Raw genomic sequence first — 204,839 nt, 5'->3', positions numbered from 1 at the left:
TCCCAATTAGTCACACAATTGGTTTTAGCCAAGCAGCGTGATCAGAGTGTGACGGTGCCAGCTTGTGCGTGCGTGTGTGTGCGCATAGTACGTATGTACAGTACATAGCCCAAAGGAAAGTACTGCAGCACTCCACTCACAGGCAGCACCAAGGATGTGCTGGCTGGCTTCATAGGGACACTGACTCACACAGATAAACAGGAGATATACAGTGGAGGTACTGTACATATTTATATTCTTATATACGCCTACACATACAGTATATACAACAACATTATACATACGTCATACACACCATATTGTACAAAATAGTGTTTTATTGTTACATACACCAGATAGGTGCAGTGAAATGTGTTGTTTTTACAGGGTCAGCAATTGTAGTACACCACCCCTGGAGCAAATTAGGTTTAAGTGCCTTGCTCAAGGGCACATAGACAGATTTTTGACCGTCTCTGGTATTTCGAACCAGCGACCTTTCATTTACTGGCCCAACGCTCCTACCGCTAGGCTACCTGCTACCTTTATACCTGTATGTGTGATATATTACACAGTCCTACACATAGAGGGAAGATGGAGCACTGAACAAAGATAGCATCATGTAACCAATATGTCAATAGTAACATGCATGCAAACCCACAACCTCACAAACTGTATGCAGGCTCACACAAAACGCCACCAGGCATGTATGCTTATAGAACCCAGAGAGAGACAGACACACACACACACATACAAATATGAGTAGCTGCCAACACAAATCCATGTGTGTGAGCAGGAGGCGGTAGTGAGATGGAAATGAGCCTGATCCAAGTTTGGATCCTTGTCTTGTTTCCTGGAGATTCTCCACATTCATATCAAAACACAATGACCACCTCAACACACACGCACACACACACACGCACGCACAAGCTGGCACAGTCACCCTGTTTCTAGCTCTTAGCCAACTTTGCAGTATTTCATTTTTTGTGTTATTTCTTAAATTATTTGCTCAGAACATGTATTGTATTATTACCTACAGCTGGCAAAAACTTCTGGATGTTAGATCAGCGGTCACTCACCAGAAATTCAACCAGAAATTTGACTTCCCTGACCTGGATCCTTTGTTTGAACTTCCAGAGGAAGCTCTATTCATCCCGGGTGCTGCACCACAAAGCCAATGCCAGAGAAGAAGTAGAAGGAGCGGGGCCCTAGTCAGACTCAGGCGGCGTGCATACATTTCTTCCAATCTCAAATACCTCACTATCAAATGCCGATTGCATTACCACACGAGAGAATTTACTTTGGTCATCGTCACTGCCGTTTATATTCCCCCCCCAAGCCGACATGCGGTGGCTCTCGAGGAACTACACTGGACTAAGTGCAAACTGGAAACGGCATATCCTGAGGCCGTATTTATTGTAAACTTTAATAAAAAACATCTGAGGAAAATACTACCAAAAGTCTATCAACACAGCTCCTGTACTACACACGGACCCTCGATCAATGCTACTCTCCTTTCCAGGACGGCTACAAGGCCCTACCCCACCCTCCCTTCAGAAAATCAGATCATGCCTCCATTCTGCTTTTCCCCATCGATAGGCAAAAACTTAAACAGGGAGCTCTCGTGGTAAGGACTGTTTAACATTGGTCTGACCAATCAGAATCTATCCTTCAAGATTGTTATGATCATGCAGACTGGGAAATGTTCCAGGTCGCCTCTGAGAATAGTATACCTGACTCGTAAACCCTGACTCGGTAACAGGGTTCATCAGAAAGTGCATAGAGGATGTTGTTTCCACTGTGATGATTAGAGGCAAAACGACAGTACAGGAACAAAGTAGAGTAGCAATTCAACAGCTCAGACATGAGACATACACGGCATTCAGAAAGTATTCAGACCCCTTCACTATTCAGACCCCTTTCCACATTTTGTTATGTTACAGCCTCCTTCTAAAATTGTTGCCAGTCTGCATGAAGCAGCCAGTCTACATGGAGCAGCCAGAGCTGTCAGTCTGCATGGAGCAGCCAGAGCTGTCAGTCTGCATGAAGCAGCCAGAGATGTCAGTCTGCATAGAGCAGCCAGAGCTGCCAGTCTGCATGGAGCTGCCAGTCTGCAAGGAGCTGTCAGTCTGCAAGGAGCCCGCCAGTCTGCCCAGCGCCGCCAGTGCCGCCAGTCTGCCCAGCGCCGCCGGTGCCGCCAGTCTGCCCAGCATAGCCAGTCTGCCCAGCACCGCCAGTCTGCCCAGCGTCGCCAGTCTGCCCAGCGTCGCCAGTCTGCCCAGCGCCGCCAGTCGGCCCAGCGTCGCCAGTCTGTCAGGATCAGTTAGATCCACCAGTCAGCCAGGATCCACCAGTCTGCCAGGATCCGCCAGAAGTGCCAGTCGGCCAGGATCCGCCAGAAGAGCCAGTCAGCCAGGATCCACCAGTCTTCCAGGATCCGCCAGAAGTGCCAGTCAGCCAGGATCCGCCAGAAGTGCCAGTCGGCCAGGATCTGCCAGTAGTGCCAGTCGGCCAGGATCTGCCAGTCGGCCAGGATCTGCCAGTCGGCCAGGATCTGCCAGTCAGCCAGGATTCGCCAGTCAGCCAGGATCCACCAGTCAGCCAGACTCTTCCAGATCCGCCAGTCAGCCAGACTCTTCCAGATCTGCCAGTCAACCAGACTCTTCCAGATCTGCCAGTCAACCAGATTCTTCCAGATCTGCCAGTCAACCAGACTCTTCCAGATCTGCCAGTCAACCAGATTCTTCCAGATCTGCCAGTCAACCAGATTCTTCCAGATCTGCCAGTCAACCAGACTCTTCCAGATCTGCCAGTCAACCAGACTCTTCCAGATCTGACAGTCAACCAGACTCTTCCAGATCTGCCAGTCAGCCAGGATCTTCCAGATCTTCCAGATCTGCCAGTCAGCCTGGATCTGCCAGTCAGCCAGGATCTCCCAGTCAGCCAGGATCTGCTGAAACCACCAGCCAGCCAGGATCTGGTAGATCTATCTACCTGCCTGAGCTTCTTCTCACTCCTGAGCTTTCTCTCACTCCTGAGCTTCTTCTCACTCCTGAGCTTTCTCTCACTCCCGAGCTTTCTCTCACTCCCGAGCTTTCTCTCAATCCCGAGCTTCCCCTCAGTCCCGAGCTGCCTCAGTCCCGAGCTGTCCTTCAGTCCCGATCTGCTCCTCAGTCCAGTGGGGTTCTGGGTGAGGACTACTAGGCCATGGTCGGCGGCGAGGGTGGTCTATCCAGGGACGCGAGGAGAGGGGACTAAGACATTAACTGAGTGGGTTCCACGTCCCGCGCCGGAGCCGCCACCATGGACAGACGCCCACCCGGACCCTCCCTATTGTTTTGAGGTGCGTTCGGGAGTCCGCACCTTAGGGGGGGGGGTTCTGTCACGCCCTGGTCTAAGTATTTTGTGTTTTTCTTCATGTATTGGGTCAGGCCAGGGTGTGGCATGGAGTTTTTGTATTGTGGTGTGTTTTGTATTGGGGTTTTGGTGTGTATGTTTTTGGGATTGTCGCTAGTGGGGTTATCTAGCAAGGTCTATGGCTGTCTGGAGTGGTTCTCAATTAGAGGCAGGTGCTTATCGTTGTCTCTGATTGGGAACCATATTTAGGCAGCCATATTCTTTGAGTTTGTTGTGGGTGATTGTCCTATTTGTCCTGAGTGTCTTGATGTCCTTGTTTGATGTTAGTTGACACAAGTATAGGCTGTTTTCGGTTTTCGTTTAGTTTATTGTTTTTGTAGTGTTCGTGTTTAGTCGTGTTTACGTTTGTTTAAATAAACATGGATCGCAATCGACACGCTGCAGTTTGGTCCGACTCTCCTTCACCACTAGAAAGCCGTAACAGTATGCTTGGAGTCATTGTCCATTTGGAAGACCTATTTGCGACCAAGCTTTAACTTCCTGACTGATGTTGCCTCAATATATCCACATAATTTTACTATCTCATGATGCCATCTATTTTGTGAAGTGCACCAGTCCCTCCTGCAGCAAAGCACCCCACAACATGATGCTGTCACCCCCATGCTTCACGGTTGGGATGGTGTTCTTTGGCTTGCAAGCCTCCCCTTTTTCCTCCAAACATAACGATGGTCATTATGGTCATTATGATATTTTCCCCATGTGCAGTTGCAAACCGTAGTCTGGATTTTTTATGGCGGTTTTGGAGGAGTGGCTTCTTCCTTGCTGAGCAGCCTTTCAGGTTATGTCGATATAGGACTCGCTTTACTGTGGATATAGATACTTTTGTACCTGTTTCCTCCAGCATCTTCACAAGGGCCTTTGCTGTTGTTCTGGGGTTGATTTGCACTCTTCGCACCAAAGTACGTTCATCTCCAGGAGACAACGCGTCTCCTTCCTGAGCGGAATGACGGCTGCGTGGTCCCATGGTGTTTATACTTGCGTACTATTGTTTGTACAGATGAACTCGGTACCTTCAGGCGTTTGGAACTTGTGGAGGTCTACAATTCTTTTTCTGAAGTTGTCACGAACCTTGCCGAAGACGGTGCCTCTTCCTGTTCGGGCGGTGCTCGGCGGTCGTCGTCGCCGGCCTATTAGCTGCCATCGATTTCCTTTCCGTTTGTTTTTGGTTATTGGGTAATTGGGTACACCTGTTTTGTATTAGGTTTGTTTGTATGGTATTTAAGGGCACTAGGCCTGCTGGGTATTTGTGCGGGCTTGTTTGTGTTACTCAGTGTTTGATGGTGTGAGTTAATTGTACATTTATTCTCCGGACTATTTTGTCCTGTTGTTTGGACCGGCAACCTATTATACGCCCTGTGTGTTGGCGTGACTGTTTTGTTGCACTGGGGAATAAATTTGAAGGAAAGACTGAACCCTGCTCTCTGCGCCTGATTCCACCCACCACCACTCCTAATTGATCGTAACAGAAGTCTTGGCTGATTTCTTTTGATTTTCCCGTGATGTTAAGCAAACAGGCACTGAGTTTGAAGGTAGGTCTTGAAATGCATCCACAGGTACACCTCCAATTGACTGAAGCCATCATTTTCTGGAATTTTCCAAGCTGTTTAAAGGCACAGTCAACTTAGTGTATGTAATCTTCTGACCCACTGGAATTGTGATACAGTGAATTATAAGTTAAATAATCTGTCTGTAAACAATTGTTGGAAAAATGACTTGTGTCCTGCACAAAGTATATGTCCTAACCGACTTGCCAAAACTATAGTTTGTTAACAAGACATTTGTGGAGTGGTTGAAAAACGAGTTTTATTGACTCCAACCTAAGTGTATGTAAACTTCCGACTTCAACTGTAGGGGGAGATCGCGAACGTCAAGTCTCCCCAGTATAAAAATGTGATGCATGAGGGCAGGTCACGTGTTGAATACTGCATTATATTTTCATATTTTACAATGAGTACAAGTTTGCTGTACATTCCTGATTTATACATGTGTGGGCATATGGTACCTGTTAGGGATTGAAGGGCTTTCTGGGATGTGCTTTGGTATATGATTGCTGTATATAAGAGTGTTAGCTAGCATGCACCGATGTAATGGTCACATAAGCTCACTGCTAACACAGTTGTTTTCATGCTACAGATTTTACCATCGACAGCCATCAACATTATTTAGCCCTACACAACTAACGTGCTGTTTCCTATTTAATCACAGATAATAAATAACGCTCAACTGAGACCACTGGCTGGGGCGATTTCTTTGAACTAAACACAACGCATTATTGCACCACTGCGACTTGTATGCTCTAGTCGGCTGGCCCTCGCTACATATTCGTCGCCAGACCCACTGGCTCCAGGTCATCTACAAGTCCATGCTAGGTAAAGCTTCGCCTTATCTCAGTTCACTGGTCACGATGGCAACACCCATCCGTAGCACGCGCTCCAGCAGGTGTATCTCACTGATCATCCCTAAAGCCAACACCTCATTTGGCCGCCTTTCGTTCCAGTACTCTGCTGCCTGTGACTGGAACGAATTGCAAAAATTGCTGAAGTTGGAGACTTTTATCTCCCTCACCAACTTCAAACATCAGCTATCTGAGCAGCTAACCGATCGCTGCAGCTGTACATAGTCTATTGGTAAATAGCCCACCCATTTTCACCTACCTCATCCCTATACTGTTTTTATTTATTTACTTTTCTGCTCTTTTGCACACCAATATCTCTACCTGTACATGACCATCTGATCATTTATCACTCCAGTGTTAATCTGCAAAATTGTATTCATTCGCCTACCTCCTCATGCCTTTTGCACACATTGTATATAGACTCCCCCTTTTTTTCTACTGTGTTATTGACTTGTTAATTGTTTACTCCATGTGTAACTCTGTGTTGTCTGTTCACACTGCTATGCTTTATCTTGGCCAGGTCGCAGTTGCAAATGAGAACTTGTTCTCAACTAGCCTACCTGGTTAAATAAAGGTGAAATAAATAAAAATAAATAAAAACGCAAGGAGAGTACGATTAACATCTGTTACACTAGCAGGGCAGAAATTTGACGAACTGACTTGTTGGAAAGGTGGCATCCTATGATGGTGCCACGTTGAAAGTCACTGAGCAGCTCTTCAGTAAGGCCATTCTAAAGCCAGTGGTTGTCTAGGGAGATTGCATGGCTGTGTGCTCGATTTTATACATCTGTCAGCAACGGGTGTGGCTGAAATAACCCGAATCCACACATTTTAAGGGGTTTTGTAATTAATTTGCATTTTATTGCATGACATAAGTATTTGATACATCAGAAAAGCAGAACTTAATATTTGGTACAGAAACCTTTGTTTGCAATTACAGAGATCATACGTTTCCTGTAGTTCTTGACCAGGTTTGCACACACTGCAGCAGGGATTTTGGCCCACTCCTCCATACAGACCTTCTCCAGATTCTTCAGGTTTCGGGGCTGTCGCTGGGTAATATGGACTTTCAGCTCCCTCCAAAGATTTTCTATTGGGTTCAGGTCTGGAGACTGGTTAGGCCACTCCAGGACCTTGAGATGCTTCTTATGGAGCCACTCCTTAGTTGCCCTGGCTGTGTGTTTCGGGTCGTTGTCATACTGGAAGACCCAGCCACGACCCATCTTCAATGCTCTTACTGAGGGAAGGAGGTTGTTGGCCAAGATCTCGCAATACATGGGCCCCATCCATTCTCCCCTCAATACGGTGCAGTCGTCCTGTCGCCTTTGCAGAAAAGCATCCCCAAAGAATGATGTTTCCACCTCCATGCTTCACGGTTGGGATGGTGTTCTTGGGGTTGTACTCATCCTTCTTCTTTCTCCAAACACGGCGAGTGGAGTTTAGACCAAAAAGCTATATTTTTGTCTCATCGGACCACATGACCTTCTCCCATTCCTCCTCTGGATCATCCAGATGGTCATTGGCAAACTTCAGACGGGCCTGGACATGCGCTGGCTTGAGCAGGGGGACCTTGCGTGCGCTGCAGGATTTTAGTCCATGACGGCATAGTGTGTTACTAATGGTTTTCTTTGAGACTGTGGTCCCAGCTCTCTTCAGGTCATTGACCAGGTCCTGCCGTGTAGTTCTGGGCTGATCCCTCACCTTCCTCATGATCATTGATGCCCCACGAGGTGAGATCTTGCATGGAGCCCCAGACCGAGGTTGATTGACCGTCATCTTGAACTTCTTCCATTTTCTAATAATTGAGCCAACAGTTGTTACCTTCTCACCAAGCTGCTTGCCTATTGTCCTGTAGCCCATCCCAGCCTTGTGCAGGTCTAAAATTGAACCCTGATGTCCTTACACAGCTCTCTGGTCTTGGCCATTGTGGAGAGGTTGGAGTCTGTTTGATTGAGTGGGGACAGGTGTCTTTTATACAGGTAACGAGTTCAAACAGGTGCAGTTAATACAGGTAATGAGTGGAGAACAGGAGGGATTCTTGAAGAAAAACTAACAGGTCTGTGAGAGCCAGAAATCTTACTGGTTGGTAGGTGATCAAATACTTATGTCATGTAATAAAATGCAAATTAATTAGTTAAATATCACACAATGTGATTTCCTGGATTTTTGTAGATTCTGTCTAGATTCTGTCTCTCACAGTTGAAGTGTACCTATGATAAAAATTACAGACCTCTACATGCTTTGTAAGTAGGAAACACTGCCAATTTGCAGGTTATCAAATACTTGTTCTCCCCACTGTATATTCTGACCCTAACCATTTATATGTATACGCTGTATTCTAGTCATTGAAAACTGGTCACTTTAATAATGTGTACATATAAAATACACCATTATATGTATATATTTATATACATTCTATGTACATATATTTATATTCTGGTCTCTGACATTGCTCGTGCTGATATTTCATCATTTTTCTGGATTATGTGTGTATTGTGTTTTTGATTTAAATTGTATTACAGCACTGTTGGAGCTAGAAACGCAAGCATTTCGCTGCACCTGTGATTTGACAAACACACACACACACATTTGTACATACAGGCTCAACTGTGCACCCCCATCTCCAAATCAAACAGGATATAAGTGGGATAAACCAAAATGGCAGTGTGACTGAGTAAGTCTCACACATGGCCCTGAGCGCACAGACAGGAAAGGGAATATCCACATGAACACACCCAAATAGCCAAATGTTTTCACTACTAGGTCAGGAGAGGGCTAGGCCACAGTACTGGTAAAACACACGGACGCTATTCACATCATTTTCATTGGAACCGTTCTGTTTACCCAATGTCAACATCAAATCAAATGTTATTTGTCACATGCGCCGAATACAACAGGAAGACCTTACAGTGAAATACTTACTGACAAGCCCTTAACCAACATCCAGCTTGTCCAGAGTTTCACATTTGAAGGGAATGTTTTTTTTCAACTGCCATTGTATTTTACTGAATGTAATTTGTCCTATGAGGTTGAAACCTGCAAAAGTTGAATGTGTGCTACTGTGAACTAGGGAGTAACTGCTGTGTTCATAGCAGAGAGAACCTGTCTGGAGCATGGGAGGTGGAGTTGTAAACAGAACTATCATTATAGTGAAACGCCCTGACAGACTGACTTTCACACATATGGGAATGAAGGAGGCAACAAGTGAAGAGCAGACGGAGGGGGGTTGAGAGAGCTAAAGAGGAAGTGGGGGAGGTATAGAGGTATTCTTTTTGAACTTCTGTGAGTGTAATGTTTACTGTTAATTTCTATTGTTTATTATCTACTTCACTTGCTTTGGCAATGTTAACATATGTTTCCCATGCCAATAAAGCCCTTGAATTTAATGTGTGTGTGTGTGTGTGTGTGTGTGTGTGTGTGTGTGTGTGTGTGTGTGAGAGAGAGATGGGGAGACAGGCACACAGAAAGTGAGCGATAAAAGAGACATGGGGTGATTGAGATGAAGAGAGCGAGGTAGAATGAGAAAAGTAAAGGGGATACCTAGTCAGTTGTACAACTGAATGCATTCAACCAAAATGTGGCTTCCGCATTTACCCCAACCCCTCTGAATCAGGGAGAGAGAGAGAGAGGTGAGTCACTGCTCTGAGGGTGATATAGGCAATGAGGTACAGGGCCAAAGGTGGTAAGCACTTACTCATGGAATAGGCTTCATCTATCAGAGCGATCAATGCTTACTTAGTGTGTTTATGTTGGTGTGTGTGTGTGTGTGTGTGTGTGTGTGTGTGTGTGTGTGTGTGTGTGTGTGTGTGTGTGTGTGTGTGTGTGTGTGTGTGTGTGCATGTGTGTGCAGCAGATAACACAGTCATAGACAGAGACAGAGTGACAACACTGTTTCAAACGGGGAGGCTTTCAAAGCAGACAGCTGGAGTGAGTTCAAAGCTCTGGGTTCTGAGACCTCTGCATTGCTTTACAGTAACATGTTATAGAAATACAGACTCCAGTGCTGCATCAACAAACGTTAGTCTCTGCAACTAATCTGTAGGTTGCCGATGCAAAAAACTATAGTAGAGAGACTCCTCTGTCTTAAATCTTGACAGAATAAGAAATACACACACACATCATATTCTGTCCATGGCATGGAATGGTCTCATCTGAAGATACTGTAAACAGAATAATTCCAGCTTTGAAATGAACATAAGGGTAATTTTTTCAGTCTCCTTCAAAACATTTCTCATCTTTTATTCGGACTGCGGACACGACCCGCTCGGCTTGGATACAGCAGTAGGAATAGAATAATTGAAATTAACGGCAGAATTTACTGAGCATGTATGTAGCGTGACTGACAGCGGGAGTCGGCGAAGGCATGTATGTGTGTTTGTGCGGAATAATTGGAACTTTAATGCCCACAATCCTCACAGGCTCCCGAGTGTCGCAGCGGTCTGTGGCACTGCATCTCAGTGCTAGAGGCGTCACTACAGAACCTGGTTTGATCCCAGGCTGTATCATAACCAGGCCGTGATCGGGAGTCCCATAAGGCGGCTCACAATTGTTACAGCGTCGTCCGGGTTAGGGGAGGGTTTGGCCGGGGTAGGCCGTGATTGTAAAATGCGATTATTTTCTTAACTGACTTGCCTACTTAAATAAAGGTTAAATAAAAAATAAATGTAAACTCCCTCTCCACTGCCCACAGCCAGTCATTTGGCATCCAAGCCATGATTGGTCAGACTTTTCGAACGATGTCAAGACCCAACGTGGGACAAAGTGGTGCCTATTGGCTAAAGCAGGCAGCACGCTTGACCAATCAGAGAGCGATTACACAGTTCGACAGTGGCAAGCTTTTAAGGTGGTCCTGAAGTATTACGGTATGTACTCGTTTCCTCAAATTGAATCATCCCAAAGAGTGTCATGCCTCGACAATAATGTTGGTCTGTCTCGTCACAGTTATCTTTACACCTAGGGCTGCTCTTTTAATCTTATATCTGTTTAGGCTGGTTATTTTTTCGTCTTTGATTGAGTGAACTTATTTCATGCATACTGTAGATAACAAACTACATGTGTGAATTTTGAAAGAAAAGCAGGGATAACTCACTTGTCTAGGCTTATACTTTCAACTGTCATCAACGAATGCAAATATGATTGCAATCTGATACAGTATCGCCCACGGCGTGCACGTCTATAGAAATATAATAATGTTGCTGCGCTGTTGACTAAAGGTAGGTTATGATGTCATTATGCACACTGTGGTCACAGGTATGTTCGAGCCCTCCTGAGCCCTCCTGAGAGGTGAGATTGATGCAGAATTTTGTCATTAGGAAGATGCCATGAAATTACTATAACAATTGCTTTTATAGGCCAATCCTGCATGCAGGTAGTCTGATTAATTAGGCTGTAATACACAATAATTGGTATATACAACCTGAAACCAATGCCCGCAAAATTGTGTAAATGTTCCTTACAAGCCAGAATGTTTAATACAATTACAGTTCAAGTTACTCACCGATTCTGTGTGGTTTGTCTTTCAGCTGCTTGAAATGTTTTACTAAATATCCACAGATGGGTGGTCAAATTGTTTACCCAACCTTTTAGAGAGCTGGTAGAAATATTGCTTGGCACTGAGGTACTGGATAGATTGAAATCTGAAAAAAGTGTTGATTGTTCTCCACCCCCCCATTCAGAATACACCATTTTCATTGGCATTGCATGCTGGGTTCAATAGCTATTTACGACAGATTATCCAGTATAAAAAAATCTTACCTCGGTGCCTAACTGAACCATATACCTCTACTATCTCTCTAAAAGTTGGTTAAACAATACTTACTGTGGATATTCAGTCTCATTTCGAGCAGCTGAAGGACAAACCGCACAGACAACCGGTAGAGTGAGTTTAAATGTAATTTTATTCAACATTATGGCCTGTCAGGAACATTTAGACGATTTTGCAGGTATTTGTTTCAGGCTGTATATGCCAATGAATTGTGTATTACAGCCTGACTACTCAGACTAGTATTCAGGTAGACTACTTATACAGTAAGGATTTTAATGTATTTGTTTTGTGTCTATAGATCACCATCTGACACCAATCAAGTTCATACAGTATGGTAAGATAAGTAGCTTAAGTAGATTATACAGTGCAAGAGCGAGTAGGGAGGTCAATGGAGGAGGGGTTATTGATTGTTATTCTCAAACTGGACAGTTTTATCTCAATCTCTTCATTCAAAGACTCAATCATGGACACTTACTGACAGTTGTGGCTGCTTTGTGATGTATTGTTGTCTCTACCTTCTTGCCCTCTGTGCTGTTGTCTGTGCCCAACAATGTTTGTACCCTGTTTTGTGCTGCTACCGTGTTGTTGTCATGTTGTGTTGCTACCATGCTGTGTTGTCATCTTGGGTCTCTCATTATGTAGTGTTGTGTTGTCTCTCTTGACATGGTGTGTGTTTTGTCCTATATTTTTATCAAATCTGTTTTTAATCCCAGCCCCCATCCCCGCAGTAGGCCTTTTCCCTTTCGGTAGGCTGTCATTGTAAAGAAGAATTTGTTATTAACTGACTTGCCTAGTTAAATAAAGGTTAAACAAAAAATTAATTAAATTGAAGTCGGATAAGGGCCATATCGACTTGACTATGGAGAATCACAAACACTGGTCAAAAACACTGGTACCACCTACAATAGCTGACCACCATACTGAGTGACCACTATACTTAGGTGTTCTCAGGTACATCTCAAGGTGCCTGAGTAGACATGAACACAGTCATCCATATTTAGCCAGCACCCAGCCCTGTTTATCCAGCACCACCCAGCCAGCCATGTGTAGACTAGACAGCCCATCAGCCTATCAGCCCTGAACCCTGTGTTCCCGATCAGCTCTCCCAGGGAAACAGACTCAGAGTCATGTGAATAATTACTTGCCTAATCCCTGCAATTAGATAACTATGATTAGTGCAATCCCCTACCTGCCTTACCTCAGGGAGAGGAGGGAGGGAGGGAGAGAAATATCTAGAGGAAGGGGGGGCAAATTAGTTGTGGATGATGAAATGTGTGAGATGAAGAGATGGATGGATAAAGAATGAGAGAGGGGAGTGAGGGTTAGTTAGGGATATGAATAACTCCAGTTACTGACTGTAAGAGAGAAGGACTGATGTGCAGCACAGTTAGGTCCAGGTGTGTGTAATAACCTGTTATTGTGAGCTTTAGTGGACCAAATGCCTTAGTTACTGTAAACTTTTGTTCTGTAAAAATGGAAAGAGCTTTACTTGTTACTAGGTTACCTCTTTTTCAAGATGCTGTAAGAGTGCGTGTCTGTCTGTGTGTTCTTTCCTGGTACTCTTTTTCAAGATGCTGTAAGAGTGCGTGTCTGTCTGTGTGTTCTTTCCTGGTAAGAAGTCTTGGAAGCGATGAGAGGGGGATGTTCAATCATAAGGGATTAATTCCTGGTTGATCAAGTTCAACAGTGAAGCCGCCCTCTGTAAACTCATCAAGCCTATAGGCAAACACTGGGAGTACAGACTTATGGCTTTAAATAACAATCTGGGCAGAAATTACTGCTACATTATTAGTATGTCTTGAGACCTTTTTCAACATTGCATGTTTAACATAGCTTATGTTTTGTAGACCCAGTTCTTTTCTGAGGATACATTTATGTACTGAAAGGACTATTTTCTTCTTGACGTTCAAATAAATACAGGGGTATCTGTGAAATCTCTCTCTCTCTCTCTCTGTGTCGTCAGTGTGTGTGTCGTCAGTGTGTGTGCGTGTATGAACTAGAATACTGACATACCTTTCATCTCTTCAGAATGACTAATTATGCGTTTGTGTGTGTTTTTGTGTTTGTGTGAGTGGTTCATTTACGAGTGTGTGTGCACTCGTATCTATAACGATAGTGTGTAAGGATGTGTCTTTCTGTTTGCGCCTGTCTCTTTGTGCATGGCTGATTGCTTTGTCCATCTGACTACAATTGAAAGGGGATCTCTATCTATCTCCGTGTCGGTGTGTCTCTATCTCAGCCGCTCCACCTTAAGGGGAGCTTTAGCAGGCTGTCTTGTTTATGTTGAAGCCAACAGGCACAATATATTACAGTCCAGGGCTCCCTGCTGAAAATCCTACTGGATCTCCTAGTGACCTGCTGTTCTTTCCTGCTTTCCTGCTTTAAAAAAAAGTATTATTTAGATTAAAAGCAAAGCTTGCTCTCTGTCATAGTTTTTCTCCCTCTTTTTTACATTTTGTATTCCAACAGACAACTCAACCCTTCAGTTTAAGGTTCTGTTCTCTCCTATGAGAAGAAGAGGGACTGGAGGTACTGTAGATTGTAGGTGAATTTGAATGGAGGAGTGTAGTGTTTGTATCTTGTTGGAGGGGTTGGTGAAGGGACAGGAAAGGGGGTGTACTTGGGTGTAACGCTCAAGCTTCACTGCCATGTCAGTGCCTGTGGACTCCAACTGATTACAGAGCGAGAGAGGCGGAGAGAGGAAAAGAGAGACGAGAGTGAGACTTTGGTTACACCGAGGAAACGGGAAGAAGGAAAAGGAGCCAAAGTGTTAGTGTGGGGATTTGTTTTACCGTGAGAGCTGTTTAACGGATGCACTGACAGAGCTCTCCCAGCTGTGTCGACAGGCTCCGTGTCGGACAAGGACAGACAGAGCAGAGCTGAACGGAAAGAAGAGAAGAGAGCAGGACTGGGCAGGAGGGAGGACTGCTCTCTCCAACCTTGCCTGAGACCAGACCAAAGCAGGCAGAAAGATCTGGACTGGGCTGTGTTCCTGGTGGGGGGCAGAGGAGTGGAGGGTCAGGGGACAGGCTCTGACCTGATAATCAAACAGACTGAACATCTCTCCTGGGACCATGTACCCTCAGGGCAGGCATCCGGTAAGTCACTCCTCTTTTTCTCTTTATCTGACTACTGCTCAGGGACAGAGATAGAGACAGGGACTACACTGAGAGGACAGAGACAGACAGGAACTACACTGAGAGGACAGCGATAGACAGGAACTACACTGAGAGGACAGAGATAGAGACAGGGACTACACTGAGAGGACAGAGATAGACAGGAACTACACTGAGAGGACAGCGATAGACAGGAACTACACTGAGAGGACAGAGATAGAGACAGGGACTACACTGAGAGGACAGAGATAGACAGGAACTACACTGAGAGGACAGAGACAGACAGGAACTACACTGAGAGGACAGAGATTGAGACAGGGACTACACTGAGAGGACAGAGATAGACAGGAACTACACTGAGAGGACAGAGATTGAGACAGGGACTACACTGAGAGGACAGAGACAGACAGGAACTACACTGAGAGGACAGCGATAGACAGGAACTACACTGAGAGGACAGAGATAGAGACAGGGACTACACTGAGAGGACAGAGATAGACAGGAACTACACTGAGAGGACAGAGACAGACAGGAACTACACTGAGAGGACAGAGATTGAGACAGGGACTACACTGAGAGGACAGAGATAGACAGGAACTACACTGAGAGGACAGAGATTGAGACAGGGACTACACTGAGAGGACAGAGACAGACAGGAACTACACTGAGAGGAAAGAGATAGAGACAGGGACTACGCTGAGAGGACAGAGACAGACAGGAACTACACTGAGAGGACAGAGATTGAGACAGGGACTACACTGAGAGGACAGAGACAGACAGGAACTACACTGAGAGGACAGAGACAGACAGGAACTACACTGAGAGGACAGAGATTGAGACAGGGACTACACTGAGAGGACAGAGATAGACAGGAACTACACTGAGAGGACAGAGATTGAGACAGGGACTACACTGAAAGGACAGAGATAGACAGGAACTACACTGAGAGGACAGAGATAGACAGGAACTACACTGAGAGGACAGAGATAGAGACAGGGACTACACTGAGAGGACAGAGATAGACAAGGACTACACTGAGAGGACAGAGATTGAGACAGGGACTACACTGAAAGGACAGAGATAGACAGGAACTACACTGAGAGGACAGAGATAGAGACAGGGACTACACTGAGAGGACAGAGATAGACAGGAACTACACTGAGAGGACAGAGATTGAGACAGGGACTACACTGAGAGGACAGAGACAGACAGGAACTACACTGAGAGGAAAGAGATAGAGACAGGGACTACGCTGAGAGGACAGAGACAGACAGGAACTACACTGAGAGGACAGAGATTGAGACAGGGACTACACTGAGAGGACAGAGACAAACAGGAACTACACTGAGAGGACAGAGATTGAGACAGGGACTACACTGAGAGGACAGAGATAGACAGGAACTACACTGAGAGGACAGAGATTGAGACAGGGACTACACTGAAAGGACAGAGATAGACAGGAACTACACTGAGAGGACAGAGATAGACAGGAACTACACTGAGAGGACAGAGATAGAGACAGGGACTACACTGAGAGGACAGAGATAGACAAGGACTACAATGAGAGGACAGAGATAGACAAGGACTACACTGAGAGGACAGAGATAGACAGGAACTACACTGAGAGGAAAGAGATAGAGACAGGGACTACACTGAGAGGACAGAGATAGAGACAGGGACTACACTGAGAGGACAGAGATTGACAGGGACTACACTGAGAGGACAGAGATAGACAGGGACTACACTGAGAGGACTGAGACATGGAACAGTTAGGGTGTAGGAAGAGAGTCCCTCTAACACACACACACACACACACACACACACACACACACACACACACACACACACACACAAGTGAAGTGAGAGTCAGCTATGCCACCCACACAACTACCTTTCAACTACCTCTCAACAGCCCCTGGTTGCAGCTGACAGGGGAAAGACAGGGGGGTGTGTGTGGTTTTACTGTCCTTGTGGGAACACTTCGCCAGTCATCACACGGAAAAGGGTCTATTTTAGGCTTAGGGGTTAGAATTAGGGTGAGGTTTGGGGTTAAGGTTAGGGTTGAGGTTAAAGTTAAGAAAAATCGGATTTTGAATGGGAATCAATTGTTTGGATAGTAAAACAAACACTTGTGTGTGTGCGCGCTCTGTGCTGTATCTGTGATTATGTGTCCAGGGATAGTGTGTTAGAAGGCAGTGGAAGGTATTCCCTTCAGTCCCCTCTCCCCCTACCACCCTCCTCTCATTATTTACTAAACTACAGTGTTAGGAACTGAAGAATGAAGCTGGAAGAAAGGATGGGTTTGACCATACATGCGAGAGAGTTGGATGGAGAGAAACAAGGTGTAGTTATATACAGTGCCTTGCGAAAGTATTCGGCCCCCTTGAACTTTGCGACCTTTTGCCACATTTCAGGCTTCAAACATAAAGATATAAAACTGTATTTTTTGTGAAGAATCAAAAACAAGTGTGACACAATCATGAAGTGGAACGACATTTATTGGATATTTCAAACTTTTTTAACAAATCAAAAACTGAAAAATTGGGCGTGCAAAATTATTCAGCCCCCTTAAGTTAATACTTTGTAGTATTACTTTCCACATGTTTGGTGTGTCTCCCAGGTGGCTTGTGGCAAACTTTAAACGACACTTTTTATGGATATCTTTAAGAAATGGCTTTCTTCTTGCCACTCTTCCATAAAGGCCAGATTTGTGCAATATACGACTGATTGTTGTCCTATGGACAGAGTCTCCCACCTCAGCTGTAGATCTCTGCAGTTCATCCAGAGCGATCATGGGCCTCTTGGCTGCATCTCTGATCAGTCTTCTCCTTGTATGAGCTGAAAGTGGGACGGCCAGGTCTTGGTAGATTTGCAGTGGTCTGATACTCCTTCCATTTCAATATTATCGCTTGCACAGTGCTCCTTGGGATGTTTAAAGCTTGGAAAATCTTTTTGTATCCAAATCCGGCTTTAAACTTCTTCACAACAGTATCTCGGACCTGCCTGGTGTGTTCCTTGTTCTTCATGATGCTCTCTGCGCTTTTAACGGACCTCTGAGACTATCACAGTGCAGGTGCATTTATACGGAGACTTGATTACACACAGGTGGATTGTATTTATCATCATTAGTCATTTAGGTCAACATTGGATCATTCAGAGATCCTCACTGAACTTCTGGAGAGAGTTTGCTGCACTGAAAGTAAAGGGGCTGAATAATTTTGCACGCCCAATTTTTCAGTTTTTGATTTGTTAAAAAAGTTTGAAATATCCAATAAATGTCGTTCCACTTCATGATTGTGTCCCACTCCAGGTGTTAGAATGGCCAAGTCAAAGTCCAGACCTGAATCCAATCGAGAATCTGTGGAAAGAACTGAAAACTGCTGTTCACAAATGCTCTCCATCCAACCTCACTGAGCTCGAGCTGTTTTGCAAGGAGGAATGGGAAAAAATGTCAGTCTTTCGATGTGCAAAACTGATAGAGACATACCCCAAGCGACTTACAGCTGTAATCGCAGTAAAAGGTGGCGCTACAAAGTATTAACTTAAGGGGGCTGAATAATTTTGCACGCCCAATTTTTCAGTTTTTGATTTGTTAAAAAAGTTTGAAATATCCAATAAATGTCGTTCCACTTCATGATTGTGTCACACTTGTTTTTGATTCTTCACAAAAAAATACAGTTTTATATCTTTATGTTTGAAGCCTGAAATGTGGCAAAAGGTCGCAAAGTTCAAGGGGGCCGAATACTTTCGCAAGGCACTGTATATATTTATTTATTATTATTATTAGTTTTTTTACTACCCCCTTTCCTCCCCAATTTTCGATCTTGTCTCATCGCTGCAACTCCCCAACGGGCTCGGGAGAGGCGACGGTGGAGTCATGTGTCCACCAAAACATGACCTGCCTAACTGCGCTCCTTATTAACACTTGCCAGTTTAAGGCGGAAGCCAGCCACACCAATGTGTTGGAGTAAAACACTGGTCAACTGGAAACCGGAGTCAGCCTGCAGGAACCCGGCGCGCCACAAGGAGTCGCTAGATCGCAATGAGTCAAGTAAAGCCTCACCGGCCAAATCCTCCTCTAACCTGGACGACGCTGGGCCAATTGTGCACCGTCCTATGGGACTCCCGGCTTCGGCCGGTTGTGGCACAGCCCAGAATGAACCGGGTCTGTAGTAATGCATTTAGCACTGCGATGCAGTGCCTTAAACCGCTGGGCCACTCGGGAGGTCAAGGTCTAGTTTCTATAGTCAGATTTGTTGTCCATGTCTTTGTATCTGGTGCAAATGGGTCAGTGATCACTGCAATCACAGAGAATTATAGGTGACATTTTCAGAAGAGGGGGCATGTGAAATCAATTATATGTACAGAAAGAATGCAAATCAGTGGAATAGAAGGAAGCAAGATTGAGAGAGAACCAAGGCATTGTGAATTAGAAATGGAAATGAGTAGGAGATCACACTGGAAATAGGACTATAGTCCAGTCACAGTTCATAGCTTTTGTTCAGAGTTGTACAGTGTTTGTGATAAAGTTCGGTCCCAGATTGAGCCAACCTTAACAGATCGATCAATACATACTGCTGCTGCCAGTGTAATGGGATCTACAGCACAGAGTGAGGATGCAAGGAACGTGTGCATGCGTGTGAGCTTGAGAGAGAACGAGGAAAAGAGGGTGACTGTGTAGACTTTGAAATAGCCCCCTGTACCTATTACTGTCAAGAGACTAGTTTCTTTGCGTCTCATTTTCCAAAGGTAGTCATGTTTTGTGTGTATCCCAAGCCTCATCTTGTTATAATATTAATATCCTATGAATTAATGTCTTCTTTTGTATCAAATGAACATATCAATGTCCAGATCATTTAAACGTCAGACTCACTGGACTTGACTAGTGGTATCTGTATAAATCCTGTTTGCACCATCCGAGACAATATAAAGAGGAGGAAGGGCCTCTATCTCCCCTGTCACTCACAATGTCACTGGCCTTTTGAAATGACAAGTAACTGAAAACATAAACCACATTGACATGGCAACAGCACTGTGTTGTGTTGACTCCTGGAGCAGAACAGAGACATTGTTATCTGTTCAGTGGTCCTCCTAAAGGGTTAAACCCAGGGCTGATTTACAAGGCAAACAGAAACATAATTGGTTCCACTGGATTCTTGTGGCTAGTGTTATCTGAAGTGAGGGACTGCTCTGTGAACTAGGGTTGGGTGATGTCAATCTTTGTCACGTGATTATGTACTCATGAAACATTGTGATATACCATGGTATAGCCCCCTATTGTCCCCCCCCCCCCCCCCCCCGAAACAAGTTTTTAAAAGATCCCACCGTGAGCTTGCATGCTATGAGAGGGATGAGATAAATCCCCACATTGACAAAATATATTTAGTGGATCTGCGGCACGAAAGAAGTGTGTGTGTGTGTGTGTGTGGGCATGTCTGTGTGTGCCGAAGCGTGCAGGTAGAGCGAGTGACACAGTCAAAGAGCCTCGCTGGCTGTGCATCGTGCAATGGGTTGTAAATCATCATGGGCTGCAGACAGAGCAAGCTACTCTGCTGTCCTCAGAACTGGATAATTATAAACTGATTTGCATTTTTGCCTAATCCTCTCTTATTAGGCTACTAGTCCTTGAAGGTAGGTTGACATTGCTAGAGTAATATTAAAATAGGACCAGGCCAACTAGGTTACAAGTCATTTTATTTCATGTTTTGATTTTTCCATGTTGGTATTGTTTGCTCAATGTCACTTATTTGTCATTTTAGAATAAAGTTTTGATTGAAAATAGCATAGACGCTGACTTACATAATTGTTCCCATTTTAAATGCAACAAATGTAGGACATTAAACACAGAATATTTGTGAAATACTTTTATAATTGAATTTGTCTTAATGCTTTTATGTTATTTAAATGATTAGGATTAGGCTTTTGGCATTTAAGAAAGAAACATTTGCGGTCTTGCATCAATGCATTTTTATGTCATAATGCTTTCCTCAACAGTCAGATTTGTTCAAATTTCTTATTAGATGTTTCTATCTTGCTATTGTTTGTTCTATCTCTCTCATTATTACATTAAGCCTACCATATTTGCAGGTTGTTCAAAAACAACGTAAAAGGTACTACAAACAGGATTTGTATTTTTGCATTGTAATTTTAGAAAATGTCCATAATATATCTGCAGTAATAGTGGAATGATAGTGTTTCACAGTATAACTTACCTGCCAGTGTTGTGATATTCTCCTATTGCCGGCTTCTGCTGTCAAAATAGGAAAGCTGTGCAGTGTTGCCAACTTAGCGACCTAGTCGCTATATTTAGCGAGTATTCAGACCCCTCTAGCGACACATTTTCAAAAAAGCGACTAGCGACAAATCTAGTGACCGTGGGCCCCACCCTGTGCCAAAGCACTCACAGGCGGCCCAGTCCTCACGCAGCAGTCCCTCCCAGCTGCAGTCAGAGCAGGAGATGTTCACCCCTCCACGTCCAGACTGCAAATGAATCGCGCATGCGGGGAGCCGCCGCTGGCTGATCCCGCCCTGGCTTACATTCAGGGTGGGATGTAAATGTAAAAATCTAAACAAAAAAATAAAAATAATAATAATAATAAATCAAATAAAAAACTAAGTAACTCCGCCAGTGTCTCTTTTGGGTCGGTCCCAAGTGTCTCTTTTGGGTCGGTCCCAAGTGTCTCTTTTGCCGGTCCCAAGCCCGGATAAAGGAGGAGGGTTGGAATTGTGACATAAAAAAAACAAGAATCGACAGAAGAAAGTTCATTTGTAGTTCTAAACATATTTAGGGTTTTTTACTCACTTTTTGTCTCTCCAGCGACTTTATTCCTCTCTCCTACAGAGTCCATCACAGTTACGTGTACATGGCCAAGTAAGCAAATTAGGCGATGACGTCATTTAGCGACTTGTAGACACTTTTAGGACAGCCAATAGCTACTTTCCCGACTGAGGAGTTGGCAACACTGAAGCTGTGTTATCTAGTGGAAACCGGTGAAGGGGCCAATGTAGAAATCATTGTCATTTCCTGGTTGCTAAAAATCTACAGAGTTTGTTAAATTTCAGTTTCTGTGAGGGAAAAAAAGCACTAAATAGTGTGGGGAATCATTGTACCATCTAAATCACTGTGAAATATCTTTTCAATAACTAAAAATATTGTTTTTACATCTGTTTTAATAAAACTGGTGGGTGAAACCGAAAGTATTAACTGAAGCGTGAGTCTCCACCATGTTATGGTGAAATGGGATGCGGGGGAGATTTGTTTTGAATGCAGCCTTGTGTTCTTGCAATTCACATATCTTACACATGGGGGAGAATTCTATATGTAGCAACTTTTAAAACTTTCTGAGAGATTCATTGTTTGACCATGGAATCATGATCATCCACTACTGGAGAGAGAGAGGAAAAACTAGAACATATGTCTACATTTTTCTCTTGCACTCTGTAAATATAATATATGAATTGAATTGGGCTATAGGAATATAGACAATTTAATCAGACTGTCACCCATGCACTGCGTGAGGCTAGTCAAATTGAAATGTATCGTCTGTCACATCACAATGTCGTCACCATTGGCGATGGCTGTCAATCATCCTCAATAGACGATACTATCGTAATATCGCCGACCCTACTGTGAATCTCCACCCGCCCAGGCCAAGAACAATAAAACCAGGCTGTGAATGTCACGCCCAGAGTTTCCGCAGTTACCAAACACACATTTCCAACCGCCGCAGCAAGAGCCATGGGAGGCAGACCTGAGAGTGGACAGATGGTGGGATGGACACCGTCCTTATCTACATAGACAGAGTAGGTAGCACACGACCACTGCTACCCCCCTAATGAGTTTAAAGTTAGTGGTATGGTAGGTCATCTGGTAATCTTTGTGTTAAAGCTGAAGTCTGCACTAGCTGATTCTCAGTGCATCCACTGACTAAACCACTCTGTCTTTACCTGTAGGGACGCACAGCATGGACTGAAATGAACATGGCATTACACGATGTTGAACACAGAGGGAATCCTTGTTGTTTACATATTGTTGTTGGTGCAGTTGAGTTTTTTTTGTTGTTGGATGGAGCAGGCTTCGGTGGTGGACATTAGCTCCTGCACACTTAGCCTGAGTGTGTGTGTGTTGACTAAACGTCTGAGACTGTTGTGATAGTTGTCTGGAGAGAGTTGATCTGGCCCTGGACTGATCCTGATCTCATGGAAGTAGACTCACACAGGAGGGGACTTACTGCAGGCAGACACGGGTCCGGTGTGTGTATACGGCAGAGAGCCTGCTACCAACTGCTCGCCAGGGTGCCAATGTTACAGCTGTGTGTGTGTGTGTGTGTGTGTGTGTGTGTGTGTGTGTGTGTGTGTGTGTGTGTGTGTGTGTGTGTGTGTGTGTGTGTGTGTGTGTGTGTGTGTGTGTGTGCAACTCTACATTCTGTTCTCTGGCAGAGCTGGAGTGGCAGCAGAACAGTTCATACTCCCCGTGACTATTCAGAATCTGCAGAGAGTAGATTTTCACAAACTGTGCTTTTTAAGTATTAGTAATCTCTCATCTGCCTAGTAAATCTAGCCTTAAGTCTGGCCTCTGTGTTCCACCTCCTGACCATTAGGCCCATATTAATACTCTAGCTTGGGGCTGTGTGTACTGGGTCTGGTCTCACTTCTCTGCATCTCTCAGGGTAACACTTTGTTTTTACAGCCAAGTAAACAAACCAACGCCAAATATCTGGCTACAAAAATCACATATGTTCCCTTAATTAGGTTAGGGTGAGTGGTGGTGTGCGTGCGTTAGCTCTCTCTTGCTTTTAGGTTGTTTTCCTCTGGATACATATGTATTGTGGAGGTTGTTGTTCTGTTCGCACCTCAGGATTTTAATGAAATACAGGTATGTCATGGATATTTTCTGGCAGATGTAACCATCATCTTTATCCATACTGTTACCTGTTTACATTTCTGATAACAAGCTGGTTCTTATGAAGTCAAGGATGAACACATCAATCCAAATGAACTGTGCTCTCCAATCCTAACGCTCATTCTCCCCTCAGTCAAAGCCTTTGTTGTTTTTTATGAAAAGAGCTGATCTGACCAAATTTTGGATCCACTCCAAGCCCTCTTTTCACTGCCAATCCCTCCATTTCTAATCCAGTATTGTATAGCAGTGGCTTTTGCTTCACACCACAATGTCCAAGAGGAGAGAGGGGGACAGAAGAGATGGAGACATCAGACCGAGAGGAGGACAGAAGAGATGGAGACATCAGACCGAGAGGAGAGAGGGGGACAGAAGAGATGGAGACATCAGACTGAGAGGAGAGAGGGGGACAGAAGAGATGGAGACACCGGACTCAGAGGAGAGAAGAGGACAGAAGAGATGGAGACACCAGACCGAGAGGAGAGAGGAGGACAGAAGAGATGGAGACATCAGACTCAGAGGAGAGAGGAGGACAGAAGAGATGGAGACACCAGACTGAGAGGAGAGAGGAGGACAGAAGAGATGGAGACATCAGACCGAGAGGAGAGAGGGGGACAGAAGAGATGGAGACATCAGACCGAGAGGAGAGAGGGGGACAGAAGAGATGGAGACATCAGACCGAGAGGAGAGAGGAGGACAGAAGAGATGGAGACACCAGACCGAGAGGAGAGAGGGGGACAGAAGAGATGGAGACACCGGACTCAGAGGAGAGAAGAGGACAGAAGAGATGGAGACATCAGACCGAGAGGAGAGAGGGGGACAGAAGAGATGGAGACACCGGACTCAGAGGAGAGAAGAGGACAGAAGAGATGGAGACACCAGACCGAGAGGAGAGAGGAGAACAGAAGAGATGGAGACATCAGACTCAGAGGAGAGAGGAGGACAGAAGAGATGGAGACATCAGACCGAGAGGAGAGAGGAGAACAGAAGAGATGGAGACACCAGACCGAGAGGAGAGAGGAGGACAGAAGAGATGGAGACATCAGACCGAGAGGAGAGAGGAGGACAGAAGAGATGGAGACATCAGACTGAGAGGAGAGAGGAGGACAGAAGAGATGGAGACACCAGACCGAGAGGAGAGAGGAGGACAGAAGAGATGGAGACATCAGACCGAGAGGAGAGAGGAGGACAGAAGAGATGGAGACATCAGACCGAGAGGAGAGAGGGGGACAGAAGAGATGGAGACATCAGACCGAGAGGAGAGAGGGGGACAGAAGAGATGGAGACATCAGACCGAGAGGAGAGAGGAGGACAGAAGAGATGGAGACATCAGACCGAGAGGAGAGAGGAGGACAGAAGAGATGGAGACACCAGACCGAGAGGAGAGAGGGGGACAGAAGAGATGGAGACATCAGACCGAGAGGAGAGAGGAGGACAGAAGAGATGGAGATATCAGACCGAGAGGAGAGAGGAGGACAGAAGAGATGGAGACATCAGACCGAGAGGAGAGAGGGGGACAGAAGAGATGAGACATCAGACCGAGAGGAGAGAGGAGGACAGAAGAGATGGAGACATCAGACCGAGAGGAGAGAAGGGTACAGAAGAGATGGAGACATCAGACCGAGAGGAGAGAAGAGGACAGAAGAGATGGAGACATCAGACCGAGAGGAGAGAGCAGGACAGAAGAGATGAAGACATCAGACTCAGAGGAGAGAGGAGGACAGAAGAGATGGAGACACCAGACTGAGAGGAGAGAAGGGAACAGAAGAGATGGAGACACCAGATCGAGAGGAGAGAAGGGGACAGAAGAGATGGAGACATCAGACCGAGAGGAGAGAGGAGGACAGAAGAGATGGAGACACCAGACTGAGAGGAGAGAGGGGGACAGAAGAGATGGAGACACCAGACCGAGAGGAGAGAGGAGGACAGAAGAGATGGATACATCAGACCGAGAGGAGAGAGGGGGACAGAAGAGATGGAGACATCAGACTGAGAGGAGAGAGGAGGACAGAAGAGATGGAGACATCAGACCGAGAGGAGAGAAGGGTACAGAAGAGATGGAGACATCAGACCGAGAGGAGAGAAGAGGACAGAAGAGATGGAGACATCAGACCGAGAGGAGAGAGGAGGACAGAAGAGATGGAGACATCAGACCGAGAGGAGAGAAGAGGACAGAAGAGATGGAGACATCAGACCGAGAGGAGAGAGCAGGACAGAAGAGATGGAGACATCAGACTCAGAGGAGAGAGGAGGACAGAAGAGATGGAGACACCAGATCGAGAGGAGAGAAGGGGACAGAAGAGATGGAGACATCAGACCGAGAGGAGAGAGGAGGACAGAAGAGATGGAGACACCAGACTGAGAGGAGAGAGGGGGACAGAAGAGATGGAGACACCAGACCGAGAGGAGAGAGGAGGACAGAAGAGATGGAGACATCAGACCGAGAGGAGAGAGGGGGACAGAAGAGATGGAGACATCAGACTGAGAGGAGAGAGAGGGACAGAAGAGATGGAGACACCAGACTCAGAGGAGAGAGGGGGACAGAAGAGATGGAGACACCACACCGAGAGGAGAGAGGGGGACAGAAGAGATGGAGACTCCAGACTCAGAGGAGAGAGGGGGACAGAAGAGATGGAGACATCAGACCGAGAGGAGAGAAGGGGACAGAAGAGATGGAGACATCAGACCGAGAGGAGAGAAGGGGACAGAAGAGATGGAGACACCACACCGAGAGGAGAGAGGGGGACAGAAGAGATGGAGACACCAGACTGAGAGGAGAGAGAGGGACAGAAGAGATGGAGACATCAGACCGAGAGGAGAGAGGAGAACAGAAGAGATGGAGACACCAGACTGAGAGGAGAGAGGAGGACAGAAGAGATGGAGACACCAGACTGAGAGGAGAGAGGAGGACAGAAGAGATGGAGACACCAGACTGAGAGGAGAGAGGAGGACAGAAGAGATGGAGACACCACACTGAGAGGAGATAGGAGGACCCCCAGAGGAGAGGAGAAAGAGTGGAGGGAAAAATAAAAAGAGAGAACAGGAGTGATGTGGAGGACACACCCACCCACCCACACAAACAAACATACACACGTCCCCTACACCCAAGATCACATTAACACTTCCCTTCTACACTTGGTACTCTTCATCTATTCATGTGCCTTTACCCTAAATATTTCACCAGCAAATTATTATTTCATGCCCCTCTGAACATCTCTCTCTCCCCAGCCTGTCTGAAACAGAGAGACAGAGAGTGAGTGAGAAAGACAGAGAGAGAGCAAGAGAGGGAGATGGAAAGAGAAAGATTGAGGGAGAGAGGGAGCGGGCGGGGTGGCAGAACAGAAAGTGTGCCACAGAGCAGACAGACGCTCTGCAGTCCCGATCAGTCCCAGACCCACATCTGTTTCAGCCCAGAAACAGCGGCCTAAATCAAATGTTTCCCCCAGTGATTGATGGACAGATTAGGGGGGGTGATGAGAGGATGGATGGAGGGAGGGCTGTGGCCCTGCTGCTGGCTCTGTACTGTTATGTGATCTCCTAGCCCAGTCTCTCCCCTCACCCCCCACCCATGGATAATCCTTCTAAATTCTCGGCTCAACTTGCTCCAGTTCCAGCTCCTCTAAATTGTGATTGAATGCTGGCCTGTCTGTCTACCCCCTCCCTCCTCTCCTAGATTAACCAGATCTGTTTGGTGTTTCAGGATCCCCCATGCTGTCTGACACCACCAGGGCCCAACTGAGCCACACTGAGAGAGAGGAGAGGAGACTCCCCCCTCACTCCCCCCACTCCCCCAGGATGCTCTGAGACCAGAACACGCTGGGTCTGTAGTTATATCACTCACAACCTGACCCATACAGAAAACCGGTCTGCATTGAGGAATGTGTTATTGTGAGTGCTGATGTAAAATGGCAGTAGTCGGTCTGGAATGTAGTCTGTGGAGGTCCACTGTCTAGTGGTCAGAGGATTTGTTAGGCCATCTCTTCTCTACTGCAGTCTATCCCCCTCCCTCCCCCCGCCCCTGTGTGTGTGTCAGACCAGTGTGGTATGAATGAAGGTCAGTGGGGCCCTGTCGGCAGCCGCCCCTCCCCCCCGGGGTTGTGTACTGAGTTGAGGCCGTTGGTCCAGGAAACCGCCACAGCACTAGGCACAAACTGAGCTGCACAACCCGCAGCTTAATTACTGGAAAGCCCAAAGAGTGTCTGACCTCCACCATTAGCCTAATTGAAATTTAATTGAATTTCCTTGTCTAGACTAATTAAGCTCCTACTGAAACCTGCAATCTTTTAGCCGCCTAGTTAGCCTCTGGACAGACAGGATTCGCACCCTATTCTGTGGAAAGAAAGCGTGAGGAAAAAGGGGGAGAGAAGTTAGAGGGTAAAGAGGTGGAGCGGAAAAGGGCAAAGGGGAGAGGTCTGGTATTGGCTCTCAGGGGTGGGGGTGGTGAGATGGAGGGAGAGAGAGATGGACAGATAGAGTTGTGGGCGTGTGAGGTGAAGTATTACAAGCATTTCGCTACACCTGCAATAACATCTGCTAAATGTGACAAATACAATTTGTTTGGATTTGAAGCAGCCTATGCCACTGATCTGGAGCATGTGTTTGAATAACACTGACATGCATTATCTTTTTAGCCTCAGTTGTGTGCATGCATTTGTGTGTGCGTGTGTCCCAGGCTTTTTGTGCGTAGCCCCCATTTAGCACAAGGGCTTGTTGCGTGTCAGCTCAGCGCGCGTGTGTGTACGCACCTGTTTGTATGTTTCAGTAGTATGTTCCTCCTTCACGACACTTCCATCCCCTCAGCTATAAAGTGCCAAAGAAAGGGAATGGAACTGAACTAAATGATTACTGACCCATAGCACACACCCCCGTCACCATGTGATGCTTTGAGAGGCTCGGCAATGACCACATCACCTCCTCCCTCCCTGACACACTCGACCCTCTCCAATTCACCTACCGCCCAGACAGATCCACGGACGACGCAATCGCCATTTCACTGCACACTACCCTCACCCACCTGGAGAAAAGGAATGCATATGTGAGGACACTGTTCATCGACTACAGCGTAGTGCCCTCTAAGCTCACGGCCCTGGGACTGAACTCCCTATGCAGCTGGGTCCTGACGCGCCACCCCCAGATGGTGAATGTAGGCAACATTAACTCCTCCACACTGATCCTCAACGCGGGGGCCCCACAATGTTGCGTCCTATGTCCCCTCCTGTACTCCCTGTATACCCACAACTGTGTGGCCTCACACAGGTCGAACTCCATCATCAAGTTCGCTGATGACTCGACAGTAGTAGGCCTGATTATCAGCAATGACGAGACGGCCTACAGGGGGAGGTAGGCACTCTGACGGCTTGGTGCCAGGTATACAACCCTCGCTCAACGTCAGTTAAACAAAGGGGCTGATTGTGGACGTCAGGAAGAACCAGGCTAGGCACATCCCGATCCTCATCAATGGCAGCCCTGCCATGGAGACGGTCAAAAGTTTCAAGTTCAGGAGGCTGATGAAATTTGACCTGTCTCCGAGGGCCCTCAGTGTTCTACAGGCGCATCATCAAGAGCATAATGTTAAGCTGCAACACAACTCCACCGCCGCTAACCATAAGGTGCTACAGAAGGTGAAACGCTCAGCCGAACGCACCATTGGGTGCACACTGCCTGCCTTCCAGGACACCTTCAACACCAGGTGTCGCAGGAAGGCCAAGAAGATAATCAGGGACCCGATTCACCCGAGCCACGGACTGTTCATCCCACTTCCATAACTCAGACGCAGGCAGTGCAGGAGCATCATGGCAAAAACGGAAAGACTGGCCAATAACTTCTACCCCCAGACCATCAGGCTGCTGAATAGCCACCACTAGTCAGCTACCTAGTCCTCCCCCCACCCTCTATCCGGTTATATTGCCCTGCCTCTAAAACAACATCCCTGCTGTGTTTGTGTTCCCCCAACTACACAGCGCGGGGAACAACACCTAAAGTGCTTCAGACAGGCTTCAGGGGGGGGCAGGGTCCTCCTGGGGGGCGTTTGTTGAGATTCTTTGCTTTTAGCAGGTGAAAGACAGTGCCGTTTTAATGTTTGTGATTCACCATGAGTTATTCAGTTGACGTTTTCCCTTCTCAGTGCTTTGTAGGCAAGAATACATTAGCAAAAAGCATCCTAGCAGAGGAGAGGGAGGAGAGAGGGAGGAGAGGAGAGGCGAGAGAGAGATGCTAATGTGAGAGGGGGAGGGAGACAGTCATTAGGAGAGAAAGAGGAGGAGGAAAGGGGAGAGAAGAAGAGGGTGGTTGGAGAGAAAAGAGTGAGAGAGTGTTTGTGAAAGAGGGGTGCGGAGAGATAAAGAGAGTAAGGACAATGTTTTATGATATGTGTTGAAGTGACCTTACTCTCCCTTCTTCTTTCCTCTCCTTTCTTTTCTCTCCCCCAGGTCCCTATTCAGCCTGGCCAGTCTTTCAAGTTCACAGTCCTGGAGACCCTGGACCGCATCAAGGAGGAGTTCCAGTTCCTCCAGGCTCAGTACCACAGGTGCTGTATACTCACTCACCACCCTCCACCTCCCCCTTATAGACTATACAGATAGTATATACTCACTCACCACCCTCCACCTCCCCCTTATAGACTATACAGATAGTATATACTCACTCACCACCCTCCACCTCCCCCTTATAGACTATACAGATAGTATATACTCACTCACCACCCTCCACCTCCCCCTTATAGACTATACAGATAGTATATACTCACTCACCACCCTCCACCTCCCCCTTATAGACTATACAGATAGTATATACTCACTCACCACCCTCCACCTCCCCCTTATAGACTATACAGATAGTATATACTCACTCACCACCCTCCACCTCCCCCTTATAGACTATACAGATAGTATATACACACTCACCACCCTCCACCTTATATACTATACAGATAGTATATACACACTCACTACCCTCCACCTCCCCCTTATAGACTATACAGATAGTATATACACACTCACCACCCTCCACCTTATATACTATACAGATAGTATATACACACTCACTACCCTCCACCTCCCCCTTATAGACTATACAGATAGTATATACACACTCACCACCCTCCACCTCCCCCTTATATACTATACAGATAGTATATACACACTCACTACCCTCCACCTCCCCCTTATAGACTATACAGATAGTATATACACACTCACTACCCTCCACCTCCCCCTTATAGACTATACAGATAGTATATACTCACTCACCACCCTCCACCTCCCCCTTATATACTATACAGATAGTATATACACACTCACCACCCTCCACCTCCCCCTTATATACTATACAGATAGTATATACACACTCACCACCCTCCACCTTATATACTATACAGATAGTATATACACACTCACTACCCTCCACCTCCCCCTTATAGACTATACAGATAGTATATACACACTCACCACCCTCCACCTCCCCCTTATATACTATAAAAATAGTATATACACACTCACTACCCTCCACCTCCCCCTTATAGACTATACAGATAGTATATACTCGCTCACTACCCTCCACCTCCCCCTTATAGACTATACAGATAGTATATACACACTCACCACCCTCCACCTCCCCCTTATATACTATACAGATAGTATATACACACTCACTACCCTCCACCTCCCCCTTATAGACTATACAGATAGTATATACACACTCACTACCCTCCACCTCCCCTTTATAGACTATACAGATAGTATATACTCACTCACCACCCTCCACCTCCCCCTTATATACTATACAGATAGTATATAACACTCACCACACTCCACCTCCCCCTTATATACTATACAGATAGTATATACACACTCACCACCCTCCACCTTATATACTATACAGATAGTATATACACACTCACTACCCTCCACCTCCCCCTTATAGACTATACAGATAGTATATACACACTCACCACCCTCCACCTCCCCCTTATATACTATACAGATAGTATATACACACTCACTACCCTCCACCTCCCCCTTATAGACTATACAGATAGTATATACAGACTACCCTCCACCTCCCCCTTATATACTATACAGATAGTGTATACACACCACCCTCCACCTCCCCCTTATAGACTATACAGATAGTGTATACACACCACCCTCCACCTCCCCCTTATAGACTATACAGATAGTGTATACTCACACACCACCTTCCACCTCCCCCTTATAGACTATACAGATAGTATATACAGACTACCCTCCACCTCCCCCTTATAGACTATACAGATAGTATATACACACCACCCTCCACCTCCCCCTTAAAACTCCCATCTTCAGACACACAGATATATGGATAGCACAGACTTTTACTTCTATTCTGTGTTGATGTTTATGACATAAATTAGACACCATACAGTGGGGGAAAAAAGACTACATGGATCTCCTTCTCTGCCACTGTGCTACCTACCATATATGTTGGGCTCCCGAGTGGCGCAGCGGTCTGAGGCACTGCATCTCAGCGGTGAGGTGTCACTACAGGCACCCTGGTTCGAATCCAGGCTGTATCACGTAATTTGGAGTCCCAAAGGGCGGTGCACAATTGGCCCAGCGTCGTCTGGGTTTGGCCAGTGTAGGCCGTCTTTGTAAATAAGAATTTGTTCTTAACTGACTTGCCTAGTTAAATAAAAAATAAATATATGTATCTATATTTAAAAAGGAACTATAGTTGTGTGATATTGTATGTCATAAACATTAATACACAATAGAAAGGTCTGTGCTATCTGTGTGTCTGAAGATGGGAATCTTCATATGTGTCCTATATGAATGTGTGTACCTCAGGGGGGAACTGCCCCTCCTCTCTCTAAAGGACTGGGGGATCCCCCTGGGAACCATTGTCACACTTCTACTGCTCCACTTATTATTCTGTGGAATATTACACGTCAGCCTTAATAATACTGCACTTGATGTATGTGAAAGCCAAGGATGGGTGCAGTGAAGGTTGATAGGTTGATATAACACAGTCATACACAGGTCAAATGCAGGTGGGGATTCTAATCTTATCCATCATAGTCCACCTGGCACAGTGGCAGGGTGCAAGCCTGGTCCCAGATCTGTTTGTGCTGTTTTACCGACTCCTACGCTCGATGTCACAGTGGCAGGGTGCAAGCCTGGTCCCAGATCTGTTTGTGCTGTTTTACCGACTCCTACGCTCGATGTCACAGTGGCAGGGTGCAAGCCTGGTCCCAGATCTGTTTGTGCTGTTTTACCGACTCCTACACTCGATGTCACAGTGGCAGGGTGCAAGCCTGGTCCCAGATCTGTTTGTGCTGTTTTACCGACTCCTACGCTCGATGTCACAGTGGCAGGGTGCAAGCCTGGTCCCAGATCTGTTTGTGCTGTTTTACCGACTCCTATGCTCGATGTCACAGGCTAGCAGGGTGCAAGCCTGGTCCCAGATCTGTTTGTGCTGTTTTACCGACTCCTACGCTCGATGTCACAGTGGCAGGGTGCAAGCCTGGTCCCAGATCTGTTTGTGCTGTTTTACCGACTCCTATGCTCGATGTCACAGGCTAGCAGGGTGTGGTGATATTGGTCTGTTCTTCCATATCATAGCAGAGTGTCTGTTTTATCAGAGTGTTAACAGAGTACAGTTGACCTCCAGACTGTAACCTTGGTGCTGAGAGCCCAGCTTCACACCATGAGCTGAATACTCATGGCCATAACTCTCTCGGTCACAGCAGTGAACAGTGTGTTGAAACTAGTATTGTTCTCCCACTGCAGCCTGGATCCCATCGGTCTCTCTGTCTAATTGATCGAGACCCATAACCTTTTTCAGCTTTGACACAAAGGAGAGATTCAGGTTGAGCTGCAGCAGGGTAGGTCCTGCCTTAGATCAGTTTGTTGACACGTGTGTGTGTGTGTGTGTGTGTGTGTTTTTTCCCTCTTTCTCTGCAGCCTGAAACTGGAGTGTGAGAAGCTGGCCAGTGAGAAGACAGAGATGCAGAGACACTACATCATGGTAAGATCTATTCTATTTCCACCAGCGTTGGTTCACAGACATCAATGAGACAACATGGAGAGGGTAGGCCATGTCTCTGTCTTGCTTTACAAATATACCCCTCTCCATTACACCCACATAGGAAACTATCTAGCCCAGGGACGGGCAACTCCAGTCCTCGGGGGACACATTCTTTCCCCATCCCAAGCAAACACAGCTGATTTAAAGTCATTGTGTTCTGAACTAAAGATCCGGGTTAGTTGATTATTGGAGTCAGGTGTGTTAGCTGGGTCTGGGGAAAAAGTGTGACACCAATCAGGCCCCCTGAGGACGGGAGTTGCCCGTCCCTGATTCTAGCTTGTTGAGGAGCCTCATCTTGAGTTAGGAGGATGAGACTCTGACTGTCCAAAAGCAGAACATGTCCCTCTCTCTGTCTCTCGCTCTACTCCCTCTGCAACAGCTTGAGATCCTCCACATCAGTCTGTCTGCCTAAAGACTTGTATGTTATTAACTATGTCTATGTCTGTGGAACAAACACGGTGAGTACAACCTGAATATGATATGAACCATCTGCTGAGCAGCTCCCATTCCATCAATGAGAGAGAGATGGAAGAAAGTGAGTGAGAGAGACTGAGAGAAAGGGAAAGGGCAGTGCACAATGGTAGACAGACAGACACTACCTCAGACTAAGATTATTCACACTGTTCTCTGTGACTGTGAGAGGCTGTCCTTTATGGAACATTTCACATTTGCAGGGTTTGATGGATGGTTGAGTTGGCGGTAGTTGGATAGATATGTAGGAGCCTTTACTCCAATGTGAGGAGAGACTACAGTCTACTCTGTGTTATAGACTGGGGGACAGTCAGCGACATTTGATCAACCCTCATGAATTCATATTAAATGTCATGACCTTTGTGACCACAGGACTGTTGGTCAACAACAGGAAGAAATAGGCTTTAAACGTCTGTGAATGAAGCCTTTTCCATAGTGTTGGTCTCCATAGAGATGGGGGATAGCTGGGGCAGGTGCGATATACATTTACAATCTTAGAAAAAAGGGTTACAAATGCGTTCTTCGGCTGTCCCCGTTGGAGAACCCTTTTTGGTTCAAGATACAGTAGTACTCTTTTGGGTTCTGTGCAGAACCCTCTGCGTAAAGGGCTCTACATGGAACTCAAAAGGGTTATATCTGGAACCAAAAAGGGTTCTCCTATGGGGACAGCCGAAGAACCATTTTCGGTTCTAGATAGCACCTTTTTTTCTAAAATGTGGATATATTGCAAATAATGTACAATGCCGTGAAAAAGTATTTGCCCCCTTTCTGATTTTCAACATCTCAATTGGCATTAGGTCTGAATTTGTTGCTTTTTAAACATTTTGATTGTGTGTTTTGCATCATTGTCTTGCTGCATGACCCAGCTGCGCTTCAGCTCACAGACAAATGGCCTGACATTCTCCTGTAGAATCCTCTGATACAGAGCAGAATTCATGGTTCCTTCTATTAAGGCAAGTTGTCCAGGTACTGAGGCAGCAAAGAATCCCCAAACCATCACACTACCACCACCATGCTTGACCGTTGGTACGAGGTTCTTACTGTGGAATGCAGTGTTTGATTTTCGCAAGGCATAATGGGACCCATCTCGTCCAAAACGCTGACTCAAGTTTGCCAGGAAGCACCTGGATGATCATCAAGACTCTTGGAAGAATGTACTATGGACAGATGAGTCAAAAGTATAACTTTTTGGATGACATGGGTCCCGTTATGCCTGGCGAAAACCAAACACTGCATTTCAAAGTTAGAACCTCATACCAACGGTCAAGCATGGTTTACAAATCAAATCAAATTTTATTGGTCACATACACATGGTTAGCAGATGTGAGTGTAGCGAAATGCTTGTGCTTCTGGTTCCTACAGTGCAGTATTATCTAACAAATAATCTAACGATTCCCCAACAACTACCTAATACACACAAATCTAAAAAGAGGTGAATGAGAATATGTACATACAGTGGGGCCAAAAAGTATTTAGTCAGCCACCAATTGTGCAAGTTCTCTCACTTGAAAAGATGAGAGAGGCCTGTAATTTTCATCATAGGTACACTTCAACTATGACAGACAAAATGAGAGAGAAAAAATCCAGAAAATCTGTATTTGGTCACTTACAAACAAGCAAGATTTCTGGCTCTCACAGACCTGTAAATTCTTATTTAAGAGGCTCCTCTGTCCTCCACTCGTTACCTGTATTAATGGCACCTGTTTGAACTTCTTATCAGTATAAAAGATACCTGTCCACAACCTCAAACAGTCACACTCCAAACTCCACTATGGCCAAGACCAAAGAGCTGTCAAAGGACACCAGAAACAAAATTGTAGACCTGCACCAGGCTGGGAAGACTGAATCTGCAATAGGTAAGCAGCTTGGTTTGAAGAAATCAACTGTGGGAGCAATTATTAGGAAATGGAAGACATACAAGACCACTGATAATCTCCCTCGATCTGGGGCTCCACGCAAGATCTCACCCCGTGGGGTCAAAATGATCACAAGAACAGTGAGCAAAAATCCCAGAACCACACGGGGGGACCTAGTGAATGACCTGCAGAGAGCTGGGACCAAAGTAACAAAGCCTACCATCAGTAACACACTACGCCGCCAGGGACTCAAATCCTGCAGTGCCAGACGTGTCCCCCTGCTTAAGCCAGTACATGTCCAGGCCCGTCTGAAGTTTGCTAGAGAGCATTTGAATGATCCAGAATAAGATTGGGAGAATGTTATATGGTCAGATGAAACCAAAATAGAACTTTTTGATAAAAACTCAACTCTTCGTGTTTGGAGGACAAAGAATGCTGAGTTGCATCAAAAGAACACCATACCCACTGTGAAGCATGGGGGTGGAAACATCATGCTTTTTGGGGCTGTTTTTCTGCAAAGGGACCAGGACGACTGATCCGTGTAAAGGAAAGAATGAATGGGGCCATGTATCGTGAGATTTTGAGTGAAAACCTCCTTCCATCAGCAAGGGCATTGAAGATGAAACGTGGCTGGGTCTTTCAGCATGACAATGATCTCAAACACACCGCTCGGGCAACGAATGAGTGGCTTCGTAAAAAGCATTTCAAGGTCCTGGAGTGGCCTAGCCAGTCTCCAGATCTCAACCCCATAGAAAATCTTTGGAGGGAGTTGAAAGTCTGTGTTGCTCAGCAACAGCCCCAAAACATCACTGCTCTAGAGGAGATCTGCATGGAGGAATGGACCAAAATACCAGTAACAGTGTGTGAAATCCTTGTGAAGACAGAAGACGTTTGACCTCTGTCATTGCCAACAAAGGGTATATAACAAAGTATTGAGATAAACTTTTGTTATTGACCAAATACTTATTTTCCACCATAATTTGCAAATAAATTCATAAAAAATCCTACAATGTGATTTTCTGGATTTTATTCTCTCATTTTGTCTGTCATAGTTGAAGTGTACCTATGATGAAAATTACAGGCCTCTCTCATCTTTTTAAGTGGGATAACTTGCACAATTGGTGGCTGACTAAATACTTTTTTGCCCCACTGTATATGGATGAGCGATGCCCGAGCGGCATGGGCAAGGTGCAATAGATGGTATAAAATACAGTATATACATGTGATATGAGTAATGTAAGATATGTAAACATTATGTGGAATTATTTAAAGTGACTAGTGATCCATTTATTAAAGTGTCCAGTGATTGGGTCTCAATGTAGGCAGCAGCCTCTCTGAGTTAGTGGTGGCTGTTTAACAGTCTGATGGCCTTGAGATAGAAGCTGTTTTTCAATCTCTCGGTCCCAGCTTTGATGCACCTGTACTGACCTCGGCTTCTGGATAATAGCGGGGTGAACAGGCAGTGGCTCGGTGGTTGTTGGCTTTGATCTTTTTGGCCTTCCTGTGAAATCGGGTGCTGTAGGTTTCCTGGAGGGCAGGTAGTTTGACCCCGGTGATGCGTTGTGCAGACCGCACCACCCTCTGAAGAGCCTTGCGGTTGTGGGCGGAGCAGTTGCTGTACCAGGCTGTGATACAGTCCGACAGGATGCTCTCGATTGTGGATCTGTGGAAGTTTGTAAGGGTTTTGGGTGACAAGCCAAATTTCTGTTGCGCCTTCTTCACCACACTGTCTGTGTGGGTGGACCATTTCAGTTTGTCGTTGATGTGTACGCTGAGGAACTTAAAACTTTCCACTTTCTCCACTGCTGTCCCTTCTATGTGAATAGTGGGGTCCTCCCTATGCTGTTTCCTGAAGTCCACGATCATCTCCTTTGTTTAGTTGACATTGAGTGAGAGGTTGTTTTCATGACACCACACTCTGAGTGCCCTCACCTCCTCCCTGTAGGCTGTCTCATCGTTGTTGGTAATCAAGCCCACTACTGTTGTGTCGTCTGCAAACTTGATGATTTGAGTTGGAGGCGGAATGGCCACACAGTCGTGGGTGAGGGAATACAGGAGGGGGCTGAGCATGCACCCATGTGGGGCCCCAGTGTTGAGGGTCAGCGAGGTGGAGATGTTGTTTCCTACTTACACCACCTGGGGGCGGCCCGTCAGAAAGTCCAGGACCCAATTGCACAGGGCATTGTTCAGGCCCAGGGCCTCCAGCTTGATGATGAGCTTGGAGGGGTACTATAGTGTTGAATGCTGAGCTGTACAGTTATCTTTGCCATCTTGGGTACAGGAACAATGGTGGCCATTTTGAAGCATGTGGGGAAAACAGACTGGGATAGGGAGCGATTGAATATGTTCGTAAACACACCAGCCAGCTGGTCTGCGCATGCTCTGAGGACGCGGCTAGGGATGCTGTCTGGGCCAGCAGCCTTGCGAGGGTTTAATGCGTTTAAATGTTTTACTCACATCGGCCACGGATAAGGAGAGGGGGGGGGCGTAGTTCTTGTTAGCGGACCACGACGGTTGCACTGTATTATCCTCAAAGCAGGTAAAGAAGGTGTTTAGTTTGTCTGGAAGCGTGATGTCGGTGTCCGTGGTTTTATTTTTGTAGATTTCCTGTAGACACTGCCACATACATCTCGTGTCTGAGCCGTTGAATTGGGACTCCACTTTGTATCTGTATCGGCATTTCGCTTGTTTGATTGCCTTGCGGAGGGAATAACTACACTGTTTATATTCAGCCATATTCCCAGACCTCTTTCCATGGTTAAATGTGGTGGTCGGGATGGTGGTAGTGTGATGGTTTGGGGATGCTTTGCTGCCTCAGGACCTGGATTATCCAAAACACACAATCAAGTCTACATAAAAATGGTTTTAAAAGCAACTAATTATACGTTTTGGAATGGCTTAGTCAAAGTCCAGACCTAATCCCTATTGAAATGTTGTGGCAGGACTTGAAATGAGCAGGTCATGCTTGAAAACCCACAAATGTCGCTGAGTTAAAGCAGTTCTGCTTGGAATAGTGGGCCAAAATTCCTCCACAGCGATGTGAGAGACTGATGAACAACTACAGGAAGCATTTGGTTGCAGTCATTGCAGCCAAAAATGGCACAACCAGTTATTGAGTGTAAGGGGGCAATTACTTTTTCACACAAGGTAATTGGGTGGTTGCATAACTTTTGAATAAATAAAATAAGTATCCATTTTTGTTAGTTATTTGTAAAGTCAGGTTCCCTTTATCTAATATTAGGTTTTGGTGGAAGATCAGATAACATTCGGTATCAAAAATATGCAAAAATAGAGAAAATCACAGAGGGGGCAAATACTTTTTCACTGCACTGTATATTGGTGTACATACAAGTTATGTAGAGTAGCCTATGAATGGCTGGGGTTGAGGTTAGCTCTGAGGAATGGCCTCTAACATCTGTGTCTGTAATGTCTGTAATGCCTACTGTATTGGCAGTGATCTGGAGGGAGGGAGTGTAAGGAACAGAGTGAGAAGGAGGGAGATTGAGAGGGAGGGAGAAAGGCAGGGACAGGGGCTCAGGAGTGAGAAAGAGAGAGAAAAAAAATTGAAAAGGGAAGTTGAGAGAGAGGCAGCCAGACAGAGAGAGATACAACACCAACAGAGAGAGACAGAGAATGACAAAGATAGAGTGGCTGAGATGGAAAGGCAGGAAAAGAGAGGGATAGAGAAAGAGAGCGTGAGCACAGACACGTAAATAATGGGAAGTAACAAAGTCTCAGTGGCTCCACAGTGGAGCTAACCCAGAAGGATATATTTACGTAGTTAGACTGTAGCCTTAAGACTTGTTTGCACAGGCAGTCCAGTCTTTCTTTAGACTGCTCCTATCATTCATTATTCTGTAACTTTAAAAACCAGGTATGGGATGTTCCCACCCGCTAATGTACTACTTCCAGGGAATGACTTACGACTCGGCTGATGATGATAATGATGATGATGTTGAGCATGGAATAGACATGAGGATTCATTTTGGAATGTTTGGAATGTTGCCTCCGTAAAACGAGGTAAAAGCATAAGCAGGCAGGAAGGCAGGGGGTGATGTTCTATACGTTTGATTAACGCACTCTGCAGCTTTATGCATAAGCTAAACTCAGCAAAAAAAGAAATGTCCCTTTTTCAGGACCCTCTCTTTCAAAGATAATTTGTAGAAATCCAAATAACTTCACAGATCTTTATTGTAAAGGGTTTAAACACTGTTTCCCCATGCTTGTTCAATGAACCATAAACAATTAATGAACATGCACCTGTGGAACGGTCGTTAAGACACTAACAGCTTAGACTGTAGGCAATTAAGGTCCCAGTTATGAAAACTTAGGACACGAAAGAGGCCTTTCTAAAAACACCAAAAGAAAGATGCCCAGGGTCCCTGCTCATCTGCGTAAACGAGCCTTAGGCATGCTGCAAGGAGTTATGAGGACTGCAGATGTGGCCAGGGCAATAAATTGCAATGTCCGTACCGTGAGAAGCCTAAGACAGCGCTACAGGGAGACAGGACGGACATCAAACCTGTGGAACAGGTACAGGATGGCAACAACAACTGCCCGAGATACACCAGGAACGCACAATCCCTCCATCAGTGCTCAGACTGTCCGCAATAGGCTGAGAGAGGCTGGACTGGGGGCTTGTAGGCCTGTTGTAAGGCATCACCGGTGTTGAAATCACCGACAACAATGTCATCTATGGGCACAAACCCACCGTCGCTGGACCAGACAGGACTGTCAAAAAATGCTCTTCACTGACGAGTCGCGGTTTTGTCTCACCAGGGGTGATGGTCGGATTTGCGTTTATCGTTGACATGACCCTCCAGCATGACAATGCCACCAGCCATACTGCTCGTTCAGTGCGTGATTTCCTGCAAGACAGGAACGTCAGTGTTCTGCCATGGCCAGCGAAGAGCCCGGATCTCAATCCCATTGAGTACGTCTGGGACCTGTTGGATCGGAGGGTGAGGGCTGGGGCCATTCCCCCCCAGAAATATCCGGGAACTCGCAGGTGCGTTGGTGGAGGAGTGGGGTAACATCTCACAGCAAGAATTGGCAAATATGGTCCATGAGGAGGAGATGCACTGCCGTTCTTAATGCAGCTGGTGGCCACACCAGATACTGACTGTTACTTTTGATTTTGACACCCCCTTTGTTCAGGGACACATTATTCCATTTCTGTTAGTCACATGTCTGTGGCACTTGTTCAGTTTATATCTCAGTTGTTGAATCTTGTTATGTTCATAAAAATATTTTAATGTTAAGTTTGCTGAAAATAAACACAGTTGACAGTGAGGACGTTTCCTTTTTATGGAACCCGTCTCTGTTAGATATGGAACCCGTCTCTGTTAGATATGGAACCCGTCTCTGTTAGATATGGAACCCGTCTCTGTTAGATATGGAACCCGTCTCTGTTAGATATGGAACCCGTCTCTGTTAGATATGGAACCCGTCTCTGTTAGATATGGAACCCGTCTCTGTTAGATATGGAACCCGTCTCTGTTAGATATGGAACCCGTCTCTGTTAGATATGGAACCCGTCTCTGTTAGATATGGAACCCGTCTCTGTTAGATATGGAAGCCGTGATATGGATCCCAATATCAAATAATTTCTGGGTAATAATTAAGCACCTTACTGTGATTGTTTTCAATTAAAATGGTTAAAAAAAAGGGTCCTCCAGAGTGGCGAGGCAGTCTAAGGCACTGCAGTGCTTGATGTGTCACTACAGATCTGGATTCGATCCTGGGCTGTGTTGCAGCCGGCCGTGACCGAGAGACACATTTGGTCCAGCATCGTCCGGGTTAGGGGAGGGTTTGGCTGGCCGCTATGTCCCAACACACTCTAGCGACAACTGTGGCGGGCCAGGCCCATGCACGCTGACACGGTCGCCAGGTGTACTGTGTTTCCTCCGACACATTGGTGCGGCTGGTTTCCGGGTTAAGCGAGCAGTGTGTCAAGAACCAGTGCGACTTGACAGGGCAATGTTTTGGATGACGCATGGCTCTCGTCCTTCGTCAATTTCTCAAGCAACAATTTTGTTAGGACATCTCACCCAAACAGGCTGCAATTCAGGCAGGCTTTTCAAAAGGCATTATCATAATTTTCAAAATTTCACAGTATTATTCCAACCTCAAAACACAGGAAAATCACATTTTTGGCTGCTCTGGGCCTAAATAAGACCACATTGTTTCACTGTCTGATCAGAGAATGAGAGGTATCTGTCAGTGTCAGGCCTGAGACAGGGAGACAGAAGAGGTTGGCATGTGTCTGTGTCATTTCTGTGGGTTTTATGAGTGTGTTTGTGTGTGTGTTTAGTATTTGTGTGTAGTGTTTCTGTTTGGAATAGAGGGGGTCTGCAGGGTTCCAGTTTGAATGACCATCCATGTGGTCACATGCACTATAACCCTGTGTGTTCATGTGTGTTTGCGTGCTATACATCCCCGCAGGGGGAGGGGTGTTTGTGAGGGGGGAGGATTAATGCACTACTCTCAGCCGCTTACTCCACCCCCAGCTTATCTGTCTGATTGAGCCTGACAAACTGTGCTCTCTTCAGGAACATTACAGTCACAGATTGCGAAAGAGAGATGGAAAGAGGGAGATGGAGAGAGAGATTGAGTATCAGAAGAGGAGAGGGGAGGAAGGAGAGAACCAGGGCAGAGGGGAAGGGATGAGGATAGAATTGTAAAAGAAATGCACCCTGGTAAGCTAACCGTTTCTATGACATATGACAGTGCAAGCTGAGGATTTAGGGAGAAAAAAATGGTCCAGGAGGATTGTGATTTAAGAGTCTTCAACCTGCCTCGACTGTCTGGTAACATGTAGGAACACAGCAGAACACACATCTTTACAAAGATTGGCTGCTGGTGGCTCTATCAACATTTGTCAGCAGAATACCACCCTGCATCCCACTGTTGGCTTGCTTCTGAAGTTAAGCAGCGTTGGTCCTGGATGGGAGACCAGATGCTGCTGGAAGTGGTGTCGGAGGGCCAGTAGGAGGCACCCTTTCCTCTGGTCTAAGAAAATATCTCTTGTGTAGGGTGCTGTCTTTCGGATGGGATATTAAATGGGTGTCCTGACTCTCTCTGGTCACTAAAGATCTCATGGCACTTATTGTAAGACCCTGGGGTCCTGGCTAAATTCCCAATCTGGCCCTTACAGTTGGCTCATTCATCTCTCCCCTGTAACTATTCCCCAGGTCGTTGCTGTAAATGAGAATGTGTTCTCAGTCAACTTACCTGGTCAAATAAAAATATGCCCCTCATACTCTAGGCCCAATGAGAAAGGCTACTCCAAGGTCAATCCATTTTGGTTGGGATTTGGTCATATTTCTCCAACTCTGATTATGAACTAAGAAGTGAAGACTTTCTATCGACATTTAGTTATTTCTCTATGTGGAGTTTACAGAGCAAAAAGTCAGATCTCACCAGTCTTAAGAACGTGTGAGTTAAGCTTGCTAATGAATGTATTAATATACTGATGGTATCTGTTGGTGTGGGAGGAGAGAGAGAAGTGGAGAGACAGGCACCACATGAGGGATGCTGATAAACAATGCAGTCTACGTGCACGCACGCACGCACACCCACACACATACCATTTAGCCAAATCACCTTGGATTAGATGCACTCCACAGATCATCTTCTTAAGTCTGGAGATTTAACAGAATAGTAGAGAGAGAGAGAGAGAGAGAGAGAGAGAGAGAGAGAGAGAGAGAGAGAGAGAGAGAGAGAGAGAGAGAGAGAGAGAGAGAGAGAGAGAGAGAGAGAGAGAGAGAGAGAGAGAGAGAGAGAGGAGAGAGAGAGAGAGAGAGAGAGAGAGAGAGAGAGAGAGAGAGAGAGAGAGAGAGAGAGAGAGAGAGAGAGAGAGAGAGAGAGAGAGAGAGAGAGAGAGGAGAGAGAGAGAGAGAGAGAGAGAGAGAGAGAGAGAGAGAGAGAGAGAGAGAGAGAGAGAGAGAGAGAGAGAGAGAGAGAGAGAGAGAGAGAGAGAGAGAGAGAGAGAGAGAGAGAGAGAGAGAGAGAGAGAGAGAGAGAGAGAGAGAGAGAGAGAGAGAGAGAGAGAGAGAGAGATGAAGTACTGACTGCTCAATACGTTGGTTGCTCAGATGACTGTGAGTGTTATAGAAAGGAATAGAAAGACGGAGTGGGGGTGATGTTGTTGATGGTTTAGGACTATCACATGACTAGAGATTAGTTAGCCAATGACTTGCTTATGGTAGTCCATCGTATCTGATGATTGTGGAGTCCAATCTGAGATCCACAAACTGTATTGCAGATGGGGCATATGCAGTCTGTGTCGGCGGGGGCAGGCATGGTTGTTTGTCTCCTGAGCTGTTTATGCTGTCTCTTTGTGCTCCTCTCCTCCTCCCACCTCTGTTCATCGGTCTGGCAGAGCTGCCGCCAGGTGGAACGGTCGACAGCAGCATCCTCCAGGTCTGTGGATTTGATGTTGCATTGCTTCAGCAACGTTTTTAGCTGGTCCTTGTAGTGCTTCATCTGCCCCCCTGCAGATCGCCGGTCAAGATGTATCTGGCCGTACAGGATTTTCGCTGGCATGCGCTCCTGAGACATTCTAATGAAATGCCTAAGCCTGCGCAGTTGGTGCTGGGTGACCATGGCCTCCATGCTCTTGCAGTTGGTCTTAGCAAGTATTTCTGTATGGGGCACACGGTTGCACCAGGCGATTCCCAGAATGTCTTATGTGGAATCGCTCAATCTGTTTGTTGTGGCGACTGTAAATGACCCAGTTTTCACAGCTGTAATGAAGTGTGGTGATGCAGAGGGCTTGATAGATGGCGATTGTGGTGTGGGGGTGGAGATCCCTGTTTTGGAAGACCCTGCGTCTGAGTTTCCCGAAGGCAGCAAATGCTTGTTGATCCTATTTTGAATTTTGAGGTCGATGCTGCAGCCCCCTGAGAGGATGCTGCCCAGGTATTTGAAGGACGGGACTATTGTCAGTGATTTATGTTCAATGGTGAAGACAGGCATGGTGGGTGGAGGGCCGGATCTCCATTGGCAGACCACCTCTGCCTTGGTGGTGTTGATAGACAGTCCCATCCTGCTATAGACCCTCATAGATGCTACAAGGATGGACTGAAGGTCTTCTGGAGTGTGGGCCACAAGAGTACAGTCATCAGCATACTGCAGCTCAAGAACCCGCTCCGTCAAAACCTTGGTGGTTACTTGGAGCCTCCTTATGTTGAATAGATTTCCATCCAGTCTGAAGTACACCGCAACTTTGTGGAAAAGCTGGGTGACACATAGGTGGAAGATGTTAAAGAGTACTAGTGCCATCGCACATCCCTGTCTCACACTGATGCTTACTCCAAAGGGCAATGACTCCTGCCCTCCTATGGCCATTGGAGCCATCAGCCCATCATGGAACTGGCAATGGATGTTGACACATTTGTCTGGACAGCCACATTTGAGTAGAATGCCCCATAGTAGTTCCCTGCTCACGGTGTTGAAGGCCTTGGAGAGGTCGACAAAGGTCATGAAAAGGTCCTGATGTTGTTCACGGTACTTCTCCTAGAGTTGCTGTGCTGTGAATATCATGTCGACCGTCTCCTGTTCTTTTTGAAGCTGCATTGTGACTCTGGCAGCAGTTCCTCTGTGATGTTGTTCACCAGCCTGTGTAGCATCACCTTGGCCAGGACCTTGCCGGCCACTGCCAGAAGGGATTTCCCCCGGCTGTTGCCGCAGATGAACTTGTCACCCTTGTTCTTATAGATGGTGACAATGTTTCCATCCCACCACTGTTGGAGGGACAATCTCCAGGTCCCAAACCTGGTGCAGAAGTAACCTCCCTTCTTAAGTAGTTGTCCGCACCAGGGGTCTTGTTGTTCTTGAGGTAACGGAGAGCTGATAACACCTCCTGGAAGGTTGGCAAATGGTTGAAGTCTTGAATGGGTGGACGGACAGGCAGTTCTTCCAGGATGGAGTGGTCTGTAGGAGAGTGCTGATTGAGTAGTGCTTCAAAGTGGTCAGCCCACCTCATCAGGATCTGGTTTTGGTCCTTCAAGTGAGTCAGACCATCGGCTGTTTTCATGGGGGTGATGGAGTGACTTCTAGGGCCATAGATAGCTTTAATTGAGTTGTAGAAATTATGCATGCCGTTTTTGTCGACATAAATGTGGATTTCTTGTTTCTTATTCATCCACCGGTGTTGGGGGGACGTATTCTCACCTGGAGTTTAGCCAGTATCATACGGTGATCTGTCCAGCATTCTGCACCACTCGTGGCAGGTGTCAGCAGGAAGCCATTAGTGTCAGAACATCTCACTATGACGTAGTCAGGTGCCAGTGTTTGGAGCGTGGGTGCAGCTATGATGTTTTATATTTGTGCTTCTGCTGGAACAAGGTGTTAGTGACAATGAGATTGTGCTTGGCAGATAGAGTTAGTAGTCTCATGCCATTCTCATTGATCTGGCCAACACCATGACTCCGCTCCATATCCTGTTGTTCTGTCCCACCCTAGCGTTGAAGTCACCCAGCAGAAATATCTTGACATTCCTGGGGATGCGGTGTGACTGGTAGAAGCAGTCCTTTGCCTCATTCTCAGATGGTAACTTGGGTGCGTATGCACTGAGAAGAGTAGCATAATGCATCTTGGTTAGGGGGATACCGAGAGACATGAGTCTTTCACTTATGCCAACTGGTGTTTCGGCGAGGCTGAGTGATAGGCTGTTCTTAAAAGTCCCACACCGTGCTGATGTTGTCCAACCAGAGGGTAACCTTTCCAGAAGAAAGTGTAACCTTCTCCCTCCTCTTTCAGGGACCCTTCATCCAGGAACCTGGTCTCACTCAGAGCAGCAATGTCAATGTTTTAGCGCCTTAGTTTGGTAGCAATCAAAGCTGTTCTCCGATGGAGTCTATCGCTATTATCGTCAGTGTCCAAGAGTGTGAGGGCCAACACACTCGCATGGTCGATCCTTGCCATCAAGTTAATGCGCACGTGCACTCATGCGCGCGCGCGCACACACACACACGCACACACATGCGAACCTATATACTGCGACATACACCCTCATCTCTGTCTCACCCTCTCTTTCTGTCTGTCACTCTCACACACACTGATACACACACACACAGTGTCACACACCACACACACCCTCCTCGTTGTGGTGGTTGGGGAGGTGACGTCGGCATCAGCAGGCTGGCTTACTGTTTCTCTGCCGGGCTTAGCCTTCGCCACATCCACCACATGCCGTGCACAATCTGCTCCAGACTGACACACACACATGCATACACCAGGTATTATACACATAGCTCTCAATGAGAATGCACTGACACGAGAGGGATATTATATAATGGTGGGCGGTGGGGGAGTAGGACAGGGGGCTGACAGTCAGGCAGTCAGCTAGAGGAAGATGAAGCCATTAAGAAACAGAACAGACAAACCTGCACAACGCTACAACAACGCTGCTCCGCTCTGCTGTATGTGTGTAGTAGATCAGCCTTGATAACAGCTCTGTTGCTGGCTGCTGTTGTTGTGTTGTTGTGTAGTGTGGGGCTCTTAGCTAGCTCAGCTTCATCACCTGGGATCATAAGCCTGCATGGGGATTTTAGCGTTGTTCTTTTATATGGCTGAGAATGATGATTCGTGGAATAGTATGTGTGGAGAGTTATAGGAATGTGAAATATTAAAATGAATGAGAGTAGATTAGATGAATGAGAATATGCAAGACATGACAGATGTATTTTGGTGTGATTAAGCTGAGCAGATTCCTTGTAGTACACTGTGCAGTGTGTTGTATGCTAAGGATCATATGTGGCTGTACAGTATCTTGATCTTTCATGCCATTTAATTCATTTAGCCTGCCTCTCTATCAGTGTTGACTTTGCCTGAGGAGTATCCTCACACAGCCAGACACACACACAACTCAGTATTAGGAAGGTGTTCTTAATGTTTGGTATACTCAGTGTATACGTTCATTACAGTAACCCATTCCCACATTGTTCACCTCGCTGCATGGGTCCAGCCATGTTGGTTCTCTATGGAGCCTTATGCACTATCTTTCAGCCTATAATATGGTATGTAGAGCATTCTAAAGCCTTTACATAGTCCTTATTCCTCCATACAGACTGCTCTGTGAAGAGGCTTGTGTTGTCCAGTACATGGCCACATTAGCATATTGGTCCTCAGAACCTACTTATCTAATATGAGAGAGAGAGAATGAATAAGAATGGAGAGAGAAAGAGAGACTAATAATGGTTAGAGTGTGAGGGAGAGAGCGAGAGAGAGACTAATAATGGTTAGAGTGCAAGAGAAAAAGAGCGAGAGATGGGGGATGGATGGAGCGGTAGAGGGAGGGAGGACATGATGAGGAGAGATGGCACAAAAGAACATGGCTTTTATGATGTTGGAGAGAGGAGAGGATTCAGAGATGGACAAAGGAAGGAAGGCTCAAGAGGACCGCGTGTGAGCGTGTGTGTGTACTGTGTGAGCGCGTGTGTGTGTGCATGCATCATGTGTGTGTGATCGAGAGAGAAATGCCAGAGAGAGAGATCAAGAGATGGAGAGCGAAAGAAAGAGATATAGACAGACAGTCCCTGTGAGATGCAGAGATTCTGAGAGGGCGAGAAGAGACAGAAAGACAGAGAGAGTGATACAGAGACAGCGAGAGTTTCAGGGGGGAAGAGGGAGAGAGAGGGAGGGAGAGGGGGGAGAGGAAGGGGAGAGATTGGGGGGAGGGGAGAGAGAGAGGGTGGGAGAGAGAGGGAGAGAAGTCAGGTTTGATGGTCATCATTCTCCATGCTGTTCATGTGCCTGCTGAGACTGGGACTGGCTATGTCACAATGACTGATCCCCGCTGTCTCTCCAGCCCGGATGGAAGTTATTACTGTGTACACACACCCACACTGGTGCTGAGACAGACAAACACCGCCTCATACACACAAACACTGACAACGACATACACAGACACACATTCACATTTCCACCATGCACACATGAACGGACCCACATGCACACACACAATTGATCATCTGATTATATTTAATCTATTACCTCTGTATACTTATTGAACGTTGTTATTTCTCTCTCCATACAGTACTATGAGATGTCCTATGGGCTGAACATAGAGATGCACAAGCAGGTAAGAGAGACGTTACTGTCTTTCAGTATTACTGTGTGTGTTGTCTGTGTCTGGTCTCTTCCAGTAATGGTCTTTACAGGGAGCAGTATAGGGCAGACATCACAGTCACCATCCCTCTCAGCCCTCTATGACACCAGCCACTGTCTCTGTCTCTCTCTCTCTCTCTCTCTCTCACTCACTCACTCACTCACTCACTTACACACACACACACTCTCTCACACACACACACACACACACACTCTCTCACACACACACACACACACACACACACACACACACACACACACACACACACACACACACACACACACACACACACACACACACACACACACACACACACACACACACACCCTCAAACCGAGTGTGTGTGCATGTGTGTTTCACACCCATGAACTGTAGTATTTCTCATCATCTCTGAAAGAGTGTGTTCATCGCAGTAGGGTTTGTGTGTGTGTGTGTGTGTGTGTCATGATCAGCAGAGTCATGGCAGGCACCCCATGTCCCTTTCTTGTTGCAGAGTGCGCGTTGTGGCACATTATCCACTTGACTGACGTCTCCATTCAAGGTGACTTACAGGCTCATTCTTCTCCATCGTTACGGACAGCAGTGAAAAGGTCCGGTGGTGTTTAGCAGTCCCCATGCTGGACCCAGATCCAGAGCTAGGCACAGAACCAAACAGACCCAGAACCATAGTGAATATGTGCCATTAGCCAGTAGCCAGGCCGACAGGGTAAAGCTCCACTGTCAGCTCTACTGTCACCACAGAGGAGACATGAATAGAGATCTGCCTGTGTTACTCCAGAAAGGGGGAGGAAGAATGGGGGGGAGAGAGGGAGGGGAGGAAGAGAGGGGAAGGAGGGAATGAGAGAGGGGGAGTAAGGCTGCTGGCAGGGGACACAGGAGAAGGAAGAAGGAGGGCTGAGACAGGTGATGTGAGAGAAAGAGATACATTTGAGAGAGAACAGAGAGAGGGCGAGGGGGGAATTAGTGTGATATGAGAAAGAAAAATGGATAGTAAAAAAAGAGCCAGAGAGCGATAGAAAGGATGAACCAGAGACAGATACTGTAGAAAGGATGAGCCAGAGAAAGATACTGTAGAAAGGATGAGCCAGAGAGAGATACTGTAGAAAGGATGAGCCAGAGAAAGATACTGTAGAAAGGATGAGCCAGAGACAGATACTGTAGAAAGGATGAGCCAGAGAGAGATGCTGTAGAAAGGATGAGCCAGAGACAGATACTGTAGAAAGGATGAGCCAGAGAGAGATGCTGTAGAAAGGATGAGCCAGAGAGAGATACTGTAGAAAGGATGAGCCAGAGAAAGATACTGTAGAAAGGATGAGCCAGAGAGAGATGCTGTGGAAAGGATGAGCCAGAGAGAGATGCTGTGGAAAGGATGAGCCAGAGAGATATGCTGTAGAAAGGATGAGCCTGAGAGAGATGCTGTAGAAAGGATGAGTCAGAGAGAGATACTGTACAAAGGATGAGCCAGAGAGAGATGCTGTAGAAAGGATGAGCCAGAGAGAGATGCTGTAGAAAGGATGAGCCAGAGAGATGCTGTAGAAAGGATGAGCCAGAGAGAAATACTGTATAAAGGATGAGCCAGAAAGAGATGATGTAGAAAGGATGAGTCAGAGAGAGATGCTGTGGAAAGGATGAGCCAGAGAGAGATGCTGTAGAAAGGATGAGCCAGAGAGAGATTCTGTAGAAAGGATGAGCCAGAGAGAGATGCTGTAGAAAGGATGAGCCAGAGAGAGATACTGTACAAAGGATGAGCCAGAGAGAGGGTGAAAGTAAAATAAAAAATGAGCGAGAGTGCACTGAGAAATGACAAGGGGAGCTTTGAGCCAAAGTAAGGAATAATGAATCATGAATAGATTTAACAGTATCTGCTCTTAGTTTCTCTCTTCCCAGCCCAGCCGTGTGCCATTACTCTCCTCCTTATCACGTGCGGGGCCATCTCGTGGTGTGCTGCTGCCATTAATTGAGCCATCAAGCAGTCACTCGCTTTCTACAGGAGTCACTATTCCCTTTAGCTTCTACTGATCAGGGAGGGTTGTGTATAGGGGAGGATTTGGAAGGAATGGGCCGTCTGCCAACAGGGCTACTGATACCAACTGATCTGATAGTATCTGTGTGTGTGTTCTGTCTGCTTCCCTCCCTTCCTGCCGTGGAGATGGTGATCACTGATCAGCCATGGCATCATGGTGGCTTTAAAACAGCAGGCACAGCACACACCTTCCTGCCTCACTGGAAGAGAGAGAGAAACACTGAGGGCTTAGTATAATGGAGTTACATATGTAGTGATATATATGTCGGCAGCAATACAGTCATATCATCAAGTGTGATGTTTTAGGTCTGCAGACAGCTAGTTATATATTCCATGCTATATGTTCTCAGAAGACTCAGGGATATGGTGGTATATGTGTACAGAAGGTATGGTGATACATTATATTCACTGATATCGGTCCTAAGAAGCCTGCAGAAGTAATTTTATATTCACAGATGTACACCGCCCCTGTAGTTCTAGTGATATCTGTCATAAGCAGCCTGCAGTAAGCTAGCTCACAGATATAGGTCCAGGAAAAAGGATTGAAATATTCAGTGATATACATTATATACTGTATTCAGGGATATTGCCCGACAATATCCTGTATATTTTCAGTCAGGTCTAGAAGGCTCAGTAGATATAGTTAGTGATAACGGCCTACAGAAGGCTAGTTATATATATTCAGTCAGGTCTAGAATGCCAGTAGATATAGTTAGTGATAACGTCCTACAGAAGGCTAGTTATATATATTCAGTCAGGTCTAGAAGGCTCAGTAGATATAGTTAGTGATAACGGCCTACAGGAGGCTAGTTATATATATTCAGTCAGGTCTAGAAGGCTCAGTAGATATAGTTAGTGATAACGGCCTACAGAAGGCTAGTTCTATATATTCAGTCAGGTCTAGAATGCCAGTAGATATAGTTAGTGATAACGGCCTACAGAAGGCTAGTTATATATATTCAGTCAGGTCTAGAATGCCAGTAGATATAGTTAGTGATAACGGCCTACAGAAGGCTAGTTATATATATTCAGTCAGGTCTAGAATGCCAGTAGATATAGTTAGTGATAACGGCCTACAGAAGGCTAGTTCTGTATATTCAGTCAGGTCTAGAATGCCAGTAGATATACAGTGCCTTTGGAAGGTATTCACACCCCTTGACTTTTTCCATGTTGTTGTGCTACAGCCTGAATTTAAAATGGATTGAATTGAGATTGTGTCATTGGCCTACACACAGAACCCCATAATGTCAAAGTGGAATTATGTTTTTTTTTATGTTTACAAATGAATAAAAAATGAAGAGTAAAAATGTGTCACTTAATAAGTTGGAGTCACTCTGTGTGCAATAATAGTGCTTAACATGATTTTTGAATCGGTATCTCTCTACCCCACACCAGTAGAGGCTTCGCAGAGGAGGAAGGAGAGGACCATCTCCAGTGAATTTCTATTTGTATTTTTTTTAATTTTTTTTTTTTGATAAAACGACTAAATTTATTTTATTTTATTTATTTATTTTACCTTTATTTAACCAGGTAGGCAAGTTGAGAACAAGTTCTCATTTACAATTGCGACCTGGCCAAGATTAAGCAAAGCAGTTCGACAGATAAAACGACACAGAGTTACACATGGAGTAAAAACAAACATACAGTCAATAATGCAGTATAAACAAGTCTATATACAATGTGAGCAAATGAGGTGAGAAGGGAGGTAAAGGCAAAAAAGGCCATGATGGCAAAGTAAATACAATATAGCAAGTAAAATACTGGAATGGTAGTTTTGCAATGGAAGAATGTGCAAAGTAGAAATAAAAATAATGGGGTGCAAAGGAGCAAAATAAATAAATAAATAAAAATTAAATACAGTTGGGAAAGAGGTAGTTGTTTGGGCTAAATTATAGGTGGGCTATGTACAGGTGCAGTAATCTGTGAGCTGCTCTGACAGTTGGTGCTTAAAGCTAGTGAGGGAGATAAGTGTTTCCAGTTTCAGAGATTTTTGTAGTTCGTTCCAGTCATTGGCAGCAGAGAACTGGAAGGAGAGGCGGCCAAAGAAAGAATTGGTTTTGGGGGTGACTAGAGAGATATACCTGCTGGAGCGTGTGCTACAGGTGGGAGATGCTATGGTGACCAGCGAGCTGAGATAAGGGGGGACTTTACCTAGCAGGGTCTTGTAGATGACATGGAGCCAGTGGGTTTGGCGACGAGTATGAAGCGAGGGCCAGCCAACGAGAGCGTACAGGTCGCAATGGTGGGTAGTATATGGGGCTTTGGTGATAAAACGGATTGCACTGTGATAGACTGCATCCAATTTGTTGAGTAGGGTATTGGAGGCTATTTTGTAAATGACATCGCCAAAGTCGAGGATTGGTAGGATGGTCAGTTTTACAAGGGTATGTTTGGCAGCATGAGTGAAGGATGCTTTGTTGCGAAATAGGAAGCCAATTCTAGATTTAACTTTGGATTGGAGATGTTTGATATGGGTCTGGAAGGAGAGTTTACAGTCTAACCAGACACCTAAGTATTTGTAGTTGTCCACGTATTCTAAGTCAGAGCCGTCCAGAGTAGTGATGTTGGACAGGCGGGTAGGTGCAGGTAGCGATCGGTTGAAGAGCATGCATTTAGTTTTACTTGTATTTAAGAGCAATTGGAGGCCACGGAAGGAGAGTTGTATGGCATTGAAGCTTGCCTGGAGGGTTGTTAACACAGTGTCCAAAGAAGGGCCGGAAGTATACAGAATGGTGTCGTCTGCGTAGAGGTGGATCAGGGACTCACCAGCAGCAAGAGCGACCTCATTGATGTATACAGAGAAGAGAGTCGGTCCAAGAATTGAACCCTGTGGCACCCCCATAGAGACTGCCAGAGGTCCGGACAGCAGACCCTCCGATTTGACACACTGAACTCTATCAGAGAAGTAGTTGGTGAACCAGGCGAGGCAATCATTTGAGAAACCAAGGCTGTCGAGTCTGCCGATGAGGATATGGTGATTGACAGAGTCGAAAGCCTTGGCCAGATCAATGAATACGGCTGCACAGTAATGTTTCTTATCGATGGCGGTTAAGATATCGTTTAGGACCTTGAGCGTGGCTGAGGTGCACCCATGACCAGCTCTGAAACCAGATTGCATAGCAGAGAAGGTATGGTGAGATTCGAAATGGTCGGTAATCTGTTTGTTGACTTGGCTTTCGAAGACCTTAGAAAGGCACGGTAGGATAGATATAGGTCTGTAGCAGTTTGGGTCAAGAGTGTCCCCCCCTTTGAAGAGGGGGATGACCGCAGCTGCTTTCCAATCTTTAAATATATTCACATGTCACCAAATCATAGATTAAAACAATGTTTTGCTATGAGGTTCTATAGTACCCTCAGCAGCACCCTGTAGGGTAGCACCATGGTGCAGCCAGAGGACAGCTAGCTTCTGTCCTCCTCATTGTACATTGAATTCAATACAAAACCTAGGAGGCTCATGGTTCTCACCCCCTTCAATAGACTTGCACTGTAATTATGGTGACTTCCAGAGGATGTCCTCCAACCTATCAAAGCTCTTGCAGCATGAACTGAACATGTCCACCCAATCAAAGGATCAGAAAATGAACCTAGTACTGAAAGCATAAGGTACAGCTAGCACTGCAGTGCATACAATGTGGTGAGTAGTTGACTCAAAGAGAGAGAAAATAGTTGAACAGTTTTAAACAAATTAATTTCTTCCAAAATTAAGGAGAAGCGCTAGAGAGAGAGCTAGCTATATTTGGTTCTTGTATTTTTGTATCTTTCACTTAGCTAGTGAATTCAGCTAGCTAGTTTAGCCTACTCAAACACCTGGCTCAAACAGAGAGGGATGATATGTTAGCTAGCTGGCTATAGCTATCCAACACTGGAACTCTTCAAGTCAAGGTAAGCTTTTGTTTTTATGAATTTATTGCCACTGGGGCCCTCCAGTGTAACTGCTGAACTGCTTATGCAGCCAACTAGTTTAGCCTACTCAAACACCCAGCTCAAACCGAGAGGGCTGCTGTGTTAGCTAGCTGGCTATGACTATCCAACATTGGAACGCTACCAAGTCAAGGTAAGCTTTTAGTTTTATTAATTTATTGCCACCGGGGCATGCTGGTGTAACTGCTAAACTGCTTTCTGACTGTACACTGTACTGCATGATTGTTAACTAACACGTTAGTTCTAGTTGACTATGACGTGATAATGGTGTAGGCTGTGTGTAGCGAATAGCGGTCATGATATGAAGGTTTGGCTTGGAAAGTTTTTTTTTGTTTTTTTTGCCTGGTCACAGACAGCTGATGTGTTGTGCACTGAAATGCAAAAGGAAAAGGTGAGAGGAGGAGAACCCATAGATAATTACGAGAAGGAATTTTATATATATATATATATATAAAGTACAACGAGCAAAGTGATCATACTGTTTCTATGTGACTGCTATGAAAGTGAACTGTGTTTGCGTGTGATCAGGGGTGTATTCATTCTTAAACGCAACGAAACGGGGATAAACATACCTGAATTTGTTCAATAGATGCTCTCATTTGCAACTGTTAGACTAATGATTACACCCTAGATCAGCTAGATCACAGGAGGCTTCTGAGGGGAGAACTGCTCATAGTAACGAAACGGCGCAAATGGAATGGCATCAAACAAATGGAAACCATGTGTTTGATGTATTTGACACCATTCCACTTGTTCTGTTCCCAGCCATTACCACAAACCCGTTCTCCCCAATTAAGGTGCCATCAACCTCCTGTGAGCTAGATGCCGGCAAGAGTGTGCAAAGCAATATTGATAGTTTTACTGTCTGTCACCTTGTTTACTAAAAATGATCTCGACCTGTGTTGTAAACTTTCATTCATAGGCTAGGTTGTAGCAACCTCATGATGGTTACAGGGAAAATGTATCATGTAAGTAGCCTAACCTATCATTGTTACATTGAACTGGGTGAATGGAATATGAATGACAGTCATCCAATATGCTGTAATAGAAGTAAGGCCATGCTCATAAAAAAAATATTAATCCTCCCTCATCTTAAACGGCACCGACTGCCACTGCCCAACAAATGCAATTATCTGGTTATCAGTGAATTTCGAACACAGATCCATCCCCATGACCAGGGAGGTTTTCCAATGCCTCACAAAGAACAGCACCTATTGGTAGATGGGTACAAAAAAAGCAGACATTGAATATCCCTTTGAGCATGGTGAAGTTATTAACAACACTTTGGATGCTGTATCAATACACCCAGTCACTACAAAGACACAGGCATACTTCCTAACTCATTTGCCATAGCAGAAGGAAACAGCTCAGGGATTTCACCATGAGGCCAATGGTGACTAAAACAATTACAGAGTTGAATGCCTGTGATAGGAGAAAACTGAGGAAGGATCAACAACATTGTAGTAACTCCACAATGGAAGCTTGTACAGAATTTAGAAAATGACTGACATTGGATACAAGTATAGACTCAGAGCTAGAAAATTGTATATCATACAATGCAGTTGAGGAACAATGGGAAAGTAATTCTGCTTTGAAAGTTGATCAACTTGTAACCCCACTTCTGAGAAAATGGCCCTTGAAATATTTGGTACACCTACTGGAGAGCTCTTCTTTGTTTACACCCATTCAGCATCGTTCACACCCTCTTAAGCCTTAGCCCCACCCATCTTTAAGGATTCATGTGGGGCCATGTGCTAAACAGAGTGGGGTAAGGTAGTGTAGTAAACAACCAAAGATTTCAAGACTAAAAGTGGTGAAAGTAGTAGCAAAAATACACTTTATCTAGTCCTTGGCCTATATCATAATCTGACTTTGGTGCAGGTCATGTTGTTCTTCACATGACCGTTTCTGGTAAACACACAATTTATCAAATAAAATCAAAGTTTATTTGTCACATGCGCAGGATACAAGGTTTAAACGGTACAGTGAAATGGTTACTTGCATATTGTATAAATTAAATTGTATAAATTATTAGATGATTCTTACCCAGACACACCTGATGGGTCATGTGAAAGAAATGCTATAACCACCCCACAGCCACATCTAGCTAAGTGGATGGGTCACTATTGTCCAGACATGAACACATGTTCATGAAATACAATGGATGACCATAATCACCCCAGACACACCTGGCTAACCTGATGGGTCAGTCATATAATCATCTGGCAAAGTGTAGTCTTTTGTTTAGATTTGTAGCTAGCGAGCTAAAAAATGAACCTAACAGTGCTTTTCAACTGGGAACTTTGAAAAATATGAGGTCAAATCATGACGTCGTCAGTGATCTTCATGCCTGAAAGTCAGGGCTCTAGAAAGTGGCCCGAGTTCAATGCAAATGGCTTTCTGAGATATGAATAATATTACTACACAGATCATACACGTAACGTTATCTAGCAAGCCAGCCAGCTAATGTTAGCTGACAAGCTAATAGTACGCTTTAACTTGCAATGAAAACGACTTTGACAAAATTATAAACGTATAATATCCGAAAATGTAGCTAGCTAGACATGGATGAATGCTTCTCCCTCTTTGTCACGGATGCCATGGTTACCCTTAGTTTGAAGCTGTAATCTGGAGACAGGTGTTTTATACAACAGCCTTCTCTATGTTCTCTTTTCAACTCCCTTCGCATATTTTCAATCAATCATAATCTGCTTCCACCAGGCATTCAACTGATTTCAAAGCTCGGTCAACTTCTTCCGTCACAACAACATTGTTGATCCACATTTCTTCCCAATCACTGTCATCAGAAGACTACAATATCTGCTTCAACCAGCAGCATACCACCCTGCATACCACTGCTGGCTTGCTTCTGAAGCTAAGCAGGGTTGGTCCTGGTCAGTCCCTGGATGGGAGACTAGGTGCCTGAAGTGGTGCCTGAACTACCTGAAGTGGTGTTGGAGGGCCAGTAGGAGGCACTCTATTCTCTGGTCTAAAAAATATTGCATTGCCCCAGGGCAGTGATTGGGGACACTGCCCTGTGTAGGGTGCTGTCTTTCGGATGGGATGTTAAATGGGTGTCCTGACTCTCTGAGGTCATGAAAGGGCACATGTCGTAAGAGTAGGGGTGTTAACCCTGGTGTCCTGGTTAAATTCCCTATCTGGCCCTCAAAACCATCACACTCACCTAATAATCCCCAGTTTACAATTGGCTCATGTCCAACCCAGCCATTATCGCAGCCAATCATGGCTAACGGGAAGGTTCCTGTCTTTTTCCGTGACTAAACCAACTAGGCTCATAATTTTAACGATTTTATTCGTACTTACAGATAACATACAAGTTAGTAATTAAGGCAAATTAAAGTTCACATGTTCCAGAAGGCATTTCTGCCCAAAAATGCATTTTGATACTAAAATAAATGTTTGTGTTCAAATGCCTCTCCTGTGAAGTAGTGATGTGCAACATATGCGTCGTTTCCTGAAACGAGTCACAAATATTTTAAAACATTAATCTTGTTTGCAATCAGGCACTAAAGTAAAACTGCAAAAAATGTGGCAAAGAAGTTAACTTTATGTCCTGAATACAAAGCATTATGTTTGGGGCAAATCCAACACGACACCTCACTGAGTACCACTTTTCATCTTTTCAAGCATGGAGGTGGCTGCGTCATGTTATGGGTATGGTAGCCATCGGCAAGGACTAGTTATATTAAATAAAAAATAAATGGAATAGAGCTAAGCACAGGTCAAATCCTAGAGGAAAACCTGACTCAATCTGCGTTCCAACAGACACTGGGAGACACCTTCTAGCAGGCCAAATACACACTGGAGTTGCTTACCAGGACAACATTGCACATTGTCTAGCAATAATCAACAACCAACTTAACAGAGCTTGAAGAATGAAAAAAATAATAATGTGCAAATATTGCCCAATCCAGGTGTGTAAATCTCTTAGAGACATCCCAGAAAGACTCACAGCTGTAATCACTGCCAACAGTGATTCTAACATGTATTGTTGACTCAGGGGTGTGAATACTTATGTAAATGAGATTTCAGTATTACATTTTCAATACATTTGCAGACATTTAAAAAAAAAACTTTGTTATTGTGTGTAGACTGGTGAGAGACAAAAAAATCTATTTTGAATTCAGGCTATAACACAACAACATGTGTAATAAGTCAGGAGGTATGAATACTTTCTGAAGGCACTGTAGGCAGTGATTACTGCCTATGGAAGGCTGGGGGTGTGGGTGATGTTTTTAGAGTTGCTCTGCTCTATCCCCAGTAGACTCCTAAGGACAGATGAAGCAGCTGGCGTGCCTTCCTGTTCCATCTGTGTGTGTGTGTGTGTGTGTGTGTGTGTGTGTGTGTGTGTGTGTGTGTGTGTGTGTGTGTGTGTGCGAGAGAGTTAGAGACCGAGAAAGTGAGAGGGTTTTATAAAAAGTGTGTGAGTGTGTGTGCTCTAGCATCTGCATAATATGAATGTGTGTTTGTTCGCTCATGCCTAATTACCGCTAGCTATGTGCGCAGACAGCCCAGTGCATGTTTATATGTAGTTCATATTAATTCACATCCTCCTCTGGTTGTGCTTGGCTGGCGTTATGACCTGAATCCAGAGGTGTGTGTGTAACAGACCTCATTTAGGGAGGGAGGGAGATTCCCAGGGAGCTAGTCTTTTAGCATAATGGGTTTGTCACTCGATCAAAAGGCATCTGAGTAGCTGCACACGCCCTGCTGGGTGTTTGTGTGTGAGCCCATCTGTGTGTATGTGTACGTGTGTGAATGCATCTGTGTATGTGTACGTGTGTGAATGCATCTGTGTGTGTGTGTGTGTGTCTACAGGTGTGTGCACATGCAAGCCTGTTTATATATGCGTGTGAGACTGAAAGCATAAACAAATGTCTGTGTTTGCCTGTGTGTGTGTGCCAGTATGTTACTGCGTTTGTACGGTATGGTACACTCCTTTGTTGTGTGTGTACTACCACAGTGTATATGTGTGTGTGCTTCCACATTGTGTGTGTGTGTATCTTTTCTATGTATGTGTGTGTGTGTGTGTGTGTGTGTGTGTGTGTGTGTGTGTGTGTGTGTGTGTGTGTGTGTGTGTGTGTGTGTGTGTGTGTGTGTGTGTGTGTGTGTGTGTGTGTGTGTGTGTGTGTGTGTGGCCAGTGTACGGGGCTAGCGGTGTACTGTATAATTGCTTTGTGGTGGACAGGAGTTTAAAGCTGAAGCAGTCTGTCAGGCCAAGCTGGTAAGTATGAATGTCAGAGTAATGGGTAAGCACATTACTGTATATTGCTGGGGAGCCTAGGAGAGATATTGTTAAAAACTCTGGGACCCAGGCAGAAATTTGTCTGCAGGACTGCATTTTTACAGATGCTCTATAAAGGCCTCTCTGTCTGCTTAAGAGCCTGTGTGTGTGTGTGTGTGTGTGTGTGTGTGTGTGTGTGTGTGTGTGTGTGTGTGTGTGTGTGTGTGTGTGTGTGTGTGTGTGTGTGTGTGTGTGTGTGTGTGTGTGTGTGTGTGTGTGTGTGTGTGTGTGTGTGTGTGTGTGTGTGTGTGTGTGTGTGTTGGTTTAACTATCCTTGTGGGGACCAGATGTACCCATAAGGATATTAAAACAAAGTGGAGACATTTAACTATTTTAGGTTTAGGGTTACAATTAGGGTTAGGTTTAGTTTTAGGGTTAAAGTTAGGTTTAGGAAAAATAGGATTTTGAATGGAAATAAATGTTTTGGTCCCCACAAGGATAACTGTTTGTTGGTTCTCACTCTGTGAGTCTGCTTACATATAGCACCAATCAACAGTTTGGACACACCTACTCATTCAAGGGTTTTCCTGCATTGTAGAATAATAGTGAAGACATCAAAACTATGAAATAACACAAATGGAATTATGTAGTAACCAAAAAAGTGTTGAACAAATAAAAATATATGAAATATTTCAGATTCTTCAAAGTAGCCACCCTTTGCCTTGATGACAGCTTTGCACACTCTTGGCATTCTCTCAACCAGCTTAATGAGGAATGCTTTTCCAATAGTCTTCAAGGAGTTCCTGCATATGCTGAGCACTTCTTGGCTGCTTTTTCTTCACTCTGCATTCCAACTCATCCCAAACCAGGTCAGGTGATTGTGGAGGCCAGGTCAAATGATGCAACACCATGACTCTCCTTCTTGGTCAAATAGCCCTTACACAGCCTGGAGGTGTGTTGAGTCATTGTCCTGTTGAAAAACAAATTATAGTCTCACTAAACGAAAACCAGATGGGATGGCGTATTGCTGCAGAAAGCTGTGGTAGCCATGCTGCTTAAGTATGCCTTGAATTCTAAATAAATCCCTGATGGTGTACCAAGCATAGCCTCCCCCACACCATCACACCTCCTCCTCCATTCTACACTGTGGGAACCACACATGCAGAGATAATCCGTTCACCTACTCTGCTTCTCACAAAGACACGGCAGTTGGAACAAAATATCTCAAATTTGGACTGATCAGACCAAAGGACAGATTTCTACCGGTCTATTGTCCTTTGCTTGTCTTTCTTGGCCCAAGCAAGTCTCTTCTAATTATTGGTGTCCTTTAGTAGTGGTTTCTTTGCAGCAATTTGACGATGAAGGCCTGATTCACAGTCTCCTCTTAACAGTTAATGTTGAGATGTGTCTGTTACATGAACTGTGTCAATTTATTTGGGCTGCAATCTGAGGTGCAGTTAACTCTAATGAACTTATCCTCTGCAGCAGAGGTAACTCTGGTTCTTCCTTTCCTGTGGCAGTCTTCATGAGAACCAGTTTCATCATAGCTGTCACACCCTGACCATAGTTTGCTTTGTATGTTTCTATGTTTTGGTTGGTCAGGGTTTGATCTGAGTTGGCATTCTATGTTGGATGTCTTGTTTGTCTATTTCTATGTCTGGCCTGATATGGTTCTCAATCAGAGGCAGGTGTTAGTCATTGTCTCTGATTGGGAACCATATTTAGGTAGCCTGGGTTTCACTGTGTGTTTGTTCCTGTCTCTGTGTTTTGCACCAGATAGGGCTGTTTTTGGTTTTCCACGTTTATTGTTTTGTAGTGTTCATGTTTATCTTTTTTTTATTAAACATGAATCAATATAACCACGCTGCGTTTTGGTCCTCTTCTACTTCACCTAAAGAAAACCGTTACAATAGCGCTTGATGGTTTTTGCGACTGCACTTGAAGAAACTTTGAAAGTTCTTGAAATATTCCTGATTGACTGACCTTCATGTATTAAAGTAATGATGGATTGTCATTTCTATTTTCTTACAGTATTTGAGCTATTATTGCCATAATACGGACTTGGTCTTTTACCAAATAGGACTATCTTCTGTATATCCCCCTACCTTGTCACAACACAACTGATTGGCTCAAACGCATTAAGAAGAAAATAAATCCCACAAATTAAATTTTAACAAGGCACACCTGTTAATTGAAATGCATTCCAGGTGACTACCTCATGAAGCTGGCTGACAGAATGCCAAGAGTTTGCAAAGCTGTCATCAAGGCAAAGGGCGGCTACTTTTAAAAATCTCATATAAAATATTTTCTGATTGTTCAACACTTTTTTGGTTACTACATGATTCCATATGTGTTATTTCATAGTTTTGATGTCTTCACTGTTATTCTACAATGTAGAAAATAGTAAAATAGTATGTTTGCTTTACTGCTCTCCTTTCCTCTTTCCCTCTGTGTGTTTCTCTTCCTCCTCTTCCCGAATAGAGGGTCCATCAATCAGAGAGGATGGAAGGGGGGCTGCTGGCTCAGCGCCAGGAAGAGGAGCTGCCCAGAGGGGAGGGAAAGTGGGAGGGAGAGAGAGAGAGGAAGGGGGGGGGGTTGTGAACAGGATGAGGAGAGAAAGAGACCAACTGCACAGAGGAAAGAGAAAGATAGACAGAGAGTCTAAGTGCACAGAGAGAAAGAGTGAGAGAAAGAATAGGTGCGGGAGAAAGAGATCAGTTATTTTATTGATCTGTGGCTGTGACCACAACCAGTGGCTCGTTAGTGCATCATTGGTCACTAATATTTGTCTTAAAGTGTTTGCAGAGAGAGGAGAGCAGTTCCATTACATGCTGACTACACCGCTCGCCGCGCGTGCATTGCAAAATAAATGTACACATACATGTTATTCAATCATTGCACCCACACTGCTCACGCGCCAACGAGTGTCTGCGTTGCCAAGCGCTAAAACAGAAGTCAGTTCTATTTGTGACGCTGAATGTGTGGTCAGCGTCACAAGTCCTGCCTCCCATGGTTTATAGAAGCAGATACCCACATGCCATCTCATTGGTTATATCCACGGGTGAGTGAAAGATGAACTGCGGTCGGTCGGTAGTGGTAATACCTTACCTTATTATGAAAGTTGATGCCAATCGCTATATAAAGTCCAAAGAAGAAAAAGAAAACGTTTTGGTTGACCGTTTAATGTGTGGATTAATTGTCGGAGTAGAGGACCTTGTGCATTTCAGGTAAAATAACAACTCAACATGTATATCCCAGGACAAATTAGCTAGCAACAGCAAGCTAGCTAAATAGGACAAATTAGCTAGCAACTGCAAGCTAGCTAGCTAAATTGCCATAAATGTTTAATTTATTTCCGACCTGTCCCCAAATTAATAGAATTGGTTCAGAGTTTGATTTGATATTTCAACTTGCGTGTTGGGATCGCATTTTGTGTCGGGACAAAATCTATTTGCTCACGATGGCGCAGACCCATGTCCTGTCTGGGCATGGTGTTTGGCAGCAGGGGGAGGGAGATAAGGCTAGACTTAGGCTGGCTGACCGGGATCTCAATTCAATTCAAGGGCTTTATTGTCATGGGAAACATATGTTAACATTGCCAAGCAAGTGAAGTAGATAATTTTTATTGTTTATTTCACTTTTAATTATTAACAGTAAACATTACACTCACAGAAGTTCCAAAATAATAAAGACATTTCAAATGTCATTATGTCTAAATACAGTGTTGTAACAATGTGCAAATAGTTCAAGTACAAAAGGGACGATTACTAAACATAAATATGGGTTGTATTTACAATGGTGTTTGTTCTTCACTGGTTGCCCTTTTCTTGTGGCAACAGGTCACAAATCTTTCTGCTGTGATGGCACACTTGTATTTCACCCAGTAGATATGATTTCTCTCTCTCTCTGGTGCTACAGGGCTGAGGGGGCTGGGAGGACTCCTGCTAAACACACATGTAGGCACGCAAGCATACACTGAGATGCACTGAGATGCATTGCAGTCAGGAAGGCATGCACAAACACATAAAATGAAATACTCACACACATGCACAAGAACACACCCACACACACTCTCACCCACCTCTTCTCTCTAAAGCTGACCAGCACAGCCACACTGGGGCTCAGGGAAAGACTCAGCTGGCATTGCCCAAATGAGCCCCCCTCCCCCCACACACACACACTCAAATCACATTACATTTCACAATGCTTTATTAGCAAAGCATTTGCATTGTGTTATAAAGTAAATACTCCAGAAAAGCTTACTGCAGCTTGTCTATGTCATACTGAGGATCCACTTGTGTTAGTTTCAGAGTCTCAGTAATGACTCTTGTGTTTCAGCTCACTGTGTTAATTGTGACTCTGAAACATATCTGATGATTGGCGAGCACGCTGAGTGTATATGTGTGCGCGCATGCGTACCTGCGTGCGTGTGTGTGTGTGTGTGCATGCGTTCGCGTTTGTGTCTCCCTCAGGCAGTGATTGACTGGTGTGCTCCACAGCCTCCAGAGGACTGGGTCCTTGTCCTCCCTCTCATCCATCCATCTTCTCTTCCTCCCTCATTTTGTAAGAATTTAGGGTGATTTGCTGCTCTGTTTAAAATGCAGCTTAACATAGACTGACATTATCTCTCCTCTCCTCCACATTTCTCTCCTCCTCATCTCACCCCCCCTCTGCCAGACAAAGAGACAGCAGTGTTCTGTTGGCAGATTATTTATCCTCAGGTGTTTATTGACCAGCTCTCTCTTCTTCCTTTGTATCCATCCACCCATTCATCCATCCCTCTATTCACAGCCCTGCCAAAACTCCCTTACATGCTGACTAGACTGGGCGTGTGCGTCCGCCGTCGCGCGCATGTTGATTTTGTCCATCCACACCAGACGCGATCAGGACACGCAGGTTGAAATATCAAAACGAACTCTGAACCAACTATATTAATTTAGGGACAGGTCGAAACACTTTAAACATTCATGGACATTCAGCTAGCTTGCCGTTGCTAGCTAATTTCTCCTGGGATATAAACATTGGGTTGTTATTTTATCTGAAACGCACAAGGTACTTTTTCCTGAGATGTTTGTAGAATTTTGACCCATTTTGAGTCACACAAAGTCGTGTGTTCTCTACTCCAACAACTAATCCACAGATGAAGGGGATATTTTGTCAGTTTCTAGAAATCTCTCTTCTGTGGACTTTATATGTTGTTGGCAACCAACTTTAAGGTGCATTACCACCACCAACTGGACTAAGAGTGTGGACCTCAGTTCATCTTTCAAATCAGGCCTGAGCCTCCCGCCTGTCCGGCGCTGCCGGTGTCTCCCATCCATTCGGGACCCGTTTCTAGGGTCTCCAGTCCGAGGTCGGCGGCGAGGGTCACCGTGTTTAAGAGGCCACGGAGGAGGACAATGAGGCGGAGAAAAACTGTGGTGAAGTGGGGTCCACGTCCCGAATCATACTTAGGTAGCCTGGGTTTCACTTTTGAGTTGTGGGTGTTTGTTTTCCGTGTGTGTGTTTGTTGCCTCACGGTACTATTTCGGTTTCATTCGTTTCACGTTTATTGTTTTGTAGTGTTCAGTTTATGTCTTTAAATAAACGTTATGGACACTTACCACGCTGCGCATTGGTCCTCCTTCTCGCTACTCCTCCTCGGAAGAGGAGGAAGAATGCTGTTACAACATGTGTGTTTGTCTTGGTCTTATCCAGTGTAAATAGCTGGTCTTTTTTGTATATATCTTTATCTCACTTTCTATCTACGAACTAAATATACTTTCCTGCAACCCGCCTCATCCAATGTGGTACGCATCTGCTATTTTTATTCCTTATAACTGGAACTTCCATCAGGAGCTCGCCAGCTAACTAGCTACTAGTCTTTGTTAGTCACAGCTAGCTGTCTTGCCTTTTTCTCGGTCACCAGCCAGCCTTAGCTCGGACAATACCTGCCAGTCAGCACAGCGCGATGTCAACCCAGAGCATATCGGACTGCTTCTCTCTACCACATCACTGGATTCCTGCCGCTCTGGATCGTTACACCGGATCATCGCAGCTAGCTAGCTGCAAAAGAGTGGCTACTGTTAGCTAACGCCTCTGTCCAGAAGCAAGCACCAGCTAGCCTTGAGCTATCCTTGAGCTAGACCCATATACCAGCTAATTCTAGGGCTACAATAACACCCTTGCCAATTGGCCTGGACCCTTTATTGTCGACACGGAGCGAAGAAACAAAATAAGATGCTTGTTGACACATAGTTTGGATGAAATGATTGAATAACAACATGTATGTGTAATGCGTAATGCGAGCGGTGTGGTCAGCATGTTATGCACTCTTTTGGCAGAGAAAGTCCATGTTATTGCTGACAACTGGCCTACGCTGGAGAAAGAGAGGGAGAGTGAAAGGGATGAAGGAGAGGAAGCCGTGCTGATCTCTGTTTGTAGTTGGCTGCCAAGACTTTTGTCTGACAGATCCAGGATCAGTTGCAGTCATGGTTGTGTTGTTGGCTCGTCAACAACTAAATTATTAGTTTCTCTGTCTAAATAAAATAAAATAACATTTTATTTGTCACATGTTTGGAAACAACAGGTGTGGATTAACAGTGAAATGCTTACATACAGGCCCTTTCCAACAATGCAGATAGAAAGAAAATAGAGAAATAATAGAAAAGTAAAACAAGTAATAATAAAAGTCTTAATAAATACACAATGAGTAATGATAACTTGGCTATGTACAAGGGGCACCAGTACTGAGTCGATGTGTAGGGGTACAAGGTAATTGAGGTAGATACAGTTTGTACACATAACTAAGAATTAAGTAACATATAATAAACAGTAGCAGCAGCGTATGTGATTAGTAAAAAAAAATACGTTTGTGCAAAAGGGTCAATGCAGATATTCCGGGTAGATATTGATGAACTATTTAACTAACTATTTAGCAGCCGTATGGCTTGGGGATAGAAGCCTTCCCAGAAGAGTGGGGTCTGTTATAGCAACAGAGGGGGAACTCTCATATTAATGCCCATGATCTTGGAATGAGATGTTCGACGAGCAGGTGTCCACATACCTTTTGTCATGTTGTGTATATTTAAAAACAAATACTTTTAGATTTCTACTCAAGTAGTATTTTACTGGGTGACATTTACTTGAGTAATTTTAAATCAAAGTACTTTTGCTCAAGTATGATAATTGAGTACTTTTTCCACTATGGAGTCCACGATCAGCTTCTTTGTCTTGCTGACGTTGAGGGAGTGGTTGTTTTCCTGGCACCACACTGCCAGGTTACCTTGGCGTTCTTGGTCACAGGGACTATGGTGGTCTGCTTGAAACATGTAGGTATTACAGACTGGGTCAGGGAGAGGTTGAAAATGTCAGTGAAGGCACTTGGCTGCTTGGTCAGCACATACTCTGAGTACGTGCCCTGGTAATCAGTCTCACCCTGCGTCCTTGTGAATGTTAACCTGTTTAAAGGTCTTACTCACATCGGCCACGGAGAGAGTGATCACACAGTCGTCCGGAACAGCTGGTGCTCTCACGCATGGTTCAGTGTTGCTTGCCTCGAAGCGGGCATTGAAGACATTTAGCTCTTCTGGTAGGCTTGCGTCACTGGGTAGCTCGCGGCTGGGTTTCCCTCTGTAGTCCGTGATAGTTTGCAAGCCCTGCCACATCCGACGAGTGTCAGAGCCGATGTAGTAGGATCCGATCTTAGTCCTGTATTGACAGTTTGCCTGTTCGATGGTTCGACAGAGAGCTTGGCAGGATTTCTTATTTTTGCGTGTAAGCAGGAATCAGGAGGATAGAGTTATGGTCAGATTTGACAAATGGAGAACGAGGGAGAGCATTGTATACATCTCTGTCTGTGTCTAGCTACATGTATTACTGTTGCACAGCATCAATACAGTTTATTGTAGACACAGTCCAGTGAAAATAAACCCCCTCTGTCTCAAGGCCAATAGGAGAGTCCCTGTTCCCTCTTCCCTTTCTCTCTTCTGACTATTTCACGTCCTCTCTCTCCCTTTCACCACGCACACACAAACCAGTCTACACACACACACACACACACACACTATATAATTAGCTAGGTCTTCTCTACCCTTTGAACAGAGCGACGTATCTATCAGAGAGCTGTGTTGTATAATTTGGCCTGTATTGAGATGGGACAGGCTGGCAGTGTGTGTGTATAAATAAGCTCCTGTCAGTCAGTGTAGAGGGGGTGTCAGGACATCCTGTGTCCTCTAATCTCGTTTGTCTCCCTTTGTGTGTCAGAAACATGTGTTAGATTGGAGGGATGGAGGACACACAAATAGACAACCATCACGGAGGGAGGCAGGCAGGGATGGAGGCAGGGGAGGGAGGATAGAGAGAGATGAAGGAAGGAAAAGGATGAATAGGGTAATAATGGCTCAGTGGGAAGGCTGTTAAAGAGGGTGAGAACGCCTGAGTGAAGAAGAGAACATAATGAGTCTCAGGGCAGAAATAGGTGAGGCATGTAGTGTGTGTGTGCATAGACGTGTGTGTGCATGCTCATTTGTACATTTTCCTTTGTACCATATGTCGTGTGTGTTGCCACATTAGTGCTTTTCTGTGTGTGTGCGTGCATGCGTGTGTATGTGTCTGTGTATGTAGAATAGTCAACAATTCAATGTCCTCGACTCCTCACGTCTAGAGAGAGAATTTTCAATGGGCCTCGGCGAGCTAGAGAAAATGGATGAAAGAATGGCATTGAATGCAGTGAGGAGAGGGAGAGACCTGCATGAGAAACTGGAGTCTAATAACATATCTGGCCTTTCAAAGCTTCTCTCTTCCACTTTCTCTCTTCCGGTCTCATACTCTTTCTCTATTATTTCTCTCTCTCATTCACTTGTGGTAGGCTGGGTTTGAAACCAGGTCACCTGCATGCCACATGACTGTTATTCCGCTGATCTAAAGCCAAGGTATGAGCTTGAGGAGCTCAGTTGTCACAGAACTACCTCCATCACGTTTACTAACCGGATTTGCCTCAATGAAATGATCTAACTTTGATAACTGTATGAGATGGTATGGACAAAGTGTCTGTACTTTCATTGATGTATGTGTTTGTTGCTCCTACTGCTTCCCCGAAGAAAATTACCCTGATGGCCCAAGGGGCATGAATAATGTTGTGCTATATTACCTTGTATGAAACATAAGTTGAGACTGAAGTGTGTGTGTGTGTGTTGCAGGCGGAGATTGTGAAGCGTCTCAGTGCCATCTGTGCTCAGATCATCCCCTTCCTATCTCAGGAGGTAAGTATCACTGACACACACACACACACACACACACACACCTGGCTGCACTGGCTTTATAATACATTGTTTGTTTTTGTGTGTGTGTCCGGTGACAAGTGTGTGTCCACTGAAGGGAAGGTCTCAGAGCTGGCAACTGTTTTACATTGATCAATACTGCCTCTGTGTGTGTATGCTCACTTGTGTGTGTGTTTACGCAGTGTGTGTGTGTGTGTGTACATTTGAATGAGTAAATAGGTGTAGGTTTGGGTCGTTTGAGTGTGTAGTCCTGCTGCGTACGTTTGTGTGGGTATGTGACTTTTTTTCCATGAGGGTGTCTGGTAGCTCAATCAGTGCCTACATTCTTCAGCGAGTGTGTGTTGTGATATTTGTGTTATGTGAACAGTATGTGACAAACGGTGTGTTTGTGAATGAGATACAAAACATATGTCAGGTACAATATAAGTATGTGGACACCTCCTCGTCGAACATCTCATTCCAAAATCATGGGTATTAATATTGAGTTGGTTCCCCCTTTGCTGCTATAACAGCCTCCACTCTTCTGGGAAGGCTTTCCACTAGATGTTGGAACATTGCTGCAGGGACTTGCTTCCATTCAGCCACAAGAGCATTAGTGAGGTCAGGCACTGATGTTGGGCGTTTAGGCCTGGCTCACTGTCTGTGTTCCAATTCAGCCCAAAGGTGGTCGATGGGGTTGAGGTCAAGGCTCTGTGCGGGCCAGTCAAGTCCTTCCACACCGATCTCGACAAACCATTTCTGTATGGATCTCGCTTTGTGCACAGGGGCATTGTCATGCTGAAACAGGAGAGGGCCTTCCCCAAACTGTTGCCACAAAGTTGGAAGCACAGAATCGTCTAGAATGTCATTGTATGCTGTACCATTAAGATTTCCCCTCACTGGAACTAAGGGGCCTAGCCAAAACATGAAAAACAGCCCCAGATCATTATTCCTCCTCCACCAAACTTTACAGTTGGTACTATGCATTTGGGCAGGTAGCGTTCTCCTGGCAATAGCCAAACCCAGATTTGTCTGTTGGACTGCCAGATGGTGAAGGGTGATTCATCACTCCAGAGAACGCGTTTCCACTGCTCCAGAGTCCAATGGCGGTGAGCTTTACACCACTCCAGCCGACGCTTGGCATTGTGCATGGTGATCTTAGGCTTGTGTGCGGCTGCTCGGCCATGGAAACCCATTTCATGAAGCTCCCGACTAACAGTTCTTGTGCTGACGTTGCTTCAGGACTGACGATTTTTATGCGCTAGACGGTTCAACACTCGGCGGTCCCGTTCTGTGAGCTTGTGAGGCCTACTACTTCGCGGCTGAGTCGTTGTTGCTCCTAGAAGTTTCCACTTCACAATAACCGCACTTACTTTTGACAGGGGCAGCTCTAGAAGGGCAGAAATTTTACAAACTGACTTGTTGGAAAGGTGGCATCCTATGATGGTGCCACGTTTTATGTCACTGAGCTCTTCAATAAGGCCATTCTACTACCACCAATGTTTGTCTCTGGAGATTGCATGGCTGTGTGTTCGATTTTATACACCTGTCAGCCACGGGTGTTGCTGAAATATCCAAATCCACTAATTTGAAGGGGTGTCCACATACTATTGTTTATACAGTGGCTTGCGAAAGTATTAACCCACCTTGGCATTTTTCCTATTTTGCTGCCTTTACAACCTGGATTTACACAACATGCCTACCACTTTGAAGATACAAATTATGTTTTATTGTGAAACAAACAAGAAGTAAGACAAAAAAAATTGACTTGAGCATGCATAAGTATTCACTCCCCCAAAGTCAATACTTTGTAGAGCAACCTCTTACAGCTAAGGGTAAGTCTCTATAAGCTTGGACACATCTAGCCACTGGGATTTTTGCCCATTCTTCAAGGTAAAACTGCTCAAGCTTCTTCAAGTTGGATGGGTTCTACTGGTATACAGCAATCTTTAAGTCATACCACAGATTCTCAATTGGGTTGAGGTCTCTGCTTTGACTAGGCCATTCCAAGACATTTAAATGTTTCCCCTTAAACCACTCGAGTGTTGCTTTAGCAGTATTCTTAGGGTCATTGTCCTGCTGGAAGGTGAACCTCCATCCCAGTCTCAAATCTCTGGAAGACTGAAACAACAGGTTTCCCTCAAGAATGTCTCTGTATTTAGCGCCATCCATCATTCCTTAATTTCTGACCAGTTTCCCAGTCCCTGCTGATGGAAAAACATCCCCACAGCATGATGCTGCCACCACCATGCTTCACTGTGGGGATGGTGCTCTCGGGGTTATGAGAGGTGTTGGATTTGTGCCAGACGTAGCGTTTTCCTTGATGGCCAAACAGCTCAATTTTAGTCTCATCTAACCAGAGTACCTTCTTCCATATGTTTGGGGAGTCTCCCACATGCCTTTTGGTGAACACCAAACATGTTTGCTTATTTCTTTCTGCAATGGCTTTTTTCTGGCCACTCTTAGGTAAAGCCCAGCTCTGTGGAGTGTATGGCTTAAAGTGGTCCTATAGACAGATACTCCAATCTCCGCTGTGGAGAGCTTCGCAGCTCCTTCTGGGTTATCTTTGGTCTCTTTGTTGCCTCTCTGATTAATGCCCTCCTTGCCTGGTCTGTGAGTTTTGGTGGGAGATCCTCTATTGGCAGGTTTGTTGTGGTGCCATATTCTTTAAATTTTTTAATAACGGATTTAATGGTGCTCCTTGGGATGTTCAAAGTTTCTGATATTTTTGTTATAACCCAACCCTGATCTGTACCTCTCCCCCACTTTTCCCTGACCTGTTTGGAGTGCTCCTTGGTATTCATGGTGCCACTTGCTTGATGGTGCACCTTGCTTAGTGGTGTTGTAGACTCTGGGGCATTTAAATTCCAAACAAGTGGACTTTATTTAGCTAATTATGTGACTTTGAAGGTTGCACCAGATCTTATTTAGGGGCTTCATAGCAAAGGGGGTGAATACATACAGTATGCACGCACCGCTTTTCTGTTTAAAAAATAAATAATAATTGAATATTTTGAAACAAGTTATTTTCTTCACTTCACCAATTTGGACTATTTTGTGTATGTCCATTACATGAAATCCAAATAAAAATATATTTTGATTACAGGTTGTAATGCAACAAAATAGGAAAAATGCCAAGGGGATGAATACTTTTTCAAGGCACTGTATATAGTGTATGTCTATGTGTTATGAGAAGCACACAGCGGGATAAATAACATGTGTGTGTGTGTGTGTGTGTGTGTGTGTGTGTGTGTGTGTGTGTGTGTGTGTGTGCGTGTGTGTGTGTGTGTGTGTGTGTGTGTGTGTGTGTGTGTGTGTGTGTAGCATCAACAGCAGGTGGTCCAGGCAGTGGAGAGGGCCAAACAGGTCACTATGGCCGAACTCAACGCCATCATTGGGGTGAGTCACCTCTGGTCACCATGACAACCCTCACACCCCCAACAGCGACACTATCAACATCAACACACACACACACAAAGACACAGTCTACAGGGGCATGCACACCTCTACCTCTGCAGTGTTTAAAGTGCCGGGGTGTAAGTAGAGTGTAATGTGATCAGAGCTCCGACAAGCTCTCACTGTAACACACACACACACACACACACAAATAAGCTGTAATAAGACCCAAGGAAAATAGCCTCTCTTTATCTGTCTGTACCCCCCCCCTCCTCTCCTCTCCCTCCACATCCCATATATTTCCCCCCCTCTGTTTTGTTCTCTCCTTCTGCCCCACTCTTTCTCTTTCTCTCTCTTCCTATCTTTTCTCTATTCCTCCTTCTCCCGATCTATCTCCCTCCTCCTGTCCTCCCTCTCTTTCTCCCTGTGTTATCTCTCTCCCTCCCTGTGTCCTCTCTCTCTCTCTCTCTCTCTCTCTCTCTCGCTCTCCCTGTCCCCTCTCGCTCTCCCTGTCCCCTCTCTCTCTCTCTCTCCCCCTGTCCTCCTTCTCCCCCTGCCCTGTCTCCCTGGTGTACAGCAGCAGCAGCTCCAGCATCTGTCTCACCACACCCCAGGTATTCCCCTGACTCCCCACCCATCAGGCCTCTCTCTGGGGGGAGGTTCAGGTCTGCTTGCCCTTACTGGAGCCATGGGGGTCTCAGCCCACCTGGCCTCTAAGGATGAACGCAACCACCTGGACCCTGAGCACCTAAGAGGTACTACTCACTGACTGACCTCCACGTGAAGGACACTGGTGAAGAACTGTTGAACTGAAATGTGTCAGCTTTTGATACAAAATAACCACTTGGTTGAACTTTTGTTGAACTCAAAGGGTGGCGGAATATTTTGAGGAACAGCGCTCATTAAACATTGAACAACTAACAAATGGCATTATGTTGCCTGCGAGGCTGTATTGATGGAGGGTGACTAGATGTTAAACTTGTAGGACCCTGGTGCAGAAAAAGAATGAGAGAGAAACTGAGCAGACAGATGAGTGCTGAATGAATGAACGGGAAGACAGAAAGCATTGTGTCTCTGAGGAGTGGAGACCGAGACGGAGAGGGCAGCACTGCAGATTGGAAACATGTACAATACAAAGCTTGTGTTTTTATTGCACTGGGACAGGCCTTTTTCAGGTTGACCTTGGCATGCTGTGTGGGGCTGTTGTTATTATTATCTATGCTGACGTCAATCCCCTCTACCCCTCACCCCCTCTACTGCTCCTTCCCTCTTTCTGTTCCCTTCACAGAGGCTGCACCAAGCAGGGTAAGTAACCCCAACGTGTGTGTCCGTTCGCGTGTGTGTGTGTGACTGTGAGACCCTCTTTAAAGAGGACCTCTAAAAGGGTCTGTTTTGTTGGAGAGTTTCCATTAATAGGACCAGCACCTAGGTTAGCATAGCTAGTACAACAGTAGAACAGTTCTGTTGTTCCTTAACTCAGGCCCAATGGTAGGGTTGCAAAGAGAGGGTTTGGTATTTTATGTATAGTATCACAAGACATATAGCGGCCATTTTGAGTACTTCAAATTATCACAGGTATCTGTAATTATCTCTGGCCCTCTCTCTGGCCTCTATGAAATAATTAAATAACTAATGACAAAGCTGTTAAACATGATCCTAAATGTAAACCATCAACTTAGTGAATACCATTAGTGTTTAATATGAGGGTTTCAGCTTGAATATTTTATACACACTTATTTATTTCACTATGTTAATATGTCTTTGTTGTCGATGTTTTGGCATCAAACTGGTGGCAGTTATGAAAAAAGACAGTAGTTGGACGAGTTGTAATGTTAATTGAAAATAATGCCTTTGTTGATTAGATGCTTTATTCATTAATTAGCCAATTTTTCTCTTGAACCATATGGTTTATATATTAGAAACTCATGGACAATATGGACATAGATATAAAAAATGAATTATTTAGAATATAAATTACCAAGGGGCCTCCAGAGTGACTTCACAAAATAGATGGCATCATGAGGGAGGAAAAGTATGTGGATATATTATAGCAACATCTCAAGGCATCAGTCAGGAAGTTAAAGTTTGGTCGCAGTGCTAGCTGTGCCACTAGAGATCCTGGTTTGAGTCCAGGCTCTGTCACAGCCGGCAGTGACTGGGAGACCCATGGGGCGGCGCACAATTGTCCCAGCATCGTCCGAGTTAGGGGAGGGTTTGGCCAGCAGGGATGTTCTTGTCCCATCGTGCTCTACCGACTCCTGTGGCAGGCCGGGCACAATGCACGCTGACACGGTCGCCAGGTGTACGGTGTTTCCTCCCGACACATTGGTGCAGCTGGTTTTTGTGTTAAGTGGGCATTGTGTCAAGAAACAGTGCTGCTTGGCTGGGTTGTGTTTTGGAGGACGCACAGCTCTCGACCTTCGCCTCTCCCGAGTTCATATGGGAGTTGCAGCGATGAGACAAGACTGTAACTAAAATCAAATAGCTAAATGATACATATGACCATCTTAAAACAATTCCATGTCAGCTTATAACCCCCCCCCCCAAATATGGATGGCGGAAGGGAGGAAGGAGAGATGCATATCAATTGCTATTTGTTAAGTTGTGCTTATGTGATTTATTTATTTTAATGGAGAGGAAGAAAGAAAAAGCAAGGGGAAGAAGAAGAAAGCAAGAGAAAGAGCGGGAGAGAAGAGAGGGAGGGACAGATGGAGGAGAAGACTGGGAGTTTGTTGAGAAAACTGTGTGTTCTGGTCTCGTCCGTCCAACCAGCTTCCTGTCTGTGTCCTCCACAGTTCAAAAGAACAGAACGTTCCATAGGAGTCAACCGATGAAAGAGAATAGAGTTAGCCTACATAGACCCCAGAAATAATACTCCACTTTGATGTTTTATTCCTCTGTTATGGTGATCACACCATGCTCTTTCTAGTATAAATAGCCAGAAAATTGGCTTCTTGTAAAATGATCAGAGTCATATTTGAGAGTCATATGAGCTTTCCGTGTCAGGGAGAAAGTTAATACACTTTTAATGTGTTGTTTGATTGCATTTTCTGTATGACTTACCTGTTGTGTGTCAGCTCTTTTTATTTGATATGTGTGTGTGTGTGTGTGCAGAGTAAGTCTGTGTCGTCGACAGACAGCCAGCAAGTGGAGGAGCGCCAGGGCCCGTCGGGGGGGTACTCCTCCTCCCAGGGAGGGGGCGACGCTAAAAGGAGGCGCTGTGATGACAAGGAGCCCCTCCCACCTCACTACGTACGTATGCCATTCAATTAAACCTGCACTGCAGTATTAACGCTGGATCAGCCCCAAGACTCTGACATCACAGGTCAACCAGAGGTCACAGTCATTCTGCTAGTCAAATATGTGTTTAGCTTGGAAGGGTAAGACATGCAATGGCCAAAATAGATTACCCTAGTGAACATGATCTCTCTCTCTGTGGAGTGAGTATTCTGATTGACATAGCTCCTCTATGAGAACTGCCTTAAATATCACATCAGTGTAGCCTCTCGTGAAGGGAGATGTTGTGTTTTTAAAACAGGCTGGACAGGGAGCTCTGTTGATCATCCGCCTCTCTGTACTACATGATGTAATGGTTGTTTTTCTCCTAGCTCCGGTCTGTCTACATCCAGGATGTTTTTCTCCTAGCTCCGGTCTGTCTATGTCCAGGATGTTTTTCTCCTAGCTCCGGTCTGTCTATGTCCAGGATGTTTTTCTCCTAGCTCCAGTCTGTCTACATCCAGGATGTTTTTCTCCTAGCTCCAGTCTGTCTACATCCAGGATGTTTTTCTCCTAGCTCCAGTCTGTCTACATCCAGGATATTTTTCTCCTAGCTCCAGTCTGTCTACATCCAGGATGTTTTTCTCCTAGCTCCGGTCTGTCTACATCCAGGATGTTTTTCTCCTAGCTCCAGTCTGTCTACATCCAGGATGTTTTTCTTCTAGCTCCAGTCTGTCTACATCCAGGATGTTTTTTTCCTAGCTCCGGTCTGTCTACATCCAGGATGTTTTTCTCCTAGCTCCGGTCTGTCTACATCCAGGATGTTTTTCTCCTAGCTCCGGTCTGTCTATGTCCAGGATGTTTTTCTCCTAGCTCCAGTCTGTTTACATCCAGGATGTTTTTCTCCCAGCTCTGGTCTGTCTTCGTACAATATGTTTTTTTGTCCTAGCTCTGGTCTGTCTATGTTTAGGAATAGTCTCCTCTCCAACATGGCCCTGATCTGGCTCAATATAATTAGGGGGTGATGCCACTCCACTGTGATGTCAATAGGAATATCAGGCCACGATCACATCAACGCACTGTTGCCATGGTGATTAAGTGCCATCGCTGTCACCACTATTCCCAGAGAGAGAGGGGGAGAAGAAGAGAGGAAGGAAGAGAGAGGAATAAAGTAGTAATATGGCCAAACAGACAGAGAAAGGGAGGGAGAGGTGGGCGTATCTGTGTATGTGTGTAGTGTGTGTGTTAGTCTGTGTGTACGGCTGACAGAGGGAAGGTGTGAAGGGTGGGCAATGTTGTTTACGTGAGAGAGAGTGTGCACCTGACATTCTCTCCTCTGTGTATCTTAGGACAGTGATGGGGACAAGAGTGAGGATAACCTGGTGGTTGATGTCTCTAATGAAGTAAGAATAACCAAGTCACACGTAGACACAGATCTTGGATGAGCTTACCCTCTCCCAATTCTAACCAAACCCGTTAGAGGGAAAAGGCTAAACTGGCCTTAGATCAGCACCTACTACATGCAACGTCATCTGACCCCATGTAACTGCTATAGGAAAACGATTCAAATGTTTAAGATACAAGTGCATCAGGCCTCCCGAGTGGCGTGGTGGTCTAAGGCACTGCATCGCAGTGCTAGCTGTGCCACTATCCTGGTTCGAGTCCGGGCTCTGTCACAGCCGGCCGCGACCGGGAGACCCATGGGGCGGCGCACAATTGGCCCAGCGTCGTCCGGGATAGGGGAGGGTTTGGCCAGCAGGGATGTCCTTGTCCCATCGTGCTCTAGCGACTCCTGTGGCGGGTCAGGGGCATGCACGCTGACATGGTCACCAGGTGTACAGTGTTTCCTCTGACACATTGGTGTGACTGGCTTCCGGGTTAAGCGGGCATTGTGTCAAGAAGCAGTGCTGCTTGGATGGATTGTGAGGACAAACGGCTTTCAACCTTCGCCTCTCCCGAGTCCGTATGGGAGTTGCAGCTCTTTCCAAAGTCAAGACAGAACTTAATTGATTGAGAAGACCGAGAGCAGAATTTGCTATCCATCGAGTTCGACTCAACCATTACTTCCATTGTAATCTTCACCGTCATTTACCAACAAGCTATGCAGGAATGATCAATTAGCTGAAATAGCAACTATTGAATTACTATCAGAACCCAAATTAATCAAAGATTATCCCGCTTCTATAAAGAATTGTACACCTCTGATTGTAAATCCACACAATGTCAGACTAAGGCCTTTCTAAAATAATTAAGAACTCCTCTTCTCTCAACAGAGGAAGCCGCCTCGCTGGGACCCAAATCTCTCTCAATGAACTCAAAAGGACATTGGGTAGAATGAATAAAGGAAAATCGCCGTTATGGGATTCCCCCTTAAGGTCTATTTAAAATGTGGGAATCAATTTGGTCCACTATTGCTTGAAATGATTAACACAGCCGTTCACAAAGGTTCATTTGGGAGATGTGAATACACCACTATTTTAGCTTTTTTATTTTTTAAGGTAAGGATGCTACCCCGTGTTCTCACTATCGCTCCCTATCTTGATAAACACAGATATCAAACCGTTTTCCAAAATGTTGTCCCGTCTTGAGACTTCCTTACCCAAAGTGGGTTTGTTAAAAAACGTTTATTCTCAGATAACCTCCGTCGACTATTACATATCTTAAATGCTTCATCAGAACCTTGGGCTGTTTTATCTCCTGTTGCAGAAAAAGCTTTTTGATAGACTAGAATGGTCATATCTCTGGTCTGTCTTCGAACAAATGGGAATTGGCCTCCAATTTCATTAATATGATTAAAACACTAAATATGCCAATCCCTCAGCCGTAGAAGAGAGAATAGAGTAGATGTCACGGGTCAATATTTTGATTGATGACCCTATGTGAACTCTATGTGAACCCTATGTAGTGATGACGTGTGCATGTCTTCTGGTCAGGCAAGCCTGGTTAGGTGGGGGCTATGGGGTGAGTAAGGGTCCCTTTGACAGGCCGTTAATGATTGATGACCCAAGCCTGATAGACAAGCCTGGTTAGGTGGGGGCTATGGGGTGAGTAAGGGTCCCTTTGACAGGCCGTTAATGATTGATGACCCAAGCCTGATTTATGACCCTATGTAATGATTTATGACCCTATGTCATGTAGAAGGGTGCATGCCCTGGGTTGAGTAAGTGACCATGTGTCAGGTCAACCTGTTACTGTTTCTCACGGTTTGGGTTGGTTAAGGCCCCTTATAAAGCCGCTGAACAATACCTGTTTAAGACTGTACATGATAACCCCCCTGAATATTAAACAAAAATGACACCTATGCCAATTTTAGGGATGTTATGCTCGGCTTGTCATGAACCCAGTGACCAAAGCCTTGAAGAAGTTCTGTGTGAAGCTCCAGAATGTTTTAAAGGATTTTTGGGTACGAGTGAGGGCCACATGTCTTACATATTCCACCCGGAGGATTCTACGGTAAAGATATTCACAGACCGTGGACCCAAACCCCTTTATCCTGCAAAACCTGGGAGTTTTCCCCCGGCTCTGGGGATGAGAGAATGGCTAAACATCAGGCTGGCTCTTTGTAAAATTGAACAGGTCCTAAGTGTTACAAATGTGCCAGGATATGCGTTGGAAGAACAGGTCTGCGGCCGCAGTGATCTCAAGGCTCTAAGAATTGCTTCAATGGACTATAGCCCTGACAACAAAGTGACAATTTTAGCCTGTGACCTTTATGATAAGGCTAATGCTACAAAGTCTGTCAATTCTCCGGTAGCTTCCAGAGCCCGCAAACATGTAAACTTTTTTATTCCTGTGTTTAGTTTTAAATGGGTGGATTATCCAATTTTCATAACACTTATGAATAAGCTGGACATTCTCTTCCAAAATGGGGAACAGTTAAAGCGCTGGGCGAGGCTTTCCTTGAGACAGAGTCAAGACCAAAAGGCCCGACGGCGGATCTACCCCTGGAGTGAAAACTTACCATGTGTTGATGGACATAGCAAGAGAGCCTTGCCTTTTGAGGGTGAACTCGACACGGACAATTGCGGTTGGTTGCATAAGCTCCCAGGATCTGTAAGAAAGGCATCGTAAAATACCTTAAGAATGTAACGATATAAAATGTATGTACTAAATATTTTGAATGAAATAAATGGTTTTAAAATCAGAATCTCACCACGTTATGAACTCTCGCGTTTGTTCACTCTTAGCGCAGTCTGTCCCTGAGAAAAATCTTGCGGAAAAAGCCATGTGCGCGCGCATGTGCGTGAGGGAGTTTTCTGTAGTGGCTGTGTGTGTGTGTGTGTGTGTGTGTGTGTGTGTGTGTGTGTGTTTCAAAAACAGAAAAAGGGGGGCGGGTTGTTTGTTAAAAAAATACCCCTGCATGCCTGGTGGGTCGTTTGAAACCAAGGTTTACACTAGCCTGCAAAACAGATGCCTACCCCCCAACAATAATATTGTGTCTTACGACTCCTAATCTTAAAGGCCTTTCATAAAACTATTTTTTTAGGGGGGCTAAAAAGTCATTCATCCCAGCGATGTCGAGAACAACACACCCCATGCATCTAGGTGCTAGCACCCCGGAGATTTTAGAAGCTCCAAAAGGATCCTAATGTTTAGACACACCCAATACCATGTGTTTGAAATGTGTCAAATATACCATGGGCGGGGGTATAGCCCGAAAAAAACGACAAACCCCAAATGCTATGTAAAAAAATCATTCAGGGGTTTTTCTCTAGGTCGTAGGGTACAAAAGCGCTAGAAACCATGGGCAATGTTAGCAGCGTTTTAGTTCCGATGCAAACAGCACCTCCAGAAACTCCAAGAATCGTTATAGGACTGAAGCGTTAAAAAAGATAATCGGGGAAAAAAGTCTAATGGATCTATCACAAGGTGAGTTCTTGAAATAAATCTTTATTAGATTTGGTTGTTGTTGGGGAATTGTTTGAAAAGCGTGGGATGTTATAGAAATATTAAACAATCATTAGGATCAGTATGCTTACCGTATAACAAGGCAATATTAGCTAAAGTGATTATAGCTTTAATATTGTCGAATGTTTTATAGATTCTGAAGCATTCACGCAGATACTCCGAGGTATAACTGAGCTCGAATCATCCCATGGGTCTCCGAAACAAACGCCTGCCCTGAATTGTCAACGTAAGTAAGCTCCAAGAATTCCATACATAAAAATATTTATACCTTAAAAACAAAAAGTGTGGGCATCTTATATTAAAAGTTATTTTATATGTTTACAGAGGACCTAAAGCCTAGAAGGTTAAACGATGCCCTATGGAGCCTGAACGGTTTCTGCGAAGCATATGACTACGAGACAATTCTGCCCTACTCCCAGGATGTATTTACCCAAAAGCAGCGAACAGAGACTTTAAACGGCAGGTCAACTCCCCTTGGCCAGGACAACGTTGTCCCCCATATTTCTAAACACCAAAGGATAATTAGTGCTCAGATCCACAGTTCCGCTTCACCCGAACAATTCTACTTGGCCGATATTCACGAGACGTCGTTCCAAGGACTAGGTATGAATCAATTATATATTATTATTTATATATATTATTATTTTAATATTTATATTTTTTTTTTTATGCCGGAATATGTTAAAACAAGGCCTAATGCTGTTTTTTTGTTTGTTTTTTCAGGCTCCCCATCTACCGGACCTGCAGATGTTGTAATACAGGTTGAACAAACACAACAGCCCTTGGTTTCAGAGCTTCTTCAGAACAGCCCTCGTCAAAAAAGCCGAGGTATTTAATTAATGTATTGTTAATATATAGGCTTATATCTGAAATGTATTTGGCATTTTTAACATATTTTAGGGTTAATAACCTATTTGTGTATGTATTATTTTTATTTCAGACTCCTCACCGGCTTATGAACACAACGCACAAACATCGGAGGATGCCCAGACAAGCATCCCCGAGGAGGCTCCAAAGACACCAGAGAAACCTGATGATGTCAAAGATTTAAATGACATTTCTGAGGTAGACGATTTGATGTTCTGTGAAGCTGCCAACCTTCTTGAATCGGCCAATTCTGTGGGGGAAACAGCAGATTCTGAAATAGACCAAGAACGTTTTTTCAAAGCGTTTACCCTGGGTTTAAAATCACGAAAGGCTCTACTCCAGAGGCGCATGTGTATTCTACTCGAGCATCAATACAATCAGGATGTGTCATTCTGGCGTAGCGAGCTACCCCGTATGTTAAAAAACATTAGGGCTAAAACAAGCAAATACCGCCGTTAAAAAACACACATGTAAACACACACACACACACACACACATCCTTAATTAGACAGATGGCGCCCCCTATAGACCAAAGTGAGACAATTGAAACACTCTTAGCCAGGATCCCTACAGAGCTCCAAGATATAGTTAACCATATGAATGATTCGGGGGTAATTGACATAATGACAATAGATGAAAATCTATTATCCCAGATTCCCTCCGAACTCATAGACATTATTACACGTATGAATGAGTCAGGGCCTTCCGAGGAAAACATGTTAACACAGATTCCCGAAACCATCATATCTCTAATTACCCAGCTTAACGCGAGCCCTAGGTTTAATTCGGCCCCACAGACACCTCTAAGACAGCCTTTAACAACATTGTCCGAAGAGTCTGAAAGTCAATATGCTGTTTTTGAACAGTTGGACAAATGTCTAGCAAATCTGGAGGGGGGCGGTCTTGAGATCAGTGTACAGAACGAGAGCGCTAGGTTTAATTCGGCACCCCAGACACCTATAAATCAGCCTTTAACACCAATGTCCGAAGAGTCTGAAACCCAATACGATGTTTTTGAACAGTTGGACAATTGCCTAGTAAATCTGGAGGGGGGAGGTCTTGATCGAAGTGTACATGTTTTGCGTCGAAATAAATTCAACAATATTGAGGTTCGCCAGTTTTTCAATTTCGCATGGGGGGGTCAGATTCGGGAATATGCTGTGTTTTACGTAATGCTTATGGACACTTTGAATGAACTGTTAGCGAGGATCAGAGATTATAGCGAACCTAGGGATCTCTTACAGTTGGAAATTTGTGGAGACAGTCTACAGAGCAAGGTATCGCTTATTTTACAGAATGGTGAAGCAGAGCTTGAACAATTTGTTAAACTGCTAGAACGCCTTGTACAGTCAAATTTAAACGTGCTAGCAGATAGGACCCTCGAACTTGTAGTACAATTAGTACGCCAACCACAAGGGGGCGGGGGTCAGAGACGAAAGCTCGAGAGTTTAATGCAGTCCGAAATCATAAGCAATAAAAGGGCCTATCTCATAAACGTTCACAATCCAGGTAATAAGCTATGTTTTGCCATAGGTTTGGCCCACTTACTCAGCCCCGGATGTACGGATCAAGCCGCGTTACATAAAGCTCTCGAGCTACAAACTGCGGTGGGTCTCGGTATACAGGATGCTGTGGCTTTCTCAGACATAGTCAAATTTGAAAACTTTCTGAACATCAAGATTGTGGTTTTGTACCACAGTAGGGCTAATGACGCTCTCCTCAAGTTCCAAAATATACCCGAACCACATCCTAAGACTATGTACTTTTATGTGCAAAATGAGCATTACTATGCCGTAACTAACATCACAGCCTTTTTAGGCGCGCCATATGTCTGTCCAGCCTGTCATACCGGCTACACACGCATGGGGGGGCACTCGTGCCGTTACAACTGTTCAGTATGTCTGGATAAACATTGCCCTATGCAGCCGCTAAACTTGACCCCCTGTGCGGATTGTCACCGCACATGTCGTTCGGCCTACTGTTACGAAAAACACAAAACTGAAACATGGCATCCCAAGGCATGTAAATCTGTAAGCAGTTGTGACATTAACAAGAAATGTCCAAAATGTCATTGCAATTACAACCTTAAAATAGATAGCCCTAAACCTCATGTTTGTGGAATTATACACTGCCCAATCTGTAAAGGTCCTTTGAAAAGCAGAGACGCGGAAGCAGTTCAAGAAGTAACACATGAGTGTTACATTCAGCCCTTGGCTGAAGATGAACATACAGAGAAATATGTGTTTTATGATTTTGAGACAACTCAGCAATCAGGGGTTCATTTGCCTATTTTTGTGTCAACCATGACTTTCAAGGGTGAAAAATGGTCGGCCGAGGGACCCGATTGTGCCCAACTCTTTCTAAAACATTTTAGAAAAGCCCAGTACAGAAACTTCACGTTTATAGCTCACAATGCTAGGGCCTATGACTCCTATCTGCTTCTGAACCCTTTGATACAGCAAGGCGTGGCACCCAGTGTCATAGCTCAAGGGAGTAAAATATTATGCTTTGTTGACCCCGCCTTCAAACAGAGATACATTGACAGCTTAAGCTTCTTACCCATGAGATTGGCTCAAATGCCAGAGGCCTTGGGTTTTGAAAACTCTGTCAAAGGCTATTTCCCTCATTTCTTCACATCTGAGGAGAATCTACATTATATAGGATCTTATCCAGCCCCCGAAATGTACGGGTGTGATCAAATGTCTCCCAAAGAGCGTGAGAGATTCATGACATGGTACGAGACCGTAAGACATGGCACTTTTGATTTCCATAAAGAGATGGAATCATACTGTGACAATGACGTTGTTATACTTCGTGAAGGATGCCTCAGATTCAGAGAAGAGGTAATCAAAGATGCGGGCATTGACCCCTGGAGCTGTACAACTATTGCATCAGCGTGCATGAAAACCTATCGTACACACTATCTAACTCCTGAATCTATAGCTATCCCATCGCCAGACAACTACCGACGCCAATTCAAGGCCTACTCTAGTGGTTCCATTCAATGGTTGGAGTACTTGGCCCAGGATAAAGATATTTTTATCCAACATGCTTTGAATCGGGGGGAGAAGGCTTTTGGGCCTTACCATGTAGATGGATACACACAGATTGACGGGGTTGAGACAGTGTATGAGTACAACGGTTGTTTCTTCCACGGTTGTAAATTATGCTTTGTCCCCCACACCTTGTGTGTCCTAACCCAAAAGACTTTTGGGGAAATGTACCAAGAGTTTCAAGACAAACTGAATTCTTTAAAGGCTACTTACGGGTTAAAAGTTGTGGTTTTGTGGGAGCACGAATGGACAGCCCTCAAAAAGGCAGATCCTAGTGTTAAGGCCTTCCTTACCCATTATGACCCTCCAGAGCCCCTGGAACCGCGACAGGCCTTGTTTGGAGGCCGGACCAATGCTTTGACATTGCGTTATGTAGCTCAACCCGACGAGACAATAGGCTATGTAGATTTTACATCCCTATATCCTCATGTAATGAGTTCCTCATTCTATCCTATAGGGCATCCTGAAATTATTCACAGCGACTTTGACGAACCCCAAAATTATTTTGGTTTAATCAAAGCGACTGTCTACCCTCCTAGGGGGCTGTTTATACCTGTGTTGCCTTACAAGGGTCCTAAAGGAAAACTTTTCTTTCCCCTTTGTCGCACATGCTGTGAAAACCACAACCAGGAAAACCCCTGTGATCACACAGATCAAGAAAGAGCCCTGACCGGTGTATGGGTCACTGTAGAATTCTCTAAGGCTTTAGAGAAGGGGTATCGTGTGGCCAAAATCTTTGAAGTGTGGAACTTTTCCAGGAAATCAGACACACTTTTTAAAGAGTACATCAAAACCTTCTTGAGATGCAAGCAGATGGCTTCAGGCTATCCTGCATCGGTCACAGATCAAGAAAGTAAAGACCAGTACATTCAAGACTACCATGACAGAGAAGGCATACTTCTTGACCCTGACAGAATAGAGGTCAACAAAACCAAAAGAAATGTGTCGAAATTGTACTTGAACTCCCTTTGGGGGAAATTAGCGCAGAGATGCAATATGCTAACAACTTCGATCATTAAAGACCCCGAAGAATTTTTGGAATTTGTTTTTTCGGACCAATACGAAATTTCACATTTTTCCTTCTTGAGTCAAGACATTGCCTTGGTGCAATGGAGGCGCCACCAAAAGTGGGTTCTACCCCCGGGTAATGTAAATGTGTTTCTTGCAGCATTTACCACAGCCTATGGCCGCCTTGAACTGTACACCCTCATGGAACAGCTTCAGAGGCGGGTTCTTTACCACGACACAGACTCTGTGGTCTATGTAAGCAAACCGGGGGATTGGACCCCCCCACTTAGCAACTATCTTGGGGGTTTAACGAGTGAACTCGAAGAGGGTGACCATATTACAGAATGGTCCTCATGTGGTCCAAAAAGCTATGCTTTTAGGACTAAAGCCAATCACGTGGTGTTGAAAGCCAAAGGCGTGACTCAAAACTATGAAAATGCACCGCGTGTAAACTTGGAATCAATCACGCGCTTGGTCGAGGGGTTCGTAAAGGACAAGAATAGTGACTTGGAGATTTTGAGCTCCTACAACAAAATAGTGAGGGATAAAAAGGGGTTCCATCTAAGAAACGCACCACTCACTAAAAGATTCAGGGTAGTCTATGACAAGAGACAGCTATTGCCTGACGGTACCACATTGCCCTTTGGCTACTGACTTATGCTACAAGCCCCAGTGTGTCTTAAAGCTTAAGATATTATGACTGCTGTCGAGGGTTTTGACCCCCGGCTACAATTGCCTTTTTCAGCATTAATTGCCGGCCCTTCAAACAGTGGCAAAACTTTTTTTGTAAAAAGTATTTTAGAGAATTCTGAACATGTGTTATCTCAAAAGCCTGACAATATTGTATGGTGTTATTCATGTTACCAACCTCTGTATGATGAATTATTGAAGACAATAAAAATCAAGTTTGTTGAAGGAATACCCGATTCTCTGTCTGATGATGAACTTCTCCCCCCACATGTAAATAATCTGCTGGTTTTGGACGATATGCTATTTGCTGGTAGCGAACACCCTGAAATTGCACGAGCTTTTACCCAATATACTCATCATAGAAACCTGTCCGTGCTTTACTTGGTCCAGAATGTGTTTCACCAAGGTAAAAATAGTCGGACCATTAGCTTGAATGCCAACTACATGGTATTGTTTAAAAATCCTAGAGACAAACTGCAAATTAGCACTCTAGCTCAGCAGATGTACCCTGGACGGAAATCATACTTTATGGAGAGCTATGAGGACGCTACCAAAGAGCCATTTTCTTATTTAATCGTGGATTTAAAAGCAAATACTCCAGAACACCTTAGGCTACGTACAGGGCTGTTTCCGGGGGAGAGGCCTGCTGCATACCTTCCTAAAAAGTAAACGCTATGTCTCTGCGTTTAAAAAGAAACCTCCCCCTCTTGAGAAGGCTAGTAGGTTCTACAGCTAAAGAACGGAAGGCCATCTTGGGTCGCTGTTCTTCAGATCTCATATTAGCCCTATGTGAGATTGCTTTGAATCTTCTCAAAGGACGCATTCCACTCACCCTGAACCAATTGAAAAAATTAAGGAGACAAAAGACAGCGATCAAACTCTTTGCCAATAAAAGGGCCAGTCTTCAAAAGAAAAGACATAGTATACAACAGTCTGGGGGTTTTCTTCTACCTTTACTCAGTATAGCCGTGCCCTTCATCACCAGCCTTATTGCGGCCAGACGTGGTGGTTGAACACGTGGGTGTGATGGCCACTAAAATGTACTTGGTGCCTCAACAAGAGTTGGATAGACTTAAAAAACAAATGCAGGGTCCTGAAGATATCAGACAAACAGCGGAAAATGATTTGGATACGGCCATGAAGGATGTTTTGAACCGAAAAGGATTGAACCCCTATGATAAGATTCAAAAATACACAAACCTAATGCAAAGGTATTTGACTCGGGTAAAGCAAGGGGAGAGAGAGACTAACCATTTAACCCTTTCCCTACCGGACCCTTTAACAGATGTCGAACCTAACGATAGCCATGCCCCTGTAAGGCCTGTACCGTCGATCTTACCTAGTGGCGATAATATGTCGGGTGAAGCTCAAATGCCATTTGAAGATAAAGTTATGCATGACCTACTGACACATGTGCCTTTACGTAACAGGAAGAATGTTAAATACATTATGAACAAGATAAAAGACTCAAAGGGGATAGCTGCTTGGAACGACTCTGGAGAGTTTATCCTTCAGGGCTCTGTGGTTAGGGGGTCCCATATGCAGGACTTGCTTAAAAGTACCACGGCTGCCCACAAGGTTGCTGATGACCGAAGGCCTCCCGGCTGGCGTCAGTTTCTTAAGGCCCTGGCAATCCTCAACATCCCCCTCTCCGGTGTACCCAACCATAAGCTTCGTCAACAGATTCAAGCTTTAAAACAAAAGCCTTCAACGAGATACAGCACCCCTAAAGATGCCCCAACGACACCGGCCCCATATGAAAGCGATGATGCTAACTCATTTACTCCCATGAACGTCTCAGGACCTTTTCCTAAACCCGATCTCTCGGCGTGGTTAGACTTTTGAAAATGACTTTTGAATGACTATGATTAAATTCAATAAATTTTTTATTTGAAAAATAAGCAAGTTAACATTTGTGGCATTCTTGAAACATATGACGTGAGCATACGCCTTGATTACGCGTTCTTAAAGGACACACATTTGAACACTTTTGATATTTTCTAACAAAACAAGATACAAGGTTATCATTACTTCTTAAATCATCCTTATAAAGAGACATAACATCTTCAAAAGAAACTCCCCGGGCTCTTTGGCACAGGTAAAATACACAGTGGTGACCGCATGTAGTGGAAAGGTTATCTTGCACTTGTTTGATGTTGTAGTAGATCTTTGTACCGTTTAGGGTCAAAAAATCTTTAATAGATTTAGGGAAATGTGAAAAACCGGGGGGAAAGCCATAGGAATCAAAAAAAGTTGAGATTTTTCGTCCACCTTCCTGTTCTAATGTCATAGCTAGCCAATGTTCACCAGGCATGTGTTTAGGATGGGTATTGACAATAAACATTGCAGGCCTCTCAGACCATATCTCCATAGGTAATTCATCACAAGCCAACACTCCACAAAATTGTTTTCCAATCAAGCGGCTCATGAGCCCGTCCAACTCTTGGGTATTCATGTCTTTGTTCAAAGGTCCTTAATAATAATCCACTAAGACCTGTCTTCGGGCATTCACTTCCAAGATTGAATCAGAGCATGCGTAAACAATCATGCTAACTGTACAGGCTAAAGGTGTACGGAAACGCATTTCCAGCCTGAGGTTACCTTGGGACACCACAGACAGATTTCCTGAGGTGTCATCATCAGGTGATAAATTGAAAGCATACAATGTGTAACCCTCTGCAAAATCATTTCTGTCAATAGGTAAAGAGAGATCTTTTAGATGTCGCCCTGTAGCCAGGAATAGATTGTAAAATTCTCGCACAGATATGTTGTTATTAAATTGTGGTTGGAAAGCCTTCGCCGGAACCTGACGTCCGTCCTGACAGAGCGCTACATACTCTGCATTGAAGTGCTGAAAATTAAAGGGTTTTTTATCTAAACTGCCCGTATTAGAGGCGTGATCAACCAGACCTATAACCACATATCTAGGTAAAGGGCCTAGAAATAGGTTTTCTTGACTGCAGATTCTACTGCCCACAGGTATGCTAAAGGTTTTCATGGTAATTCTTTGGAGAGGGTAAAGGGCATTTCCTTTCATCAAAGCATGTGAGTGACCCAGGCGCACGGCCGGAGATACAGATACTTTTTTAATAAAAAGGGTTGCCCCCAACACTTTCAAACTAAAATCCCCGTCTTGGGGAGACATCAGGCAAAAATCATCCTTGGCCCTGGTTAATTTTAATCTTAAATCAACCGAATTTAAGAGTAACCGTTCTTGAAAGAAAATGTCAGAGTGTATAGGGCCTAGCAAATGAAACTCTCGAGATTCGGCGCAGTAGCGAGCTCGTGCCGCTAGTCCTTTGTTTGCACCGGTGGAAGGGTCTGTCGATTCCATAGAGGCTCCTGCAGTATCCTTGCTAAACAGCCCGGCGCTAAATTGGGTTTTGAGAGTGTCTTCGGAGTAGTTTAGTAAACACTCCATGATGGCTCTATAAGGGTATGTAGCGCTGCTTTGACTGATTAGGCGTTCACCCAAAGTCACATCAACTTGGGAGAAAATGGTGGCCAAGGGGTAATTAATGAGACTCACTTTGGCATCGTCTGCAATATTAGACCCATCTCTTTTGGTCACTTTTAGACGTAAATGCACCAAGGTGTTGTTGAGGTCCAGATAGTTGTCACCATGGCCTGGTATGAAAAATTCGATAGGCCCGTTATCGGTAATAGCAGAGAGAGGGGCTATCTCCACATAACTGGATCTATCTATTGAATGCTGCGTTAACGGTGCCGTGAAAAGATCAAGTTCTGTCTTTATAGCTTCAGAGGACATTCGATGTAAAAGAGCCATGTCACTTATTCTTTTAGAAAATACTTCCTAGTATTCTTTTAGCCTGTTTTGGTACAGACCTCCTCACTTTACCCCGTCTTTGACTTACTGAGGTTCTTTTAACAGTTAACCGACGCTTTTTAGGTGCAGGTCTACGCCTTAAACCAGGAGGTCTCTTTTTTGGCCTTCGAGACAATATCATAAGCCCCGAGCCTTCTTGATGCTCCACCTCTGGTGACGCCCTTCGGGTCATAGCATTGGCTACAACCTCACTTACTATATTTTTAGCCGCTGATTTTAAATGTGGTTTGGCTATGCTGAAGCCTCTCTTCATAAACGGTAAAACCATCCTGAAGAGGTTACGGAATATACCTCCTATCCCCGAACCATACATTGTCGGCGCTCCATGATATCCTGGTAGTCCATTACCCACTTGATCCACATAGTATGAAACATAACGGTTAGGGTCGAGCTGATGGAGCTCCATAACCCTTTTATTTGTATTATGTTTATAAATATAATACAGCTATTATATATGTAGAGAGGTTTTGGTGGGTCTAAAGTGGAGTTTTACAATCGTTTTACCATAAGTAAATTCAATGTTTTCGTTCTGATCCGTTTTAAGCTCAACCAGAATGTTTTCAATATAGTTCTTGCTGACATGTACGTAGTGCGGCTTGTCATAATTGACAGTGACGATGTCCCCATCCTTGCCGTCTATATGAACTGTTCGCAGGAGGGGGACACAGCTGTCTCCGACCCTTTGATAGGTTATGATGTCGGTATAGACAAATATGTTGTAAAAGCCTGCATGTATATCCGCAGGGAATGGGAATAATTTATCGTTCACATACGTCCATTTATTGGGACCCATCCCCAACATGTAGGATAAATTACCGCTGGTCTTTATACCTCCGTTAGCAGGCCCTGAGATTTGTATCCTTTTATGGATTGGATTGTAGAATAGGAATATTTCCATCTTGTTCAGGGTTAGGTGTTCATTCAACTCTGAGACGATCCTGTCGACGGTTCTATAGAAACCTTTTTTAAGCTTAATAAGTTTCGCAGGTTCCGAGAACCTTTTGCAATAAAAATCACGGTCCTTAGCTTTGATATTATACCAACTATGGGGGTATGTAATCTCGCTGAGACCTACTTCCCAAGCCTCTGATAACTCTATAGGCTTTGGAAAATTGGTTGTATACTTCGAACTCTGATTATTACGATATATCTGTGCCGACGCATTACTGGGGAGAGTCAGGTAGAAGCCGCTGTGTTCCATGATGCCCAACTGTGTACACGCGAATGATGCGCTAGTTATCATGACTAGGGGTTTAAATTAACCCCCGTTGCCTCCACCACATCCTGCTCCAATACCCAACTGTTGAACTTTTGAGGCCAGTTTTTCCAGCGGACCAGCAACCATTTTTTACCCTTTTCTCTCTTCTGATCTAGAATCTCCTCCACGTGAAAGACTTTGTCTTTACCCAACTGGACCTTCTGTAATTCCTTCTCATAAAAAGATCCCTCTATAAGATCCCCGTCATAATCTTTTAATTTGTAGACCGGCGGAATGCGTGGCAGACATTCGGTAACGGTAAACAACTCCGAGCTAAAGCCTTGTTCGTATTTTTTGTCGAAAACACCCCTCAACTTTGATATACGCACCAAGTCACCCACTAGGAATTTAAAAGTCATTTTTTTCTTACGGCGAAGTGGGAACAAACCATACATATTTTTAAAGACTTGAAAAGAGTTTTCCGAAGAGACCTCCGAGGGCTTCATACGTATAGTCTTATGGTAGCTGTGGTTGTAACCGTTTACTAAATCCTGAACTATGTCTGTATATCGGTTGGTGTTGTGAGCTGTAAAATAGCGCCACATCCGCTCTTTCAAAGTCCTATTAAAGCGTTCCACAACCGAAGCTTTCAAATCAGAGCCTGTAGCAAAATGTACTATATTATACTTATTCATTAGCTTCTGAAATGTTTTATTAAAAAATTCTTTTCCGCCATCCGTCTGCACTTTCTTGGGGGCGCCTCCTGCCTTCAAGATCGATTCAAAGGCCCTGGTCACCTCTGCCCCGCTCTTATTTTTTAACACCCTTACATAGGCTAATTTAGAGAAAATATCTATAACCGTTAGCATGTAGCGATTTCCATCATTTTTATCGGCAAGGGACTGCATGTCACATAGATCCGCCTGAAATTGGGATAATGGATGCGTAGAAAAAACTCTATTTCTTGGAAAATGTTTTCTTACAGGTTTATGTAGAGTGTAGGCATCTTGCTCTGATAACCATTCATTCACTTTAGCATCGCTTAACAGACTCCCTGTTTCTTCGACTATAGCTCTCTGTAAACGCTCTTTACCACCATAAGACCCGGGGTTAGAGGGATTATAATATATGTTTTTCAACAGCTGCTCAGCCATCCTTCTTGCCTCTCTGAGGTACAATAACTGTAATGAGCCACTTTCATATAACGACAACATTTCAGTTTGTGAATTTTTATTTTAAGAATGCAACAATTATTACGTATACAGACAATTCAGGATTTGTTGCAAGATACAAGTCCCCGTTTTCTCAACAATCACAGCATGCAACACCCTGTATATATTGTTTAGATTTACAGGTTTGTTTCGCTGAATTTTTAAAACACACACGTCTGATATATAAGTATATAAACAACAAATATGATACACATTCACATTAAAGGGTGGTTCAAACAAATAATGTAAAATCTTAGCCAAAGTTATTTCTAGTTCTTCAGAATCCTCAACAAGCCTTGATACCATATGTGACCATTGTAAACTCTCGCCCGTATGTCGGACATGTTTCATGATTTGCTCCATTTTTAACACACGCTCTACAATAACCCCTGTATTGTGGGTTGTGTAGAACTTTACATTGTTCACTTTATTTTCAATAATCTGATGCATAACATTTGTAAGGTCTCTCAAAAGAAAAAATGTATTTATTCGCTCAAACATCGTAGACACATAGTTACCCATAGCTCTAAATAAACAAAATGTCACTCGGTCTCTTGGGATTTATTGAGCCAGAAAAGCATCACATCAGCCATCACAGCTTCCCTGTATTTGTTGTCGTCCACCAGGGTGTGTCGGATTTCTTTGAGTTTCTCATGGATGAAGAGGGCCTCCTTCAGTTCATGTAGGAAGGCTTCGGTTACCCCGTAAACTCTAGGGATAGACGGCGCAATACCCATAGACTCCAGGGCGATGACCAGCGCTGGTATAAAACGGCAGGACCACAGTCTTTTCACCAGCTCCTCAAAATGATTGAAAAAGTAGTATCTAGGAGGGTCGTAGAGGCAAGGATGACGACGCTGGCTGGGATGATTGATCTCACAGCCGATGCATTTTTCTCGTATATATTCGCCAATCACCACGTTTAAAAGTGTAGCTACAGAGGCCTTGATTGTATCCACAAAAACAGTACTGGCCACCCCATCAAACACATCCTCAGGCTGGGTAAATGTCGGTGGTGTCACGGGTCTTGCCAGGGGTGCGTAGAGTGTAGGGCTTCGTGGCATAGAGTCTTTAGTGTCGGGCCCCCATGACGTAGTGGCTTCCTCGTAGATGGTCTGGAGATCCATGGTGTATGCTGAAATGAAGAACTGTCTGCTTTTTTTTCTTTTTATTGTAGAACAAGGCCCTTGGGTATCTGGGGGGGCGGGGTTAAAGCATCCGCTTACTTAGTTTTCTTCTGACGCTGTATCTTCTTGAGGCTCTTTTGCATCGTAATCTTTACGATTCGTATATATTATGCACTTCTTTAAATGAACAAGGCTCTGACGCTGTTGGCTCTGTACAAAGAGAGCATCCAACGGTTGCAACATTTTCAATTCCAGTACATCCCAACTGTTAAAAGGAATAAGCAGACGCAGTCGGGTATCCCCAGTCAGGCCACCACCCCTAAGTTTGTGGTTTCGGATTGCCTCGGTGCCGATATAGAACTCCACGCTGCCGCACGGTCGGCCATTCTTTCTTTGTATTTTCACCCTGTGAAATATTTGTCCTGAGGAGTCCGGGGTACCTTCCCAACGGGTCTCGTGGCCCGTGAACACACTATACCCCTTGGTGATAAGGCTCAGTTCAGGACACACAACCTTGCGAAAAACCGACCAGTCTTCAACACCATATTCCAAGCCTACAGTCTGGTCTGTATATTCTTCTCCTTCATCTACCGTATAGAGGGTCACTCTACAGGCCAGGTAATCAAACCGATACCCCCACTGCTGGCCATTAGACATCAGCACTTGATCTGTCAGAGCATGTGCTGGCGGTATTTGGGTTCTATACACATTTAAAAAACGTTTTTTTGGCGCATCATATATTGCTGGTTGATACTTTGCCCTTTCTCTATGGGCAACCCGAAGGCCTGTTTCAGTTGTTACAGTCATCACTGCTTTGGTACCGATCCCAAATTCCATGGTTATTCTTAAGATCTTGTGCACTCTTAAACAGGTATTGTTCAGCGGCTTTATAAGGGGCCTTAACCAACCCAAACCGTGAGAAACAGTAACAGGTTGACCTGACACATGGTCACTTACTCAACCCAGGGCATGCACCCTTCTACATGACATAGGGTCATAAATCATTACATAGGGTCATAAATCAGGCTTGGGTCATCAATCATTAACGGCCTGTCAAAGGGACCCTTACTCACCCCATAGCCCCCACCTAACCAGGCTTGTCTATCAGGCTTGGGTCATCAATCATTAACGGCCTGTCAAAGGGACCCTTACTCACCCCATAGCCCCCACCTAACCAGGCTTGCCTGACCAGAAGACATGCACACGTCATCACTACATAGGGTTCACATAGAGTTCACATAGGGTCATCAATCAAAATATTGACCCGTGACATCTACTCTATTCTCTCTCGTAGATATTATAGGCAATATCTGCTCTGATCATTCAAAATCACAATAAGCAACAGACAAGGTGATCTGATTTCTCCTTTGTTATTTGTTTACCAATTTCCCTGATCACTTCATCTCATTATACGTGGACAATATTTTACTATATCTAGACATTGTATCTCAATCACTCCCAAATGCATTGAAAATCATAGATAAATTCAGCTTCATCTCAAGTTATTAAATTAATCGACCCAAATCTGCCTTACTTCCTCTCAAGACCCAGACGGAGGACTCCATCTCTGCTTTTGGAATCCCAATAATTTCCCATTTTAAATATTTGGGTGTAATAGATTTTCTTCCTTATATAAAACCATTGCTAGAAACTTAAACAGAATGTTCAAATCAATTCAATCCGAGTAGATGGACTAACATCCATGTTGCTTTAACCAGCAGAATATGTATTGTCAAAATGAAAAATGGCCATGGCTGGATTTTTGTAATTCAATTCTTCCCATGTCTCCCCCTTCTGGCTTTTGGGATAAAACCCATAGTGGGATTTAAAAAATGAATAAGGCAATGTATGTGATCCCAGATTAAATTAAGAGGGAAAGAAGTAGGAGGACTATCTCTACCAAAGTTGAAATTGTATTTCCAGGCACTAGCATTTTGCCCCATCCTAAATTAGTTTAGACATTATTCTTACGTTCCCTGACTGAGTATATAGAGAAAAATTGTGTCTCCTATTGCCTTGGAAGAGGTGGTCTTCACTGATATACCTCTTAACCCTTCTCCTACAATTTCCGTGGCTCCGCGGAAATCAAATAACATAAAACAAAAATCGCCATCAAAATCCGTCTGTTTAAACAATGTAAACTACGCTTTGGTCCTACTATTGCTCACACAATCTCTATTTTGCACGACATTTTAAAACAATGTAACTTGATATCAAAATGGCATGCCCATACTCCAATATTTCACAATAATACCTTGCAATATGGAGGGTGGCCTTTTGCATCGACCCAATGGTTCAAATGTGTAATCTGTACCCTTGTTGATATCATGGATAGTAATGGTTTGAAAACATTCCAAGATTGAAATACACATAAACATTAACAGGAAACTTCTTTTTTTCTATATTTACAACTTAGGTCAGCAATGCTGTCCTATGGAGTCCCTTGGGAAACCCAAATACCGAACCATCCAATTATGTGAAATATAAATAAATTATCTGGGCTCCCAAAAGGACTGATGTCTATAAACAACTTTTGGAAAGCTCATATTCTGGGCAAGCCATTAAAAAGTATGGGTTAGATCTAAGTGAATCTGAACAACCCTTTATTGGAACAGAATATGGAAACGTGACCATGGCATCCAGTAATCTGAACCATCAATTTATAAACTAAGTTTGTTCACAGAATGTATTTACCAAGGAAATATTTTACGACGAAATTGGCCCCAACTCACTGTTCACTGTGTCCCCTAAATCAGGTAGGCACTGCAGTTAAATGCTTCTGGGACAAAGTTACAAAATTCCTTTCAAAGTACATTAATGTAAATATTCAATGCTTTGCATGTACGGTGCATTTGGAAAGTATTCAGACCTCTTAATTTTTTCCACATTTTGTTACGTTACAGCCTTATTCTAAAATGGATTAAATTGTTATTTCTCCTGATCAGTTTACACAAAATACCCCATAATGACAAAGAAAAAGCACATTTGACTTGTCCCAAAGTCACTCCTGTGTTGTCTTGGCTGTGTGCTTAGGGTCATTGTTCTGTTGAAAGGTGAACCTTCACCCAATTCTGAGGTCCTGGGCGCTCTGGAGCAGGTTTTCATCAAGGATCTCTCTGTACTTTGCTCCGTTCATCTGACTAGTGTCCCATTCTCTGCCGCTGAAAAACATCCCCACAGCAGGATGCTGCCATCACCATACTTTAACGTAGGGATGGTGCCAGGTTTCCTCCAGACGTGACGCTTGTCATTCAGGCCAAAGAGTTCAATCTTGGTTTCATCAGACCAGAGAATCTTGTTTCTCATGGTCTGAGAGTCCTTTAGGTGCATTTTGGCAAACTCCAAGCGGGCTGTCATATGCCTTTAACTGAGGAGTGGCTTCCATCTGGCCACTCTACCATAAAGGCCTGATTGGTGGAGTGCTGCAGAGATGGTTGTCCTTCTGGAAGGTTATCCCATCTCCACAGAGGAACTCTGGAGCTCTGTCAGAGTGACCATCGGCTTCTTGGTCACTTCCCTGACCAAGTGCCTTCTCCCCCGAATGCTCAGTTTGGCAAGACAGCCAGCTCTTGAAAGTCTTGGTGGAGGTCACTGTGTTCTTGGGAACCTTCAAGGCAGCAGAAATGTTTTGGTACCCTTCCCGAGATCATTACCTCGACACAATCCTGTCTCGGAGCTCTACGGACAATTCCTTTGACCTCATTGCTTGGTTTTTGCTCTGACATGCACTGTCAACTGTGGGACCTTATATAGACAGATGTGTGCCTTTCTAAATCATGTCCAATCAATTGAATTTACCACAGATGGACTCCATTCAAGTTGTAGAAACATCTCAAGGATGATCAATGGAAACAGGATGCACCTGGGCTCAATTGAGTCTCATAGCAAAGGGTCTGAATACTTATGTAAATAAGGTATTTATTTTTCATACATTTGCAAACATTTCTAAAAAGCTGTTTTTGCTTTGTCATTATGGGGTATTGTGTGTAGATGAATGAGGAAAACAATGAATTGAATCCCTTTCAGAAGAAGGCTGTAACGTAACAAAATGTGGAAAAGGGGATTGGGTCTGAATACTTTCCGAATGCACTGTACTGTTACTTAACGATGATAGTTTCTTGAATCTCCTAATTAATCAGAGACAATTACTGCTGGCAGGCAGCACTGCTGCAAAACAGATGTTGGCTATTAGATGGAAATCACCTCACTCTCTCTCAATTCAACAGTGGATACAGTTACCACTAGAAGTTCAATCATTAGAATTATCCACAGCGAGATGTTGGGCGTGGAGACTCATTTTTGTTTTTATTTTCCTTTGCAAACCAGGGTTTATTGTTACTTTTTGATTCTATGATATGATCAAAATGATCAATACTTTATATTTCTGTACCTTTTTTGGGATGTTTTTTTCTTTTTGAGCATTAGCCAACAGGAAAATGCAAACAGAGTATGAGATTGTATGAGTTTGTGTAGTGTACCTGTAGCCCTCCCCAAGGAAAAAATGATCAAATAAACATTTTGTCCAATCACAAAAAAAAGAACATTTTTTCTATCTTCTAAAAAGACCTAATCTTTTGTGACAACTGATGCATCCTCTCTCCTTCAGTGTAAGTGAAAGTGTTGAGTCATTGATCAGTTTGCATGCTGTACAACCCCAGGCAGTATCAGTAGCCTAGTCAAACTGTGTACTGTGCCCAGCTTTGCGTGCTGACAAACACAAAGTAGACTGCCTGTTCCTGATCTTGCAAATCTGTGTGGCACCTTCAGCATTCAAATACTAAAATGGCTTGCGTGTTGTTAGGTTTTATTAGTTGAGTGACAACCTATGTCATTGGCTAGGTTATTGACATCTATGCGCTGCTACCGGAGACACAACTGTCATCTGGCTATAGCCTACCTGCTAAGTCTTACAATATAATTGATTGTTCAGGTTTACCATCAGCAATAGTTTTGGTAGTTTTGCTTTAAACAATCAGTGTATATGGTCATTTTTAAATGTAGAGGGTAAAATGTATAATTTCACAATGAGGACACCAATCACTCTGAATGATGAGGAGCTGCTGTTCTCTCCTTTCCTAGTGAGTAAAGTCTCTCCCTGTTGAACACAGCTCTGGAACACACACTCAGACACCCCTCCTCTCATCAGATAGCAGCAGTGTGTTTCCTTTATTTATGCCCTCAGAATATTTTAAATTGTTTAAATAATTAATACAGTGTACCGAAATATATGTTTTATCCAAGCTTTCTGCATTTGGTACTGCGCAGCACAATGCACAAAAGCGGGAAAGTCTCTTGTGTGATTTTTGCATATAGAACAATTTGAGAATTTGACAGATGTTCTTATTGAGTGTGTGAGAGGGGATGTCTCTGGTGATTGTTGTGGTACAGTCTGTGGATGTGTGTTCTGCTCAGACACAGCTACAGGAGATGTGCTGACTGCAGCACACTGGGAGAAGATGGGAATGGTTTTATTGGGGTGGCTGTGGCAGAGAGGTAGACAGTTTGCTGGGTTTGATTTACAGTACCGTACAGGCCTCATACACACTTGTGCTTAAATCCATACGGACACTATAGTGATCTATAATGTCTATAATCTTACAGTTTTAGAGATTTTTGACAGCTAATGTGAAGCTACGGTCTTGTGTAGTTTTGTGGAGTCCCTTATCGGTCTATGTACACAGGAACCCACGTCTCCCGCGGGCAGCCCCCCTCACTCCCCCCACGGGAACGGTCTGGACCGGGCCCCTACCCTGAGGAAGGAGTTACCAGGGTCCCCCAGGAGCCCCGGAGAGGTCCCGTCCTCCCCCCTACCATGCAGCCCCACACCGGGCAAGGCCAAGGACCCAGCACAGGTATTATACATTCGTTGTCAAGCATTAACATTGTGCCCAACATCAACAAATGAGAGAACTATCCCTTACGTATCTGTATGAAGGTGTATCATGACTGTATCTCGTTACCTCTCTTTAGGTGGAGAAGTCTGGGTCTTCGTTGTCTAAGTCGAGCACCCCGTCCCCGTCTCACCATGAGGCTCTTACCCCCGGCCCCGCCGGCCCCAGTACGTCCTGCCTCCGCCTGGTCAGCAGGGCTGCCTCCTCCGCTGACCCCCTGGGTGAGTCACACACCTGTCTGTCTTGTCTGTCTTTCATACCTTCTGTCTGTGCCCCTGTTATTATACCCCTGCTATACCATCCTATTAATCTATTGTGATCATATAGCCATGTAATACCATAATTCTACTTTTAATCTGCTCATAATACCATTATAACTCACCACTACTCCCTACTGTGATGATGTGCTCCTGTGGTACAGTTGATCAGCTAAAAGCAATAAAGACGGGTTATAGTATAAGATATCACCAACACAACTCTCCGTAGACCCCATCTATCTGACCTCTCTGGTCCTCAGTGATGGATGTTCTCATCCACCCTCTCTTCACCCCCCTCCCCTAGCTCTCCGCAGTCCTCTGTCTGTGCCCTCCAGTTTGTACCCGGCTCAATTTGGGGGGGGGTCCCACGCAGGCGTCAATGGGGAGCTAGCCAGTCCCGGGGGCTTCTCGCCCCAGATCAGCGCTGCCACCAGCGCCTACACCCGCAGCCCCTTGGTGAGTTCTTTAGCACACCTTACTCACCTCTCTGTTTAAAACAGGTGTCCACAACTCCAGACCTCAAGGGCTGCATTGTCTATCATCTTTGTCTCTTCCTGGCACTTAATTGATCAATTATGTCCCAAATTGGCCAGTTAGTGCACCCACCTGGTTGCCCGGGTGTGAATCAATTACTAATTATAAGGAAACAAATCAAGTCTAAACACTGTGGCCCTGAAGCATGAAAGATATGCATCACTGGTTTAAAACAAAACAGCCTTATTCTGTTTTGGCAATGTTTTCTGTGGTAGTAACTGGTTTGAAAGCCTATGTTGGATGAATTGTCAAGATTTCACTGAATTTGATTGAGATTTTTACTGAGATTGAACTGTTACAACACCGGATTATTATTTTAGTAATCCTCCTCATGTCTTTGGTCCTCCTCCTAGGCTCTCCAGGTGGCATATGAATCTCGGTCCCACCTCAGAGCCCCGGGGCTGTCCTCCTCACTGCCTGGTGGATCCTCTGGGGGAAAACCGTATGTCGCTCCTCTCCTCCATCCAAACATAGAGAACTGTTGTTGTTGTTGTTTTAGCTGGGGCAAGCAGCAAGCTCTCCCAATTTAGATATAAAATTACACAACAACCTTGGCGTCGCTATGCTATTGATTGTAGGGCTGGGACGATACCAGTATCGCAATATTTTGTTTTCATGTCAAAAATGAAAATAGGAAGCAAACCAAACTCTTTGGTCCTTTAAAAACCTGCTATGTAAAATATTGTGTGTTATAGCTTGGAAAATAAATAAATGTGACTTTTGATGACAACATATTGATGTTTGTTTCCATCATTAGGTCTGTTTCCTAAAGAAGTTCAATCCACGTTGTGTTTTGTTCCCTTGCCCATGATACTAACGTTCTCAATACTGGTATTGTCCCGGCCCTAACTGATTGGCCATTGGAAATAGCACTCTTACTCTGGCCCCTGTAATACAATCTTCCCTTTTGCATTCTGCCAACGGCTATTGTGTAAAAACAATTAGCAATGTTTGGGTGAATATTTCTCAATTGCCATTCCCATTGCAGTGTTGACAGTTTTCAATGCTTTTGCATGACTGTTTGTAATAATATACAGATTTCTATTTCAGTGGATGGCACTCGTTCCATTTTCTCCTACTTCCCTCCCTCTGTTTACCTCCTCTCTCTCACCCAGTGCCTACTCTTTCCATGTAAGTGCGGATGGACAGATGCAGCCGGTGCCTTTCCCTCCAGACGCCCTGCTGGGCCCGGGCATCCCGCGGCACGCCCGGCAGATCCACACTCTGAACCATGGAGAGGTGGTGTGTGCCGTTACCATCAGCACCTCCACACGCCACGTCTACACCGGCGGCAAGGGGTGTGTCAAGGTGTGGGACATCAGCCAGCCTGGCAGCAAGAGTGCCATGGCCCAGCTCGACTGTCTGGTGAGTGGACACAAACTTTAAAAGGCTTAACCAATCATATTGATTGTTTTAGCTGTTCAATACATATGTTCTCTCTTTCCACCAATCAGAACAGGGATAACTACATCCGCTCATGTAAGATTCTCCCTGATGGGCGGACACTCATCGTTGGGGGCGAGGCTAGCACACTGTCAATCTGGGACTTGGCCACACCCACTCCCCGCATCAAGGCGGAGTTGACGTCTTCTGCCCCGGCCTGCTACGCTCTGGCCATTTCCCCCGACAACAAGGTCTGCTTCTCCTGCTGCAGCGACGGAAACATTGTAGTCTGGGACCTGCACAACCAGACCCTGGTTAGGTAAGGAGAGGAGAGGAGAAGGGGGTAAAGAGGAGAGGGGGATAAATAGGAGGTTAGGAGGGGTAGAGAGGTGGGGGGGGGACATCAGGGTCTGGGACCTGCACAGCCAGGGCAGCAGAAGAGAGGAGGGTAGAGGGGGAGGAGAGTGCATAAGAGCAGAGTGAGAGGGTAGGGCAGGAGAGTGGAGAGGAGGGGAGAAGGGTAGAGGGGAAGAGAGCAGGGCAGTGGGCTAGATGACTATGGATCACATCTGAATGGCTCTGGGTTGATGTTGATTGTATCTCTGTGCTCCCCAGGCAGTTCCAGGGCCACACTGACGGGGCCAGCTGTATTGACATCTCCAACGATGGGACCAAACTGTGGACGGGGGGGCTGGACAACACAGTACGCTGCTGGGACCTGAGAGAGGGACGACAGCTGCAGCAGCACGACTTCACCTCACAGGTACTGATGAATCACCTGAGACGTTGTGACTAGCTAATGCTAGGTATGACCAACTCAGGACTGTCTTTCTGAGAATACTTTACCTTAATATGAGTGTACCTATCAGCCTCTATTTCAGACCAGTCACTCTGCTCCTCTCTGTTGTATCATATCTCCATGATGATGCAGATGATAATCTTTGTCAGATGAGCTCCGTTCAGTCGTGTAATGAGCTTTTCTCTCTCTCTCATCCTCTCCCTCCCTCCAGATCTTTTCTTTGGGCTACTGTCCTACAGGAGAGTGGCTGGCAGTGGGCATGGAGAGCAGTAATGTAGAAGTGCTGCATGTCTCCAAACCAGACAAGTACCAGCTTCACCTCCATGAGAGCTGTGTGCTCTCCCTCAAGTTTGCCTCCTGTGGTACGTACAAGCTCAGAACTCTGACTGACACTCTCCTAACTTGCATAATTATGCTAATGAGATGTATAGTGGTTGGATACATCAGCTAACTCTGAAGTATAACGTGTGTGTGTTTCAGGCAAGTGGTTTGTGAGCACAGGGAAGGACAATCTGCTGAATGCATGGAGGACACCATATGGAGCCAGTATTTTCCAGGTGAGAGAGAGAGGCAGGATAGCCCTCTGGCTAATACTCATATGGTATTGCACCGTCAGTGAACCCAACACTAACCCTATCCCACCCCAACACAATTTATTTTCCCTATCCCACGACCAACACAAATCCATAGCCCAATCTTCTAATATTCTCCTGTTCCCATCAGTGTGTGTGTGAGTGAGAGCACTGGCATAGCACAACCCCCCGCAGCCCCTGGGGTGTTGGGGGCCCCCTGGTTTTCCATCAGCCCCGTGGCAAAATGTGTAGAATTTCAGGAAATTGGCTATAGAACAGCAACATTCACTCTCTGCCCCATGGCAAAAGGTATAGAATAGCATGAGATTAGCTATAGAACTGCAAATTCTCTCTCTGGCAAAATTAAATGTGTAGAATTGCAGGAAGTTAGCTTCTTCCCACTGAGAGTGGGACAGAGGTTGAAAGACAAGTTGTTTATCACAGATATGATTCAAGGTGACTTTCTGGGCTTTATCAGACAGAACAGACTGCATCACACACACACTTTAGGCTTTATCTATGCGGTATGTATGAGTGTGATGAGCTACAGGAAGACCATTTAAAGGGGAGGTATTGTGTTGTGTGTGGGAGGGAGGGAGGCAGTATGGCTGTCATTGCTGTTTGCTAGTCTAGTGCAGGGAGGGAGGAATCTGCAGCCTTGGCTGGTGTCTCCTTAGAGCTCTGATGAGCACAGATGCTATCTTTATTATCCAAATGCCCCTCAGTTCCCTCTACATGACGTCTCACAATCTCCCTCTCTATCTCTGTGTCTCTCTCACACTATGATACCCTTTTCAGACATATGGAATGTGGCACCTTGAAAGCACCTCTGCTACGGCATGTTTGTTTGTCTGTAAGGGTACAAATACAACAGCTTTTGAAATGCTGACACGGAACCTTCTCTGGAAATTCGAAGCTCCACTAAAATGTCTTTACTTGTCTATAAAGGAAAGCCACTTCTAAAGTGGGACAAACATCAATCATTAGGCGAAATGTAAATAATAATCTTGAGATGCCTGCTCGTAACCTGTCTGCCTGCGCGCAGACCACTCTCCTAAATGTTTTTGTTAAAATTCATTAAATACTGTGACTTTTAGTAGAAAGAAAACACATCTAGCTTCCCCTCCATAAAAAAAACAGCATAAAAACAAATCAGCAATCAGGAACGTTTATTGTCGTCAGGGAAACAATACAGAACATTCTATGCCGGAGCAGAATTCTACTGTCTGAAAAGGTACAGATGCTTCTGATGGTGCACTTTTTAAATTGTCTTAAAAGGTTATCAGTTGTTGCTATCGAAACATTACTGTAGTGGCGTTCTGTCTATAAAGGGTATTATTCTGCTACTTCCTCTCTTGCTTTCTTTCTCTTGCTCGCTTTTACTCCCAATTCATCTCACTCTCGCTCTTTCATGTACATACACAAACCCCCCTTTCTCCTCCCTCCAATTGCTCTCACTCAACACTACCTCATCCCTTGTACCGATCCATCCTCTCTCCCTCCTCCCCGTCTCTCTGTAGTGTGAGCGTGTCTGTCAGTCAACATGGCCTCTCTCACCAATGGCCTGCTGATTGACAGCCCTGGTGATATGAACCTGTCATGTGGAGGAGAGAGGGGATGCAAGGAGGAGGATGAGATTGAAAGAGGGGGAGAGTGGAGGGAGAGAAGTGGAGGGGGAGAAGTGGGAGGAGGTAGAGGTTTAAAGGATGGATGGATTGAGAGAGGAGCCGTGCTAGTAGGGAGCCATCTGGGGATAGGATCATAGGTCTGATGCAGACAGAGACGGATCCTGGTGGAGACAGAATAGAGGTACAGTAGTAGGGATTGTTTATTCAGTTATTGTAGAGAAAGTCCATGTGATTAGTGATGCTGAGAGCACAGCTGAACCACGTAGGGTTAAAAGGATAATCCACCCCCAGAAGTGAAACATGAAACTCCTGTCAGTTTGAGGATAGTGTATGTTCTATGAGTGTGTAAAATAACTATTTTCACCATGATTTAACTTCTAAGTGGTCCGTCTATGAAATCATGAAATCGTGTAGGAACTTGTCAAACCTATAAGGTTCTAATCACTGGAGATAGGGGATAAGACAATATCACATTTCATAACACTTTTAAAAAATGTATGCGCTCACTACTGTAAGTTGCTCTGGATAAGAGTGTCCGCTAAATGACTAAAATGTAAATATAAAACAGTTACCTGCACTCCAGATCGCCAAATCAGCCAATAGATGGTATGGGCATACTTGTCTAGAACAGGGGTTCTCAAAGTGGGGTCCGCAGAGGTACTGCAGGGGGTCCGCGGCCAGATCTCAAAATATATAATTTTTTTAATATGTTTTTTAAATATTTTATTATACATTGCATTTTTTTATGAATATTACTAACAGATTAAACTACTTTTGGCCAAGGGATCTGTGGAATATGTTTTTAAAGTGTGTAATAATTAGAGGTCGACCGATTAATCGGAATGGCCAATTAATTAGGGTCAATTTCAAGTTGTTTTCATAACAATCAGAAATCTGTATTTTTGGACACCGATTTGGCCGATTTTTTTTTACACCTTTATTTAAATCTTTATTTAACTAGGCAAGTCAGTTAAGAACACATTCTTATTTTCAATGACGGCCTAGGAATGGTGGGTGCCTCGTTCAGGGGCAGAACGACGATTTTTACTTTGTCAGCTCGGGGGATTCAATCTTGCAACCTTACAGTTAACTAGTCCAACGCTCTAACCACCTGATTACATTGCACTCCACGAGGAGCCTGCCTGTTATGCGAATGCAGTAAGCCAAGGTAAGTTTCTAGCTAGCATTAAACTTATCTTATAAAAAACAATCAATCATAATCACTAGTTAACAACACATGGTTGATGATATTACTAGTTTATCTAGCGTGTCCTACATTGCATATAATTGATGCGGTGCGTATCGCTGCTCCAATGTGTACCTAACCATAAACATCAATGCCTTTCTTAAAATCAATACACCTGCATATTTAGCTAAAAGAAATCCAGGTTAGCAGGCAATTTTAACCAGGTGAAATTGTGTCACTTCTCTTGCATTCATTGCACGCAGAGACAGTGTATAGGCAGTTTGGGCCACCTAATTTGTCAGAATTTTACATAATTATGACATACCATTGAAGGTTGTGCAATGTAACAGGAATATTTAGACTTATGGATGCCACCCGTTAGATAAAATACGGAACGGTTCCGCATTTCACTGAAAGAATAAACATCTTTTTGAGATTGAGATGATAGTTTCCAGATTCAACCATATTAATGACCTACGGCTTGTGTTTCTGTGTGTTATTATGTTATAATTAAGTCTATGATTTGATAGTGCAGTCTGACTGAACGTTGGTAGGCACCAGCAGCCTTGTAAGCATTCATTCAAACAGCACTTTCTGCATTTTGCCAGCAGCTCTTCGCTGTGCTTCAAGCATTGCGCTGTTTATGACTTCAAGCCTATCAACTCCCGAGATTAGGCTGGTGTAACCGATGTGAAATGGCTAGCTAGTTAGCGGGGTGCGCGCTAATAATGTTTCAAACGTCACTCGCTCTGAGACTTGTAGTCGTTGTTCCCCTTGCTCTGCATGGTTAATGCTGCTTCGAGGGTGGCTGTTGTCGTTGTGTTCCTGGTTCGAGCCCAGGTAGGGGCGAGGAGAGGGACGGAAGCTATACTGTTACACTGGCAATACTAAAGTACCTATAAGAACATCCAATAGTCAAAGGTTAATGAAATACAAATGGTATAGAGGGAAATAGTCCTATAATTCCTATAATAACGACAACCTAAAACTTACCTGGGAATATTGAAGACTCATATTAAAAGGAACCACCAGCTTTCATATATGTTCTCATGTTCTGAGCAAGGAACTTAAACTTGAGCTTTTTTACATGGCACATATTGCACTTTTACTTTCTTTGTTTTTGCATTATTTACACCAAATTGAACATGTTTCATTATTTATTTGAGGCTAAATTGATTTTATTGATGTATTATATTAAGTTAAAATAAGTGTTCATTCACTATTGTTGTAATTGTCATTATTACAAAGAAATTTCAAAAACGCCCGATTAATCGGTATCGGCTTTTTTTGGTCCTCCAATAATCGGTATCGATGTTGAAAAATCATAGTCGGTCAACCTCTAGTAATACAAAACAATGTAATATTATTAATCTACAATGTATGTCTTTAACCCTGGGCAACATGGGCCTGGCTCACAGGGATATGTGTATCCACAGTACTCCTAATTATCCACTTTTCAACTCAATACTATTCCCCCAATGTTTTAAAAAAATTTTTTAAACATAAATGCACTATAATTTAAGCTTTAAAACTGCAATGTTTTCTCTTTGCCTCATGGCAAAATGTGTAGAATAGCAGGAAATTAGCTTGAAAAGTGCCAAGAGGCAGGCTTTTCAAATGTTCTCTCCCCGGGCCCGAGACCTGGTTTGTCCAGCCATGGATTTCAGACGTCTGATTATGAGGGGTCCCTGATGAATTTGCTATCACAAAAGGGGTCCCCGGCCACAAAAGGCTTGAGATCCCCTTGGTCTAGAGCAGTTCCATCCGCTTATTTCGTCATGACAAAGTATATATCTCGCTTAGATGTGCTCAATCTAAACAGTGTACCAAATTATTCATATCAGTTTTTCCATCAAGTACCATTATGCAATCAGGGTTGCCATGACCATAGTTTTCTAGCAGTTGGGCTACTTGAAAACAATGTCACGGGTGAAAATGTATTGATTGCATAGTCACTTTAACTATACATTCATGTACATACTACCTAAATTGGCCTGACCAACCAGTGCTCCCACACATTGGCTAACCGGGCTATCTGCATTGTGTCCCACCACCTGCCAACCCCTCTTTTTACGCTTCTGCTAATCTCTGTTCATCATATATGCATAGTCACTTTAACGATACCTACATGTACATACTACCTCAATAAGCCTGACTAACAGGTGTCTATATATAGCCTTGCTACTCTTTTTTTCAAATGTCTTTTTACTATTGTTTTATTCTTTACCTACCTACACACACACCTTTTTTTCACACAAATGGTTAGAGCCTGTAAGTAAGCATTCGGCACATGTGACAAATAAACTTTGATTTGATGATTGTGGGTTTTTGGGCTACTTCTAAATTGCACTGCGTCAGCCATGACATTTCTCATAATAAAAAAAAAATGGTATTATTATTTTCACTGTGACAGTGTGACCTGCTGCTGCTGACTATCATGCAGTGAGGCAGGCTGTTGCTGATTGAGTGAGTGGGGGGCAGGGCCAGAGAGGTGTGTCGGCCCTCCATTTGCACGTTCCCGTGCGTCTCCGCCCTATGCACAAGTGCCCCAAAACTGGGGGAGTGAAAATTATAGAGGGTGTAGGTAGGGGCTAATTAGACACTCCGATAATCACTTTGACCGAGCCAGCAAAGTTGCAGGCTTCAGAGCGAAGTTTAATCTCATAAATCAAATCAAATGTTACTTGTCACATGCTCTGAATAAAACAGGTGTAGACCTAACAGTGAAATGCTTACTTACAAGCCCTTAACCAACAATGCAGTTAAGAAAAATAAGTGTTAAGTACATTTTTAAATAAAAATAAATGACTAAAGAGCAGCGGAAAAATAACAGTAGCAAGGCTATATACAGGGGGTACTGGTACAGAGTCAATGTGGAGGCTATATACAAGGGGTACTGGTACAGAGTCAATGTGGAGGCTATATACAGGGGATACAGGTACAGAGTCAATGTGGAGGCTATATACAGGGGATACAGGTACAGAGTCAATGTGGAGGCTATATACAGGGGGTACTGGTACAGAGTCAATGTGGAGGCTATATACAGGGGATACAGGTACAGAGTCAATGTGGAGGCTATATACAGGGGGTACTGGTACAGAGTCAATGTGGAGGCTATATACAGGGGGTACTGGTACAGAGTCAATGTGGAGGCTATATACAGGGGGTACTGGTACAGAGTCAATGTGGAGGCTATATACAGGGGATACAGGTACAGAGTCAATGTGGAGGCTATATACAGGGGATACAGGTACAGAGTCAATGTGGAGGCTATATACAGGGGGTACTGGTACAGAGTCAATGTGGAGGCTATATACAGGGGGTACTGGTACAGAGTCAATGTGGAGGCTATATACAGGGGGTACTGGTACAGAGTCAATGTGGAGGCTATATACAGGGGGTACTGGTACAGAGTCAATGTGGAGGCTATATACAGGGGGTACTGGTACAGAGTCAATGTGGAGGCTATATACAGGGGGTACTGGTACAGAGTCAATGTGGAGGCTATATACAGGGGGTACTGGTACAGAGTCAATGTGGAGGCTATATACAGGGGGTACTGGTACAGAGTCAATGTGGAGGCTATATACAGGGGGTACTGGTACAGAGTCAATGTGGAGGCTATATACAGGGGATACAGGTACAGAGTCAATGTGGAGGCTATATACAGGGGGTACTGGTACAGAGTCAATGTGGAGGCTATATACAGGGGGTACTGGTACAGAGTCAATGTGGAGGCTATATACAAGGGGTACTGGTACAGAGTCAATGTGGAGGCTATATACAGGGGGTACTGGTACAGAGTCAATGTGGAGGCTATATACAGGGGGTACTGGTACAGAGTCAATGTGGAGGCTATATACAGGGGGTACTGGTACAGAGTCAATGTGGAGGCTATATACAGGGGGTACTGGTACAAGTCAATGTGGAGGCTATATACAGGGGGTACTGGTACAAGTCAATGTGTGGGGGCACAGGTTAGTCGAGGTAATATGTACATATAGGAGTTAAAGTTAACACCTGTGCCTATATATACACTCCAAACACCGGCTTCTTTGGCATTATCACTTAAGTATGCCACGGGTGTGACAAAACCAGTTATTTGTGCTGCTCTAATTATTTTGGTAAACAGTTTATAATAGCATTGCTTCGTGCCTAAGAACAGCTCTTAGCTGTGGTATATTGGCCATATACCACACCTCCCCGGGCAGGGTAGCCTAGTGGTTAAAGCGTTGGACTAGTAACCGAATCCACGAGCTGACAAGGTACAAATCTGTCGTTCTGCCCTTGAACAGGCAGTTAACCCACTGTTCCTAGGCCGTCATTGAAAATAAGAATTTGTTCTTAACTGACTTGCCTAGTTAAATAAAGTTTCAAATTTCAAATTTAAAAAAATGGCATCATTCAAGTGTGTTTCACCCAAAATTGATGGGTTTATTGATCCCCTCCCCATTCCCTGGAAGTCACCCTCAGGCTGCATTTCAAACTCATAAATGACACACCCTCCTCCACTTACCCTCGCCTTATGCCTTTAAGGGAATCCCCGTGGCCATCTTTGTCATTGGTCCAAATGATTAGCCAAGCAAGGGAAGTTGGCAACGTAAGCCCCTCAGTCCCTGTTTTTAGTCAGCTTTGTGAGTGTACAATTATGTTCACTCCTGGCCTGAAACGCCCCATAATTCAATTCACGATGATTGTACATCCGCTAAGAAAAGTCCACCAAAACTTAAAACCAACATTAATATGGAGAAGTCAACATTCAAGCGTAAGTAAAAACAAATGTAAATAAGTTAGAAATTGTGCTACTAATGCACATGATGGCTCAAACACGTAATGATGTTTTTGTTTGGTTCGCTTTTGGAAACGTTAACTTGCGCACATAACGTTCCCCGACATCATACTTATACATTGTAATTTTAGATTACCTGATATAGTAGGATGGCTAATATTCGATGTCTGCGGATATGCGTGGTCTTCTAGCCAAGATATGAAATGCAATCATAATTGACTGTCGCGCATATAAAGCACCAACAAGCTACCGGTGGCTGAGAACACAATCGTTGCGGGCCGAACGAGTGATGAATTTCCGGACTAAGGCGGTCCATTTAAAATGAATTCCTTCCTCCCCTTGCAAGTGTAAACTCGTCAAACGTCATGGTACGTCATCAGAAGTGTCCACTTAATTTGAGGACTGAGGGGAGAGGGTGTGTCTTAAGTGTTTGGAATGCAGCCACACTCTACGGTCCAAACACTTAAAAGACACACGTACACTTACCCTCGCCTTATGCCCTTGGGAGAATCCCGTTTGCCATCTTGGGGGTGATCCAAATGATTCGCCAAGCAAGGGAACTTTGCAACGTAAGCCCCTCAATCGTCGTTTTTAGTCGGCTTTGTGAGTGTACAATTATGTTCACTCGGGGAGGTGCCAAGATGGCGGCTTGAACAGACGTTTTTTTACCGAGCTCCGTACCAAACTTCAGAAAGATTCTGAAAGAAAAAAAAGTTTACAGTCATTACTATTTTTATTTGTTCAAGATATAAGACCTTTCCTTGTGACTGGAATAATAATTGGATAATTTATTTCGGCATGTCCATGCAAAGTCATGACAAAAAAAGAAAGGAAGAAGTTAGCCGTTCTATTGCTAATCAACAAGAGAGAAACGTGCTTATAGACAACTGCCATAACTATGCTTGGCCTATGGATAATATCATGCTTTTGAATGCTGTTGAAGATGACGAATTCCCCTCTTTACCGGTTACTCCACCCTCCAAAAAACCCAACATGAACTCTGACATCGTGGCGACCCTCTCCTTACTCATCAACTCCAGGTGTGACGCCATTGAGAAAATGGTAGGCGTGAAGGCTTGAAAAAGACTGTGTAGTTTGCATGTGGTGAAATCAAGGATGTGAAAACGAGAGTGGCAAAAGTTGAAAAAAGGGTGGAAAGGGTGGAAAAGAATAACAATGTCTACAATAGACTGATCTGGAACAATACACAAGAAGATGGAACCTGAGACACTACGGCTTGCCAGAAGTGGAGAATGAAGATGTGTGAGAAGAGGCTATCCACATCTGCCAAGAAGTTTTGCCTGCAGAGAAGAACAGAGTTGGTGATACCATCGAAGTTGTGCATCGCCTCGGCAAGAAGCAACAGCAAAACGATTCAAGACCAAGGGGTATTATCATCCTCTTCACTGCCAGATTCTAGAGGGATGCTGTCTGGAAAGCTGCTAGGAAGAACGCCTTCCTTCAGAGCCATGGTATGCGTTTCGCCGCGCATCTCAGCCCAGAGGACATAGAAAGAAGGAACAAGTTGTGGCCAACGGTCAAGATAGTACGAAATGAGGGAAAGGCTGCTTACTTCGTTGGAGGACGAGGCTTCATCAACGGTTCAGAAATCCATATTCCTCCCTAAAATCTCACCAGAAGGAACAGGTTGATGGTTTCAGCCATGGTATTCTCATTTTCCTTATGTTGTTTACCTAACAAGCATCAGGTGACTATTTTTCAGGAATACATAGGTATTTCAATTAATTAGTTTGTTCTTGTATGACCAGAAGACCTATTTTGTTTACAAACTTACGAAGAAGATTAAAAGCTGTATTTATTTTTCATATATACAGTAACTAAGATAATGTTTTAAAGGGCATACCGGTCTGCTCTGACTTTACACGGTTATTGCTCTATTTAGTTATTAATACTTATTTCCAAAAAAGGTCTCAGGAACGTTTATATGTAAAACTTTTTTTATTTTATGATCAGCTTTCATATGCACTTAAAATAGTAGGTACCCTTTTATTTAAATTATTATTTGTTATTTTATTTCTCAGAATAGTTCCTGATTACACTAAAGAGGGTTTTTAGTCTATTACTACAAGAACCTTTGGTTTGGTCTCGAACATAATTTCAGTTGAGTTGAATTTCAAAGCCAGATAACGTCTAGCTTCAAAGGTTATGGAATAAGCTATTTTCACTTTAAATTGACTTAAATGGTGCAGATCTCGGTTCCTTATCGTTTACTTTCACTGATCCTACGTCTGACTCATCCTACTACAGTTTATACTTTTTTATAATCTTTGTTGTTTTGTCTTTGTCTATAGTTTCTCTTAGTGCTAGGGGGTTACGAAACAGTGAAGCGCAAGGCCTTATTTCTATTTGCTAAACCATTTCGAACAGATTTTTGCTTTTTTCAAGAGTCTCACTCAATTTCGGCTGATGCCAACTTCTGGAGGTCACAGTGGGGCAATGATATTTGGCTTTCCCATGGATCTGAACGCTCCGCCGGTGTCACTACAATGAAAAATACCTTTGGTAATATTCTACACTCGGAATGTGACCCCTTTGGTCACTTTATTTGTCTTGTGATCCGTTACAATGACATTACGCTCATTACTGTAAACTTCTACCTGTTCTTCTCTATGGGTACAACACCAAACATGAGAATGATGAATTACTTGAATCTATAGAGAAACATAACCAATAAAGTATATCTAAATTTCCCAATTCGTTATTATTGATAGGAGGGGACTTTAACATTACTATAGATAATTCAACTGATATATGGCCCCTGGGTAGGCCAACCAATCAGAATTTGGGTTTAATACTTTTCATGGAAAAGTTTGATCTTACTGATATATGGAGAGAGAGGTTTCCGGCCGACAGATCATTCACTTGGAGTAACAAAACAGGTTCCAGACAATCCAGAATAGATTTTTGGCTTATATCCAAATGTATTGATAGTGAGTGTGTTACTAGAAATATTTGTACTACTCCCCTCACAGACCATAGGGCCATAGGGCCATTTACATAGGGCCATTTACAATATTTGCCCCTGATATTAACCTTGGTAGAGCATCCTATTGGAAGCTAAATAGCTCATTATTAAATAATGATATAGTTAAATTTGAGGTTAAAGATCTGCTCTCACACTTTTGGGAAAGGGCTTGTGAAGAAAAATCTTATTGCAAGAACTGGGAGCTCTTTAAATTTGAGGTGTCCAAATACCTTACAAAATATGGTAGTAATCTTGCTAAGACCAGAAGAGCTGAGGAGGAAAAGGTGATCATTAAGATAACATCCCTTTCTCAGAAGTCCCCAGCTGACCTCTTGGGGGAAGACAAGATGGAACTAATTGAGTTACAAAATAAACTGGATAATATATAAATTAAAAGCAGAAGGAGCCTTTATTAGATCTAGGAAAAAATGGATTGAGGAGGGAGAACAGAATTCATCCTATTTCTTTAGACTTGAGAAATTCCACTCTAAAAATAACACTATCCATAAGTTAAACATTGATGGTGTTATTACAGATGACCAAAAATTATTCGCTAAATACTGTAGCAATTTTTACAGAAAATTGTATAGCTCTACGTACTGTCAGTAATCTACAAATATGTTCACTCTATCAGTGATATAGAATCTAAACAGTGTGATGAACCCATCAAAGTTGAAGAGATTATAGTCTATCAAACATCTAAACAGCAATAAATCACCAGGTAATTCTACAAATTATTTTCTGAACAAGTAGCTCCCTTCCTATTTGAAGTCTTTTTAGAGAGTATTAAAAACAATGTTCTCCCTCCTACAATAAGTCGGGGGTTAATAACACTGATACCTAAGCCTAAAAAAGAAGTGCTGCTCATCGATAACTGGCGTCCAATTTGCCTTCTTAATAATGACTATAAGATATTAGCCTTACTACTAGCAAAAATAATTAAAGAAGTCCTGGATGCAATCATTGATGAAACACAGTCTGGCTTTATGAGGAACAGACATATTTCTAAAAATGTCAGACTAGTATTAAACATACTTGACTACTCAGACCTAATAACTGAGGATAGTTTCATATTATTTTTTAGATTTTTATAAAGCATTTGACACAGTAGAGCATCAGTTTCTCTTCCACTCCCTTGAGAGACTTGGCTTTGGGGATTTGTTCTGTAAGGCTATTAAGACTCTATCAAATTGAAATATGGCACCGTACCTAGATTTGAGTTAAAGAGAGGAATTAGGAAAGGTTGTCCTATTTCTCCGTACCTGTTTTTATTAATCACCCAACTTCTTGCAAATTCTTTAAATAATAGTCCTGTACAAGGTATTTCCATAGCTGGTAAAGAAATTATTATAAGCCAGCTGGCTGATGATACTACACTTTTTCTGAAAGACGCTAACCAAATTCCCAAATCGATCAATGTGATACAATCCTTTTCCAAAGCGTCTGGTCTATATCTTAACATTAATAAATGTGAACTCATAGCTGTCAAAGATTGTTTGACACCTTCATGTTATGGTATTCCAGTAAAAGAAGAACTTACATATTTAGGCATAACCATTACAAAGGATCAGAAATCTAGAGGCTTACTAAATTTGAACCCTCTTATTAAAAAAACCCAGAAGAAGCTAAATCAATGGCTACAGAGGGACTTATCTTTAAAAGGTAGAGTCCTAATAACCAAGGCCGAAGGTATCTCTAGACTAACATATAGTGCTCTATCTTTATATCTTGACAGTAAAATAAGCAAGGAAATAGACCAGATGCTTTTCAACTTTCTTTGGAGAAACCGTACCCATTACATTAGGAAAACTGTTGTAATGAACACTTATGAGAATGGTGGACTGAATTTTCTGGACTTTACTACTTTAAATAATACTTTTAGGATCAATTGGATAAAACAATTCCTAAGAAGACCCACTTCTATCTGGAATTTTATTCCTCATGTCTTCTCTACTTTTGGTGGCCATAACTGTTGTTTTGCAATTATAATATTGACAATATTCCATTGTAACTTTCTGCTTTTCATCGGCAGGTTTTCTTGTCATGGTCCTTAATTTATAAACACAATTTTTCTCCACACAGATATTATATATGTAATAATCGGAATACATTGTATTAAAATACTTCTTTGTTTTTAGAATATTGGTTCTGAAATAATATCCTATTGGTGAGCCAACTGGTAAATGCAGAGGGTCTTTTACTCAGTTACATGGAATTCTTATCACTTTACAAGGTCCCTGTAACACCTAAAGATTTTGCAATTGTTTTAGATGCCATTCCCTCAGGGGTTGCTATATTATTCAGGAACGTGTCAAGACCTGACCCTCAGAGCCTACCTTCTATTGACCCTGTTGACTCATCAGTAGGAAAGATTTGTTTCTCTTTTGGTCCATTCAACAGAGCGATACGAACCTTGTTTCAGCAGGATGTTGTATCTATACCCTATGTCATGCCTTATTGGAATGGATTTATTGATTATATCTGTTGGGGGAACAAAATTGGGATGTTTCCACACACATACCTACTTGTTAACAAAATTAAGGAAGTTTCCTTTAAAATGATTCATAAATATTATCCTGCCAACCACTATATGAAGAATAAGGAAAACATCAACTCAAATTGCTCCTTTTGTAATGAAACAGTGTTTAATTTACAAACAGAAAACCACATTTTTGTACCCCACAAAAATAAATTGAACTGTATTTTAAGACGGTTAAATGCTCTACTAACAAAAAAGCTGGTAGAATTGTATGTATATGTATGTCCGTTAAGGTCCTTGTGTAATTATAATGTGATAATGTGCCCCCAAGGTCGATTGTCCATTGTTTGTAATCTATGTATGCTTGTGTTTCCTCATGTGCTTTATGCATTGATTTGTTGTTAATAATATATATATATATATATATTAGAAAAAAAGCTTGTGCAGGCCTTCAAAAATATATGTGACAACTCCTCTCTTGCTGCGAAAAAAAATAAGGTCATAGTTTTCAGGCCTTTTGATCGGGTTTTGCGTAGTCATTCGCTGGAGAATTTAACTAGACCTGGCAACCCTAAACCCAACACGCCTTGTGTGTCTGTGTGAAAGGGCCATTGTTACCATAGCAACGTCTTCACCCTGGGCTCTGAGGTAGACTGGGAGGAAGGAACTGCAAGTTGAACAAGGTTGAGATTGTAGTCTCGTAAATTGCAGTTTCTTTATGTGATTATACAGGTAGCTAGCTACTTCGCATGCTGATATTGACGTTGGTATTATTGTGTGTAGCTACGTTTGCTGACTAGTAGATACCTAGCTAACTAGCCAGTGGGTTTTGTAGTCGACTTGATCTGCAACAGATTTCCACAACGATTTTCACATGTTGCTACTAACCTTGTTATAATGACAAAATGAGTAATTTGTCAACAAAAATATTGTTCTCACATATTCATTATTTAACACTGTAATCATGTCACCCATTTGTGGTTTTAGGTGGATTGTTCCTTTAAGAACCTGGGTTGACTTTTTGAAATGTTTATTTAACTAGGCAAGTCAGTTAAGAACAAAGTGCCTTTGACCACTGCGCCACTCAGGAGACATCACTCTGCCGGTCAGATGAAGAAGAATGAAAGTTACAGGCAGTCTGTTATAAAACATGTATTGTGTAGCAATTACTATTACTGGAATTATCTAAAACCCTTGTAATGACTTGGTCATTTTCAAAAAAGTAGAGAATGGTCAATAATACACCAGAAAGACCATAATATATTATTTACTATTCCGATTGTGTCCAAACAAAAACATGTTATTTTGTGCCCTATTTTGATTCAATTAATACATCTAGGCGGTAATCAGTGAGGCTGGTGGGAGGAGCTATTGGAGGATAGGCTTATTGTAATGCCTGGAATGGAACAGAGTCAAACATGTGGTACCGATCCAATAATCCATTCCAGCCAATACAATGAGCCTGTCCTCCTATACCTCCTCCCACCAGCCTCCTCTGAAAATACACACTAGTGTTATTAGGGCATTTTGAGCTATAAGGAGCCAACTCTGTAGTGGACCAACATAGAGACAAGCCTGGTTTATACCTAGTGCTTATGTAACAGTATAGCTTCCGTCCCTCTCCTCGCCCCTACCTGGGCTCAAACCAGGGACCCTCTGTACACATTGACAACAGCCACCCTCGAAGTATCATTACCCATCGCTCCATAAAAGCCACGGCCCCTGCAGAGCAAGGGGAACAACTACTTCAAGGTCTCAGAGCGAGTGACATCACCGATTGTAAAGCTATTAGTGCGCACCCAGCTAACTGGCTATCCATTTCACATCGGTTACACTTACATGCGTCCTTTGTCCAGATATTCTTTCAAAATTATTGATTTATTTTAAGACATGATTTTAGAGGGAGGGATAATGATGATTTAAATGGTTTCACTGTCCAGATCCATCTACACAATGTGTCTGGGTATCTTACAGGAGGTGGTCAGGAAGACCTGATCACTATTTTTTATTTCACCTTTATTTAACCAGGTAGGCTAGTTGAGAACACGTTCTAATTTGCAACTGCGACCTGGCAAATACAAAGCAAAGCAGTGTGACACAGACAACACAATTACACATGGAGTAAACAATAAACAAGCCAATAACACAATAAACAAGTTAATGACACAGTAGAAAAAAGAAAGTCTATATACAGTGTGTGCAAAAGGCATGAGGAGGTAGGCAATAAATAGGCCATAGGAGCGAATAATTACAATTTAGCAGATTAACACTGGAGTGATAAATGAGCAGATGATGAGTAGAGAAACTGGTGTGTAGATACTGGTGTGCAAAAGAGCAGAAAAGTAAATAAAACAAAAACAATATGGGGATGAGGTAGGTAGATTGGGTGGACTATTTACAGATGGACTAGGTACAGCTGCAGGGATCGGTTAGCTGCTCAGATAGTTGATGTTTAAAGTTGGTGAGGGAAATAAAAGTCTCCAACAATTTTTGCAATTCGTTCCAGTCACTGGCAGCAGAGAACTGGAAGGAAAGGCGGCCAAATGAGGTGTTAGCTTTGGGGATGATCAGTGAGATAGATAGATAGATATATATATATATATACACCACAATCAGTTTAATGCATCTTTTAATCATCTACACCTGTCTGAAAATGTGGGCACAATCAGAATGTGGACAAAGGACATGTTAGAACCAGATATACACGGTGCTATACAGGCATGAGGCGAGTGAGACATTAGCTTCCTGAGTAGAGCAGTGATGTGTGGTGCCATGTGGGACCCACAGGGAGATCTCTCCTAATCAGTCACTCACCCACCGCTGTGGAAGTGTGTTCCTTCCCAGACATATCTGTGTACCTGAGTAAACACACATCTGTCTCTCTGTCTGTTTCATACTGTCTGTGACTCCGTTTTGTTTAGTTTATTAATTTGACCATTTAAAAAAAACAAGCAAACATAAAACTTGAAAAAGCCATACATGCACATAGATAAAATCGATGATAACACACAAAGTCTGGGACTTATTTCCATTGTGGTACTCGAGACAAGATGGCTAGACAAGATCCAACACAGTATGGCAGTGCCTTATCAGTTTCTCTCTGTTTAATCTCGGTTTCACTCCCTTGTTTAAGACATGTAGCTGTGTGGAGCTGAGTGTTATTACACCTACTGATAATGACCAGGCTTTGGCAGGTCCACCTCTGGCCAACATCAGAGTTCATGGATGACTCACTGATTTGTAACAACTTTTTTATTTTCTTCCTCTCTCCATCTCTTTCCCCCTCCCGCTCTCCTTTCTTCTTCTCGCTCTCTCTGTCAGTCCAAGGAGTCCTCGTCTGTCCTGAGTTGTGACGTGTCACCGGATGATAAGTACATAGTGACTGGTTCTGGAGACAAGAAGGCCACCGTGTATGAGGTGGTCTACTGAGAACAGGAAATAAGTGTGTGTGTGTGTGGGGGGGGGGGGGGGGATTACCTACTTCAGGACTACAGCAGGGCAGGTGGGGGCAGCTATGGCTCTTTTGTACAGTAGCAATCTCCCCAGCTCCAGCTCCCAAAGGACCCTACTACAACACCCCCCTCATCTCAGCTAGCTGCTCATCCCAGCATGTACACTACCACCATAGCCCTGAGGATGAGGCAGGGTAGAAAGAGGGAGAGATGTGTAGAGCGCAAGAGAGAGGGAGAAGGCTAGAGATAACAAGAGAAGGAAGGGGAGGGAGAAAAGGAGGGTAATTAGTGCTGTTTTCTGATTAAGAGCTCAGCAGAAGGGAAACCCCAGAGGAGGAGCACGCCACTCTGGGAGCTGCAGCGAGGAGCACTGATACCAGACAATCGATTCATTAGTCAGACAGTGGAACCCTTAATGATGCCAACGCTGCGCCACAGCTCCCCAGCAAGGGGTGTCAGGAGCTTGGGAGAGCTATCACCGTGAGCCGGGCTGGAGAAGTGCTGGAGCTCTGCCCCAGAGATATACCCACAACACAGATATACACACACACACAGCCCTGCACCCAATTAAATATTCATAGCAGCGCTCCCCGTCTCACTCCCCTAATATCTATTTTACTTTTGTCTCACAAAGGCCGCATTTAATGAGGAGCGGAGTCAATCTGAGTCTCAGCGGGCCCCTGTGCCACAAACACTAAACAGAAAGGAGCAACACTGGGCTATGCTGTTCATCTTCATGCTTACGAATGGCTTGTTCTCCTGACACCACTCACCGTTTAATGCTCATTTAACTTCCCTGTTTAATACTACATGCTTCAACGTGTAGCAAATAAGGAAATTGATGATATCCACGTATATTGCAAAACCCTGCTCCGATAGAACTTGTCACAGAGCTTAATGTGTACATTTGTTTTAAGTCACGCTCAAGCTACTTGAATAGTTGTTGCTTTATATTTTAAGAGGGTGCTGTGTTTGCCTACGTCTGTACGTTGGCCTTGGGAGAGCAAAATTAAGCGATACACTACACAACCTAGTGACACACAAGTGGGTGAGGGAAATATATTTGTCTTTTTTTGATCTGTGTCCTTCTCCTTGGTGATGGTGACAAGCAGTGGACTGTACTGCCCTTTTCACAACACCACAGGGGTCCTAAAACTGGGCTACCATTTTGGGGAAGGCTTGTTCCGACTCCTGTTTTTGTTCCCGTTTCAAGCAGAAGTGATAACTGTACTTATGTAGGTTTTCAGTCATTAGTGTGTAATGCTATTTCAGTGTTTCTGTTCAATCTATAGTCGGTCAGTATACAGCAGCAGGTGTTAGGTCATGTCGCTGTGTTGGGGAAAGGTGAAGAGACATTAGGAAGTGTACAGTATATGGTGCCTGCCTCCCCACCCCCACTCATTGCCTGTCAGCCATAGACAGTTTCTCTCAATTCAAAATCAAATTTGATTGGTCACATCCACATATTTAGCAGATGTTATTGCGGGTGAGTGTCTCTCAGCTCACTGACCACGTTTACATGCGTACATGTATTCCAGATTGTAGCTCATATCCCGCTTAAGGTCTTATTTGGGATCAGTTATTTACATGCACCTTTGATATCCCTATCATGAGTATCCCTGTATCTATGAATAAACAGAATATTCCTCATTTTAAGTTCATATGGGTTAAATGGAATAGTAACTGAAATCTGGACACTGACTGTAGGTCTATAACCTCACATGTAGTGTAACATAATATTAACTCCTGCTGAATTATGCATTTCTTGCAGTAAAATTATACAATTAATGTAAATTGTCAGGAACTAGAGTGAGAAAAATGATCTCTTGGGGAAAATGCGTGTAATGCTTTTTATCTTGGTCACTTATGCAAGCAGACAGTATTTCAACCACATGAAAATATGCACCAAGACAAACTGAAGTCTTTTTGGAAACTTGTTTCATCAGCTTTTCATGTCCTTAAAACCAGTCAAACTGATCACATTTGGACATTTTGCACAGGACCAATCATTCCACTGTTTAAATTATTGCATTTTCTCCCCGGTCCCTAAATGAAAGACAACTTTACTGGTGTTAATTAGATTACTAATGCATTCATTCTATCGGTGTAAGACATTCTGGTGTGCACTACTTTAGTCTTCTCGGGCAACAAGTTATGACAGAAGAGAAGCTGCATGACTAACTAGTTGGCAAATGGTTTACCGAATGTTGGAAATCATAATCTGGCCTACTAAATGTCAGAAATTTGTAAAAATAAGGGTGAAAGTATACGGTCCAGCACGGAGTCTAAGCAAAATAAATTATGTAATTATTATGGTAGCCTTTTTGAAGTCACTTTTTGAAGTGATTTGTTTGACAATCAGATGAAAATATCACCACACCCATGATATTCGAAACGGGATAAAATGTTTATATGCCACAGTATCCCGTCGAAGATTAGCACATCCCAGGCATCTTATCTGGTTCTCAGAACCGGGATACAAGCTTTTTCGGGTTATTGTAAAACATATCCCATTATATGCGTCTACTTAGAAACAGAATACTTAAGTATCCAGAATAATGGGATATTGGTGTGCATGTAAGCGTGGTCACTGTCAGTAAAACCTTCACAGCCCCTGCTTTCTGTTACGACAGTTAATGACTTGTTTTAAGTGCTCGATTCAATCCGTAGCGCGATTGATATTTAAGGGTCATCTTCGATTGAGCTGACATATGCCGTGTTTACCGTTAATGAAGTATCCTTGAAAGTGGGAACATTGCGGTTCAATTTCTACCGTACTGTACCACAGCTCTTCAGCGCTACGGATTGAATAGTGCTCTTATTTAATGACTTAAAGCCAATGAAATTAAAATGTAATAAATGAATTGTTTTCCTTTCTAATGAATTTCCCATGTGTTCTACAAGAAATACTACGACTGGAAAAATAAATGGTTCATCTTTTAAGTGCCTGCTGAGTATTCATTTTTCTTATTGAATGCAGTTTAGAATGTTGGAAACATGCAGTACAGTATGAAAACACCAAGAACCATACAAAATAGTTTATTGGTCTCATTACATCACCTAGATCTACTCTTGCCCACATCATTCCCCCAGCCCTAACGTCTTTCACCTAGCCCACAGGTCCATTCCTTGGCCAGTACACACCGGCTCCCCATCTAGAGAATACCTCCATCATCCCATAAATCACCAGCTCCTCCAGGTAAATGTCTAGGCCAGGGCCACTTCATCCCACTCCTAATGAGTACATTATAAAGACATGGGCCTCCATGACATCGCTGCTATACGCACCATGTACTCTTCAGACCGTTCAGATTTACAGGGGGGCACACAGTAGCTTTGAACACATTGTGTTATCATTATCCATCTGTACACAGGCAGAACTCCCCACTCATGGAACATGTCCACCTTTGGATAGGAGACCTACTCATGGTTGAGGCTCCTGTTCTGAGCAAAGCTGTACTATAGAGAATGAATACACAGGGTGTGTGTAGGGAAGGGTTGAGAGGACACTGAAGTAAGAGGAAGGTCCTCCTCAGCTTCCAGTTAAGGACACAATGACATTAAAAGCAGCAGACAGTCAGCCAGACTCATATCAAAGCTCCCACTAGCTGTGTGGCTGCAGTCATCTTACCAACCTTTCCAGACCCATCAGCCCTGTATGGTGGTTAGTCACAGTCCTGCTGCTCTTGGGAATATGCACTTAAAAGTTACTCAACTACAATGTACAAACCATCATACAATTTAGTTGTTTTTCCATTTCTTTTTCTCCCCGGGTCTAAGCAAATCTGACCCACGAATGTCCTTTTTTTTTTGCCTTCAGAGAGCTTTATTTACAGTTGATATATACTGAGTTCAAAGGTCACGATGCAGTAGTGAAAATACCTGTCTATGTGCCCTAACAAATACAATAGAAAACATGTAATTGTTCAGTGTTGATGTAAGTAGCCATTTCCCTGAAATTGCAGAATACTGTGAACACAAATTTTAGTTTTGTATTCTGGATAGTGTTCTGTCCTTTTATCATGTATTACAATACAATCATATTGCTGCTGAATCTAACCACCTTTAGTCATTGGAATCTCACAGCAAACTGTCTGTCCGCCATGCCATCTGCTAGATGAGTACAGACAGACAGTGATACGAGCAGAGACTGGGTAAGGCTACACACAAAACTGTAGTCACCCACACACACACACACAGCCCTCCGTCCAGCCCCCCCCCGCCCTCCGTCCAGCCCCCCCCCCCAGCACTCACAACCCACTTATCTCCCTCTGTGCACCTTCCATGGTCCTACTGCTCATCATGAATTCTAAGGCTAAAAAAATATGTTTTTTCATTTTGTAAAAAAAAGAGAGAAAAAAGGTGAGGGAAAATCAGAGGTCTTTGGAGGAATCCCACGTTTTGTGTCGCTAGACTACCAGCTTTTTCGGAGTATATTTTTTTTAAGGTCAAAGTTCCAGATATTCGACTTCACCCTCATCTGCATCCTTTACGAAAGTAAATAAAACAGAGTACAATGTGTCTCTGGTCTCCACGACGCCCACCACTCTCTTTACAGTCCATTGGTGAGCCAAGGGAGCCTCACCCCCACTTTATCCAATCAGAGTGCTTCCTCATCAGTAGATGACTTCGTACACAGTGGCCTTCTTGTCACCCGAGCCTGTCACAATGAACTGGTCATCAGGGGAGATGTCACAGCTGAGCACAGAAGACGACTCCTTTGACTGGAGAAACAAAAATTGTAAAAAAAATAATTTAAAGACTCCAGTTACAGACACACACAGGCCATATTCAGAGACAATATCATTATAAAAAAGTGATTTATATAATAAATGGCTTAATTAACTAGAAATATAATTTCTCTAGTGACAAAGTTTAAGGCACAAACCAGTAGTAAATCAAAGCGGGGACCTACTTGGAATATGCTTGATCCATAGGGTGTCCGCCATGCGTTCAGAAGGTTATCTTTGCCTGTGCTCACAAACCATTTACCTGCAGAACCAAAGACACACACAATGGGAGTTTGTTGCATACCGGGAGAAAGAGACGTCTGCTTTGTGAGCCACAGTCATTTCAGGCTAACCTTACCTTAAATAAGTAAGTATCTTAAATAAGTCTCCCTCCCCTTTTCTTATTTTCCTACTAGCCTTTTGGTCATAGATACTTTACTGAAGGAAAATGTACTTACTATGAATGGGATATGTGGTTGTCCCACCTAGCTACTTAAGATGAATGCACTAATTGTGTGTCGCTCTGGATAAGAGTCTGCTAAATGACTAAAAATGTTATTTTGTCCTCAAGATCACACAAGAAAACATTTGAATGGAACAATTAGCAGTGTGGTACGTACCACAGTAGGCAAACTTGAGGGAGAGCACACAGCTCTCATGGAGGTGCAGCTGATACTTGTCTGGTTTGGAGACATGCAGCACTTCTACATTACTGCTCTCCATGCCCACTGCCAGCCACTCTCCTGTAGGACAGTAGCCCAAAGAAAAGATCTGGAGGGAGGGAGAGGATGAGAGAGAACTAGCTCATTACACGACTGAATGGAGCGACAGGTCTTGTATATTAGGCTGTGGATACAGTTTGACAAAGAAAAGTACATGTTTAGAACTGATAATTGATCACATGGTGCAAGAATGAACGCAATGAATTGATTAGCGAATGTTATCGATGGACACAGCTTTGTAGAACCAAAACAAACACCCGCCTCTGCTCAACACTCGAACAATTCATTTGGGGAGCTGCTGCAGTTCAAACGATATTGTGCTAATCTCCCTCGCGGCAGTCAAGCCCGAAAGCATTCCGCCAAAAGTCATTCACAATCTAGTCCTTTGTGGCCACAACTAGACCTCGTTTCAAAGCCATCAATAAATAATCGTATGTACATTGATACTTATAAAAGCGTGCTTCAAACAGTCACAAATGACAGCTACAATAAGCCTCCAACAGTGAACTAGAAGCTTGTAGAACCATAATTCCAGTTAAGTTTGCCGGTAGGGGGGGTCCTGCGTGCTCTGGGCATTACTGAATCAAACTAAATGAGTTGAAAGATGTTACTTTGACTGAATGAGTTGAAAAGATTGGAGTCAGTAAAAAGATCCAAACTTCCAATCACTACTGAGAGCCGCTACATAGGCAGCGGAGTGGGCAGCAGTACGTAAATTTAAGAAAAAAATACTTCACATGCGCATAAATCTCCATATTTAGCTACGGCAAATCGGGTTCCAGAAAATGCGGAAACGCAGCCACTCCATATGTATTAACAAGTGAAGTACAGTACTGGGGCTGTATCCACATAGCATCTCAGAAAAAGCTTTAGGAGTCGTGTTAAGACTAAAAACACTCAAAGCTCAGAGTAGGTTTTAGGATGATGTTAAGACACTGCTCAGACAAACTCTGAGCCAGGAGTAAAATCAACACAGGTTTATCTCAGCTGGTAATCACAACAGTTACTGCAAAGAAAAGATAGTGATGACGCTCATTGACATTGTTTCAAATGGGGAATAACTAATCGCGATAAGGCATCGCCAGCTGTGATCTCTATAGCACGTTTCAAAACATACATAAGTCTTCCAGGTCCCCAAACCGTCACTACCACCACCATACTTGACCGTTGGTACGAGGTTCTTACTGTGGAATGCAGTGTTTGGTTTTCGCCAGGCATAATAGGACCCATGTCGTCCAAAACGCTGACTCAAGTTTGCCAGGAAGCACCTGGATGATCACCCTATACAGATTCAATATGTTACTTTTTGGATCCAGCGTGGTGGTAGTGTGATGGTTTGGGGATGCTTTGCTGCCTCAGGACCTGGACAACTTGCCCTCCTTGAAAGAACCATGAATTCTGCTGTGTATCAGAGAATTGATACAGAGTAGAATTCATGGTTAAGCTGAAGCGCAGCTGGGTCATGCAGCAAGACAATGATTCAACTCACAAAAGCAAGTCTACATCAGAATGGGTGAAAAGAAACCTGGAATTGCCTAGTCAAAGTCCAGACCTAAACCTGATTGAAATGTTGTGGCAGGACCTGAAATGAGCAGGTCGTACTCGAAAACCCGACAAATGTTTTGTTGAGTTAAAGCAGTTCTGCATGGAAGAGTGGGCCAAGATTCCTCCACGGTGATATGAGAGACTGATGAACTATAGCTGCAATGACTGCAACCAAACGCACAGGGGTGTTTTTCACACAGGGGTGTTGATACTTTTTCATTTATTTAATAAACAAAGGTTGGAAACAGGTTATTTGTTCACCCAGGTAGCCTTCATCTAATATTAGGTTTTAGTTGAAGAGCAATTAATATCAAAAATAGGTAAAAAATAGAAAATAAAGGGGCCAACCTTTTTTTAACTAACTGATGGTTGTTAAGTGATTTAAAAAAATAATATTACCATTATATTAACACACAACTAAATTGCTTTGGCAGAGTAGGCATCAAGTCACTTGCCGATAATGTTATATAAATCATTTAAGGTCTAGAATTTTAATCGAACACAATCAAAGTTGCCATTTTTCTTTACAATGTGAAATTGCGCTCTAAAAGGATAACTTGAAATAACACACATGTAGTTTAATTAAATAATCAAAAATAAGATTTATTATTTATTAACCTTATGGTTCTAAGTATCTAGGCATATCTTGTGAAATCATTGTCTAGAGCACAAGAGATAAGTCTACTGTTGTACACAGACCTAGATTGTATATGGATTGATCATATAAAAATATCAAAACACTCTTTGAACAACTCCAAAGCAGTTGCATGTGGCGCAGGAACCACTGACTCACTGCATATTTCTATTATCAAGACACCTGCTGGTAACTTAACTGTTTAGGACAGCTCATGAGGTGTCCTAAATACATGTTGACATGGTGGGACTGTTATGACTAAGGAGGCTTCATGCAGAAATTTTATTTTCACTCATAAAAGTAGGGGTAAAATGTATATTCTCAGTATATTCTTAGAATCAATTTTATACTCTGAGACACTGAATACTGGCCCTGATCTAGTCTCAGCTGGTGTCAGTACCTGTGAGGTGAAGTCGTGTTGCTGCAGCTGTCGTCCCTCTCTCAGGTCCCAGCAGCGTACTGTGTTGTCCAGCCCCCCCGTCCACAGTTTGGTCCCATCGTTGGAGATGTCAATACAGCTGGCCCCGTCAGTGTGGCCCTGGAACTGCCTGGGGAGCACAGAGATACAATCAACATCAACCCAGAGCCATTCAGATGTGATCCATAGTCATCTAGCCCACTGCCCTGCTCTCTTCCCCTCTACCCTGCTCCCCTCCTCTCCACTCTCCTGCCCTACCCTCGCACTCTACTCTTATGCACTCTCCTCTCCAGCCCTACACTACCCTCCTCCTCCTCCTCTCCAGCCCTACACTACCCTCCTTCTCCTCCTCTCCAGCCCCACACTACCCTCCTCCTCTCCAGCCCTACCCTCCTTCTCCTCCTCCTCCTCCTCCTCTCCAGCCCTACCCTACCCTCCTCCTCTCCAGCCCTACACTACCCTCCTCCTCCTCCTCCTCCTCTCTAGCCCTACACTACCCTCCTCCTCCTCCTCCTCTTCTCTAGCCCTACACTACCCTCCTTCTCCTCCTCCTCCTCCTCTTCTCCAGCCCTACACTACCCTCCTTCTCCTCCTCCTCTTCCTCTTCTCCAGCCCTACACTACCCTCCTTCTCCTCCTCCTCTTCTCCAGCCCTACACTACCCTCCTTCTCCTCCTCCTCCTCTTCCTCTTCTCCAGCCCTAAACTACCCTCCTTCTCCTCCTCTTCTCCAGCCCTACACTACCCTCCTTCTCCAGCCCTACACTACCCTCCTTCTCCAGCCCTACACTACCCTCCTTCTCCAGCCCTACACTACCCTCCTTCTCCAGCCCTACACTACCCTCCTTCTCCAGCCCTACCCTACCCTCCTTCTCCAGCCCAGCCCTCCTTCTCCAGCCCTGCCCTACCCTCCTTCTCCAGCCCTGCCCTACCCTCCTTCTCCAGCCCTGCCCTACCCTCCTTCTCCAGCCCTGCCCTACCCTCCTTCTCCAGCCCTGCCCTACCCTCCTTCTCCAGCCCTGCCCTACCCTCCTTCTCCAGCCCTACACTACCCTCCTTCTTCAGCCCTACACTACCCTCCTTCTCCAGCCCTACACTACCCTCCTTCTCCAGCCCTACACTACCCTCCTTCTCCAGCCCTACACTACCCTCCTTCTCCAGCCCTACACTACCCTCCTTCTCCAGCCCTACACTACCCTCCTCCTCTTCTGCCCAGGATCTGGTTGTGCTGGTCCCATACCACAATATTTCCCCCCTCTCCTAACCTCATCTTCCTCTTTACCACCTTCTCCTCTCCTTACCTAACCAGGGTCTGGTTGTGCAGGTCCCAGACTACAATGTTTCCGTCGCTGCAGCAGGAGAAGCAGACCTTGTTGTCGGGGGAAATAGCCAGAGCGTAGCAGGCCGGGGCAGAAGACGTCAACTCCGCCTTGATGCGGGGAGTGGGTGTGGCCAAGTCCCAGATTGACAGTGTGCTGGCCTCGCCTCCAACGATGAGGGTCCGGCCATCAGGGAGGAGTTTGCAGGAGCGGATGTAGTTATCCCTATTCTGATTGGGTAACAGAGAAAATAACTCCAGTAATTATAGGGTGCAAATGTGTCTGTGTGCAACATAAAATTCACAACTATTAATAATATGACCGCAGCAGAATTAAGTCCTCTAAGGATTGCAGCCGCAGCAGTACCAACAGAGTAAAACATTACCACCCAGCAACATTTCCCTTCAAGACAACTTGGTACATACATTTTTCATGTACACTATAAAGTATAAAAAATAAAAAATAAAATGTCTATCACTATAAGTTGTGACCACTGTTTGAGTGAGTCCTTCCTTTGCTATCTCTTTGGTGTCAGTGTGTTTGTGTCTCTATACAGAGTGTGTCTCTCCACTCACCAGACAGTCGAGCTGGGCCATGGCACTCTTGCTGCCAGGCTGGCTGATGTCCCACACCTTGACACACCCCTTGCCGCCGGTGTAGACGTGGCGTGTGGAGGTGCTGATGGTAACGGCACACACCACCTCTCCATGGTTCAGAGTGTGGATCTGCCGGGCGTGCCGCGGGATGCCCGGGCCCAGCAGGGCGTCTGGAGGGAAAGGCACCGGCTGCATCTGTCCATCCGCACTTACATGGAAAGAGTAGGCACTGGTGAGAGAGAGGAGGTAAACAGAGTGAGGAGAAGAACAAAAATATTACTGTATACACTACCGGTCAAAAATTCAAGAACACCTATTCATTCAAGGGTTTTTCTTTATTTTTTACTATTTTCTACATTGTAGAATAATAGTAAAGACATCAAAACTATGAAATAATACATATGGAATCTTGTAGTAAATAATTGTTTAAGTATATTCAAATACATTTTAATTTGTCCAATTTCCTTCCTTCTTAATGCGTTTGAGCCAATCAGTTGGCTCAAACGCCAATCACAAGGTCAGAGTCTCAAATTGTGTCCCGAGTAGAACAAGTCCAGTCAAGACCAGGTCGTGCATTCTAAGAAGAGTCAAGACAAGTCTCAAGTCAAGCAAAAAAAAAAAAATGCTTTACATACAATGACTTGTATGTACAACTACAAATCTGTCTATTTGTTGAAGCTACCAGACAGGCCGTTTCAGTATTTTGGCTAACATTTTGATATGTAAGAATTAAGTTTAAAAACAAATTCCAAATGCAAGCTTCATAAGTAAATGATCAATTTACCATAAGACCAGTAGCTAGGCCTATGCTAGTAATTGTTCATTGACGCTCCATTGCTGGTGAGCTTGCAAAGTAACCAGTTAATTTAGTCACCAAACAATATTTGGAGCTGGATATTTATGTCAATCTTTTCTCCCTACAATTTGACGTTTGCGCTGCACCAGATCCTATAGCGGCCCTAAACATTTCGACCCGCGACCCCCAAAAAGCAGCGGTTCAAAGCTCACGACCCCCCCCCCCCCCCATGCACACGAGTGCACATAATCACCTGTCATTAGAGACATAAATGGCAAAGCATTTTCAAAACGCAAGACACAGAAATACAAATCCGGTTGTAAAATGCAGTTTCTGAAAGTCATTCATGTTAGCAGCCAATATTAACTGGATATCAGGGATATCATTTCACTTCTCTGTCCAGAGCAAGCAGAATCATAAGGCCTAACTGTATGCAGCGGGGGTTGCAGGATAGGGTGGAAAGCACGGTCTGTCAGCGCCTCGTCCTATCACTTGAGGGCCGCCTGCCCGCCGAATGCTCGTTGCCAACTGGGTAGACCCTCTTCCTCACGAATACCACAATTCATTCGCCAGAAACATCTTCATACCATAATATTGAAGGCAGTGCGATGTTACAGCCATCTTTAGACCTATAGCCAGTAGCCACCCAAACTAGGCCTATCTGAAATTTTATCAATGAAATTGCCAGGTAGCCTGTTATTGTTCTTGCAAAAATGTGTCTGTAGTAGATTTCTAAACGGTATTTTATATGAATAATATAAAACGTAGGCCTACTCTGTTTTTGCCAGAGAAAAGTAAACAAGAGCTTTCTGGACACTAATCTATGGGTGCCTATGCTGATGACTGGTCAACAATCAAGACATGCAATTTTTGTGTTCTGAAACACAGATGAGATGTTTGAGACAATTTGGTGCAATACATTAGGCCTATATTAGAAATCAGATCAAATGGACAAAGATACATAGAAAATACAAATGGTTGCCTATTAAAATATATGAAAAATATATATTTATTCCATTCAATTTCACACTCGCGACCCCCCAAAAACCATCTCACTTTGAGAACTGCACTACCCTGACATGTGTTGATTAACAGTTAGCTGGTCCAATCAGAGAGCAGAGTTTACAGAAAATCTGTTTCACTTCTTTTGCAAGTCGATGCAGCAGCTACTGTCTCTGGCTGCGTGGAGAGTAATCAACAGAGACACCGTGACACAAAATGAGTGACAAAACTTTACGAAACCTGCCCAGATCATTTCAAGTCAGTCTCAAGTCAAAGCCGAGTCTTGAGGCTCCAAGTCAAGTCATTATTTGCTATCAAGTCGAGTCTCAAGTCAAATTTGCAATTAGAGTTAGAATAGAGTCCAAGTCATGCAACTGAGTCCACACCGCTGATTATTCCAACCTCCGTGTGAAAATATATATAAAAACACAGGAAAATGTGTGCAGTTTTTTGACTGCACTGGGCCTTTAACAAAGCTGAAGCTTGAGGTTACCCTCAAGACAATAAAAGCCTACAATAGCAACAAACGAGTATGAAGACATAACAGTAAAATTTTGCTGTGGTCAGAGAATTAGAGGGTGTGATGACCGTATAAGTGGCTGTGGTAGCAGCGGCAGAGAGAACTGTAGAGAACAGTACTCACGGTTTCCCTGAGGCAGTGGACTGCAGGCTGGCGGGTAACCCTGGTACCCTCATGTGGGGGTGAGGAGACTCATAGCCCACCTGGAGGACACAGACAACATGTTAGCTCAGGCATTTGACAGAGCAGTTACAACTGCAGTTACAACCACATACTAGAAATGTACTGTTTCCCCAGTGAATAATCAGTCCATACCACGAAGAGATATAACTGGTTTATGAGGTCATATCATTTCATTTTCAATAAAAGCCTAGTGCATGAACAGAGACACAGTTGAAGTCGGAAGTTTACATACACTTCGGTTGGAGTCAATAAAACTCGCTTTCCAACCACTTCACAAATTTCTTGTTTAACCAACTATAGTCTTGACAAGTCGGTTAGGACATCAACTTTGTGCATGACAAGTAATTTTTCCAACAATTGTTTTCAGATTATTTCACTGTATCACAATTCCACTGGGTCAGAAGTTTACAGACACTAAGTTGACTGTGCCTTTAAATAGCTTGGACAATTCCAGAAAATTATGTTATGGCTTTAGAAGCTTCTGATAGGCTAATTGACATCATTTGAGTCAATTGGAGGTGTACCTGTGGATGTATTTCAAGGCCTACCTTCAAACTCAGTGCCTTTGCTTGGCATCATGGGGAAGTCAAAATAAATCAGCCAAGACCTCAGAAAAAAACGTCTGGTTCATCCTTGTTATCAATCTCCAAACACCTGAAGGTACCACGTTCATCTCTACAAACAATAGTATGCAAGTATAAACACCATGGGACCATGCAACCGTCACCTCGCTCAGCAAGGAGACAGGTTCCGTCTCCTAGAGATGAACGTACTTTGGTGCGAAAAGTGCAAATCAATCCCAGAACAACAGCAAAGGACCTTGTGAAGATGCTGGAGGAAACAGGTACAAAAGTATCTATATCCACAGTAAAACGAGTCCTATATCGACATAACCTGAAAGACCACTCAGCAAAAAAGAAGCCACTCCTCCAAAACCGCCATAAAAAGGCCAGACTACGATTTGCAACTGCACATGGGGACAAAGATCGTACTTTTTGGAGAAATGTCCTCTGGTCTGATGAGACAAAAATAGAACTGTTTGGCCATAATGACCATCGTTATGTTTGGAGAAAAACGGGGGATGCTTGCAAGCTGAAGAACGCCATCCCAACCGGGAAGCACGGGGGTGGCAGCATCATGTTGTGGGGGTGCTTTGCTGCAGGAGGAACTGGTACACTTCACAAAATAGATGGCATCATGAGGTAGGAAAATTATGTGGATATATTGAATCAACATCTCAAGACATCAGTCAGGAAGTGAAAGCTTGGTCGCAAATGGGTCTTCCAAATGGACAATGACCCCAAGCAAAATGGCTTAAGGACAACAAAGTTAAGGTATTGGAGTGGCCATTACAAGGCACTGACCTCAATCCTATAGAAATTTGTCGGTAGAACTGAAGTGTGTACAAGCAAGGAGGTCTACAAACCTGACTCAGTCACACCAGCTCTGTCAGAAGGAATGGGCCTAAATTCACCCAACTTATTGTGGGAAGCTGGTGGAAGGCTACCCAAAACATTTGACCAAGTTAAACAATGCTACCAAATACTAATTGAGTGTATCTGACCCACTGGGAATGCGATGAAAGAAATAAAGGCTGAAATAAATCGTTCTTTACTATTATTCTGACATTTCACATTCTTAAAATAAAGTGGTGATCCTAACTGACCTCAGACAGGGAATTTTTACTAGGATCAAATGTCAGGAATTGTGAAAAACTGAGTTAAATGTACTTGGCTAAGGTGTATGTAAACTTCAGACTTCAACTGTATATATATATATATACCTCAGAAAAAAACGTCTGGTTCATCCTTGCTATCAATCTCCAAACACCTGAAGGTACCACGTTCATCTCTACAAACAATAGTATGCAAGTATAAACACCATGGGACCATATATATATATATATATACAGTTGAAGTCTGAAGTTTACATACACCTGGTATATATATATTCCGTTTCCCTCTCGCTCTCTTTCCGTTTACCTTCCCTCCATCACTACCCCATCCCTCTCTCACCACTGGTGATCGTCCATATCCGGCTGCGGCGGCGGCGGCTGCAGAGCCGTTCATCTGGGGGGAGACCAGATGGAGCCCCGCCCCATAGGCTGCCGCTGCCCCCGCCAGCTCCCCGTTCACTCCTGGAGGGGGCAGGCTAAATGCCCCGGGGGGATACGCTCCCTGCACCGCCAGAGGGTTCCTCAGACCCAGAGCTGATGGGGAGAGGAGAAAAGGGGAGAGAGGAGATTAGATTAAGAATCGGGGTCCTGCCGAGTGGGGCAGTCATCTAAGGCACTGTATCGCAGTGCTAGAGGTGTCACTACAGACCCGGGTTCGATCCCGGCCTCTATCGCAACCGGCTGTGATTGGGCATCCCATTGGGCGTCTCAATTGGCCCAGCGTCGTCCGGGTTAGGGGGGGTTTGGCCGGGGGGGCTTCACTTAGCTCATCGCACTCTAGCGGCTCCTTGTGGCGGGCTGGGCGCCTGCAGGCGGACCTCGGCCGTCAGTTGAATGGTGTTTCCTCCGACACATTGGGTTAAGCTGGTGGGTGTTAGGAAGAGCGGTTAGGTGGGTCATGTTTCGGAGGACGCATGACTCCACCTTCGCCTCTCCCGAGCACATGATGAGACAAGGCTGTAACTACCAATTGGATACCACCAAATTAGGGAGAAAAAAGGCTAAAAAATGTTAATTATTTAAAAGATTAAGAATCGATAAAGCGACAAAGCAAATTAACCTTCAAAAGAATCCGGGCCTCCCGAGTGGCTCAGTCGTCTACGGCACTTTATCGCAGTGCTAGCTGTGCCACTAGAGATCCTGGTTCGAGTCCAGGCTCTGTCACAGCCGACCGCGACCGGGAGACCCATGGGGCGGCGCACAATTGGCCCAGCGTCGTCCGGGTTAGGAGAGGGTTTGGCCAGCAGGGATGTCCTTGTCCCATCGTGCTCTAGCGACTCCTGTGGCGGGCCACCAGGTGTATGGTGTTTCCTCCGACACATTGGTGTGGCTGGCCAGGTTCCGGACATTGTGTCAAGAAGCAGTGCGGCTTGGTTGGGTCGTGTTTCGGAGGACACATGGCTCTTGACCATCGCCTCTCCCGAGTCCATATGAGTTGCAGAGACGAGACGAACTTCCAATTGGATATCACGAAATTGGAGAGAAAAGCAACAAAACAAATTGAAAAGCTAGAATCCAACAGAGACCAGTAGCTGATGTTTACCTTAGAACTATGAATACAGAGATGGAGACACAAAGAGAAGTTTGTATTGCTTTGGGAAAGGACATGATTACCATTCCCATTAGTGTGGCTGATAGAGTTAACACTGTTAGAGAAGACAGAGACCCTGTGTAAACAGCCAGCCTGGGAGCCAGCTCTGATCCTCTATGTAGGGTTCCACATCAAACAGGCTCAAACGCATAGCTCTCTGCCACAGAAGTGAGAACATCACAAGAGCACTACTACACTCTGCTGGCTGGTCTGCCACACAGCAGTGTGGAGCCACTTGACTACTGAATGGGAGCTGCTGGGAGGGGAGATTGATGCATTGCAATAGACTGACACAGCATAATTATGAAAGTGCCAGAGTCCTCTCTTAAACTCCCAGCTGAAAATCCACACAACTGCACATCTCTCAAACACATCAGGTAACCCATGTGAAGGGCATTTTGTATAGCTCTAATGGTTGGAACATGGCTTACCATTTTGATTAATGCATGGACTCAAATACTGAATGCAGATGGAAACTGTAGGCTGCTTCAGTCAAAATCTGATATTAAAAAACCTAGTGAAAACTTCAGTACACATGTGATCCATGATGTTCTTGGTTTTACCCAGAGGGTCAACGCCAGGTTTGCCAGGGACGGGCCGGAACTGTGGGGGTGCACTGGGGCCGGGGGTGGAGGAGTCCTGGGAACCGTGGGGGGTGCCTGGCTTCATACCTGGGGTACTGGACTTCTCCCTCTGAGACACACAGAGAGAGCGAGACACAGAGAGGCAGAGCGAGAGAGAGAGAGAGATGGGGGAGAGGTGGAAGGAAGTAGAGAGAGCGAGATGGGGAGAGGAGGAGGAGGAGGGAGGTAAAGATTGAAAAGTGTGAAAGAGAACGTGAGGGTGTGAGAGAAGAGATCATGTGACGTGAATGTGAGATATCCTTCCATCACACCACAGTTCTCAGAGAGACACCAGGTGCTAATGCTGTGGAGTTACATGAAGGACACCCAACATGGAGAAACCACTTGGAATGGAATATTTAACAGATGGCTTCTGTATCACTGCTGTTCTATGTATCTAGAATCTATGCTGTAGAGAGGTCATGTAGAAATGCAGTAATTCACTAAGGCTCAGTAAGGCTAGGGTCACATGGGATGTGAGCGTCCTTGCCACAGAGTTGAGGCTGAATGGAAGGACCATCACTGGAACTAAGTGTGTGGACTGAGCATACCTCACCATACATACAAGCACTCATCTTACCCCGGGCATAACTGTATGAAGCTGTGCTTTTGTCTCACAATAAAGGCATGTAATGGACTGATGCGGAGCATACCGGTGGCTCCCGGTCCTTGCTGCGGGAGGGGGAGGCTTGGCTGCTGGAGGAGGCCAGGGACGCAGGGCTGGCCTGGGGAGGGGCGTCTTTACGAGACGGGGGCAACTTGTCCAGGCCGTTTTCTCGAGACGAGTAGGAGTGGACACTGCGCGGGGACGAGGGGTCCTGGGGGGGGGGGGGGGGGGGGGGGGGAGTGTTTCTCTCATCAATCTGAATCAGTCAATTATCAGACTGATTTAGGGGATTTGAACTGAGATGCAAAGACAGGCCAACTCACCTCATCCACCACCAAATTATCATCACTCTTATCCGCATCGCTGCCCTGCAATCAAAATGTGGGATATTAGTTAAAAAATGTGCACGTACACACACCCACCTAATTACTGAATTGATGTGACAAACGCACACATATTGCAAATCAACTTTTCAGCGATGCAGCATACTAACATAGTCCGTCATGAACTCCTTCTCGTCTGCCCTCCTCTTCTTCCCATTGCTGAGGTAGTCTGCTGTACGGCCCTTATCCCCGTTGGACATAGAGCTCTGAGGGAGGGAGAAGGAAGAGAAGGTGATGAGACGAACTGTATAAACCATGTCAACTTCATAACCACCCTGGCTAAATGTGATGACATTTTTTTTTAAATAAAAAAAATAATCAGGGCTCAGTGTCTGTGGGAGATTGAGGATCGAGATGAAGTGTACTATATTGCAGTGTACTTGGCTGTAGGGAACTCTGGTGTAGCGTTCTCACCGGTCCCGCTTCACGGTCTACGTCCATGATGGGCAGCATCGCCCCGCGTCCCCGCAGCCAGCCAAAACAGAGCAAACACAATACAACATGACTATCACCATTCTCACACGTGATATTTTCTTGAAATGTCTATTTCTTTAGTATATCACTATCAATTTCACACATTATTAGCCCAACCCAATCAGCTCCAACAATCTAGCCAAGCCCCAACCTAGACCAAACCCTACACATCTCATTTTTCAGTCTAATCCATCCCTACCAGTCCCGTCCTTCTCCATCTTGCTCCCCTTCCTGTCCCTGTCCAAGCCCATACCTCTGTGGTGCTCTGCGGCGGCTGCAGCAGCGGCAGCCTCCAGGTGGGCCCTCTCGTGGCCCTCCTTGGCAGCCAGCTGGGCCCCCAGGGCCCCAGACAGAGCCAAGAGGCTGGACCCTCCGCCCAGCGCCAGGCCAGGGTGAGGGAGGCCCCCAGGATGTGGCCCCATTTGCATACTGTGCAGACCCTGCAAACCCTGGGCCACATGCTGGGAGAGGTGCTGCGCCTGCAGCTGTTGCTGAAAGGATGAGAAAGAAGGAGAGAGAGAAGACAATGCAGGGTTAGAGCTGGGCTGGATGGGGGCTGTACAGGGGCTGAAGGGGGAGAGGTATACAGAAAGATGTCTGTCTCCAGTGATGCAGGAGCCCATGCATGGTGCCATCCAAGATGGAGGGAGAGTGGAGGGAAGGAGAGTCTCCCTAGGAGAGAGAAGACTGCCACAAAATCAATCCATGGAGTGCATGATTGTGAAAAAGATGTGAAAAAAGCCAAGAAAATCAGAATCTCTCAAATAATTGTATTTCTTCGCAAAACACTAAAATATTTTTCTCAGGCTGTAAAAATCAATGCAATGTGCAATTTGAAAGTCCTCTGGTTTGGTGAGGCCATTGGGTTGTCTCTTGGCACACAGCAGTAGCATTGTGCAGAGACACAAACAGTGTCATCTTTCATCCCTCTCTCTTCTCCCTCTCCATTTCCTAACACTCATCTCAGCCCGTTCCAGTCAGACCTGCACTAAGTGACCAATTTGTCTGTCTGTGTGCGTGTTTGTGAACCTGTGTGTGCATGCTGGGAGGAGGGGGAATTGGCTACCCACAGAAAGCACAAACAAAATAACCGAAATAAAGATTTATGAGAGGATGAGTTAAACACTGTATGAGGTAGAGGAGGGAGTCTACGTACCCCTATCGATGCATTTAACTCCCCCATAGTCACCTGCTTGGCGCGCTCCATGGCCTGGACCACCTGTTGTTGGTGCTGTGGGACAAGCCAAGGTGACAGTGAGATGGGGAGAGGAGAAACTTAAATAAAAGTCTGCATTTTAACAAAATGTAAATACATTCAATACAAAAATGTGGTATATATATATATAGCAAGAGTTGGAACCGGTTCAGGGAACAGAACCGAAAACTGGAAAATAACAATTATTTTAGGAACAGAACCCAAACCAAAAACAAAATTGATCAATACTGTTCCCGGAACAGAACCATTATTTTAAAAGCATGTGAACCGGTTAACACTAAAACCGCCATAGGCCAACACCCACCCAATGTTTGATTTTGTAAATAAATTAAAAAACAGCCCCAAAAACAAATTTGTCTAGCTCCTTCCCTGACTACCTAAATATTTGTATTTTACACTGCTCATTTGTCAGAATTTTGAAATTAGTCTTTTTACTCCCCCCCCCCCCCCCCCACGCCTATTCTTAACTGTAGATCCTTAGTACCCAGCCAGGCGCTAATGGGTCCCTCTCTCTCGCCTCACTGAATGAATGAATGAATGAATGACAAATGGATGAACGGGAAATAATTGTGCACCTTACCCTATAATTTATTTTTAAATTAAGCCTAACTGAATGATAAGGAGGGTGAAGAGGATGATTTAATTTAGAAAGACAATACTCTAATGAGAAGTTTGTTATGCCCATTTTATCAGCGGCAAATCATTTGCTCACACGTCTTGTGGGTTGATACTATTCTCTTTTACGTTTTACTTCGTAAAAAGAAGCTGTTATGGGACTGTTTTATTTACTCAAACTTTATTACTAATAACATCTATTGTAAGGGAAACGAACATGTGCTACATGTTGCAGTGGGCCTTTAGAATAATGCTTGACTATCCAGCGACGCAAACGATACCAGCCCACTGAATGAATGACAAATAGATGGAATGGGCGATAATTGTGCAAGTTACTTCACTATTAAATTTAAATGAGGCCTTACTGAATGATGTGGGTGAAGAGGTTGATTTAATATAGAACAATAGTGTAATGTTGAGCTAATGTTATGCCTATTTATCAGTGTTTCATTTGAATACCTTGACCACATGGCTTGTAGGTTGATACCATTCTCTTTTACATTTTACTCTGTAAAAATGACCTGTTACAGGACTGTCAAATTTATTGTAAGGGAAACCAAAACATGCTGTGTGTTGCACAGCTCTTAAGAGTCTTTCTTTGTCTCATCCCTTGTAAATGCGAAATACATCAAGCTGAGCAATGTGCATGTTAACAGTATTTGAATAAGGCTAAACATATCCTTGACTCTATCCAAGGTAATGAGCAGGAAAGAAACGATGACAGTCAGCCTGCACAGCTGGCTGAAGAACTACTAAAATAGTGATTTTGTCAGACAGCATAGGCAACAGCTCTATAGAGATTAGACGATGACTTGGAATGAACTAATCATTTTAATAATGAAATAATTTTAAAGTCATGAGAATAAATGGTTACTAAGTGATAAGCAGTAAATGGGCAATCGCTATCATCATAGGACTTATATTCATGTTTTTACTCTGTGTCACAGCATCTGTGTTAATGTATGTGTCTGCTTCCTGGTGGTACTGTACGTCTGAATGTTATACTGGGACTTCTTTGTTACGAGGAGCATGTGCACCAGTCTGTGGGTGGATGTCAGAGATATTGAACGTGTTACTGATGTGTTAATATGCATGACCGTGTGTATGTGTGTGTCACCTCCTGTGACAGGAAAGGGATGAGTTGGGCACAGATCACATTCAGGCGCTTGGCGATCTCCGTCTGCAGAAAAAGAGAGGGAGAGTGTGTGAGGGAGGACACTGTTTTTGTGTGTGCTCATCAAAGCAAAACACACCCCAAAACCTTAGAAGGGCTGGCTGCGAGGGCGAGTGTGGTAAATATTTCAGCTCCACACATCTGGTCCATGCAAATCCAAACACTGCCAGGGAACCCAGCTAAAATATTCATGGCCAGCATCTGTGTGTGTGCCTACCTGCTGGGGGTCAGTGGGCTTAGCCATGGGCGTTTGCCTCTCTGATCCACACAGCTCTCCCTCCCTCCCCTCATTAACTTAGCGGTGGCCCCCAGCAAACCTGTTAAGACCAGTAATGATATTCATGCAGAGATCATGATGACAACATCATTATGACTGGGGGTCATTAGTCTTGCTGACAGCTAGCCTCTCCTCTCTCCTCTCGCTCCGGCCGGCCACACACCATTCTCTACTAAGTGATTTATTGATGCTGTGGTGAACTCCCACCCACAACCTCCTTCACACTCTTCTTCCTCTCCTTCTTGCCCCCCCCATCCGCTTCCCTCTATTCTGCAGACAGGCAGTGCCCACCCTTCAGCATTCTCCTCCAAAAATCCATCAGCTCCCTCCCCAGGGAAACACAATGATTTCTTGTTAGAGAACGCCAACTACTGAATGTCATCTTCAGGAGAAAGGGAGCCAGGGAGATTGGAGAGAAGGGCAGCATGGTGGGAGGGAGAGAATGAAAATGAGAGCAAGAGAAAGAGGATAAAGAGGGGAGAACAAAATGGGAGAGTGAAATGAAAGGGGAGGCTCTTGTGCACTTGAGGAATTGACAGCCAATGAGGCAGGATGCATAAGGAGAAGGAAGAGCTAGAGAGAAAGAAAGAAGGGAGGGTGATTTGTGTGGCTTGTCAAAATCAGAGCGATTGAGATAGCGAAACGAAGGAAGAGAACAGACGCTCCGAGGGCAGTGACCTGATTTAAAGTGAAATTCAGCAGCATGGACTGTATACCTGCAGGAGGGAGGGAGGGAGGAAAAGACTAACAGAGATGGGCAGAGAAGGAGAGAGAGAGAGGAGGCAGTGAGAGGGTTAGAGAGAGAGAGAAAGAGGGAGATCCAGAGGAGGAGAAAGTTAGAGAAAGAGGGAGATCCGGAGGAGGAGAAAGTTAGAGAAAGAGGGAGAGAGGGTAAAGTCAGCAGCGGTAAGAGAGAGAATGTTTGAGGGGAGTAAAGAGGATGCTCCAGCTGCTTTAGGAAGGGCACATCTCTCCTCTTGTCTGTCTAGAAATAAGAATTCTGTTTGCAGATCCTATTAATGCAACAGCAGCAGTGTCATGGGTCCACCCATGGCGGATTAGCATTTTGTGCTGGAGGCCAGTTCACTAGATTCTCCCAGCAGCATAGCATACATAACTCCTCTAGACCCAGATTGACTAGAAAGGGAGGGAGGGAGAGGGGGAGAGATGACAATGGAAGGCAGTTGTACTCACCTGTTTGTGCATTTCAATATTAAGGCCGTAGGACATCTCGTAATACTGTAAAAATGAGACGTAAATCGATGGTTATACATTTGCATATATGTAGATCTAAAAAGAAAATACACCTTTCAAGGCTAGATGAATGGGCGAGTCATTTTGTGCCCTCAGCTCCAAGCTATGCCAACCTGGCATGTGAGCCCAGAGATGGTGTGTCAATCAATCGGTTCAGAACAAGGATGGAAAATCATCATCGGGCAGAGCTCAATACATTTTAAAAAAAGACGTCCCTTGTGACATTCTGACATGTCATTTTCAACAGGGTTGATTGAGAAGTAGTGAGTGGTTTGTCAGCTAGGTGTAAGAAATAAAGAGATGGAAGCGCATGCATATATATATATATATATATATATATATATATATATATATACAGCTGGCTGTTTGTTCTGCCGCTGTGCCAAGATTCAGAGCTGTTGCTAGGCAACTTGCACTCAAATTCAGAGCCCAAAAAAAGAAGCGAGAAATGGGTAGAGTGCCAGGGCTGTGCCAGGCTACCACATAGCTCCTTTTGCAACAGTGGGGCCTGGCACCACAGTCAGCTGTGGTTAGGGGGCTCTCTGATCACGCCTCGTCTGAACACCGCCTGCTCTAAGGGAATGTGGAGGATTACCCATATTTGGGCTGGAGACAACACGTGTGGTCCATGTGGTTTCCAGTGGGTGTGATGTTTAGTCCCTTGCCAGATTCTGGCATCAGTGGTGTTGTGTAGTCAACACACACACACAGTCTAACCCGAGACAGTTCCAAAAAAGGTCCAGTTGCCAGGACCACAAATTCCATCTAGACACAAATGCCCTAGAGCACACAAAAAACGATATATACCCCAGCCTAAACATCAGTGCCACAGGTAACTACCAAAGCTGTGAATGAGACAAGAGACAAGGCAAGAAGGTCCTTCTATGCCATCAAAAGGAACATCAAATTTGACATAACAATTAGGACCTGGCTAAAAAAATATATATACTTGAATCAGTTATAGAACTCATTGCCCATTATAGTTGTGAGATCTGGGGTCCGCTCACCAACCAATAATTCACAAAAATGGGACAAACACCAAATTGAGACTCCGCATGAAGAATTCTTCAAAAATATTCTCTGTGTACAATGTAAAACACCAAATAATGCATCCAGAGCAGAATTAGGCCGATATCCACTAACAATCTAAATCCAGAAAAGAGCCTTTCAATTCTACAACCACCTAAAAAAGTAAGTGATTCACAAACCTACAGAGAGATGAACCTGGAGAAGAGTCCCCTAAGCAAGCTGGTCCTGGGGCTCTGTTCACAAACACAAACAGACCCACAGAGCCCCAGGGCAGCAACACAATTAGACCGAAGAAAATCATGGGAGAAAAAAAATAAAATAAAAGTAGGGAGTCTAGGAGGGGGCTGAGCGCGTACCCTTGTGAAGGTAGGAAACACCTCCAATTCGCTGATCCTCAACACAGGGGCCCCCCACAAGGGTGCGTGCTCAGCCCCCTCCTGTACTCCCTGTTCACCCATGAATGCGTGGCGATGCACACCTCCAACTCAATCACCAAGTTTGCAGACGACAACTGCTCCGCCCACAACTGCAAGGCTCTCTAGAGGGTGGTGAGGTCTGCACGCACCCCCGGGGGCAAACTATTTTCCCCCCAGGACACCTACACCACCCGATGTCACAGGAAGGTCAAAAAGATCATCAAGGACACCAACCACCCGAGTCACTGCCTGTTCACCCCGCGATCATCCAGAAGGCGAGGTCAGTACAGGTGCATCAAAGCAGGGACCGAGAGACTGAAAAACAGCTTCTCTCAAGGCCATCAGACTATTAAACAGCAATAACTAACACAGAGGCTACTAACCTTTATTTAACTAGGCAAGTCCGTTAAGAACAAATTCTTATTTACAATAACAGCCTACCAGGGAACAGTGGTTAACTGCCTTGTTCAGTGACAGAACAACACTTTTTTTACCTGGTCAGCTTGGGGATTCGATCCAGCAACCTTTTGGTTACTGGCCCAAAGCGATTAGGCTACCTGTAAATACAATTGTAAATACAACCCATATTTATGCTAATTAATTTCCCCTTTGTACATCGTTACAACACTGTATATAGACATATGACATTTGAAATGTCTTTATTCTTTTGGAACTTCTGTGAGTGTAATGTTTACTGTTAATTGGTTTTGTTTATTATCTACTTCACTTGCTTTGCCAAGTTTGTTTCCCATGCCAATAAAGCCCTTGAACTGTCTGCCTGCTCAGTGAAACACAATTAAATCTCAACTCTTCTCCTGCAGACAAGAATCATCAGCATGGTGTTTGTTACAACACCCAAGGTGGAGTGGATTGAGTGTGTTGTTGACTGTGTTTGAGGGTCTCACCATAACATAGTGTCTCTGGATCTCAGTCTTCTCTGTGGCCAGTTTCTCACACTCCATCTTCAGGCTGTAAGGAAGAGGTTAAGATTTACAAGAGAACAGATACTCATATCTATATAATACACACCCTGTTCAAAAGTGTTCATACAATATAATTCAAAAAGTTTTCCCACGCCCACAAAGACACACAGAGCCAGAAATACACACACATTAACTAACACACACATCCATGTTTAGTAGGCAGTGCAGACACCTGCAGATAGATGTGTGCCAGCAGAGATAGGATTGGGCAGGTGACAGGACATTATCGCTTCAGAGCACACCAGGAATAGTTGAGCTCACACTTAGCGCTTGCCTCCCAGCCAGACCAGAACTGACTGCAGTCTCTCCCAGGACCAAGGTGTCATTGAAGGGCAGGGATGGGGCGCACTTCTTCCTCCCAATCTCTTTCTCTCTCTCCATTTGTCCACCTTCACCTTCTAATTGCCCTGTGTGTCCCCTCCCTCTCACTATTTATCAGTCCCCTCCTCCCTCTCTTCTTCCTTCCATTTGTCAGTTTCTCCCTCTCTGACCCCTCCTCCCTCAGTCCTTCTGTCTTTGCCAAGTCACCCTGATGTGACCATGACCCACCATGGGACCCCAGGAATTCTCAGCCAAGCACACACACAGCACTCCTTTAAGGAACTAGCCATCGACCTCCCCTTCCCCGTGTCCTCTACAACACACATCCCCTTCCCCCGTGTCCTCTACAACACACACCCCTTTCCCCCGTGTCCCCCCCCCCCCGAGTCCTCTAACGAACACCCCCCCCCCACACCCCGTGTCCTCTAACGAACACACCCCTCCCCCGTGTCCTCTAACGAACACACCCCTCCCCCGTGTCCTCTAACGAACACACCCCTCCCCCGTGTCCTCTAACGAACACACCCCTCCCCCGTGTCCTCTAACGAACACACCCCTCCCCCGTGTCCTCTAACGAACACACCCCCCCGTGTCCTCTAACGAACACACCCCTCCGTGTCCTCTAACGAACACACCCCTCCCCCGTGTCCTCTAACGAACACACCCCTCCCCCGTGTCCTCTAACGAACACACCCCTTCCCCGTGTCCTCTAACGAACACACCCCTCCCCCGTGTCCTCTAACGAACACACCCCTCCCCCGTGTCCTCTAACGAACACACCCCTCCCCCGTGTCCTCTAACGAACACACCCCTCCCCCGTGTCCTCTAACACACACACCCCTCCCGTGTCCTTTAACACACACCCCTCCCCAGTGTCCTCTAACACACACATCCTCCCTCCTCCCCAGCCCAGGGTTGTATTTCACCCCAGCGGGCATGCTGCTGACTTGTTTGTGTGTAGCAGATTTATGCGGGGGAGAGCAGTGAGGGCCTGGGAAATTAGAATATGATTAATACTGCAACATTACCAGGCTACAACAGGTAATAACAGCACATCCGCTCCCCTTCAGAAGGCCGGCGCTGCCACCCATAATTGACTCATTTATCACCGCCAGGGAGGAGACGGGAGAGGGAGGAGATTGAGGGATGGGAGGGGCGGGTGAGAGCTCGGGGGATTAAATTCATTCCCCTGATAGATTTTATTATAGTGGAGTAGCCCTCCGCAGAGGTCCCCATGGCAGGATTTCTGAAAAGTGACAATTCTATCCGTATCCGTTTACCTAGACAAGGGCCAGGCTGGGCGTTTCCGAGGGTGACTTTCCTCAAGTTGTGTGGAGGGAAACATGCTAACATCGATGACATATACAAACACCGATCCTGGATTTAGGAATAATTGATCTCAGATCAGGGTAAATATACTATTTTCATAATATTTAATGGATTTACAACATGTAGTGGTTGTAGTGGTGAGTGGTGAGCCCTTACTGGGGTTCCAGAGGACTCTGGAGTGCTGAGGGGGCAGGAGAGATGGATTCTCAGACAGGCAGGTTATCAGGAGTTGAGAAGACTGGTTCTGTATTCCATGCCTTGACAGACTGGGGTTCAGTGGAAAAGTGCATTCATTGAGGTCAATGTCTAATTAAATCCCACAGGTCACAGCCAACGCCCAAGAACATGGCTGACGTTTTACATTCTCCCAAACAATTGTGTAATTTTGTTATGTGTTTTGCGCAACTTATTTTTTAAACTGATTGTGTACTTCATGTTGCTGCTACCGTCTCTTATGACCGAAAATAACTTCGGGACACCAGAAAAGCATTACTCACAGCGGACTGGAAGAAACTTTTTCCTTTAACGAGTCCGAAGAGAAGGATATCCTGCTTTCATTGGAACAGGCCCAGATCCATACTTTTGCATGAAGAAAAGACGCCGGAAAAGGAGACGCCGGAAAAGGGGACGCAGACTGGGGGATCCTTCTGAGAAGCAGGAGGCGAGCGAGTAAACTCCCAATGCCTTCCATTCTACTTGCCGACTTGCAATCGTTAGAAAATCAAATTGATTAACTATTATTAAGATTATCCTACCAACGGGACATTAAAAAACTAACATCTTATGTTTCACCGAGACGTGGCTGAACGAAGAAACAAACAAGAGCTGCCGGGATTTTCCATGCACCGGCAGAACAGAGACGCTACCTCTGGTAAGACGAGGGGTGAGGGTGTGTGTCTATTTGTCAATAACAGCTGGTGCGCGATGCCTAATATTAAAGAAGTCTCGAGGTATTGCTTGCCTGAGGTAGAATAATTTATGATAAGTTGCCAACCACCATCTACCAAGAGAGTTCTCATCGGTATTATTCGTAGCCATCTATTTCCCACCACAAAGCGAAGCTCGCACTAAGACCGCACTCAACCAACACTATAAAAAGACCATAAGCACATCTAACACTCCAGTGTTTAATTGCTAAATTGTAATTATTTCGCCACGATGGCCTATTTATTGCCTTACCTCCCTAGCACACACAGATATATATATATATATATATATATATGACTTAATATTCTCTATTGTGTTATTGACTGCATGTTTGTTTATTCCATGTGTAACTCTGTGTTGTTGTTTGTGTCACACTGCTTTGCTTTATCTTGGCCAGGTCGCAGTTGTAAATGAGAACTTGTTCTCAACTAGCCAGCTGGTTAAATGAAGGTGGGAAAAAAAGCAAAGAAGAAAATGCTCACCCAGAAGCGGCACTCCTAGTGGCCGGGGACTTTAAAGCAGGCAAAATTAAATCAGTTTTACCACATTTTTACCAGCATGTCACATGAAGCAACCATGGGGGGGAACAAATCCTAAACCACCTTTACTCCACACACAGCGATGCATACAGAGCTTTCCCCCGCCCTCCATTTGGCAAATCTGACCACAATTCTATCCTCCTGATTTCTGCTTATAAGCGAAAACTAAAGCAGGAAGTACCAGTTCAACACGGAAGTGGTCAGATGACACGGATGCTACACTACAGGACTGTTTTGCTAGCACAGACTGGAATATGTTCTGGGATTCATCCAATGGCATTGAGGAATACACCACCTCAGTCATTGGCTTCATCAATAAGTGCGTTGATGACGTCGTCCCCACAGTGATACATATCCCAACCAGAAGCCAAGGCTAGAGCTTTCAAGGAGTGGGAGACTAATCTGGACGCTTATAAGAAATCCCTCTATGCCCTCAGAAAACCATCAACACCGGATTAAGATTGAAGCCTACTACACCGGCTCTGATGATCGTCGGATGTGCAGGGCTTGAAAACTATTACAGACTACAAAGGGAAACTCAGACGCGAGCTTCCCAGTGACACAAGCTTACCAGATGAGCTAAATGCCTTTTATGTTCACTTCGAGGCAATCAACACTGAAGCATGCACGAGAGCACCAGATGTTCTGGATGGCTGTGTGATAATGCTCTTGGTAACCGATGTGAGCAAAACCTTTAAATAGGTCAACATTCAAAGCCGCTGGGCCAGACGGATTACCAGGACGTGTACTCAAAGCATGCGCGGACCAACTGTCAAGTGTCTTCACTGACATTTTCAACCTCTCCCTGACAGAGTCTGTAATACCTACATGTTTCAAGCAGACCACCATAGTCCCTGTGCCCAAGGAAGCGAAGGTAACCTGCCTAAATGAATACCGCCCCGTGGCACTCACGTCGGTAGTCATGAAGTGCTTTGAAAGGCTGGTCATGGCTCACATCAACAGTATCCTCCCAGACACCCTAGGTCCACTCCAATTCGCATACCACCCCAACAGATTACGAAATCTCAAACACACGCCGCTCTGCCCTTTCCCATCTGGACAACTGGAACACCTATGTGAGAATGCTGTTCATTGACTACAGCTCAGCATTCAACACCATAGTGGCCACGAAGCTCATCACTATGGCCAAACACGACTCCAACACCATCATTAGGTTTGCTGACGACACAACAGCGGTAGGCCTGATCAGCGACAACGATGAGACGGCCTACAGGGAGGTGGTCAGAAGTGTGGTGCCAGGACAACAACCTTTCTCGCAATGTGAGCAAGACAAAAGGAGTTGATCGTGGACTACAGGAAAAGGCGGGCTGAACAGGCCCCCATTAACATCAACGGGGCTATAGTGTAGCCGATGGAGTTTCAAGTTCTTTAGTTTGTTGGTGATGTGGACACCATGGTCCAAACATACCAAGAAAGTCGTGAAGAGGGCACAACAAAACCTTTTCCCCCTAAGGAGACTGAAAAGATTTGGCATGGGGCCCCAAATCCTAAAAAATGTTCAAAAGCTGCACCATTGAGAGCATCCTGTCAGAGGAAAGCCCATAAAACTGTCAGAGACTCCAGTCAACCAAGTTATAGACTTTCTCTGCTTCCGCAAGGAAAGCGATACCGGAGCGCCATGTCTAAGACCAAAAGGCTCCTCAGCAGCTTCTACCCCCAAGCCATTACACTAGAGGTCGACCGATTATGATTTTTCAACGCAGATACCGATTATTGGAGGGCCAAAAAGACCAAAATATTTTTTAATTTAATTTTTTAAATCGGACAATTTATTTATTTGTAATAATGACGATTACAACAATACTGAATGAACACTTATTTTAACTTAAAATAATACATCAATAAAATCAATTTAGCCTCAAATAAATAATGAAACATGTTCAATTTGGTTTAAATAATGCAAAAAAAAAGTGTTGGAGAAAGTAAAAGTGTAATGTGCCATGTAAGAAAGATAATGTTTAAGTTCCTTGCTCAGAACATATGAAAGCTGGTGGTTCCTTTTAACATGAAACGCTATTAGCGCGCACCCCACTAACTAGTTAGCCATTTCACATCGGAAACACCAGCCTAATCTCGGGAGATGATAGGCTTGAAGTCAATGCTTGAAGCAATGCGCAGAGCTGCTGGCAAAATGCACGAAAGTGCCGTTTGAATGAATGCTTACGAGCCTGCTGGTGCCTACCGTCGCTCAGGCAGACTGCTCTATCAAATCATAGACTTAATTATAACATAACACACAGAAATACGAGCCTTATGTCATTAATATGGTCGAATCCGGAAACTATCATTTCGAAAACAAAATGTTTCTTTTTGGTCCTGCCGTACACGTACGCTACGGTCACAAGACACAGGCCTCCTAATTGTCCCTAGAATTTCTAAGCAAACAGCTGGAGGCAGGGCTTTCTCCTATAGAGCTCCATTTTTATGGAATGGTCTGCCTACCCATGTGAGAGACGCAAACTCGGTCTCAACCTTTAAGTCTTGACTGAAGCCTCATCTCTTCAGTGGGTCATATGATTTGAGTGTAGTCTGGCCCAGGAGTGTCAAGGTGAATGGAAAGGCTAAGGAGCAACGAACCGCCCTTGCTGTCTCTGCCTGGCCGGTTCCCCTCGTTCCACTGGGATTCTCTGCCTCTAACCCTATTACAGGGGCTGAGTCACTGGCTTACTGGGGCTCTTTCATACCGTCCCTAGGAGGGGTGCGTCACTTGAGTGGGTTGATTCACTGATGTGATCTTCCTGTCTGGGTTGGGCCGTGGCGGAGATCTTTGTGGGCTATACTCGGCCTTACCATCCTGAGACTAGTTGGTGGTTGAAGATATCCCTCTAGTGGTGTGGGGGCTGTGCTTAGGCAAAGTGGGTGGGGTTATATCCTCCCTGTTTGGCCCTGTCCAGGGGTGTCATCGGATGGGGCCACAATGTCTCCTGACCCCTCCTGTCTCAGCCTCCAGTATTTATGCTGCGGTAGTTTGTGTCGGGGGGCTAGGGTCAGTTTGTTATATCTGGAGTACTTCTCATGTCCTATCCGGTGTCCTGTGTGAATTTAAGTATGCTCGCTCTAATTCTCCTCTTTCGCTCTCTCGGAGGACCTGAGCCCTAGGACCATGCCTCAGGTCTACCTGACATGATGACTCCTTGCTGTCCCCAGTCTACCTGGCCGTGCTGCTGCTCCAGTTTCAACTGTTCTGCCTGTGATTATTATTTGACCATGCTGGTCATTTATGAACATTTGAACATCTTGGCCATGTTCTGTTATAATCTCCACCCGGCACAGCCAGAAGAGGACTGGCCACCCCACATAGCCTAGTTCCTCTCTAGGTTTCTTCCTAGGTTGTGGCCTTTCTAGGGAGTTTTTCCTAGCCACCGTGCTTCTACACCTGCATTGCTTGCTGTTTGGGGTTTTAGGCTGGGTTTCTGTACAGCACTTTGAGATATCAGCTGATGTACGAAGGGCTATATAAATAAATGTGATTTTATTTCAGTGAAATACGGAATCGTTCCGTATTTTATCTAACGGGTGGCATCCCTAAAGTCTAAATATTGCTGTTAAAAATTGTACAACCTTCAATTTTTATTTTACCTTTATTTAACCAGGTAGGCAAGTTGACAAACAAGTTCTCATTTACAATTGCGAACCTGGCCAAGATAAAGCAAAGCAGTTCGACAGATACAACGACACAGAGTTACACATGGAGTAAAACAAACATACAGTCAATAATACAGTATAAACAAGTCTATATACAATGTGAGCAAATGAGGTGAGAAGGGAGGTAAAGGCAAAAAAGGCCATGGTGGCAAAGTAAATACAATATAGCAAGTAAAACACTGGAATGGTAGTTTTGCAATGGAAGAATGTGCAAAGTAGAAATAAAAATAATGGGGTGCAAAGGAGCTAAATAAATAAATTAATTAAAATTAAATACAGTTGGGAAAGAGGTAGTTGTTTGGGCTAAATTATAGGTGGGCTATGTACAGGTGCAGTAATCTGTGAGCTGCTCTGACAGTTGGTGCTTAAAGCTAGTGAGGGAGATAAGTGTTTCCAGTTTCAGAGATTTTTGTAGTTCGTTCCAGTCATTGGCAGCAGAGAACTGGAAGGAGAGGCGGCCAAAGAAAGAATTGGTTTTGGGGGTGACCAGAGAGATATACCTGCTGGAGCGTGTGCTACAGGTGGGAGATGCTATGGTGACCAGCGAGCTGAGATAAGGGGGGACTTTACCTAGCAGGGTCTTGTAGATGACATGGAGCCAGTGGGTTTGGCGACGAGTATGAAGCGAGGGCCAGCCAACGAGAGCGTACAGGTCGCAATGGTGGGTAGTATATGGGGCTTTGGTGATAAAACGGATTGCACTGTGATAGACTGCATCCAATTTGTTGAGTCATAATTATGTTATGTATTACAATGTCATAATTACTTAAAATTCTGGCAAATTAGTTCGCAATGAGCCAGGCAGCCTAAACTGTTGCATATACCCTGACTCTGCATGCAATTAACTCAAGAGAAGGGACACAATTTCACCTGGTTAATATTGCCTGCTAACCTTTCTTTTAGCTAAATATGCAGGTTTAAAAATATATACTTTCGTGCATTGATTTTAAGAAAGGCGTTGATGTTTAGGTACACGTTGGAGCAACTACAGTCCTTTTTCGCGAATGCGCACCGCATCGATTATATGCAACGCAGGACACGCTAGATAAACTAGTAATATCAACCATGTGTAGTTCTAACTAGTGATTATGATTGATTGATTGATTTTTAAGGTAAGTTTAATGCTAGCTAGCAACTTCCCTTGGCTTCTTACTGCATTCGCATAACAGGCGGGCTCCTCATGAGGCAGGTGGTTAGAGCGTTGGACTAGTTAACCGTAAGGTTGCAAGATTGAATCCTCGAGCTGACAAGGTAAAAATCTGTCGTTCTGCCCCTGAACAAGGCAGCTAACCCACCGATCCAAGGCTGTCTTTGAAAGTAAATGTGTTCGCAACTGACTTGCCACATTAAATAAAGTTGTAAAAAAAAAAATGCATTGTCGGTGTCCAAAATTACTGATTTCCAATTGTTATGAAAACTTGAAATCAGTCGACCTCTACATTAGGACTGCTGAACAACTCATAAAAATCGCCACCGGGCAATTTACACTGACCCCCCTTGTACACTGCTGCTACTCGCTGTTTGTTTGTTACCTATGGCCCACCTATATGTACAGATTACCTCAACTAGCCTGTACCCCCGCACATTGACTCGGTACCAGTGCCCCTGGTACAGAGGGGCAAAAAATTATTTTGTTAGCCACCAATTGTGCAAGTTCTCCCACTTAAAAAGATGGCCTGTAATGTATCATCATAGGTACACTTCAACTATGACAGACAAAATTAGGAAGAAAATCACATTGTAGGATTTTTTATGAATTTATTTGCAAATTATGGTGGAAAATAAGTATTTGGTCAATAACGAAAGTTTATCTCAATACTTTGTTATATACCCTTTGTTGGCAATGACAGAGGTCAAACGTTTTCTGTAAGTCTTCACAAGGTTTTCACACACTGTTGCTGGTATTTTGGCCCATTCCTCCATGCAGATCTCCTCTAGAGCAGTGATGTTTTGGGGCTGTTGCTGGGCAACACGGACTTTCAACTCCCTCCAAAGATTTTCCATGGGGTTGAGATCTGGAGACTGGCTAGGCCACTCCAGGACCTTGAAATGCTTCTTACGAAGCCACTCCTTCGTTGCCCGGGCATTGTGTTTGGGATCATTGTCATGCTGAAAGACCCAGCCACGTTTCATATTCAATGCCCTTGCTGATGGGAGGTTCACACTCAAAATCTCACGATACATGGCCCCATTCATTAATTTTTTTTTTTTTTTTTTTTTTTTTTTTTTTTACACGGATGAGTCGTCCTGGTCCCTTTGCAGAAAAACAGCCCCAAAGCATGATGTTTCCACCCCCATGCTTCACAGTAGGCATGGTGTTCTTTGGATGCAACTCAGCATTCTTTGTCCTCCAAACATGACGAGTTGAGTTTTTACAAAAAGTTATATTTTGGTTTCATCTGACATTCTCCCAATCTTCTTCTGGATCATCCAAATGCTCTCTAGCATACTTCAGATGGGCCTGGACATGTACTGGCTTAAGCAGGGGGACACGTCTGGCACTGCAGGATTTGAGTCCCTGGCGGCGTAGTGTGTTACTGATGGTAGGCTTTGTTACTTTGGTCCCAGCTCTCTGCAGGTCATTCACTAGGTCCCCCCGTGTGGTTCTGGGATTTTTGCTCACCGTTCTTGTGATCATTTTGACCCCACGGCGTGAGATCTTGCGTGGAGCCCCAGATCGAGGGAGATTAGTGGTCTTGTATGTCTTCCATTTCCTAATAATTGCTCCCACAGTTGATTTCTTCAAACCGAGCTGCTTACCTATTGCAGATTCAGTCTTCCCAGCCTGGTGCAGGTCTACAATTTTGTTTCTGGTGTCCTTTGACAGCTCTTTGGTCTTGGCCATAGTTTAGCTTGGAGTGTGACTGTTTGAGGTTGTGGACAGGTGTCTTTTATACTGATAACAAGTTCAAACAGGTGCCATTAATACAGGTAACGAGTGGAGGACAGAGGAGCCTCTTAAAGAAGTTACAGGTCTGTGAGAGCCAGAAATCTTGCTTGTTTGTAGGTGACCAAATACTTATTTTCCACCATAATTTGCAAATAAATTCATAAAAAATCCTGTGATTTTCTGGATTTTTTTTCTCATTTTGTCTGTCATAGTTGAAGTGTACCTATGATGAAAATTACAGGCCTCTCATCTTTTAAGTGGGAGAACTTGCACAATTGGTGGCTGACTAAATACTTTTTTTACCCCACTGTATATAGCCTCGTTATTGTTATTCTTATGGTGTTACTTTTTATTTTTTTGCCATCTTGGTAAATATTTTCTTCTTGAACTGCACTGTTGGTTAAGGGCTTGTAAATAAGCATTTCACAGTAAAGTCCACACTTGTTGTATTCAGCACATGTGACAAATAAAGTTTGATTAGATTTATTTTATTTGACATACACCCTTCCCTTGTAATGTTTGACCTTTATATCAGCCCATCTATACCATACAACAGCAGAGGAATATACCGCACAAATACAGGCAAATATATTCAGATTTTTATTGTGAATTTAGCACAGAAGATAGGATCACATTCAAAAAGATGTCACAATTCTCTCCTAGTGTGTATGGGGGGGGGGGGGTGCATTTCATGTAGACATGATTGCCTGTAATAATTAGTCCATGGCTCAGAGGTGATGTGCATAGAAAGGAAGGAGTGGATGGTGTGTAGATTGAGAGAGAAAGATTAATTGCTCCATTCTGAACACCCCCTGATCTGACCAGCATAAGTTCTGAATAGGTTCAAACCCCGAAAACCGTAATTGTTCATATAGTTCCTTTTCGTTCATTTAAGCTGTGAAATCAACATCGTTTTCACATTTAGCTCATTAATTTATCCTACCAATTAGCACAGCTAGAGCAGCTTGCTATGGAACGTGTAAGGTAGTTGTTTACACGTTTAATTGGTCAGTTAAGTGCAGGTTTGAGATGCGACAGAAATTTCACAGGTGAGTAGAGGGGGATGAAAATAACTTCACTGAATTACAGAATGATATACTAAATAGGAGGAACATTTCTTGTGAATAACATAATTAACCAGTTCAAGATATGAAAATAGTGGTTCTGTTCCAGAATACTAGAGGACATGATGGTTTTGTTCCTGGAGAAATGTAGTCATTTCCCAAATTTTGGGGTTTGTTCCCTGAACCGGTTTCAACCCCTGGTAGAGATAGTAGAAAGAGAGAGAGAAACACAGTGTGAGTGTAAGACAGAGAAATAGACAGAGAAATAGAGAGAGAGAGAGAGAGAGAGAGAGAGAGAGAGAAAGAGTGATATGGAGTCTGCTACATGTCAGCATGCTCTGCTCTGCCCATCTCTCCCTCACGGTGACAGCAGATAAGATGATCATCGGAATGCGCTACGAAGCCTGCCAGCACTCAGACAGCTCTGTCAGCAGAGCACCATTACCCCAAGCGCACACACACACGTGCCACCAGACCTACACGAAATACACACGATCACACAGATGCATGTTTGTGCACTGCAGTGCCCACACGCTCGATCACATACACTATACCTCAATCAAAACAAACGTGGTCTCATTAAAATACCATAGTGTACTCCCGGGTGGTGCGGTGGTCTAAGGCACTACATCACAGTGCTAGCTGTGCCACCAGAGACTGATTTCGAGCCCAGGCTCTGTCACAGCCGGGAGGTCCATGGGGCGACGCACAATTGGCTGGTAGGGATATCATTGTCTCATCGTGCACTAGCGACTCCTGTGGCGGGCCAGGCGCAGTGCACGCTGACCAGGTCGCTAGGTGTATGGTGTTTCCTTCGACACATTGACAGCTAGAGGGAAATTAATATACACAACAAATTAACGCATGTAGCAAAGTCTTATGAATAGCGTATGGTGCGGAGTAGGACAGGCCGGCTGGTGCGGAGTAGGACAGGCCGGCTGGTGCGGAGTAGGACAGGCCGGCTGGTGCGGAGTAGGACAGGCCGGCTGGTGCGGAGTAGGACAGGCCGGCTGGTGCGGAGTAGGACAGGCCAGCTGGTGGATGGTTGTTCATATTGTGCTCGGGTACATTAAGGCCATTTACCCCCTCCAGTTGTGTAGATGTTCATTTTACATCTAATTCATTATTAATGAGGTTTTCCTCTGCAGTAACACAGCACATTTCCCCTCCATCTCAGTCCCCCCCTCATCTCGTCCTCTCTTTTAAACCCCCACCCCCAGCTCTCCACTCAGTGTAGCCTTTCAAGGGTGGGCGCAGTGCTCTTTGTACTAACTAGCATGTGTGAGTTTACAGTAAAGACGGTGTGCACACATGAGACTAGTTTACTGTACAGACGGTCCTTTCATGAATACATGCTCAGACCCACCCAGCTCACTTAAGCACCAACCAGTAACCACCAAACACATGCTCAGTCACACACAATCCCACAAAGACAGGCTGTGCCACACACACAAACAACCCTGAACCACAAACCTTGAGACAGACATAAACCCAATGTTCCATCCACTCACACACAGTTGTTTTGAGCACAGACCTGGTATCAAAACAGTGTGATCCTGTCAGAGCAGGAGAGAGAAGTGGGTACTCTGTTCTGAGTGGCAGCATGGTAACAGTACGAGAGCCTATCCTCCACTCTAGACCTCCATACACAACAACATCAACACACTATGTTAGATGTGTGTCGGCGCTGACGTTCGTATGGAAACAGTGTTTCTATGTCACACATTCCCCAGTCAAGACAGATCTGTGTGTGTGTGTGTGTGTGTGTGTGTGTATAGAGAGAATTACTGTAATGAGAGCCCCATGTCAGCAGCTCCCTCCAGTCTGCTGATTAGAGGTTGTGTAAAGAGCAGCTGCAGAACACACACACACACACACACAACTAACTTGGCAGGCACAAACAAGTTCATTTCATGCAGTAGCAAGTGACCCACACATCTAGCTAGGTTTAATGAATGTCTTCCTCTATGGGGTCCGGATACTGTATCTTGTATCACACACACAAAGACCAAGAGGGTCAAACACACACAGAAAGAGACACCAGGAAAGACACATAGCCCATTACTCATAATCCCTTTACCTTGGTCTCTTTCCTGCCTCCTAATCCACTTAAGCAACAACCGTCAGGCTCCAGCCACGATCAATAAGGCCAAAATACTAACCTAAACCCTGCTATTTCTAACCCAGGTCTGAGTGTGAGGCTGCATTCAGCTTGTCAGTCTCTGTCCACTCTGTTGTGTGCGTGCCATGCGTTTTAACCTAGAGTAAGACTGATTAGGCTGTCAGTAATAGGCGAGTGTGTGCTCATGAGATCCTCTGTGGCGAGAGACCTGCAGCTTTCCTGTCTGTCTGCTGAGGGATGCTAAGCAGGTCACCCCTAATCCAATAGACTGGTGTCTGTCCTAAACATGCTTTGCATAACACTGTGTGTGGCTCGCTGCTGTAGAATGCTTAAGTCGAATCTAGAATCTGCCAAAGAATGCAATTTATAGTTGGGGGATAATGAATTCAGTGTTAATCCAGCAAGCTTGATTCTTGCCAATTCATATTTAGTTTATATTAAATGCACAGACTTTTGCCCCTACCTACATGTACATATTACCTCAATTATGTGTACTACCTCGTACCCCTGCACATCTACTCGGTACCCCTTGTATATAGTTTCGTTACTGTCATTTTATTGTGTTACCATCTCCCTTTTCGCAATTGTTTTACTTTTTGGCTCTGCATTGTTGTGAAAGGGCTTGTGAGTCCCCCAATGACTTTTGGGCGATTATGGGATCTCTGTTCTAATTGGGGTTCCAAAGCCTTCTATTTTAAGTTAATTGCAATCATTAATGTCTTTTAGCCAGGTTGCGATGACATAGTAGACAACTCTCTCTGTATTCAATTGAGGCGTCTGATATTGGCAGCAAGGTCATCATGATGCTTTGACAGGGAACATACATTAGCTAGGAGGATAGTTGGAGAGGTGGGTGGCTTTTTCTGGCTCTAACGTGTTGCCTCACTACGCCCTTCTTGACTCGTTTGTGTTTTGGTTTCTGTCCTTTCCATTTAATCCGGTATGTCTGGAAAACACTCCCTCTCCCCATTCAAAGTGTGCCTTAGCAGGATTAGCCCGTCCTTCTTGCAGCAGAGCACATCTCCGCTCCCCAGGGAGCTCCAGCCTCCAGGTGATCCCCAACACTACGCATTTGATAAGGAAGAATCATGTTGAGATTGCCAGAAGGTTGAGTTCGATGTTTCTGAACATACTGATCACATCTGTACACTTTATAATCCACAAAGGGGTCAGGGAATTATCCACATTAAGGTATCACATAGAACAAGAAAATGTGCAGTGGACCCACACATTTATTTATTTAAATTGCTGGCTTGTTTGAGAGAAACGAGTCACTGCCATGCAGCGCCACTGTTTGTATAGGGAGCCTTTCATCCGGGAGCTGGGTAGAGGGAGAGGGGGCCATACAATAGAAGTTAGCTGGAGGAGAGGGTGGATGAGCTGATTCTGGCTGGTCGAATCAAAGCGGGGGACCGTGTGAAGGTGTGCCAAGAGAACAGAGAGGCAGAGCAGGCTGGGAGGCAGGCTGGGACGACACTGACAGCTAGAGGCCCACAGTCAAAGCCAGTCAGGCCAGCTCGGTCTACATTCTTACACATCAACCACACATATAGACATACAGGAAGACACGCCCTGAAATGCACACACACATGTTGGAATATTGTTATGGAGTCTCAATCTTCTGAAAGTCCTTAACAACAGAGCCCCAACCCATCCCCAATGCCCAGCAGCCTACGGAAGGAAAACTCTCTCAAAGCCTTGAAACGCATAAAAAAACTACTCGTATACAGTTGATGACATCCAGAAGATGCACGTTCCAGTTCATCAACAAACGTAAAGGATGAAGAAAGCCTGTGAGCCTCCATCCATTGTTGTGGTTTTCCCCGTTTCCTTTCCGTAGCCCATTTCTCCAATGTACCCTCACTTCTCCTCCCTCTTCCTCCCCCTCAGTACAAGCTGAGGTTGGGTCAAGTGGGCGTTCTAGAACAGATCTAGTATATAACCAACCCACTCCTGCTTCTGGTCATGGTAGCCTAATAAGATGTTAAGCAGCTCTCCAAACCCTCGTGGCCCCTGTGAGCTACATAAGCTGTAAACTAGCACATAAACAAACACGCACACAGAGAGAGAGAAAAGGCTGCCGTGTTGAGTTGGGTACTAGGGGAGGTTGTGTACCTGTGATACTGAGTCTGGAGGAACTGGAACTCCTCCTTGATGCGGTCCAGGGTCTCTGGGTAGGTGAGCTTTAGGGCCTGGGGGGCTCCCGAGGCTGCAGCTGCCGCCGCAGACGCTGAAGACCCAGGGGGTGGCTGGAGAGGTGCCTACGCAGAAAGACAATAAGCACTGTTAGCATATCTTCTCAAAAGTGTGAACATCTTTCAGACTCTATATACAGGTCACTGACAAAATAAACGATACACCAACATAAAGTTTCTTAATAGGGCATTGAGCCACCATGAGCCAGAACAGCTTCAATGCACCTTGACATAGATTCTGTAACTCTATCGGAAGGATGCAACACTATTCTTACACAACAAATACTAGAATTTGGTGTTTTATTGATGGTGGAAAATGCGGTCTCATGCGCCGCTCCAGAATCTCCCACAAGTGTTCAACTGGGTTGAGATCTGGTGACAGACGGTCATGGCATATGGTTTACATCGTTTTCATACTCAAACCATTCATTGACCACTTATGCCCTGTGGTTGCAGCATCAGCATTTTTATGCATGACCCTAAGCATGATGGGATGTTAATTGATTAATCAACTCAGGAACCACTCCTGTGTGGAAGCACCAGCTTTCAATATACTTTGTATGTTTCATTTACTCAAATGTTTCCATTAAATTTGTCAGTTACCTGTACATAACCAGTATGTTTTGTGGTGATTTGGTAATAATGTTATACCTGTACATTTTTTATCACTGCATGTTTACATTCCAAGTCAGGTTTTTAACATCCTTCACGCATGACTCTAATACCAGATGTGTGCCCAACACTAGTCATCTCCGTGTGTGGGTCCTATGAGAGATGTGATTGTATGCATGGGGAACAGTTGTTGTGAGCTGGAGAGCCATGATGAGTTTCCTGGAGCTGAAGAACAAAGCTGAAAGACTCGGAGGGGTGTGAGCACAGAGAGGGGAGGGGGGGGGGTGAAACTGTCGGGAAACCAGGAGAGGCCAGGGGAGACAGGAACCATTGTGATGGGACAAAAAAAGTGTCAGGGCCAGATGTGTGAGGGGAACCGGGAGGGAGGGGAGAACAAGGGGCTCTTGACCAAATTAAGACACTTGTTTAATATTAAGTCATTAAGTCTGGGTTGAAAGGAAGGAAGGAGAGAGGGAGAATAGGTAGGACCCCATCAGGAATAGCACCCCCGGTAGCCTGGCCCTCCTCTCTCTGGAGTAGCACCCCCGGTAGCCTGGCCCTCCTCTCTCTGGAGTAGCACCCCCGGTAGCATGGCCCTCCTCTCTCTGGAGTAGCACCCCCGGTAGCCTGGCCCTCCTCTCTCTGGAGTAGCACCCCCGGTAGCATGGCCCTCCTCTCTCTGGAGTAGCACCCCCGGTAGCATGGCCCTCCTCTCTCTGGAGTAGCACCCCCGGTAGCCTGGCCCTCCTCTCTCTGGAGTAGCACCCCCGGTAGCATGGCCCTCCTCTCTCTGGAGTAGCACCCCCGGTAGCATGGCCCTCCTCTCTCTGGAGTAGCACCCCCGGTAGCCTGGCCCTCCTCTCTCTGGAGTAGCACCCCCGGTAGCCTGGCCCTCCTCTCTCTGGAGTAGCACCCCCGGTAGCCTGGCCCTCCTCTCTCAGGAATAGCACCCCCGGTAGCCTGGCCCTCCTCTCTCTGGAGTAGCACCCCCGGTAGCCTGGCCCTCCTCTCTGGTCCCTCTCTGCAGGGCTTCGAGCAATTAGTTAGCAGGGCCTCAGAGGTAATGCTGCAGGACAGCCAGACAATGGGCCGGACCTTGGGCTAGCGACTGTCTGTCTGGGTCTCTGTCAATGGAGGCCCACCCCTCCGCCCTGGTGCTAAAGCTACATTGAAGGATATACGACAGGCCGTTCACACCACTGCTCTCTTTAATGAGAACAGAAGTGGTGTGTGTGTGTCTAGAGGAAATAATTGAGTGGGTATAGCTCCACTCATGGGCCCTATGCAGAAGAATGTTATTGGTTTATAAAGTGACATTAGTCACATTAAGTAGATCGCCTGTTCGTTCTGCTGGATTCCCTGGTGGAGGGGGAAACTGGAGAAGGGAGAGGTCAAGAGAGAGGACATATGGAGCTCAGCGCTCAGTCCTGCATGTGACTGCACTGTGGATCTGCACAGCACCGCTAAAAGAAGGTGTGTGTTAGTATGACATAGGTAGACAAGAAATATTCACCGTCATAGTAAGGATGAAGCCAGAGCTGGAATGTGAAGCTAACTGAAGCCGGCAAGCTTTAGAAAACCCAGAGTAGATCTAGCTTAAATCGTAGTACACCCCTCAGGTCCACTGAGGTTCAAGAGAGGGGCTGCTCATTGTTCCAGCCTCTAACGAGCTCCTCTCCCCTGCCTGCTTGCCTGGCTGCCTGCGCTCCAACTCAATCTGCTGGCCAGATCCTCCCCCTGAGCATAGGCAGGGGCACACAGACTCCCTCGCTCTCACACACACACCAATTACTCTTCACAGGCCAGAGAAAGGCGCCTCAGGAACAAGAGCGCCAAGGCCATTTTGTAGGAGGCGAGGGAGGTAAGGAGGGGGAGGGGGAATAATTCTGCCCTTCTCTCTCCACCTTCCACTCCCTGTTTTCTTGTTTTTCACCTCAGTGTGTGTGCGCGCTGGAGAACAGGTGCAGAGAGCTTTTTTGAGACAGAAATGGGGAGTGTGGGATCGAGGCTGACCCAGTAGTTGAGTTCGGTGATGGGGGAGATTTATGAAGACAGAGGAAACTGCTGCCTGGGCTTCTGCTAACATCAGCCATTCTGGCTCTGATGCCCAGGTGCTGTTATGATTCAGGCCAACGTCAGAAAAGGTGCCTGCAGGTACACAGCAGACCCCTGTGGCCCCTCACAAAAACAACAATATGAAAGAGTGGAGTGCTGCAGAGCAGACCCTCCCATTAGCTGTCAGTCAGATGACTCACTGATCCCTCAACCTCACTGGTCAGCTGCTCTGGTTTAGTGTGTGATGTCAGAGGTCACACTGCTGACCTGATCACCATTGGATTACCCAATCACCCACCTAGGCATCCAGCCAGATAGGACTCAAAAATGTACTCAACTCTCAAGTACAATACAATACTCCAACTAATCCTGTTTGTCCCTATAGGAAGTCAGGGAATGTGCCAAGCTCCAAGCAGCCATGTTCCACCGTGCCATGAAGAGCCAGAGGCTAGAGAGCACCATCAGGGTAAAGGAACCATAGGCAGTCAGGTGGCTGATCAGATAGCAGCCTTCCTCCCTGAGTCCCCTGGTAATCTGCCCTGGTCCAGCTCAGCAAGGAATACATTGTAGTGATTAAATCAGGCCCCAGCTGGGAGCAGTAGTGGTGGAAAGGAGAAGAGGTGAAGAGGCATCCCGGGACAGTAATGGCTCTAATCAGGCCTAAGTTGTCTTTAATGGGCCTTTAAAATAGGCTGGAGGAAGGCCTACAGGGACACCCCAGCCAGGGAAGACAGCCGCTAGGTGCTGGGCTTGAGCTAGGCTGGGCAGCAGACATGCACACACAGAGACAGACATGCACAGACACACACCCTCTAAGGAACAGTGGGTGTGGCATTCCCTGCATGCAATCAATGTTGTTTTCCTTTTACTCCTTCTAATTAAACCAAATAGCACTAAACCACTATGACCTCACATCCCTTGATTCTCCCCAAAACACACATGACGCAACACGCCCACACACACACACCACACATACATGCCACAAGCGTGCGCACACACACCAAAGGTGAAGCCCCTTGAAGACGTCAGTTCTTTATGTTACCTGCACTTCTATGCCAAGCAGTCTTCTCCCAGTCTCCAACAGCATAAGAACTGGGAACCAATCTAGCCAACGAACCATCCTGCTAATTACACTGTGCCTTCCCACAGAGCCGATTGTTCTGAGTAAACAGCCACCATGCTCCCTCACTGCTGGGGCACTACCTGCCTGTCTGCCCGCCCGTCTCTGGAGACACAGTAGTGGGAAGGAGGGCACGGCAGACCTATCCCCAGCCCCCAGCTGGAGAACCATAGAAGAGTAACAGCCCCCTGCCCCCCTCCACTCTCCACTCTCACCCAAGCATTCCCCTACTTATTTAACAACTGTGAAACATGGCAATATATTGTCCTTGCAGAAAGCTTTTGCAGTTCAAGCCTCATATCAAATTATTCAAATAGTCAACAAACCAGTTATTTGCATTTTAAAGCACCTCTGTGGGTGGATGACGTGCACGCACGCGCACACAAATACACGTAGGCAAACACACGCGCAAAATTGATCACAAGCGCCAGGATCTCTCTGCTGTGATGTGGGAGTGAATGAGAGAAATGCCCCAGTTCTCTCTAACTAAGGGGAGGGCTGCTAGGCACCACTTTCATTTGCGCTACACCTTTCTTTTTTCCCCTCGCTCCTGAAAGCTTGTTATTCAAATGTCCCCGCTGTCAGTGTATATAGGCGGTGCATAACTGTTTGGTTGTCAGCTGTGTTAATTGCTGTAAGTACCTTCCTTTATTAGGTAACTCACCCACAGCCGGTTTGTTCTTTCCATGGCTCAGACTTAAGCGCCACACCTCCAGAGCTGGTTTAAACCTTGCCCAAAAACCTCTCCTCTGGCAGGCGGGCGGCCATCTAATCGAATACTGGAAATAAAGAGCTAAGCAAGCTGGGTTACCCAGCCCATCACTCCCCGGCGCTTCCCTCCCAGCCCATCCCTCCTAGCCCATCACTCCCCGGCGCTTCCCTCATAGCCCATCACTCCCCGGCGCTTCCCTCATAGCCCATCACTCCCCGGCGCTTCCCTCATAGCCCATCACTCCCCGGCGCTTCCCTCATAGCCCATCACTACCCGGCGCTTCCCTCATAGCCCATCACTACCCGGCGCTTCCCTCATAGCCCATCACTACCCGGCGCTTCCCTCATAGCCCATCACTACCCGGCGCTTCCTTCATAGCCCATCACTACCCGGCGCTTCCCTCATAGCTCATCACTACCCGGCGCTTCCCTCATAGCTCATCACTACCCGGCGCTTCCCTCATAGCCCATCACTACCCGGCGCTTCCCTCATAGCCCATCACTACCCGGCGCTTCCCTCATAGCCCATCACTACCCGGCGCTTCCCTCATAGCCCATCACTACCCGGCACTTCCCTCCCAGCCCATCACTCCCCAGTACTGCTGAAGTGGACCTGTCCAGAATCAGCTCAGTGGGAGTCCTGGATCAATCAGGGTCTGATGGGAGAGCAGGAGTCTGCTGACTGGGCCAACAGAGCTCCAGGAGCCTGCTGGCATTACTGGACCTCAGAGGAAGAGGGGGGTGGGGGTGGAATGGATACATGTACAAACAGAACTCTTAATCATTAGGTGTGATTGTAGATCTACACTCTACAGCCAGACCTGTGTAGTGTGGTGCATTTCCATAAGCAGAGTTTGGTTCGGTGAGCTGACTCTGGTGGACGTCTTACTGCCGACATTGTCGTGCGATTCTACATGTAGAATCGTTTTGCAAATTACATCCAGCACTCTGCTCAGAGGTGCTAAGTACTCTTGGCCGGCAAACGCTACCGGTAAATGGAATTGGATGCTAAGCATTGAGAACAGCAGTGCTGACACATCTACTACTAGTCCGCATTATGCTGATTTCCAAGAACTGTAAGGTGGAGCTGGTCTCCTTGGTCAGGCTATACTAAGCAGTCTGCCTGCCACAGCAAAATGTTATCAAATAAATGTCTCACTGCTATGTAACAAAAATGAGGAAATATGTTTCACACATCTGCATGTCAGGTGTTTACCTAAACATTAATTGAACTTCATCCATTGTATGGCTTCCCAACATTTTGAAAAAAGTCTAATAAAATCATAAGAACGACTCTAGCAAGAGCAGATTTCTGGATATATATTCTGTTACATATACAGTGAGTACAGAACATTAGGAACATCTGCTCTTTCCATGACAGACTGACCAGGCAAAATGTATACTCAGTACATTATACTCCCTCTACCATGCTTTTCACATGAAAGGAAACTTGACAAACAACGTTCCATAAAGGATTACATATACACTGAACAAAAATATAAACGCAACATGTAAATTGTTGGTCCCATGTTTCATGATATGAAATAGCCCAGAAATGTTCCATATGCACATAAAGCTTATTTCTCTCAAATTTTGTGCACAAATTTGTTTACATCCATGTTAGTGAACATTTCTCATTTGCCAAGAAAATACATCCACATGAAGGGTGAGGCATATCAAGAAGCTGATTAAACAGCATGATCATTACACAGGTCTACCTTGTGCTGGGGACAATAAAAGGCCACTCTAAAATGTGATTTTGAAACAACACAATGCCACAGATGTCTCACGTTGAGGGAGTGTGTTATTGGCATGCTGACTGCAGGAATGTCCAACAGAGCTGTTGCTAGATAATTTAATGTCAATTTCTATACCATAAGCTGCCTACAATGTCGTTTTAGAGAATTTGGCAGTACGTCCACCAGCCTCACAACCACAGAACACATGTTCTGCCCAGGAACTCCACATCTGGCTTCTTCACCTACGGGATTATCGGAGACCAGCACCCGGACGGACAGCTGATGAAACTGAGGAGTATTTGTCTGTAATAAAGCCCTCTTGCAGGGAAAAACTCATTCTGATTGGCTGGGCCTGGCTCCCCAGTGGGTGGGCTCCCAGGCCCACCCATGGCTGCACCCCTGCCCAGTTGTGAAATCCATAGATTAGGGTCTAATTTATTTATTTCAATTGACTGATTTCCTTATGTACTGTAACTGTACTGAAATTGTTGCGTTTATATTTTTGTTCAGTATAGTTTAATAAATTGTTCCCTGGGTCTTCCAAACATACTTTAATGAAAGCCAATGACTTGAGACAGGCTTTCAGTGTTTCAAGCCTGTTGTGGTTAAAATGAAACAGAATCTGTGCTTTCTTTCCCAACCCAGCGCCCCTCTCCCTCCAGGATGCATAACCATACATTTGAGCTGTGGTTGGTAGCTAGCTCCCCAGGGGATGCAGTGTAGAGTTGGTGGATGAGATGGATTGGGTTAAGAGCTGTAACCACAGCGCCACGTTCTGTTCTGTTCTCCCTTTAGTCCTACAGCTGGCTGGGGTGAGGGCGCACTAAGTTTGTTTAGAGCCCTCTCACTCTTCTGTCAGGGTACTATGGGCATGGTATGGAGAAAACCTGAAGGAGGTAGAATTTCCTCTCAGGAAGTGGCATAAATAATTAAAAAATTACTAGTAGAATCCATTTTAACCCAATTCAACTACTTTCAAATATGTACACGGTTTTATTGATTACATTTATTGATTATTGATTAAATACAGTCTGGTGCTAGCCATCAGAAAGTACACCTTGAATTATTCCACATTGTTGTATTACCGCCTGAATTCAAAATGGATTAAATATATGTTCTCGCACCCATCTACACACAATACCCCATAATGACAAAGTGAAAACATGCTTTTAGAAATTATAAGCAAATGTAATGAGAATTAAATACAGAAATGTAATTTACAGAAGTATTCACAACTGAGTCAATATTTGATAGAAGCACCTGGCAGTGACTACAGCTGAGAGTCTTTTGGGGTAAATCTCTAAGAGCTTTGCACACCTGGACTGTACAATATTTGCCCATTGTTCTTTTCAAAATTATTCAAGCACTGTCAAGTTGATTGATCACTGCTAGACAGCCATTTTCAAGTCAATTTAAATCAAAACTGAACTAAACCACTCAGGAACATTCAACATTGTCTTGATAAGCAACTCCAGTGTAGATTTGGTATTGTGTTTAAAGTTATTGGCCTGCTAAAAAGGTGACTTCATCTCCAAGTGTCTGTTGGAAATCAGACAACCAGGTATTATTTAGGATTTTGCCTGTGCTTATAGCTGTATTCCATTTATTTTTATGCAAAATAAACACTCCCCAGTCCTTGCCAATGACAAGCATACCCATAACATGATGCAACCACCACCATGCATGAAAATATGAAGAGTGGTACTCAGTGATGTGTTGGATTTGCCCCAAACACAATTCTTTGTATTCAGGACAAAAAGTACATTTCTTTGCCACATGTTTTGCAATATTACTTAAAGTGCCTTGTTGCAAACAGGATGCATGTTTTGGAATATTTTTATTCTGTACACGCTTCCTTATTTTCACTATGTAATTTAGGTTAGTATTGTGGATTAACTACAATGTTGTTGATCCATCCTCAGTTCTTATATCACAACTATTAAACTCTGTTTTAAAGTCACCATTGGCCTCTTGGTGAAATCCCTGGGCAGTTTCCTTCCTCTCTGGCAACTGAGTTAGGAAGGACACCTGTAACTTTGTAATGACTGGGTGTATTGATACTGTACACCATCCAAAGTGTAATTAATAACTTTATTTTTACACATCTACCAAATCGGTGCCCTTCTTTGCGAGGCATTGGAAAACCTCCCTGGTCTTTGTGGTTGAATCTGTGCTAGAAATTCAGTACTCGGTTGAGGTACCTTACAGCTAATTGTATGTGTGGGGTACAGAGATGGGGTAGTAATTCAAAAATCATGTTAACCACCACCATTGAACACAGAATAAGTCCATTCAACTTATTGGATAAGCACATTGCTTCTGAACGCCATAGGGATTCCCATAACAAAGGAGTTAAATACTTGACTCAAGAAATGTCAGCTTTTAATTTGTTAGTAATTTCTCAAATTCAACAACAAAAAATCCACTTTGACATTGGGTATTGTGTGTAGATCAGTGACAATCTCAATTGAATAAATGTTTAATTCAGGCTGTTACGCAACAAAATGTGTAAAGGGGTGTGAATACTTTCTGAAGGCATTGTACGTGTTCTAGGGACAAAGGTGCCCCATTAACCTCTGTTCCCCACCCTGGCTCCGACCATGCATCATACTTAGCATTAGGGCCTAATCCCCATCCCTAGGAGGACATGGATGTGAAAGCACTCTCATGGTGGGGTGTATGGTTGGCATGGAGGAGAGACGAGGGTAACTCTGTTTCAAATAGAAACTTATACGATAGGCTACTTCATATAGAAGGCATGTACTGTATTTAGGTGAAAAATATGTATTGATTCCACACAAGTACATTAAAAAAAAACATATATCTGACATGAGTAAAGTTTATAGCACAAATATTTAGTTACCAGTTCAAAGTCAATTCAGATTGCAGTTCCTGGTACTGGGTGTCTAGAAAACCTAATTTATAGACTGCCTGATACTTTTGTTCGAATCAAACAAATCAAAAGCACAAGCATCATCAATAAGATGAATGCCAGAGAGGAAAAACTCATTCTTGAAAACAGTAAGTGACACTTCACTGGGTAGCCTGTTGGTTAGAGTGTTGGGCCAGTAACCGAAAGGTTGCTAGATCAAATCCCCGAGCTGACAAGGTAAAATCTGTAGTTTTTTAAATATATTTTTTTTATCTAACTAGGCAAGTCAGTTAATTAAGAACGAATTATTTTTTGTTCAATGTCAGCCTAGGAACAGTGGGTTAACTGCCTTGTTCTGGGGCAGAACGACAGATTTTTACCTTGTCAACTGGGATTTGAGCTTGCAACCTTTCGGTTACTAGTCCAACGCTCTAACTACTACGCTACCTGCCGTTTAACCCACTGTTCCAAGGTCGTCATTGTAAATAAAAAATGTGTTCTTAACTGACTTGCCTAGTTAAATACACAACCCAAACCCTTGCCTAAAGTTGACTCACCCCTCAAATAGACTGCCGAGTGTGGAAAGGACAAACAAACGTAGACCACTCCATCATCTAGGCCAATACAGCCTACCATTTGGATAACTCGAGGTTGGATGTTCTAATTTGACACTTTAAAGTTATACCAACAACAGGAGACCAGAATTTGTACAGAATGAGTTTCCCTAAAGTTCTTGTTTTGCCAGATTCTGGCGGTATAAATCCTCTCTGTTTATAACAGACCCATGTTGGATTGAGTTTACACCGCTCGTCGTTCAAGTACTAAACGTAAAATGAGTAAGGGTTTGCAATGTTGCAGCATGTGTTACTTTTTGACCAACATGATCACAAAGGAATTCCGGATACAAATAGCATAGATACAATGACAGAGATAAAAATGGACCATAAATCATGTAGCAAGTTTATGGCCCTACCTCTGTATACATTCTTGCTCAAGTTGTTTCCTTTATTTCAAATAAACTTACTTCAATAGACAGAGAAAGGTTAGATAATAATGTATAGATCGCTGAGGTTTTAAAGTATCGCCCCAACAGAATTACCGAACGTTACATGCTAATCGTACTTACCGGAGGTCGGTTTTGAGGAAACATTCTGGGCGCCGAATTCTTTAAAAAAAATCTTCTTCCTCTCTTATGGGCAAAAAAGGACAGAAATGGAGAAGACGTTATATTGTCGGTTTCAGAGACGCATTTGGCTTGGTTTCAGAGGCAGTAATGGCAAAGCTAGTCTCGGCTCGCTAATTCCTTGCTCAAGACTCCCTTTGTTCTGATCTATGTTCAACACACAGACAAATAACATTCGATGTAGTAAAGATGCACCCAGTCCACGACTAAATGTTTAGAGGCCTCGTGACTACGCACTTCGAATGAGTAAAATGGCACCTTTTCTTCTCGTAAATACTCCCCTCCCCGGTGTATTCTCACCTAGAATAAAAAGCAAATGTGGCTAGGTTGTACTATGTGGGTTCTGAGTCGGACACCACCACATTCAATGCAGCCGCAGCCTCTATTGTCTCGTTCGTCGCCCTTCTCCTTTAAAACACTGCTCTCCTCACACTCCCACCTTCTTTTCTGGTCCTCGCCTGATCTTCAAGACATAGCTGACTTGTTTTCTTGAGAGAGAAACTAAAGGGACATTTGCTAGACAGAATGAGAAGGGAGTATCTCGCTATTCTCGTTGATCAAGCCAGCATAGGACTGGAGCTAAGGTTTCGCCTTTCTGTCCTTATTTATGAACAACGCATCTAGCCTACCCACTATAATGAAAGAAGGCCAAATCTGTTTGCTGTTGTTAAAACATTTCAGACCAATGACATACAGTTTGCCAATTGCTCTTGTAGAAATAGTCTAATGATATTAGTAAAGTAAACACCCTTGTTGATTTTCTCACCATGCGTGTACATTTTCTACTCAGTTCGTTCATTCGTGTAGCCATGCAAATGAAGCCCGCTTTGTACTTAAACAATATATATATTTGCGATTCCTACATTAACCATGTTATAATTGTATATACACTACGTGTAGCCTACAATAGAACGTGGGGTACAATGGAATCGTTCAACAATTGAATGAAATCTCCACGTGGGGCTCGACCCAGTCACAATTAACGCTGGTGAAAGTAACCAATGAGTAATCCGAACACCCACGTGGGGGACACCGACCGTTTGTTTATTGGAGGATGCTGGTATTACAGTGCTCCAAACGTCAATCAAGTAGTCTGAACCCGCTGAGAGGACAATTTAACCCTTTAGACGTGATAGTGACGAAGTTGTGGTAGACCTACAGAACAGTGTCTATAAAGCTTATTTCCTCTTCCCACAAATCGTATATCGGTGCACAAATCTTGAATGTTGCATATATATATATATATATATATTTACATATTTTTTAGTATATATTTTTTATATATATTTTCTTATATATATAAGAAAATATATTGTCAGGCCCTATGATAAAATTATATTCTAAATCTGAGTAATGTTCATTTTTGGACATCTCAAATAAACAATGAACATGAGTAAAGAGAGCATCCCACCTCACAAACAAATGTCTTTGATCTCATAATTAGTTAATATTGCAAGTATGGTACAGAAGGAAAGCTATAGCTGTAAGCTTTAAAAATGTTTTTAAAACACACTGCCATTTTTGTTGTCGCTGATTTGAAAACAACACAGCATTGAGACTTGCACTCTTGATGATCCAGTGAGTAATACAATGGTGATTATAGCCTGCATATTTCAGTGTGTATTGTTTGTTCCTTTAAACTTTAAAGAATCAAAAATAGCATTTAAAAGAGGAAAAATTCAGAGACATTTATTGGTATTCTGGTGGCACGACCCCTTTAGCAGGCCTCATAATTAGAGAGACAGATATTGAAAAAGCAATTTTCTGACAGTGGAAATCACAATCTGCCAGGGGTGGAGTTGGAAAATACAGAGTGTGTGAGAGAGAGAGAGAGAGAGAGGGAGTGAGAGAGGGATGAAGGACAGCGGGGATGCTAAGAAAGAGGAGCCAGTGTGAGAGTTAGAGATTGAATGAAAGAGAGTGCCCAAGGGTGGTAGAAAAATAGAGTGAAAGAGAGAGAGAGAGAAATGGGGAGGGTGAGAGAGAGAAATGGGGAGGGGGAGAGAGAGAGAAATGGGGAGGGGAGAGAGAGAAATGGGGAGGGGAGAGAGAGAGAAATGGGGACGGGAGAGAAAGAGAAATGGGGAGGGGGAGAGAGAGATGGGGAGGGGGAGGGAGAGAGAGAGATGGGGAGGGGGAGGGAGAGAGAGAAATGGGGAGGGGGAGGGAGAGAGAGATTTTATTGCAATTTTTCCCAATGAATTTTAATGCAGCTTGCTGGTCTCTCTCCCAGGGTCTAGGATCACATTTATTAGAATAAAAAAAGTTGTGAGGAATGCAATGTATTGCAGGCTTCTGCTTGGAGATGTTTCATGTAGTAGGAGGGCGGGTAGGGCGGGCAGCGTAGGGCAGGCAGGCAGCCAGCAGGATGTATGGGTGTGCGTTGTGTGCTGGAGGAGGCATAATAATAGATGATAGAATGTGATCTGGTAGAAGTGAAGGACACACATTATTGCTATAGGCAGGTCAGCCCAGAGAGGGGGTGATATTAACTGGGGTCTGATTGAGGCCTGCAGATCCCAGTGCTGTCTGATCTGGAGCACAGCACTCCTTTCAAAGTCCTCAATCACCACACCATTGTTATGGAAGAGGCTCTTTTGTTTTCAGGAAAATGTCCTGTTGAAAAGCAACTAGTCCATATGATCAACACACTCCTTTTATATCATACATGCACACATGGTCACGCACCTGCAATATCCCTTGTAATCACAACTTGTAGAACTGCATTTGATACAGAGATGGACTTGTACACAGCAGTAAGAGCAAGGCGAACTACTATTTATGGACAGGAAAATATCAGCAGCCAAAAAAACATCAACAGGGAGTGGTTGAATATGAGGAATTGTGGAGATGCAGCAACCTGTTTTTTGTCTGCAAAAACACATACAATTGCCTAGCTACATTTATCAAATAGAATAGTATTTGTCACATGCTTTGCAAACAACAGGTGTAGACTAACATAGGGAGGAGGGCAGAAACATGGCAGTGTGGTGCCAAGTTAACAACCTCGCCCTCAACGTGATCAAGACAAAGGAGATGATTGTGGACTACAGGAAAAGGAGGCCCGAGCACACCCCCATTCTCATCAACAGGGCTGTAGGGGAGCAGGTTGAGAGCTTCAAGTTCCTTGATGTCCAAATCACCAACAAACTGTCATGGTCCAAACGCACCAAAACAGTCGTGAAGATGGCCATGACAACGCCTATTCCCCCTCGGGAGACCTGCATGGGTCCTCAGATCCTCAAAAATTCTACAGCTGCACCATCAAGAGCATAACTGGTTGCATCCCTGCCTGGTATGGCAACTGCTTGGCCTCCGACCGCAAGGCACTACAGAGGATAGTGTGTACGGCCCAGTACATCACTGGGGCCAAGCTTCCTGCCATCCAGGACATCTATTCCAGGCGGTGTCAGAGGAAGGCCCTAAAAATTGCCAAAGACTCCAGCCACCCCAGTCATAGACTGCTCTCTCTTCTACCGCAACGCAAGCCGTACTTTTGAACAGTGAAATGCTTACTTAAAGGCCCTTCCCAACAATGCAGAGAGAAAAATATATAAAAAATAATAACATGAGGAATAAAAACACAATGAGTAACAATAATCTGGCTATATACATGGGGTACCAGTACCGAGTTAATGTGCAGAGGTACAGGCTAGGAGGTAATTGAGGTAGATATTGTATGTACATATAGGTAGGAATAAAGTGACTAGGCAACAGGATATATAATAAACAGTAACAGCAGCATATCTGATGAGTCAAAAGAGTTAGTAAATTCATGCATTTCACATCAAGTTTTAACATAGAACTTAGCTGTTTCAGTACATCCATCTCAAATGAAAACAAGTGATAGAATGAGGTATCATATTGAACCGATGGGGGACTGGGTACCCCCAAATGCCCCCCACCCCCACATGCTGGGGATGGCCCCTGCCCAGCATGGGGGTGAGTGACAGAGAGACAAGGCTCCAGTGTTGTTATGAGTGCCCCTCCCCCCAGCAGACAAGCCTGGTGTCAGCACAGAGACAGCACAGTGATTTATAGGTCTCTCTTCTCCTGGGAACCCGCCTCCCTCTCCCATTCCCTCCATCCCCCACTCCATCCCTCCATCCCCCCTCCTCTCTTTCCTCCTGGCCCCTGGGGGAAAAGAAGGGGTAATGACCCACATCAGCAGCCACACACAGACACACACACATACAGTGACACACTTTCACGCACTCAGAAATAAACACAAAATACACAGACGCACACACACACACACACACACACACACACACACACACACACACACACACACACACACACACACACACACACACACACACACACACACACACACACACACACACACACACACACACGCGCACACACGCACACACACACACACTCCTGACACAGACTCAGGCACATTAACACCCACAGGCATGTGTATCTGTGAACTCAGGATTCCACTGCTCTCCTTTCATGTTGCATTCCCCGCCCACTCAACAGTCCCTCACATTCCTGATGCAATATGATGCTATATGTCCATACTACACTGGAAACTGAAACAATACACCACATCTGAATCAATGCGTTAGTTGCATACAGTCATATAGGCCTACCAGTATTTAGGAGTGATACAATTTTGTATTTTTTCAAATACTTGTTCATTGCTCTTTGTGGATGCGAACAACAACATCAGGCATCGCTCAACCAAAACTACCTACACATCTCTTTGGAATAAACCATGGGTCACCATAAAAATACAATTCCCTTAGCTTAACAATGTTTATGCAATATGACTATGACATTTTTTGGGGATCTTTGAAGGGGTCATTGTCAATATCTGACACAAGTCTACTGTAGGCTATAGGCCATCATTGTAAGTAAGAATTTGTTCTTAACTGACTTGCCTAGTTAAATAAAGGCTCAATAAAGTAAATATTCTCTTGTTCTCTGTATGATCAATATAACGGATATAGCCTATGTATTTAATACAGTCCAGTATCTTGGCATAAGCAATTCATTTTGAATTCAAACACACTCTGCAGGAAGAAGAGATGTTGGCCTAACATTAACTTGCAAATTACAACTTTTTCACATTCATTCACAGTCATTCATTACATACAGTACAGTGGGACCTGTTCTTTTCTCAAAATCAAATCAAATCAAATTGATTTATATAGCCCTTCGTACATCAGCTGATATCTCAAAGTGCTGTACTGAAACCCAGCCTAAAACCCCAAACAGCTAGCAATGCAGGTGTAGAAGCACGGTGGCTAGGAAAAACTCCCTAGAAAGGCCAAAACCTAGGAAGAAACCTAGAGAGGAACTAGGCTATGTGGGGTGGCCAGTCCTCTTCTGGCTGTGCCGGGTGGAGATTATAACAGAACATGGCCAAGATGTTCAAATGTTCATAAATGACCAGCATGGTCGAATAATAATAAGGCAGAACAGTTGAAACTGGAGCAGCAGCACATCTAGAAAAACCTGCTCATGGGCAGTCCCACCACATAGGCTATTCCCTATTGTACGTTAATCATGGGCTCGCTTGGGCCAGTAGGCTCCATTTTCAAAAAACATAAATAAAAACAAATTATATTTGTATTTAATGCTTCACAATCTTCCCGACCTCTGACGCTTCACACTTGTTATCAACCAGCGTTTCCAAGCAGAGGTAAGAATGCCAAACCATCTCCATCTCGAGTGAGCCCCTCCTATACGTCCTGGATCCTCGCACCAGACCCATCTCAGCGGGGGCGGAAAATCATCAATTCAGTGTTGAACATCAGCATGCACATTAAAAAGATAACTAGTGGTGGAAAAATGGTCTTATTTGAGTAAAAGTACAGATACCTTACTAGAAAATGACTCAAGTAAAAGTGAAAGTCACCAAGTAAAATAATACTTGAGTAAAAGTCTCAAAGTATTTGGTTATAAATATACTTAAGTATTAAGAGTAAATGGAATTGCTAAAATGTACTTAAGTATCAAAAGTAAAAGTAAAAGTATAAACCATTTCAAATTCCTTATTTTAAGCAAACCAGACGGCGCAATTCAATTTTGTATTTTTATTGACGGATCGCCAGGGGCACACTAACACTCAAACAATTTACAAATGATGCATTTGTGTTTAGTGAGTCCACCAGATCAGAGGCAGTTGGGATGACCAGGCAGATATAAAAAAAAACTACTTATGTAGTACTTTAAAGTATTTTTACTCAGGTACTTTACACCACTGAAAATAACCACCTACTTTTCTGTATTTTTTCATATTAGACACAGCGATGTCATTATTAGCAAAGAAAAGTTTATGTAGGCCTATACTATGGAGCTGCTTGTTTGTCAAGACATGAACAGTATTTAAACAAATAACATTTTGGTTAAATAGGCTAGGCCTACAGGAATAAATAAAAATTAATATTGTCGTAATGCGATTCTGTAGTCTGTATAGGCCTAATTGTAAAAAATAAAAAATAAATGTTAATGAAAATATTAATTCCCGAAGCTGTTAATGAGCTATGTCATTTATTTACGAGATTAATATATCAGCTGTCGGGTGGCAAGAGTGTGCAGAGTCTGGCTGCTATAGCCTATTAACTGTAAAATTCACACAATTTCTCTGTATTTATTAACACTGTAAAAAAAATCACATGATTGTATTAGAGCCAATGGGAGCTTTTATTTAAAGACATTAAACAAGCAACAACATCATATTTAGAGTCTGTGACCTAGCTAATGATTAGCCCATTGGTGTAAACAATGCAGAGGAGGCTTTAACCTTTGCCAAAGTTTTTAAAAGTTGTTTAGGAGTCCAAGGGCGAATTTAGTTATTGCACAGGCGCATTAAGTGTCCCTAATGAAATATGCAAATTACCTACATGTTAGAATACGCCAATAGGATCTCGCTAGCTCGTGCTTGGCTCTGCCCATCTCCTTGCTTGTTCTGCCCACTATGATTAATTTGCTCCCATTGAAAACGAAAGGCCGTGATCTATCTTGGGTTAGTTATACAAATCTTTGGTATTACCATTTGCCAAAGATTCCAAATCATTCTGTTTCTCATCTTGGACACCATATATGGGCTTTCTTTGAAAGGAAATCTGTCTGCGATAATAAGCACAGGTTGCCGCCTCCTGTTCATTTGTGGCATTGCAATTGCATTGAAACGAAGGGGAATGATTTGCCGGATCCTAGACACCGCTAAATTATGGACTGTAATATTGAGTTAAGCGAATACAATCATACTAAAGATATTTCTAAAATTATTTAATGTTACCATTTGAACGATAGATCATTTTTATATTTAATAATTCCTCTCGTCATGCGCAGCAAGGTTCTATGGTGTAATGGTTAGCACTCTGGACTTTGAATCCAGCGATCCGAGTTCAAATCTCGGTAGAACCTTATTTTATGAAAAATTGCAACTTTGGATTTCTATTTGACATATTATCAATGGGCTAAATCATCAATGATAATACTGGCAAGTTAGTAGATATCAGTTTGGTGTATTGGTACACCAAATACATGCCATATATGCAAAACACTGAATCATTCGATTTCTTGTTTTATAACAGTAACGTTGTATTACTTGTGATATATAGACCAAAGTATAACAGCAGTGGTGTAAAGTACTTAAGTAAAAATACTTGAAAGTACTAGTTTAGTAGTTTTTTCGGAGATCTGTACTTTACTTTACTATTTACATTTTGACAACTTTTACTTCACTAACTTTCCTAAAGAAAATAATGTACTTTTTATTCCATACATTTTCCCTGACACCCAAAAATACTTGTTCTATTTTGACAGTAAAATGGTCCAATTCACACACTTGTTCACTTCAAGTGAACATCCCTGGTCATCCCTACTGCCTCTGATCTGACGGACTCACTAAACACAAATGCTTAATTTGTATTTGTAAATTATGTCTGAGTGCTATCTGTCAATAAAAATAAAAAAAGGGAAATTGTGCAGGTTTGAAATGGTTTATACTTTCACTTTTACTTTTGATACTTAAGTACATTTTAGCAATTCCATTTACTCTTAATACTTAAGTATATTTAAAACCAAATACTTTTAGACTTTTACTCAAGTAGAATTTTACTAGTTTTCTATTAAGGTACCTTTACTTTTACTCAAGTATGACAATTGAGTACATTTTCCACCACTGTATAACAGCAAATTGAAATGTAAAGTATAGCAGCACACGTTTTACGATCCATGCAACAGGCATAATATATATTTTCACAATATGAACAGTAAAAGGCACATGACTGCCCACTTAGTCTTATTTCATCGCTGCAACTCCCATACGGACTCGGAAGAGGCGAAGGTCGAGAGCAATGCGTCCTCCGAAAAACACAACCCCACCAAGCCGCACTGCTTCTTGATACCCTGCTCGCTTAACACAGAAGCCAGCCACACCAATGTGTTGGAGGAAACACCGTACAACTGGCAACCGTGTCAGCGTGCATGACCAGCCACAGCACAATGGCCAGCTAGAGTACAATGGGACAACAACATCCCGGCTGGCCTAACCCTCCTATAACCCGGACAACACTGCGCTGCCTCATGGGTCTCCAAGTCACAGTTGGCTGTGACACAAACCGGGATTGAACCTGATCTGTAGTGACTCCGCCAGCCTTAGACCACTGCGTCACTCAGGAGGTCAAGATTGACGTTTTTTGGCATGAAGGCCAAGTGTCACGTCTAGAGGAAACCTGGCACCATCCCTACGGTGAAGCATGGTGGTTTGCAGCATCATGCTTTGGGGATTTTTTTTCATTGGCAGAGTATGGGAGACCACTCAGGATCGAAGGAAAGATGAACGGAGCATAGTACAGAGAGATCCTTAATGAAAACCTGCTCTAGAGTGCTCAGGACCTCAGACTGGGGTGAAGGTTCACCTTCAAACAGGACAACGACCGTAAGCACAGAGCCAAGACAATGCAGGAGTGACTTCGGGTGAAGTCTCTGAATGTCCTTGAGTGGCTCAGCCAGAGCCCGGACTTGAACCCTAACAAACATCTCTGGAGAGACCTGAAAATAGCTGTGCAGCAACGCTCCCCATCCAACCTGACAGAGCTTGAGAGGAACTCCTCAAATACAGGTGTACCAAGCTTTCTTTATTTTTAGTATTTTCTACATTGTAGAATAATAGTGAAGACATCAAAATAACACATATGGAATCATGTAGTAAACAAAAAAAGTGTTAAACAAATCAAAATATATTTGATATTCTTCAAAGTAGCCACCCTTTGCCTTGATAACAGCTTTGCACACTCTTGACATTCTCTCAACCAGCTTCACCTGCAATGCTTTTCCAACAGTCTTGAATGAGTTCCCACATATGCTGAGCACTTGTTGGCTGCTTTTCCATCACTCTGCGGTCTAACTCATCCCAAACCATCTCAATTGGGTTGGCGTCAGGTGATTGTGGAGGCCAGGTTATCTGATGTATTACTCCATCACTGTCCTTCTTGGTCAAATAGCCCTTACACAGCCTGGAGGTGTGTTGGGTCATTGTCCTGTTGAAAAACAAATGATAGTCCCACTAAGCGAAAACCAGATGGGATGGCGTATCGCTGCAGAATGTTGTGGTAGCCATGCTGGTTAAGTGTGCCTTGAATTCTAAATAAATCACTGACATTGTCACCAGCACAGCACCCCCCACAACATCACACCTCCTCTTCCATGCTTCACGGTGGGAACCACACATGCAAAGATCATCCGTTCACTTAGTCTGCGTCTCACAAAGACATGGCAGTTGGAACCAAAAATCTCAAATTTGGACTCATCAGACCAAAGGACAGATTTCCATCTGTTTAATGTCCATTGTTCATGTTTCTTGGCCCAAGCAAGTCTCTTCTTCTTTTTGGCGTTCTTTAGTAGTGGTTTCTTTGGAGCAATTCAACCATGAAGGCCTGATTCACAAAATATCCTCTGAACAGTTAATGTTGAGATGTGTCTGTTACTTGAACTCTGTGAATTTATTTGGGCTACAATCTGAGTTGCAGTTAACTCTAATTAACTTGTCCACTGCAGCAGAGGTAACTCTGGTTCTTCTTTCCTGTGGCAGTCCTCATGAGAGCCAGTTTCATCATAGCGCTTGATGGTTTTTGCGACTGCATTTGAAGTTCTTGAAATTTTCACGATTGACTGACCTTCATGTCTTAAACTAATGATGGACTCTCATTTCTCTTTGCTTATTTGAGCTGTTGTTGCCATAATATGGACTTGGTCTTTTACCAAATAGGGCTATCATTTGTATGCCACCCTACCTTGTCACAACACAACTGATTGGCTCAAATGCATTTAAAAGGAAAGAAATTCCACAAATTAACTTTTAACAAGGCACACATGTTAATTCAAATGCATTCCAGGTGACTACCTCATGACATTGATTGATAGAATGCCAAGAGTTTGCAAAGCTGTCATCAAGGCAAAGGTTGGCTACTTTAGAGAAAATAGCCAAATATTAAATATGTTTTGATTTGTTAACCACTTTTTTGGTTACTACATGATTCCATATGTGTTGATTCATAGTTTTGATGTCGTCACTATTATTCTACGATGTAGAAAATAGTACTAATAAAGAAAAATCCTGGAATGAGTAGGTGTGTCCAAACCTTTGACTGGTACTGTACGTAAATATGATATTTCAAAAACCTGTTTTCGCTTTGTCATTATGGGGTATTGTGTAGACTTTAGGATTAAGTTTAGGAGTTAGGTTAAAGGGTTAGGGTTAGCTAAAAGGGTTAAGGTTAGGGGAAAGATTAGCTAACATTGCTAAGTAGATACAATTGATAAGGGCAAAAAATGTTCATTAATTTTAGAATAAGGCTGTAACGTAGGGGTCTGAATACTTTCTGAATCACTTTATAATCTAATCGACGCCACAATCTGAAAGACAACAGGAAGTTGAGACATCCCACTAGCAGATTTGCACGTTTTTTGTCAAGGCATTAAGACCAAAAAAATTATCCCCCAGCCCCACATACATAAACACACACACCAACATGGAGATCTCTCTCTCTCTCTCTCTCTCTCTCTCTCTCTCTCTAATAGAATATCAGTGTGTGTAGGTGTATTATTATATGGTACAGTAACAGTGCAAACATGATGAGCATTAGCAGCATTGGTTAAAAGTTTATATACATATTTATAGGAGAATAAGGAAGAATATAGAATACATAAAGTGTACAGTGCCATACGCTTTAGCAATGAAGGATGTTTACACTATGGAGTAAAGTGCCAGCCATGTAAACCTGGTCTCAGAGCATTTTGTATTATTCAGTATGTAAATCCGTTATGTTTTGTATGGTATGTATTAATTTGTGGATGTCCATCACTCATTACGTATGTTATGTCACGAATTACGATTTGCATTATATGTTACGAATTTGCAAAATGTACTATATGTTATGAATTTGCTAAACGTATGATATGTTATGGATTCTGCTAGGTGGCTAGGTATCTAATGTTAGCTAGCTGGCTAACGTTATCCAGGCTAGTCGTTGGGGATAGGGGTTAGACTTTAGGGTTAAGTTTAGAAGTTAGGTTAAAGGGTTAGGGTTAGCTAAAAGGGTTAAGGTTAGGGGAAATATTAGCTAACATGCTAAGTAGATACAATGTAGCTAAAAATTGGTAAGTAGTTGAACATTTGCTAATTAGCTAAAATTGTCTGTGAGGTTACCAAGCGTAACATATCACACTAATTTGAGTGTCCCGGACTAACATTTACTGTGTTCCATCTAGTCTATGAGTTTTACTTTGTTGCTTAATTTGAGCCTAACAGGATCCAGCACCTCTCAGTTTTGGACTGTTTCGTTCTGGGAACCTATTTGCCAGCATCCGGTACCTCTCCTGGCATGAAACATAATGTTCACTGTTTGCAATGTAAACAGTCAAATAAAAGCGACCAAAGTTAATTAGAGTTGTCTCCTCTGTAATTGTCCTGCTCCCTATAAAAAACATAGCCTAATGTGAAAACTTAGATTTTCAGCCTGTGCCCGGTATTCTAACAATGTTTTCAGATTGGGCCAGCCCTGGTTTATGATTTGCTCAACATTGTAGCCTAGATACCAACTCGTGGCAGTTTCCTGTAGCCTGTCTCTCACAGAACCAGAATGAGATTCACTTTCTATGATCTCTTTCCCCATCTCTGCTCTGGTAGACATGAGCCTGCAACTACCATCTCTCCTGAGTTGTACTTCATAATTTGTTTCCTTATAGAATCATAGGGTGCTGGTGGCGCTTCAGCACCCCTGATAAATTGAAATACATTTGCCGAAGTTATAGCAGTAATAAATGAAATAATTCAGAATACTACACCAGGAGTAGGCCTATAATTTAGCCACAGAGGATCACTCGCTTTTGTTGTTTAAATAGCATAGCTGTGGATGGTGTGCAGCCCAATGACAAGGCATTGACTACATTCGGGAACGTGTGGCAAATCTGTCAGTGAACAGCATGCAGCCAAAACAGGCCTTTAGCAATATTTTTAACACAATCGTGCGATAGCACAGGTTGTAAAGTAAATGGCTCCTGCTGAAACAAAAATACTTATCTGTCTGTAGGCTGCAAAAATATTGTATACCTTTTTACAAACTAAAACAATGGCTGGTGAGTGAGCTGCTCATCACTGGTTGAGTCAGTGAAACTGGAAGCTTTTTAGGACTTTAATTTCCTCATATTGTACAATATGTGTCTCCACACACCTAGGCCTAGGCTATTGATGGATTCCAGACAAGGTCGTTTTTAATGATCTCAGATTTTCAGTTTGTCAGTGTCAAAGTAGCCTGACAATTCAATAATTTGTGCGGTATTAAAAAAGATTATGCTAAAGTTTCTAGTCATATAAAATGACATATAATTGCATGAAATGCGTTTCTAAAAGGCCACATTTTTCTCGGACCCTAGGCTACAAAAAAAGAATGCAAGCGCCTCTACTCTACTGCTCTAGTCTAGACCACTACGTAAATGTGATGATGTGCATGCAATACTTTATTATAATGGCAATTTTCCGGTACCTCAGAGCTCCCCAGGTCACCCCCCTCTCGCGCTCACTATTTGTTCCGGCACCTCCTGATGTACAAATTAAGTACTGCGTGTCTCTAAAAACACCTGAATGACAGAAGTGAAGGATACCTTATATTTCAGTCCAAGGATGTCTTATGACCGTAAAACAACCTCAGGACTTACCCATACTTGCTGGCAATACAATGTTCCATCAATCTTACTCTGGTAGAGTGTGGAATGCCCATCGCAAACTCAAAGAACACATATGAACATACCGATTTCGCGGGTTTCATAAAAAAGACCGTCCCACAGATTTGAACATTCTAAGTACGTCACTTGGGCTCATATCATGGAAATATTGGGTGCGTTTGTAAATTCACTCTAAGCTCACAACATTCAACACACCGTTTGGACGCTGCAGGTTCCGTCGCCTGCCTTTTGGGATTATCTCAGCCCAAGATGAGTTTCAGCGAAAGATCGACGAAGTGTACGAAGGCCTCGACGGAGTTGTGGCCATTGTGGACGACATCATTGTCTATGGTCGAACCAAAGATGAGCACGACCGAATCCTCAGCGCGATGCTGCAAAGGTCCCGCGAGAGAGCAGTCCGGCTCAACCCCGAGAAGAGCGCTACAGAGGTCAGCTACTTCGGACATCTTCTCACAGCAAATGGAATCAAGCCAGATCCACAGAAGATCTCAGCCATAAAATAAACGGAGCCACCAAAGAACAGTGCAGAGCTGGAAACAGTGCTTGGCATGTTCAACTACTTTGCCAAGTTTGCACCCAGCCTCTCCAATGCTAATGCACCCCTGCGTCAACTGCTAACAGCAGGACAGCAGCCTCAGTGAAGGCATGGACATGCAAGTGCACACTGTGTACAGCAACTTACCAGTTAGTGACACAAAACTGAAGCAGATCCAAGCAGAAACAGAAAAGGACTCACAACTCGCACAGCTGAGGAAAGTCATACAGGATGGATGGCCTGAAAGGAGAGGAGAAAATGCCCTCACAGCGTTTCAGAATTCCGGAACCATCGTGATGAACTATCACAGATCAACAGAATAATTTTCAAAGGAGAGAAAATCATTATTCCTACCAGTCTCAGAGAAGAGATTTTGACAAAGATCCATGCTGGACACATGGGCATGGAAAAGTGCAAACAGAGAGAACGGGACATTTTGTTTTGGCCCGGAATGTTCAAACAAATAGAGGACATTGTTGGTAAATGTGCCATATGTCTTGAACGACGCCCTTCAAACACCGAAGAGCCAATGTTACCTCACTGTATCCCAGACTGACCCTGGCAGGTCGTGGCAACCGATCTGTTCACCTGGAACAATGAGGACTACATCGTAACAGTGGACTACTACAGCAGATACTTCGAACTCGACAAGCTTCACAGCACCACATCTGCAGCTGTGATACACAAGCTGAAAGCAGCCTTTGCCAGGCATGGCATTGTAGAGACTTTAATATCTGACAATGGGTCCTGTTACAAATCAAATGAGTTTGTATCCTTCACAAAAGCATGGGAGTTTACACATGTCACCACAAGCCCACATTACCCTCAAAGTAATGGCCTTGCTGAAAAATCCGTGCAGATTGCTAAATCACTCATGGACAAAGCAAAAGCAGACAAGAGAGACCCCTACCACAGCCTCCTTGAATACCGCAACACTCCAGTTGACAACTTAAAATCAACCGCCCAGCTGTTGATGAGCCGCAGACTTTGCTCAAACCTTCCCAGCACCAACCATAAGCATAATGTTAACTTTCACTGCTATGGGGAGGACACACAGCTGTACATTTCAATGAAACATGGTGAAGCCGCAAAATTGCCCTCGCTAGAAGCCTGTGTTTCAGACATAAGGAAGTGGATGGCTGCAAACTTTCTACTTTTAAACTCGGACAGAACAGAGATACTTGTTCTAGGTCCCAATAAACAAAGAGATCTTCTGTTGAATCTGACAATTAATCTTAATGGTTGTATAGTCGTCTCAAATAAAACTATGAAGGACCTCGGTGTTACTCTGGACCCTGATCTCTCTTTTGACGAACATATCAAGACTGTTTCAAGGACACTTTTTTCATCTACGTAACATTGCAAAAATCAGAAACTTTCTGTCCAAAAATTATGCAGAAAAATTAATCTATGCTTTTGTTACTTCTAGGTTAGACTACTGCAATGCTCTACTTTCCGGCTACCTGGATAAAGCACTAAATAAACTTCAGTTAGTGCTAAATACAGCTGCTAGAATCCTGACTAGAACCAGAAAATTTGATCATATTATTACAGTGCTTGTCTCCCTACACTGGCTTCCTGTCAAGGCAAGGGCTGATTTCAAGGTTTTACTGCTAACCTATAAAGCATTACATGGGCTTGCTCCTACCTATCTCTCTCATTTGGTCCTGCCGTACATACCTACACGTACGCTACGGTCACAAGACACAGGCCTCCTAATTGTCCCTAGAATTTCTAAGCAAACAGCTGGAGGCAGGTCTTTCTCCTATATAGCTCCATTTTTATGGGATGGTCTGCCATGTGAGATACGCAAACTCGGTCTCAACCTTTAAGTTTTGACTGAAGCCTCATCTCTTCAGTGGGTCATATGATTGAGTGTAGTCTGGCCCAGGAGTGTGAAGGTGAATGGAAAGGCTCTGGAGCAGCGAACCACCCTTGCTGTCTCTGCCTGGCCGGTTCCCCTCTTTCCACTGGGATTCTCTGCCTCTAACCCTATTACAGGGGCTGAGTCACTGGCTTACTGGTGCTCTTTCATGCCGTCCCTAGGAGGGGTGCGTCACTTGGGCGGGTTGAGTCACTGATGTGATCTTCCTGTCTGGGTTGGCGCCCTCCCCCCTTGGGTTATGCCGCGGCGGAGATCTTTGTGGGCTATACTCGGCCTTGTCTCAGGATGGTAAGTTGGTGGTTGAAGATATCCCTCTAGTGGTGTGGGGGCTGTGCTTTGGCAAAGTGGGTGGGGTTATATCCTTCCTGTTTGGCCCTGTCCGGGGGTATCATCGGATGGGGCCACAGTGTCTCCTGACCCCTCCTGTCGCAGTCTCCAGTATTTATGCTGCAGTTGTTCATGTGTCGGGGGGCTAGGGTCAGTTTGTTATATCTGGAGTACTTCTCCTGTCTTATCCGGTGTCCTGTGTGAATTTAAGTATGCTCTCTCTAATTCTCTCTTTCTCTCTTTCTTTCTCTCTCTCTCGGAGGACCTGAGCCCTTGGACCATGCCTCAGGGCTACCTGGCATGATGACTCCTTGCTGTCCCCAGTCCACCTGGCCGTGCTGCTGCTCTAGTTTCAACTGTTCTGCCTGCGGCTATGGAATCCTGACCTGTTCACCGGACGTGCTACCTGTCCCAGACCTATTATTTGACCATGCTGGTCATTTATGAACATTTGAACATCTTGGCCATGTTCTGTTATAATCTCCACCCGGCAGAGCCAGAAGAGGACTGGACACCCCTCATAGCCTGGTTCCTCTCTAGGTTTCTTCCTAGGTTTTGGCCTTTCTAGGGAGTTTTTCCTAGCCAACGTGCTTCAACACCTGCATTTCTTGCTGTTTGGGGTTTTAGGCTGGGTTTCTGTACAGCACTTTGAGATATCAGCTGATGTACGAAGGGCTATATAAATACATTTGATTTGATTTGATTTGAACCAGCAGCTGCAACCTGAGGTCGTCAGCTACAAGGAAATGCATGGAAAACGTGCACAGAGACAACAACAACAAAAGAGATACTACGACAGGTCAGCTAGACCACTGCCACCACTGATCGAAGGAGAGTCAGTTAGAATCCAGCAGCATGGCCTCTGGAAGCCAGCAGTCGTCATCCAGCCAGCTGACACTGAACGTTCATATCACGTCCGCACCGCAGAAGGAGCAGTGTACCTCCGCAATCGTCGTCACTTACTGAACACAAAAGAACAACACACTGATGAGATGCACTGTTCCCCTGAAAGAGAACGTGATGGACTAAACTCACACACAGCACAACATACACCATACTGACCTGTAACACCACAAGAACTGTTGACTGACACAGAAGCATGCTCAGCATCATATCACACAAGGTCAGGAAGAGAGGTCAAGCCCAGAGATGTCCTAGACCTGTGAAATGTCAAAGGGTGTAGGCAGATCACTGCCCTAAAAGAGTTCCAGACTGTAAACTTGTTATTGAAAGTTCACTTGAAATGCTTTGCTATTGTATTTGTTTGAAATGTTAAGATGTTACTTCTACAGTGAAAGCTGAGTTGCTGAGAATCTCTTGTTAGAAAAGTAACAGTATGTTGGATTATTGTTTCAGAGTTTATGTTGATTCAGTTGGTGTAGTATGTAATATAAATGGTTACTTACCTTGAGTTCAAACTACAGAGCATGTATTCAAAAGAAACCCTTAGAATATGTAAACATTTTATTTTGTTTTAAAAGAAGGGGGATGTAATATTCACATGTGTAAACATACTGAATTGTAATTGGATGCATTTTACCACCATATCATACTGTGCTATGATTGGTTAAGACCACCCAAATGGTTAGGTCATGGTCAGTTTGATCCTGGTTGGCGATACGTGAACATGCCAGTTATAGCTAGCTAATAAAGAGCTACGTTAAGAAATATCCTGTAGTACTGCATTATATTATTTTGTACAAAGTGTACAAAACAAGACAGTATTGTGGTTAACAATTTCAAACAATTTTCATGTTTTCAAATGATTTATTGGACATTTTGATGACCACATTATTGACATTTAGTGAAAATTTATTTGATCACTGCTCTTTTTTGTAGAGTCGCATAACACCCTATTATAATGCAAAGCACATTTCTCAAACTGGCACCATGGGAAAAAAATACATAAAGTATGATCAAAACTGCAGTTATAAAGGTTTCCACAAGGAGTCAGTATAGTACAGCTGATAGAGGATAGTCATTAGGCACAGGGCTTTGTATCGTTACTTTTGTAACTCATGGTCATACATACACACACAGTGAATGAGAGAGAATTAATGAGAGATAAAATAAAATTCTGTCTTCATCTCGTTACAAATTGTTTTTTCACAATAAAATACAAAAAATAATTATCTAACTTTAAATAGTACCACTTTACATTACAATTCCCTTATTACTCTCTAGCTACTTGTGCAATTACAGTTGAACAAGTATTGTAATTACTTATTGATTCAATGTGTTACACTGTACTCACATCAGTAATCCTAAACGTAGCCCTAACCCTAACCCTAGCTTCATGCCCACATCACTGTCCAACCCTCAACCCTATTCCTATAACCCTAACTATCATGTTTAGTTAAGACCCAGATGCAGACAGCGTCGAAGTAATAAGAGTTTATTACAACAACAGGGGCAGGCAAATGACAGGTCAATGTAGGCCGGGGTCAATCATCCAGAAGGGTGCGGTAAGGTACAAAACGGCAGGCAGCCTCAGGCTCAGGGTGGGCAGAACGGTCAAAACCGGGAAGGACTAGAAAACAGATGTAAGAAACAGGCAGGAGCAGGGAAACAAACTCTGGTAGGTTTTATGAACAAAACAAACTGGCAACAGACAAACAGAGAACAGGCATAAATACACAGGGGATAATGGGGAAGATGGGCAACACCTGGAGGGGGGTGGAGACAAGCACAAAAATAGGTGAAACAGATCAGGGTGTGACACTAACCCTAGCTTCATGTCCACATCCCAGCTTAACCCTAACCCTTGACCCTAAACTTGGCATTATGTCCAAAACACAGCTCAACCTTAACCTTAACACTAACCTCAACCCTAACTTCTGAAGGTGTGTGAGGGTCTTCTACTGACTTTCCCACAACTGGTTATATTATTATTATACTTCCCCTTTCCTTCCCTTTTACGACCAACATTCTTTTCCTATAAAAAATGTGATAAGACATATTAATCCCTCATGGGTCCATCATATGATTTTCACAGACTGACAAGGGATCAGTGCAATCTTGTCAACAATAAAATCAGTTTGTGTTTGTGCTTGCATGTGTGCATATTTTCTAATGAGGCACAGAGGATGATGTCCATTAGGAGTCTCAGTTATCACAGGCAGTGGATGACTGTAATTCAGAACAAATGTACCACTTTGATTATGTGTGTGTAGTCAATGTTCTGAAGCTTGACTAATAACCATACACTTTTGGAAACACTAAACCAGTTCATATTTTCCATGTACAGTCATCGCCACACAGGGAGGTTTGTTGGAAGAAAACAGCATCATTTTTTAAAAACTACACAAGTCAGTTAAGAACAAGTTCTTATTTACAATGACATCCTACCCTGGACAAATTGTGCACCCCCCTATGGGACTCCCAATCACAGCCTAATGTGATGCAGCCTGGATTTGAACCAGGGTCTGCAGTGACGTCTCTTGCACTGAGATGCAGTGCCTTAGTCCAAAATATGATTTTTTTAATCATATCCATTCTTGCATATAAACATTATTTGACAGTGATCTACCTGTATTCATATGGAGTTGTGCCATTCAGAAATATCATTGACTAAACTATAACATGTCGGCACTGGCGCCCTGAGCCCAATTAGTGGGTCCTGCTGGCTGTTGCTGCTTAGTAGTTCTCACCCATAGTCTCCTTCACAGTGGTCAATAGATTGTTCCAGTGCAATAACATGTCATATAGTAGAGATACAGTAGAGATCTTGACTCATCAGTCAGACTCCAGGGTGACTACATGACTAATGAAAGCCAATAACAACAAGAGTGTTTATACATATCTGACTTGGCACAGGAGCTGGACAAACAATAACAATTGTGTAGAAATATGATAATATCCTCCCACTCACTGTCTGTGTGCTGTTGTCTACGAAAACCAATAAACCCACACAGACACTCATGAGTGAGCTGAGTCTTCCTGACTATCTTGATATCTGACTCCTCTCTGGACCATGAAGATCAGGGGTCAAGGGTGCCTCCGATGTCTGGACAAACCCAGCTCTGCGGAGCTAAAGGGGCCCAAATATTAATCTTAGTGAATCTGTATCAGTCAGCAATATTTCACATCCTTAATGAACAGAATGAATGATAACAAAAACAGACAAATAAAATAATCAGTGGAAACCAGAAATGATCTGCTCTGATGGGGAATGGATGGGGTCAGAAGAAAGTCACTGTTATGAGGTTGGACTAAGCTCTCAAGTACATTGTTTTGACCTAAACACCACCATGTTTATATTCATCTTTATCTACTTTTACCCATTTTTCAGTATCCAATTGGTAGTTACAGTCTTGTCTCAATGCTGCAACTCCCATATGGACTCGGGAGAGGCGAAGGCCGAGAGCCATGCGTCCTCCGAAACACGACCCAACCAAGCAGCACTGCTTCTTGACCAAATGCCCACTTAAACCGGAAGTCAGTCACACCAATGTGTTGGAGAAAACACTGTGCACCTGGCAACCGTGTCAGCGTTTATTACACCGGGCCCACCACAGGAGTTGCTAGAGCACGATGGGACAAGGACAGCCATGCCGGCCAAACCCCCCCCTAACGCGGACTACACTGGGACAATTGTGTATGGCCCCAGGGGTCTCCCGGTTACGACTGGCTGCACAGTGCCTGGACTCAAACCAGGATCTCTAGTGGCACAGCTAACAACTGCGATGCAGTGCCTTAGACCACTGCGCCACTCGGGAGGCCATATTATTCATTATCTAATGAAGTACAGTATTTGTCTCTCTATTGAAAGAGTATTGTGTATCAAGCCTTTGGTTCACATTCAGCAGGCCTAGATGAATACAATATTTTAGGAAGCACCTCTTCCCTATCCTGAGGACTGGTCATGCTTAACAGACTGCAAACCACTTTGCTCTCTCTCAAGTATTCCTTCTTGGTGAGTTTGTGGTGTCTCTTGCTGAATATATACTACTGTTATTGACATGTCTGTTCCCTTAATTGTCTTCCCAGTCTCTCCGTAACACTAGCCAAAACGTCTGCCTCAGGACAGCCACATAGAAAGCTTTGATGACTATCCTCTCTGGCTCCGTTCATCATCAGTTTTATGAGGAAAAACAATCCATGCATTAGGTTACTCTTCCACTTATCCATCCTCTACCTTTTTTTATTCTTAAATTTACATTTTCCTTTGTGTTTCTCTCCCACATGTATTGGCTCCTTCTCCCTCTACGTGCCTCTCATCCTCTCTTCAAGCCTTCTTATTTCCCCATAGGGCGCCAGAGCATGGGAACTGAACTGCCCTCCACTCTCTAGCCATCACACTCAGAATTTCCTTTTTTCTCTTGTTTTTCCCTCCACATTTCTGACACAGGAAGGGACCTAGCATTTTCCAGGGGAGCCCAGCTGGCTGTGCAGAGTGCAATAAACCCAGGCCTCCTGGTTCCCCCTGTGGTCCCTCACTCTGTCTGGAACTGGAATAGGCCCACTGCACTCGCCCAATAGAAACCAGTACAAACCCAGTAGATGTGATCCAGCCCTTTGCTACATGGATTTAGTCAAGTCTGGATAGCAGTAGCTAGTAAAATCAACAATGCTTTTGGCTACTGAGTTGTGGGGTTTGTAATTGTGTGCAGGGGCATTTCATGACAAATCCAGTGCATTGAGTGTCTCGTTCTAGTCTGGATGTAGGATACATTTGTACTTGGTCTTGACTCGGTCTCGGACAGCGAGGATTCAGAATTTCTTCTGAGGAGGACTATGCATAGGGCTGTGTTTTTTTGTTTGTTTATTTGCGTTGTTTGTAACAGATTTTTAAACTTATTTTGTACATAATGTTGCCGGTACTGTCTCTTATGACAGAAAATAACTTCTGGACATCAGGACTGTGATTACTCACCATGGACTGGCAGAATCCTTTTTATCCTTTAACGAGTGTAACGAGCCAAACGCAAATTATATACTGCGTTCTCAGGAACAGGCCCAGATCCCTGTGATTTGCGTGCTACCAGAGACTCTGGGTTAGGGCCCAGGTTCTGTCGCAGCCGGCTGCGACCGGGAGGACCATGGGGCGACGCACAATTGGCCTAGCGTTGTCCGGGTTAGGGAGGGTTTGGCTGTAGGGATATCCTTGTCTCATCGTGCACTAGTGACTCCTGTGGCAGGCTGTGCACAGTGCATGCTGACCAGGTCGCTAGGTGTACGGTGTTTCCTCCGACACATTGGTGCGGCTGGCTTCCGGGTTGGATGCGCGGTGTTTAGAAGCAGTGCGGCTTGGTTGGGTTGTGTTTCGGAGTACGCATGGCTCTCGACCTTCGTCTCTCCCGAGCCCATACGGGAGTTGCAGCGATGAGACAAGACAGTAACTAGTAACAATTGGATACCATGAAATTGGGGAGAAAAAGGGGGTAAAAAAGAAGGAGGAGGTGGAGAAAAAGGGGCCAGAGGGCGGGCTGCCTTCAGAGAATTCATAGGTGATCGAATAAACCTCCACTTCCTTCCATTCTGCTAGCAAATGTGCAATCTTTGGAGAATAAAATAGATGACCTACGCGGAAGATTAAAATACCAATGGGACATTCAAAACTGTAATATCTTATGTTTCATAGTCGTGGCTGAACGACGACACTATCAACATACGGCTTGGCTGGTTATACGCTGTACCTGCAGGATAGAACAGCGGCGGATTATGCATTTTTGTAAATAACAGCTGGTGCACGATATCTAAGGAAGTCCCAAGCTATTGCTTGCCAGAGGTATCTCATGATAAGCTGTAGACCACACTATCTACCTAGAGAGTTTTCATCTGTATTTTTGTAGCTGTTTACATACCACCACAGACTGAGGCTGGCACTAAGACAGCATTGAATGAGCTGTATTCCGCCATAAGCAAACAAGAAAACGTTCACCCAGAGACGGCACTCCTAGTAGCTGGGGACTTTAATGCAGGGAAGATGAAGAAGATGCTAAGCTACAGGACTGTTTTGCTAGCACAGACTGGAATATGTTTCAAGATTCCTCTGATGGCATTGAGGAGCACACCCCATCAGTCATTGGCTTCATCAATAAGTGCATTGATGAAGTCGTCCCCACAGTGACCATACGTACATACCCCAACTAGAAGCCATGAATTACAGGCAACATCTGCACTGAGCTAAAGGTGAGCTGCCATTTTCAAGGAGCGGGACTCTAACCCGGAAGCTTATAAGAAATTCCGCTATGCCTCCGATGAAGCATCAAACAGGCAAGCGTCAATACAGGACTAAGTTCGAATCGTACTACACCGGCTCTGACGCTCGTCAGATGTGGCAGGACTTGCAAACCATTACAGACTACAAAGGGAAGCACAGCCGAGAGCTACCCAGTGACACGAGCGTACCAGACAAGTTAAACTACTTCTATGCTCACCTCGAGGCAAATAACACTGAAACATGCATGAGAGCACCAGCTGTTCCGGAAGACTGTGTGATCATGCTCTCTGCAGCCGTTGTGAGTAAGACTTTTAAACAGGTCAACATTCACAAGGCCAAAGGCCAGACGGATTACCAGGATGTGTGCTGCGAGCATGCTCTGACCAACTGGCAAGTGTCTTCACTGACATTTTCAACCTCTCCCTGTCTGAGTCTGTAAAACCAACATGTTTTAAGCAGACCACCATACTGCCTGTGCCCAGGAACACTAAGGTAACCTGCATAAATGACTACTGACCCGTAGCACTCACGTCTGTAGCCATGAAGTGCTTTGAAAGGCTGCTCATGGCTCACATCAACACCATCATCCCAGAAACCCTAGATCCACTCCGATTTGCATGCCGCCCCAACAGATCCACAGATGATGCAATCTCTATTGCACTCCACACTACCCTTTCCCACCTGAACAAATGGAACACCTATGTGAGAATGCTATTCATTGACTACATCTCAGCGTTCAACACCATAGTGCCCTCAAAGCTCATCAATAAGCTAAGGGCCCTGGGACTAAACACCTCCCTCTGCAACTGGATCCTGGACTTCCTGATGGGCCGCTCCCAGGTGGTAAGGGTAGGCAACCACACATCCGACACACTGATCCTCAACACAGGGCCCCTCAGGGGTGAGTGCTTAGTCCCCTCCTGTACTCCCGGTTCACTCATGACTGCATGGCCAGGCACGACTCCAACACCATCATTAAGTTTGCCGATGACACAGCAGTGGTAGGCCTGGTCACTGACAACGACGATACAGCCGATAGGGAGGAGGTCAGAGACCTGGCCGTGTGGTGCCAGGACAACAACCTCTCCCTCAACGTGGTCAAGACAAAGGAGATGATTGTGGACTACAGGAAAAAGAAGACCGAGCATGCCCCCATTCTCATTGACGGGCTGCAGTGGAGCAGGTTGAGAGCTTCAAGTTCCTTGGTGTCCACATCAACAACAAACTAACATGGTCCAAGCACACCAAGACAGTCGTGAAGAGGGCATGACAAAACCTATCCCCCCTCAGGAGACTGAAAGGATTTCAGATCCTCAAAAGGTTCTACAGCTGCACCATCAAGAGCATGGTTGCATCACTGCCTGGTACGGCAACTGCTCGGCCTCCGACTGCAAGACAATACAGAGGGTTGTGCGAATGGCCCAGAATATCACTTGGGCCAAACTTCCTGCCATCCAGGACATCTATACTAGACGGTGTCAGAGGAAGGCCCTAAAAATAGTCAAAGACTTCAGCCACCCTCGTCATAGACTGTTCTCTCTGCTACCGCACGGCAAGCGGTACTGGAGCTCCAAGTCTAGGTCCAAAAGGCTTCTAAACAGCTTCTACCCCCAAGCCATAAGACTCCTGAACACCTAATCAAATGGCTACCCAGACTATTTGCTTTGCCCCCCACCCCCCCCTTTTACACCGCTGCTATTCTCTGTTGTTATCATCTATGCATAGTCACTTTAATAACTCTACCTACATGTACATATTACCTCATCTAACCGGTGCCCCCGCACGTTGACTGTGTATATAGTCTCGCTATTATTATTTTACTGCTGCTCTTTAAATACTTGTTACTTTTATTTTTTATTCTTATCCGTATTTCTTTTAAACTGCATTGTTGGTTAGGGGCTCGTAAGTAATAATTTCACTGTAAGGCCTACACCTGTTGTATTGTGTATGTGACTAATAAAATTAGGTTAGATTTGATTTGATTTGACATTCAACAGACATTCGCCAAAAGCCATTTAAAATTGTAAAAATCAATAACAAATTCATTGATTGTCACAGAAACATAAAAATATATATGGTTTATTCAATAAATGTCTAGCATAGTTTTACAACCTTGGTTTGAATAATAATCCCGTTTTGATGTGATAGAAATACACAAAATCTCAAATATTGCATTTAAAGATGAAGAAATGAATATCTAATTCAGTGATTGTTTCAGAAAAAAATTAAAATATGCTTTAATTTGCAATAGCTTTAAAGAAATGTACATTTAAAGTGCAACTTGTTCTATATGAAGTTAGACAATGTTTACATAAAGTTGTACAATGTTTACAATCTTAAATTGCATGCCAAATAAATGTTTGCATTTTTAGTGCAACAGTTTCATATTTTAAAGTAGTTACAAGGCACAACAGTCATTCATTTATATGTCTCTAATTTAACAGCAGAGGCCCCTTCCAATCATTTTCTATTTTGGCTTTGTTAATGTCCTTCTTTGTCATCCCCAGACAAGCTGAATGGTACCATATCTGGCACACAGAGCATTCTATCTGCAGTATTAAAAACATAAAACAGGGTTATGTTTATTTACATGTAAATTACAGTTCTGGAATACCCAAATTCTGTTACATGCTTTTGCAAATAGGAACATTTTCAAATTGAATTGGATTTTTGTTCAATTGCTAAATTGACTTTAAATGACATTTGACCACAACCATGACAGCAGCACACATACCTGAGGTGTTAATCATCGTTGAGTGTTCAGGCAAAAAAAACGTATGGGTTATAAAAAATGATAAAAAATGTATCTTTGAAATGGCAGTCTTTGAAATCCATCACGCCCTGACCTTAGAGATCCCTGTTTATTCTCTATATTTGGTTAGGTCAGGGTGCGACTAGCGTGGGTACTCTAGTTTTTGCATATCTATGTTTTCTTTTTCTTTGTTGGCCTAGTATGGTTCCCAATCAGAGGCAGCTGTCTATCGTTGTCTCTGATTGGGGATCATACTTAGGCAGCCCTTTTTCCCACCTTCAGTTGTGGGATCTTGTCTTTGTTTGATTGCATGTATTTTGCACGACAAAGCTTTTTGTTCATTTTATTGTTTTTTTGCTGGTTCACATTTTTATAAAATATGATGAACCCAAATCACGCGCCTTGGTCTAACCTTAATGACGAACATTACAAAATCAGTTTAATCGTCACTTGTGCCAGATACAACGTGTGTACCTTTTACAGTGAATTACTGTCATAGTATCTCTCATAATAGAATAATAAATAGTGTAATGATAATTATAACATTAGAGCAAGGATAACACTGATAAAAAAGTTTCAAGACAAAGTTTCATACTTCTAAATGTCTTGAAGGATGAAACTAAATTAGCAAAAGGTGGCGCTACAAAGTATTAACTTAAGGGGGCTGAATAATTTTGCACGCCCAATTTTTCAGTTTTTGATTTGTTAAAAAAGTTTGAAATATCCAATAAATGTCGTTCCACTTCATGATTGTGTCCCACTTGTTGTTGATTCTTCACAAAAAAATACAGTTTTATATCTTTATGTTTGAAGCCTGAAATGTGGCAAAAGGTCGCAAAGTTCAAGGGGGCCGAATACTTTCGCAAGGCACTGTATGTGACCAATAACATTTGATTTGATTTAATTTATCTAGCTTCTGATGGCCTAGCCAATGACTGACTTACCTAGCTAGATTTATCTTCCCAGAGAACAGCAAAAATAAAATCCTGATTGATTTTTCTCTTCAGTGTTAACCCTTTCATTTCCAACAAAAATTGAGGAGATTAATCAGAACATCGTTGAAAATAATAATTATTATAATAATTATTTTATAAATCCTTAGCCCTTCTCTGAAGGCATAGAAGGCCCATTGTTCTCCACTGTGTTTGGGTTAGTAATAATTTGTAGAGTAGCTCTATTTTTCCCTCAGCTCCGGTCTTGGTCTTAAATCGGTCTCGCTTAAAGATAAACACATAAACATGGTAAAAATCTAGTTGGATAAATACTCCTTTTCACCCCTTTGGCAGAGACATAAATCAGTTCCACACTAGATGAGATGGCTGAGCTGTGTATCATCAGTACACCATTAAAGTATATAATTCATATGATTTGTGTGTACATTATTGTATATGTAAACACATAGACACAGCAACATATCTGCTCATCATCATGTCTGATCAACAAATGATGTATTATCCCATGCTGCAGTAAGTGTATCCTTCCCTGCAAAATGACATCATCCCATACTGAAACAGAGCCTTCTGCTGTATCCATATCAAGCCCCTGGCTGTCATGGCTCTCACACTGCGCTTTCAGGTACTGAACGTCTGTTTTTCTCTGTGTGTCTGAGATGGTCGTTCCCAGTGAGCCAGTAAGTCATCCACAGCTTTTTAGATTTATGAGGGGCCGGCAAAGCACACGCCGCTGTGAAATAGTAGCGATTGGAGCCGCAGTTGAAGCGACAGTAACAGTGACCATGTATAAATATATAAATCCGTCGTCAGGGCTGGTGGTGGTTGTGGGGATGGCTGGGTGCCAGACGTCAGTGCTCTGCTCCACAGGCTGAAAGAAGTACAGCATTGTCCAGCCAGGCCCCGGGTCTAGAGCTCAACGCCTGTCTCATGGTCTGACAAACATCGCTGTAGCTCGGCCACCTTCCACGGTGGATGCTGTGGATTGAGACATACATAGACCATGCAAAAAAACAAATATCTCTCTCTAGCTTAAATGGATTTTGATGGGATTTTTAAATTATGTGACTTAGATTGATGCACGGTGAGTCAGTAGACTCTTAAGGATTTAAAGAGTGCATGGTGGGTGGAGGAATTGACCTACAAATCTACGAATTTAGCAGCCTATAGCCTATAGTCTGTCAAACAGGTAGGCCTACCTCTTATTTCTTAAAAAGGCAAAGCCATCTTGTTTTTGGTAAAGTCTAAGTAAAATGAAGATGGTTGAAATGAATTATGCCTACTCGAATTTGCTTACTTTCAGCACCATGAACTGTCCATTTCCAATTGATTGTGATGCAGCTGCTGCTTCAAGTTTGAGCACCACAATGTAAGTTACTCGAATGAGTGAGGTCAATAACTCTGATAAATACATCATGGGCAAGAAACATATATTTTTTTTATTAAATTAAATTACAGTAGTAGCATGCTATCAGAGTTAACCTCCGGTCCTCCTTCTCATCTTCACGCTCTCCTTCTCAAACTGAACAGAATATATAGAGCATTTGCAAAGTATTCAGACCACTTGACAATTTTCCACATTTTGTTACGTTACAGGCTTATTCTAAAATGGATTAAATATTTTTTTCCCTCATCATTCGACACACAATACCCCATAATGACAAAGAAAAAACACGTTTTTAGATTTTTTTGCAAATGTATAAAAAAAAAAAAAATCACATTTACATTAGTATTCAGACCCTTTACTCAGTATTTTGTTGAAGCACCTTTGGCAACGATTACAGCCTCGAGTCTTCTTGGGTATGACCCTACAAGCTTGGCACACCTGTATTTGGGGAGTTTCTCCCATTCTTCTCTGCAGATCCTCTCAAGCTCTGTCAGGTTGGATGGAGAGTGCTCTGCCTGGGTCACTCACTGACATTCAGAGACTCCTGCATTGTCTTGGCTGTGTGCTTAGGGTTGTTGTCCTGTTGGAAGGTGAACTTTCGCCCCAGTCTGAGGTCCTGAGCGCTCTGGAGCATGTTTTCATCAAGGATCTCTCTGTACTTTGCTCCGTTAATTTTTCCCTCTATCTTGACTAGTGTCCCAGTCCCTGCCGCTAAAAACATCACAACAGCATGATGCTGCCACCACCGTGCTTCACCGTAGGGATGGTGCCATGTTTCCTCCAGACAGGCCGGATTGGTGGAATGCTGCAGAGATGGTTGTCCTTCTGGAAGGTTCTCACATCTCCACAGAGGACCTCTGGAGCTCTGTCAGGGTGACCATCAGGTTCTTGATCACCTTCCTGGCCAAGGCCCTTCTCCCCCGATTGCTCAGTTTGGCCGGGCGGCCAGCTCTAGGAAGAGTCTTGGTGGTTCCAAACTTATTCCATGTATGTAGAATGATGGAGGCCACTTTGTTCTTGGGGACCTTCAATGCTGCAGAAACATTTTGGTACCCTTCCACAGATCTGATCCTAGACACAATCCTGTCTCGGAGCTCTACGGGCAATCCCTTCGACCTCATGGCCTGGTTTTTGCTCTGACATGCACTGTCAACTGTAGGATCTTATATAGACAGCCTTTCCAAATCATGTACAATCAAACATTTCAGATTTACGTATATAATAATGCGAAAGGCTATGAGACCGGGTTGAACTCTGCTCTTCTCTTTTTCAATTTTTGCTTCAGGGGAAGGAGAAAACTCTAGCTCGCTACATTAAGGGACAGTTTGCATCTGAAATTAATGGTTTGGAAAAGGAATGTCTGCAAAAGCAATACATCGTTCTGTAAAGCCTAGATATAAATTGCAAATATGAATGGGTCACATGAGAATCAAACCATGGGTTAATTTGCGATACAAACTATGGAATGGATGGGAGTGTGTGAGTACAGTAAGGATTTGGAGGCACTCTGCCCTTTGGTTATTTTGCAGGATGAAATGTATGCACATATTTTTTATAAATATCTGCTTTGGACTGTTTTACAGTCAAACCCTACTAGACATGAAAATAATAGGCTTAAGGATGTGGTTACGCTCTGTCACAGATTACTTAAATGAATTGAAGCTTCCTGAAATAGATGCAGTGAAATGGACCAAAACATGTTAACATACTTGATAGCGGGGCATGTGGCTTTTCTGTTATGACAATCAGTTTTGACTCAATTTTACTAAAGCGTTAGACAAGTCGACTAATGGAGTTATATGAAAAATATGACGGTGGACTAAAACTTGGTCAAATGGCTCGGAGAAAGAATAATTATATTTCTAGGGATTACAATACAATTTCAAGAGGATTTAGAGTATAACCATCCATGACACGACGAATGAACACAGAACACAACAGTGAATAGATGCTATGTGGACAAGGCCACATGAGGGGTGGTGTCTCATTAGGAGCCAGCAGTGAGACAGAGAGCTGCCTGTAACAGGAGGTGGAAAACAACAGTGACTCAAGCAGTGGCAGCTTATTTTGTGGATACATTTTAATTGGTAGAATGTAGAGCTAAGCTGAAAATGCCTCTATACAGGGATCCTGCATGAGAAAATAAAACTGTAACCATGACACCTACTGTATATCTACAGTTGATGGTGGATACACTACATGGCCATTGAACATCATTGAACATCTTTGAACATCTTATTCCAAAATCATGAGCATTAATATGGAGTTGATCCCCCCTTTGCTGCTATAATAGACTCCACGCTTCTGGGAAGGCTTTCCACTAGATGTCCACATACATTTGTATACATAGTGTACATTTTACATTCAATAGCGACTGGCAAATGAGTGAATGCAGCAGAATCATTGAGTAGTCAGACCACTATCTGTGAAATGTTTGAAAGGACACTGGCCTAATGGTCTTATCTAGATAACCTTTGAACCGGGCCATTTGATCAATAGGTCTAATCCCTTGTTTAAGTCTGATAACAGCTTGGAGCTAGTTACTGAGAGTGGGTGTTGACATTGTGAGGAGCACTCACGTCCCTTGTCTTAAGCACGTGAACCATGAACATAAACAGAGACACACCCCAATGAAAGCCGCAAAATAACAACAATGAAAGCCGCAAAATAACAATGTAGGCCGAGGCGAAGAGAGACAATACAAGGCTACAATCTAATGTGCTCCAGTGTTTGCCCAGGCATTCCAGCTTGGGACCACATGGTCGTCACAGTGTGTGTGAGTCGGACCAGAATGAGGCGCACGACAGGGCTGGAGCCACAGCCCCAAACACTGCAGCCGGAGCCCATTCTCTCTCTGTCAGACTTCTAGACTTCTTCCCAGCTGAGGTTTCTCGAACTGCTCATTTGAGGAGCCACTTTTCACCAGGCACTGAGCCATTCACTCCTGGACCATTCATGTCTCTAGAGCTCAGATGGGTTTTAAGGAACTGTGTGAATTACTGTGTTATTTGTCATGTGTGAAGATTATGATACCTGTATTTTGGATTAATACTGAGATTTCAGGGTTATAATAAATGCACACCTGCAAGATTAGCCTAATCATATTTATCGTGAGGTTACCTCTCCAGTCAGATTTATGAATGTTCTTATTACTATGCTAAATAAGGGGTTGAAATGTCTTAGCATTTCAGCTATAGGTCCATAGCCTCACACTCATTGCTCTGAAATGTGCCTGTGTTACCATAGGAACAGATATTCAGCAAACTCGGGATACTATTGTATGCATGTGTTATTTATTACTGAGAAATGTAGCATATGCATTTAAGTCCACTCAGTACCTAGCTGCAACTCAATCAACGATTTTTACTCTCCTAACCACCTGACATTGAAAACACAAAACAAGTTAGAGACATACTCAGGTATTTCGAAATAGGTCAGTAACTAATATTGTTTTAAATGAGTGGTGTATATTTGAGCTGCCAGTAAGACTTGTAAAAATATGGGGTCCAATGTTTATTTAGATATGTATGTGTTCCCATTCTCCGGCCCTTGTCTGAGGGGGTAGAGAGTCTTGCTCAACTTCTCCCAATCCCTGGAACTTGATTTTAATTAGTCTTGTTGAAAAGCCAGGGGGATAAGTCAAGGGGTTTTGTACTGAACTTGTAAACCACAGGACAGGATGTCTTCAAGTAAAAACCATGTAATTCATGGATCTGCCCAGTTGAGCCATATTCCCACCATGCATTGCATGCAAAGCCTTGGGCTCTCAGACACTAATCAAACTTATAACCTCATGTAGTCAGTGTTGCTACCGCTCAGAAAATGTCAGTGGAAGTGTCATGATTAACCACCTCAAGATAGCTTCTCCAAAGCTATACTCCATCACAAGTGTGCAAGAGCAGAAACCCAACTGGCATTGATGATTGTGATATCTCTATTCATCTCTTTAATGTACACAGGATAAACTCCCTACAATGGCTAGTGAAAATACTCAGGGCCAAGTGCACACAAACAGTGAAGGAAACTGAAGAATCACTAAATATACCCTCCTCACACAAGAACAGAAACTCAGATAAGAGAACCATGGTAATAGCAGAACAATGAGCAAATAGCTTTTTAGAGAGAATGTTGGTTTCCTCTTTGCACAGGAACAATAGGTGAGGCAGGGTGTTTTTAACAGTCAGAAAAACGTACTCGTGGGAATTCCACTGTCAATAGGAAGGATGTCAAACTCATAGGGATTATCTTTCTATGGTCAGGTTTTTCTCTCACAAACTATAGACCCATAAATGCAGATACCAATGCTTTATCAGTAGATGTGTATAAGTTACTGTATATTTGTGAAATAAACAGTTACATTAATTTGTTTAATTTTAATTTCTGAATGAGACCTTCCACCTCATACCGTAACTAATTGCAGAGGGACTGGAATCATCAAGCAGCTGGAAATCATGATTCATGATTATTATAAACAAGCTAGCTGGAGCATGCCCAGATTAGAAGGGATACAGCTTTTGTTAAATTGACGCCATTTTGCATTTTAGCTAGCTCTAACCCTTTTCCTAACCTTAACCTATGTCTGCTATTTTAATTATCCTAACCTGCTGCATAAGTTCTCCTAACCTACTACAAAATGTCAAATCTGACAAAAGCTGTATCCCATTGAGTCAAAACCAGACTAGATGGCAAGGCATCCCGTTTCTCTTATTGCCCAAATATTTATCTCAAAACGGACTCTGATATCATACCCACCTCATCACGATTTACAAATCACTCGGCCACAATGTGAGATCAGTTACATTTCACACTTCTGAACTCACAAGCCCCACCACCTAACCCATACTTGTGAAATAAATTGCAAGAGTGAAACCAGCGTGGCATCAAATAATTTGATTACTGAATTTGATTACATTCTTTGGAATGCAAACTCATTAAATGTGGAATGGAATGTATGACAAACAACGTGTCAAGACAAAGCATACATCGAAGATTAAACCTTGATGAAAGCTACGCAGAGACTCAGCTGTTTTGTTAATATGAAAATATAGCATTGCATTGAAACATGGTGTATTTGGTATTTATTTAGATTCTTTTTGTGCATACATAAACAGCTATGGATAGATAAATGTACAGTGAACAGAACAGCATAATGTTTGACATACAGTTGAAGTCGGAAGTTTACATACACTTAGGTTGGGGTAATTAAAACTCGTTTTTCAACCACTCCACAAATTTCTTGTTAACAAACTATAGTTTTGGCAAGTTGGTTAGGACATCTACTTTATGCATGAAATAAGTAATTTTTCCAACAATTGTTTACAGACAGATTATTTCACTTATAATTCACTGTATCACAATTCCTGTGGGTCAGAAGTTCACATACACTAAGTTGACTGACTTTAAACAGCTTGGAAAATTCCAGAAAATCATGGATTTAGAAGCTTCTGATAGGCCAATTGACATCATTTGAGTCAATTGGATGTGTACCTGTGGATGTATTTCAAGGCCTACCTTCAAACTCAGTGCCTCTTTGCTTGACATCATGGGAAAATCTAAAGAAATCCGCCAAGACCTCAGAAAAAACATTGTAGACTTCCACAAGTCTGGTTCATCCTCAATTTCCAAATGCCTGAAGGTACCACGTTCATCTGTACAGACAATAGTACGCAAGTATAAACACCATGGGACCACACAGCAGTCATACCCCTCTGGTAGGAGACGTGTTCTGTCTCCTAGAGACGAACATACCTTGGTGCGAAAGGTGCAAATCAATCCCAGAACAACAGCAAAGGACCTTGTGAAGATGCTGGAGGAAACAGGTACAAACGTATCTATATCCACAGTAAAACAAGTCCTATATCCACATAACTTGAAAGGTCGCTCAGCAAGGAAGAAGCCACTGCTTCAAAACCGCCATAAAAAAGCCAGTCTACAGTTTGCAACTGCACATGGGGACAAAGATCGTACTTTTTGGAGAAATGTCCTCTGGTCTGATGAAACAAAAATAGAACTGTTTGGCCATAATGACCATCATTATGTTTGAAGGAAAATGGGGAGGCTTGCATGCCAAAGAACACCATCCCGACCATGAAGCACGGGGGTGGCAGCATCATGTTGTGGGGGTGCTTTGCTAGCAGGAGGGACTGGTGCACTTCACAAAATAGATGGCATCATCCACATCAAAATTGTGTGGATATATTGAAGCAACATCTCAAGACATCAGTCCGGAAGTTAAAGCTTGGTCTCAAATCGGTCTTCCAAATGGACAATGACCCCAAGTACACTTCCAAAGTTGTGGGAAAATGGCTTAAGGACAACAAAGTCAATGTATTGGAGTGGCCATCATAAAGCCCTGACTTCAATCCTGTAGAAAACTTGTGGGCAGAAATGAAAAAGCGTGTGCGAGCAAGTGGCCTACAAACCTGACTCAGTTACACCAGCTCTGTCAGGAGGAATGGGACAAAATTCACCCAACTTATTGTGGGAAGCTACCCGAAAAGTTTGACCCAAGTTAAACAATTTAAAGACA

The 204,839-nt window shown here is 44.1% G+C and overlaps 2 protein-coding genes and 1 non-coding gene across 11 annotated transcripts; 2 read left to right on the top strand and 1 right to left on the bottom strand.

Annotated features, from left to right (window-relative positions):
- The first annotated feature begins 13,872 nt into the window (after positions 1–13,872).
- On the top strand, positions 13,873–122,915 carry LOC109897873 (transducin-like enhancer protein 4). Of its 3 annotated transcripts, none has more exons than XM_020492500.2 (20): positions 13,873–14,650; positions 29,996–30,093; positions 33,506–33,569; positions 48,999–49,043; positions 69,439–69,501; positions 72,823–72,897; positions 73,472–73,649; positions 74,183–74,199; positions 76,009–76,146; positions 77,460–77,513; positions 99,701–99,871; positions 99,990–100,131; positions 100,472–100,623; positions 101,055–101,143; positions 101,838–102,066; positions 102,156–102,403; positions 102,700–102,847; positions 103,095–103,245; positions 103,364–103,440; positions 119,845–122,915. In XM_020492500.2, the coding sequence occupies exons 1-20, from the start codon at positions 14,627–14,629 to the stop codon at positions 119,950–119,952; spliced, it is 2,271 nt and encodes a 756-aa protein (XP_020348089.1). In that variant the 5' UTR covers positions 13,873–14,626; the 3' UTR covers positions 119,953–122,915. The 3 variants fall into 3 exon arrangements, with proteins under 3 accessions (XP_020348089.1, XP_020348087.1, XP_020348088.1); XM_020492498.2 differs by having other exon boundaries at positions 101,817–102,066; XM_020492499.2 differs by having other exon boundaries at positions 13,874–14,650; positions 73,475–73,649; positions 101,817–102,066.
- An 83-nt stretch (positions 122,916–122,998) lies between these two features.
- LOC109897872 (transducin-like enhancer protein 1) lies at positions 122,999–171,051 on the bottom strand. Of its 7 annotated transcripts, none has more exons than XM_031833266.1 (21): positions 170,867–171,051; positions 170,044–170,106; positions 159,729–159,874; positions 144,678–144,741; positions 142,268–142,312; positions 140,740–140,802; positions 138,948–139,022; positions 138,045–138,282; positions 137,732–137,793; positions 137,428–137,523; positions 137,258–137,302; positions 136,981–137,145; positions 136,268–136,397; positions 134,454–134,647; positions 132,379–132,458; positions 129,917–130,166; positions 129,324–129,571; positions 128,007–128,154; positions 125,326–125,476; positions 124,891–124,967; positions 122,999–124,699 (listed from the first exon to the last, which is right to left on the bottom strand). In XM_031833266.1, the coding sequence occupies exons 1-21, from the start codon at positions 170,909–170,911 to the stop codon at positions 124,592–124,594; spliced, it is 2,493 nt and encodes an 830-aa protein (XP_031689126.1). In that variant the 5' UTR covers positions 170,912–171,051; the 3' UTR covers positions 122,999–124,591. The 7 variants fall into 7 exon arrangements, with proteins under 7 accessions (XP_031689126.1, XP_031689129.1, XP_031689127.1 ...); XM_031833269.1 differs by having other exon boundaries at positions 137,732–137,748; XM_031833267.1 differs by having other exon boundaries at positions 138,981–139,022.
- A 6,363-nt stretch (positions 171,052–177,414) lies between these two features.
- Positions 177,415–177,486, top strand: trnaq-uug (transfer RNA glutamine (anticodon UUG)). Its single transcript has one exon. It is a non-coding gene; the product is annotated as a tRNA-Gln (tRNA).
- Positions 177,487–204,839: the final 27,353 nt, after the last annotated feature.

The sequence above is a fragment of the Oncorhynchus kisutch genome, linkage group LG10 (genome assembly GCF_002021735.2).
Source record: "Oncorhynchus kisutch isolate 150728-3 linkage group LG10, Okis_V2, whole genome shotgun sequence".
Taxonomy (NCBI): Eukaryota; Metazoa; Chordata; class Actinopteri; order Salmoniformes; family Salmonidae; genus Oncorhynchus; species Oncorhynchus kisutch.
This window is presented reverse-complemented; position numbering and strand designations above follow the sequence as displayed.

What these genes read in the sequence shown, in the direction of transcription:
- LOC109897873 (XM_020492498.2), top strand. Translation starts at nt 14,627, where the DNA reads ATGTACCCTCAGGGCAGGCATCCG. An exon ending in ACATAGAGATGCACAAGCAG is followed by an intron (nt 49,044 to 69,438) that starts GTAAGAGAGACG and finishes TGTGTGTTGCAG; the next exon opens with GCGGAGATTGTGAAGCGTCT. An exon ending in TCCCCTTCCTATCTCAGGAG is followed by an intron (nt 69,502 to 72,822) that starts GTAAGTATCACT and finishes GTGTGTGTGTAG; the next exon opens with CATCAACAGCAGGTGGTCCA.
- LOC109897872 (XM_031833266.1), bottom strand. Translation starts at nt 170,911, where the DNA reads ATGGCTACACGAATGAACGAACTGAGTAGAAAATGTACACGCATG. An exon ending in ATATTGAAATGCACAAACAG is followed by an intron (nt 140,803 to 142,267) that starts GTGAGTACAACT and finishes CTTTTTCTGCAG; the next exon opens with ACGGAGATCGCCAAGCGCCT. An exon ending in CCTCAAGTTTGCCTACTGTG is followed by an intron (nt 124,968 to 125,325) that starts GTACGTACCACA and finishes TTGGTTCTGCAG; the next exon opens with GTAAATGGTTTGTGAGCACA.